The 263,990-nt window shown below is 50.8% G+C and overlaps 6 protein-coding genes, 1 long non-coding RNA gene, 2 other non-coding genes and 1 pseudogene across 18 annotated transcripts; 3 read left to right on the top strand and 7 right to left on the bottom strand.

Moving 5' to 3' along the window:
* Positions 1 to 24,076: 24,076 nt before the first annotated feature.
* Positions 24,077 to 27,371, bottom strand: RPS17 (ribosomal protein S17). Its single transcript, XM_070400477.1, has 5 exons — positions 27,285 to 27,371; positions 26,871 to 27,022; positions 26,276 to 26,381; positions 25,489 to 25,554; positions 24,077 to 24,203 (listed from the first exon to the last, which is right to left on the bottom strand). Exons 1-5 carry the CDS (start codon positions 27,285 to 27,287, stop codon positions 24,123 to 24,125), a joined length of 408 nt encoding a protein of 135 aa, XP_070256578.1. The 5' UTR covers positions 27,288 to 27,371; the 3' UTR covers positions 24,077 to 24,122.
* A 2,711-nt stretch (positions 27,372 to 30,082) lies between these two features.
* CPEB1 (cytoplasmic polyadenylation element binding protein 1) lies at positions 30,083 to 84,423 on the bottom strand. 6 transcript variants are annotated; one of them, XM_070400458.1, is made up of 12 exons: positions 84,397 to 84,423; positions 74,060 to 74,234; positions 54,738 to 54,929; positions 43,977 to 44,200; positions 41,752 to 42,022; positions 39,679 to 39,792; positions 39,323 to 39,427; positions 38,327 to 38,463; positions 34,791 to 34,989; positions 33,370 to 33,464; positions 32,815 to 32,895; positions 30,083 to 31,541 (listed from the first exon to the last, which is right to left on the bottom strand). In XM_070400458.1, exons 1-12 carry the CDS (start codon positions 84,409 to 84,411, stop codon positions 31,431 to 31,433), a joined length of 1,719 nt encoding a protein of 572 aa, XP_070256559.1. In that variant the 5' UTR covers positions 84,412 to 84,423; the 3' UTR covers positions 30,083 to 31,430. The 6 variants fall into 6 exon arrangements, with proteins under 6 accessions (XP_070256559.1, XP_070256562.1, XP_070256564.1 ...); XM_070400461.1 differs by having other exon boundaries at positions 39,338 to 39,427; XM_070400463.1 differs by having other exon boundaries at positions 39,374 to 39,427.
* A 9,167-nt stretch (positions 84,424 to 93,590) lies between these two features.
* On the bottom strand, positions 93,591 to 125,255 carry AP3B2 (adaptor related protein complex 3 subunit beta 2). The gene is made up of 26 exons (XM_070400519.1): positions 124,971 to 125,255; positions 115,890 to 115,965; positions 115,249 to 115,323; positions 114,895 to 114,990; positions 110,011 to 110,171; positions 109,283 to 109,349; positions 109,000 to 109,182; positions 108,628 to 108,911; positions 108,238 to 108,292; positions 107,836 to 107,907; positions 105,709 to 105,771; positions 105,276 to 105,408; positions 104,893 to 105,002; positions 103,676 to 103,852; positions 101,467 to 101,653; positions 100,747 to 100,865; positions 100,205 to 100,313; positions 99,679 to 99,802; positions 98,387 to 98,570; positions 98,209 to 98,269; positions 97,570 to 97,676; positions 97,182 to 97,410; positions 96,478 to 96,562; positions 96,158 to 96,255; positions 94,047 to 94,185; positions 93,591 to 93,947 (listed from the first exon to the last, which is right to left on the bottom strand). Exons 1-26 carry the CDS (start codon positions 125,081 to 125,083, stop codon positions 93,797 to 93,799), a joined length of 3,258 nt encoding a protein of 1,085 aa, XP_070256620.1. The 5' UTR covers positions 125,084 to 125,255; the 3' UTR covers positions 93,591 to 93,796.
* LOC138998359 (26S proteasome regulatory subunit 4-like) lies at positions 112,280 to 113,881 on the bottom strand (annotated as a pseudogene).
* Positions 125,256 to 135,247: 9,992 nt separating the features above from the next.
* On the top strand, positions 135,248 to 138,147 carry LOC138998357 (uncharacterized). The gene is made up of 3 exons (XR_011469143.1): positions 135,248 to 135,309; positions 135,662 to 135,753; positions 137,893 to 138,147. It is a non-coding gene; the product is annotated as an uncharacterized lncRNA (long non-coding RNA).
* On the top strand, positions 137,108 to 137,234 carry LOC138998702 (small Cajal body-specific RNA 15). Its single transcript, XR_011469209.1, has one exon. It is a non-coding gene; the product is annotated as a small Cajal body-specific RNA 15 (non-coding RNA).
* Positions 138,148 to 140,401: 2,254 nt separating the features above from the next.
* Positions 140,402 to 162,446, bottom strand: FSD2 (fibronectin type III and SPRY domain containing 2). Of its 5 annotated transcripts, XM_070400522.1 has the most exons (17): positions 161,619 to 162,446; positions 160,974 to 161,163; positions 158,564 to 158,766; positions 157,582 to 157,756; positions 157,272 to 157,459; positions 154,429 to 155,143; positions 154,194 to 154,289; positions 152,103 to 152,333; positions 150,697 to 150,719; positions 149,294 to 149,415; positions 147,900 to 148,055; positions 146,611 to 146,745; positions 145,560 to 145,710; positions 144,561 to 144,694; positions 142,291 to 142,423; positions 141,656 to 141,832; positions 140,402 to 140,919 (listed from the first exon to the last, which is right to left on the bottom strand). In XM_070400522.1, exons 6-17 carry the CDS (start codon positions 154,915 to 154,917, stop codon positions 140,667 to 140,669), a joined length of 2,100 nt encoding a protein of 699 aa, XP_070256623.1. In that variant the 5' UTR covers positions 154,918 to 155,143; positions 157,272 to 157,459; positions 157,582 to 157,756; positions 158,564 to 158,766; positions 160,974 to 161,163; positions 161,619 to 162,446; the 3' UTR covers positions 140,402 to 140,666. The 5 variants fall into 5 exon arrangements, with proteins under 5 accessions (XP_070256623.1, XP_070256622.1, XP_070256625.1 ...); XM_070400521.1 differs by lacking the exon at positions 157,582 to 157,756; XM_070400524.1 differs by lacking the exon at positions 157,582 to 157,756 and having other exon boundaries at positions 157,272 to 157,414.
* Positions 144,760 to 144,896, bottom strand: LOC138998653 (U4 spliceosomal RNA). The gene has a single exon (XR_011469183.1). It is a non-coding gene; the product is annotated as a U4 spliceosomal RNA (small nuclear RNA).
* Positions 162,021 to 182,092, top strand: WHAMM (WASP homolog associated with actin, golgi membranes and microtubules). The gene is made up of 10 exons (XM_070400520.1): positions 162,021 to 162,661; positions 163,596 to 163,769; positions 166,203 to 166,353; positions 167,737 to 167,906; positions 169,401 to 169,566; positions 172,269 to 172,456; positions 173,926 to 174,012; positions 174,219 to 174,314; positions 177,897 to 178,386; positions 181,259 to 182,092. Exons 1-10 carry the CDS (start codon positions 162,098 to 162,100, stop codon positions 181,597 to 181,599), a joined length of 2,427 nt encoding a protein of 808 aa, XP_070256621.1. The 5' UTR covers positions 162,021 to 162,097; the 3' UTR covers positions 181,600 to 182,092.
* Positions 182,093 to 198,143: 16,051 nt separating this feature from the next.
* Positions 198,144 to 263,643, bottom strand: HOMER2 (homer scaffold protein 2). The gene is given in 10 exon segments (XM_070400527.1): positions 198,144 to 198,998; positions 200,197 to 200,277; positions 200,917 to 201,027; positions 202,680 to 202,836; positions 205,331 to 205,437; positions 209,045 to 209,137; positions 217,430 to 217,561; positions 228,169 to 228,325; positions 263,492 to 263,514; positions 263,516 to 263,643. Coding segments are annotated over 10 exon segments (1,122 nt in total). The 5' UTR covers positions 263,588 to 263,643; the 3' UTR covers positions 198,144 to 198,809.
* Positions 263,644 to 263,990: the final 347 nt, after the last annotated feature.

The following is a 263,990-nucleotide window of genomic DNA, read 5'->3' as shown; positions in this document are numbered from 1 at the left end:
TAAACCCACACGACACACTGAGTTCAGAGCATAACCTGAAAGCTGTGAGAAAAGACCTTGTTCATTCCACTATCCAGGAACTAGTGTTAGATGCCAGCAGACATCTCATCGCAGAAGACAAAATCCTGAAGGAGATGGTCAGCCTAGATTTATATACCTAACAGCTAGCACTCAGAGAGAAGGTAAGATAAACGCAATTCCAGCCATGCACACACAGCTCATTACACACAGCCCCTGTAGGGGAGAAATGCCAAAAGATGTGTAAAGGGAGTCCAGGAAGAAGAGCTGGTTACAGAAACCAGTGGTAAATGAAGAGATGGGTAAGCACACGGGCAAAGCTAAGAGGATATTGTGTGGGGAAAATAACAGTGAAGCGTAATCGGGAGTAGGAGGAGCAGGTATCCAAAGTAGGATAAGGTAAATGTTCAGCTTATCCTAAAAGAGTGTTGTGTATTATAGATTAGACCTTCAATATGATTACTTACAAGTTAAGGGAAATTGTCAAAGGAACGAAAATATGTGGGACTTAAGCCATTGACGAGGATGTGGAGAAAGGGGAACCCTCGTGCACCAGGGATGGAATTATAAATTGGTGCATCCACCAAGGAAAACAATGTGGAAGCTCCTTCAGAAAGTTAAAAACAGAATAACCGTATGACTCAGCATTTCCACTTCTGGGTTATTTATTCTAAGAAATTCAAAACACTAATCTGAAAAGACACATGTACTCCTATGTTCACTGCAGCACATTTACAACAGCCAAAACATGGACGCAACCTAAGTGTGCACTGATGGATGGATGGATAAGAATGATGTGTGTACATGTACACACAAGAGAATACTACTCGGCCATAAGAAGGAACAAAGCTGCCATTTGCAACAACATGGGTGGACCTAGAGCAGTGATGGCGAACCTATGACACGTGTGTCAGGTGACATGCGAACTTATTTTTTGGTTGCTTTTTCTTTGTTAAATGGCACTTAAATATATAAAATAAATATCAAAAATATAAGTGTTTTACTATGGTTGCAAACATCAAAAAGTTTCTATATGTGACACGGCACCAGAGTTAAGTCAGGGTTTTTCAAAATGCTGACACGCCGAGCTCAAAAGATTCGCCATCACTGGCCTAGAGGGTATTACACTCGGTGAAATAAATCACACAGAGAAAGATGAATATCATAGGATTGCACTTACATGTGGAATCTAAAAAATAAACTCATAGATGCAGAGAACTAACTGATGGCTGCCAGATGGGATGAGGGTGGGCGACTAACTGAAAGGGGTGGGGGATTTAAGTACAAACTGGCAAGGAATAAAGTCAATAATATTGTAATAGCCCTGGCCAACTGCTCAGTGGTTAGAGCGTCAGCCCATGCACTGAAGGGCCAACGGCTTGATTTCCAGTCAAGGGCACATACTTTGGATGCAGGTTCCCCAGCCTAGTAAGGGCACGTGGGGGAAGCAACCAATCGATGAGTCTCTCTCACATCAGGGTTTTTCTCCCCCCTCCTTCCTCCCTCCCACTCTGTCTATAAATCAATGGAAACAATACCCTCCAACGAGGATTCCAATATTATTATTTAGAAATACCCAGAGAAACCAAGATGGCGGCATAGGTTAACGCCGGAGTTTGCTGCCTCGAACAACCACTTCAAAAATACAACTAAAAGACCGAACGGACATCATCCAGAACCACAGGAAGGCTGGCTGAATGGGTGTGCTACAACTAGGAGGAAACGAGAATCAGAGGAGGCGCAGTGCTGAAGTAAAATACTAAGGTGCGGAGTGCGTGCGGCACCGGCTGGTGGCTGAGGGCGTGGTTGTCTGTTTCAATCCAGAGGGAGCCTCAGACTCAGAGCTCCAGATCTGGGCGAGTCTTTAGGGACCCAGACTCAAACGGGAGAAGCAGGACTGTCTGGCTACGGTCCCTCCAAGGTTTGCAGCTGTTGCTGGGACAGAGAGGCAGAGCCCCTGGGGACGGACTGAGAGCAGCCATAACTGCTCCCTCCTCCGCCCTGTTGATCCCGTGGGACCCGCCCCGCCCAAGCCCTGCACAGAGGCATTTGCCGGATAGCCTCAGGCAAAGGCTAGATTAGCACCTCCCTAGAGGACACAAGTTCTTCCACTGCAAACACAGCTGATTATCACAGCCAGTCAGCCTGGAGGTCAAATCCCTCTTGTATTAACTATAACAATCAAGGCTTAACTACAACAAGACTGCGCACAAAGACCACTAGAGGGTGTACCAAGAAAGCGTAAAAAAATGCGGAGACAAAGAAACAGGACAAAACTATCAAAGGAGGATATTGAATTCAGAACCACACTTTTGAGGTCTCTCAAGAGGCTTCTAGAGTCTGTCGATTATTTAGAAATACCCTCCGATAATAATAATATTGGAATAACTATGGGTGGTGTCAGGTGGGTACTAGACTTCTTAGGGGATCACATTGTAAGGTACAGAAATATTTAATCACTATGATGTACACCTGAAAGTAATATACTACTGAATGTCAACAGTAATTGAAAAAAAATTTTAATTTTGTCATGTAGGGTTAAGCTTTGGAGGACCACAAACCACTGTGATATATGATTTTCTGCCTTCCTTCAGACAGATGGTACCTGATTGCCTAGGGCTACAAAATAGGGAATGACACCTACTGGACACAGGATTTTATTCGGGAGTGGGGGCAAGGGGACAAAAATGCCCTAAAACTACATTGTGGTGATAAATGCACAGCCCTATGAACATACTGAAAAATACTGAGTTGTAAATTCTAAACAGGTGAACTGTATGTTAAGTGAAGTTGCTAAAAAGAGAAAAAAACAAATTGTGGCCTTCGAGTCTGGTAACTAGTAGACAGTTTCAAAACGGCTGCCAGTGACCCTGCCTCCTGGAATTCACAAGTGACTGAACCAAGAACATGGTGAAGTGTCACATCCCAGAAGTGGCTCCAAAAGGCAGGGGGTTCATCTCCTAGGGCTGCCATGACAAATTACCACCCGCTGGTGGCTGAAAACGAATCTATTTCCTCATCATTCTGGGGCCAGGAACTGAAATAAAAGTGCCAACAGGCTCATTCCTTGTACCTCAGGGAGAACCACCCCATGCCTCCCTCCCAGCTCGTGGCCACTGCCAGCATCCTCCCTCCCTCCCCTCCTGGGGCCGTGACTACACGTCTCCTCCTCCCGTGGCCGCCTCTGTGTGTGTCTGACCTCTCCTCTTCTCGGGGCCACTAGTCAGTCATTCAGGGCTCGCTCTGCTCCGAATCTGTGATTTCATTTCACAATCCCTAACTAGTTCCATCTGAAAGACCCTGTTAACACGTAGTTCACGTGCTGGGGTTCCGGGGATCTGGACTTTGGGGGACACTATTCAACCCATCACAGATCATGATATCAATCTTGCTCACTCTATTGTTCCTATTTGCTTGCCCGGATGAAGCAAGCTGCCATAATGTGAGCTGTCCCCTGGAGACGCCACGTGGCATGGAAGTGAGGTAGCCCCAGCCCATGGCCGCCGTGGCGCCAAATCCTGCGACCAGCACCCACTCGGGGTGCTGTTCACAGACGAGACCACAGCTCATTAGGCACCTTGATTCCAGCCTAAAGAGAAAACTGGAGACAGACACTGCAAGACAGTGGATGTTGTTTTATCTAGTAAATTTGGGGTAATTTGTTACATAGTGACAAATACCACATGTACCACACATCAGCGCTAAAGAGTGAGGTAGACCTACTGATGGCTACTAGACTCAACTAAGGAAAAAAGGGAAAAGACCCACAGAAACAAAATCAGAAATGAGAGAGAAGTCACCACATCACAGTTATACAAAGGATCGTACTAGAATATTATGAAGGATTATATGCCACCAAAATCAGTAAGTTCCTAGAATTATATAACCTTCCTGGTCTAAATCATGAAGCACTGGAATATCTAAATAGACTGATCAATAGTGAGGAAATTGAAACAACCATCAAAAACCTTCCAAAAAATCGCCAAAACCGGTTTGGCTCAGTGGATAGAGTGTCGGCCTGCGGACTGAAAGGTCCCAGGTTCGATTCCGGTCAAGGGCATGTACCTGGGTTGCGGGCACATCCCCGGTGGGGAGTGTGCAGGAGGCAGCTGATCGATGTTTCTCTCTCATCGATGTTTCTAACTCTCTATCTCTCTCCCTTCCTCTCTGTAAAAAATCAATAAAATATATTAAAAATAAAACCTTCCAAAAAATAAAAGTCCAGGACCAGATGGCTTCACCAGTGAATTCTACCAACCGTTCAAAGAAGATTTAAAACATATCCTTCTCAAACTCTTCCAAAAAACTGAAGAAGAGGCAATACTTCCTAATACATTCTATGAGGCCAACAAAACCATGATACCAAAACCTGGCAAAGATATCACAAAGAAAGAAATTAGAGACCAATATCTCTGATGAATACAAATGTAAAAATCCTAAACAAAGTACTAGCAAAATCAAATACAACAGTACATCAAAGAAATAATACATTACAATCAAGTGGGGCTCATTCCAGTGGCAAAGGATGGTTCAACATATGCAAATCAATTAATGTAACACACCACATTAACAAAAGAAGAATAAAAATCCTATGATCTTAGCAACAGATGCAGAAAAAACACCTGATAAGATACCACAGCTATTCATGATTAAAACACTCAATAAAATAGGAATAGAAGGAAAGTACCTCAATAATATAAAGGCCATGTATGATAAACCCTCATCTAATATCATACTCAATGGTGAAACACTGAAAGCTTTTCCTCTAAGATCAGGAACAAGATAAGGATGTCCACTCTCACCACTCTTATTCAACACTACTGGCCCGGTGCACAAAATTTGTGCACATAAAAAGGGAATTAATTAGAGGAAATATTTTAATATTGCTATTTGCCCTTTCTCTATAATAGCAGTGTCAAAGATGAAAGAAAATTAGTAAAATGTATATGAAAATCTTCCTCCTGTCAGAGTCTGGGGAATGCCGTGGGACTCAGAGTCAAGTCCCAGAATACCTGTGTGCACTTCGAAATCACACGAGACCCAGACCTGGCGGCCCCACCCCCATCAAGCCCCGCCGGGGGGAGGGGGGCACAGCCTCAGGTCCCCTGGTGCACCCTCAGGTCCTCCCGGCTGGCACTGGGGCAGGGGTCATGGCCTGAGGTTCCCCGGCCCAGCACCTGGGCGGGGGGTGCTGCCTGAGGTCCCCCAGCCCAGCACCAGGGCGGGGGGCGCAGCCTGAGGTCCCCCAGCCCAGCGCTGGGGCAGGGGGGCACAACCTGAGGTCCCCCATCAAGCCCCGTCAGGCGGGGGGGCACGGCCTAAGGTCCGCCATCAAGCCCTGCCAGGCTGGGGGCGTGGCCTCAGGTCCCCGGCTCCGGCCTGGCGCCATGCAGCCTCAGGTCCCTGCTGATCGCTCCTTATGGGAACCCGCCTCCACTTTGGGCGCAGCCGTCTTGTGACAGTGTGATGGAATGAGGGTCAATTTGCATATTACCTTTTAATTCAATTGGATAGTGCTGGAAGTCCTAGCCAGAATAATAAGGCAAGAGAAAGAAATAAAAGGCATCCAAGTAGGGAAGGAAGACCCCACTTTTGGGGGGTTACATAATTCTGTATATAGAAAATGCTAAAGACTCCACCAAAAAACTATTAGAAACAAATACAGTAAAGTTGCAGGATATAAAATCAATGTGCAAAAATCCATTGCCTTCCTGTATACTAACAATGAAACTTCAGAAAAAGATATGAAAAAAACCACAATTCCTTTTGCAATTGCAACCAAAAGAATAAAATACCTAGCAATAAAAAAGAACATGAAAGACTTATATACTGAAAATTACAAAGCATTATGAAAAGAGATTGAAAAAGACAGAACAATATGGAAAAATATCCCATGTTCATGGATTGGAAGAATCAACATAGTCAAAATGGCCATACTACCCAAAACAACACAGTAGGACCTTGTTTCTCAAACTTAACGCATTCCGGAAGGCTGTTCGAGAAGTGATTTGTTTGAAAACTGAATCATTGTCTCTCATTAAATAAAATGTAAATTGAATTAATCCATTTCAAACCCCCAAATGATTCCGTTTTAACCTTTCTTATATACAGTACACATCTAATGTACTGTCTATAAACAAACACTTCTTGCCCTAGCTGGTTTGGCTCAGTGGATAGAGCGTCAGCCTGTAGACTGAAGGGTCCCGGGTTCAATTCCGGTCAAGGGCACATGCCAGGAGTTGCGGGCTCGATCCCCAGTAGGGGGCGTGCAGGAGGCAGCTGATCGATGATTATCTCTTATCATTGATGTTTCTATCTCTCTCTCTCCCTCTCCGAATAAAAATATATTTTTAAAAACCCCACTTCTTTTCTTAAATTTATTAAACCATCCATACTAACCTTAAAGGAATTTTTCACCTATCACTGTCTCAGAAATGCGATCTCCAGCTAACTGCTTTTCATTTACCCAATCACAACAGTTTCTCTAACGATTCAGTTGCCTGTGATTGTTGTTTTGTGAGCACTTTCACACCCTTAGCAACACTGATCCTCTGCGTGACCTCTTTATGTTTTAAAATTGTGCTAATCATCTATTTCTATTTTTCCAGCAACTACTAAGACATTTTTTCTGTGAACTTGGTTGAGAACTGAATTGTTCAAGATAGGAGATATTCAAGAAATGATGTTTGACTATATACAGATGTAATGCAATCCCCATCAAAATCCCACTGTCATTTTTTAAAGAAATAGAACGAGAAATCATCAGATTTGTACGGAACCACAGACTCCAGATAGCCAAATCGATCCTGAGAAAAAAGAACAAAGCTGGAGGTATCACCCTACCTGACTTCAAATTATACTACAGAGTCATGATAATCGAAACAGCATGGTATTGGCAAAGAAACAGACACATAGATCAATGGAACAGAATCGAGAGCCCAGCTATAAAACCACCTGTTTATGGACAGATAATTTTCAACAAAGGAGCCAGAAACACACAATGGCGTAAAGAAAGTATCTATAGCCCTGACCAGTTTGGCTCAGTGGATAGAGCATCAGCCTGCGGACTGAAGGTTCCCAGGTTCAATTCCGGTCAAGGGCATGTACCTTGGTTGCGCGCACATCCCCAGTGGGGGGTGTGCAGGAGGCAGCTGATTGATGTTTCTCTCTCATCAATGTTTCTAACTCTCTATCACTTTCCCTTCCTCTCTGTAAAAAATCAATAAAATATATATTTTTAAAAAAGAAAGTATCTGTAATAATAAAAGCGTAGCCCTAACCGGTTTGGCTCAGTGGACAGAGCATCAGCCTGCGGACTCAAGGGTCTCAGGTTCGATTCCGGTCAAGGGCATGTACCTGGGTTGCGGGCACATCCCCAGTAGGGAGTGTGCGAGAGGCGGCTGATCAATGTTTCTCTCTCATCAATGTTTCTAACTCTCTATTCCTCTCCCTTTCTCTCTGTAAAAACTCAATAAAATATATTTTAAAAAAATTAAAAATGAAAGTGTAATATGCAAACTGACTGAATGACTGAACAGTGGAACGACTGTCCGGATGACCTTCCAGACCACCTTCCGGATGAAGCCAGGGCTGTGAGGGCCTACTATTGCACAAATTTAGTGCATCAGGCCTCTAGTCCTATCTAATAATAGACAAACATGGTAATTGACCATACCTTCGCTATGCTTCCCATTGGCTAATTGGGTGATATGCAAATTAACTGCCAACAAAGATGGCGGTTAACCGCCAACGAAGATGGTGGTTAATTTGCATACGTAGGCGCAATGCTGGGAGGCGAAAGGGGAAGGACGGAAGAAGCCGCCTGTCGCTCACGGTGATCAGAAACCCAGGTGGCAAGCAAGAGCCAGGTGGCAGGGCAAAGGCGGCCATTTGCCCTGCCCCCCGGCCCGTGATCGGAGAACCAGGGACACCTTTGCCCGCCTCCCCGGCTGGTGATGGGAGAAGCCGGGTGGGGCAGGGAAGAGGTGGCTGCCTCTTCCCTGCTCCACCCCGGGCGGTGTTCAGAGAAGTACCCGTATTTTTTTTTTCAAAGTACCTGTATTTTTAATAATTTCTTGACATGGTAAAAGAAGTTTACATTACAATCCAAGGGTGGTGGGGTGAGGAGAAGGAGCAGCAGAACAATCCAACAAACAAAAAGGGAAACAGAAATGCATGGTGGAAGGGATTTGAAGGGTGGGTGGGGGCATTGCCCAACTAAAATGCAATTGGTTTGTTACTGAGTACTATTCATGGGAAGACAGTATCCTGACTCCTTCTCTATACAGCATATTAGGAGTAAAAATGATGCATCCAGGTGGAAATATGATTAGGGGTTGGAAGACAGACAGGGAAAGAAGAAGTCAGAAATAGACACTGAGAGTGTCACTAGCTGGCTGGCTGCAAATAATGACTCTCCAGTAGTGATAGAATACAAAAGTGGGGGATATCTCAGGAATATTCAACAGATAGGGAGCAACTCTTCTATGGTTTTGACTTGCCCAGCAGATTTCCACATACACACGTGTACACGCCTATGTTTGCATACACACACATATACACATAACTGACTGCTCCCCGCCCGGAAGCACAGAAGAAGAAGCCGCCAGAAGAAGAAGCCACCCACCTTTGGTCCAGGTGCCGGCGCCTGCGGCTGGCTGCAGCCCAGGAGACGGACAAGCCACCCGCCCGAGGTCCTAGGCTGCAGCCACCTGGAGAAGCTGCCAGCCCTGTGGTCCAGGGCGCCAGCGCCTGTGGCCAGGGAAGTAGGTTCCCTCTTCTCCTACTGCAGTCATTACTTCAATATTCCCCTTCTGAATTTCTCTCCCGTGCTGCAACCCAACTCCGCTTTTCATCGGAAGGATACAGAACAGAGAGAGCAGTGTTAAAAGCTTACATTTTTAAGCCGGTAAGGTTGGTACTTAAACATATAAATGGAAAACTGGGCCGAGACCGGTTTGGCTCAGTGGATAGAGCGTCGGCCTGCGGACTGAGGGGTCCTGGGTTCGATTCCGGCCAAGGGCATGTACCTGGGTTGCGGGCACATCCCCAGTGGGGAGTGTGCAGGAGGCAGCTGATCGATGTTTCTCTCTCATCGATGTTTCTAACTCTCTATCCCTCTCCCTTCCTCTCTGTAAAAAATCAATAAAATATATTTAAAAAAAAAAATGGAAAACTGGAATCCTTAATGTAACAAAGGCTACAAAGGACAGGGACAGCGAATGACCTATTATATCCAGCAAATCCATATGGGGACTGAAAACTTTGAAATGATGACAATTAGTGAAGATATGAATCAACTAAAATAAAAATAGTTGACAGGGACAATTCTTCCATCTTTGAAAATATCTACATCAAATCTGTTTAAATAGATTTTCATCTGCATAATATAACACATTCTGATAAGGCCACCACCACCACCAGTGTGGTCAGTGTTGTGCCGATAAATGTTTAATAACTGAGGGGACCCCTCCCCCCAGTGCACAAATTTTTGTGCACCAGGCTACTAGTCTTCAATAAATGGTGCTGGGAAAACTGGAAAGCCACATGCAAACATATGAAACTGTATTACAGTTTATTCCCATGTGCAAAAATTAATTCAAAATGGATCAAAGACCTAAATATAATACTTGAAACAATAAGTTACATAGAAGAAAATATAGGTACGAAACTTACGGACCATGGTCATAGAAAACACTTTATGAACTTGACACCAAATGCAAGAGAAATAAAGCTAAAAAAAAAGAAATGAATGGGTCTACATCAAACTAAAAAGCTTCTGTACAGCAAAAAAAAAATTGACAACAAAACTAAGAGGCAGCCAACAAGATGAGAGATATTTGCAAACAGTAGCTCTGACAAAGGTTTAACTTCCAAAATATATAAAGAACTCATAAAACTCAACACCAAACAAACTACCCAATCAAAAAGTGGGCAAAGGACCTGAAAATACACCTCTCCCAAGAAGACATACGAACAGCCAATAGATATATGAAAAGATGTTCAACCTGGCAATTAGGGGAATGCAAATCAAAACTACAATAAGGTACCACCTCACACCTGCTAGTGTGGCCATTAGCAACAAGTGTGGGTGAGGTCGTGGGGAAAAGGGAGCCCTCACTCACTGCTGCTGGGAATGTAGATGGACAACCACCATGGAAAACAGTCTGGCAATCCCTCAAAAAACTGAGAATAGAGCTACTATACAACCCAGCAATTCCTATCCTGGGTATATACCTCCAAACCTCAAAATCATATATTCACAAAGATATATGCTCGCCTATGTTCACTGCAGCATTCATTATTTACGGTGGCCAAGACATGGAAACAACCCAAGTGTCCAGCAACAGAGGACTGGATAAAGAAGATGTGGTCCATATTCTCAATGGAATACTGCTCAGCCATAAGCAAGGATGAAACAGTGCCATTTGCAACAACATGGAGGGACCTTGAGAACATTATGCTATGTGAAATAGGTCAGTCAGAAAAAGCTAAGAACCATGTGATTTCACTCATATGTGGGATGTAAACCTGAAACTCATGAACACAAATGACACAAATGGTAGGGAAAAGGGGGTCCTAATATAAGGTGACAGGAGGAGATCTGACTGGGCGGTGGGCACACGGTGCCATATACAGATCTTGTAACATAGAAACCCACATCTGAAACCTGTATGTTCATGTTGACCAATGTCACTCCAATAAGTTTAATTAAAAAAGAAAGAACTGAGAAAAACCAGACTCAACCAAAAGACTATTAGAAACAATAAACAAAGCTGTGGGATGTACAAAATCCAGTGTTCAGCCCTGGCCAGTGTTTCTCAGAGGTTAGAGTGTTGGCCCACTCACCAAAGGGTCACAGGTTCGATTCCCAGTCAAGGTCACATACCTGGGTTGCAGGTTTGATCCCTGGCCCTGGTGCGTGTGAGAGGCAACCAATTGATGTGTCTTACATAAATGTTTCTCTCCCTCCCCCCCTCTCTCTCCCCTTTTCACTCTAAAAATCAATGGGAAAATATCCTCGGGTGAAGATTTTTTAAAAATCCAGCCCAGCCAGGGGGCTCAGTGGTTGAGAGTAGACCTATGAACCAGGAGGTCACAGTTAAATTCCCAGTCAGGGCACATGCCCAGGATGCAGGCTCAATCCCCAGTAGGGGACATGCAGGAGGCACCAATCAATGATTCTCATCATTGATGTTTCTCTCTCTCTCTCCCTCCTCCTTCCTCTCTGAAATCAATAAAAATATATTTTAAAAATCCGGTGTTAATATATACTAACAATGAAATGTCAATATCCAAAAACAAAATAAAGAAAACATTCCCTTTACAATTGGAACAGAAAGGATAAAATACCTAGGAATAAACCTAACTTAAGGTGTGAAAGACTTGTACATGGAAATTTACAACACATGAAGAAATTTGAAGAAGACACGAAGAAACAAAGATATTCCGTGTTCATGGATGGGAAGAATCAACATAGTTAAAATGGCCATACTACCCAGAGCAATCCATAGAGTCAGTGCAATCCCCATCACAATACCAATGACATTTTTCAAAGAAATAGAACACCCCAAATAGCCAGAACAATCCTGAAGGAAAAAGAGCAAAACCAGAGGTATCACACTCCGTGACTTCACATTATACTACAAAGCTACAGTCATCAAAACAGTAAGGTATCAGCAGAAGCACAGACACACAGACCAATGAAATGGAATTGAGAGCCCAGAAATATAACCACACATATATGGCAACTAATTTTTGACAAAGGAGCTAAAAACATACAAGGGAATAATAAAGCCTCTTCAATAAACGTGTTACAAAAATTGGAAAGCCCTGCATGCCATCTGACACCATACATAAAAATTAACTCAAAAAGGATGAAAGACTTGAATATAAGGCCTAAGACCAAAAAAAAAAAAAATTACATAGAAGAAAGCATAAGTACTAAGTTTTTGTGAACTTGATCCTAAAGATAAGGGAAGTAAAAGTAAAAATAAATTGAATGGGACTACATTAAACTAAAACAAAAAAACAAACTACTGCACCGCAAAAGAAATCATCAACAAATCAAAAAGACAACGAACTGAATAGCAGATATTTGAAAGCTATACCTCCAATACGGGGCTAATACCCACATATATAAATAACTCAAACAACTCAACAACAACATCCAATTTAAAAAATGGTCAGGGGACCTGAACAGACACTGTTCCCAAAAAGACATTCAAATGGCCAACAGATATGAAAAGATGGTCAACGTCATTAGCTATCAGGGAAATGCAAATCCAAATCACAATAAAATGGTTATTATCAATAAGACAAGAAGTAACAAGTGTTGGAGAAGATTTGGAGAAAAAGGAACCCTCTTGCACTGCTGGTGGGAATGGAAGTTCGTACAACCATTCTGGAAAACAGTAGAGAGGTTCCTCGAACATTTAACAATAGAGCTGTACCCTATGACCCAGCAACCCCTCTTCTGGGTATCTATCCGAAAAACTGAAAAATGCCCATAAAGATGTATGCATCCCTACGTTCACTGCAGCATTATCCATGGCAGCCAAGACATGGAAACCATTTGTGTCCCTCATCAGATGATGAGATATATGTACACAATGCACTACTATTCAGCCATAAAAACTGATGTAATATTGCCATTTGCCACAACATGGACGGATCTTGAGTGTATCATGTGAAGTGAAATAAGTCAGATGAAAAAGGACAAGAACCACAGAATTTCACTCATATGTGGGATATAAAACAGAAAGCAAGAAATGAACAAACTCATAGACAACAGAATGGTGGTGACAAGAGAGGAGGGGATCGGGGTAAAGGGGGTCAAATATATGGTGACAGAAGGATACTAAACTCTGGGTGATGAGCACGCAACACACAGACGATGTATTACAGAACTGTACACCTAAAAGTTATGTAATATTAATAACCAATGTTACCACAGTAAGTTTAGTTTTTGAAGAAAAGAGCTGAGCCTGGCCAGCATGGCTCAGTGATTGAGTGTTGACCTATGAACCAGGAGGTCCCAGTTCGATTCCCAGTCAGGGCACATGCCCGGGTTGTGGGCTCAATCCCCTGTGTGGGGGGTGCAGGAGGCAGCCGATCCATGATTCTCTCTCATCAATGATGTTTCTCTCTCCCTCTCCCTCTCCCTTCCTCTCTGACATCAATAAAGATATATTTTTAAAAAGTAAAATTAAACAGAAAAGTACTAGAAGAAAAAAGCTCTCATTCCACCGAGCAACAAGGCTGACATAAATAAACCCAGAGTTCAGGCACACAAAACCCTGCTGATTGTGCCCATGTTTAAGGAACAAGACCATAGGCCCCGGCAGGCCCGGAGGGGCGGAGAGGGTGCTGGGGTCGGAACAGCACTAACTCTAACCCCAGTCAGTGAGGAAGTGTCATCACAGCTCTTTGTAAGGCTGAGGAATTAGAAACAGCCACAATACCCAACCCCAGGTAACTTTAAGGAGAAGAGTTTGGTATGAGGCCACAATCTTTGGAGTTCTTTGCAGCCACTAAACTTGATGACTTAGGAGCTCATTCAGTGAAATGGGATGACCACGAAGCTGCATTTTTAAGTCAAAACACCTTGACGGCATTTATGGAATGAGCCATTTTGGGGGGAGGGGGCAGTACGTGTGATTAGGGAACAAACTGAAGGAGACACACAGGGCATTTCCAGGGCATTTACCGTGATTCTCCCTGGAGGCTGGGAAGAAGGGGGCTTGGCTGTCTGCCTGGGTTTTTTCTGGATTTTCCTAAACTTAATACATTTGATTACTTTTGCGATTAGGAAGTTCTAAGGCTTGAGATCTGAATGACTGAGAAGGTGGTGTGAGTCCCATAACCAGGTAACTAGGAAAAGAGGAGGAGAATGGATGGGTGAGGGCAGACGGCAGCTCAGGTTTGGACGGAACTTAGTCTGCGGGTCTGTGGCCCTCCAGGGACAGGAGGAGCCGGCTGGGGGTGGACCCTGGATGCAGTGCTGTTAGCTCCATGGACGTGACACCAGCCTGGAACTCGTCAAGGGCAAGGCGGGGAGGGGACGGCTCAGGGCACAGCTGCATCACTGGCTGCTGTGGATGAGGCCCGGGACACCCCAGCTGGAAAGGAGCCCTGCAGGGGGTGTTCCTACTTCCTGCCTGAGCCCCTCACAGAGGACGCCCACCCCCACCGGGGGAGGACGGGGCAAATGACCTTCGCTAGTGTGTCCCTCAGCAGGTGAGAGGCAGAGCAATGACATTTCAAACAGGAGCAAAGGTGGCCGCCTTGGAAAAAGACAGGCTTGCCCGCCCACCTCGCTGGAGCTGCACCTTCCAAAGAGGGCAGGAAAAGATCAAAGAGAAGTAGGACGCTGTATTGCTCCCCCGTTTTCTACAAAAGACATCATTAGAGTGGAAAAACTGGCTTCTTTTTTAAATTATTTTTATTATATTTATTATTTAAATATATTGTTATTGATTTCAGAGAGAAAGGGACTATAGAGATACTGAAACATCAATGAGGAGACTCACTGATTGGCTGCCTCCTGCACTAGGGATGGAGCCCGCAATCTGGGCAGGTGCCCATGACCAGAATCAAACCCTTCAGTCCGCAGGCCGAGGCTCTGTCCACTGAACCACACCGGCCAGGGCAGCAAACTGGCTTGAGTCATAGGAAACCTTTCCCCCGAGGGCTGGGATCAGAAACCATGGAGCAAGGAGCCATGAAAACCATCAGCTCACCTCACACTTAGGAAGAAGCTGAATAAACTTGGAACAGTGTGTCTCCTGCGATAAAGAGGAAATTTCAGATTTAGGAGCCACCACACTGAACACAGTTAATTACACGCCCTTCACTCCACTCGCACGGCCTGGTGCCATGAGAGAAAGAGGGGTGCCTGGCCCCTTCTCTAGGCCTGCGCCCTGGTTTCTCGAAGGGATAGCGGACCAGCCTGGAACATGCAGGTCAGCCGTCTGCCATCCGGGCCTGCGCACAGGATGCTGCAGAACCTGGTTTAACAGACGCTTTCTCTGCACATTGAAGGGCCCTGCAATGAAGTGAGGTGTTTTCACAAGTCGCCCTCCCATTTCCTCTCACCCCCAATTCACCAAAAAGCCTCCAACACCCACCGAAAGGCTCCATCCTTGTCCCATGGACTAGGTCCAGGTTAATCTAAAAAAGGAGGAAACACACTCGGCCGCCAGGAAGCAATAGCTTCAACTCAGGGGCCAAAAACACCACTGCAGACTGAGAACAAGGCAGGAGGCGGCCGGGACGGTTGGGCAGCTGGACCCAGCGGTGATGGCCACTGAGAGAGAAGGGGGCCCAGTGCAAATTACCCAGATGGAGGGGGGTTGGCGGGGTTTCTAAAAGTAGAAGTAATGGTTTAAGAATTCATCTGAGGATTTTCAGATGTTAAAAATAAGTTTCCTCCCCGGCACAGAGATTGGCCTCAGATCTTAGCTCGAATGGTCTCCAAATACCTAGTGACTTAGCCACAGACCTGAGTTAAAGCCCCACTGCCCACAGGGGGCGTGGAGCTCGCAGAAGGAAAATTATTTCAGAAGAATAAAAAATTATTTTCCTTCCAAATGGTTTTATGAAGGGTGAAGAATCAAGTCTCCTGTAAAATTAATTTTTAAAAATTGAAAATTTAAAATATTTTTATTATGCTCCATTCAAAAACTGATGGTTTCCAGCTAATACAAGGATAAAAGAAACTCAGAGTTTCCTCATAGCCGAAATAAAAACAGAACAAGATCAGTTCAATAATAACAAAATAAGCTAGCTGTCTAGAAGTCTTTTCTTTTTTAAATCTTCCCCAGAGAATTTTTTTTATTGATTTTCAGAAAGTGAGGAAGGGAGAAAGCGAGAAACATCGATCGGTTGCCTCTCACACATGCCCTGACCTGGGATCAAACCTGCAACCTTTTGATATACAGGACGATGCTCCAACCAACTGAGCGACCGGGTGTAGGAGACAGGCCTCTGTGATCCATCTCCAACATAAACCAATGGAAACAGCTACTGAATTTCCCCTGGCAAACAGAATGTAAAGAGGAGGGAAGAGGATCCAGCATCAGGTGGAAACCCCCGAGGTGCCTGCCTCCACCAGACAGGGGGAGGTGGAAGCACCTAGAAAAGGCCTCAGCCCAATTTTTTTAAATGGCCCAATGGGAGACAGTAAGACCGAGGCAACAAGTGTTGGTGAAGATGGGGAGAAAAGGGAACCCTCACGCGTTGTTGGAGGGATTGCAAATTGGTGCAGCCACTATGGAAGACATTATGGAGGTTCCTCAAAAAATTAAAAATAGAACTACCATATGACCCAGCAATTCTACTTCTAGGTATTTATCCAAAGAAACCCAAAACACTAATTAGAAAAGATATATGCACTTCTATGCTCACTGCGTCATTATTTACAACAGCCAAGATATGGGAGCAACCTCAGTGCCCATAGACGAGTGGATAAAGAAGAGGTGGTACATCATATACACCATGAAATATGACTCAGCCACAAAAAAGAATGAGATCTTACCATTTCCGACAACCTGGATGAACCAAGAAGGTATTGTGCTAAGTGAAATAAGTTGGACAGAGAAAGACAAATAGTATGTGATTTCACTTACATGTGGTATCAAAGAACAAAATAAGTAAACAAACAAAACAGAAAGAGACTCATAGATACGGAGAACAAACTGAGGTTGCCAGATGGGAGGCTGGGGGGACTGCGTGAAAAAGGTAAAGGGACTAAGAAGTACAAACTGACAGGTGCAAAATAGTCATGAGGATGTAAAGTACAGCACAGGGAATATAGTCAATAATACTGTGATAACTATGGATAGTGCCAGGTGGGTCACTAGATTTATCAGAGGATCACTTCATAAATTATATAAATGTCTACCCACTGAAACTTAGTAACATTTGAACATCTGAAACTAATATAAATATTACTTTATATAAATATAAATTATATTTATAATATAAATATTAGTTGAATGTCCACTGTAATTGTGAAAGACAAAAAAAATTTTTTAAAAAGGGAATATATTCAAGAAGTAGTCTTGGAAAAACTGGACAGACACATGCAAAAAAATGAAGCAGCCACTTTTCAATACAACTAACTCAATCTATACAATACATCACGGTAGTAGGAGGGCAAACCACACAATCATCTCAGTTGACACAGGAATGGCGTTTCCAAAAGCCAACCCTCTTTCATGATAGAAACTGTCAGAAACGAGGAACAGAGGGAAGATTGCTCAACACAATAAAGGACACTTACGAAAAGCCCACAACGAACATCATGCCCCATGAGGAAAACTTGAAAGCGTTCTCCGTCCTCTCACCAGTGAGAAAGGAATGCCTGCTTTCAGCACTGCTACTGAGCCTTGCCCCAAAGTTCTATCCAGAGCAATTAAAACAAAGGAAAGGCATCCAAATTGGAAACAAAGAAGTAAGACTAACATCTCTACTTGCAGGTGACATGATCCCATGCAAAGAAACTCCCAAGGAACGTGCACCCAAGAAGGCTACTTGAGCTAATAAACAAATTCAGCAAAATCACAGAGTACAGAGTCATCACACAAATTCAGCTGTGATTGTACACACCAGTAATGAGCAATTAGAAAAATAAAGAAAGCAGTTCCATTTACAGTAACATCTATATGTGCATTTTTCCAAACCAAGCAATCCCCAAATTCTCTGTAGACACAAACTAGATGGACTACAGTTTAATTCAATGCTCCCTCTCTTTTGTTTTGTTTTGTTAATCCTCACCTAAGGATATTTTTCCATTGATTTTTAGAGAGAATGGAAGGAAGAGAGACACACAGAGAGAAACATCAATGTGAGAGAGACATATCGATTGGTTGCCCTTGACCAGAATCAAACCTGGGACCCCTTAGTCCGAAGGCCGATGCTCTTTCCACTGAGCCAAACTGGCTAGGGCCAATTTAATTCAATTTTCACACTACTCAGAGTTGGTGCTGACCTCACAGGTTAAGAGCTCAAGACCGCTTGCTACTTCAGATGCCAATCTCAAGTAGTGGGTCCGCAGGTTACCCACACTTCTGACTGGACTACAAATTGGGGGCTCCCATGACCCTGCCTCAAGTTAAAAAAAAAGTGCTACAATGGCTCACAGGACTCAGGGGGAAAATGACCATTATTGGTTTATTTTAAAGGACAGGAATGAACAGCTAGTGAAGGGTTCAGCTTCTGTCCCTAAGAAATGTTGTATGTGCCACCCTTCCACTCACTCAGAAACTCTCCAAACCCCGTCACTTAGAGTTGTTATGGAGGCTCCGTTACATAGGCAGGATTGACTAAATCACTGACTGTTGGCGATTAACTCAATCTCCAGCCCCTCTCCCCTCCCAGCGGTCAGTGAATGGGCTGCAAGGTCCAATCCTCTAATCACATGGTTGGTTCCTCCAGCAACTGGCGCCTCCTCAAGCTACCTGAGCCCAAGAGTAATCTCAATGGGAGAAGATATTCACAAACGGTACATCCGATAAGCGGTTAATATCCAAAATACATAAATAACTCATACAACTTAACAACAGAAAAAACAAACAATCTGGCTCAGCCCAGCCGGCGTTGCTCAGTGGTTGAGCATCGACCCATGAACCAGGAGGTCACGGTTTGATTCTCGGTCAAGGCACATGCCCTGGTTGCAGGCTTGATCCCCAGTGTGGGACATGCAGGAGGCAGCAGATCAATAATGACACTGATGTTTCTATCTCTCTCTCCCTCTCCCTTCCTCTCTGAAATCAATAAAAAATATATATTTTAAAAATGGAAAAAAAAAAAAAATGGGTAGAGGGCCTGAATAGACACTTCCAAAGAGGACGTACAGATGACCAATAGACACATGAAAAAATGCTCAATGTTAATAATTATCAGGGAAATGCAAATTAAATCCACAATGACAGATCACCTCACAGCTGTCCTAGAATGCGTATCTTCAATCAATCAACAAACAACAAGAGAATGTGGAGAAAAGGGAACCCCCATGCACTGTTGGTGGGAATGCAAACTGGTAGAGCCACTACGGAAAACAGTATGGAGGTCCCTCAAAAAATTAAAAATAGCCAAAACCGGTTTGGCTCAGTGGATAGAGCGTCGGCCTGTGGACTGAAGGGTCCCGGGTTCGATTCCGGTCAAGGGCATGTACCTGGGTTGCGGGCACATCCCCAGTGGGGGGTGTGCAGGAGGCAGCTGATCGATGTTTCTCTCTCATCGATGTTTCTAACTCTCTATCTCTCTCCCTTCCTCTCTGTAAAAAAATCAATAAAATATATTTAAAAAAAAAAAAATTAAAAATAGAACCGCCATATGACGCAGCAATCAGACAGAAAAATAATAATTGTTGGCAATTATGTGGAAAAATTGGAACCCTTGTGCATTGTTGATGGAAATGTAAAATACATTTCCCACAGTACAGCTGCTGTGGAAAATGGTATGGCATGTACTCAAAAAATTAAACACATAATTAACAGATTAACAACAAAAATCTGTAAAAGCAAATGAAATTCATTCTTAACAATACTGTTCAATAACTGACAGGTTTAGGTGTTTTCTTTTTTTTAATATATTTTAGATTTCAGTGAGGAAGGGTGAGGGAGAGATAGAAACATCAATGATGAAAGAGAACCACCAATTGGCTGCCTCCTGCACGCCCCCCACATTAATTCCCCACAGGGATCCACCACAACCCGGGCATGTGCCCTTGACTAGAATCGAACCCAGGACCCTTCGGTCCTCAGGCCGACGCTCTATCCACTGAACCAAACCAGCTAGGGCAGATTTAGGTGTTTTCTACAGAACAGCTACTGATAAATCACATAATAAATAGCATAGGTTTTAAACACCTCACACTTTTGCAAGATTTGAAACCTCTCCAAATAAGCCCTTTCCTGCTCTGCACATATGTTTACAACCATCAACTGTAACATTAGCTCTGCCAATCCCCACTTAAGGTTACACTAAATTAGTGATTTCGCACCTGTAAAAATATTCTCACCTGCTGTGGTTCTATGCCGACTGTTCAGAGGCCAATTCTTCAATCTTCAAACCGAACATTGAGCCCTGAATAAACAACGGATCAAGTGCCAAGGAAAACGATTCAAAATGGTTTGGCCTGTTTTTAATTAACTATTGATATTGTTTTCAATGATCTCCACTCTTCAAGCAACCATTCCCATCCAAAGGATAGTTGCCTTAAATAAGTTTATTTTTGCCAAAACCGGTTTGGCTCAGTGGATAGAGCGTTGGCCTGTGAACTCAAGGGTCCCAGGTTCGATTCCGGTCAAGGGCATGTGCCTGGGTTGCGGGCACATCCCCAGTAGGAGATGTGCAGGAGGCAGCTGAACGATGTTTCTGACTCTATCTCTCTCCCTTCCTCTCTGTAAAAAAATCAATAAAATATATATTTAAAAAAAATAAGTTTATTTTCTCTAGGCATTTTTTTTTCCCAGAGAAATTAACTCACATTGGTAAACAGCTATCCATGTATAGGGAATGAATGAGCTACTCATTCCTTACAACATTTGAAGCCCACTTTTTTGTAATCATGTCCCTATGCACCAATAATTTTTTTTAAAAATCACTCAAAAGACTTTTTAAAAATTGTTTATTGACTCCAGAGAGGGAGAGAGAGGAGGGAGGGAGAGAATTAACCCTAAATTGGTTGCCTGCCGGAGGTGCCCTGACCTGGCATCCAAAACCCAGGCACGTGCCCTGAGTAGGAACCAAGGCTGGGAGCTTCCGGTGCAAGGGAGCCAGGGCTTGAGACACTTTTTTGAAAATTAAGCTTTTTTTATTGAACTTTTTTTTTCCTATTTACATTATTGATTTATTCATGGGAATGTATCGTATTGTTATTTAAATCTCCAAACTTGTTTCGTTTAAAAATATTTTTTTATTGATTTCAAAGAGGAAGGGAGAGAGAAACATCAATGATGAGAGAGAATCACGGATGGGCTGCCTCCTGCACGCCTCCTACTGGGGGTGCAGCCCACAACCCGGGCATGTGCCCCTGAGCGGAAGGGAACCAGAATCGAACCGGGACCCTTCAGTCCGCAGGCCGAGGCTCTAACCACTGAGCAATACCAGCCAGGGCGGAATGTGCCTTTTTAAATCAGCACAAAACCATCACTGTTAACAGAGCATGATTAATATTTCCTGCAATTATAGCTGGTCCCCAATATTCTATTTCTGCCCCATCAGTGTTACCTGTGTCCCCTCTGCCCCCCACTGGCCGCTTTTAGTCCAGCCCAGCTCCCCCCACACATTGTTTTAAAAGCACTTCCAGATGCTGTGAGACAGGTGGAAAGGCCTGAGCTGTGAACGGGTCGGTGCGGTCTAATGCCAGACGCTGGCAGCGACGCGGGTCCCGGCAACCAGAGCGCAGCCACCCCCGCGGGTGGCGCGGGAGGACAGGGCGGCGGCGGAGCTCAGCGGGCACCGCGGGCACCGCGCCTCCTCCTCGGGCCGCGCCGTTCCCCGCGGGGCCGGGGCCGGGCCCTTCGGAAGCGTGACCAGCCTCAGCGGGAGGCTCGCACGGCAGCCGCCACGCGGGCGACGCCAGCAGCCGAGAGAAGAGCAGCTTCACTCGCCCCCTCGCTTGAATGGGGTCCCCCGCCCCCCGCGCCCCCAAAACCCAACTCGGAGAACAGCAACCTCAGGTGCAGCAGGAAGTCGCTTCCTGTTTGTCCATTTACAGATTCACTTCAACATTCCCTCACGCCCACTCGTCCTGACTTCCCTGGGCCTTTTCCTCAGTTCCCTCATTGTGTGGGGTTTTTTTTAATGCCAATGTGTTCATTTTATAGCTGTGAGTCACTTCGCTTGGAAAAGGACCACAAATACCCGAAGACGACTTAAAAAAACACACAAACTGACCTGAGGCACTTTCCCCTCGGCGGGGCGGAGCGGAGTCCCCGGCGCAGGCGGAGGGCCGCGCGGCCCGCTTTACGCCGAGGGCCCCGGGAGGCGGCTCCCCGCGCCCCGGCCCCGCCCACCGGCGCGCCGCGCACGCGACCACCTGGCCGGCCCCGCCCACTCGCCGCACGTGCGCGACGCCAGCCCTGGGCGCCGGGCTGCGCCGGCTTTAACAAGCCCCACCGTAAGTTAATGTGCGCGCCGGGGTCCCCAGGTGAGGCCTGACGCCCTATACAGCACCTTCTGGCGGCGCGGGGCCTGCCCTCTGCCCCCTCCTCGCCCTCCCCGAATCTAAGGGACCCGGGCGCCGGGCCCCGCAGGTGAGGCGGTGATGTGAGCACTCTGCCCCCTGGCGGGGAGTGTGGCGAACAGCGTCGCTAGCTTCAGGGTTGATCTCGTTAACCTGGCCCTCATTGGTCATCTGCGCCAAAAGGCCGCCCTTTCCTCACCAGACACCAAAAACCTAAGGGGGAGAGGGGAGGCTTTTCTTAAAAAGCAAAACAAAAATAAACTTTTGTGGCCTTTTCAAACTATTTTAAAAACCTTCATTGTTGATTACAGATGTCCCCCTTTTTCCCCATTGCTCCCCCGCCCCGTTGTCTGTGCCCACAGGTAGTGCACAGGACTTTATAGAACTGCTATTTAGAAGGCAAGAGGATGTGTTGGCAATACAGACCCCACACCAGAAAATGGAAACCAGTTTGCTGTAAATAAGAGAAGGCCCTTCCTTACAATAGTAGTGAAGGGAGTACAGTGGGGCCTTGACCTACGAGTGTCCCGACTAACGAGTTTTTTGATACCAGCTGCCTCTCTGCCGATTTTTTGCATTGAGTTGATAGAGTAATTTGAGTTAACGAGCTCGGTCTCGGAACGAATTAAACTTGCAAGTCAAGGCCCCCCTGTACATGGAGTGATGCTAACAGTCGTGAGCAGAGTTGACAGATACTTAGCCTCAAAACCTCCTTACAAAGGGGAACTGGAACTTAGATGTGCCAACACAACTGCTCCACCACTAAGTGGGACAGGGCGGCAGTAAAATGCCCCAAGAACACAGCACCGTTCTGTGAAACTACAGAAAACTAGGTTAAATCAAATTGTGAGGAACAGCAGAGCCAAATTGGAGGATAGTCTACAAAACCTGCCAATACTTTTCAAAAATGTCGGTCATGGAAGACAAAGGAGGCTAAAGGGATATGGTATTGAATCAATGTCCTATTTCCTGGTTTTGATAATTCTGTGGTTACAGGCCATGTGGCTCAATGGTTGGGCATCTACCTATGAACCAGGTCAGGGCACATGCTCAGGTTGCAGTCTCCATCCCTGTAGGAGGCATACAAGAGGCAGCCAATTGATGTTACTTTCATCACTGATGTTTCTATCTTTTCCTGTCTCTGATATCAAAAGGGCACCTGTCGCCCTAGCTGATTTGGTTCAGTGGATAGAGCGTCGGCTCATGGACTGAAGGGTCCCAAGTTTGATTCTGGGCAAGGGCACATGCCCAGGTTGCGGGCTTGGTCCCCAGTGGGGGTGTGCAGGAGGCAGCTGATCAATGTCTCTCTCATCATTGATGTTCCTCTCTCCCTGTCTCTGAAATCAATAAAAAAGGGGCACCTGTCTATGTATATACATTCTCCTGAACACAGAATCAGAGAAAAAAAAAAAAGTACATATACAGAGAATATAAAGCAATTGGGACAAAATATAACTGAAAGATCTACGTAGAACATTTTGAAGCTCCTTTGTACTGTTCTTGCAGCTTTCCCCCGTTCGAAATTACAAGAGACTTTTAGAATGTCTGCTACACTCGTCTCACAGAAGCAGGTGTACAGGGATCTGGACAGCCAGACCTGAGGTCTGCCACTTCTGTGCAGAGACCCACACACATAGACGGCATAAATACACCCAGACCAGCATCAGCAGTAAAAACAGACAAGTGTGCAGAACACACAACTGAACAGCTCCTTCTCCCCACGCACACACAGTAGGACCACAGCCTCAGCGGATCCAAGGTCAGAGCCACCTACCCAGGACGCTGCCAGCAGGCTTTCCCTTCCTTGATAAGGAACTCCTGCCCTTAGCTCCAACCAGCACCCAACCCCACAGACGACACAGGCAAGGTGTCCATGGTTTATTGATAATATTACAGCATAGCAAAAGATTCAAACGGCTCCACGCGGTGTTTTGAAATTCATTCCAACTGTGGGCTGAGTGACCTGCAAGTTGGACAGACTGCCGAAGTCCTGGAACAACAAAATGGGTTCAGTGAGATCTGTGGTCTTGGCTCCAGGACCACCAGCGAGCCTTGCTCTCAGTGTCCACCCGCTTGCAGTGGGACCTCGAAGAAACCCAATGAAAGGTGTTCTCCCCACCCCAGAATGATGACCTCAAGGACCCTGCACCATGACAGGAAGCAGTGCTGCACGCTGTCGGATGCTTAGCAGCACCCCTGCCCTCTATCCACTAGTGTCTGCTCGGATCCCCCAGCTGTGACAATGAAAAAACGTGTCCAGCCCAGCCGGCGTGGCTCAGTGCTTGAGCGTTGACCTATGAACCAGGTCAGGGCACATGCCCAGGTTGTGGGCTCGATCCCGTGGTGGGAGATCCCATGTGGGGTGTGCAGGAGGCAGCCGATCAATGACTCTCTCTCATCATTGATGTTTCTATCGCTCTCTCCTTCTCCACTCCTCAATAAAACTATATTAAAAAAGAAAATGTGTGTCCAGACATTGCCAAATGTCCTGGGGTAGGAGAGGAGGTATATATCTCTCCCTTTTCAAATCATTTCTCATTTGAGGCAAGGGGGCCTCAAACTACGGCCCACGGGCCACATGCAAATACAAATATTGTATTTGTTCCCGTTTTGTTTTTTTACTTCAAAATAAGATCTGTGCAGTGTGCATAGGAATTTGTTCATAGTTTTTTTTTAAACTATAGTCTGGCCCTCCAACGGTCTGAGGGACAGTGAACTGGCCCCCTGTTTAAAAAGTTTGAGGACCCCTACTCTAGGCATACTCAGAGCCACCTCCTTTCCAGGACCAGTCTGGGGCAGGCTGCCTCACAGATGGCAGGCCCTAGGCAATCAACAGCTATGTAAAAAGGCCTAAGATAAGCCACAGAAGAGACACACATCAACCTGTACTGAAGACAGCTAAGCTCTCTAAGTAGTGCCTTGTATTAAGCATCTGGAAATGAGACCACAACTCACTCAAGTGGTCAGCATACAGACAAAGAAGGAAATCGGGGGTGGGGAGTCCAATGGGGGGACAAAAGGGGATATTTGTAATACTTTCAACAATAAAGATAATTTTAAAAAAAAAAAAGAGGAAGAAGTGAAGCCCCCGAGGGAAAGCCCACATAATGAAAAAGAACCAGCTGGATGGAACCACGGGGGCAAATGTGAGGAGCCAGCCACAGAACTGAGGTCGAAAGAAAGTAATGTCTGGAACACACCGAGAACACCTGGTATTATTACGGACAGAGGATGCCACTAGGAAGCCCCCCTTCAGGAACTCAGCACATGCTTACCAAGAGCTTCAGCATTTCCTTAGTGTCAGGATCAACCTCAATGATCTCCTGATCCAGGGCCGAGACCTAGAAGGAACAGGACCCCGCCAAATACCATCAGTGAGTTCTCCCTCACCTTCCCTGCCCTTTCCCCAACATTCCTCAACAAAAAAGAGGGGCACTAGCAAAGGAGACCGGATCCCACTAGGAGAGAAGTCGGCTTAAGGATCACAGGCCCCAAAGACCACTTCTGGGTTCACCTTGTATGCGCCCTTCGTCATTCTCTTACTGGCATTCCGGAAACCTTAAGACTATGTTCATGTTTCGGGAATACTGTGCTAAACTAAGGCAAGCAATCAAACCAGAAGCTGTGGCAAGGCAAGCGAACATGACGAAGGGCTCTCAGGTAATGGCCCCTACAGCCCTGGCCGGTTTGGCTCAGTGGATAGAGCGTCGGCCTGCGGACTAAAGGGTCCCAGGTTCCATTCCGATCAGAGGCACATGCCTGGGTTGCGGCCTCGAGCCCCAGAAGGGGACGTGTAGGAGGCAGCCGATCAATGGTTCTCATCACTGATGCTTCTGTCTCACCCTCTTTCTTCCTCACTGAAATGTAAAAATCTACCCCCCAAAAACGGCCCCAACAGGGCAGAACATCCAGGCAGGCAGGTTGCGGGCGCCTGCAGCTGGGTGAGGGTTTATGGATAAAGGACCTTCTTCTCCAGCTCAGCTGAGGTCCCCTTAGAAGCCAGGCACCTGCTTCCCGTTTCAGCAGGAGCCCGAGGCCCAGGGAGAGGCGCGGCGAGCTTACCTCGGGCACGTAGTTGTCCCTCCTCTCCCTCTCCTCCTCCTGCAGCTTGATGGAGATGCCTCGCACCGGGCCCCTCTGGATCCGCTTCATCAGGTGCGTGACATAGCTGCGGCACAAGCGCCCACACACACACTGAGAACGCCCGCGCACGCTGCACCCGGACATGCCAGCAGCAGTTTTAGGGCTTCTTCCTCCGCGAGAAGGGAGAGGACCCCCGTCCTAGGAGCCCCGACTCCGACAGCGACACACAGCGCCTGCCTGCCTGCCACCCTCTATCAAGTTCTGCTAACGCATCAAATCTCGCCTCAGACACCCAGGACGCCTCCCCAGTCTTCGTTTCCTCTCCTCCCAATGAGCTGCAATTAAGATTCAACCTCCCGGAGGCCTGGCCGCGGCCAGGTGTCACCGCCCCAGGTATGACACCAACACGACCCAGTCCCACCCGGGCTCCCTGCGAAGGCGCGCCCGTCCGCCTCCGGGGTGTCGGGCGGGGGGAAATCCCCAGGCCCCGGCGGCTCCCCACCCCCCCGAGCCCGGGACGGAAGACCCAGGCCCCGCGCCCCACCTCCCGCCAGGCCCCGGCGGCTCCCCTCACCCCGCGATCTTGTTCCGGAGCTTCTTGCTGGGGATAATGGCGATCTCCTCGCACACGCGCTTGTTGGTGTGGAAGTCGTTGCCCAGGCGCGTGTAGTACTTCTCGATGATGACCCGGGCCGCCTTCTTCACGGTCTTTGTGCGAACGCGGCCCTGCGGAGAGGGAGAGACGGCGTCACCGCGAGCCGGACCCGCTCCGGGGAGGAGCCCGGTGTCGCGCGCCGGCCGCCGGGGTCCGCGGGGCTAGGGCCGCGCCCGGGAGGGAAGGCAGGGGCAGCGGGCGGAGTTGGGGCGCGGGGACCGACGCGGGAGCCAGCGGCCCGCGGAGGCCCCGGCCTGACGGGGTTAGAAGCCGCAGAAAGACGTGGATGGAGGTCGATTGCGGGAGATAACAGCTCCGGCCCAGAAAACCTACCATGGTGGCGGGTGCCTGTTGAAAGAGGAAACAGGAAGCACAAGAGAGGCCTATAAGGCGCCGGCTAGACAGCCGCTTCCGCTCTCCCTGGACGCGGAGCCAGCGCGGGAGGCCGGGCGACCCCTGGCGGCGCGGGGCGGGACCGCAGGCGGCAGCCGCGGGCGGGCGGGTCTCCGGTTTCCCAGCCCCGCCCCGCCCCGCGCAGCCTTGGTCCCGCTTCTCTAGCCCCAGGTTCTGGGACCAGGTCGCCTATTTGCTGTGCTCCAGGCCAGGGCGACGGAGGGAGGGAGGCAGAGTCCTTGGGAAGCCATTCGGGGGCGTGGAAAGGTGAGGAAGGAAGGAGGCGCCCTGCCCAGGACCCCCACCTGGTCCACGGCTCAGAGATCTGTCGGGCCAGCCTGGTGGGGGCCCGGTCCACCTGGAACAGCTTATCTCATTTTCCCCAGCCTTTGCTCAAACGTCCTTATAGGAGGGACTTTCCCGCCAACGTACATAGCGTCACTATCCTTTCAAAGCTGCGCTGATATTTCTTACTCCTTGTCACAGTGACCCGAGTCTTCTCAATCAGGGGCGAGCTCCATGGCGCCAGGGCCCTGTGGCTCAGCTCCTCCCCATGCCCGGAACAGTGGCCAGCACAAAGCAAGCTCTCAGATATGTAAGCCCAGGGCCCAGCTCACCTGCAATGCTGCCAACGGAGGCACCTTCTCCAACTACCGCCGTCTTCAGGCTGTTTTTGCCATACCCATCCCAAAGCCGGCCCTCTAAGCCACCAGCGCAGGCGCCCCTGGGGGCCTCATTAGCCTAGGCCCATGGTCGGCAAACCGTGGCTCGCGAGCCACATTCGGCTCTTTGGCCCCTTGAGTGTGGCTCTTCCACAAAATACCACGGGCGGGCGCGCACGTACAGTGCGATTGAAACTTCGTGGCCCATGCGCAGAAGTCGATTTTCGGCCTGGGGGAGTCTATTTTGAAGAAGTGGCCTTAGAAGAAGTGGGGGGTGGACATAGAGGATGAACGAAAGGAGGTAGATGAAACAAGTATACAAGACGAGTGTGGATGGGAGAGTTGGAGGGGTCGACCTCAGCGAACGTACCTCAATCAGATTGAGGACGTTTTTAGCAAAGGCCAGCTTAGGAGTTATCCTAATTAATTTACTAACAATGTACCTATCTATATAGTTTAAGTTTAAAAAATGTGGCTCTCAAAAGAAATTTCAATTATTTTACTGTTGATATTTGGCTCTGTTGACTAATGAGTTTGCCGACCACTGGCCTAGGGAGTACCCTGCCCCCTCCCTCCAACTCTGTTAAAGGGAGACCTAACCACCTCCACCCTCCACCCCAACTGACTCAAGGCTGGGCTGGCCAGGTTGGATGCGTTAAGGGGCACAGCGCTGTGCCTCATTCCTCAACTCCTCTACCCATCACCTCAGTCAGTCCAGTCACTCTGAATGGAAGGCTCTATGGCAGGGGTCCTCAAACTTTTTAAACAGGGGGCCAGTTCACTGTCCCTCAGACCGTTGGAGGGCCGGACTATAGTTTAAAAAAAAAAACTATTAACAAATTCCTATGCACACTGCACATATCTTATTTTGAAGTAAAGAAACAAAACGGGAACAAATACAATATTTGTATTTGCATGTGGCCCGCGGGCCGTAGTTTGAGGACCCCTGCTCTATGGAGTAGGGGAGGAGAATAGAGTCCGGCCAGCGTGGCTCAATGGCTGAGTGTTGACCTATGAACCAGGAGGTCACAGTTCCATTCCCAGTCAGGGCACATGCCCGTACCGGGCTGGATCCCCAGTGGAGGGTGTGCAGGAGGCAGCCCATCAGTGATCTCTCTCATCACTGATGTTTCTATCTCGCTCTCCCTCTCCCTTCCTCTCTGAAGTCGATGTATATATGGGCAGGGGAGAGGCCGACTCGCTCTGAGAGTTGCAGGAACTTATTTTACCAGCAAACTTCACACCAAGCTGCTGCCATCCAGGCCTCAAGTGGAAGGTGAGGGCTCTGCTTGGCTGAGGGACTCCCGACCCCATGTGTGGGCTCCTGCACCTGCCACAGGATGCTCCTTCCGAGGGTGTAGGGTTCTTGCACCTCAAACTAAAATGCTATCTTCTGAAGGACCAGCCCAGCAGATGGGCCCGGCACAGCCTACCTGATGGATGAGCAGACCCTCTCAAATCGGGAGCCTGCGAGGACGAGGGCAGGTGATGGGTCCCTCCAACAGGAAGACACAGGCTCAAGGCTCACAGGAAAAGTGAGACAAAAAGCTGCCGAGCAGCGGTGCCCCCACGTCCTCCAAGCTGGGTCTGTGGCCGAGAGAGGAGGAGCCCCCAGCAGCTTTTCACACTTGGCCTAGTGGAACCACCTCCAAGGTGCACTTGACCACGGAAGTGACCAAGAGTACTTAGAGGGGCAGGCCCCCCCCAAGGTCCCACCATCCACCTGGGCTGGAAACTCATCACTGAAAATCGGAGGAAATGTGAGGGTTTTTTGTTTGTTTTGTTCTTTATTCCTTTCAGAGCGGAAGGGAGAGGGAGGGAAAGAAACATCAATGATGAGAGAGAATCAATGATTGGCTGCTTTCTGCACACTCCCCACTGAGGATCAAGCCCGCAACCCAGGCACGTGCCCTTGACTGGAATCGAACCCGGGACCCTTCAGACTGCAGGCCGACGCTCTATCCCCTGAGCCAAATCAGCCAGAGCGGAAATGTTGAGTTTTTAACTCTGAAATCTTATTACCCCACTGCCCCCAAGCCCCCACCCCTCAGACACAGAGACATGAGACAAGAACAGGAGTCTGCTGCAACGTGTTTATTATGTGCCAAAAAAAACGACACCACAGCTTACTCCACACATCTGTAGGAGAGTGCAGTCTTGCCTGCATATACTACAATGAGGTAGAGACTTCACACACAGCTTCACAAAACCCACAGAGTAGCTGGGATAGGCAACAATGCAAGGTCAGCTCAGCGGGGAGGGGATGGGGGGGGGGGGGTGACACTGGTTCTTTGGCACACAGCTTCCCAAAGAGGGGCAAGTCGATTTTTTTTTTTAAAGAAAGAAAAAGTCAAGTTTTCAAATCCCAGTAGCATTTCCATCCACTGCAACGGTTGCTCCATACATTTCTCAAATCAAAGAAACAAGGAAGGGTACTTGTCCCCTCTGAGAGAAAGGGCTCCTGTGAGCCTTCTTCTGTCCTCACCAAAAAGCAGCCCTTTTTAGCTCAGTTACAAAAGAAAGAAGTCCTGTGACTTTGTGATTAAAAACTTCTATCAACCCTCCCCCCCAAATAAGTGCAACTTCAGAAGGTGCAATAAACCGTTTAAACCTATATACAGCAGCTGCTCAAACACCTTTTACCCGGTCCAGTTTGCAATTCAAAAAAATTTTTTTTCTTGGTTGCAATTTTTTTTCCCTCTTCATTCGCAACTGTGAGAAACAGTGACCAGCAGTCCCCCAGACACAAATTTGCTATAATGTTAAAAGCTGCCAGGAAAGAAAAAAAAAGAACAACTCTTGTTCCAAATGACTTAAAAACTATTTTAAGGAGTGTAAAAAGGAACCGGTAAAAACCCTCGAGCATAAAATATGAAATATGATTTTGGTTTAAATGAAGAGCAAAGTCTCCTTGTTGTTTACAGTAAAAAACACCAGCTGAACACTCAGTTTATGCCGTTCAGGTGGGGGTTAAATAAATGGAAAGGCACTGTATGGCAACTGCAAGAATGAAACCAACGAGACCTGCGCATCACCACCATCAGTATTGCAAGGAATGTAAAAAAAGCGCTTTTAATAAATAAACCTAGATGTAGGCATCGTGTCAATACCTTCTGGACACGTAATTCTTTTTTGCTTTTCATCGGCAAAATGAGGAACTAAAATCTGGGAAAACTACAGAGTCGCTTGGAGGGTGAGCCAGAGGGTCCTTGCCCTGGCCCACCCCTGAAAACAAACCCGACAAAACTCATTGTGCATTAATTAGTGCAGAAACAAAGACAGACTCAGCGAGTGCAAAGGTGACTACGATCTTCCCTTGTCCTCGGGAAGCCGGCTCCCTGGTCGCCAGGTGCCCAGGTGGGGCAGGCCGCTGCCTGACCTGCCAGCCGCGGGCGCCGCGGGCCACCAGGCAAGGCCGGCTCCTCTAGCTGGAATCTCGGTTCTTCTGGTTCCGCATCAGGGGGCTGTGGTGGCGCAGGCCCTCCGTGCTGTGCCGCCAGTGCCAGCAGCTCCGGCAGAAGTACTTGAAGCACACCTGCGTGGACAAAGGGAGACAGGGCGCTCCGGTGTCAGCCGCAGGCCCCGTGTGCGAGGGAGTGGGCCTCCTGGGGCCTCCGTGGTGCTAGAAGAGAGGGTCTCGGGAACCTGGAGCCCCTCACACAGGCCTGATCGACCCGGGAAACCTGCTGTGTTCCTGCAGGTGCCCTGACTTCATCCAACATTCAGGGCTCCTACTGTGTACAGCTTCCCTCACCCCTCACCGCTGCAGCGGCTCCTCAGGCCCCGCCCTTCTCTCACCTCCACACTGCTAACCTGCAAGGACATCTGAAGACAGTGACTCCAGGTCCCAATATAAAGGACATGCCTCCTTCTTCAGCCGAAGTGAGGGCAGGTGACAGCCCCTGGGGTTCTGTCCCGCCTCCTGCTCTGAGCTATATAACCTCTGACAAACCACTGACCTCTGAGCAATTACCTAAAAATGGAGGGTCCCCCAAAACCTGCGATGAGGCTGATCAGAGAGATGCTCATCCTCAGATCCAAGGTACTGCACACCCTCACCTGGGAGCATCGGTTTAACCATGGCCAACCAGGGGCTCCGAGCCTGAGCGACCGCTGCAAACACTAGCGTGGACGCACTGCCAGGCCCCAAGCTCCCGTCACGTATCACAGACCAGCTGCAGGGGCACCACTTGGACACTTGGCAGAAACACGGAGTCTCGGGCCCCACCCCAAACCCGCTGAGTCACAATCTGCATTTAAACAAGGCCCTCAAGCGATGTGCACATACATTCAAGTGTAAGAAGCATTTTTGCTGAAAAAACACGCCCAGATGTGTGCACGGCCACCCAGAAACAGTCAACAAGAAGCTGCCGTGCTGTGCTCTCTGCCTGTGTCTGACAACTGGGGGTACAAACCAGGTATAAACATCAAAACAGTCCAGGGGTCCCTGAGTGGGGGAATAGCAGCTTCGAAGTACTAAGAATTGGAAGAACACAGCCTGGCTCACAGGTCCTGCTGACCAGGCCCACCCAGGTTCCTGTCACCCTCAGAACCCACCCATGATCAGCAGCCCACACGTCTGCCAACATCGTGTAAAAGGAGAAGGCCCAAGCGTCAACACTCAACTCGAGAGCTTTCCCAAGAGCTGTGGGTCAAACCATCCCAGTGTGCCGCTGGCCTGACCACCAGCACCTCCTGTGCTCAACCACAAGGTACCCGAGAACCCCAACACACTGTGACGAACCTGGCGGAACCATTTTTAATTAAGGGGGGACTTCCTAGGCACCTCCAGGGCCCAGGGGACTCACCTGATCTCGACAGAAGAAAGGGCCAGGCTGAGAACTGCAGATATGACACAGAGAATCTTCTAGGTAGGGGTCGATCTGAACCTGCACAAAGCGAGACAGGAGAAGGAAGTGGCTCTACGGCCAGTGGCTGGGAGGGAGGGTGCACAAAGGGGCTCTCCGCCTGCATGCAGGGCGCTTCCTGGGGTAAAGGGGCGGAGAGTGTGGAGACCCCAGGGGACAGATGAGCTCACCACTGGCAGCCTCTGCAGTGTGGGCAACCACACACATCCCTGCCTGGCCCCCCAGCTCACTGCACCCCCCAGTCTCCCACCCAGGGAAGCGTTCAGAGGACACAGATCAGGAGAAGGAAGTCAGGCTCCAGCAATGCCCAGCCAGGGAAGGCGCCCGCAGGCTGAGAAGGCTCAACAGCCATGGCCCCTCTCCTGAGTCACCACAACCAGGATCCCCCCAGACCTGAACCCATGAGTCCCCAGGGCACACCCAGCACAGGAACCGCTCTGCCTCAGCTGCCCTGGTGGTAACTGGCCCAGAGGAAGGGACAGATCAGCCCCTCACCTTCTTGGTGAACTTGGTGGTTTTGATCTCCACAAAAGCAGCACTGACGGCTTTCAGGTAACTGCGTTGATTATTGAAGGTCACGCGCCCAGACCCTGTTATAGAAACAGCAGAACAAATTCACCTTCTAACAGGGGTGGAGATGCCTCAGGCTGTATGGGCTGGGGAAAGCATTTGGTCTGGCCCTGCCAAGGCACTGGGGTGAGTTAATAAAGTGTTTGACCAAATAGAGCAGGCTTAATTTTTAAGTTGATAATTTTGTATGGCCCAAGAATGACATTCTAGCCAAATTCTCCCACGTCACTTTTCAACACTTGTCAGCACTCAGGAAACCCTGTTTCTAGACCAGTGACGTCTAATAGAAATGTATTGTGAGCAACTCATGTATTAAGTTTTCTAGTAGCCACATCTAAGTGTGTGTGTAGGGGGGGAGGGGGGTGGGAGTTGGTGGTGGTGGAATTAACTTTAATATATTTTATTTGACCCAATATATACAAAACCTTATCGTTTTAACCTGTGGCACCAGCCACATTTCCAGCAGCCCAGCAGCCACATTCAATGGGTGGCTACCAACTCAGACGGCTGGTTACAGACCACATAGGCACCAGACCCAAAGGAGCAGGGGAAGGCTTGCTAACGGGCATGGGGAGGGAAGAGCCCTCTGGTGCAGGCAGGGGCACAGGGAAGACTACAGGGCTCAGAATGGAAGCCAAGATTCAGCTAGAGCCTCTCTCTGAAGGTGGGCCCAGTAGCCACACCCTCGTCCGAGGTCCTGGAGACCAGGCAGGGAGCCGGGAGAGCTCGTCCTGCCAAGGGCCACCCCACCCCGCACCGCGGAAGGCTGCTCTGTCTGAGGTGCAGCACCAATGCACACGGCTCCACGTGAGGGGAGTGGGTCAGCCACGTCCCGATCACCAAGTTCAAGGCTCCACCTCCAACCGGCCCGAGATTCCTGTGCGGCGTCTGGAAGTGACCTGCCTGCTCAGAGGGGCTGACCAGAACCCAGCGGCTGGGCCCCGACTGCCCTGTGCTGGGGGTCACCCAGTTCTCCCTCAGCCTGACTGGACTCTGCCCCAGCACAGGACACTTAATAAAGGAAGCCAGGCAAGTTCAGGGAAGTACTGGCCTCTTCTTGAACTATGACCTGTTGTCTGTCCCAGACGGTTTGGCTCTGAGCCTCTCACCGGAGTTCCTGTCCCATTTTCACCTCCTAGATCACTGCCTGTGTGTTCCCCCTTTCACAGGAGGAGGGGGAGGGTGGGCGCAGAGGGTGGCTTAGCTAGAAAAAGACGCTCTGCTGCTGGGATGCGCCATCTGCAGCCCTGGACCAGGCCTGCCTCTCGCTCCCACGGGGAAGTATCATGCTCTTGGGCTACCTCCCAGAGGCCGCACGCTTCCCCACACAGAAGTGGGACACTCACCAATGGGATACTTGTGCTTATCTGTGTCAATCCCGGCGTACACCACTCCTCCAAACAGGTCGTTCAGGATGGCTGCCAGGGCCTCGGCATTGAGCATCCCGTGCAGGGCGCCCACAAACACCGTCCTGCTGGGGTCCAGTCTCTGAGATGGGTTCCGCACAAAGTTGCTGTCAGCCAAGACCCAGGGGATCACTTGTACCTGGAAAAGCACGCAAAGGTTTGTCACGCTGGCAGGGAGCCAGGCCGGCTCTGGCAGGGAGAGGCGCAGCTCCTGGCCTTGCTGGAGCCGGGTGTGAGGCCCGGGCGGCGGGCGAGAGGTACTGTCCCCAGCACACAGGCCTCCCTCCCCCAGCCCAACCAGAGTTGACTTTCACTGAGTCCATGTGTCCAAGTGGTGACAGCAAGTGGCCCAACCGCAGTCACTCATCCTGGGGAGCAAGCAAAGCAGAACCAAACCGTCACCTGTGTGGTTCCAACAAAGGGCCGTGGACACTGATGTACAGACAGCACAGGCCAGAGTCCCAGGAGCAGAAAGGCTCCACAGGGAAACTTAAGGACAGGAGCTGGGGGCAGAGGCTGGGGCGCTTAGGGTACTGGTAGACGGTGGTCACTGGCCCGGGTGCCAGCGCCATGGGGGCGACAGAGGCAGGCAGGGGTCACTCACGGAGGCTCACAGAGCAGACCAGACCAGGGCAGGAGCTGACCACGTCTCTGCCTTGGACAAAACCTGGCAGAGCAGGCAGAGGTCCACAGTGAAGTGCAGACTGTAGTGTTCTGGAAGATTAATGTGCAAAGTTCTAAAAGACTGTCTCAAAGCAGGAAGAGATGACGTGGAAACCAGCAAAAGGCAGAGGCAAAGGAGGTTCAGAGGAAGGAGAGGCAGACCTGCAGGGGCCGGGGCACGGGCACGGGCACAGGCAGTCAAGCCCAGAAGACCCGCCGGCAGAGCCCAGGCCTGGGCATGTGGGACAACAGGAGGAACCTGGCCGGGGTCCAGGCTAGAGGACCCTGGGAAGAGAGGGCCTGGCAGAAGTTACCCAGAGCTCATTTCACTGGGAAATGCAAAAGCCCACTTTGCTTTGTCCACTCCCACAGGAGGTGCCACCATCTTGGTCCACATGCCACGGGCCACCAGGCTCTCCAAGCTTTTTCTTACCCTAAACAGAACCACTGAGGACCACAGGCCATTCCCAAAGAGAGGCCCCAGGGAAGGCAGGCCAAGCAGGCAGGAGCCTGGAGAGGTGAGTCTGAAGGTAAGAGCAGAGACACAGGTGAGTAACGTGTCTGATCCGGAAAGAAGAGAGAAGGGAGTCAGATGCTGACCACACGGTGGTGGGAAGGGACCTGAAGGAAGTAGAAGAAGCCGAGCGACAGAGCAGCCTATGGTCAGCACACCAGACAGAGGCTAAGTCACTGGAGGGCAGTGAGGGAAGAGGGACAGGACGGAGTCGGCAGGTCACAGAGGGGGCTGAGGGGCCTGGGAGAGCAGGACAGGCAGAGGAGCATGCTCACCAGTCCTAGGCTGCAACAAGGGGTCACTGCATGGGCCCCAGCAGAGAGAACGGAGAGGAGGGGGAGCTCTGGGTCACTGGGGGCAGCCAGAGGATGGACCTGCCCTGTGACTAAGACAAAATGTGAACTGACACCAGGAAACAGCTATAAAACAAAGAGCCAGCTTCGTGACATGCCTTGTTTGTAGAATATATCTATATCTATCTAATCTTTTTATTGACTTCATAGAGGAAGGGAGAGGGAGAGATAGAAACATCCATGATGAGACTCTTGGATCGGCTGCCTCCTACACGCCCCCTACTGGAGATGGAGCTGGCAACCGGGCATGTGCGCTGACCAGAGTCGAACCTGGGATCCTTCAGTCTGCAGGCCGACACTCTATCCACTGAGCCAAACCAGGTAGGGCACGTGCCTTATTTTAATCCTGAGGCGACCACCTCAATAAAATAGACATTTCCCCACTTACCCTACAGATTTTACTTTCTAGAGCAGTTTTAGGTTCACAGCAAAACTAAGCTAAGGTTCAGAGTTCCCTTGTAATGCCTGCCCCCTCAGCTCAGCCCCCGCATCAGCATCTGCACCCCAGGTGCACTTGGTGGTCAGGGAACTTCTGTGGCCACGGCACTGTCACCCCAAGCCAGAGCTCACATGAGGGTTCACTCAGTGTTGTATGTTACGGGTGTGACACCCTAACGGGCAGGGTGAAAATAGCACCTGCCTCCTTTCCGAAGGGAAGGGACCTCATTCCAGGGGCGGTGCTAGTGTAAGGACATGTGTTAACTTTACAGGATCACACAGAGGAGTGTCACTGCCCTGAAGACCCTCCGTGCCACCTGGACCCTCCCCAGGACCCTGGCAACTGCCTCCTCACTAACACAGGCACTTCGATGCCCCATTTCACAGAGGAGCAAACCATGTTGCAGAGACACTACACATCTAGTCCAATGTCACAACAGGGACTTGAATGGAACCAGAATCTAAAACAGCAGCACTGGTTCCTAAGCTCAACAGCCCCCTTTATGAGATGTGAGGTCGTGATGGGCCCTCGTGACCTAAAGGGCGGTGTGAGCTCAGGAACCAGTGCTGTTTTCAAAACCTGTTTCTCAAATACCATCCGCTCCTAGAACCACGTGGCAGCTTGGCTGAACAGGAGCTTCCTGAGCTCCCCCCACACCGACGCAGTGAGTCTGAGAAGGGCCCCAACACGCACTGAGGTCCAGGTGAAAGGACAGAACGGGACTGATGACTGTGTTCCTAACGCCTCTTCAAGCAAAAGCCATAGAATGTATCAGTTGCTCAGCCAGCCCTTATCTTAGCCAATAGGAACGCAAGGAAACTAGCCCAAGGCCAAAAGTATGCTAGCCACCTCCTGTCTTTGTGTAACCAGACCCTAGCTGCACCCTGCCCTTGTGTCATTAGCCCCTGGCACTCACTCAACCAACCGGAATCGGCCAAATCAGTGGTCCGAGTGAGCCCCCACCCCCTGACCCCAAGCCCTATAAATTCTTTGTTCTTCCAAGACTCCAGGCTCTCTTGCTTCCTGCCACTCCACTGCGTCAGTGAGGGAGGCAGAGGGACCAAGCTAGTTAGCTTGAATAAAAAGACTCTTTGCTTTTGCATCGGACTTGGCTCCCTGGTGGTCTGTCTTTGGGGATTTTGAAATCTGGGCACAACACAGGCAGGGAATCTGGGCTAGAGACCCCAGAGGCGAAGGGCACCCGCAGGGGAACCACACGGCTAGCAAAGGGCGGGAGAGAAGCAGGGATCCCGGTGAGTGTGGGCTGCAGACTTACCCGCCACAGGTCAGAAGGTGGCTGGGAGTCAGTGTGACCTCCATGGGCAAGAGACACACATACCACGAGGACCCAAAGGTTGCTCTTTTTTTTATGGAATTGAGAGTATTTTGCTCTATTTGCTGTGAGGCAGGAGGAACTTCTTGCCTCAGTAGGATACTCACCTGTAGCCTGCGTGTCCTCCCACCCAAGGAAACTGGCCTCTTAGGAGAGGATGTGGCGCTCACTCACCTCCTTGCAGCGCATCCTCCGGCTGGACATCTTGAAGTAGTATTCGCTCAGGCCGTCGGGGCTCAGCGGATCATGCGAGCAAGCCTGCAGCAAGGCCCGGACAGACTTCTCCAGTTCGAAGACCAGGTACACATACCCTATTCCCAACGAAAGAGAAGCGGCATCAGCACCCCCCGGCCCCTCCTCCGCCTTGGTTCTGCAGCTCTCGGTTCCAGGAGAGGCGGCCTCGTGCGTACGACACAATCGTGTCCTGCTCCTGGGGAGTCTTGTTGAAGGGAGCCCCTGCTCTGCCGAGCCCAGGCCTGGGGGGTGGGGGAGACGGGGACCTCTCCCACCCGAGCAGGGGGAGGTTGGCAAGGCAGGACGGGGCCTGTCATACCACACAGCCCTTCACCCGACCAGAGCACGTGTTCCTGGCCGGGGGAGGTGGGGGAGCGGAGGCAGGTCTGCAGCCTACCTGCGGGGTGGGGGTGCTGCTCTAAAAGCCTAGTTACCACTGGTCCCGTGCCCCCCCGGGACACTGCCAGTGGAGACGGGCAGGGTGAAAATAGCACCTGCCTCCACTCTGCAGGGAAGGGATCTCATTTCAGACCAGTGAGGGATCCGAGGCTGGGTCCTCCTTCCTGCCGACTCCAAGGGGAGCTCAGAAGGAGGTCAGCAACAATGTAACTAGGCAGGGGGCAGGCAAAGGGGGCCCTGCGACTGCCTTGTTCTGAAAGGGAAGCGGCTGGGTCCAGGTGGGGGAGGGCACAGGAAGTGTCGCACGGGGGTTTCAGAGGCAGCTTCCACTGCAGGTCAGTTTGGACAGACGGACCGTTAGCCAGAAGAACAGAGGGGTGGTGCTAGTTGGGGAGCAGTGCTGACAGCGGAAAGCTGTGTGCTCCAGGTGCCTACACCACGGTACCAGCATGCAGCGGTGAGGTGACATCCCAGCATCCCTCAGTGCAATTATGTGCCAGGGAGGAAAAAAAAAAGCTCCTACCATGTCTTTATTACCTTTAGGCATATTACCTTTGGGAGGACACCGGGGGTGCTTGCCATCCTTACCGGGCCACTCCACACTCAGAGAGCCAAAAACACGGAAGGTGTTAACCAATCCAGCTGCGAAGAGATGACGAGAGGGGGTGCTGAGGCACACCCTCCCCAGGGGGCCCAGCGCTCCCAGGCTCATCCCCCCACAAACAACATGAGAGGACTCTGGTCTCGGGGGCAGGTGCAAGCACCAACAAGAGCACGATGGGAGTCGGTGAAGCGCCCCTCCCCAGGCTCCGGGAGCACCCTGAGCTCAGAGGTCAGCGCGGCCTCCAGCCCGGCGTCATGCTCCTGAAGCAGGAGGCCTGGAGGCAGCTCACCTTCCGTAATATCCCAAGGAACACCTCCGAGGAACACTTTGCAGGAGTAGACAGGGCTCTTGTAGTTCCGGGGAGGAAGCTGGCCACTCCAGGTACAGGTAGCTTCATTCACAGCTTTGAGGGCAGAGAAAGAGAAACGGGTCAGAGAACCGCCGCCCTCCCCTGGGGTGAAGGTGTCCAGGAAGAACAGGACGGCCGGCGCAGCCAGGCTGCTGGGAGAACACCCCGGCTACTCCGAAAGGCGGGAAAACTTACACCTCACCACGCTGTTGGCCCAATCCCATCAGCCCAGCCCTCATCACTAATTCTGTCTCCACGAAAACTGAGATGTGTAGGTAAAAATGCTCACAACCCAAGCTGTTTTCAAACACGCAACTGGTAACTTAACCACAAAGCAGTTTTGTCTAGTCATTGCTTCCGATGCTAATTAAAATTACTTGAACGTCAATAGAACAATTTTGTGTACGAGATCCCAACGGCTGACTGGTCCACATGGGTCTTATCCCCACATGTTCACACAAGAAACAGTTGCCTATACTTTCCCTGCCTTCGCTCTGAACTCATCCATCACGGAAGTTAGTACCCTGCCAATAAAGCGCCCCCACTAGCAGCCCAACAAGACCAGAGTCCCAGCCGTTCCCAAGCCAGAACCAGGCCCCACCCCTGACAGCTGTGTGACGCCCCAACAAACATCGGGCCTTCCTTAGATAATGCCCCCCCCCCCCCCCGACTCAGCGTCCAATGTATGCCAATGACAAGCCTGTCCCAACCCGTTGTGATGTGTCTGACTCCAACTCAAAACTCCCCAGACTGCTCTTCTGTTCGGCCCTACAGTTTCTAACGGTTCTCAACCTGTAGGTCAAGACCCCTTTGGCGGCTGAACAACCCTTTCACAGGGGTCGCCTAAGACTATTCTGCATATCAGCTATTTACATGACGATTCATAACAGCAGCAACATTACAGTTATGAAGTAGCAACGAAAATAATTTTATGGTTGGGTCACAACATGAGAAACTGTATTTAAAGGGCCAGAAGGTTGAGGCTCTGTTCTTGGTGACCAGTTCGGCCTTCTAGCAGTCTTTAATCCTGTCCCCACTAGGTCTGTGCTGTTCCAGATCCGGGAGTGACCTCGTGGGCACGACCAGGCCTTGCCCACTGCACTCCCGCCGTAGCACCGGGACAGGGAGCCAAGAAAACCAAGCCTCATGTTCACTCAGGCGATGACATGACATGAAGCCATTCCCTAAAAGGCCCAACATGCCAGCAAGAAACTGTCAACTATCAGCAATGTTTTGTGAACAACAACGGAACTCGATATAACATCCCTTCGCAGGGACAGTGGCACTGGAGAAAGTGCAAAGATGGGCAGCCAAGACCACGAAGTGGACAGGGCAGTGGCACCATCAGAGGAGAATGGATCAGGTCCAGCTCGGTGAGCAGAAAGTCAGACATACTGATGCCTCTGGAAACACAGGGAAGGGAGACACTGAACACCGGCCGTCATCAGCTCAGCACCTCCGAACCGCGGTCGGTGGGCACCTGACGCCTCCGTAAACACTGACTGTGACTCATTTACTTCCGGGTATGGGCAGAAGATGACAAACAGATGCAGTGCGTATCTCAGCTCAGGTAAATGACGGAGCCCGAGGTCTGTGGGAGACCAGGACACCTGGGGACACCCCTTACCTTAGAGGCTGCCCACCCCAGTGTCCCCGAGTTCACCCGTCAGAAAGCCTCAGGGAAGAAAGCTCCTGCCTGAGTAAGGAAGGAGAAGGGAGACAAAGCTCTAAGCATCTCGCCCAGGGTTTCCCCTGAGAGAATCAACAGGGACGGCTGCGCACGGCCAGCCTCCAGGGGAAACACAGGTGAGAGGGATCCAACGCTCACCACACGCCCTGCACGCAGGTCACCGCTCCTTCCTGTCTGCCAGCTTGGAAAAACCCTCGACCGTCCCCATCAGCACTTACTCCAGAGACAGACCGTGCTCTGCAGATCCAGGGCCTTCACCGCGCAGCCAAGTCCTCTTCCAGTCAGGTCCCCTGTCGGGCCCAGGCCTGCCCACCCACACTCACCTGCCGCCTGCCGGTGCAGCCTGGCCTCTCTCTCTATGCTGAAGGGGTCTTTGGGGGCTTCCAGGAGGTCCCAGGAGGGCCACACGGAAGCTCCTGGCCATCTCTTCGACGCACTGGTTGGGGAAGGAGTGACAGCGGCGGCAGCAGCGGCAGCGGCAAGAGCAGCTTGCTCTTGGTCCATCCGGGACCCAACCCCCATCTTTAAGGAATCTCGGGGGCCACCCCCTGTCAGAGACAGGAAGGGCAGAGGGGGGGAGATGCGCAGGCTGGACTGAAGGAGGAAAAGAGAGACAGGTTTTCAGAGGACGGTCTGGTGGAAAGAGGAACAACTACACTGCAGAAATAATGAGAAATACCATTAAGCACTGGGTCTGCTTTCTTCCAGACGCTCTCCCTAAGCATTTTTAAGATTAGTTGTCCTACCCTAATTTAAACAAATTCTTTTGTCCCCAAGTCAACTTTTTTTTTTTTTCATTTTGCCAGACAGTCTTTGTAAGCATTTTAAATTAATTTACGATATTCTATTTAGGGACCAAGCTACATTTCCCTGACCTATTGCCCCACTGATGAACACTCAGATACTCTCAGTCTATGAATAAGTACTTTAAGATGTAGCTTCATATCTTGTGTTTTCTTTGGTCAGATTCCTAGGTCTAGAGTCAAAATGCGTTCTATTGCGGGGGGGGGGGGGGTTCTAGCAGAAATATGTAAGAATGCGGGGTTTACTCTAAGCTTGTGCCAAAACTTTAAATTCTACTGGTTTCAGTGGGTAAAATAACATCACATTATCATAAAAACAAGCTAAAATAATCACTCAACAGAATATGTCCTAAAAGTTCAAATACTGCCTCTATTCCCTCTTCTGTGAGGAGTGAGGTATCTGGGGACGTGCTTTTTTTTGTGTGTTTTTATTCATTTTTAGATAGAGGAAGGGAGAGGGAAAGACAGATAGAACCACTGATGAGAGAGAATCATCATTCATTGACCACCTCCTGCACGTCCCTTACTGGGGATCAAGCCCGAAATCCAGGCATGTGCCCTGACCAGGAATTGAACCATGACCTTCTGGTTCATGGCTCGACACTCAACCACTGAGCCACACGGGCCAGGCCTGAGGAAATTCTTTCAACAAAATTCAAAATATTAAAGCTTTATGAGGTAAATTTCCAAGACTGAGACCCCATCTGAAGGCCATAACCAGAAGCACCTCATCTCACCCCATTTACAGGAGGAAACTGCAGCCCAGGGTAGCAGAGCCCACTGTGGGGACCCCCTCTGGGAGCAGCCTGAGCCAGGCAAGGGGAACAGGAGTGCCAGCTCATGCTCTAGGGGAGCGGACAGGAGACCAGGTGGGTGCTAATGGCTGGGCTACAAACGGGAAACTGTATCCACAACCAGGGTGGCCAGTCCTGGGCATGGAAGGGAAGAGGTAGGAAGCCAGCCTTCCATTCATCGACCAGCCAGTGTAGGGACCCGGAACAGAGGCCAGGATGAGGAGGCGGCTAAGGCTGCATGGCATTGTGCTCCTCACCTAATGCACCGCCAGCTCCGCGCAGCCTGGCACCCTCACCACACGGCTGCAGGTGAGGAGCCTGGGTGCCACATTAACACTGGGCAGCACTTCATCGGTGCACAGAGGCCTCAGACAGCCAACATGGGTCAGGAAAGGCTTTAGGAGCCAGAGGCAGTCAGGTCTAGGGGAGAACCCTGGCCCTGCCAATGAAGGCACACCCAGGCGGTGCTGCGGGTCTGGCTCCAGACCACCGCAAGAAAGCGAGTCATCACCTCTTTGGCTGGTGGAGGGTCTTGCCTTCGTTTGTAAATAATTGCAACACCTCGTAGCGCAGTAAAACCGAGCATGCCCATAATTTTAAAAATCATCACTAAAGAGTTCTGAGATATCATACATAAAGGCACATAAACGATACTGTGTTTAGGCTAAAGAACACCCCGTGTAGGCCAGGAAACGGAACTCGGCTAGGACTCCCATGTTTGCCTGTGAAGTAACTGTGACCCAACGGCTCCTGGAGAAACTCATAAGAAGTGTCCCGGGCTCAGGTCCTGAAATGCATCGCCCAATGGGTGTACAAGGCATCCTCTATTCTGTCAAGGACGAAAAGCTCTGTATGTGCCCACGATGGCCTCCACACCTTCCAGCATCCTAGTGGGCACGTACCCGTCAAGCGTGCTGGCCCTCCCACCCGGCTCCCCAACAAGCGACATACAATCAAGTCTGAGAGATGATCTGATCCGGAGCTGAAGCCACTGGTGTCTGAGTCCGAGGGGCTGCTGGAGCGGGAGTCCAGGATGGGCCGCGTGTCCAGGCGGGAGCCTCTGACGGAGGGTGCTGAGAACTTGTCCACGTCAGATCCAAGGGGGTCCAGTGGCAGGAAGCTCAAGGGGGGCTTCCCCAGGACATTGCCCAGTGGGTTGTGGAGCATGCTCAGTACTAGGAGGAAAAATAAAGGAAGTCCTGTAACTTCTTAGTTTTCTTCCCAGCCAACAGCCCTCCCTTCTTCTCCCACAGCCACGCAACAGGCACAACCTGAGGCACAACCACTGAAAGCACAAAGAACCACAGTTCACATGCAACGAGCAGACACACATCCAGTACCGACACTGGCCACCCAGGGCCTGTGAGAGGCAGTTACAGGACAGCTTTGTGAAGCCTGGAGGTCCTGCTGTCACAGAAGCAACAAAATTCCAGCTCTTGCCTGACCGATATGGCTCAGAGGTTGAGTGTCGACCTATAAACTAGGTGGTCACGGTTCAATTCCGGTCAGGACACATGCCCGGGTTGCAGGTTCGATCCCCAGTAGGGGGCCTGCAGGAGGCAGCCAATTGATGATTCTCTCTCATCATTGATATTTCTGTCTCCCTTTCCCTTCCTCTCTGAAATCAATAAAAATATATTTTAAAAAGACTAACAACAACAAAGCTCCAGCAATCTGACACCTAGGCTTAGGGGTCAATGCCAGCGTTTGGGGAACTCTGTACCACTGGGGACCCCGGTCATAGCTGCTATTTTTTTAAAATATATTTTTGTTGATTTCAGAGAGGAAGGTTAGAGAGGTAGGGAAAGGGATAGGGAAATAAAAACATCAACGATGAGAGAGAATCAATGATTGGCTGCTACCTGCACACCTCACACCAGGGATCGAGCTCACAGCCTGGGCATGTGCCCTGACCAGGAATGAAATGTGACCTGGTTGATAGGTCAATGCTCAACCACTGAGCCACGCTGGCTGGGCCACACCTGCTATTAGTGTCTGGGTGCACACGCCCACGCTGCCACAGGAGACCCCTTCAGTGCACACCATGCTCCTCCCTACTGCCTGGCGACCTGCTCACGAGAACCCCACCCCGACACCACGCAGCTGGAGTAGAGGACTCGGGCCACACCCTGAGGCCTAGGACAGCGTGAGCAGGCCTCTCCTCCGAGAGCTCCTGAGAAAGGGGCTAGCACATGTGGGCTCTCTGCGCTGCACCCCGAATGTCAGTCGTTTGGGATGGAAGCAGCATGACGTCTGGTCAAGCCCGCTCTGGCTGAGGCACACCTGGGTACAGCCCTAGGTCCGCCCTCCTCCGTGTGGCCGTGTGCTCTAGGAGGCTCTGCACGTCTCCACCTCGTCATGCATCTCGGGAGGAATGCCAACCCCTTCACGACACTGTCAGGAAAAGTATTCAGCACACAGGCAATGTTTACGCGTGCAATGTCGAAAGTGATGCAGAGCCCAGAGTCCTCAAGGGAAGCCCAGCACAGAGCAGCTGCATGACAACTCCCAGCAATAGCCCAAAGGGCTTGAGCATGGTCAGTATGGGCCACAGCTCTGCATTCACCCCAAGTTTAAAAAAGAGTGTGTTTGGCCCAGCCAGTGTGGCTCAGCTGTTGAGCATTGACTCATGAACCAAGAGGTTGCCGGTTCAATTCCCAGTCAGGGCACATGCCTGGGTTGGGGGCTCGATCCCCAGAAGGGGGTAGGCAAGAGGCAAATGATCGATAATGTTTCTCTATCATTGATGTTTCTATCTCTCTATCCCTCTCCCTTCTCTCTCTAAAAATCAATAAAAACATTTTTAAAAAATAAAAGAGTGTGTTTGAAAGAATCCAAAAGCAACAGGGGTGCCACTGCAGACCGCTTCACTCATGCATCAATCTGCGTTCACTACGGTGTTGGTACATCTGTGCTACCAGGCACAATTCCAACTAACCTGCAATTTTTTTCTGCAATGTCCACAAAGAAATCTTGAGGCCTTGTCAGATTCCTGTGTGAAAGCTAGGAATGATCTCTACCACATCCTCCCATCTGATAAGCCTGTCTAAACAGAAAAAGGCAGGACCTACAGCAACCGGGTCTGAAGCCTTCTCCAGGGCCTGGCCACTGCGGGAACCTATTAACAATGCATCCCAGGCCCCACTCCGACCTCCTGGATCAGAACCTGCATCTTAACAGGATCCCCAGGAGGTTTGTGTGCACATTAAAGCTGAGAAGCACTGATCTAGAAAAACCCACGGCATGCTACTCCAAAGTTCTCGTCAGTTCCCTTCGCCACACCCAAAAACCTTTCGCACTGAATTCCCCTTGACTCAAGACTGCAGGTTATTTAAATACGGCTCTCACAGCACAATGCCAACTAATGCCTGAGAGAGAAGAGAAACCAATGTGGCTGCATGGAACATTTCCCCAGGAGTGTGATCTCTGGAAACAGGGTTTGGGGAGAGAAGAGAGGGAGACGTAGTCACCCAGGAGTAAGTAAAGAATGTAAGAAAGGGGCATAAACCGTGATAATGATTTCAGAAAGTGATGGCTGAACTTTGTAAAATACATTCAAGGCAAGCAAAGAAGTTCGTAAGCTCACAGAGAGCAAAAACCAAGGGAGCAACAAAGTCACTAATCATACGAGATGCCAATTAAAATGACAATGAGGTACCATCTCACACCTGTCAGAATGGCTGTCATCAACAAATCAACAAACGACAAGTGCTGGGAGGATGTGGAGAAAAGGGAACCCTCGGGTACTGCTGCTGGGAATGCAGACTGGTTGCAGCCACTGTGGGGAACAGTATGGAGTTTCCTCAAAAAATTAAAAATGAAACTCCCATTTAACTCAGTGATCCCACTTCTAGGAATATATCCCAAGAAAACAGAAACACCAATCAGAAAGGATATATGCATCCCTACGTTCGTCATAGTGCAATGTACAATAGCTCAGATTTGGCAATAGCCCAAGTGCCCATCCGCAGATGAGTGGATGAAAAAGCTGTGGCACATCTACACAATGGAATACACTACGCGGCAGTACAAAAGGAGGAACTCCCACCATTGGCAACAGCATGGAGCAATCTGGAGAGTATCATGCTAAGTGAAATAAGTGTTTGAAAGAATCCAAAAGCAACAGGGAAAAGACAAATATCACATGATCTCACTCATATGTGGAATCTAATGAACAAAATAAATTGATGAATAAAATGGATCCAGAGACACAGAAGCATGTAACAGACTAATAGACTGACGAATTTCAGAGGGAAGATGAGGGTGTGTGTGGGGGAGGGAGGGAGTGGATGGGGAGAGATTAACCATGGAACTTATATACATACTAGAGGCCTGGTGCACAAATTCGTGCATGGGTGGGGTCCCTTGGGGTGGCCTGCGGGGATCAGGCCCCAGCTTGCACCTCCAGCCTTGCAGCCCCACCTGGCACCCTGCCATGGCCTGGCGCTGCCCCCTCACCTGCTCCACTATCCTGTCTGTGGGGCGATCGATCGGGGCCAGGCCCCCCACCCGGCTCCCTCAGCACCTGGGAGACAGGTGGCAGCCCCACCCCCCAACGCCACTGTTCGCCGTCTGTGGGGACATTGGGCCCCCACTCACACCTGCGTTGGCCTGGCACTGCCTGCTCACCTGCTCCACCATCCCGCCGTGGTCCTGCTCTTATCAGAGGCCATTGGGGCGGGCAGCACCTCCACTACCGCCTGCTGCAAGCACCGCATCACCAACTCCCACCATGTTCCATGCCACCCCCTGGTGGTCAGCACATGGCATAGCGAGCTAACTCCCAGTCGAATGACCGCCAGAGGGGACAATTTGCATATTAGGCTTTTATTATATAGGAGAATATGCATAGCCCATGGACACAGACAATAGTGTGGTGAAGGCTGGGGAGGGGCCAGTGCATGGTGGAGGAGGTCAATGGAAAAATACACACACACACACACAAAAGGGACACCTGTAATACTTTCAACAATAAAGACTTTTAAGAAAACACCAACAAACCAAGGGAGCAAAAACCGAAGGAGCTAGGGACAGACACCTGTACAGGAAAAAGCGCTGTGAAGGACACTGCTGGGCCACCAGACAAAATCGGATACGAACAGCCGTTTAATGAGGGTATTGTATCAATTTTACATTGGCTGCAGTTGACAACTGTTTTGTTATGTTCTTAATGGTTCAGAACTTACACATATAGACATAGAGAGAGACAGAGAACGTGCGAGGGATACAGCAGAGGAGGTAAACGTCAGCCCTGGGAGGCTGGAGAAAGGGAAACACCGGTATCCCCTGCATTCCTTTTGTTTCATATCCGTAACTTCTGTAAATTTGAAATTATTTCCAAACAGAAAGTTTTTTTAAATGACAGGAAGGAAAACTAGTCGATTCCCATCTGACTTTACCTTTTTGGAGGCAACTGATCTAACCAGAGCGCGAGTGAGAGGGACTAGAATCCTCTCTACCTAGAAGAAGAAATACTCTCCTTTTAAAAAACCTCTTAAATGCGTTTGCACAGAAACCTGCAGGCACAGGGGATGAAGTTCTGCCTTCTCGACCAAGCACACCGACAGCAGCCCCCACCCACCACCGGGCAAACGCAGGGAAGGGTGTGTGCTGGGTGTCCCGAGAGGGACTGTCCAGTGCCTTAACGGGGACGCACCCTTTCAATCCGGGTGACCCAATTTACAGACACAATGCTGACTTAGATGCAACTCAGAGTCAGGGGGAAACCTCAGTTTATCCCTACCCAGCCCATCACCCAAACAGACAGAATTACTTGCCACCGCAAATTTGTGACAGTACTTACTTCAAAGAGGACTAGGTACTATTTATAGATCCGGGCGGCAGAGTCACCTCCCCGGCCTAATCCTCCCCAGAGTCTGCTGGGATCCTCACTGCCTACGGCCAAGTGCAGCAGGGAGAGCCCCACTGAACACTCTACCCCACACAGGGAAACGGGAAAGGGCTTGGGCTGATGGCCCAGAAAGGGGCAATGCCACTTGGCAAACATGTAAGATTGGGGTGCCCCAGAATTAGCACCCCTGGTTCCTGTCAGCACTCGGTGGATCAGTTTCCTGCAAATGTTAAACTGGACGGGCCAAGGACACAGTAGCAGTGTGACCGGGAGACACGGGGAAGACAAGAAAACCTAGTATCAAGGTGCCCGGAGTTTCTTAGGGAGTTTGACGTTTCCTTCAACCCACGGAAGAAGCCAAGTTTTGGAAACCATCACCCATGGTCAAATGCCCCCGAGACCTCACTGTCCCACCTACAGGCCAACACCACACAGGGCCTGGCCAGGTGGGTCTCTGAGGATCTACAGGTCAAAGGAAGGGGAAGCAGCAGAGACTGTGGGTCCCAGGAGGAGCCTTATTTCAAGAGAAGGAATCGCATTCTCCCAGCTCAGCCATGGAACCCCGCCTCCCTGTGAGTGAGCGGCACCGACTTCCAGCCATTGGGAGTCAAGGGCAGAACGCAGCTGGGAACTGCGTGAAGGAGGGACCATCTGATGACGGGGACTCTCATTAAGCCACGTCTACACTGCAGGCCAGAGACCACCTCGAACTCCACTCCCCAGCACAGGGCACACAGCTGCGTCACGGACAGATGCCAAGTGTGAACCTAGCTGGCTTAAGGGGGTGGGGGCTGTGGGAGAGAAGGCCCTTCGTCCCCCTCTGCGCGGCTCCTGTCCCTGGTGGCCAAGGGCACAGCGGATCCACATCTCCCGAAAGTGACTCAGGAGAACAGCGTGCTCTTCCTGGGGCAGGCACCCATCCCCACGCACATGCTGGCAGGAAGCGGCGCCAGCCACAGACGGGGAGTCACGGGAGGCGAGGGCCTGGCAGAAGGTCCCAGCTCATTAATGCTACCTCAGAGGGTACAGGAGACCACATCAGCAGTAATATTTTTAGACCGATTGTTAACTTTCTCCACTTTTACCCTTCTATGCCAGGTCCTGTGGGTTTCACCGCTGAGTCACTGCTGGAATTTTCTGAAGCCTTGCCCAAGAGGACAAAGGTACCCGAGCCGGGTGGCAGCGAGAGCCTCGCACCGGACGGAGGCCTGCGTGGAAGACACTGTCTGAGCGAGAGCTCAGTTTGGGAGACGAGGCCCAGACACAGTCAGGTGCCCTTACATAACGGGAAGAGTCACAGGAGAGACACGGGCGGAAGCTAGTATTGCTGCCCTGAGATAGAAGGCTGCATACCTGGAACCCTCCCTCCTTCTCCCAACCTTTGGTTCTAGGCTGTTTGTCCAACACCCTGAAGGCACAGGTAGGAAGGGGGGCAGCACTCAGTCCAGACCCCAGTCTTCAACTCTTCACCCACCCAACTCTGGGCAAGCTCCGAGTCTACCTCCCGCCACTGGCTCTGGGTCCCAGGTCCAGATGCCCGACATTGCCTTCCCCGACCTCGATCCCTGGAGTAGTCTCACTGACTGTCCTTGCAGCCGCCCACCTCACCTAGGAGGGACCCACTGTCACACAGCTTCCCAGGAACCCTTCCCCTCCCCACAGACCACCTGTCCATCCAGCTGATCAACACACACATAGGAGGCAGAAGATGGGAGAGACCTTGTAGTGCAAAAATGCAGTGTCAGGCCTGCTACTCATCACTCAGTAAATACTTATCACAGAGCCATGACCGGGCACCGTGCTACATGCTGGGAATACAGCAGTGGAGGGCTGAATGGCCCGGGCAAACTGCAGGAGACCTTGGACCCGGATGTCCATGCCACACACAGGAGGAACCCAGCCCCATTCTGGATGCTGCCTGAGAGGCTGTTTGGAAGTACAGCAGCAGCAGAAGCGAAACACAGAGGTCGTCCCTCCCAGCCCAGGCCATCAGCCTTGCACACCCGTGGGGAGCAGCACAACAGGGCACCCTGGTCAGCAGCTGGGCAGAGACCAGAGCGTGCACAGGCCCGTCCTCCAGGGACCTCCACAGGGAGGGGAAGAACCAGGACAGGCCCCTGGCACTGCTACCTGGGCACCTGGTCTGCCAGGCTGCTGCACAGGCATCACTACGAGCCCTTGTTTCCCAGGTAGATGCTCAGTCACCCCACTGTCTGTCGAGTTGTGCAACATGTGGGAGTCACCTGGGGAAGGCAGGAAGAGAGCCATTGGGTAGCACAGTGGATGAGCTGAGCCCTGCCTGTCGCCTGCCCTGGCCTCCAGGGACTTCAGCAAGGCCACACCTTGCCTCTGGCTCAGGAGCCCCCGCGCTGTCCACAGAGATACCCTAACCTGAGTGCTCTTGCCCAGCATGCGAGGGTTCTGCACGTGGGAACACAGGTGCAGCCGAGCAGAAGAGGTTTGTAACCACAGCCTGGGCTGAATTCTGGCAGCTGTCGCCTTTAGCCCTTGGCAACGTCTGTGGGCCTACGTCCTCGTCTTTCCGACAGGAACGGTATCAGTACCCATTTCCCAGGGCCCTGAGGACTAAAGTCAGGTGATGCACTCAGTGCAGGAAGCAGTCGATAATGCTGGCTGGTCATTAGCCACTGTACCCCCATCCCAGAACACCGAGTGTGGCTTTCACAGGGCAGCACCGTCTAGAAGGAAGGGACCCCTCCAAAGCGCCCCGTGCCAAACAACAGTGGCCTTGAAGGCACGACTCTCAAAAGCAGACTCCACCCCAGGGTCTTCCTGCGGGGCTGCGAGGCCAGTGACACCCCCGCGGGAGAAGGCCCCACCCTAGAGAAAGGCCCAGGTCCCATCTCAGGCTAAGACCCACTGAAAGGTGTCCCAATGCAAAACCCCCACCGCAGCAACCACCAAGCTGCAGGTGGCACAGTGTCTCATCTGTCTTCCTTTAACGGTCACAACCATTTTATTCACTGAGATTACCTCCAGTGCCCAACACAGTGCCTGGCACACAGCAAGTGCTCCATGTTGGTTGAATGAACTTAGCCAAGATTTCCCAGTTGAGAATCCTGCTACCTCCAACCCTGCTGCCCTCACATGTGAAGCTACAGCTGCCTGGGGCCACATGCCACCCCGTAGAGCCCGAGGAGGAAGTCTACGCAGAGAGAGCAGGGTACCGGAGAGAGCAGTGGTCTGCGAGGACGACTCCAGACTGTCCAGAGCCCCCCGAAGGAGAGGAGCTGCTGGTCTTCAGGCGGAGGCGTGTGCGCACTGGAGTGGGCTGCGTGTTCCTGCACTGCTGGCAAGGGCACCGCTGCAGCTGGCGGTGGGAGGGCCGCATCCCACGGCAGGAGGCGGCACCCTCCTGTGGGCTTCCCAGGAGGCCGGGAACACAGGAAGAGACGACATGGCCATCCCCACAGCTCCACAACGCAAGGACAACACGGGGACCAGGGACGGGTGTGTCTCCACCGTCAGGGAGAAAGGCATGGGCATGCAAACCCTGCCCATAGCCAGACCGCAGCCCTGAACCCCTCTCCCCCGTCCCTGTGAATGCAAGGGCCACACTGCAGTCCCTCCCTGATCCACAAAATCATATATGTTTATCACTGAAGTGTGTGTGGTGGAAGAAGAAGAAGTAAACCCATCCCCACTTCCGAGGCAGCGGCAGCAAAGGCTGCTGGGGGTGGGAAAGCTGGGAGTGAAGGCTGGACCAAGCTATTCTTTACTAAAGAATAGTTGACACACACTATTATGTCAGCTTCAGGTGTACAACGTAGTGATTCAACATTCACATACCTTAAGACATATGCCTTCTATACCTTGGTAAGTCTAGTAGCCATCTGTCTCCATGCAGTTATTACAGTAATATTGACTACCTTCCCCGAGCTGCACATTACATCCCTGTGACTTATTCATTTTATAACTGGAGGTTTGTACCTCTTATTCCCCTTCACCTTTTTCACCCATGTCCCAGCCCCCACCCCTGCAACCTTCAGTGCGTTCTCTGTATCTCCAAGTCGGTTTCTGTTTTGTGTTTTAGAATCCACATACATATAAGAGGGATCATACAGTATATTTGTCTTTCTCTGTCTGACTTATTTCACTGAGCATAATTCTCTCTGAGTCCATCCATGTGGTTGCAAATGGCAGGATTTCACTCTTTTTTTATATTGCTGAGTAATAACCCAAGCTATTTTTTACAGCCCAATTTCACAGTCACTTTCAGGCCAAGCTCTCCCAGGCCCACGATGGCCCTCCTGCACGTCTATGTGCTGTGATTACATTTCAGGAGGACCCTTGTAGTGGAGACAAACCGGAGCCAAGGAAGGGCCACACCCCAACCTGACTCAGTGAAAGACAGAGCCCTGGTCAGACGCCGACCACCACAGACAGGTGGCCACTTCCTGGGAGCTCTTCTATCTTTTGCTCAGATACCGGGGGGCAGAGCACAAGGTCAGCTTGTGGGCCACCCAGGTTGGCTTCAGAGTACCACACAAAAGCAGCTACCCTGGCCTCCAAGCCAAGATCTGCAAGCACAGAACCAGTGACACCACACTTCCTTGCCCAGGGTAAGAGGGCCTTCACCAGCCTTTCTGGAAAGCCCGAGCCAGCTGAAGGCCAGTACTTCAAGAAATTCTACCTTGACCCAGAGGCAAAGCTCTTCCCCACCCACACCAAATTAAAAACAAAAAACAAAAAACCCAACCCCCAACCCAATGGGCTTTTACTGAAGTAAGTGAGCATTATAATGTCAGCAGATGCAACAGTACCAAGCCCTGCAAAGTATACTAAGAAAAGAGCTGCACCAAATAGGGCGGAGGCCAGAGAATCAACAAGACAGTACCTGGCTGCCATGGCGGCCAGTGTCGGGGGCGGGGAGGTGGGAGGCTGGCAGCCCAGTGACTCCCTGGGCACCAACAACAAATGGCTGCCCCCCCACCCCCCCCGACCCTTGTAAAGTAGCTGCTGCCAGTATTCTTGTTATTGAGGCATAATTCACATAAAGCCAAATACGTAGATTTTAAGTATACCTACAGCATTTCTTAAGTTCACATTTCTTCCTGAATACTCCAAGACTTGCATCTGGCCAGCCCTCCCCCTTGTACCACCAGAGGGAAATAAATGGGCAACGGGAAGGTCTGAGCAGAAGCTGTTCCAAGGGTAGCCAAGAAGCCCCTTCTTTCTGTCCCCAGTGACTCCCTCCAAGTGACAGGGGGTCCCAAAGGGGCGTGGCCCTTCCTTCATCCACTTGGTTCCCCTTCACACAAAGAGCCTCCACAGCCAAGTTACTCCACCCTGCTTAGCCTGCCGACCCCCTTCCGGGATCAGTGCTCTTAACCTATGCAAAGCCAACTCCAATATCCCGGGATCACCCAGCCTCGCTTGCCAGCTTGCCGTCTCAGGGGACCACCCACCCTGCAGAGAGCTCCCTGGCCCTCAAAGGCACCGAGAAACAGAACCTAGACCTCCAGTAATCAGCCCTGAAGTCCCCTCCCCCGCCCAAAAATGTTTTGCTTCATCATCTCTACGACAGGCCTGGGCACCAGGGGGTTTGTCTGGGTCTTCTCTGGATGAGGCTGACGCCTTGGGGACCTTTCTCAGGGCCACCCAGGTGCAGACTAACAACTCCAGGGAGTCTGTCAGGGTAAGTGAGGAGCTGTGCCTGCCTTTACGAGCAACCATCTGTCCTGCACACTCACAGCCAGCATTTCCATCTCTTGCAAAACAGCTCCATGTTGCGCGTGTGTGGTGGGGGATGCAGAGGGGAACGAACAACTGTTGCTGCGGGCATCTCCGCTCGCCACCCGTGCACCCCCTCCCCCGGCCGACTCATTCCTGGCACTCACCGGAGTGTGTGCTGCTCTGGGCTGAGGAATCTGCGTCCTGGGTGCTCCAGGGTCGGTCCCAGCCTGTGAGACTGAGGGACTGCAGGCCAAGGCACAAGTCATTTGCATCTGGGAGGCCCCGGGGAGAATCTTGCGCAGAGGTGGGGAAAAGCATCCTGCTTGTGACTGCGTCTTCAGAGTCCGGGAAGTCTGCTTCGGACAGGAGGACAGCAAAACCCCAGAGTTAAGGGCTGTTTGCCCCAGGATTATCGGCAATAAATATCAATAATAATAGTTTCCCCAAGCTTAAGGACCAGACATCCACGCAGGCTGGATGCTGCAGCTGCTGCCTCTGCACTTTTGGGGGCGTTAGAGCAAGAGCAGTGGCCATACAGCCCCCTCCCCACACACACACCCCTATCCCGTCTGCATTACAGGCTGGGCCAGCATGTGACCAGGCTGCTGATGCTTCCCGCTGCCAGTGACATCAGCCGGCTGAGCGTGCAATAGAGAACGGCACCATCCCTCACAGAACGGGGAGGAGCAGGAGGGGACGACAGGGAGGAGACTTGCCTCCCAGGGAAAAGACAGCACAACAGCTACTTGGAACCGCCGGGTGTGGTGCGGTGCCGGTAAGTCAGGGTCTCCAGCAATGGTGGCCAGTGGCCCTCGGGCAAGACTGAGGTCCTCACTGCCGAAGCTGCCTGCGACTGCTGGCTTGTGTAGCGCTGCCCTCCTGCCCCTCCCGTTTCTTCCCTCTGCTCTCCACCCCCAAACCCAAAAACACTCTAGTCCTGGACTTCCTCCAGCTGCTTGCTCAAGCCCTGGTTTTGCAGCCGAACGCAAAGCTCCGAGATCCTGCTGGCAAAAATCTATGTGCTGCAAGTGGCCCCGGGCAGCACCCTGACACAGCAGGGCTGCCACCGAGGAAGGGGAACCTTCAGAGAAACACTGCACACGTGCACCCAGCACCACCACCTGGTGCTCCCGGCGTGTCTACAGCAGCCGATCACAGAGAAGGGGGTCAGTGTGGGCAGCGGGAGGGGGAGTCACTGGGCTGCTGGAGGTATGGCCCACAGCTCACATGCCACGGCCAGTAAGATCTGCCCTGACTAGAGTAATCCGGTCCCAGTCCCCTCCCCCCAAAAGGGTGGGCACTGCCATGAGCACGTATCATCAGGTCCAGTGCCTCCCTCACTCCCCTAACCGTAGGCCTAGGCAGACCGAACACTCCCCAGTGTCTGACACGCCAGAACACGAGAAACAGGCTCAGAGGTGGTCTAACACCCACAATTCAGCACCTCGCATCACCCGCTCTGCCCTTCCAGGAGCCTCAGAGCCATCTGCCAGCTGTAAGCATCACTGAGGCCGCCAGCTGCCTGCGTCCCCTCTCATCAGGGTGCAGCTAGGACCAAGGCCCTACTCCCGTGACCACTAAGCTCCAGCAACAGAGGCCGGCTCTGCCCAGAGCTTCTGGAACCTCCACCACCTCGTCCTCGCCAACGTCCTCTCTGCATCAGTCTTTTTCCAACGTGACCCTCAGAAAGGAGGGAGACAGGCAGGCTGCACACCCCCAGCCCAGGCTGGGAGCACCCACCCTGTTGTGCCCCCACGTGGCAGAAGTAACCAGACGTGGGAAGCAGGCCAACCTGGGACCGCCCGCCTGCCTGCCTGTGACAGGGTCTGAGGTGGGCAGAGGGGCACAATGCTGTCAGCCACAGGAATGCTGGCCAGCGTGTGTCCACAGGCATCAGCCTCAGCCTGCAGGGGAATGGCCCGTCTGTGTGAGGGACTCCTCTCTTGGAGGATTTCTTACAGCTCTGCTGCTGTGTCATCCATCCCTATTCCTGCCTGGCTCCTTGTCGATGCCTGTCAAGGCCTTGGTCCAGCACTGCACAGGCTGGTGCTGCCCCCACCCAACCTGCTCTGCTCTGCTCTCCACGGCCACTCTTCCCCCAAGCTAAGGATACACTTTTTAAAACCATCCGTGTGTGTTAATTACAAGACATAATGCTTTCTTGAAAAACATCCACATTTAAGTACCCATTCCTCCCTAACCCAGCTATCTGTATAGTCCCTCCCTTCCACCCCAATGTGAAGGCACCTATGTCCAGAAGCCACTGGTCCCCGATCCCCCTAAAACCAGGGCATCTGTGCATATGGTGACCCGGACCCCAGGTAGGGAGTCTAATCACTGACTATTCTCTTGCTGCCCAAAGTCAAGGTGTTGGAGCAGCAGTTCTGGGGTCACCGGGAGCCTGTTGTAAATAAAGAACCTCAGGCCCCACCTGAGACCGGTGGAATTTATCCGCATTCCAACAGATTCCCATGTGGAATGTGTGCACATGAAGTCTGAGCATTACTGACCTACACAACCCATGCCAGCTTCCAACCCAACTGGAGCCCCAGGCCGCAGGGCAGGCCTGCTGAAGGATGCTGGGAACAAATGGCTGCCTCACGCACCCAGGAGCTTGTGGGTCTAAGTTCACACCCCCTGCCTTCACTGCGCACCCCACCGCAGAGGCCAGCTTTATCGCGTCCTCCTCCCTCACACCGTTTCTTCCACACAAAGGACGCCCCTTCGCTACGTCCTAAAATCCAGAGGCCTGGGGAAAGGAGCTCGCTTTCTCAGGCTGACAGACCTTGCTGTGGTCCCAGGTCTGCGCTGTGTGAGCTCAGTCAAGTCACTTAGCCTCTCTGAGCATCTTCTTATCTGCAAAGCAGCAACAGCAGCCACCTTTCAGGCATTTCGTGAGGACTGCACACCGCTCGGTACAGTGGGTGGCACTAACATTTGTATCAGTATCTTACTTTCAGTAGGGTGACCGTATAATTTACCACCCGAACCAAAACACTTTTGAGAGAGGAGGGGCAAACATTAATACTCATGGCAGGACAACAGATTACACCGACGGGCCTGGATGAAAAGCAGGCTTGATCGCTCTGCAGCCATTTGTGGCCAGAAATATTTTACTCAAAAACCTCCTTCTAATGCCTTGCTGATCCTGTCTTTCCAAACTTACCCGTTCTGCTCCACTGGGACCAAGTGTGAGGAGTAAACTGTCAGCACAGGCTAACAGGCAGTGTGGTCAAAGGTCTGAAAGCGAAAGGCTGATTTTACTGAGCAGAAGCCCGGCTTTGCCTCTTAAACTCATATCTGATGCTGGGCAGGAACGCAGCCCTTTTTCCTGGAGAATATTCTTTATCATCTTCTGCTGTGTACCAACTAGACACGCAAAGCCATCTTCAATGACCAGCACAGGACAGAGTGGTGATTCTCAGTCTAAGGCAGTGGTTCTCAACCGGTCGTGACCCCTTTGGGGGTCGAACGACCCTTTCACAGGGGTCACCTAAGACCATCGGAAAACACATATATAATTACATACTGTTTACAGTAGCAAAATTACAGTTATGAAGTAGCAACGAAAATAATGTTATGGTTGGGGGTCACCACAACATGAGGAACTGTATTACAGGGTCAAGGCAGCAGGAAGGTTGAGAACCACTGGTCTAAGGCAATCTACCTGAACAATGTCTCAGATCGAATGCTGTCTCCTGTAAGGCTCTTTTATCAATACCTGCACGGAGTCTGTGATTTAAGTTCCTTAATTTGGTGAGCTGGGGGCTCTGGCTCCAGGGCTCAGAGTGGTGTTGCCTCCACCCTGACCTTCATAAGACCCTGTCTGTCCTCTGATGACCCCTGCTGCTAGCAAACTCAGCACACATTTGCTCAGGGTCCCCTGCAACCATCATTCTTGAGCATCTGACAAAGAGGGGAAGTTAGACAAGAGAACAGGGCCTTTAGGCCCCACCTGTGAAACCATGAGGGCAGACTCCATTGTAAAAGGCAGGTGGTAACTGCAAGAAGTCAGGAGGACCCGGGAGAACTGAGGAGATGTGTCATGAGCTGGTCGTAGGGAACAAGAGATCCAGTTTTGAGGAGGTAACAGAGGAGACGGTAAGCCAGATGTGTCTGGGCCAGCCGAGCTGGGAAAGACTGATGCCCGGGCAGGCAGCGAGGAAGCTCTGTAAACTCTTGGACAGGAAATAATGTGGTAGAGGCCCACTGTGAAGCAGAGATCAGGGCAGGGAGGCCAAGGATGAGAGGAAGAGGAGCAGGCACATCTGGGAGAGGTGGGGAGCTGCCCCTTATACCACGGTTATAACTGGGTGGAAGTTCTGTGTGTTGATGGACAACGTTGATAAAAGACAGAAAAATGCAGCTACTGTGTGAGAGTAGCAGGCTTTAATAGATTTATTTTCCTTTAGTTACTGCACAAACATCACCATACAAAATAAAATCGGTCCTCTGCTTTTTTACCTTTTTATATTTTAGTTGGTTTTTTTTTTTACCTTTTTATATTTTAAACACACACACTGTTGTAGTTTGTACAGCAAACACACTTGAGCTCTTTTACAAAATCTCAATCTCGCCCCAAATTCCAGTCCCTGGGAACAGCAGAGATAGGACGGATAGGACGCATGGGCCATGCGTCCCCATTAGATTTGTTCAAATGACTGACTTTACAATCAGCTCCGACTATTAAAGTTTTAACAAGTTCATAAAGTAGCATTTCTGAGACTATTTCTAAAAAGACTGTTTAAAAGACTCCCCCCCAACCCCCGCCAAAATAAAGAAAACCCAAACGATGATTTTGAAAATCCATTTGGCAACTGAAAGAGCTAACACACAGGAAGCCAGACACCAGTCCCGGCCTTCCAGCTGCTGAGTGCACTGTGGCCCTTGATGCCAGGGAGCCTGCATGTTTCTCAAACTGTAATGGGCATTCGGATGACATGGGAATCTCTTTAAAACACTGATCCTCATTCAGTGGATCTAGGTCAGGCCCCAGATTTTGCATTTCTAACAAACGCCCGAGTGATGTCGACGCTATTGGTCTGCTGACCACACTTCGAGCAGCAGAAGTTTGAAATAGTTTTTCTATCCCAGGTTCTCTCTTCCAGGTGATTCATCCCATTCTCACTCAACCTCTTTCTTCACCGTATTCATTCTCCTAAACAAGGCCCTTTCCAGGGTTCCCTGTGGCCCCTCAGATGAAAGCCCTGGCTCACCTGTCAACTGTCACTTACACGACTCACCAAAAGAAAAGGCTCAGCTCTCCAGAGCTTACATCCTAGAACAGTGGTTCTCAACCTTCTGGCTCTTTACACAGTTCCTCATGTTGTGACCCAACCATAAAATTATTTTTGTTGTTACCTCATAACTGTAATGTTGCTACTGTTATGAATCGTAATGTAAATATCTGATATGCAGGATGGTCTTAGGCGACCCCTGTGAAAGGGTCGTTTGACCACCGAAGGGGTCGCGAACCACAGGTTGAGAACCGCTGTCCTAGAACAACCTCTTGTCTGTCTTTGTGCTATATGTGCAATAGGGATTCAGAGGAACAAAAAGGCTAGGATCCTCAAGGCTGCCTTACCATTTTAACTGTACCTTCAAAATCACATTACAGGTTAAGGTATAAGAGAAAACATTAAGTTACCTTTGTACTTCCCACCATAAAAGCATGATCGTTGGGTTATTTTAGTCAAGACTAGTTTCAATAATCTCCAAATGAGTACTGTAAGTTATTTCAAAGTGATTTCTATAATATTTCTTACAATAAGTATTACAAATGTTCAGGTTTGACAATGTCATATTCCATGTTCATATATTGGAAGATTCAATACTGTTAAAAAGCAAATTCCCACCAAATTGATCTACACAGTCAATGCAACCCTAGGAAGATAACCCGTCTTCAAGCAAGTCAGTGTGGAAAGACTTTACCAGATGGTATAGAACAGCCTATGGGAGAAAAATGAACCTTGACTCCCTACCTCACACCATATACAAACATTACTTTTACATGGATCAGAGAGACCTGTAAGTGAAAGTTAAAACTAAAGCTTCTCTACGAAAACAGAGTATCTTTGTGACTTGGGTGCGGGTGTGCAGATTTCCTGAAGAGGACTCAGCAAGCAGCAATCACTAAGGAAGAACTCTGATAAAATTAAAAACTTATCAAAATTGAAAACTTTTGCTCATCAAGATGCCATTAAGAAGATAATGAGGCAAGCTACCAAATGAGAGGAGGTATCTGTGAGCATATCTGACAAATGGCTAATTTCCACAGTACTTAGGAAGTCTTAGCAAAAGTAAAAGAAAAAAAAACAATTTTAAAAGGGCACAACTGTCTTGGCTGGTTTGGCTCGGTGGATAGAGCATCGACCTGTGGACTGAAGGGTCCCGGGTTCGATTCTGGTCAAGGGCATGTACCTTGGTTGCAGGCTCGATCCCCAGTAGGGGGCGTGCAGGAGGCAGCCGATCAATGATTCTCTCTCATCATTGATGTTTCTATCCCTCTCTCCCTGTCCTTTCCACTCTGAAACCAATAAAAAATATATATTTTTTTAAAAAAATAAAAGGGCACAACATCTTGAAAAGGCATTTCACCAAGATGTATAGCCAATAAGCCCTTGAAAAAGTGCTCAGCATCATTAGTCATCAAAGAAATGCAAATTAAGCCACAATGAGAACCGCCACACATTCATCAGATGCCCCCTCCCCACCTCCCTTTAGAAACACGGCTGGGTGCTGTGAATGAGAACTTCACACCGATGTTAGGGAAAATGAAGTCACTTTTTTTTTCCTGACAAACAGCAAGCCTGATGGAACTAATTGGTTGGACAATAAGAACTAACTTCATTTAATTAGATTGTATGGTTGACATTACCACAAGTTAAAAATCTATAGACCCAGCGTTTTGACACAACAAATGTAGAGCAAGTAATGGGATAAAGAGCACTTTTAAGATAGTGTATTAGCAAAGGTGTGTGTTTAAGTTAACAGTACTTCAACTTTCTCAATTCTTCAGGTATACTGAGCTCAACAAGGTCTCACAGTGAAAGAATAACAGACATAGAAGTCATCTGAAATTTTCACAAAGTATTCCTGGTATACTTCCAAAAAACAGAAATTCATGACAGCTGACTTAGGTAACAAATCTTTTCACAAATTGGATGTTTTCTAGTTCCTTCTTCTCAACAAATATGAGAAAGTGGAACTATAAGCATGTAAATTACTGATTTTTTCTTTTGCACAAAACTCAGAGTTTAACCAATTGAGCGATACTGTTCTAGCAACGCCTGATGGTCCCGTGTGCTTATTTATGTGAACAAGTTTACTCAGAGCCCAGATCTATAAACAAATAATAGGAATATATCTGGTGCTTAAAAGTCTGAGTCATTCCAGCAATAAGTGAGTCATCTAATATTACATGAGTTTTTTAAATGCTTCATTTATCTCATTATGAAGATTTCCAATAAAGAATGATTAAAGAATAGAATTCTATCAAAATCTGTCACATTTAGATTGTTTTAAAATCAATTGTCCTAGCAATCAACAGCCACAACAATCCAGAACATGTACAGCTTCTAGTCACAGGAAATCATTTAAAATTTCAGATTTAGCCCTAGCTGGTTTGGCTCAGTGGATAGAGCGTTGGCCTGTGGACTGAAGGGTCCTGGGTTTGATTCCCAGTCAGGGCACATGCCTGGGTTGCAGGCTCGATCCCCAGTAGGGTGTGTGCAGGAGGCAGCCAATGAACCATTATCTCTCATCATTGATGTTTCTCTCTCTCTCCCTTTCTCTCTCTGAAATCAATAAAAAATAGATTAAATTTTTTTTCAGATATATGTGCTATTTTTGTTGCAGAAAAGAATAACATGATCAACAGAGACTCCATAAAATATTACATTAGGATAAAATTCTGTGGGAGAAGCAGACTGGAAATATGAGTAAAAGAAAAACAAGGAATAATGAGAAAATTCCCACTGTTAAAAAACTAGTTCACACATTTTAAAATAGATGATAGGTACCAATCTCTACAATTTCCAATTCCACTGGATACATTTTCACTTACAATGAAAATTCGATTATCAGGTTAAATGTGCCAGAGTACTTTATATATTTTTAAAGTATCATGGTAAAATATACATAACAAAATTTTACCATTTTTCAGTGTACAATTCGGAGCCATTAAGTACATGCACATTTTGTGCACCTGTCACCACTATCCAGTGCCAGAACTTTTTCATCTCAGGTTGAAGCTCTGTGCCCATGAAACACGAACTTTCCACTAGCCTCCAATAATCACTTTCTGTCTCTATAAATTCAATTATTCCAGGTACCTCATAGAAGTGAAACTATACAATATTTGTCCTTTGTGACTGGTTTATTTCATTTAGTATCATTAATGTCTTCAAGGTTCATCCAAGTTGTGATTCAAAATTTCCTTGCCTTCTGAGGCTGAATATTCTACTATATGGATGGACCACATTTTGTTTATCCATCTGTCCACCTTTTGGCTATTATGAATAGCATGGTTATGAACATCAGTGTACAAATGTGTCTTCACATCCTTGCACTCAATTATTTTCATATAAACCTAGAAGTGGAATTGCTGGGTCATAATACTAATTCTACGTTTAATCTTTTTTTTAGGAACACCATGCTGTTTACCACCTGGCTGCACCACTTACATTACACAAAGCCCAAGTATTCCAATTTCTCCACACCCTCGCTAACATTTACTATATTGGTGGGTTTTTTGGGGTCAACGACCATCCCAAAGGGTATGAATTGGTATCTCACTGTGGGGTACATTGTTTTTATAAAAACAAGATGCATACAAACGTTTGAAGATGCTATTGCCTACTTCATGAATCCCTAAGATCATGCTTTTAAAAATCTCCCCCACACCAGGTTTTCGGTGAACTGTTTCTTCCTATGCCATCCAAGTGGACTTAAAGGCAAATGCCATTTTCTTGCAGGGCTCTGCCCATGATCACTGCAAAGGTCCGTAGATCTGACCCAACCCGGGCCCATAATAACCCATAGCTATGACTACAGAGACCCGTCCAGCTATGTGCACATGCAAGCCAAGCTAATTGGGAGCCATTCTTTGAGATTTTCCCAATTTTATCTAGTGGACAAAGATCCATTTCCTGGCTTCACAGCACCAGGGGATGTGAGCATAGCCCCTTTCTCAGATAATAGCAAACTGTGTAAAAGACAAACAGGAAACTCACTCTGAGAGAGGGGCAGCAAAGAGGCAGAGTCTTGACAAAATTGGAGGCTACCAGATTCGGCTCGTGGATTTAATTTTTCAGAGATTTCTTTCCTACCCTGTGACCTATATACCAAAAGCCTTCTGACACATACCACATTTTGCTAAAGTTAGCTCTAATTAGGTGTTTGTTCATTTGCAAGTAAGAGTGTTGTGTGTAATTCAGGTCCTTGGTCTCCTGCCTCTCTTTTGCTCTGGGGCACTTGCTCAGCCCAGGTCTACACTCTCACCATCCCAACTCAGACTTAAAAAAATAATCTAATCCAGGAGTGGGCAAACTTTTTGACTCAAAGGCCACAATGGGTTCTTAAACTGGACCGGAGGGCCAGAACAAAAGCATGGATGGAGTGTTTGTGTGAACTAACATAAATTCAAAGTAAACATCATTACATAAAAGGGTACGGTCTTTTTTTTTTTTAGTTTTATTCATTTCAAACGGGCCAGATCCGGCCCGCGGGCCGTAGTTTGCTCACGGCTGATCTAATCTAATAAGAGACCAACATGCAAATTGACCTTACCTTCGCTATGCTTTAAGCCACACCCACCAGCCAATCAGAGTAACTATATGCAAATTAACCCAACCAAGATGGCGGCCGGCAGCCACGGATATGGAGCGAGCAGGAGTCTTGGTTGCTCCAGTGATGAAGGAAGCCAAGCTTCCCGCCTGCCGCGGCCGGCTCTGAGCTCCACTGAAGGCAACAAAGTTTCAATTATAGAAGGTAAATAAATCCCAGAATAAAAAAGAAAAAGAAAAAAAGGAGAGGCTGGGAGCTTCCATCACTGGGGGGCTTGGCCAGCCTGAAAACGGCCCTCAGCCCCTCACCCAGACTGGCCAGGCACCCCAGTGGGGACCCCCGACCCTAAAGGGGGTGTGGCCAGGCTGAAAATAGCCATCAGTCCCTCACCCAGGCTGGGCAAACCTCCATGGGGTGAGGGTCCCCACTGGGGGGGTCTTGACCAGCCTACAAACAGCCATCAGCCCCTCACCCAGACTGGCCAGGCACCCCAGTGGGGACCCCCACCCTGAAGGGGGTGTAACTAGCTGCAAACAGCCATCAGCCCCTCACCCAGGCTGGACAGGCACCCCAGCGAGACCCCCACCCTGATCCAGGACACCCTTCAGGGCAAACCAGCTAGCCCCCACCTGTGCACCAGGCCTCTATCCTATATAATAAAAGGATAATATGCAAACTGACCCTAACAGCAGAAAGACTGGGAATGACTGGTCACTATGACACACACTGACCACCAAGGGGCAGACACTCAATGCAGGAGCTGCCCCCTGGTGGTCAGTGCGCTCCCACAGGGGGAGCTCTGCTCAGCCACAAGCAAGGCTGACGGCTGCCAGTACAGCAGTGGTGGTGGGAGCCTCTCCCACCTCCTCAGCAGCGCTAAGGATATCCAACTGCAGCTTAGGCCTGATCTCCGCTGGCAAGTGGACATCCCCTGAGGGCTCCCGGGCTGCCAGAGGGATGTCTGATTGCCAGCTTAGGCCCAATCACCGGGGGAGCAGGCCTAAGCCAGCAGGTGGTCATCCCCGAGGGGTCCCAGACTGAGAGAGGGCACAGGCCAGCTGAGGGACCGCCCCCCCGCAGTGCACAAATTTTTGTGCACCGGGCCTCTAGTAATATTATAAAATTATTAATGGATCCTTTCTCTTTTCTCCACTTAGGCCCCCATGGAGTGTTGTACTAAATCCATCCCATCCTACCAGCAGTTCATTTTTTAATACCAGTTTCTACTACCCCCTCCACCCTCCGCTTATTTAGCGGAATGTCCACTTCACATCCAGTGTTTCCAAGATTCCATTGCCATGTGCATATACCATGTATAGAGAGCAAACAGACCCAAGTCCAGCTCCACCTAACCTACGGCTTCCAGTATGGGAGTTTCTGAAGCAGAATGTCTTGAAGACTCCAGTCCTGGAATACAGCATGCTGTCCAAGTGGTGTCCCCAAATCCTTTCCTATATAATAAAAGCCTAATATGCTAAGTGTCCCGTAAGCCATTCAACCAATCAAAGAGTAATATGCTAATGATATGCTAAGGCCGTTCAACTGCTCGCTATGACGTGCACTGACCACCAGGGGGGTAGGCAGTCAACCGGTAGGTCAGCTTGCTGTTAGGGTCTGGCCGATCAGGCTGAGCGAGAGGGCCAGACACCCCCTGGAGCCTTCCTGCAGTCCCTCCCCAGCCCCGATTGTGCACCAGTGGGGTTCCTCGGCCTGGCCTGTGCCCTTTCACAATCCGGGACCCCTCAGGGATGTCGGAGAGCTGGTTTCGGCCTGATCCCACAGGCCAGGCCGAGGGACCCCACTGGTGCACGAATTCATGCATTGAGCCTCTAGTTTTAAAATAAAACTAGTATAATCCAAACACAATGAAATGTTGCTTTACCTGATACTACAGTGTTCAAATGTCAGGTGCAGACATGACAGCAAATTCAAGACTCCTGACAGTGCCAAATTACAGTAGAGCCACAGAATATAAAACTTAGAGATTTTAAAAAGCAATGTTTGTTTGTTTTTTCAAGTACTACAGAAAGAGAAGGTAATCTCACAAGTGCACGAAAAGCACTAAAGATAAATCAACAAACAGTAAGTGCTGGTGAGGAGGTGGGAAAAGGGAACCCTAGTACACTGCAGATGGGAATGCAGATGGGTGCAGCCACTGTGGAAAACAGCACAGAGTTTCTTCAAAAAATAAAAAATCAACTGTGACCCCACTTCTGGGAATATACACTAAGAATCCTGAAACACCAGTAAGAAAGAATATATGCACCCCTACATTCACAGCAGCATTGTTTACAATAGCTAAGATCTGGAAGCATCCAAGTGCCCATCAGTAGATGAGTGGGTAAAAAAGCTGTGGTCCATTTATACAATGGAATACTATGCAGCCGTGAAAAAGAAAGGATCTCTTTGACACAGCATGGATGGACCTGGAGAGTATTATGCTAAGCAATAAGCCAGTTATAGAAAGACAAGTATCACATGATCTCACTTATATGTGGAATCTAATGAACAAAATAAACTGACAAACAAAATAGGTCCAGAGACATAAAAGCATGGATGCATGGAACAGACTAACAGATCTCAGAGAGGAAGGGGATGGAGAAGATGGGAAGAGATTAACCAAAGAACATATACGCACATATGCATAATCCATGCATACAGACAATGGTGTGGAGAAGGGCTGGGGTGGGGTAAGGGCTTGGTGGAGGGAGGCAAAGGGGGTAAATGAGGGCATTGGTAATACTGTCAACAATAAAGAAACATACTTAAATTTTTAAAATTGATTTTAGCGAGACAGAGAGGGGGGGGGGAGGGGGAGAAACATCCGTTTGTTGTTCCACTAATTTATGCATTCGTTGGTTAATTCTTCTATGTGCCCTGACTGAGGATCAAACCTGCAATTTTGGTGTAGTGAGATGACTCTCTAACCAACTGAGCTACCTGGCGAGGGCAGAATACAGTTATTTGATGAAACAGTTTTACTTTTAGGGGTTTGTACTATGTCCAAATAATCACATATGCAGACAAGAGTTTTAACCTCAGCAGTGGGGAATTATTAACTTTTTTGTACCATGAACTATTTGGCAGTCTGCCATAGCCCATGGATACCCTTTAAGAATAATGTTGCTAAATATGTGCAAGTGATAATTTTGAAATAGTGAGCATAAGCGACATTTCAATATATATGTGCAATGACTATTGAAAGAATCAGATTCAAAATGTTCCATCATCGTATTGATGGTGATGATTATTGCCAAAGTATTAGGTCAGGCTAATATCATTGTGACTTATTGCCTACATTTATAATAGAAAGAAATGCTACATTTCAGTTCAGCATTGGTGAAAAAAATCTAAGTTCCTACTTGCCCAAGTTACCTGACTCCCTGAATTCTACCCAGGGACCCAGGTTAAAAATGCTATAATTCATCTATCTATCTATATATATAAAAACCTAATATGCAAAGTGTCCCCTTGAGAGTTTGAACATCCATGAGTTTGATCTCTCGCTATGACATGCACTGACCACCAGGGGGCGGCGTGCAATAAGGAAGGCCCCAGCCTTCATAATACACGGGTAGGTAGCCATTAAGGAACCTACCCGTGCACAAATTTTGTGCAATGGGCCTCTAGTGCACAAATGCTATGTAGCTTTGAAAAATACAGAAAATGAATGACAGAAGGAGAAAAGATAAAGGGACAAATTATTACACAGTATGTTCAGAAAGCTTTCACTTTAATAAATACATATATATAAGAAAAATACTGAAGAGGGATACTAAAATGTCAAGAGTAGTGGGATTATGTATAATTTTTTCCTTCTAACTTATTTCCTTCAGAAATTTTTTACAAGGAACATATTATTGTAACAAGAAAAAATATGTAAGATTTAACATCCCCTAAACGAACTGGAAAATATTTTCCTAATTTTTACAAAGAAAGATTTTATACTGAAAGATTTTAACTTTGACATTAGTTCACTAACGATATAAAATTAAGTTGTACTTCTATTTTAATACAGTAAACCACAGAATAGAAGGGAACTTGGAATCCACTTAGTTCAGCCCCTCATTTCAGAGCAGAAACACCCTTCTTAGTATTGATTCCAGAAGCCTTAGGCCTTGCTGGACCTCTGCACAGCGCCCTCTCCCCCAGCAAGTGTGCTCAGCTCTTCTTCAGTTAAAAAGACGTAAAACACCTACATCCAGAAACTGAATGCACACACTCAAGTGGGAGTAATCCTACCTGTGGTTGAGGCATCAAGCCTTAAGCTCTCAGTGGCAAAGCCCTGACACTCCAGCAGGTGGGGATGGTACCACGCAGTCCAGGGCTTTTAGAAATCGCATATCACATTTCCTACACCTCATAGAGTGAGAAAGGGCAGCGCTGCAGAGGGACTGGAGAACAGTCTTCATGGGCTGCTCCCCTCCCACTCTCCACTGCATCTCTTCCAGTCCAACTGCTGCTCTGCCTCCTCTCTACAGGTGATCTCTCTGCAGGTGGCTAGGACAGTAAAGAGTATCAGGTCTGCAGACCTGGCCAGAGTGAGGGACAGACACAGAGAGGGGGCACGTTTCCGCTGGTGCCTGCTCTCCTCCACACCACATCCAGTTCTCTGTCCTACAGCAGGCCCTGAAGACAAGAGCAAGCCCAGCTCCCCACCAGGTGCAGATCTCTGCCAGCTCCCTCTCCTTCATGCCCGACAGGCGGCTAGAGGTGCCTGGCTTCACTGTCCGCCAATGCTTCAGGAGGGCTGGCTGGTGACCCTTCTCTCATCTTTCAACTCCCACTCTTCCCTCATCTGTGCAAAGTCTAAGTCCTATAATAAGCCCCTTAGTCCATAATACTCATCGTGGTTCTAATTCCTGATCAAACCCTTGACTCAGAGTCTCATAAAAGGACATTATATGGCATCCCCACAATATCCCACAGGAAACACAGTAGCGAAGAGTTCCTCTTAGAAAGCTGAGAACATGCCCAACCAGTGTGGCTCAGTGATGGAGCGTGGACCTATGAACCAGGAGGTCATCGTTTGATTTCCGGCCAGAGCATATGCCCAGGTTATGGGCTTGGTGGGTGTGCAGGAAGCAGCCAATCAATTATTCTCTCATCATTGATGTTTCTATCTTTCTCTCCCTCTGAAATATATAAAGGGAGGGAGGGAGGAGGAAGGAGGGAGGACGGGCTGAGGACATGAGGAAACCTGGACTGGCTGCCAGGCTAAGAGCCCTAAGACCAACAAAAGGGGAGTGATGCCATTGACTGGCCTGCCAGACTGTACACAGCCTTCGTTCTTGGATGCTCCCTCAGTCGGTACAAACACTGCTCTCAGAGGACAGTCCTCCACTTGGTGTGACAGAGGGGGAGGGGATCACTCCAAATGCTACCCTGTGCTCCCCCTTCCCCCGCCTTCTAGTACAGACTGGAATAAGGCCAAGGGAGTATCCGTGGGAGCGGGGACAGCTCTGGAGCCTCTTGGTAAGTGATCAGAAAAGTATATTGACCCCAACTGCTGGGGACTCTCAGTGGACCACACACAGGTCAGTGAACATCTCTTCATTTTCAGCTTTGGACCCTAATGGCCAATCCTGAAGTGACAGGAAAAATATCGACTCAACATCCAGTTACGCTGGAATAACTTTTTCTTCAAAGCCCATTTCAAAGGCTGCTTCATCCTAAAGTGTTTCCTGGTTCCCTCGCAGGCACCATCTCCCCTCCTCTGCCACTGGCACAGCACTTCCCAGGGATGCCTTGTCACCAACCCCACGGTGTGGTGCACGGTGAGAGATCGGGTCACAGCTGGCACACCAACAGCCTTACCAGTCACGGACCACAAATATTTGTTCAAATGAAAAACAAATGGTACGTAACGCCTGCAACATGAGGACACCTACACGAAACAAGTTGTGCAATTAAAGTGAAATGCGATTGATGCAAAGCCTGTGTACATTTAGCTCCATCACCCCAGCACATACACACACTGAAGGGAGTACCGTTTTGTACTCTGTTGTTTCATTTCAGATACTGCAATTACCTTTCTATATTAGTGCACGGTCTTCTACAAGCATCCTGTTCAGACACTGCAGAACATTCTCACGTATGCTTCTTAACCTTCAGCTGTTGCCATATTTTCCCTAGTTATAATGCTGTCATACTCAGAATTTCAAAAACTTAAGATTGTTTATTTTCTTAGGTAATATAATTACTTTAGAATAGTTTATTATTTTTTTTATAGAGGAAGGGAGAGGGAGACAGAGAAACATTGATGCAAGAGTGCAGCATTGATTTGCTGATTCCCGCACTCCCCCCACCTCCCACCCACCCCTCGCCCACTGGGGATCAAACCATAACCTGGGCATGTGCCCCAGACTAGGAATATAACGAGCAACCTCCCAGGGCACAGGACGATGCCCAACCAACCAAGCCACACTGGCCAGAGCTCACGATTACTTTAGACCAGAAGCGACCAATTCAGATTATCTCTTAAAGTTCTTCATGGAAAATATACACCCAGGTTTCCTTCCTCGTTAGCCACAGGCTGGTTTTCCTGCGGATCTGGCCTGTCAGGAGCTCTGCTGGGCAAACTTGGGAAAGCCGCCCTCTGCTCTGGGCGAGGCAAACCCTGAGCTAACCTCTCGAGTGGGGACAGGGAGAGAGCTGACCGCACATGGGGCAAAGTGTGTGTGAAGGGCTCAGAACACCAGCTACTTGACCACAGCTTTCCCTATAATTCCTTGAGGTCCCTTGAAACTGCAGTCCTGCTTCCTCATCTGAGCCCCAGGAGAACCTGTGAGGCAGGATGGGCAGGTACCCTTCTGTCCAACAGCTAGAAACACTGTCTACTTTATCTCACTGCCCAGGGTCTACCTCAGAACCCAGGTTTCTCTACTTTTTCAAGGTATTCTTCTCACTGTATCTCTTGGATGTGCCCTGAGAAGGATCTGAAGAGGCCACCAAGTACACATATCTTGTAGTCTGACCAGCTGCTGACCTGGGCAGAGTGCAATGGCAACACCTTCACCAGGGCCTGGCACCTAACAATGAGGTCATACACTCTTCACAGCTCCCCTCTCACTAGCCATGGGCCCGTTCCCTTAGACCAGTGGTCAGCAAACTGCGGCTCGCGAGCCACGTGTGGCTCTTTGGCCCCTTGAGTGTGGCTCTTCCACAAAATACCATGTCCGGGCGCGCACGTACAGTGCAATTGAAACTTCGTGGCCCATGCGCAGAAGTCGTTATTTTGTGGAAGAGCCACACTCAAGGAGCCAAAGAGCCGCATGTGGCTCGAGAGCCACAGTTTGCCAACCACTGCCTTAGACCAGTGGTTCTCAACCTTCCTAATGCCGCGACCCTTTAATACAGTTCCTCTGTTGTGGTGACCCCCAATTTCATTGTTACAAATTGAACATAATTAAAGCATAGTGATTAATCACAAAAACAATATGTAATTATATGTTTTCCGATCGTCTTAGGCGACCCCTGTGAAAGGGTCGTTCGACCCCCGAAGGGGTCACGACCCACAGGTTGAGAACCACTGCCTTAGACCAAGCATGTCAATCTCATGGCCAGCAAGTCACATACAGCCCACACAAATATTTTTGCAGCCCAGCCAATATAACGGTATGTAAGAAACATTTTAATAAAAATTTCATAACTTAATTTTTACAACATCCTGTTATACATAATCATTAATGACGAACTACAACGTTCGCTAACGACTGATTACTATCGTCGTGTTGCATTCATTTCCCTAACATGCCTTATGCACAGGCACACCATTTCTCTCCACTGATACTAGCAGCGAATATTTTAGCAGCCGATGGCCACATCATTAGTCTTGGACTGACTTGTTTGGTGTGTGCAACAGGAAATATGTCACTTTCGGAGAACAAGAAAAATAGGTTTATTTGCTTTATGCTTATTAATTTGTGCAGTTATTCAGTGTCTGGTAAGTTCATGTTCTAGAAAAAATATTTTTATTAAAATGTTCTATTATTTTAACGACTCATTTATTTCAGCCCTTTGTATTCGGCATGTTTCTATCGAAATAAACCTACATTTCTATGAAAATTGAAGCTTTTTTTTGCGGCCCACATAAACTTAAACCTTCTTTATTTGGCCCATGTTAGCCTTTGAGTTTGACATTCTTGCCTTAGACAATTCAACATCCTAGCATTAGCTGAAAAATACTCTGCTATAAACTACAAGTTTCCAGCATATGTGAAGTAATCCAGTGAGAATTAAACCATTGTTGATTGTCATTCTTACTGGAATAGAATTCATACAATTTTCTCAAGGGAGAAAAACAGAACATGTATATAGAACCAAGCAGATTCTCTGAATTCTTAACTCAGCATAAGCTAAAGGGGAATGAGGTTTAGCTGATGGCTTATTCCAATTAACAGAAAATATAGCGTATCTACACTTTTTTGGAAGTTAGAGAAGACAGAACCCTCATTCCCAGTGACCTTCTCTCAACTGCCCTCCAGTATAATAGAAACAAATTCTACAATCACCACAAGTCGGTCTCCCTAACAAACGAATCCCTCAAACATTTAGCTACTCTATGTTCACATACTCCTGCATCTTGATGGGAATTATTTCCAAGGCCAAGTTAAAAAATAAATAAAACACTTGTAACTAAACATCAGCAATCACTTGTCCTTGAGAAACCCTGTTGTTGCCACATTTTTTCCCAAGGTCCACTTAAAAAATTAAAAAATGTTCACATTCATATAAATCAAAAAACATTCCATCAATGTTCTTATAACATGCTGCACCTCCCACACAAAAAGATTATGAAGCGCTATTGGCACCTCCAAGCCTCCTTGGGAAGTGTCACCCTCAGGAGATGCGGAACTGCTCTGTGGAGTAACCCTAAATACAGTATCATAAGAACTCATTCGTGTTGACTTGCACTCATGTTTAAAAGCAACTAAAATATGCAAGAGCTAGTGCTGTCCAATACAGTAGCCACTGGTCGCATGTGGCTACTGAGCACTCCAAATGCAGGTAGTTCAAACTAAGCTATGCTGTACATGCACAATATACACTGGATTTAGAAGTCTTAATATTAACAAAAGAAACAGTATTTCATTAATGGCTTTATACTAATTATATGCTATCAAAATTTTTTGTATATGTTGGATCAGAAAAAATATTAATTTCACGCTTTGAACTTTTTAATTTGTAAAAATATTTTTTATTGATTTTAAGAGAAAGGAAGGAAGAAGGGGAGATAGAAACATTAATGAGGAGAGAGAATCATTGATTGGCTGCCTCCTGCATGCCGCTTCCTGGGGATTGAACCCCCAACCCAGACATGTGCCCTGACCTGGAATTGAGCCAAGGCCTCAATGGGTCGACGCTTAACCATTGAACCACACCAGCTGGACACCTTTTTAAAAATGGTGCTACCAGAAAATCTATAATCACTTGTGACGTGCACTGTAATTCTCTATGTAAATAGTCCTGTCACTTCTGACCTATCCTTTCTTACCCAATCTTCTCGACCATCATAAAATAGATTTCCATATTGTAATCAAAGGCAGTCTTTGCTCAGAGGGTGACCCACAAAGGAAACTACAGGAGGGGCAAGTGCTGGCGGAGACTCAAGGCCATTCTTCACAGGCTTCGCAAGGCGGCTGCCTAGAAACAACGCTGCACACCGGCCCAGAGCATCTGGTTTTCAAATCCAACTCACCTGGCAAATGATCATGAACTTCTCGATTGACGGGTGTAGTGCAGACTCTAGTGAAATCCAGAGAGTTATCCAATATGGCATTTATCTTTTGAAAGATACTGGCATTGCTGCATGTGGAGAGGGCATGGGCTTCCTGGTGGTCCCAGCAATCTTTTATCCTTCCTGCTCCCTCCTCCTAGACACAGAACAAAGATATTCAGGTTTACACTCCTTTAGGACAGACAGAGACTTTCACCCCTTCTCTCAACCCCACAGCAGGAGTTAAGGTAATAAGGATTTGGTCCTGGCTGGTGTTCCTAGTGGTTAGAGCGTCGGCCCGTGCACCAGAGGGACGCAGGCTTGCTTCCCGGTCAAGGGCACATACCTAGGTTGCAGGTTTGCTCCCCAGGAGCGTGCAGGAGGCAACCAGGTGATGTGAGATCTCACATTGATGTCTGTCTGTCTCCCTCCCTCCCTCCTTCCACTCTCTCTGAAAAGCAATGGGGGAAAAATTCTCTGGTGATGATTGACAAAAAAATAATAATAAAAGTAAGGAGGGTGCATGTTTCCTGCTTATGTATTAAAATACTTAATGAGTGTTTACTGTGAGCAAGGTGCCAAGAAAACTGCCTCAAGCGCCTTCTACAGTAATGGGATTTACCTTGGCAAGGTAGCAGTGAGGGGAGTTTAAGAACCAGACATACCTGGTCCAGAGCCTGGGGTATGTCTTCACAGTAGCATATTATTTCCCAATAAAAGGGAATGGAGTATTGATACAAGTTACTACATGGATAAACCTTGAAAATACTAGGCTAAGTGAAAGAAGCTAGTCACAAAGGACCATATATTATATAAGCCCATTTATTCAAAACATCCAGAATAGCAAGTCTAAAGCAGATTAGTTTCCTTCAACAAGGGAGTGGGAGAGAGATTAGGAGGTGGTGGCTAATGGGTACGAGGTTTCTTTCTAAGATGATGAAAATATCCTCATTAGATTATGACTGAAAACCTCTGTAAACATACTAAATATCACTGAGTTGCACATTGAGAGGTGAACTGTATGGTTATGTAACTTATATCTCAATACACTTGTTTAAAAAGTATGGTTCAGCCACTTATTGGCAGTTAAGACCTGTGTCTCATTTTCCCCATTTGTGAAATGGAAAGTACCTACCAACCTTCAACCAGAGGTTTCCAAACTGTAAAAGGCCCCTCTTAACATAAAAAAAAAATAACCTAATTTGTATTTACTACAACAGGTCCTGACCACACTTACAGGAAGGTCGATGACAACTGTATGTGAGTGTTAGAAGGGGACAATGAGCAACCCCCTGAAAGATGGAGGCAGGAGAGCCAGGGAGGGAAGTGCCTCAGTTGTCTGGGGAAAGATGCAGACCTGGAGGCCTCAGAAAAACTTCCCCAAGAAGAAGGGAAGGTCTGAGACTCTTACTATCTGAAGCCGTCTTTAAAAACCTAATTAGGAGTATGCCTGTCCAACGGTGCCCCATTCCCAATCCTATTAGGTACATATATCACAACCTCCACACTCAAACCAAATGACATCTGAACGACTCCCTCCCTCCCTCCTCTCATGTACACAAATGAGAGATGCAGAGGACATTGAAATTAGAATAAAGGTAAAGGAAGTATTCCATTTATACCGAATGGCATAATCACATCAGTAAGTACCCAACTGTTTGCCCTGAGTAACGAATTTGGAAGGGGGCGGCAGGGAGACCAAAGCCAGCGATGTCAGAGGGGAACAGACCTACAACCTCCCTTATGTGTACAACAGGAATAAAAGTAGTAACACCATCTCACAGGGATTTTGTGAACCAATAACAGAACATGCTGGGCACAGTACCTGGTACATGATTATGTGCTGAACAAATGGAAGTTGGCTATCAGAAGTGTCATTATTATGACACCAAGGGGTCAGAGGCCACCAGAGGGACCCTTGAAGAAAAGAATCTATTGGCTCATAAAGGAGAAAAAGGTATACTCTGGCTAACTATTCCTTTGTAGACCCCAAGTCCTTCCATGTCTAATCTCCGTTGATTTGAAAAGCTTAATTCAAAGACTAGACACATAATAGAAATCAGACTGCCTAAAACCTGAACCTACTACAGATTACAGGGATCCTTTCAAACTCTCCAGTTAAATGAATTCAGTTTTCATTTTCAAAATACACACACTATCCACCCCTCTACTTACGGACCCATTACTTTGTATATTCTATCTGACTTTGATCGCTTTATAGGTCTGAGTTCATACCCATGTTTTCCCCGGAGGAAGTTTTCCCACATGGTTTTCCTACTACTGCCTTATAGCTTTCACTGTGATTTTTGGCATATCCTATCCCCGTGGTCGGCAAACCGCAGCTCGTGAGCCACATGTGGCTCTTTGGCCCCTTGAGTGTGGCTCTTCCACAAAATAGCACGTGCAGGCGCACACATACAATGCGACTGAAACTTCGTGGCCCATGCGCAAAAGTCGATATTTTGTGGAAGAGCCACACTCAAGGGGCCAAAGAGCCGCATATGGCTCGCAAGCCACGGTTTGCTGAGCCGCAGTTTGCCAACCACTGTCCTATCCTATAAAATAAAAGCCTAATATGCAAATTGCCCCTCGGGCGGTCTTTCCACCGAGAGTTCGACCGCTCACTATGACGTGCACTGACCACCAGGGGGTGGCACGGAACATGGTGGGCATCAGCGATGCGGCGCTGGCAGTGGGTGGCAGTGGAGGCGCTGCCCGCCCCAATGGGCCCCCGAGGAGAGTGAGAGTGGGACCGGGATGCAGTGCGATGGTGGAGCAGGTGAGCGGGCGGTGCCAGGTAAAGGTGGACAAGAGCAGGGACCAATCACCCCCCAGAGATGGGGACCAGCAGCAGCGGCAGGGCCCCCACTTGGCTCCTAGGCGCTGAAGTGGGGGTGGGGAGCGGCCCCGACTGATCGCCCCACAGGCAGGATGGTGGAGCAGGTGAGGGAGCTGTGCCAGGCCAAGGTAGGGTGTCAGGCGGGGCTGCAAGGCTGGAGGCACAAGCTGGGGCCTGGTCTCTGCAGGCCAACCCAAGGGACCCCACCCGTGCACGAATGGGGCCTCTAGTTTTGCCATAAAGAGACCATTTGCAGATTTTTAAAAAAACTTTTATTTGGTCTTTCACTATAGACAGGAAAGTAGGCTTTAAGACAAAGACTTACAAGAGAGGGCAAACCTTAGTGCTACTGTGAATCATGGATCAACAGGAAGAAATAATCAGCAATGCTAGAAAAGAAAAACAACAATTCTTAGTTACTGGTTAAAAATGGCCTCAAAATAAAACTAGATGTAAATGTCAGAAAGGATGGTTCATGAGGAATCTCTGCTAATACAAGCTATTATTTTAGCAGGTATCAATTTTCCTCTTTTCAAGCAGATTAACAGTTGACATTCCCATCATGAAACAGTGGTTTCCTCTGGTAATAATCCTTGAAGGAGAAGGGAAGAGAGGGGAGACTACCATCTGAAAAAAACACCCCCTTTTTCCACAGGGGAAGAATTCTCCCCAAAACTGTGATTCACCGTTTTGCAGAACAGAAAAAACACAGGCCTTGAAGTACATATACTAAGTTCACCATTTAGGTATCTTCTCTGAGCCTTGGATGCATTAGGTATAGAAGGAGTACCACCTAGAGAAATATATAAAGCACCTGCATATGCTAAGTAAGTAACGTATTAGTGACAGATGTTCCCTGATTCCACAGTTGATTAAGTCACTGTTACTCAGAAGCATACTTTCAAGGTATTCACGGTTGTCAGGTTCACCAAGAAGCTTATGTATGTGTTCAGAATGTAACAGGACCATTTACTGTTTTTTTGTTTTTGTTTTTGCATTTGTGAAACACTCAGAAGGTTTACTGTTAAGACATTTTCTCAAACCCAGGCAAGAAAAGCAGTAGGAGCCCTAGCTCCGATGTGGCTCAGTAGACAGAGCATCGGCCTGTGGACTGAAGGGTCTGGGTTCGATTTTGGTCAAGGGCACATGCCCGGATTGCGGGCTCAATCCCCATAGGGGGTGTGCAGGAGGCAGCCAATCAATGATTCTCTTTCATCATTGATGTTTCTATCTCTCTCTCCCTCTCCCTCTCTGAAATCAATAAAAATATATTTTAAAAAAGAAAAGAAAAGCAGTAGGATGGTGGAGCTGGCATAACCTCCTGAGCAGCTAAATTCAGCCTCTTCAAGTCAAAAACCCAAGGGAAGTTTGTGTTTCATCTTAAAACTCCTGAGTTTAATCAAGCAACACCTCACAGTCATTCCGGGAAGGTGGGGGGTGGGCAGAAGGAGGGAAGGCAGGAAAAGGCCCTCTCGTCCACAGCTTTCCGCTCAGCCTGGGGGATACAACCATCCATGAAGACCCAAGGACCCACAGTCAGAGGGACCACCAGCAAGGCCAAGCCCCACCCAGAGTGCTGGGTGTGAACAGACAAGCCCAAGTGGGGCCTCTAGTGGTAAAAGCAACCACCACCACCACCACCACTCAGACACGGTTCTTTCCCCCAAGAGGTCACTAGAGCAGAGCTGCAAAAAACAGCAGACTAATTGGGTGGAGGGGACAGAATCAGATTAGCCCCAGGAGATGAAGCCATTGGTTCTGCTTTCAGACCTGGTGGGTTTAATATGCCTCAGATACACACATTATTCAGGAGGCCAATCAGAACCAGGGGTCTTGAGAACAATCAGAGCTAAAGAGCTCCACCTAAAACTTGACCAGGGCGAGGGAGCTGGTGCTATGGGAACACACAGGCCCTCTGTGTGAGAGGACAAGAATGAGCCAACAGAAGCAACCACAGGGAATGTGGCATTCAGGGGGAGGAGGAAGCCTGCAAGTGCCAGGGCAAGAAAAGATCTATCAGACACAAGTGGGGGGAAAGGAAGCCACAGAGTCTTATGAACCAAGTGGGAATTTTAAGTAAAATGAAATAATCAAGAGACCAACATAAAGGTCAAGGTGCATGGATTCTAGAAATAGCACTAGTCTGGAAACGAAGAGGCCTGCGTTCCAAATCTGGGTCTTATCATCCGCTCACTGGATAAGCTCAGAACAATCACTTTTCATCCTAAGCCTGTCTCCTTGTCCGTGAAAATAGAGCCAGATGTTACAATCCGGGCTTGGTGTCAACTCCAAGTTTTACCTGGGAGACAGGTCTCTAACACCTTTCAAACTTCCAAAATTACAGGTTAAAAAAAAAAGTCTCAGGAGAAAGGGCAAACTCAGGAGACAGATGGTGTCAGAACCAGAAGCCAGGAGCACAAAACCAGAAGCCAGGAGCACAGGTGTTTATTAAGAGATTAAGTGTTCTGTCAACACACACACACACACAACAACAACAACAAAAACCCCACCCTGCCCTTCCAGGTAACTGCTTTCTTCCAACAGAGAACCACTCCCCCACCTTTAGGAAGGGAGACCTCTAGCCAAGGTGCTAAGCCTGTCAGGATGGCACCTGTATCAGTATATTATGCTGCCCAAGAAGAAAGAAAACTCAACGCTATTATAGTCAAGTTACTCAGAATCAACAGCTACCAGCAACCGTGACCCATTTTAGCGCACAAATCAATCTGCAGACCTGCCCTCCGGGGATTCTCCAATTACCTCAAGGAAAGTCATCACAAAACAGGTCTTAAAACATCAAAACAGTGTTAACTCACTATAACCTAAAAGGGTGCTCCAACCATACAGGAATACAAAAAAACAAGAAACAAAAAAACCCACACACACACACAAAAAAAACAAAAACCAAAGTAGAAATCAGAGGTTATCCGTGCATGCCTAAGTGTTCTGTACAACTGAGAGCAAAGACCATTTGTCAGGAATGCCCCCACTCTGGGCCTGTTATTTTAAACACATTATATATCAAGGAAGCAAATAATCCCAAATAGAAACCTTTTAAAATCCGAGAAGCAAAACTCACTGAAAATTATGCCTACAATGTGAATTTAACAGTGAAATTTGGAGACTGACTTTTTATGGGAAGTCAGATAATTTTCCTATGAACTAACCACAGATATCATGTACCTTTTAGTTCAGTATTTTCAGGCAGTTTGTTATAACTGAGAAATGCCTTACTGGGGGGTCCTATGGAACATGAAAACTTTCAGCATTTAGAATCCGTGCTTACAGAAGATGACAAGTTCTCACCACCAGGTCTAACAACAGACTCGACAATGGCAGAAAAGGAGATGGAGGGCATTTCCAAAGCTACCATGTGGGGGGCAAAAGGGAGGGGCAAGCAAAAGGCTTAATAAAACCTGAAAGGGTTGGTTCATCAGCGCGTCCTGGTTTTAACTGAGAAAGAAGCGAAAATTCTTTATGTAACCTCCTCCATTCTGACCTTAAGGTCCAACCCCTCTCCTACCCCTCACTCCCTAACACACTCTCCCCCCAATCCTTGGGGGCTTGCTGGCAAGTTCTCCCCAGAGTCAGTACGGCTTAGATTCTGGCTAGGAAACGATTTGCAGAACAGGATGGATGGGATTAGCACGGCTCTTCCATCGAAGAGAAAATAATTTGCGATTTGATCCCATGATTCTTCTACTGCCTCCACCACTAGCTACTGAAGACAAGAGCCTAAACATTCACCTACAGGTCTGGTACACATTCCTGTCCCAGACTTCCATCCAGAACTAGAAATTCACTAATTAACTTGCCTTTTAAACAAATGCATAATTTTAGAAACCAGTCATTTAGCTGAGGGACCTGGAGGCAGAGTGAGAAAGTCTGCAGAGAGATTGCCTAGCACATAAAAGCATTAAAATACCAGCAGAGAGCCCTTGTAACCAGCCACCCCTCCCTCCACCCTCAAACTCCCAAACGTGAACTCATAGCTGGGGGGCTTGGCCTGTAAAGGCTGCTCTAGAAGCAGCTGGGGACAGGTAACATTTTAAAGCTCCACCTTTCCCAAAACTTCCCTGACCGCGGGTAAAAAAGCTCTCTCGTTCGTATTTGAGTCTGCATTCTCACGGAGAAGTCGCTTTGGCAAAGGCTCTGAGTATGCTCTTTACTGCTTTATGCTTTAACTCCCTTGGGAATAAGATGCAGAAATAAAGGTACACAGCCCCTTACATGTGCTAGTGGGGCTGTGTGCACTGCTGGGACACTAAGTTTTGCCCACAATGACAGTCCAGATCCTCATTTCTGGCGCAAGGCTATTTGATGCCCTGGGGGCTCACCCCAGAAGATTTTACTGGGATGCTGCTAAAACCCTTATTAATTCTTCCTGGAAATCCAAGAAACAGGATTAGGGGAATTTTAGCTAAGGCAGAAGAGGTGAGATTTAATAAGCCCCATTCTACTCTCATGGGCCTTAAAACAATGATATAATTCCAAATTTGCCTTGTCTCGGGAGAAAAAAGTTGCTGAAACTGTTCGGAAAAAGGCAAGTCTTTGGTGCAGAGGCCTGCGAGGGTCACCCCCATGGTGGGAGGAGTCCAGCCCTCTGGCTCTCCCAGGACCAGCTCACTGCTCTCATCCACACGGTGGAATGATGGACACAGCACATTCCTCCTGCGGTCAACACTGCCACCCTAGACCTACACTGCTGCCCGCCACCCCTCCCTCCAATGCAGTGGGGTCCCTGGGACCTGCCCACAGACCACTGCCCACTGCCCCGACCCCTCCGGCTGCCAGAATACAGTGTCCTGCTGAGCGGTGGCACCAGGAAGACCTAGGTGTATCCCCTGGTTTACCACTTCGTCGCTGTGGTAGGATTTCTGAGCCTGTTTCTTCTTCTGCACAATGGGGGGGGGGGGTGTCTAAAAGGGGTGCTTTAAGACACAACCCAGACTGGCCCTCAGGTGGAATCCAGTCTTTTTTTTTTTTTAATATGTATTTTATTGAATTTTTACAGAGAGGGAGGGAGAGAGAGAGAGTTAGAAACATCGATGAGAGAGAAACATCGATCAGCTGCCTCCTGCACACCCCCCACTGGAGATGTGCCTGCAACCAAGGTACATGCCCTTGACCGGAATCGAACCTGGGACCCTTCAGTCCGCAGGCTGACGCTCTATCCACCAAGCCAAACCAGCTAGGGCAGGAATCCAGTCCTGAGAGGCATGTTACCTTTGGTCCATACAGTGCTTACACTTTTAAAAAATATATATTTGTTTATTGATTTCAGAGAGGAAGGAAGAGGGAGAGAGAGAAACATCAATGATAAGAGAGAATCATTGATTGGCTTCTCCTGCACGCCCCCCATTGGGGATGGAACCCCCAACCAAGGCATGTGCCCTTGGCCAGAATCGAACCTGGGACCCTTCAGTCCACAGGCTGACTGACGCTCTATCCACTGAGCCAAAATGGCTAGGGCTACACTTTTTTTTTTAATCGCTTCATTTAAGAAGAGAGAGATTGGGAGCTTAACTAGGAAAAAAGCCAACTTTCCATCAACTCTGGGCCACACTTCTGCAGGGCAACACCCCAACACCCGCTCCTGGCTGCTCCCGTCAGCGGGGCCACTCTTCCTTCCTCCCTCTCCCTCTGGTCCTTTAGGTGACCTCGGCCCCTGAAGGGACTGGGTTTGCAGGCCGTTTTCAGGATGCAAAGCAAAATAAACAGCTGGAGAGCGTTAGCTGGCTGCAAGCTCGGTATTGAGCCTGGAGTCTTACCACCTCGCTCCCCTTCCTCCGGCTGCCCTTCCGGCCGGGGAGCCTGGCCCAGGGCGATGGGCCCAGGCCCACGCCAGGGCGGGGGGTCGAGGATGGACTTACACACGGGGCTGTCTACGTCCGAGTCCTAGTTCTGTGCACAGCCAGGCCGCCCGAGTCGCAGTGAAATCACCGGGACCAGAGCAACCCCGAGAAAGCCCCGAGAGGCAGGGGAGACCAGGGAGCCTGCACCGCCCCCCCCCCCCCTCCAGGGCCCGCGGGCCTCCCCACAGCGCAGAGCTCCCCTGAGCTCCAGGAACAGAACTCCCTTCCACCCCCGATCAAAACAAGCCGACCAGGAGGAACCACCACCACGCCGACGCTTCCACGGTTTTGTTCTGCCTGTTTGGCTCGGTAGCCAGGGAGACCAAGGAGGCAGTTGCCAGAGAAATGAGGCACCACCAGGAGCCCAGGATGCGGGGTGGTGTGTGTGTGTGTTGGGGGAGAGGCTGCTGGTCCCAGGGCCCCCCCACAGGGCACCGTGCGAAGGGGCAAGGCCTGCAAGGTGCATCCGTGCAGGAGGGCCTTTCCCGGCCCCTCGGGCAGCGCTGGGCCACGGCCTGGCCTGAGCCCTCCGGGAACCGGCAAGGAAGTCAGGGCAGCCTGACCGTGGAGAACTCCCACGCGCAGGAAAGGCCAGGGAGGGATGCCAACCGGGACGACCCAACCTTCGGAACTTCCCTCGGGCTGAGGCCCCAGGCCCCGGGAGTCAAGGTGGGTGCAGCCTCCCTCACCAGCCTGCGGGCCAGGCTGGCAACCCCTATGTCTCCTACCACGGCTCCGCCAAACCCACGGCCGCAGCCGGTCTTCACTGACCCTCCCCGGGGCTGGGCCCCTGGCTGGGCCCTGGGCTGAGGAGGAGGATGGAGCCGCGGCCACGTGCACGCCTCTCCGCCGGCCCGGCGCCAGGCCCGCGTCGCCTCCTCAGCCCGCGTGACCCCACGTCCCCGGAACCCACCTCGAGCCGCAGGTTCCACAGCGCGAAGCCGAGCCGCACGTGCTGGGCTCCCACTCGCGAGACCCACCTGGCGAGCGTGGCGCCAGGGCCAATCGAACGTGTGAAGCCACGTGACCTCCCGGACTCGGGCAGCGCGCGCAGCACGAGGGGCCGATCCCTCCGCCTTAAAGGAGCCGCGCCGCTGCTGCCGTCGTGGCGTTCGCGGGGGTGCCGGTCGCCAGCGGCCCCGCCCCACCCAGGCCGCTCGCCCCGCCGCCTGCTGGGCACGAAAGAGACTAGCGGGGGTCGCTGCGAGGCGCTGGTGGCTTCGGGGCTCACATGCGACGGCTACGGGAGGAAGCAGCGTCCGGGGACGGGGACTTCCTTCCGTGCGCTCGGCTCCCGTCTGGACGGACACTCGAGGCCACCGGGCGTCTGCAGCGCAGCGCCGAGGCCCCGCTGGCCACCCCCAGAGGGCCGCGGCGCCTTTAAAACCAAAGGCCCTGAGTCACGAGGCGACGCCCTGCCCCCCCCCTCCGCCGCCACTCACCCCGCAACACAGAGGCCCCACGCCCCGCGGGCACGTGACCCGCACCCCGCGGGGGACCCGGCGCACCGGGACCGGGGAGGGAACCCCCCGCGGGCCGGGCGAGGCTGCGCACGGACCGTTAGCTGCGGCTGCCGGGACCGCGGCCCCGCCCCGCCCCGGCGGACGGACGGCGGCGGCTCTTACCAGCGGGAACGCCATGGGGCCGGTGCGGTCCTGCCGGCTGGACGGGCCGGCGGACGGGCTGCGGGCCGGCGCGGCGGGCCGGGGCGGCGAGGGACGCGCAGGCACGTGCGCTCGACTATTGCAGCAAGCCGCGAACAGCGCCCCGCCCCGGGCCGCTTATAAAGCCCCGCGGAGCCGCCGCGCCGCACCCCACCCCCGCCCCCGCCCCCGCGGGATGCGGAACACCTGTGCCCGGACCCTCCGCCCCGCCCCCTCCAGGCCCCGCCGCCCACCGGATCCGCGCCGAGCGGGGGCGGCCACGGCCACACACAACCCCCTCCCCCCCCTCGGCGGCCAAAGGCGCAGCCCTGCGGGCGCAGCTCACCGAGCGACCCTGGTCCGGTCGCTCCTCTCGCGGGGCCTGTGGACCCTCCTGAAACGGGGCGCGAGGGACAAGCCCCGCGACGCGGCGGCGGCGAGGCTTCCTGGCAGGAAAGCCTGGGATTCCCGGTGTCCACGCCGCGCTCCTGCCCGCACCCCTGGGGGGCGAGGCCAACGCGGCGCATCCCCGCCGGAGCCTGCGCCTCGGTTCCCGCGGGCGCGCCCCGCTCGCCCGGCCGGCGGATCCGCGCTGGCGCCGGGCGCGGCGGCCGGGGATTCCGGAAACTTCCAGGGACTCCGGGGACCGCGCTGCCCGGGGGAACCGCTCCCGACCCCCTGCCCGACTGCGGCCCGGAGGGTCACGGAGCAGGTACGGGGCGGGGTCCGCGGGCTGAGAGAGGCCCCCGGGGGCCGGGCTGTGGTCGGGAAGGGTGTCCGGGGTGGGGTGGGGGTGGCGTTCCCGGCGGGGACCCCGGGCAGAGGCGGGGAAGCGGGCTGACCGGGTGCTCCCTCCGACCCCCGCGGAGGAACAGGCGTGCGGATGCCGCCGGGGGGAAGCCCGGGCTCCGTGCGGGGAGGAAGGGCCTGCGTGTTGCCCGCAGCAGGGAACTGCTGAGAACTGCAAGCAGGAGGGGGTCTGTATCGAGTTCTTTCGCGATGATATGGGAGCCTGAGTCGAGGTTGGACAGCAAAAGGGGAGAAACAAGGGCCTGGAATGAGGAGGAAAGGGGCCGCGTTTGCTGCGCGTTTTCTGAGCGTTTTGCATGTGTTGCTTCCTCGTCATCGTATATTTTCAAAGCTCTTACTGTGCTCCAGGCTCCTCCGGGCGGGCTGGTGGGGCTCGCCGGGACCTAATGGCCGCGGGGAGGGGGCCGGTCCCGGTTGGCTTCCGTCTGCGGCAGCGGCAGAGGCAGAGCCGAGCGAGGAGAGGTCGGCCCGGTGTTCCAGGAGGATTGACGCGAGGGGGTGGTGGGAGGAAGAAGTCCCCAGGACGGGCCCGTGCAGACTTGCTTGGGTTGCTGAGGTCATGGGCAGAGAGGGCGATGGCTGCAGGGGCAGGGCGAGAGGGGGCCCTGGCACCCCCCCTAGCCATGGGCCGCTCCACCATGTCTTCCCTTCAGAGCTGCTTAGCCACCTGCCCTGCCTCCAGGTGGCCCCTTCCAGCTGCCCACGAACCCACCTCTGGTTCAGCCTCACCGAGGCCCTTCCTTCTGTAGGAGCAGCCCACCCCCAAGTCCCAGCCTGGCCCACACACAACACAGCTGCTCCCCGTGGTGTGTCTTGCTTGTCCTCACAGGGGGTGCCACACCCAGATACTTAGAGCAAAGGAGCCAAGTGAGGGTGGACAGGAGCATCTGAAAGAGCAGGGAGCTGATGGGTGCTGTGTAGGAATGAGGTCCCATCCCAGCCAGATCTTTTAAGACAAGCTGGAAATTGTTTTGTTTTGTTTTTCTTAAATGTGAAATCTTCCTGCCTAGCTGGGGTGTCTCAATGGTTGAGCTCGATCCCCAGTGTGAGGTGTGCAGGGGGCAGCCAATGGGTGATTCTCTCCCATCATTGATGTTCCTTTCTCTTTCTCTCTGAAATCAATAAAAATACTTTTTTAAATGTGAAATCTCCCTAATTTTAAATTCTCTCACTAATACAGGTGAAGAGACAAGCCCAGCACGTCCAGGGACCCCATGCAGTTCACTGGCTGCCAACCTGTGATCCTTTCCATCCCTTCCTCCTCCCCGACCCAAAGCTGAAGATAAGAATCTGCAACCTGGAACAGTGCCCAAGGGAACAGGTATCTTTCATATTTTAAAACTCCCAGCCTTAAGAAAAGGAAGGCGCCTTTCACATGACTTGGAACAGAAATTTCTGCTGTTTAAACCCCTCTTCCTAAACTTCTTCTTGGAAGTAATAATAGGATAATAATCTGGCCTTTACTGAGCATCTACTAGGTGCTTGGCAAAATTCTAAGTGGTTTTTTTTTCTGTGTTAACCCATTTTGCAGATGAGGAAGCTGAGGCTTAAAGAAGTTAAGTAACTAGCCCAGACTCCCAGCTAGAAGTAGAAGAGTGAGGTTTCTGGCTTCAGAGACTGAAGTCTTAACCACATAAGACAAAACTCACAGCACCCTTCCATGTACACTTGGTACTGCCTGACCCCAGGGCTCACTAGACAGTGAGGGAAGGGGTGGCTGAGTTCACATACAGTCATGGCCTCATGTGTGTGTGAAGTCCTTGCTCCCCACCCATATTGGCCCGGCCTGCAGGGTTTACAGGAACAACAGTACCTCTGACCAGAAAGGCAGGCTGTGCAAAGTGGCAGAGGTGCAGATATTAAATAACTTGGTCAAGTCCCCACAGCTGGTCACTGGCAGAAGCAGCAGGAACAAACAGGCAGCATTATCCATTCTCCCAGTCAACAAACAGCCTTTGAGCCCAGCCATGCCTGGCACCGGCTCTGCAGTCAAGCCCAGCGTTACAATGCAAGTTTTAAGTGTAACTAATTGGCTGGAGTAAGTGTTAAATGCACGCACTGGGGGGACAGGAGAGACCCTGCAGTCTTTTATATGCTCAGGTGTTCAGTGCTTCCATAGCAGGCAGAGCTGAAAGAAGAGAGGCTGCTGGGAGAAATAATTTTCCTGGTTGAAAAAGATCAGAAAAGGGGCATTCACTTTGGAACTCAAGACCACAAGGTAAGGTGAGCTCACAGTGTCTGCTCAACTTCTGCCAAGCTGTGTGCAGAAGAAAACACATTCATTGTTTTGTGTGTGTGTGTGTGTCCTTTTTTTAAGTGGGATGAAAGAAAGCGGATCAGCCCTACCTTACATCCTACACAAATGTAAATTCAAGATATTAATAGGAAAAGCATTACTTGGACATTTTTTAGAAGAGAATATTAGGAGATTTTTTTTAACTTCAGAGTGTGGAGGGATTTTGTAAATATGGAACAAAAATCGATACACTTGAGCACATTGGGATTTACAAATTTGGTTTGTCAAAAGATACTTAAAACTTGAAAAGACAAGCCATAGACAGGAAAATGGTATTTGCAGTATGTGATCTCCAAAGGTCTAGTCTCCAGAATATATAAGAACTACAATGAGGAAAAAAGACAACCCCGTAGAAAAATGGGCAAAAGATGGGGACAGGCAACAGACAGGAGTGGAAACACAAATGGCCAACAAGCGTATCATTGGTGCCTACCCTCACCACTCACCAGGAAATGCCAGTGAAACCTCAGTAGGACCCAGCTCACCCATCTCAGACAAAATAAAATCTCACTTCCGGTCACTGTTGGTGAAGGTGTTTTGGCCTCTTCGGGTTTTGCTTTCATTTTCTACATTTTTAAGAAAATTCTTTATTGTTTAAAGTATTACATATGTCTCCTTTTCCCCCCATTGGCCTCTCCCCTCCTGCTCCCACCCCCCAGCACATGCCCTCACCCCCTACTGTCTGTGTCCATGGGTTATGCTTATATGCATACATACAAGTCCTTTGGTTGATCTCTTATCCTCCACTCCCTCCTCTGCCCTTCCTCTGAGGTTAGATGGTTTGTTCAATGGTTCTTTGTCTCTGGATCCATTTTTGTTCATCAGTTTATGTTCATTATATTCCACAAATGAGTGAGATCATGTGATATTTACCTTTCTCTGACTGGCTTAATTTCGCTTAGCATAATGCTCTTCATCCGTGCTGTTGCAAATGGTAAGAGTTCCTTCCTTTTTACAGCAGCATAGTATTCCATTGTGTAGATGTACCACAGTTTTCTAATCCACTCATCTGCTGATGTGCACTTAGGCTGTTTCCAAATCTTAGCTATGGTGAATTGTGCTGCTATGAACATAGGGGTGCATAGATCCTTTCTGATTGGTGTTTCTGGTTTCTTGGGATATATTCCTAGAAGTGGGATCACTGGGTCAAATGGACGATTCATTTTTAAGTTTTTGAGGAAACGCCATACTGTTTTCCACAGTGGCTGCACCAGTCTGCATTCCCACCAGCAGTGCATAAGGGTTCCTTTTTCTCCACATCCTCGCCAGCACTTGTCGTTTGTTGATCATTTTCTACATTTTTTTTAATTGAGGGATAACACACATTCAATGAAATGCACAAGTCTTAAGTATACAGCTTAATTTTTTTACCTACCTACCCAAGTTACCACCACCCATGGGTTCCCATCATGCCTCTTCCCACCTTACACCCTCTCCCTGAGGTAACTATTATTCTTACTGCTCTCCTCAGATTCATTCTGCCTGGTTTAGAACTTCATTTAAGCACTTGGCTTCTCTCATTCAACGTGGTATCTGTGAGATTCATCCATGTTCTCACACATAGCAGTAAAGTCCTTATTTATTGCTACCTAGTATTCCATCGCATGGACATACCATCATTTCTTTCTCCAGTTTCCTGTTGATTGGCCTTTGAATTGTTTCCAGTTGGGATATTATGAACAAAAGCTGCTGTGAACATTCTTTTTTAAAAAAATATATTTTATTGATTTTTTTTACAGAGAAGAAGGGAGAGGGATAGAGAGTTAGAAACATCGATGAGAGAGATCGATCAGCTGCCTCCTGCACACCCCCCCAGTGGGTATGTGCCTGCAACCAAGGTACATGCCCTTGACCGGAACCGAACCTGGGACCCTTGAGTCCACAGGCTGACGCTCTATCCACTGAGCCAAACCGGTTCGGCTGTGAACATTCTTGATGTTCAGCTCACAGCTACTCTGGTGAGCAATTTAGTGATGATGTCAAGTTGCAGATGTGTATACTTCATGACCCAGCAACTCCACCCCTGGGATAACACATTAATAGACGCTTTCACACATGTTAAAAGTGGCGAGAGTAAAAGTGCCGATGGCTATGTTATTATAACTGCAAAAATACAATAAACTAACCTGAAATGCCCACCAACAGGAGAGTCAGTCACTAAATTGTGGTCAAGTCATACAATGGAACACTATATATAAGTAAATGTAAATGACATAAAGCTAATCATATCAAGATGATGGCTCAGAAATAATACTGTGTGAAGAAAGCAGGATCTAGGTGCACAATGCCACTTACATACAATTTTAAAACATGCAGTACACGCCCTAGCCGGTTTGGCTTAGTGGATAGAGCATCGGCCTGCAGACTGAAGGGTCCCAGGTTCAAATCCGATCAAGGGCACGTACCTCGGTTGCAGGCTCCTTTCAGCCCAAGCCCTAGTCAGGGCTCGTGCAGGAGGCAACCAACCAATGTGTTTCTCTTACATCGATGTTTCTCTCCCTCTCTCTTCCACTCTCCCTAAAAGTCAATGGAAAAATATCCTCGGGTGAGGATTTGAAAAAAATTGGTATATATAAAACACGCAGTACACTCTCTCATTGGCTGGGAACACAGCTGCATGTAATAAAGGTACAAAAAATGCATGGTGTTGATAAACAGACAATTGAGAATAGTGATTCCCTTCAGGCGGGGAGGGCAGAGCTTGTGCAGTGGGGAGTACAGGGGGGTCGACTGAATGCATAGGTGCTTTGCTGCTTCAGCCAGGCGGCCAGTACACAGGTGGTTGGTAATTCATTTTTAAACTTGACATGTATCATCAGGGCCATTCCATTCAGGCGGAATCCTGGGGTGGAAGATTTGAAAGGAGCTAAAATTAGAGGGTCCTTGGCACGAGGACAGGAAGTGACCAGTGAGACGTTCAGAGGGTTCAGCGGGTATGGGCACCCCCAGCCCTGCTCAGCACTGCCGCAGGCCCAGCTGTGACGACTCAGAGACGCCAGAGCCCAGTCTGCACTGAAGGGCCGTAAGGACAGGGTTCCCCGTGGTCAGGACCAAACAGTGGGGCCTAAGTGCTTCCTCTGGGTAGACAGGTCAGTGGGATGGGGACGGGGAGAGGGTCAGACCAGCACCATCAAGTGGGTGGTGGAGGAAGGTGTGCCGGCCTCTCTTCCTTTGGGCATGCCCCACCTTAACCCCGTTCTCCATACCTCCTCCTGGGCTTCACCTTTCCAGGCACTGTTTGCTGGCCTCCTCTTGACCCTGGAAGACAAACTGACCAGGCTCTGTCACCACAATCCCCAGCACAGTAAGTGCTGGATGAGGAAGCAGGGACCTGAGGCAGGCCTTCGCCCTAGAAATGGGGTGACCGGGAGGACACAAATGGGGCAGGGGAGTCAGGGAAGACATGGGCAGTGAGGACCCTGGCTGTCCAGGGGCCAGGACCCCTGGTGGGTCAGAATGTTCCTGTTTTCCTTTCCTTGTCCACTTGGGCTAAGAAAGTCCCATGACACACCCAACCTCCACCCCTCCGATCGGCAGGCTGTGCCTTGAGGTGACCCTCAAGGTGCCTGGTGCAAGGTGCTGACTAGCACAGGGGTGGGGTGGGGGTTCAGCTGTGGGCACAGCTCACCCACTCCTGGGGGTCCTCCTAGCTTCCCAGGTGTCCCTGATGGATCTGTTCCCCAACCATTGCAGCTAACCAGTTGCTATAGAAACTGGAGCCGTTTCTCTTACCCATTTGCCAGGGCACCACTAGGAAGCCGTCCTGGACGGGGCCCCTGTTCCCAGCCTCTCACCATCCTGTTGAGGCCTATGGTCAGGCTCAGACCGCCTGGGCCCATGTTAATGCTCTACCCCACCCTTGCTGGGGGCACTTCCTGCCTCTGTGCTAGTCCCTGTGTGGCCATGACTTCTACCTCCTCCCCCAAGCCTTCCCTGGGCTATCATGTTTCTTAGCTAAGAATCCGCCCCCATTTTCTTTCTCCTGCACAGGAAGTGCTGACTCAGAGAGAGAAGGGCAGTCCCCCATTCAGGCGCCCCTGATGGAGGATCAGTTCCACCTGCAGGGACTCGGGCCCCCAGGCTCTCAGAGGCAATGGCTCCAGCTGCTCCCTAGTGTCACACAGCCCAGCAGGTCCCGGAGCCAGAGGCAGGGGAGTGCCCGGCACCGCCTTCACACCTGCTTCACGGTCTTTCCCCTGAACACACCTGCCCGGTGCTTCAGCGCCAGGGCTGTGGCCAAAGAACTAGGGACCTGGTCATGGAGGGTCAAGCGGAGGCCCCACATCCCCAACTGTCACTGGGCGTGTTCCTTGTAACCCAGTCCACCAAGATGTCCTGGGACGAAAGCATTCCACGGTCCAAACATAGCTGGGTAACACTGAGCTCTAACCCCTCTTGGGTGGGCGGGGTGTCGAAATGCACATTAGCACAGTCAGGGCTCTGAGAAGGCCTGTGGGAAATAAACTTGCTTTAAGCCATGATTCTTAAATGTATTTGACCAGACTTTTAAAAAATATATATATTTTATTGATCTTCCAGAGAGAGGAAAGGAGAGGGATAGAGAGTTAGAAACATCGATGAGAGAGAAACATCCATCAGCTGCCTCCTGCACACCCCCTACTGGGATGTGTCCGCAACCAAGGTACATGCCCTTGACCAGAATCGAACCTGGGACCCTTGAGTCTGTAGGCCGACTCTCTATCCACTGAGCCAAACCAGCTAGGGCAGACTTTTTTTTTTTTTTTTTAAGAACATATGCTAGTCCTAGCTGGTTTGGCTCAGTGGATGGAGCATTGAGCTGCGGACTGAAGCAGGTCCTGGGTTTGATTCCAGTACCTTGGTTGCAGGCTCTTCCCCAGCCCCTGATCTGGCCAGGGCTCATGCAGAGGCAACCAATCGATGTGTTTCTCTCACATCGATATTTCTGTCTTTCCCTCTCTCTTCCACGTTCTACAAATCAATGGAAAAATATCCTCAGGTGAGGACTAAAAAATGTTTTAAATAAATAAAAGAACATGTGCTAACGGAACACCTCTTATACCTTTTGGAAACACTGCTCACGTGGCCGCTTTCCTCACCGGGAAAGGTATCAGCAGGGCCCAGATCTCACTGCCACCCCCAGAAGGCTGTCCCAGGTGGAGGGCTTTGTATCCTCCGTATTTGGTGTCCGAGAGGCAACAGCGTTGGTGGCTGGGACCTTGTGAGAAATCCTGGACCTCGGGCCCCACCCCCACCTCCTGCTCTGAGTCTGCAGGTTAATACCATCCCTAGGGGATTGGACAGTGTGAGCAGCTCTGTCCCACACCTGCTGTTCCAACCCCTCCACGATGGCTAGCTGATCACCTCCCCCCGGGTGGGGGCTCTGGGCCCTGTATCCACATGTATTGGCCTGTTTTGAATCTCGCACCTGATTGGGAAACTCCCCACATCATGAATTCTCCTTCCCAGGGAGCCATGAGGGGCCCCAGGGGCCAGCCATCGAAGAGGCCTTGCTTTTGCAGAAGCTCAGAGCAAGGACCACGCGGCCTTTTGTCCCTGCTCAGCTGTCTCTTCCACAGACGCCCGGGGACCGTCCTCTCGGGGGCTCCAACCAGAGTCACCCCTGAGCCAGTCCAGCCTCCCTAGTGGTCATTCACGAGGGTCTAAAGCAGCGGTTCTCAACCTGTGGGTCGCGACCCCTGAAAATACATCCTGCATATCAGATATTTACATTATGATTCAAAACTAGCAAAATTACAGTTATGAAGTAGCAACGAAAATAATTTTATGGTTGGGGGTCACCACAACATGAGGAACTACAGTGGGGCCTTGACTTATGAGTTTAATTCGTTCCGAGACCGAGCTCGTTACAGAGCTCGTTAACTCAAATTACTCTATCAACTCAATGCAAAAAATCGGCCGAGACAGCTGGTATCTCAAAAAACTCGTTAGTCGGGACACTCGTAAGTCAAGGCCCCACTGTATATTAAAGGGTCGCGGCATTAGGAAGGTTGAGAACCACTAACAGAACCTTTAGCCGCTCTCCCCCAGCCACTTAGAACTCGGAAGAAGGGAAAGGTGAGCCGGCCTCTAGGGAGAAGATCTTTATTGAGAATTTGCTCCATAAATAACTACAGAAAGTGTGTGGTGGTGGGGGGGGGGGGGTGCTCTGCGTGCTGTCTGACATGAGGAATCTTATCTGAAAGAGGAGGGAGGGAGGGAAAGGGAGAGAGAGAGAAGGGGCTAACAGCGTCATGAGGGAGAAACCAGTGGCAGAGAAGCCGGAGCACTTGGGGGTCACTGGGTCAGAGCTTGCACCACATCCTTCACCAGCATGGTGCCGATCACCATCTTCTCGCTGTTGACTGTCAGCTGGGCAGGGCCGGGGGGCCGCGCGTCCAGGGTCAGCAGGACCAGGCTCCCGCTGGTCAGTGTCCTCCCTGCAAACCTGAGGGGGCCGGAGGGAGGGACTCAGCCCCTGCGGTCGGCGGCCCTCCTTCAGACCAGGCCCAATAGCCCACCTCCTCCTCGGGGAGGGGCCCAGTACCTGTACTCGTCAGACGTCCCACAAGGGACACGGCCCAGGTTGGCCGTGGCGGTCACTTTCTGCACCACAGTGTGGTCACTCCGACAGCTATCCGGCAGCGTGAGCTTCTCTGTGATCTCGTTCATGCCCGTCAGCTTTCCTGGGGGCAGAGATCACGATGAGGACAGAGGCTGTGATGGGTTCACCTGGGTCTGCCCACGGAACTTCCTCTCCAAGTTCTCAGCCTGGGCAGGCCTGACTCTCCCTCACAGTCCTCAGGAAGCCTGCGGGGTCTCCCCAGCCCACCCAGGGCTCCATCCATGTTACTGACCGAAGACTCGGTGGCCACTTAGAGCTTTCCTGCACCCTAGACCCCACACCCAACCAAGTTCAAATCCCTCCCGGCTCCTGCGGCTGAGTCCTCACAGAGAGCACTGTGGCTGCTGCCCTCCTGGCCAAGGCCTGGTCCTCACCAGGCAGCCTCGCAGGTGGACCCTAACCTCACCGGGGGCAGCAGCTCCAGACCTGGCCAGGCGCTCACAGCACTCGGCAACGCCTCACTCAACAGGGCTGACCCTCACGCTCTCAGGCAGCCCTGGGAGCTCCGTGTCCGCCCTCCCGCTCACCTTCTCTGCAGCCTCTCTCCTCCCTCTGAGATGCTCCATCCCCTCCATGCCTGACCAGTGATATCTTCTTGCCCTTGTACCTTAAGCCTCTCCGTGTCCAAGTCTCCTTGCTCCGAAGAAGTCCTCTCCAGAAGCCAGATTGCTCATCATGCCAAGGCTGTGTCTCCCATTCAGAGCCCACGTCCTCCATAGAGGACTCCCTTTCCTCAGTGGGTCTCCTTCAACCCACGGCGACTGTCCCTGCCCGCTTTTGACAGGCCCCGCCCCCTTTCTCAATGACCTGCTCTCCCCAAGGCTCCTATCTGCTGGCTCCGAAGGTCTTCGAAGCATCTCCCCAGGGCGATCTCACTCACATTCACAGCTTTAGTTCCCACTTCTGTGCTTCCTGGGCACAGACCCACATTTCCAGCTGCATACTCAACCCCGCCCCCTGAATTTCCCAAACGCATTGCAAAACCAGCTTATCCAGAGCTAACCTTGCTCTTCCCTCACCCCTCGCCCAAACCCATTCTTTCTACCAGATCAGGGGTTTGGCAAATTACAGCCTGCAGGCCAAATCCCGCTCCCCACACGGCCCACAAAGCCTAAAATATTGGCTTTATGGCGCATCGCAGAAAAAGCAAAAGCGTGCCGACCCCTGGTCTAGGTGAAGGGCACTGCCATTCTCCTTATCATTCAAGCCCAAAATTCTAGAACAGCTTCTATGCCTCCGTCTTCCTGGGGGCCACCAGCCTCAGCCCCTCGCTCCCTTTGTCACGGCTCTAATCCTGGTCCTCACCGTCTCTGGGCAGATCTGTTGCAACAGCCTCATAAATGGTCAGAATGTGGCCCAAGGTCACAGACCAAGTGAGTGCAGGTTCAGAACCTAAAGCAGGACCCACGAAGCCCCAGGCTTCTCCCATGGGGGCTGCCCTGCCTCCTCCAGCTGCTGCAGCTCCTCCCAGCCTCAGTCCTGGCAGAACGCTGCCAGCTTCCTCTGTGGGAAGCAGAGGTCTGAACCTGGCCCGCCCTCACTCAGACACCTTCCCTGACGCCTCTGATGCCAGGAAGACGGAATCCAAGGCCCGCCCCTCTCTAGCGATGGAGCTGGACCCACTAGCCCCATCCAGCTCTGAAATTCTAGGGCTGAAACCCTTCAGCACCACGTTTGAGGCTTCCGGAAACGAGACTACACATGCCTTCAGCCTCGTTCTCACCACTCCCCTGTGCTGGGGACTCCCGTGTCCTCTCTTCCCTTCCTGGAAACCTTCACCAACACGCACCCGCGATGTTCCCCCAGCTGGAGTGCTTGCTGGCCTAGTGGCGAGGGCCCACTCTCTCCACAGCCTCGCTGAAGTGTCCCGGCCCCTGCGGAGCTGCTGTAGAGCCCCCGCGGCGCGGCCCCCCTGTCTGATGAGCTGAGGATCCCCCGCAGGGCTGTGAGCTGGAGCTGAGGGCCCTAGACTAGTCTAGGGCCTAGATAGGATGGTGCTGAGTCCCACCCCTGTCCGCCCAGGGCGCACTCACCCTGTTCCTTCTTAAACTCATTCTCACTCATGAACACCGGGGCCATCAGCTCCCCAACAGGTGGCTGAATGGAGACATAGAACTGTCGCACTTGGGTGCTGGGTGGGGGGAGAAGACAGAGGAGGAGGCAGTGAGGCCCATCTCTCCCCTCGCCTCCCACTTTGGGGACAGGGCTTGGGGGCAGCAGGAGAGGGAGGTGAGACCCGAGGGCGTGGGCTGGCTTCCAGACCCTCCACCTCATGACGTACCCCCGGCTGCCACCACCTCCAGCTCCTCTCCACTGTGACCCCACCTCTCCCCGGCCCAAGGAGGATACTCACCACAGCTGGAAGTTGGCCGCCTGGGTGGAGTCACAGAAATTAATGCCCATGACAGCAGTAGCAGACTCTCCAGGTGCCAGGGACTCTGCAGAGGGTGAAGTGGGAGGGGGAGAGGGAGTCTTCGTCCCAGACCCATTCTCCCTCCTCTGACAGAGCCGACCACTCCCAGCTTCCCGCCCCGGGAGAAATCCCATTCCTGGTTTTCTCCTGAAATCTAAACACCCCTCCACCCTCCCTGCACACATACAGTCTCATCCACAGAAGTCAGTCTTTTTGTTTTGTTAATCCTCACCTGAGGATATATTTTCCCATTGATTTTTAAGGAGAGTAGAAAAAAAAGGGAAAAACAGAGAAAAACGCATCAATTGGTTGTCTCCTGCATGCACCCCTACCAGGGCCCGGGCCGGGCAGGAGCCTGCAACCAAGGTACGTGCCCTCGACCGGATTCGAACCCGGGACCCTTCAGTCCACAGGCCGATGCTCTATCCACTGAGCCAAACCAGCTAGGGCTGAAGTAAGTTTTGAAGTAACCGAGCCTCAAGCACCCCCTGCCCTGATCAGGACCCCCTCACTTCCTAGCCTGTCTTGCCCACTGGGCGTGGATCATGCTAGATGCCCTCTCTGTGCCCCCAGGGCCTAGCCCCTGGCCCGGCAGGAAGAGGGCATCAGCAGCTGTAGAGAGACTGACTGCCCGGGAGCCACACCGATTTCAGGGAACTCCTGGATGCTGATGCCCGCAGGCAGTTTGGGGGTGCCCACATGCAGGCCCTTGATGGGGGTGTCGGAGCTGTTGGAGAAGTGGATGAGCAGAGACACCATGTGGGGGTCCCCGGAGAAGGGCTGGCGGCTGAAGGTATAGTCCACAGCCAGGCCCTCGCCCGCCACGCGGTGCAGCAGCTCCTGCCGCCCCACGCCGGACACCGGGCTCAGCAGCTGGACGGGAGGGAGAGGGGGATGGGAGTGAGCAAGCAGCAGCCCGCCCAGCCCTGTCCCCACCGAGGGTCACAGCCAGCACTTTCCCTTCCATCACCCCCCACACATAGATCCACACCCCAGGGTGCAGCACAGAACTGTGGGTCCCATCCCACTCACCGAGGGCACCAGCGGGGAGTCCGTGAGGGTCAGGCCCTCCAGGTCTGCGGCCAGACTGCTGGACACGACCGTGGGGGGAGACACAGGCTGGGCGCTGGGAGGGGTGACTGTGGACAGATGAGGAAGACTGTGGTGGGGAGAGGCAACCTGAAACCGGCCCCAATTAAGCAGGGCTCAGGGAGCAGACGGTTCAGCACCATGGACAGCGGTGCATGTGGCAGCCTGGTGGCTCTAAGCACTCTCCACCCCAGCCCCACACCTAGTGCCCTCTCAGGCCTGAAGATGTGTTATTTTTTAAAATATATATGTATATTTTAAATTGATTTCAGAGAGGAAGGGAGAGGGAGAGAGAGAGAGAGAGAGAGATAGAAACATCAATGATGAAAGAGAATCATCAATCATCGGCTGCCTCCTGTCCGCCCCCCCGCACTGGGATCAAGCCCACAACCCAGGCATGTGCCTTGACCAGGAATCAAACCATGACCTCCTGGTTCACAGGTGGATGCTCAAGCACTGAGCCATGCTGGCCGGGCTGTCTGCTCTCCCCATGCCCAAGCCCTGAGGACCAGAGCTCCCCCAGACCTTGCTACGTCCCACTCCCCAGGCCTCCTTCCCTGTGACCTCTACCCCCAAACTCACAGTCCTCGAGATCCAGCAGGGACACCTCCTTGGCTGCAGGGGCGCTTTTGCTGCTGGGAGGCTGCAAGAGGACACGGGGTGTGGGCATGGGAGGGAGTGCCCGGGTACAGGACACACTGAGTGTCCGGAAGGTGGGAGGGCCCTGTCCCTGAGCCCACCCCTCTCGCCCGACTCTCACCGTCTTCTTCCTCCAGGACACGGGTTCCCCCTGCTCCTCCTCGCTCTCCGACGACACCTCAGACTCTGAGGAGCTGCTGCTGGAATCGCTGCCCTCATCCGAGGACGAGCCTTCTCCTTGTCCCTCCGTCACCTTCTTCCTCTTCTTCCTCTTGCTCTTCTCACCTTCCTCCTCACTCTGTTCACTGGAGGATGGGGGCGGGGACAGATGGTACTCAGGCCCAGCCTGGGCTCCCACTCCTTGCCTCCCAGAAGAGCGGAGAAGCCCTGAAAAGTGGGGGTGAGGTGGGGAGCCTGGGCCAGTGGGGTCCTGCGCCAGCCTGATTGCTTCTCTACGCTGCATCCCTGAGACCTCCTGTGGCTCCTGAGAGCAGCCTCAGCAGGAGCTGGCCGGGGGTGTGCGGGAGCTGGCAGGGGGTCCGCGGGAGCTGGCAGGGGGTCCGCGGGAGCTGGCCGGGGGTGTGCGGGAGCTGGCCGGGGTGTGCGGGAGCTGGCCGGGGGTGTGCGGGAGCTGGCCGGGGGTCTGTGGGAGCTGGCCGGGGGGTGTGCGGGAGATGGCCGGGGTGTGCGGGAGCTGGCAGGGGGTCTGCGGGAGCTGGCCGGGGGTGTGCGGGAGCTGGCCGGGGGTGTGCGGGAGCTGGCCGGGGTGTGCGGGAGCTGGCCGGGGGTCCGCGGGAGCTGGCAGGGGGTCTGCGGGAGCTGCCCGGGGTGTGCGGGAGCTGGCAGGGTGTGTGCGGGAGCTGGCAGGGGGTCCGCGGGAGCTGGCCGGGCGTCTGTGGGAGCTGGCCGGGGTGTGCGGGAGCTGGCAGGGTGTGTGCGGGAGCTGGCAGGGGTCTGTGGGAGCTGGCCGGGGTGTGCGGGAGATGGCCGGGGGTCCGCGGGAGCTGGCAGGGGGTCTGCGGGAGCTGGCCGGGGGTGTGCGGGAGCTGGCAGGGGGTGTGCGGGAGATGGCCGGGGGTCTGTGGGAGCTGGCCGGGGTGTGCGGGAGCTGGCAGGGTGTGTGCGGGAGCTGGCCGGGGGTCTGCGGGAGCTGGCCGGGGTGTGTGGGAGCTGGCAGGGGGTCTGCGGGAGCTGGCCGGGGTGTGTGGGAGTTGGCAGGGGGTCTGCGGGAGCTGGCCGGGGTGTGCGGGAGATGGCCGGGGGTCTGCGGGAGCTGGCCGGGTCTGAGGGAGCTGGCCAGGGTCTGTAGGCCCCACGGGCTCACCAGGCTCAGGGGCTCTTAGGAGGCTGGCCTGGGCTGTGTGGTTAGCCCTTCTTTTCCAGGGGAGACCCCAAGCTCCACCCTTCTCTTACCTCTCGCTGCTCCTCCCCTTCTCCTCATCCTCGTCCTGATCTTCATTGTCAGACTCGCTGCTCGACTCCCCAGAGCCGCTCTCGCTGCTGCTCTTGCTGTCCGGCTCACTCTCGGACTCGGGCTCTGTGGAGGAACCAGAGGAACTGTCTCAGACTCCGCCCCCACGCCCCCCCCTCCCCGCTCTCCCCCCATCCCTCCCGCCAAGTGCAGACCTCCAGGTCCCCAGCAGGTGCCCTGGGCTCGCAGCTTCAGACTCAGCTCTGATGCTGCAACCCTCCCCCGACCTGCCCCTGGTTCCAGGTGCCATCCAGACCAACGGGGACACAGCTGGACCCGCGTGGACAGAGACCTGCACAAGCACACACTCACCAGGAACCTGCAATCCTCAGGTGAGTAAACACATAGGCAGGTGCACGTAGGTGCACACCCCCTTGGATACACAACCAGGTCACACACACACACACACACGCCTCAGACAGCACCCATGTGGGCAGCAGCACGGAGCCCAGCTCTCAATCTCCTCACCACTATCTGCGGACTCCGTGGGGCCCGACTCGCCCTCAGAGTCCGAGTAGAAGGGTTTCTCCTTCTCCTTCCTCTTCTCCCGATTCGAGCTCTTGGTCCATTCAGGTACCTGGAGGTGGGGGGCGGGTAAGAGAGTTAGTAAATTGTGGCTGGGGAGGGGGAATGACAGCACAGAGCCTCCTTATCCTTCACCCCACCTCTTCTGGGCCCTGGTCCTGTCCCAGGAGGAACTGGTGAGGGGAAGCTGCTCGCAGAGGGGGCCGGACAAACCAAGGAAGAGACAGAGGGGAGGGAAGGCACAGGGCCAGCACGCAGGGGAGCGGGGAGAGGAAGCACTGCAGGCCGAGCAGAGGGCACACGGCACACGGGTGTGGGGACCTCAGTGTATTCGCCCAGCAGGCCCACGTGGGTCTCAATAAGGGAGAGATCTTCTTCCTGTGTGTGGGGAGGGTGTCAGGAGGGCGTGGCCAGCACGCGAGACACCAGGGCTCCCTGCTGTCGGTCCCTCCACCTGCGTGACTCAACCTCCACCCCCCGCTGACCTCCACGTTGCGCACGGAGGGGTCCGGGGCTTCCTCTGGCCAGTCTGGGAGCTCCTGGTAGCCTGTGGCCTTGGCATTGAGCAGGTGGGACAGTGAGCCCAGCTGGAAGTGGTCCCGGTCTGGGGACAGGGTGAGAGGTCAGCCTGTGAGTTGTTTCCTAGGGGCTGGTGTTGATCCTGGTTTGAGGGGGGGGGTGCCTCGCTGGGTAGATGAAAGGGTGGATGTGCCTCTTAATCGCTCTTCCACCCTGACCTTCAGGTCCACATGCTGGAGGGAAGGTGCTCTGGCCCAACCAGAGCTGGCTGAGGGGTGGAGGCAGGTGGGGGCGGAGGAGGGACCCTGGCTCATGGGTGCTGCTGGCCCGTCTGCTTGGGTTTGGCCCTGGGTGGTGGGAGTGTGGTGTCCCCTCTCTTCCGGGGCAGTGTGTGTGTGTGGGGGGGGGGGGGGGGGGGAGGGGTGTGCTCAGCACTGCCAGGTTCCACAAGGAGGCCCCGCAGGGATGAGCATAGCGACCAGGAATGAGAGGCTGGCCCGGCTGGGTCAGGGCCTGGAGGGGTGAGAGCCCCGTGGGAGCAGGAGGCGGTCAGGGCCAGAGGAGGGCAGCACAGAGACTTGCGAGTGGGGACGGTCCTGGGAGGAGAAAGGGACAGTTCCCCTTCTCCCAGGAGATTTTCACATCTGCCCCTTCCCTCGGATGGGGGTCCCCACTTCAGCTCCCACCTTTGAAGGACGACTCCAGGACAGGGGCTGGTTTGGGCGCCAGGAAGAGCTTCTTGGCGTGGCGGCTGAGGGCCCCGCCCTGCTCCGAAGGCACGATGAGCTGCCGGGTGAAGCGTGCGCGGTCACGGATGTCATAGTTCTGGTCGTACTTGGCCAGGCTCAGCACGTACTGCGTCAGCAGCTTGGTCTTGGGGACAAGAGAGGGTGAGCACCGGTCAGGGAGTGGGGGACACAGGAGGTCCCAGACCAGGCTCTGACCGACACCTCTGCATGGGGCTGCCCTCCCTCCACCCCAGTCCTTCCCACAGACTTTGTGTTCCCTCACCTCCCTGACTCTTGACCCCAACTTTTTTTTTTTTAATCCTCACCCGGGGATATTTTTCCATGATTTTTGGAGAAAGTGGAAGAGACAGGGAAAGATAGAGAGAAACATCGATGTGAGAGAAACACATCCATGGGTTGCCTCTTGCATGCGCCCGACCAGGGCCCGGGCCACGGAGGAGCCTGCAACCAAGGTACGTGCCCTTGACTGGAATTAAACCCAGGACCCTTAGGTCCACAGGCCGACACTCTACCCATTGAGCCAAACTGGCTCGGGCCTGACCCCAACTTTGACAGCTGCCCTTTGGGCCTTGGACTCCATTTGTCCTCAGATTTGTGGTCCCAGGTTTGCGGTCTCCACAGCCACAGTCCTCCCCTGAAAAGCTCTACTGAGAGCAGAGCCAACCGCAGAGCCCGCACCGTGGGCTTGCTGAAGGCACAGAAGTCCCGGCATGCACACTGCAGTGAGGCAGCAGTATCCCAGACCCAACCTCTCCATTTCTGCCCCGTCCCTGCCTAGTCTACCTGTCTTTTTTTTTTAAATACATTTTTATTGACTTCAGAGAGGAAAGGAGAGGGAGAGATAGAAACATCAATGATGAGAATCATGGATCGGCTGCCTCCTGCACGCCCCACACTGGGGATAAAGCCCAGAACCCGGGCATGTGCCCTTGACCAGAATCCAACCTGGTCCGCAGGCCGACGCTCTAGCCACTGAGCAAACTGGCCAGGACTAGTCTACCTGTCTTTATAAACAACGGTGGTAGCCACTGTTGATGGAGTGCCTCCTAGCATTAAGCACTTGGCACCACCCGAGGACGGAGCTCTGTGCCAGGCACAGCAAGCACTCGGGAAATGTCCTTTAAATCAATCCGTCAGCACAGGCACACGTGGCAAACGCATGTGGCCAGCAGGACAACCTGGGGAAAGGCATGTGGACACCAGACTTGGGAAACAGGCCGACATCAGCTTCCGGGGGCTCAGCGCTCGGCTCAGTCCTGAGCCTGTCGGTTCCGACCGGTGTGGCTCCCCGCCCACACGGCCTCACCTTGTCACACGTTCCTCCCACTGCTCCTTGCTCCCCTCTGAACAAGGAGGCACACATATTGTTCAAGGACTGAACGCTCCCCATGGTGCTCCCTCTACCTTTTCCTCTCCAGGCTTCTGCTCCCACAATCCTGACACCCACAGGCCCAGGGCCCCGCTGCTTCCACACGTGACTGCTGTCCCTTCCAGCTCCTGAGGAGTCCCAGACCTGAGGGCCCCGCCTCCCCAGCCTGAGTTCCTGGGGCCCAGTGTAGCTGCCGTGGATCAGAGGAGCCCTGAAGAAGCACAGTGCCACCACCCAAAGACTCCATGGGAGGCCGGAGAGGCCGTCTTCAGTCCTCCCAGGCCCTGGGCTCCCCGGAGGAAGCGTGCACACTGGGAACATTGGCCACTTGGGCCCGAGCCAGGCAGGCTCAGTGGATAGAGCATCAGCCTGCGGACCAAAGGGTCCCGGGTTCGATTCTGGTCAAGGCATAGATCTCAGTTACAGGCTCCTCCCCGGCCCAGGCCCTGGTCAAGGCGTGTGCAGGAGGCAACCAATCGATGTGTTTTTCTCACATGGATGTTTCTCTCTGTCTTTCTCTCTGTCTTCCACTCTCTCTAAAAATCAATGGAAAAATATCCTCGGGTGAGGAGAGAGGGGAGGGGAGAGGAGAGGAGAGAAGAGAAGAGAGAAAAGAAAAAAGGAAAGGGAAAGGGAAAAGAAAAAAAAGAAAAGAAAAGAAAAGAAAAGAAGAAAAGAAAGAGGTCTTGGCGTTCACGCCCACCTGGTGAGGGCACACAGAGTACTGCTTGGCGGGTTCTGGGGACCCACTGTGGAGGGGCACCTCTCGATCTGTACCTGCTTCGAGTTGGTCAGGTAGAGCTTGGCCGCCAGGTTGATGACCTGCAGCTTGACAATGTCCTCCTCGGCTGTGAAGGACTTGGCCATTTTCCTGAGGACGTCGGGTGCGATCTTGGGGACGTGCTCACAGTACTCGCCGATGAGCCACAGGATGCTGGCGCGGGCCATGGGCACCTGTGGCGGAGGGGGAGGCGTTAGGGCCTCGGTAAACATGGCACGTGGGCAGGCACGTGGCCTGCCAGGGAAATGGCGGGCCTCCCATCTGCACCGGCCGCTGTACGATGGGCTCCCCCAGAAGCGGGAGTGGGGGCAGTGGGAGAGGCATTAAAAGGTGGGCAGCCTGACCAATGTGGCTCAGTGGGTGAGCATCGACCTATGAATTGGGAGGCTGCGGTTCAATTCCCAGTCAAGGGCACATTCCTGGGTTGTGTGGCTCGATCCCCAGTGTAGGGTGTGCAGGAGGCAGCCGATCAATGACTCTCTCATCATCTATCTCCCTCTCCTTTCTCTGAAATCAATAAAATTATATATTTTTTAAAAGGTGGGCGTTTCCTGGGCGGCATAGCCCTTCTTCCCTGGGGTTTCACTGGCTTCTTTTCTTTTTAAGTTAAATTTTTATTGATTTCAGAGAGGAAGGGAAAGGGGGAAAGAGATAGAAACATCAATGATGAGAATCATGGATCGGCTGCCTCCTGCACACCCCCTACTGGGGATTGAGCCTGCAAGCTGGGCATGTGCCCTGACTGGGAATCAAACCTGGGACCCTTCAGTCCGCAGGCCGATGCTCTATCCACTGAACCACAGCAGTGGGGCTCACTGGCTTCTTCAAGCCCTAATGTCAGTCGAGGTTTTAAAGACTGATTTCCTGAATCCACTATGTCCTCAATGCTTCGCTCCATGTTACTCTTCCTGAATCTCCAGGAGCACCTTGTTTCAAAGTTTCAACTTGCCAGGAACACACAGGACTTGTCAACCAGCCACCCTGGCGAGAGCGTTGGAGAAAACACGAGTGGGGCGCTCGGTGAGGGGGTCCCCAAAGGGAAGGCGAATCTTGGGCAACAAGGTCAGGGTCACATGGCCCCATCTCCTCCCATCCTTCCACCTGAATACCTTGTAGAGCCAGTGTGGGAGGTTTGGAGGTTGATTTAGTTAATTATAGGGAAGGACCCGGGAGTGGGGGAGGGGAGGGGATGCGGCATCACTGCCGCCCACACCTGGATGTTGTCCGTGAGCTTCGCCAGGTGCTTGATGATCTCCCCGTGCTGTGCTGGCTGCATCTGCAGCAGCTTCTTAATGACGACCACCGACTCTGCGACCACCAGCTCTGCCGGACGGAAGAGAGTGTGGGCCCCGATAGCCCGATGGCCACTCGCAGGCGCACAGACCCTACAACGCCCCAGACCCTGGCTCTCTTCCTCACCCCCAGCACTCCGCCAGTGTGGCCCCGAGAGACGCAGGGACACCTGGACACCCACTGAGGCAGACAGACGGATGGACACACCTTGTGCCTGGACAGACAGGTGGATACCCACTGGCCGTCGGACATGCAGGCAGACACCCACTGGTCATAGGGTCGGACACTCAGACAAGCACTGACCATCACGGTTGGACAGCAGCTGCACCAGGCCGTTGAGGCAGGTGTCTCGGACTCGGCCGATGTTAGTGGCACAGCGTCCAATGGCCTGGATCGTGGCTGCCACGAAGTCCTTGTCCATGCTGCGGATGTAGGTCTGTGGGACATCACAACAGGGTGACCCCTCAGGGACCCTGCAGGCTTGCGGGTGACCTTCGGGACGGCCACACCTCATTCAGTGACTCATCACGCCAGAGACTAAATTCTGGGAGAGGAAGTGGCCCCCTCACCCGCTGCCCAGTGATTCCCTGGCCCGAGGCCAGCAGAGGGCATTGGGAGAGGACCGAAGATGACCATTTCTCTGGACCCTTAAGAGAAGGTCTGCCCACATGACGACCCTCACTGTGCACAGGAGCCGTGCCGGGGTCCTCGGGATGGGACCTGCCCCAGCCCGTACCTGGAATTCCCGCAGGACCGTGGGGATGTTGGTCTCGTTGGCCAGGTTGGTCAGCACTTCCAGCTGCAGGGAGGCAGAGAGTGGGCGTCCTGTGCTTTCACACCCGGTCATTCCAGACACATTCCACAAACACTCCTCAGGCAGCCCCCAGCATCCTGAGGCTGACCCGAAACTGACAGGTCAGAAACTTGCCCGAGCTGCAGGAGGGCCTTTTTGCCTCTTAAATGGATTCCCTGACAGATGCACTTACAGCCTGATCATGTCACTTCTCCCTCCATTGAAAACGTAAGTCTGCCCTAGCTGGTTTGGCTCAGTGGGTAAAGCGTCAGCCTGGGAACCAAAGGGTCCCGGGTTTGATTCTGGTCAAGGGCATGTACCTTGGTTGCAGGCTCCTCCCCAGCCTGGGCCCTGATTGGGGCGTGTGCAGGGGGCAACCAATCAATGTGTTTCTCACATCTATATTTCTCTCTGCCTTTCCCTCTCTCTTCCACTCTCTCTAAAAATCAAGGAAAAATATAAAATATCCTTAGATGAGGATTAAAATAATAATACAGTGGGGCCTGACTTACGAGTTTAATTCGTTCCGAGACCAAGCTCGTTAACGAGCTCGTTAAGGAGCTCGTTAACTCAAATTACTCCATCAACTCAATGCAAAAAATCGCCAAGAGAGACAGCTGGTATCTCAAAAAACTCGTTAGTCGGGACACTCGTAAGTCAAGGCCCCACTGTCTTAATAAAGAAAACATAAAGCCTCCTACTGCTTTTAGAATAAAGACTAACATCTTCCCTCAGTCTGGAAGTCCCTGATCTCCCACCACTCCCCCTTGCCTTCCATGCCCCCATCACACAGGCCGTTGTCAGACTCCTGCCTGCCCCAGGGCCTTTGCATGTGCTGTTTCCACAATGTGGCTGGAGTGCTTCCAATTCCTGTTCCTGCCTTTACTTAGGTAATTTGTGTTCATTTCTCAGGCCTGAGTTCAAGCCACCTGCTGAGGGAAAATTCCCCTGGCACCAGACTACATCAGGTCGTCCTACTTCAGTGATGGCGAACCTATGACACGCGTGTCAGAGGTGACATGCGTGTCAAGGTGACAAGCGAACTCATTTTTTTGGCTGATTTTTCTTTGTTAAATGGCATTTAAATATATAAAGTAAATATTGTTTTACTATGGTTGCAAATATCAAAAAATTTCTATATGTGACATGGCACCAGAGTTAAGTTAGGGTTTTTCAAAATGCTGACACGCCGAGCTCAAAAGGTTCGCCATCACTGTCCTATTTTATGCTCTTACAGCTCCCTGTACTGTTCTTCCATGCTGCATTTCACAAATGGATTTTACGTTTGTTTTAGGATTAGCTGCTAAATGCCTCCTCCTCACCCCAGTTAGACTGTGGGCTCCACCAGGGCAGGATGCCTGATTAGTTTGCTTTCTCTGAACTGTTTAAATGACTCAGTGAGGCAGCAGAGCAGGAACGGGATGCGGTACAGGCTCCTGTGGGCATATATATGCATGAAAGCCCGAGGGGGTGGGAGTGTGGGGGTGATAACACCGTGGGTGGGGGACGGAGGGCTGCACTGAGAAAGCATGAATTTTCAAGGCAGCAGAACTGACCTTGGGGTGGTTACCTCCTCTCCTCGGGTCCACGTTTTAATAAAATGGTGAAAATGTGCACTTCCTGAGGTGGTTGTGAAAAGTGCCAGGTATAGAACAGGTCTAAGCAAGGGTCAGTTCCTTTCCCCGTCCCCCCGCCCTCATTAGCCTGGCTTCCTGAGCAAACACTTATGGCTGAGAGGCCACAGGCTCAGCCCCAGACACAGGCAGGCGCCCAGGTGGCCACTGTGGATACCTGAGTGGGTCTATGGCAGGGGTCCTCAAACTTTTTAAACAGGGGGCCAGTTCACTGTCCCTCAGACCATTGGAGGGCCGGACTATAGTTTAAAAAAAAACTATGAACAAATTCCTATGCACACTGCACATATCTTATTTTGAAGTAAAAAAACAAAACGGGAACAAATACAATATTTGTATTTGCATGTGGCCCGAGGGCCGTAGTCTGAGGACCCCTGGTCTATGGGGACGGGGGACATGGCCAGAGAGGCCACAACCACTTCTGTCTGTCACTCACCTTCAGGATCTTGATCTGGGTGGGGTCGGTGGACCTGATGTAGAAGCTCTTCAGGTAGGGCTCGAACATACCCTGGCACGGGAGAGGCAGCCAGGGAGTTCCCCCACAGCCTCTCTTCCAGGGCAACCCCCCTCCCGGCCCCAGGGCCCAGTGACCTCCCTGCCATGTCACTGTCCCCCACTCCTCAATGTCCCCCTCCTCCCTCTAGATCCGACAGAGTCTTTCTTCATGGGCTTTCCTTCCTGAGTGGCCCTCAGGATCCTGCATTTGGGGTATCCCCTCCCCCACGCTTGCACTGCCAAAGCCCTTTCCCAGCCTGCTTCTCCCTGGAGCCCCTGGCGCCATGAGCGCCATGGAAGCCACCCCTCGGACGGGGAGGGAAGGCCTTGGTCACTTGCTCACCCGGCGCTTGATGGACATGGTGGCCACGTTCTGGAGCACCACGTACTGTACCTCACTGCAGAGGAGGGTCAGAGGTTATATGAGCCCCTCGCTGGGGCCAGGGGCAGCCGGTGGAGGTAAGGAAAGTGGACCAAGTAGGAAGGAGGAGGGGACCGGTGTGGTCAGGGCACCAGTAGGAGGAGATTGGCCAGGGTGGGCTCAGGGTCCAGAACTGGGCGGGCCAGGGCTGGATGTGGGTGGGACCGGGGCGGGGAGTGTGGGCAGGGCCAGGGCCGGTGTGGGCGGGACCTGGGCGGGGCCAGGGGAGTGGGAGGGCCAGGGTGGATGTGGGCGGGACCGGGGCGGGGGTGTGGGCGGGGCCAGGGCCGGTGTGGGCGGGGCGGGCCGCACCTGTGACTGCGCAGCAGGCGCACCAGCGCCTTGGCGATGACGCCCACCTCGGCCTTGGGCGCCAGGTGGAAGTAGAGCTGCGCCACGGCCATGACCACCGCGGCGCTGCGGCTCTGCAGCAGCGGCTTCGTGTTGCGCAGCAGCAGCCGGTGGTCGGGGTCCATGACATAGGGCTTCCGGGCGGGCAGCGCCGTGGCGGCCGCCTCCTCCGACCCCGCGCCCTTGGCCTCGTCCTCCTCTGAGCCGTAGAAGGCTTTCTCGGGGTTCTCCTCCAGCAGGGATTCCTGTAGGGGGACGAGGGTGGGGGGCAGCGGGCGCCTCCTCTCGGCGACCCTCCTGCCCGCGCTGGGGGTGGGTGGGGCGGGTGCTCACGTTCTGCGTGGGGCTCAGGAACTGCGTGCGCGCGTAGCGGGTGAGCATGCTGATGATGACCACCTGGCCCCACTCCTCCACGTCGATGAGCAGGTTGCAGAGCTTCCGGTAGTTCTTGTGGATCAGGTCGATGCGCTCCGGGCACACCTCCTCGAAGGCCATCACCACGCTGCCCGCCACCAGCTGGGGAGCAGACGGAGGCGAGAGGGTCACGGGGAGGGAGGGCCGGAGGGCCTCTGTCGGGCACCTTCCCACCGCCCAGCCCGTGCACCCCTGCACGCACCGTGGTCTTGTCGGCCAGGAGCTTCTCAATAACCTCGATCAGCTGGTCCTTCTGGTCAGAATCCAAACTGCGGGAGACACTGTTGAGAGGGGCCTGCCCCTCCCTTCTCCATCCTTCCCAGTGTCCGCCCAGGCTGTGCTCACCTCCCTCACCCCAACCCTGTTCACGGGGAGGTGTGAGCGTGCTCCACGGTCCTCCATCTCTCAGTTCCCAAAACCGTCTTAAAATAGATGATTTCAGAGAGGAAGGGAGAGGGAGAGAGCCATAGAAACATCAATGATGAATCATTGATCCGCTGCCTCCTGCACGCCCCCCACTGGGCCTGCAACCTGGGCATATGCCCTTGACCTGAATCAAAGCTGGGACCCTTCAGTCCACAGGTCGACTGAGCCAAACGGGCTCGGGCCCAAAACTGTCTTAAACCACCTAAAGAATAAAAAAAAGCAGGGCATGCCTGACAGGCATGGACCCCTGAACCAGGAGGTCATAGTTCGATCTCTGTTGGGGCACATGCATCCCCAGTAGGGGGCGTGCAGAAGGCAGCTGATCAATGATTCTCTCTCATCTCTCATCGCTGATGTTTCTCTCTCTCCCTTCCTCTCTGAAATCAATAAAAATGTATTTAAAAAAAAGCAAAGCAGCATGCAAGACCCGGGGCAGGCCAGAGGTGGGCTGGGGACGTGCGGACCCCTCCCCCGGGGAGTGAGGGCAGGGCTGGGGCAGCACACCTGTAGAGCTTAGGGATGGCATGGGCGGCCGTTTTCCGCACGTAGGGCGACATGTCCGAGGCAGCTTCCTTGATGGCCAGCATCATGATGGGCACTATGATGGGCACGCGGATGCTAGAGAGGACGCGGAGGGCGCTGGCGCGGATCAGCTGGTTGGGGTCCTAAGGGCAGAGGGGGAGGCAGAGCCGTGAGAGGCCACCCCCGAGGTATGCGCTGTCCCTGGCTACCACCAGCTCCTGCTTCCTGGCCCCGTTCTGACCCTGGAGGATGTGCCAGTGTTGGGTACCCGGGGGCACTGCTTGAGGGCGTTGACTCTTGCTTGGCCTTGGCCACACAAGTCTGACATCTAAGCGGGTGCGGCAATGGGCTGCTTCGTTTTCAGGGAGAGTGGAGAACTCTCAGAGCACCTAACGTTCCTGAAACAGCCCCTGTTCCTTAGTTCCCTTGTGTTCATGCAGAGGCCACTCCCAGCAAATGCAAGCTGGTCTCCCTTCCAAGAGTCCGTCCTTCCTTGCCTCTCCCCGAAGAACCTCTCCCAAGCTGCTCTTCTTCCTCTTCTCCCACAGTCTGTCTGTCTGTCTGTCTTTTTTTTAATATATTTTATTGATTTTTACAGAGAGGAAGGGAGAGGGATGGAGAGTTAGAAACATCAAAGAGAGAGAAACATCGATCAGCTGCCTCCTGCACGCCCCCTGCTGGGAATGTGCCCGCAACCAAGGTACATGCCCTTGACCGGAATCGAACCTGGGACCCTTCAGTCCGAAGTCTGAGGCTCTATCCACTGAGCCAAACTGGTCAGGGCTCTTTCTTACTTTTTAAATATATTTTTATTGATTTTAGAGAGGAAGGGAGAGGGAGACAGGGATAGAAATATCAATGATGAGAGAGAATCATTGATCAGCTGCCTCCTGCACACCCTCCCTAATGGGGATTGAGCCTGCAACCCAGGCATGTGCCCTGACCAGGAATGGAACCGTGACCTCCTGGTTCATAGGTTGACACTCAACCACCGAACCATGCCGCCCAGACGTCTTCTCCCACAGTGTTTAAAAGAGAAGAGTGTGGGGGCCCCGCCTCGTTGCTCCTATAGCTTCCTATACACTGAGAAGGACCTGGACAGTGTACTGCAGTCATGGGCTGCAGCAGAAGCAACTGCAAGTGACGGTTCATCTTGGAGAGGGATGGACAATGGCAGGGGTGCTGGACACGCAAGACAGATGCTACCCGGATTTTCTAAAATGAAGAAAGAGAAGATCCACAACGTTACTGATAAAAATGATGGCAATGTCAAAATTCTGGAATTGATTTTTAAACAGAAGGCCTAAAAGCACTTATTTAAAAAGGCAGGAGTGTAGCCTGGCTGTTCAGTGGTTGAGTGTCAACCAAGAGGTCACCAGTTTGATTCCCGGCCAGGGCATATGCCTGGGTTGTGGGCTAGATCCCCAGTGGGGGTGTGCAGGAGGCAGCTGATCGATGTTTCTTGTCGATGTTTCTATCTCTTTATCCCTCTCCCTTTCTCTCTCTCTAAAAAAAATCAATAAGAAAATACATTTTTTTTAAAAGTTACTTTCAAAAAATAAATAAAAAGCAGAAGTGTGTGTTCTAGCCAGTTTGGCTCAGTGGATAGAGCATCAGCCTGCAGACTGAAGGTACCCGGATTTAATTCTGGTCCAGAGCACGAACCTGGGTTGCAGGCTGATCTGTGGTGCCCTGAGGCTGCATGTGGGAGGCAACCAATTGACATGTCTCTCACATGGATGTTTCTCTCCCCAACCCTTCTACTCTCTCTAAAAATCCATGGGAAAGTGTCCTTGGGTGAGGATTAACAAAAATCTCTCTATATAAAAGCCTAATATGCAAAGTGTCCCCTCGGGAGTTCTACCTACCAGGAGTTCAATGACTCCCTATGACGTGCACTGACCACCAGGGGGCGGGGGGAGAACGAAGGAAGACCCCGGCTGGCAGCTGGCATCCGCTAAGGACCCTACCCGTGCACAAATTTCATGCACTGGGCCTCTAGTAAATATATAAATAAAAATAAATAAAAAGCAGGAGTGTGTGTTTTTTCTCTTTTTTTGCTTGAGAAAGAGCTCACTTTATTGGGAATGGAGCGCTGTGCATCGGGCTCCTACACGTGGTGCTCAGGAAGGTACACAGGGCACAGAATGTGTTGTTAACGAAGAGCAACTGGAACGGGCTCCTCTGGGCAACTTCCCAGCACCTCCCTCCCCCTCCCGGGGTCAGCACTCCTGACCACTTCCTTGAAGGCAACTGTGGTTCACTGGAGATAGAGCCCCTCAGGGGTGCCTTCTTGTTTTTTATACAGAACATAGCCTTCATTTGTTACTTTCATTCTAGGTTCCCTCAAGGCCCTCAGACCAGCTCCTGTGCAGATTGCCTTGATGTCGGCACCAGCGAGGTCACCCTTAGCCGTGACCAAGTCGTCCAGTGTCCCGTCATCAGCCAGCGTCCTGCTTGTGTGGACCTGGAAGATGAGCTTCTTGGTCTTTTCATCCGGCGGGGGAACTCCATCTTCCTGTCAGTGCGGCCTGGTCTGATTAGTGCTGGATCCAGAGTCCCTGTTCGGTTTGTGGCCATGATGATTTTTACGTCTCCCCTTGAATCAAATCCACCCAACTGGTTCAACAGCTCCAACATTGGTCACTGAATTTCTCTCTCACCTCCGGAGTGTGAGTCATACCTTTTTGTCCCAACGGCATCAATTTCATCAATAAGCACGATGGATGGTGCATTTCTTCAGCAACTCGAAACAATTCCCGAACGAGTTTGGGGCCCATCACCTAGGCACTTCTGAATGAGTTCAGAGCCAACCACTCTCAAGAAAGTGGCTGAGGTCTGGTTTGCTATTGCTTTAGCCCAGTGGTTCTCAACCTTCTGGCCCTTTAAATACAGTTCCTCATGTTGTGACCCAACCATAAAATTATTTTCCTTGCTACTTCGTAACTGTAATGTTGCTACTGTGACAAATCGTCATGTAAATATCTGATATGCAGGATGGTCTTAGGCGACCCCTGTGAAAGGGTCGTTCGACCGCCAAAGGGGTCGCGACCCACAGGTTGAGAACCACTGCTTTAGCCAATAAGGTTTTACCTGTGCCAGGCGGACCATAGCGAATGATGCCCTTAGGGGGCTTTATACCCCCATCTCTTTATAATATTCAGGAAGCTCCACAGATTCCTTAATTTCCTGGATTTGGTTGTCCAACCCTCCCCCGCCCCATGTTGGCAGAGGTCTCCTGCGGGGCCTTTTCCACCTTCACCACCGTGACCAAGGGGTCCGTGTCATCCATCAGCACCCCTATCACGGCATGTACCTTGTGGCTGAGCAGGATGGAGCAGCCTGGTCCCAGCAGGTCCTTGTCCACCAAGGAAAGAATGCGGACATAGTGTTCTGAGCCCACAGATGTAGACACGATGGCGTTGATTGTCATCGAAGATCTCTTCTAATGTCCCCACCGACATTGGGGTCCCCCTCAGATCATCCACCTTTGATCTTTCCTCCTCTTGCTTTTCCTCTAATGGCTTCATTTGTTCCTGATTTCTAATGAATTCTTCCTCCATGAGAAGAGAGTCTTTAATTCTCTCTAATTTCAATCATTTTAGCCGGCATTGCGTGTGAGGTGTGACCAGTGGCAGTTTGCTGGCAGCATCTGGTCCCTTTGTTTTCTTGTTCTTTTTCCCATGCTGGTTGGTACGGGGGGTTCGTATTTCTTTTTCTTCTCCTTGTCATCCTTCTTGCCACTTCCAAGACCATGACCACCACTCTGACTTTGACCCATCTTGCAAGGAGTGTGTATTTTCTTAGAGTAAAATCATATCACATTCACTACTAAAACCTATTTTCCTTTTAAAAAAACAAAACGCATTTTATCTGGAAATGATTATGGATTCGATCCCTGTGTAGAAGCTCTTCAGGTAGGGCTCGAACATACCCTGGCCCTTAGGGATGGCATGGGCGGAAGTTACCCCAAATCCCCAGTTAGGTTGTGTATGGGAGGCAACCAAAATTGATGTTTTTCTCTCACATCAATGCTTCTCTCTCTCTTTTCCCCTCCCTCTCTAAAATCAATAAAAACACATATTAAAACATAAAATAAATAAATAGTGTGGGGGAATCAGCCTCCTTCCAGTATAAAGGACTTGACTCCTCCCATGTCCATTTCCGGAGGTGCCCCAGCTGCCCCAGAGAAGGGAGCCGGGTCTTTAAAGGAGCTGCTTTGCATACACTGGGCGTCGGAGACAAGGCTAAACAGAATGAGGAATCTGTTCCAGCTCTAGGGGAATAGCTGGCTGTGCTGACCTTCCAGGAAATAGGTCACGTGTCGTGTCCTCTGCGCTCCCCGTGGAGTCCACCTCCGTGTCTGAGGCAGCCCTCCTGCAAGGCCACCTTCGTTGCTGTCCTCTCAGTGCGGCTCAGGTGTTTCCCGTAAACCTTTGGGTCCTCCTTACCCAGCCCCAGGTGACAAGATCCCAAGTCACTGTTCTCTACAGACACCTGGGCCAGGTGAGCCTGCGGTGACGAGGCTCTGACACCCAGCGGTGAGGACCCAGGTGGGCAGCCCCCCTCCCCTTAAGGAGCTTGACCTGTCTGCCAGGCTGGGGGCCCTAGATCCTTTACACCAGTGGGAGGAGGGCCAGCAGGGTCCACTGTCAGGGGTACAGGGGTTTATATGTGAGGCAGCCATTAACACAGTCAGAAGAGAAGAGACACCCACATCACCTTTCCTCTGACTCTGACGCTCCCAACTTTGTGCAGGTAGGGAAGGGCCCCAGAGCTCAGCCCCCCCGCCGCCCCCGCTGGGCCCACTCCTCCAACACAGCACCATCCAGGCCCCTCCCCAAGGAGGCACGCCGAGACACTGACCTTGAGGCCGCGCTGGAAGGTGGAGATGGACAGCAGGGCCAGGTCTTGCTGCTCCTCGGCGTAGCGCACCAGGTACACGTAGACCAGCTTCTTCACCTGGGGAGAGCGGGTTTCCAGCAGGGACCGGCGCCCCCGCCCCAGCCGGCTGCGGACCTCGGGGACAGATCCCTCCAGGGAAGAGCATCCCTGGTGTGCCCACCCACCTTCTCTCTGACCCACATCTAGTTCAGGGGCATGTGGACAGTGTCTCTTCCTGGACCAGGGACATTTCTGGGCAGGGCAGGCCCCCGGGGGCTGGAGGGCCCCCTTCCTCACCCCTGACCAGCAGGAGACCCCTCGCTGGGGAGCGCTCACCTCTATGTTCTTACAGGCCACGTTCTTCACCACAGCGGGAAACAGGTCTGACGCATTCTTTCCCCGGGCGATCATCTGGGTGGTGAGGTAAAGGTCAGGAGGAGGAGGAGGAGGAGGAGGAGAAAGGAGGGGACCAGCATTTAAAGGGGGTGGTCCACAAGGGGGACATGCTCTTTGACCCCAGGTCCCTTCCCCAAGGAAGGCAGACCGTGAGGACCAGAGGGCAAGGGTATGATGAATGAGCAGGTGGAGGGAAGACCTGGGAGGCCCCGGCCAGGTAGGGCAGGAGGTGAGATAAGAAGAGACAAGAAACCCTGGCCAGTTTGGCTCAGTCCATAGAGCGTTGGCCTGTGGACTGAAAGGTCCCGGGTTTGATTCCGGTCAAGGGCATGTACCTCGGTTGCAGGCTTGATCCCCGGCCCTGGTCGGGGCGCATGCGGGAGGCAACCAACCGATGTGTCTCTCTCACACTGATGTTTCTCTCTATCTCTTCCCCTCCTTTCCGCTCTCTCTAAGAATCAGTGGAAAAATATCCTTGAGTGAGGATTAGCCAAAAAAAAGAGGCAAAAAGTTGGGTCAGAGTAAGAAGGGTGTGCAAGGTTTCTCCAGCCCCCTTCCTCCCCCTCCCCTGCTACCCTTACCGCCACAATCCTCTTCATGGCCTCCAGCTTGAGGGAATCCTTGTTGCTGTCCAGCATCTCCTTCAGGTCATCGTGCCTGGTGGGAGGCACAGGGGGTCAGCTGAGGGCACAGGGTAGGGGTGGGGCTATCAATCTGGAGGATCCAGGCGGAAAGAAGGGACATGGGCGGGGCTGGCTCGGGCAGGACCCCATCAGAGGGGAAGGGAAAAACATGTGGGTCAGACAGTGATATGGGTTGAACTGTGTCCCCCTCAAAAAAGAGATGTTGAGCCCTAGCCGGTTTGGCTCAGTGGGTAGAGCAGTGATTCCCAAAGTGGGCGCTACCGCCCCCTGGTGGGCGCTGCAGCGATACAGGGGGGCGGTGATGGCCACAGGTGCATTTGGGGGCATATATCTTTCTGTTTAATTGCTATTAAAATTTTTTAAAAAATTAATTTCCCGGGGGCGCTGAGTAATATTTTTTCTGGAAAGGGGGCGGTAGGCCAAATATGTTTGGGAACCACTGGGATAGAGTGTTAACCTGCGAACGGAAGGGTCCCGGGTTCGATTCTGTCAGGGGCATGTACCTCAGCTGCAGGCTCCTCCCTGGCCCAGGCCCTGGTTGGGTTCATCCAGGAGGCAACCAATCAATGTGTTTCTCTCACATGGATATTTCTCTCTGTCTTTCCCTCTCTCTTCCATTCTCCCTAAAAGTCAATGGAAAAATATTCTTGAGAGAGGATTAACAACAACAATAAAAATAGACATGTTGAAGTCCTAATTCCTGGGCCCGAGAAGGTGACTTTATTTGCTGTTGTAAGTAGTAGTTAGGATGAGGTCATGCTGGAGTAGGGTGGGACCAGTGTTCTTATAATAAGATGGCCCTGGTCGGGGAGGAGACTGCAACCGAGGTACATGCCCGTGACCAGAATCGAACTTGGGACCCTTCAGTCAGCAGGCTGATGCTCTATCCACTGAGCCAAACCCTCTAGGGCAGCGGTTCTCAACCTGTGGGTCGCGACCCCTTTGGGGGTTGAATGACCCTTTCACAGGGGTCGCCTAAGACCATCAGAAAACACATATATAATTACATATTGTTTTTGTGATGAATCACTATGCTTTCATGATGTTCAATCTGTAACCATGAAAATACATCCTGCATATCAGATATTTACATGATGATTCATAACAGTAGCAAAATTACAGTTATGAAGTAGCAACGAAAATAATTTTATGGTTGGGGGTCACCACAACATGAACTGTATTAAAGGGTCGCGGCATTAGGAAGGTTGAGAACCACTGCTCTAAGGCTTTATTAACATTCTTAACTTCAAAAAGAAGCAACAAGAACTTATTCATTCAATTCATTCATTCATTCATTTATTCATTCACCACTCAACAAATACTTTGTTGCTAGGCTGCCCTGTGAGTCTAGAGACTGAAACCTGGGATTCTGGTCCGTAGGCCGACGCTCTAGCCACTGAGCCAAACCGGCTAGGGCCTATTTGAGATTCTTGATGATACATTTAGGCTTCTAAGTTCAGCTACATCAGCCTCAGGGATTCTGGGCCCTCCTGAGGAGTCAGGCGGCCTGAGGCAGGGGCCTTCCCTGGGAGCAGGGAGGTTGGAGGTCTCTTTAAACTCTGGGTGTTCTCTGGAGCAGAGCTCCTCACACCCAGGTGTCGTCGCCGCACCCACAGATGCCACAGGCACTTGTCAGAGGCACACCCCCCAGGCCTGTGCTGGGTCACCCACACCTCTCCCCCACCCCAAGCTTGCTGCACACACTCCAGGCCCCTGAAGGTCCCAGGTCCTGGGCCACGGAGAACTAAAGGGGGAGAAAGGAACCACTGGGTGTAGGCAGGAGAGCAGGCAGGGCTGTCAGATGCCACTAACACAGACAGACCGCCCGGGGGCCCCTTGCCCTCGCTCTCACCAGCGAATGTTCCCCAGAGGGCAGGGACCGGAGAAGCGCAGCAGCACCGAGGCCCTGAAACCTTACTCTCTGAGGTCAGATCCCCTTACGCCACTCACTGACCTGACCCCTTGTCTGGCCTGAGGGACTCTCTGGGGTGAAACAAGCATCTGAGGCCAGTCACGCTCCCCCCCTCACCCCCACGTTCCAATTCACAGGCTGGGAAAGGCTGGCCAAACTCTATCTGAGCTTGATCCCGGCCCTAAACCCCACCTACAGCCCATTCCAACCAGGCCTGGGGGAGGGAAAAGGCCAGTATGGGACCTCAACCTCCATCATTTTACTCTCCTCCTCCCCCCCTCAGAGATCTGGGGAGTTACGCTCCTCGTCATCTCCTCATACTCAGTCCCCACACTGGGCCCCACCTGGACCCTAAATGCCAGCCCAGTCCTCCTTCCCCGGAGCAGGTGGGACTAGCGGAGTCTGGCCTGAGTGGCAGCGGCCCATCCCTTGCCTTCCCGGGCTCCTAGGTGTGGCCCCCAGGGTTCCTCTGTACCGGAGTGGCTGGCTCTGACTCTGGCCTTGGCCGGGCTCTGGGCACGGTCCTTCCAGGGGCGCTTCTGGGGCTGTGTCTTCCTCGGGGGCCTGTAGCCACCGAAGCTCCTCGGGCTGCAGGGCCTGGTACCAGGCTGGGGGCCCGCCCTCGGGGGTCAGCACGGGGCTGGCAGCCTCCTGGTCCGCCCCGCTGGCCCCTCGGGCCCCCGTCCTGGCCACGGCCGCTGGGAGCTGCAGGAATCGCTGCATCGGGGCCGGGTCCTGCTCTGGGATGGGACTGAGCTGGCCAGGGAGCTGGGGATGCCTGTCACTGTCACCAGACGGCCCGCCCCCGAAACTCAGAAACCGGACACTGGCAGGGAGAGAGGCTCTGGTTTCCTCTTCGCAGCTCAGAGACAAGGACTGAGGAGGGGAGGAGACTGGGCACCGAGCCAACCTCAATCTCTGAGCAGGAGGAGGCCAGAGGTCGGGGAGCTGGTTCAGAGGGAGGTTGAGGGGTGCCCTCCTCACCTCTTCACGCCCCAGCAGGACCTCTGCCTCCCCAGAACTGCTCGTCAGAAACCCTGCACACCCTTCTTACTCTGACCCAACCTTTTTGCCTCTTTTTTTTTGGTTAATCCTTACTCGAGGATATTTTTTCATTGATTTTTAGAGAGAGCAGAAAGGAGGGGAAGAGATAGAGAGAAACATCAATGTGAGAGAGACACATCGGTTGGTTGCCTCCCGCATGCGCCCCCCAGGGCCGGGGATCAAGCCTGCAACCGGGGTACATGCCCTTGACCAGAATCAAACCCGGGACCTTTCAGTCCGCAGGGCAACGCTCTATGGACTGAGCCAAACCGGCCAGGGCTTCTTGCCTCTTCTTATCTCACCTCCCGTCCTACCTGGCCGGGGCCTCCCAGGTCTTCCCTCCACCTGCTCATTCATATCATACCCTTGCCCTCTGGTCCTCACTGTCTCTACCCTGCCAGGGGTGGTTGGTTTTATTCACTGTATTTCAAATTGTCTCAACCCTCCTCAAGTTCCCACTCTCACCTTTGCCTCCGATAAAATCCCTCACAGCTCCCAACATCTATGCTCTCCTCTCCTCCAGCCCCCCTCCCCCCAAGCAGAGCTGGTCTGCCTTGAAGCCAGGATATTCCTTCCACTCAGCTTTAGAAACACGCGCCCCATCCCCACACACACGCCTAAGGATTTGTGCCTCCTTCCATTCCCTTCAGCCTCTCCCACTCTACTGGCCCTTTTCCAACTGCAGTTAAACTTGCTCTAGGCCAGCGGTTCTCAACCTTCCTAATGCCGCGACCCTTTAATACAGTTCCTCATGTTGTGGTGACCCCCAACCATAAAATTATTTTCGTTGCTACTTCATAACTGTAATTTTGCTACTGTTATGAATCATCATGTAAATATCTGATATGCAGGATGTATTTTCATTGTTACAAATTGAACATCATTAAAGCATAGTGATCCATCACAAAAACAATATGTAATTATATATGTGTTTTCTGATGGTCTTAGGCGACCCCTGTGAAAGGGTCATTTGACCCCCAGAGGGGTCGCGACCACAGGTTGAGAACCACTGCTCTAGGCACTCCCATCCTAATAAACAAAAATAAAACAGACTATGAAAAACAGTATGGAGTTTCCTCAAAAATTAAAAATGGAACTTGCATTTGACCCAGCAATCCTACTTCTGGGAATACATCCTAAAACCCCCAAAAACACCAATCAGAAAGAACATATGCACCCCTATGTTCATAGCAGCGTTATCTATAATAGCTAAGATTTGGAAACAGCCCCAGTGTCCATCAGTAGATGAGTGAATAAAAAAGCTGTGGGACATTACACTGTGGAATACTATGCAGCTGTAAAAAAGAGGGATCCCTTACTCTTTGGGACAGCATGGATGGACCTGGGAAATATTATGCTAAGTGAAATAAGCCAAACTGAAAAAGGCAAATATCACGTGATCTCACTTATTTGTGGAATCTAATCAACAAAATGAACTGACCAACAGCTCTTCAGCTCTTACAGGTGTACTAGTTAATAATGCGGATTTTTTTTCAATAGATGGAGTTACACATATGTTGATATATATGCGGTTTGATATATATGTCAATACAACAAAATTGACAGCAAGCTTCAAAACTTCATATGTCAAATTTTCTGAAGGCGTTAACATCATAAATATTTTTACGCTTAAAAATGACCAATTTTATGCCAAAAAAAAAAAAAAACAAGAGCATTTGCGGGAACTTTTAATTCATTACTTTATTTTGAAGAAAAGTGCTGCTAAAAGTTATCGTATACTTTGGGAAGCTTATGGTGAACATGCTCCATCTCAAGTTACTTGTGAATGCTGGTTTAAACGCTTTAAAAGTGATGGTTTTGATGTGAAAGACAAAGAACGTCCAGGTCAACCGAAAAAGTTTGAAGATCAACAAATACAAGCATTATTGGATGAAGATGCATGTCAAACTCAAAAAAAACTTGCAGAAAGATAAAACGTTGCTCAGCAAACAATTTCCAATCGTTTACAAGCAATGGGAAAGATTCTAAAGGAAGGGAAATGGGTGCCACATCAACTGAACGTAAGACAAATGGAAAACTGAAAAGTCATCAGTAAAATGTTGCTTCAATGGCACGAAAGAAAGTTTTTTTTGCATCGAATTATGACTAGCGATGACAAGTGGATTTATTTTGAGAATCCCTCCGAAACTGGTTTGGCTCAGTGGATAGAGCGTCAGCCTGCGGACTGAAAGGTCCCAGGTTCGATTCCGGTCAAGGGCATGTACCTGGACTGCGGGCACATCCCCAGTAGGAGATATGCAGGAGGCGGCAGATCGATGTTTCTCTCTCATCGATGTTTCTAACTCTCTCTATCTCTCTCCTTTCCTCTCTGTTAAAAAAAAAGAAATCAATAAAATATATTTAAAAAAAAGACTGTGAACTAAAAACAGATTCATAAAAAAAAAAAAAGAGAGAATCCCAAACACACAAAATCATGGGTTGATCCAGGTTAACCATCAACATCGACTGCAAGGCCAAATCGCTTCGGAAAGAAGACAATGCTCTGCGTTTGTTGGGATCAGGAAGGTGTGGTGTATTATGAGCTTCTAAATCCAGGTGAAACCATTAATACTGATCGCTACTGACAACAAATAATCAATTTGAAAAAAAAATAATCAATTTGAACCACGCTTTGATTGTGAAATGACCAGAATGGGCCAGAAGACACGGCAGAGTAATTTTGCTTCATGATAACGCACCATCACAAACTTCAAAACCAGTTAAAGACATGTTAAAAGATCTTGCCTGGGAAGTATTAACCCACCCCGTATTCACCAGACCTTGCTCCTTCAGATGAACCACTTGTTCCGATCGATGGCACACGCACTTTCTGAGCAGCACTTCAAAACGTACGAAGAAGTGGAAAATTGGGTCTCAGAATGGTTTGCCTCAAAATAAGAAAAGTTCTATTGGGACAGTACCCACAAAATACCTGAGAGATGGGGGAAATGTGTAGCTAGCAATGGACATTACTTTGAATAAAGCACTTTTGATGTTTCTCTTGAAATTATCGTATTTTCTTGGATTACAAAATCCATTATTTTTTAAAAATACATTTTATTGATTTTTTACAGAGAGGAAGGGAGAGGGATAGAGAGTTAGAAACATCAATCAGCTGCCTCCTGCACACCCCCCACCGGGGACGTGCCCGCAACCAAGGTACATGCCCTTGACCCGAATCGAACCCGGGACCCTTCAGTCCGCAGGCCGACGCTCTATCCACTGAGCCAAACCGCTTAGGGCTAAAATCCGCATTATTAACCGGTACACCTGTAAGAGCTGAAGCAGGGAGGCATGGAACAGACTGATATGCCTCGATGTGGGGTTGAGGGGATGAGAAGAGATAAACCAAAGAACTTATATACTTATATACATAGCCCATGGACAGGGGTAATAGGGTAGGGAAGACCTGGAGGAGTGGAAGGAGGCTGGGAGGAGGGAGAAAAGGGCGGGGGCGGGACGGGAGACATCTGTAATATTATCAACAGTAAAAAATACATTTAAAAAAATGACAAACCTCCCTGAACTTGTGTTCTCCTCCAGCAACTCTTTCCCTCCTTCCCCTTTCCACTCAAACTTCTTTTTTTAAATAAATATACATTTTTATTGATTTCAGAGAGGAAGGGAGAAGGAGAGACAGAAACATCAATGATGAGAGAGAATCATGGATAGGCTGCCTCCGGCATGCCCCCTACTGGGGATCGAGCCCACAACCCAGGCATGTGCCTGACCAGGAATCAAACGGTGACTTCCTGGTTCACAGTTCGATGCTCAACCACTGAGCCACGCCGGCCGCACCACTCAAACTTCTTGAAAGCAAAGTTCCCATTCACCGTGTTTTATTCATTCAGCTGCTATTCACTTACCTACCACTTTAATCTGGCTTTAGATGCTGATTAGAATTTAGGACTGAGGGGTCATGATGTCTGCAGCTTACGTGATTCAGCTAAAAACCAGTATGACTAGGTGGCTGGACAAAGCGACTATGGCCCAATGTCAACAATGGTTGAATCGAGGTGAAGGGTGTACACATTATTGCATTACTCACTCAGCTCATCTGTATGTTTAAAATGTTCATAATAGGATGTTGCGGGGGGAGGAGGAATGATCTAGGTCTTCCTCTGACTTTGCCAGAACTGGTCTCCCAGGGCAGGAGGTGGGGAATGAAGCAAGGAGGGGTTGACCTGCTCTTTGTCAAACCAAGGGTCACAAATGTCTTCCCTTGTCTGACTTGACCTCAATGGGCACTGACCATACTGGTCACTTCCTTCTTCTTGAATCCATGTTTTATTTTCCTCCTACCTTTTTAAAAAAATATTTTTTCATTGACTTCAGAGAGGAAGGGAGAGGGGGAGAGAGAGAGACATCAATGATGAGAGAGAATCATTGATCAGCTGCCTCCTGCACGCTGGGGATCGAGCCTGCAACCTGGGCATGTGCCCTGACAGGGAATCCAACCCTGACCTCCTGGTTCATAGGTTGACACTCAACCACTGAGCCATGCCGGCTGGGCCCTCCTGCTTTTTGGTTTACATTCTGTTATCTTGAAACACATCTCCCCTGCTCTCTGGTCACCGCCCATATCGGTGCTCTACTTGAACCCATATACCCTCCCTGGGTTAATCTTCACTTCCTTCTGTGGCCTTAGCAACACACACACACACACACACACACACACATACACACACACACACACACACACACCTATCTCCTGGAATGCAAATCCTAATATCCAGCTACCAACTCGATTCCAATGTCTTGAGTTTATAACGTCAGCATGTCCAAAGCTGGGCTCAACACTGCTTGTAACATCTTTCTTTCCAACCACACTGAATAGCACCACCATCCATCTGGCTGCAGTCACTAGTAACCCGAGTATCATCCTTATCTTCTCCAGCCCCTTCCTCTCACCTCTTTCCAAGTTAATCATCAGGTCCTGGCTTCTGCCTCCTCAAGAGCCCTCAAACCCTCTGACCCTCCCCTATACCAGGCCATCACATAGCCTCCTCCCTACTTCAACACCTCCCCCCCACCCCAACACACACACACTTATCTCTGGATCAACCCAGCACACACTCCAATCTCTTCTCCACAGTCCAGCCTGGGATCCTTCTAAAATGCAAACCTGATATCAGTAGAGCACCCCCCAACATCCTGAAAAAAAACCCAAAAACCTGGCATCTCCCCACCCTCATTTCTGGTCACTACAATGGTTTGCATGGTGGTTTGTATGGGGATTCTGGCCCCACTGTACCTGCACCTACAAAGCCTGTGATCTGACTCTCTCCTTCACCTCCCCACCTTTCTCTAAGCTCTGCCTGTAGCACCCCTCACTCTCCACCCTCCAGGCCAGGGACCAGCTCCTTCCGCCCTCCCACTGCCCGCTCTACACTGAAAATCCTCTGTGCCCCCTTCGAGAGCAACCCGAGGACAAGGATCGGCTCACGTTCATGGCCGCATTCACAGTGACTAGGATGAGACTCCACACAGTGGGCCCTTACATATGCTTGCTACAGAATTTACGAATAAATGAAGGAATAAGGTGGGGAAGGGCAGCGGGAAGGGAAGGTGGGGCTGAACTACAGGAGCAGTGCGCCAGGTAAGAGATGAGGGTGAGAACCTGGGGCTGAGAACGAGGGAAAATGGATTTGTAGGAGGAGCCAGGCCTGGAGGCTCCCAGTTTATACCCCGTCGCCTTTCCTCGCCACCTCTGACCCCTCCCGAGTTCTTTGGGAATCAGCCTGCCTTGTGGGAAAGAGGTAGGGAACCTGTAATCCACACACGCAGAGAAACCCTGGGGCGGGAGGTCGGTCCAGGAACAGAGGGGGCTGGCCCATCCCCCACGGCCTCCAACCCCGTCGCGGGCCCCAGGTCCGCCCCTGGGTGGGGAGCTGGTGTGGGGACTGGGGCGCAGCAGACAGGGGCTGCGGGTTCAGCCGCGTGGCCAGGGTGGGGCCTGGTGCGCGGTCGCTGTCCATGGTGCCGGCGCGTCTGCCAGGCCAGGCGCAGGCGCGGACCCGGGAGGCCCCAGCCCCTGCCCACCCTCCGGTCGGCTCCCTCACCGCTTGTAATCGGAGGAGAAGATGCCGCCGCTGGCCGGGTCGTGGCCGTACTCGGGCTCCCCTGGGCCCGCGGAGCCACCCTTGTCCTCATTGTAGGCGGGGGCCACCGACATGGGGTGGCTGGGGTGCGCGGCCTCAGAGAAAGGGGGCGCAGCGGGCAGGCGAGGTCTGTGGCCGAGGCGCGGGGTGCTGTACCCGGCAGGGTGCCGAGGCGCGGGGTGCTGTACGCTGCAGAGGCCCAGCCACGGAGGCGCAGGGAGTGCGCGATTTATCAATCAGGGCCCTGGCGGAGGTTCTTAAAGGCACCGGTGCCCGGTTGCGGGAGGCGTGTCCAGGGAGGGTCTGCCCCGCCCCGCCGCTTCGCAAATCCCTCCCTCCCCAGAGGATGGTGTGTGTCCTAAGGGGATGACTCTCCAGGTTGCCAGCGGGTGCAGGCTGCTGAACTGAGGATGCGACTACGTTCTGGGGGTGCAGGCCGCCTTCGCCTGCCCTCCCCCACCTGGCCCCGGGGGACCCGCCTCTAGGGGCTGTGCTGATCCCAGACGCCAGCGCGGATGGTCACCTACTCAGCGGAAGGAAAGAGGGGGGGCTGAAGAGAAGGCTGTGCCTGAGGCTGGGGGGGTGGGGGGGGGGGGGGTTAGACCATTGCACCAGAGACTGACCACAGAGACCAAAAACGCCAGAGAAAGAAACGAGTACAAAACAGAGGGGCGGTGAACCCAGATTCCACCTTTGGAAAATAGTTTAATGACCATTTCTTTTTTTTTTAAAATATATTTTATTGTTTTTTTTACAGAGAGGAAGGGAGAGGGATAGAGAGTTAGAAACATCGATGAGAGAGGAACATCGATCAGCTGCCTCCTGCACACCCCCTACTGGGGATGTGCCCACAACCAAGGTACATGCCCTTGGCCAGAATCGAACCGGGGACCCTTCAGTCCACAGGCTGACGCTCTAGCCACTGAGCCAAACTGGTCAGGGCTAATGACCATTTCTTGAAGCCTCCATGGCATTCTGGAGGGTCTGAGGTCAGCCTAGTCCAGGGGCAACTCCATGTCCACTGACACCGAAGAGGGAAGGGAAAGAGGAGAGGCTGGGAGAGGGTCTGGTGCAATCCTATGAAGCCTCCAGCTCAGCTCCCAAGGGTCCAGGCACCCCAAGGAGAGACGACCTGGGTCTAGGAAAGGGATGGGATCCGGCTGGGCCTGAGTTTGAGGCACTGGGTTGGCTCTTGGCTGGGCTTGGGGGAGGAGGTTAGAAGAGTTTGTGGGGCTGAGTCTCAATCTACAGCAGTGGCTCCCAACCTTTCTTTGGCCGTGCCCCAACTAAGCATCTCTGAAATCCTGATGCCTCTCCGTGACATATAATTCTTATTATTAAAAAAGTACAGACTCAAGGGTCCCAGGTTCGATTCCGGTCAAGGGCATGTACCTTGGTTGTGGGCACATCCCCAGTGGGGAATGTACAGGAGGCAGCTGATCGATGTTTCTCTCTCATCAATGTTTCTAACTCTCTATCCCTCTCCCTTCCTCTCTGTAAAAAATCAATAAAAAAAAAAACATTAAAAAAAAAGTGAGCTCCCATTCACGTGGAGGAAGCCTAAAAGGCCATGAACTTGGTCTGAACAAGCTTCCCAAGAACATGGCATCCACAAGAGAGAAAAATAAAAGAACGAAAGGACAGTTGAAGGACTGAGGAAGAAATCACTGAGAAATTGTTAAAAAAAAAAAAAAAGATAATATGAAGTGATATGAAAAAATAGCAAATACAGTTTCAAAACATATAATAGAGAACTGAAATGCATAAATATGTCATAATATATATTTATATACTGTATATGAGGCCCCTAGAACCCTAAGAAATGCAAAAAAGCCACTGTTAGTAACTCATTCTCGAATTGCCCCCCTTAAAAATTAAATTGCCTCCCTGTGGGGCGTGTGCCCCACGTTGGGACCCACTGGCCAGACTAGGATGCCTGTGTCTCCAAGACCAGAGTCGGTGAGCCTGGTGGAAGTGGGCGGGGCCCAGACAGGGGGAGCAGGGCTCCACAGGGAGGTTCCCCAGTCGCAGTGGGTTTGACTAGGACCAGGGCAGAGCCTGGAGTGAGAGGCTGGGAGGCTGGAGTAGAGATATGGCCGGGATCTCTGAGCTGTGGGCAGGCCTAGTTTGCTTCTGGGGGATTTGATTCCGCCAGACTAAAGCTGGCCTTGAGGCAAGGGGGCTGGGCGGGTGCAAGGGTGTGAGTTTTGCAGGAACACAGAGGTGAGCTGCAGTTGTTAACAGGCTCTGGAGGCCGGTGAGGTCCTGAGTGGGTAGCTCACCAAGCTAATGGGACTTGGATCCGTTTGCAGGGTGTCCAGGCTGGGCTCCAGGTAGAGCAAGTACAGCGCAAAGTGCACGCAGTTGCTGTGCGTAGGGTGGTAGGGAGACAGGTCCGCATCCACACCACTGAGCAGCACAGGCCACTGCGGGCGCCGCCCCTGCTTGGATTCAGTGCCTTCGCAGGAGCCCAGGAGCGTGTGCGGCCCGCGCCCACCGGAAGTTTAGCCCGCGGGAGTGGCCAGATGGGTACGGATCACAGCCCGGCTTAGATCATGTGACTCCGTCCCGAGATCGTGCACCCCCACTTCCCAGGACCCGTAGGTGGGTGCCTAAGCGCCTATTTTGAGAAACCTGCGGCCCCAGCTCGGACCACAGTCTCCCTTCCCCTGTGGCCCGCCCCTGGTGGAGCGGGACTCGGATGAGCAGTCTTCTTTGCAGACTAGGCCTCTGCTTCAGCCAAAAACTCTTACCCTCGAAGTGGATGATCTCTCCGTGGCCGCAGTACACACCCACGTGGGCCCCACACCAGCGTCCCGTGGGGGCCATCAGCCTGAACAGGAAGAGGTCTCCAGGCTCGGGATCCCTGTCCTCCAATTCCACGGTCTCCAAGTGCTGACCCAGGAAACCCTCCGAGAGGAAGAATTTAATGGTGCTGACTGCCCCAGTCACGGCCTGTGAGGAGAAAGGGACCGCGAGTTTGCACGGGCCACCTCCTCCCACTAGGCATCTGGTTAGATGGTCTGCCCAGGGTTCAGGGAGACCTGGCTGGGGGACAGGCCCAGGGTGAATGTCCTCAATACCCCACACCTGCCTCCCTGTGCCGAGGACCTCCGAGGCCTGGACATCACGGGTAAATCCTGCCCCGAGCCACCCCTGAGGACCCCTCCGTTTCCAGCAACTGGGACCTCCTCTTCAGCCAAGTCTTCTCATCTCCAATTCCAGCTACTCCGCTATCTTCCCCTCCCCTGCTCGCGGACCCCCTCCCCAACCTTCTCCCATCTTGCTACTCCCTGGAGGAGACACTGTAGACAGTGTCAGCTGGTCCCTGGGGTGACAGATGTCCCGAAGGAACAGAAACCACAGAGAGATCTGCCCCCAGGACCCCTCCACCAACCTCAACAGCAAACGTCTAGTGAGCACTTGCTCATTTGATCCTTAATATATATAATCTGTTTGATGGATACAGTAGCCCATTTTCAGGATAAGGAAGCAGGCTCAGAGGTTGCCAGAAAGTACACGGTAGGTGTCTTATGCCCTTTGTACTAAACATCGGTCACCTCTTACCTTCTCTTCCTCGACAAGGAAGTGAGAATGCATTTAGTTTGCATTTCTCCCTTCTTCACTGAGGGCTCTGGGACTTGGGAGGAGGGCCTCACTCCCTGGGCCTGGGCGAGGGTGAACCAAGGCCTGTTGGGCATGCGCTCTGGCAGAGCAGCTGAGAGACGGAAGTGACTCGCCACCCCTGGGTCTCTGGGTATCTTTGTTGGACGGGAGTGGGTTGACTCCAGCTGATTTGATGTGGGTGGGAAGGACCCACATAGAAATGAGGAGCAGGGCTGCCCAAGCCCACACTGCAGAGTGCCAGCCGCTATGTTCCTCCCATCCCTGACCCCCTCGGAAGTTCCCTCTGGCCCCAGTCCGCAGTATCCTCCACTTATTACCGGGTGAGTCTCATTTTCCCACACGGAGCTGTTGGAAGATCAGGTGACCAACTCCTCCCAGTTGGCCTTGGGACTTCCCAGGTTTTAAAGTAGAAAGTCCCACATCCGGGAACCCAGGAAAACCTGGACAGTAGCTCAGGTTCCCCCGCGTCCATCTCCCTTGACCTCAGGAGACCACAGGGAGGACCTCGTGTGCACAGTCCTGTGACCATGCTCTTCTGCACTCCACCTTGGTTCCTGCTTCCCTGTCTGCCCCCTGCCCACTGGGTGAAGCAGCAGTCAGAGCTGTGGGAGAGGGTGCGCTGTCCTGGCACCTGTGGGGGCAGTGGGCACCCTACCTGGGGAGAAGACAGGCTGAGGGCTTCTGGTCCAGTTACCGGGGAGGAGAAGCTCATCTAAGGAGGAAAAAACAACAGCTGTCACACCTGGCTGCGCAGGAGTGAGGTCCAGGCCGCCACCCCTTCTGCCTCTCCCCTCAGGCTGGGACTTCTGCGTGGCTGTGCGTGTGATACACCCATGAGTCTGTGCTGTAATATCGGGCACAGGACTGGCAGACCTAGTCCTGGCTAAGCCACTTTTTAAAAACAATATATTTTTATTGATTTCAGAGAGGAAGGGAGAGGGAGAGAGATAGAAACATGAATGATAAGAGTTATTGATCAGCTGCCTTTTGCACGCCCCACATTGGGGATTGAGCCTGCAACCTGGGCATGTGCCCTTGACTGGAATCAAACCTGGGACCATTCAGTCCACAGGCCCACAGGCCCACAGGCCGATGCTCTATCCACTGAGCCAAACCAGCCAGGGCTATACCACTTTTTTATATAGGACATCTTGTTCCTCTGGGCCTCAATTTCCTCATCTGTGAACTAGGAATAATAAGCCTAAAAGGCTGGGCACCACTGAGAGCTCTTTGTGAGCTGGACAAGGGGAAATAGGCAAGGTTTGTTTATCTTAGATTTGCCCCTGAGTTGGGCATCAGAGGAGGAAGGGGGGAGAGAAGGCATCTTTTCAGCTCAGAGGAGAACAATGGGCCCTCAGAGGCCGGCTGCCTCCCTCTGACCCCTGCCCCAGAGTCTCAGGGAATCACCCAGCTGGAAAGGCCCTGGCTCTCCTGCTGCAAGTTCCCAGGGGGGCTGGGGGGGGGTGGAGAGCGGGACAGAGGCGAGGGGAGGAGGTACTCCGGCCAGCAGAAGCCGGGCCCCTTGACTCAGCCAGGGTCTGGGTGAGAAGATGCCCATTCAGATAGTGGATCTAGGTCCGAGGTGTTGCTCCATCCATAATGATGACATTGATTGACAGACACTGCACTACAACCCATTTAACCCTAATAAGAACGTCACGAAAGATACTGTTGTTGTCATTCCTGTTTTCCACATGGGGAAACGGAGGCTAGGAGTGGTGGCCAAGGTTACAAACTAGTCAGTGGAGGAACCAGGATTCGGGTCCAGGCATCCTGGCTCCAGTGCCCGTGACCCTAACCGCTGTACAGTACTGCCTCTTCCTGCTGCCAGCCAATGAGCGCTGCCCTTCCCCAGACCCCACCACCAGGAGGGACTGGCCCTGGGCCCGTCCCGCCCTGGGGAACTTTTCCCCTTGGCTTCCAGTGACAGGAAAAGGAGCGAGGCCGGGAGCTGTGAGCAAGAACCCGGGGACGAACAGCCCCATCCCGGGTACCAGCCTGAGAATGCTGCCCAGCTTATCAGGGCCCCTTCCAGAGGCCCGAGTTCTTCTCGTCCTGACGCCTTCAGAACGGAGTGGTTGGGGTGGCCCTGAGACTGGGTGTGGGGGTGGCAGGCAGTCTCTGGGACCCAGGACCCTCTCCTTCCCCCAGAGGCCTCTGCAGGACCTCAACCCAGTGGGGTCCTGTCACTGAGCACAGGCCTGGTGGGGCTCTGTGGCTGTGCTCTGACCCAAATTTCCAGCCCCTCTCGTCCCATTTCAGTCTCATCCTGGACAAAAGTTCCTCTGTGAGAGGCAAGGTTTTGGGGTCAGTGCTCCCTGCTGGCCACCTTCAGTTAGAAAAAGGGCTGGGGCAGCCCTAGCTGGTTTGGCTCAGTGACTAGAGCGTCAGCCTGCAGACTGAAGGGTCTCAGGTTCAATTCTGGTCAAGGGCACATGCCTGCGTTGCGGGCTTGATCCCCAGTAGGGGGCGTGCAGGAGGCAGCCAATCACTGATTCTCTCTCATCATTGATGTTTCTAGCTTTCTCTCACTTCTTCTCTGAAATCAATAAAATATATTTAATCAATCAATCAATAACTAAAAAGGAAAGAAAGAAAGAAAGAAAGAAAGAAAGAAAGAAAGAAAGAAAGAAAGAAGGAAAGAAAGAAAGAAAGAAAGAAAAGAAAGAAAGAAAGAAAGAAAGAAAGAAAGAAAGAAAGAAAGAAAGAAAGAAAGAAAGAAAGGCTGGGGCTGAGCAGGCCCTTCCCACGAGCCCCCAGCACACCCTGTGGTGGCCTTTCCTTCCCTTACAAAGCCTCTGGTCAGAGTGATCCCATCCTGCAGCCCAGCCCCAGCCCCAGCAGCTCACCTTGCAGCAGCAAGCTCCACACTTGCTAGGTGCTCTCCTTCTGTGGCCAGAGCAGGGAGGACAAGCGGTCTGGTCGCAGATAAAGGAGCCAAGCAGGAAGCCCTGAGGGCCTGTTCTGAGCATCACAGGCTAGGCCAGTCTGGTGGCAGGCTAGGCCAGTCTTCTTGCTCCCGGCAGCCTTTGGGGGCAGGTGGCAGCCAGATACCATGAGGCTAGGGTTTGGAGTGGGTAACTGGTACCCTCACGCACCTTCTCCTCCCTCCTCCTGGTCTTCAGCCCTCACCCCATACTTGCTTGTGCCAGCCCTGCCCCTTGTGCCTTTTCTCGGAAGGGGTCCTTCTCCCTCACTGGCCTCCCCAGGGTACTCAAATGCCACATCCACCATATGCCACATCATACAATGTAGTTCTCTCTACTAGTATATGTAATATAGTTCTCATCATATAACTGAGTTCTCTATTCAGCCTTAATAGGGCAAATAATTCTAAATTAAAAAATTTTCAGACTACAGAAAAAATAACTCCCTAATTTAAGGGATCTAGTATAATCTCAAATACGCACCTCGGATTAACACAGTTTCAAAAAACCCTACATATCAATCTCACTCATAAAAGATACATTCTAGGTCAGAATGGCTATCATCAACAAATCAACCAACGACAAGTGCTGGTGAGGATGTGGAGAAAAAAGGAACACTCATGCACTGCTGGTGGGAATGCAGACTGGTGCAGCCACTGTGGAAAACAGTAAAGAGTTTCCTCAAAAAATTAAAAATGGAACCATTTGACCCAGTAACCCCACTTCTAGGAATAGATCCCAAGAAATTAGAAACACCACTCAGAAAGGATATATGCACCCCTATGTTCATAGCAGCACAATTTACAATAGCTAAGATTTGGAAACAAAATAGTAAAAATGCCCATCAGCAGATGAGTGGATTAAAAAACTGTGGTACATCTACACAATGGAATACTATGCTGCTGTAAGGTGGGAATGGCTGGGGAGAGGTCAATGGGGGGAAAGGAGACATACGTAATACTTTAATCAATAAGGAGTAAAAAAAAAAAAAGATACATTCTAAATAAAATGCCAATAAATTGTACCCAAAAGTATGCCAAAAGAATAATAATACTTTTGACCAAATAATACTTTGTCCATGAGTTGTTTGGAAATGCTATTAGTATTTTAAAAGACACCATATTGCCCGGCTGGCGTGGCTCAGTGGTTGAGCAACGACCTATGAACCAGGAGGTCATGGTTCAATTCCCAGCCAGAGCACATGCCTGGGTTCTGGGCTCGATCTCCAGTGTGGGGAGTGTAGGAGGCAGCTGATCCATGATCCTCTCTCAACACTGATGCTTCTATCTCCCTCTCCCTCTCTGAAATCAATAAAAAATATATTTGAACATTTTTAAAAATAATAAAGGCACCATACCAAAATGTTTATTATTTGGTGATAAAGTGCTATCTTTTAAACACTGGATTTTCTCATTCTGGAACAAAAACCTACATTTACTTGAGTTTTTAATACCTTTCAATAATATTTCCTATTTCCCATAAACGTATTCTACATCTTTTGTTCAGTATATACGTTTCTGCCTTTTATCAAGTTGCTATTTATCTCTTCTCATTTTGCTAAGTGTTATCTTTTAAATGAGGCACAGAGTAAAGAGGCCAAAGAACGCCAAGGATTGCTGGACGCCACCAGAAACTAGCAGGAGGCAAGGACGGGATTTACCCGGTTACAGAGGAAGCGTGATCCTGCCAACACCTTCTTTTCGGATTTCTAGCCTCCAGACCTGTGGGAGAACAAGTATCTGTTGTTTAGGCCACCCAGCTTGTGACACTTCCTCATGGCAGCCTTAGGAAACTAAAACAAGGACTATGATGTTTCTAATCGGTCTGCCTGGCCCCACAGTGGAGTGGACGGCTACGTAGGTGCTATGTGAAACCAGACAACCAATGGGTCCGGGCTGCCTGTCACTTCGTGAGCCAATGAAGCAGAGACAGGGTTAAATCAAATACGAGTGTTTATTCTAATACTGCTGGCAGCGTGGGAGAGCAGCAGGTCATCCACAAAAATCTGCTTGCCTCTCTCTGTAAGCCAGCTGCTGATATGGGGGAGAAGAACAAAGATTACATGGGAAAGTAGGCACCGTATAAACATGACAGGTTACAAGTCATGTGGGCTGGGGGGTGGGGGTCACAGAGGGCAGGTGTGTGTGGCCGCCCTGGGACCAGATTACAGGCAAAAGGGACTGATGCCTCTGGGGCTAGAATGTTTCAGCCCAGGGGCTGTATATCGTTCCATAATGACAGGCAGTTCCCAGGACAGGAGGATAGACTGCATTCCCATGTCAGCTCCCATGTCCCAGGGCGTACAACTCCCACCCAAGTTAGACTGTGCTTTTTGAAATCAGAACAGAACCATCACAGTTAACAGAGCATGATTAATATTTATTTTATTTTTTATAACTAACTAGAGGCCCGGTGCACAAAATTTGTGTACTTGGTTGGGGGGGGGGGGTCCCCTCAGCCCTGCGCCTCGGGAGGCATCAGTTGGACGCCCTTAGTGCTGCCACGGAGGCAGGAGGCTCCAGCCACTGCCTCACCAGCCCATGAGCCTGGCTTCTGGCTGAGCGGAGCTCCCCTGTGGGAGCACAGGGACCACCAGGTGGCAGCTCCTGCAATGAGCATCTGCCCCCTGGTGGTCAGTGCGCATCAGAGCCACTGGTGGTTCCTGTTCCATCAATTTGCATATTAGCCTTTTATGATATAGGAAGGAGGATAGCTAGTCCCCAATATTATGTATATTTCTGCCCTTAACATACTAGTCCCTCCCTTGGCAAAGGGAGGAGTGAGCTGCCAGCAGTAAGAGTCCAGAATAACCTGGCGCTTAGGGCGCCTGCTGACAGGATTGCACAGCCAATGGTCAGTAAGAGATGGGCTTTCTTTTTTTTGTTTAATCCTCACCCGAGGGGTTGGGGGAAAGAAAGAGAGAGAGAAACATCCACCTGAGACACATCTTATTGGTTGCCTCCCACACGCACCCCAACCAGGGTATGGAACCTGCAACCCAGGCAGGTGCCCTTGACCCGGAACCGAACCCGCGACCCCTCGGTGCGCGGGCTCACGCTCTAACCACTGAGCACACCGGCCAGTAGTGGGCATTCTTTTTTTTTTTTTTTTTTTATTGATTTCAGAGAGGAAGAGAGGGATAGAGAGATAGAAACATCATGCCCCCCACTGGGGATCAAGCCCGCAACCCAGGCATGTGCCCTTGGCCAGAATCGAACCCGGGAGCCTTCAGTCCGCAGGCCGACGCTCCATCCATTGAGCCAAACCAGCCAGCGCAGTGGTGGGCATTCTTACAGCAGCCTGTGGGGCTACACGGATACGCAAAACACAGAGAAAATAAAAGCGAGTGGTAGGCGGAGCTAAGCACGAAACGGGCCGCTGAGGGGAGGTCGCCCCCAGAGGAGGAGGGAGTTTTGAGGCGATGGAGCCTCCAAGTCGCCCTGCCGGGCCCCGCTGAAGGGCTCCGGGCCCTCTCCCCACGCCTCGCACCCAGCAACATGACCTCCTGTCCACTGTCCCTCTGCCAGAGCCCCGTAGGTGACACTGCCCGACCTCAGGAAGAGCGCACCGCCTCACTCCGTCTAAGCCCGCGCGCCGCCTCGGTCCTCTACGTCATCACGCAGTTGTGTGGGGCGGGACTTCCTCTCCACGCCCCGGAAGCGGGGAAGGACTCTTTCCGGCGGTGAAGAAACAGGGCTTGTGATGGAGGTCAGATGCCGGAGGGCTGCCTGCGTCTGTCGCGTAGAGTAAGGCCGCTCTCTGGCCACTCGGCGGGGCGGGTGACAGCGGCGTCCTCGTAGGCGGGCGGGTTTCAGGGGGTGCGGCGGGGACCCCGAGTTTAGGGGAGGGGTTGGCGACACCAGCGAGCGTCCTAACTCATCCTAACTCATGGTGCTCAGCTGTCTCGCCCTCTTCTGAGAAACGAGCCGGTAGCGGTGGTGGGGAGAGGCGTGGAAGGGAGAAGTACACAGAATAAAGTTTAATTTTAAAAGTTCAGTAGATGAGCTTCGTGTCGGGGATACCCTGTGTCGCGTAAGGGATGTGACCGGGCGGGGGGGGCGTAGGGACCCAGATGTTCTGAATCTGTGACTTCTTGAGGCATCAGCATCTGTCGCATTAATTTGGACGAGGAAGAGGAGGTCCATTCTTGGTGCCTAGGGAGCCTGTGGCTGGTTTCTAACCTGTAAATTGTACGTAAGACGATGTCAGATATCTTATACCTTTCTCCATAGCGCTATTCTTACTTTTGGATAGTGCTTCTCTTGTTCTTCTTCTTCTTTTTTTAAATCTCACCGTCCCTCTCCCCCTGAACTGGATGGAAAGGAAGAGCAAGGGTAGGAATCTTTCTCAGGGGCGGAGTGGTAGAACAGGTTTACAAAGAAGTAATGTTTATACTCAGTAAATCCATCTCTAAAAACCAAGTTCCTGCTTTGTTAGAAAGCACTCGGGGTGCCTGGCTGGCATGGCTTGTTGACCTTTGAACTAGGAGGTCACGGTTCGATTCCCCGTCAGGGCACATGCCCGGGTTGCGGGCTCGATCCCTAGTGTGGGGTGTGCAGGAGGCAGCTGATCCCTGATTCTCTCTCATCATTGACGTTTCTATCTCTCTCCCTCTCCTTTCCTCGCTGAAATCAATAAAACATATATATATATATATATATATATTTTTTTTTTTAAAGCACACTGGAGCCCTAGCTGGTTTGGCTCAGTGGATAGAGCGTCAGCCTGTGGATTGAAGGGTCCCTGGTTCGATTTCAATCACGGGCACTTGCCTGGGTTGTGGACTCGATCCCCAGTAGAGGGCGTGCAGGAGGCAGCCCATCAATAATTCTCATCATTGATGTTTCTAGCTCTCTCTCCCTTTCCCTTCCTCTCTGAAATCAATAATACATATATTAAAAAGCACACTGGGGAAACCTCAATTTTGTTTGGTGGATGCATTATATTTCCCGGTGGATGCATTATATTCTTGCCTCCAATCCAGTCTGTTTGAAGCTAACAGCATCTCCTACGCTCCTTTCAAAGGAGAGTCTCACATCTAGGCTTAGGAATGAGCATGAGGGGCAGCAAGATTAGAGTCCAAGTTCATACTACAAGGAAAAGATGCTGCCTGGCTGGAGTTGTCTTTCCAAATCCTAAATTCTTTATCTTGCATTTAGATTCATTAACCACTGATTGCAGGGAAGCAGGTATATATGAGAGTTCAGGTCTCTTAAGTAAGCTTGAAAAGGATAGATGGCCATTCCATTAAAATCCTAACATGCTAAGACAGTGTTTTATTTATTTATTTTTAAAATATATTTTATTGATTTTTTACAAAGAGGAAGGGAGAGGGACAGAGAGTTAGAAACATTGATGAGAGAGAAACACCGATCAGCTGCCTCCTGCACACTCCCTACTGGGGATGTGCCCGCAACCAAGGTACATGCCCTTGACCGGAATCGAACCTGGGACCCTTGAGTCTGCAGGCCGACGCTCTATCCACAGAGCCAAACCGGTTAGGGCTAGGACAGTGTTTTAAAAGCTGGACTGGGTCGTGTTCTTCTGGAGACTAAGAAAACAGAGTCCTTGAAGTCAAGCTGACTCGGCTTTCAGCCTCCTACATTAAAAGGTAGATAGAACAGGTCTTGTTTGCAAAGTAAAGTTGAGACCTACTGATCTACCAACAGCAATTATGCACTTTCCATGGTCATACTATAAACAGCAATGGTAAGTTATAGCTTAGAAAGGGTGGAAGACGGGGGGAACCCAGGAGAATCTACTGTACTCATTGATAGGAAGAGATCAGAAATTGGAGATGTTTAAGAAAGGGGGAGAGGACCTTTCCCGTAATGTAGTATTGAGTGGGTCCAGGAAGTTTTCTGGTAGCTAAACCTCCCTGGATAGAGACCCACATGCCCATGCAGTTGCTCTGCTTCAGAAATAGTTTATTGGATGTGTATGAGTGATTACATACCATTTGAACCTGCAGGAAGTCATTATTAAGCATAACACTTTTCCAAATGAAAGGCAGTTTCATTATACCAGAAACGGATGTCATTTTATATGCCAAGTCTCACTAACTTTCCAATCCCACGTAGTAAGGGTGATACTTACATTCTGAGTATTCTGAATCACTAAGCCCATGTTAGTTTATACCAAGATTCTGTGCTTTTTTCCACATATTCTTTCCCTTTTGTTGATGGAAGCCAAAGCTTATGTTAATAACTACTCAGGAGTTATAAAGTGGTAGATTTTGATGTCTTTTATTTCAGTTACCCAGTGTCAGGAATTGTGGCTACAGTGATCTGGCATTTTTTTAATCTTTTTTTTTTTTTTTTTTTTAACAGGTTGCAGGTGAACATGGCCTTGAGGTAAATCCTGTCCTTGTTGAAGTTTAGTTTCAGCAGATGATTTCTGGCATTTTAAGGAATTGGAATATTTTACAAGAAACAAAAGTTTTATTTGCTTCTGTCCTAGACTTAATTTTTCTTCTTGTAGAAGATGAGAAACAGTTTAAACAAAAATTCTTTATGGTAAATAACTATGATGCTTAAATTAAATGGATTTTAAATGTCAAAGCCACTTGTAGATGGTTTTATTCTTGGTCAAATAAAATTTTACTAACCTCTAGGTGTCAAGTTTTTATCCATTTTAACCATGTTCATATTGTTTGCAAAGTACACCATAAAGCCTACAAGAACCCTGAATTCAACCCGACCTTATCTGTGATATCCTACTTCCTACTCCATAGTTCCTGTTGCAGTAGATGAGAACATTTTTCAGTATACATATAATCTCTCTATATAAAAGGCTAAGCGACCGGTAGGTATGATGCGCACTGACCACCAGAGGGCAGACGCTCAATGTAGGAGCTGCCAAGCAACAGCAACTTTGCAGAGTGCACTCTCGTACTCCAGGACCTCTCAGGGGATGTCGGAGAGCTGGTTTTGGCCCGATCCCCACAGGCCAGGCCGAGGGACCCCGCCTGCTAGAGGGACCCCGCTCACTTCTCAGAAGCCCTTAGCCGTGGCGCAGCCCCAGGTACGGCCAGCAGGACCACCGGCCACAGGAGGTTGGCTCCAGGGTGTGTCCGGCCCATCTCGCCCTGCCCCACTGGCCACCTTCTAATTAATTTCCTTTCAATGTGTACAAATTCATGCACTGGGCCACTAGTTAAAATTGTTGACAGTTTGAAGCATCTTTGTGCTTATATGGGCTGTACTGTGCATGTTTCAAGGTAGTGATCCAGGGCAGGTGTGTGTGTGTGTGTGTGTGTGTGTGTGTGTAAAGGTGAGTTGTTAATTCAGGAATCAGAGCTGCTGTTTATAACAAGAGGCAGAGTTGAGACAGGAGATGAGAGGTGTTCATTGTGTCCGACTTTGAGCGTGCTAGAAAACACGAATGTTTTAGAGTGAAAGATTTTTAAGTTAACACAAAATGTTAAGTGATGAGGTGAGGGACTGTCGTTCAGAGAGGCATCCATGGGGCACTAAATTGCTTCTGAGAATTGCTTCACAGAAAGAATCATCTACTCTGCATCTTGACCCGTAAGCTTGAAAATGCTGTGTGTGCAAAGCTTTCAGTGGCAACTGGAAACCAGAACTGGAGAGCCAGGAGTGCAGCCAGTGGGGCCGGGCACTGAGGTCAGAGAGCGGCATGAGAGCAGCGAGGCAGAGTGCCCCAGAGCCGCTGGCTGGGGACCACTCTGCCCCCAGGCTCAGCTTTGCCCGTTGGGCTGATGTTCTCTTTTAAGAACATTTGCTGTACGCCATACACGGCTGTGCACTCTCACATTTGTCATGAAACCTCCCAATCCTCTGAGACAAGAATGTATTATTTTTTTTGTTTAAAGGGAAACAGATGCTCTGGAAGAATAAGTGACTTTTCTAGGGTTCGAAAGCAAAGGAGCTACAAAGTAGCAGTCACACCTAGGCCTTGATTTCCAATCTGGTTCTCTTTACATTAAGGGACACTCCCAGAATTAGTTACAACCACTCTATTTTTTACAGGGATGCACAAATTGGTGAAGCTGACAACTAAAAGCAATCTATTCCCCCACCCCAATAACACAGTGAAAGCAGCACATTCATGTGCAGGTGTCTGTGATACAAGAGGTCATTTCACGATTAGAATGGGGTAAGTGCTATGAAGGAGGAGCAGGGTGTTATAAAGAATGTAAGTTTGCATGGCTGGTGTGGCTCTGGTTGAGCGTCGACCTATGAATCAGGAGGATACAGTTCGATTCCTGGTCAGGGCCCATGCCTGGGTTGCGGGCTCGATCCCCAGTAGGGGTCATACAGGAGGCAGCTGATCAATGATTCTCTCATCATTGATGTTTCTATCTATCTCTCCCTCTCCCTTCCTCTCTGAAATCAATAAAAAAATATATATATATATTTTAAAAAATAGCCCTGGCCGGTTTGGCTCAATGGATAGAGTGTTGGCCTGCAGAATGAAGAGTCCCAGGTCCGATTCCAGTCAAGGGCACATGCCCGGTTGCAGGCTCGATCCCCAGTAGGGGGCATGCAGGAGGCAGCTGATCAATGATTCATCGATGTTTCTCTCCCTCTTCCTCTCCCTTCCTCTCTGAATAAAAAAATATATTAAAAAATAAAAAAATAAGGAAATAAAGAGTGTAGTTTGGAGAAACTGCATCACAGTGCTAACTACTGGGAAAACAGGAGAGGACACACGGCTTCCAGTTCTCCGTGGACACTTGCCTTCTCAGGTCTGTTCTTGGCTAATGAAATGTCACGAGTGAGCTGGGGATGCTGTAGCCCCTGACACTCCTGCATCTCTCCCCCAAACCCCCAAGCTCTGTAGCCCTTAGAGACTCAGATACTTTGCATGAACACAGACCAACACAAGTTGACAAGCTAAAGAACTGCTGAGTTTATTTAGTCTGAGCCCTCACTTTACAGCCAGGCCTGGTCATGACTAATAGCATCACACAGGTCACAGGGCAAAACCCAGGTCAGGGAAGCGCGTGCCAGCACACCAGGCTGCCAGGTAACAACACGAGTCCAAGCTGTGCTGCTGGGTGCATGGTGCTTGACTGCTGAGGCGGGAGTGGCTGAGGGAGGGTGGGTACAGAAGACAGAGAGCAGGGCACCAGCATGGTCTAGTAGAAAGAGACGTGCTTTGGCACTGAAATGCCGTTGTGTATCTTCAGACACCCAGGCTTTTCCAAAGAAAAACAGGGATGCACAAACTGGTGAAGCTGACAACTAAATGTGTATAGATGCTGAGAAATGTCCACGTTGAAAAATGATAATTTTGAGTTTTCATAGTCTAACAGAATGCCAATCTTCTTTGGGGAAACTGTGATTCTTATATCTGGAGTCATCTTGTTGTGCAGAAATTCATACTTATGTCTAAAATACATAACACATTTTCAGAAATTCTGTAGGTGGGTTGTTTTCAGAACATTTTATACAGCTTTGTTTAAATACTCCTATGATTATGTTTTATTTTTTTATTAAAGACTACCAAGGTAACAAGCCATTTCTACAACTATTCTATCTTTTCTAAAGTTAGTTTTAAGTAACATACATTTTAAACTTTGTTTTTGAGCAACCTCTTAACCTAAGAAACTTACGTACAGTATTATAAGCTCACATTGCACCCACATTTGTACAGATATAGCACATGTTTTAAACTGTTGGGTTTTGAGGTTCAAACTCCTTTGTAATAAGGAGATTGGAAACAGGGAATGTCGTGGCCTTTGGTACACTCTGCACAAGTGCTCTAAGGCACCCAATTCTAAAACTCAAACAGAGGGCATCCGGGGGCCTGTCACCGGTCAGTGTGACACGGCTCCAGCCGTATCCTATGTGCTTTGAAACCGGCTGAAACCAAGACCAGCCACAGGGATCCCCTAGCCCTGCCACCCGCAGACGTCTGAAGAGCTCTGTGTGCCAACATGCTGGTCCACGCAACTGGCAGGAACACTGAGAATACAACCCAGACGTGTCAGAGGGCTGGCAGCGAGCCCTGAAATGTCTAAGGCTGTTTTATAACACGCACTGTAGGCCTTACTCCGTGTGGGAAAACCTCTCCCTCTATTCGTTCAAAAGCCAATGCCGGTCTCGGGTACCCAGAATGCTTTACCTTGGTGACGCCCACGTATGCCTCATGCACCAGGACAGGCAGTTAGCGCCCAGGTCTTCCTGCTTGGGGACGTCTTCAAAGGCCACACCCACCGTGTAGTCCGACCGCTCGTCCACCTCCACCTCCCAGTAGTGGCGCCCTCGGACCGGAATCAGGTTTCCCATGACTGCGACGCACCTGGTTTAGAAAGTGGAAACACATGTGATTGAGGTGACCAGGCCTGACTGTGCAGGTGAGTGGCACTGACTGCTGAGTCAGCCAGCAGGTGGTCTATACGAGTGCAGGCCGTGTGAGCACCTCCCCTGTAAGGTGGCACACCCTGAGCTCTCCAGGCTCGCCTGACTGATGCTAGAGGTGGTTTCTTCCTCCCACGGCGGCCTGGCAGCGTGACTCCCGTGCCAGGGCTTGGTGGGCTGCCTCCTCCAGGTCCCGCAGCCTAGGGCAGGACCTCAGAGGCCACGACAGGTCCCTTCTGCCCCCACCAGCCTCTCCTCACCACCAGGCCCCTGGCCCCTATTTCTGGGATTTCTTTCCCCCTTCAAAGCTGCATCTGTCTTAATCCGATTTTACTGAATAACAGCGTATATTAGGGAGGTACACAGAACACTCTAGTGAGTGGTGGAAACGAGACCTACCTCGTAAAGCGGGTGCTGCTGGGGGGCGGCTCCCTTGTGGGGGTCTTCCTCTCGCTCCGGACAGCTGTCAGCCCGTCTTCAGAAATCGTCAGCCAGGGATGGCAGGTGTGCTCGTTCAGGCGGAAGTAGCTGCCTGTAGGGGAGCAAACCCAGGTGGGTATCAGCAGCCAGTCACTCCTTTCTCCGTATCGCCGCCACACGGGCCCAGGGAGCTCTGCACATCGCGCCCTTAGCTTCCTGAGTGTTCCCTCCGCCTGGACCTCCCGTGATAACCCTTGTGCTAGTGGGGACGGCAAAGGTGCCCGTTAGCGCAGTAGGTCGTGCGCCAGTCTCATAGTGGGGATGGCAGTGCCCAGGTATTGGGCGGTGACTCAGCTAAGCACTTGGCACGTCTCCTCCCATTCAATCCCCACAATTACCCTTCGAAACAGGTGTTACTTCCATTTGTAGATATGAAAACTGAGGCAAAGGCGGTTAAGAAATCAGCTGGCAGATGCTGGTACTCAAGGTTGACCCCCGAGCCCCTCGGATTCCGGAGGATGCTGGGTGTGGACGGGCATCTCTCACACACAGGGAGACAGGAATTGGGGGCACTTTTAATGATCAGTTGGACAAAGGTCAGCAAAATTCAACACCCAACTTTCAAATACAACAGCGGGGTTCCGTATAGCCACCCCCAAGTCAAAGCGAAAACGAAGCTCATCAAGAAGGGGTACAGAATAGATTTCATAAAAAACTATTTAGTACACACATCCATTACTTAGGGACATCCTGTCCATCTGCCGTGCCTGCGCTGCTGTGGCTCTGGGTGCCGAGCTCTGCACGGGGCACTGGCCGGGTGGCTCTTCCCACCCCTCCCAGAGCCAGCCCAGCTCATTCTCCATTACCGTCTCAGCCGAATTCTTTCCTTAACATCTCATCCTATCAGCTCTCATCATCTCAAACCCCAGTTCAAGCATCAGCCATGAAGCTGTCCACAGTTACTTTCACAATTCAATGCCGCTGGGAACGTTCACCTGCCATCTGAGCTGACTGGCGAGAAGCAGGCAGACGCCCTCCCAGCAGCTGACACGCACGTGGCCTCACAGCCTGCTCCCTAGCCTCAAACAAGCACCCGTGTTTTTTGCTGACTCATGTTCTTTTGAATTTTTCACAAACATATTCTTTTAGTCCATGGGCCAATGCTCTATCCAGAGCCAAACCAGCTAGGGCGACAAACATATTCTTAAAAAATTATTTGAACTCATTAATTCAGAGACAACTTTATGATCAGAGCTGGCTGTACCCTTCACTCTGCTCTCTTTTACTGCAACAGCCAGAGTTTGACATTTCAAAACAGGAACTCAGAGCAGGAAATCCAAGGGGCCCACCAAGCCAAGGAGGCCCCAGCACAACAGGAATGAAAACACGGGGCCCTGAGCCGGCACTGACACCTCTCACCTCAGGCGGCCACTTAACTTGTCTTCCCATCTACGGAAGGACTGTACGTGGGGACTAGTCGCAGACCTCTCCTCCTGGCACCGAGAAGAGGACAAAATGACCCAGTGTCCCTCAGTGACAGATCCCGGTGGAGGGAACACTGTCTCCTGAGTCCCGGCTCCCTGCTTCTGCTTCTCACAGGCACATGACCAACCGCCTGAGCTGGACCTGCTCGGGGAGGGACGGGAGGAGTGCAAAGCGCAGCACCCAGAGCCACAGCAGTGAGGGACGGCCGTGCCCAGAATGTTTCCAGTTCTGGCTGTCCCGCTGACTCAAGACTTGGACATGAGATGTGACAATTCGACGACATGATGATGGCAAGTGAGAAGGGGGAGGGGCTGGACTTGGGGATGTGGGCACCCACCAGGGCCAGAGAGGGCCTGGGAGGAGGTGGATGGCCAGGTTTAAGTGGGCCTGAGGGTAGGGAGATGCACCACAGCAAAGGGCTCCTCCTGGAATTTCATACAGACCCACCCCAGGTGGTGTTCAGGCTGAGAGACAGGAGGTGTCTGGGCCACCCAGGTCCAGTGTGACAGGCTCCAGCCCACCTGAGGGGCGTGGGGGAATCCTGGAGTTCTTGCTCAGGCAAAAACTGCTGTGTGACTCAGGCCTCAGTCTCCCACCTGTAAGGTGAGGCCGCGGGGCTCTGAGCCCCTCCCAGCCTGGCTTGCCGCGCGTTCCCGTCTGTGAGGCTGTGTTTATTTTCCCGTGAAGTCTCAGCAGCATTGGGTCTGCCATGTGGCCACTGAGGGCCCCAGAGTGTGGCGGGGGGCGTGGGGGGGAGCACAGACCTGTGGTGTGCACCGTGGCGGGCTCGCTTCTTGCGCTGGGGCCCCCCACGTTGAGGGCACGCACGTAGATCGTGTAGCTCTGCCGGGGCTGCAGCTGCACCAGGGACTCGCAGGTGGGGATGCCCACAACAGACCTGGGCAAGGAAGCAGAGCCGCATCACCGCGAGCCCACGCACCAGGCCTCTTTCTTTTTTCTTAGTCTCCGTAGAGACCGTCAAAAATTGCCAGTGCCAACTACCAAGTCGTCATGCGGGGGTACTGGGAAAAGGTTTCAATTAGCAATACCCACGCCTCGGATAAACCTCATTGGCTACGATACTGCCCCTGCGCAAAGCTCAGGCCCCCGTTTCGAACCAGGGAACCCCTGGTTCCCACACAGCCTCCCACCACGGACACCATGTTCTCCGTACACTGCACTCTAACCTGAGTCTGCCTCGTGCCGTCCTCTGCTCCCTTTTCCACCCGCAAGGTGGGTTTTAGCTCCACCTCACACTGAGCCGTGTGGCTGCCTCCCAGGAGCGTCCTGGCATCCATGGTTCTCAGACCCTGACCCTCCCCTCCCTCAGGTCTCAGTTTAAACATCCGCTGGATCCTGAGGCGTTTCCCACCTCCACCCACCCATTCCTGTTTCACTACAGTCCTTTCTCATCAGAGAACATTTCATGCATTTGTTTTGTTTCTTGTCTGTCCCCCCTCTCCCCCTCCCCGGACTGCCAGCTCCTTAAGGGCAGGGCCCAGGCACCACCCAGGCCCGTATACTTGTTGAATGAATGAATGGTAAACCTTTGGGCTACAAAAGGAAACCTGAGGTTCAACTACTTATTCACTTATCGTTCGCTCATCGTTCAGCTTCAGTAAAGCATTCCTGCGACTTCTCACGAACACTAAGCACATTCTGAGGGCCACCAATTCTGACCTCCTCTGCAGACTCCTCACATTTCCTGGGCTGTGTCAGGGGCGAGACCTCTTGTGCCCCAGCAAATGCCCCTCGGGACTCACTCAGTCACGCCGGAGGCTCCCGGCGTCTCCGCCTGGATCAGCTCCACCGTGTACGAGTCCACAGGATTCAGGTTCCCAGACTCCCAGCAAATCAGCGCAGCCTCCTCACAGCTCCTCACCTCTTTGCTCTTTATAACGGGGGGAGAAGGTGCTAAACGCAAGGAAAGGGAGAGGTGAACCCACCGTTCTGTTCACACCCAGTCGCCTGGTCCACAGCACGGACAGCATCACAACCACATTTTCCACAGGACATTCAGGACAATGAAAAGCAAACCAGGTGCCATAGACGGTGTGAATTTCAGCAAATTCATGTGCTGAAACCTCCCCAGGGTGATGGCATCTGGAGTCTTGGGGGGCGGAGGGGTTGTCATGAGGTTGTAGAGAACAGAACAAGAGAACAAAAGAGCTCCTTTGCCCCTTTCCTCATGGAGGACACAGCTGCCTATGGACCAGGATGGGAACTCCCATCCCAGAGTGTGAGAGGTAAGAGTCTGGGTTTCTAAGCCGCCGGTCTATAGTTCTGTTACAGCAGCCAAAACAGGCGCCAGGAATCCCTTTGGGTGGACAGGACTGGAGGAGGGCTGTGAGGTTCAACCGGCCCTGTGACTGAGAGAAGCAATGCTTTTAAAAAAAAAAAAAAAAAAAAGTTTTATTGATTTTTTTATAGACAGGAAGGGAAAGGGAGAGGGATAGAGTGTTTGAAACATTGATGAGAGGAACATCGATCAGCTGCCTCCTGCACATCCCCCACTGGGGATGTGCCCGCAACCAAGGTACATGCCCTTGACCGGAATCGAACCTGGGGCCCTTCAGTCCGCAGGCTGATGCTCTATCCACTGAGACAAACCGGTTAGGGCAAAGCAGTGCTTTTTGACCTTTTGAGACCAACTACGAGGAAAGGTCCCTGCCGTATCGGGCATGTGGATTTGGTGTATTAGATTAAAGGAAAAAAATACACAGCTACCCCCGTCCACCCAAATGAAATCAAGATCCCGCCGCACCAAGGAAGCTGTGACCCCTGTGTGCCTCAAAGGAACAAGGGCTCCAGTACCTGTCATGTACACTGCACACTCGCTGGCGGGGCTGAGACCAGCCCTGTTCTGAGCTGTGACCCGAAACTCATACTGAGTATTTGGCACAAGGTTTGCCACTGAGCAGTATGTCTCCTTGACGGTCACTGTAGACTCTGGAAAGAAAAGAAAAAAGAATTCAACCCTAAAACAGGCCAGTGGTTCCTATTCATTGTGCCCTCCCTCATGACTGCTTGGTCCCTGCGCAGAACCCTCCTCTCCTTCGGCACTCAGGACGCTCCCCTGCACAAGGACCAGAGCTCTGGGCAGGAGCCTGGGGACCGGATTCTCATCCTGGTGCCACTATAACTCACGCTGTCTCCATGGACGGCTCATTTCTCTCTGGGTCTCAGTTTCTTTATCCACAAAATGGGTGTCTCCAAGTCCCTTTCCCACATTCTCACTCTGACCCCATGCACATAGGACAATCCCTGCCAGGCTGGCCGATCCGATTCCTTCAGATGCTTAGCGGGGCCTCCTCTGTTGCCTGACCCTCTCTGCTCAGCAGGAAATGGCTTGTCTGTTATGGGGGGAGGCAGCTACCCAACCCTCCACATCAGTCTGTTCCATTTCCCTGGGAAGAGGCTGGATCAAGAGCTGCCCACAGCCCTAGCCGGTTTGGCTCAGTGGATAGAGCATCAGCCTGCGGACTGAAGGGTCCTAGGTTCTATTCTGGTCAAGGGCACATGCCTGAGTTGTGGGCTCGATCACCAGTAGGGGACGTGCAGGAGGCAGCCGATCAATGATTGTCTCTCATCATTGATGTTTCTATCTCTCTCTCCCTCTCCCTTCCTCTCTGTAATTAATACAAATATTAAAAAAAAAAAAAAGAACTGCCTACAGTCGAATGGGGGTCTGCAGTTCTCCCACACAGGGCTGCTCCAAGGATAGCCAGCCGCCCTCACAGGCCAGGCCCTGCTAGGACCCGCCAGCCCAGCTGGGCCTCCTCCAGCAGGGGTGCCCCACCTCCTGCACACAGTGCAGCCAGAGCCTTGTCCCGAGGACAATGCTGACCACAACGTGCAGATGCTCTCCAGACACGTCAGCCTGGCCCGTGGTCCCTCCCAGCAGTCAGGCCCCGACTTGCCTTTAGAGCCCTTTCTACCTGCTCACCTGCCTTCATCACAGACTCTGGGTAGTTCCCAGATGGCGACCGCTCCAGGGCTGTGTGAGCAGATTCATCCCCTCCCCTCTCCCGACTGCCAGGAAGGCAGGGCCAGGCCTCTGAGGGGGGCCATCTGGAGCGTGGCTGCTCCCGGCAGATCCTCACCTGCGTTGTCCGTCCCAGGCGAGCCGTCCCGCACTGGCCGGTAGGACAGCTGGTAGCTCTCCACGGTGTCATCAGAGTACAAGCTCCAGCAGACTCGGACCGAGGAACCCGTGGCTGAGTTGGGGGCCTGCGGGTTTATCACCGGGGCAGAAGGAGCTAGAAAAGGAGAAGGGAGGAAAACCAACACTGATGAGGGGGCCCAAGTAGATGGGGTGGGGCGGCCCCTTTCTCAGGACCACCGATCCCCCCATGGGCTCCCATGGGCTCAGGAAATGGATGAGGGAGCCCAGAGTGGACAAGGATGGGAGGCCAAACCTCCCGACCAGGAGCTGCAGGCCACAGCCAGCGTGTCCCTTCCTGCTTGGACAAACCCGCACGAGCCCGGGGCGGAGGGGTCGTGACAGGGACTCAGGCTGGCGTATGGTCTTCAAGTCCTGCCCTACATGTGGTCCTCTGCCCCTTCCATACCACCCGGAGGGGCGGGACAGCAGGACTCAGCATTGCTGTCTAAGAATGGCCCCGAGACTTATGACTGAGGGCTGGTATTCCGGTTTATGGTGGCAGAAAAACCTAGAAACATCCAACAGCTGAGAATAAAACAAACATGTTTTCAAAGATGATGTTGCAGAACAATGTATCCCTTATCACTGAGAGAGAATATGCATCATAATTATTTTGCTAGGAAGAGCAGATTACAAAGCAGAATGACTCCATTTTTATCTTTAAAAAATCTGCGTAAAAAACACACCTAAAAGGAGATATACAATATTGTTCACAATGTTGCTGGTGTTGGTAAGGAGGGAAGGTGAGCCATCAAAAAAGCTGAATCCTAGTACTAGTCTCAGAAGTAATTACAAGTAATAGTTTTGAGAGCTACCTGGCACCATGCGACGTGCTGTACATATAGGACCTCATTTAATTCTCACCCTGTCCCCATGAGGCATTATCACACCCATTTTACAGACGAGGAAACCAAGGCTCAGAGTGCTTAGGTAAGTTGTCTAGGGTTACACAGCTAGGAAGTGGCAAGCTTGGGCTTCTTGCCCACTCCACAGGATTCCAAAGCTCATCTCGTAACCTCTATGCTGGTTACGGAAATAAAACTCAGGCTCCTTGTTTGGTGAAGGTGTTGATGAAGTGGGGCACGCTACGATGGAAACTACTTCGAGGCTTCCCTGAGCCAGGTGTTGGCACTCAGAGAGTGAGGGTGGGCACTCAGCTGGGGAGGTCAGCCTCTGTTCTCACCCTTACAAGCCATGAAGACAAAAACATGAAGCTAGGGGGTGAGTAATACTTTTCTAAGTCTTCATGTTATTTCTAGCCATCCACGTTTCTACCGCAACGCTCAGGGAACCCGGACGTGCTGGGACGCCCCGCCCGGGGGAGATGAGCACCTGGGATGGTGTTGATGGAGCCCAGCAGCTGCTCCACGTCAGAGAAGTCCAAGGTCTGGTCCTCCAAGGCAGGCTGTGCGGAGATTTCCACGTCGGTTTTTGTTTCCAGGAATTTCCTGAGTCTGTTGGTATTAAAAGACATGCTAGTAAGACGGGAGAGGCATCCTCCTCAGTGTCTCTTTAGTGTGCTGGGCCACTAGTAACACATGAAGAGGGTTTTGCTGCTTTGATGGCTGACCTAGCTGGTCACCAATGGGGATGGGAGGGTCTGGTCTATGCACGAGGGGGAAGGGAAGGGGAGACACGCACCAAGCCCCAGATCTACACCCTCTGAAGACCCCTCCGGTGCTGACCCGGGAGCTCCCTCCCACACCACCCGCAGCCCCAGACATACAGACTCCCTGGGGATCCCTCTCCACAGGCCACATGCCCTCAGCTTGCCCACCGTGCAGTGGGACTCTGGGTCTTCTTATACCTGCTTCCTGGCAGTCACAGGCTTTGAGCGGCAGGGGCAGAACTGAAACCACATCTGTCTTTTGCCTGCACTCACGCTATTAACTCTTACACTATTAAGCTTTGTCGTTCATGTTGTTTTTAAGACACTGCCCCATTGAACTCCCACAAAACCACCCGTATGAGGAAGGTGGGTCCTAGACTGGTTGGACACCCCAGGTCATGGGGGAGCCAGAGTGAACGCCTGTCTGACTCTCTGATGTGTGCGCTTTCTGCAGCGCACGGCCTGGTCCTGGCACAGCTGGGACTCTCTGGATCGCAGCTCCTCCAGGGGCTGCTGGCTGGGTCTCACCACACACTCCCTTCCAGCCCTGGGATTCTGAGGTTCGGTACCAGAGGGTCCCTGTCACCCCACACCGTTGTTCTGAAGCTGCCAGGGTCCAGCCCCGGGGGCCCAGGGGTTCCCAAAGGTGTGGACGGAGTCGGCGAAGAATGTTTTACACGGAGACAGCATTCAGAACTCTCTAGCTCTCTTTAGTCTCCTGGATCTTCCTGTGCCTGGCTGAGGCCACAGAGAAAGATCCCGAGGCAAGCTGAGCCTTTATTTTATAGTCAGCGGTAAACAAGGTAGTGGTTTCCATAGTTACACTGTTCTTGTGTGTTTCACTTGTTTTTGTTCTTGCTGCACTTCCCTCAGCCCATTAGCTTCCCAGATAAGATCTAGGGGGCGTCATAAGGTCAAGCCTAAATATGCTAAGAGGACTGTGCCCTCTAAGCTGGGACTTGTTTGTGACTTTGCCAACAGGTCAGTCCGAGGTTTAACCCTACAGCGGCTCCCCACATGAAGCCAGCGCTATTATTTAACCTTAGGGGTTCACACAAAAGCTGAGACTGAGAGTAAACCACCAAAGAACAGAAGAAGAAAATACACGTGAGAACAAAAGCATTACCTGTCAGCCATAGCCACAGCATCCTAAAAAGGAGGAGAAAAGGGGACGATATAAACGTATTAAAAAACCTGGAAATTAGTAAAGAGAAAAACCCAGCCATATCCCACGCTCTAACGCAGCCCGTGCAGTTCCTCCCACACGACCTTTGCACATTAACGTTACGCAAGCACTTTCCATGCTACGAACGGTCCCTGGGTCATCGATTGGAAAGACTGCAGAGCAGTTCCCTGGATGGGAACTGCATCGGGTACATCACCGTTCTTCTACTGTTGGACATTCTGGTTGCCTCCCATTTCTCTCCGTCATAAACAGCAGGGGGAAGGACTGCCTCACGTGTCTCTCTCCCCACCTTCCGGATTATGTCTCGAGATGCAGTGGGATTGTGGGGCGAGGGTTCAGGTCTGAGCACTGAGGGCTCTAGAGGTGCCTTCCAACCAGCTTTCCAGCTCGTCACAGGGCCCTCGCCCAAGCACGGCTGGAAGGAGGCGCTGCTGGGCTTTGAGGGACCACGATGGGCTTAGTCAGCGTGGAGGTCACTCGTGACCAACAGGAAGCTCCAGAGGCCCAAGGCCCCTCCCCCACATCCCGGACACAACTGTCAGGAAGGGGACCGACTCTGACTGAGGAAATTCGCACAGCCCAGCTGCAGGGGGCGTGGCATCAGGTTTAATTAGATTTCAAGGAAATTAAGAAATGGATCTTTTTTTTTTTTTGGCACATCTGAGTTTATGAGGTAAGATTTATAATTGTTGTACTTGTGACCGCGACAGTGGAGGTGACTTTTTTATTTCTTTGTTTTGTTTTGTTAATTCTAACCTGAGGATATTTTTCCATTGACTTTTAAAAAATATATATTTTCTTGATTTTTTACAGAGAGGAAGGGAGAAGGATAGAGTTAGAAACATCGATGAGAGAGAAACATCAATCAGCTGCCTCCTGCACACCCTCCACTGGGGATGTGCCCGCAACCAAGGTACACGCCCTTGACCGGAATTGGAATTGTATCCGGTCCATAGGCCAACACTCTACCCACTGAGCCAAACTAGCTTGGGCTGGAGATGACTTTTTAAAACTAGACAGCCTTCTTCCCAGAGCTCCAAGAGATGGCCAGGAAACTCAGAGCACTGCTCTGGCTCAGCCCAAGGAAGAGGAGATGGGGGGACAGCCGGGACAGGGGAACAGGGGCCCTGTGTCACCTGAGCCATGGTGGAGGGAAGGGGACAGCTGCGTGTGAGCCCACCTGGCTGCTCGAGGGTGACAACCCCCTGCCATGAACAGCCTGGAGAACCAAACGGGTGCTGACCGTAAACGTCGATTCCAACCCCTCCTGGCAGAGAGGGGCCACCGAACCCGCTCCCGCCGTAACTGTCACGTCAGCGCATTATTTCCTCTCGCTTCCGACTGACCTTTATGAAGTCCACCTTCTCCTCATGGCAGATCTCCTCTACCGTTTCCATGAGCTCCTTACAGGTGTCCAGGTTTTCTCCACAGCTGACCAGCTGTCCATACAAGGCCTCCAGCTTCTCTTTCTTTTTCTCCACTAGAGCTTGTATTTTCTCTTCGTATTTCTGAGCAAGTGTTTCCAAGATCTCGTTGTAGTGGGACTCAAAGTTCTGTTCCTGTCTTCCAAAATTCTCCTGCAGGACAGTGGGCCTCAGTCAACATTTCAGTGCAAGAGGTGTGTCAGCTAGTCATCTGGGGCATAAACACGTATCTACACAGAGATGTTTTATTTATTTTTTAGTTTTTTTTAAATATGTTTTATTGATTTTTTTACAGAGAGGAAGGGAGAGAGACAGAGAGTTAGAAACATCGATGAGAGGAACATCGATCAGCTGCCTCCTGCACACTCCCTACTGGGGATGTGCCCGCAACCAAGGTACATGCCCTTGACCGGAATCGAACCTGGGACACTTCAGTCCGCAGGCCGACGCTCTATCCACTGAACCAAACTGGTTAGGGCTACCTAGAGGTGTTTTAGTCCCACCCCGACATCTTATCTCTTGCCAGGATGCTGGGTGGATGCAGGGGGAGCTGGGACCAGGAGTCTCCAGCTAGAACCGCAGGGATAATCCTAACAAAAACACTGCTTTCTCTCCTGCAGCATTTTGCCATCCTCCTCCTCACTCTCAAACCACCCACGTTTTCCCCACCTCCCATCACCATGACAACCAACCAAGACGATTGATCATCAGTGCTGAGTCAGCCTGCCACTGGAACCTTGGACCTCAGGAAGGAGATGTTTGCCCTGGGAGATTCCCTCCTGAGCTCTCGACATCTCAGGACCCTCACCTCCACTCTTTGGTGCTTGGATTATACAAATACCAGGACCACAGATCTTCATATCAACTAGAGAAGCTTGAAGGGAAAGGGTAATAAGGGCTGTGGCCACATGGTGCTAACAGATGAGGAAAGGCAGGAAGGTGAGGGAGGGTCATGACAGTACTTATCCTGGAGCACAACGGGTGAGAAATGACCAGAGCATACCAACCCCTCGTCCCCAGGAGAGATCCGCGGCTTCTGACTGATGCCATCCTCATCAGATAACGGGACATTTCCAAAGAAGAGGATCAATCATTCAGGGGTTGTTTATTGAGCACCTACTATGTGTATAAGACTTGCTCCGATGGCAGAAGAGAGGGAAAAGCAGTAGAGGCCTCCCCGGTGCTGAATGTAAAGGGAAGAGCTGAGTCCCCTGAGGTGCAGATACGCTGATCTGAGAGTGAGCTGGCCGTTCGGAGTGGAGGGAGTTTTGTCCCTCCTACTGGACTCTTACCCTTCCCACCACCAGCCTGTGCTTATAGGGGAAGGACTTACCCCTTCTCTGTACTTTCCTTGGGGCATTAGCGCAATAGCTCTCCTCCCTTTCAAGATTAGGGGTGAAGAGGGTCTAACTTCAAAGAAATAGACCTGGGGCTTTGTTAACTCATACAAGGTGCTCCTGTTGGTTCAGCCTGAGGTGCATTAGCGAAGTAGAGCATCCACATGAAGGGAGGGAAAGAGGGAAGCCCCAGGTCCTCAGTCCTGGTCTACTCATCAGGACGGCACCACAGCTGGTATCTGTACTGCGTACCTGCGGCACACCCAGGGCTGTGTGAGTGAGTGGGGACAGACACGGAAACTTACTGATCTTATGAGAAATGGGTACCAGCTGAGAAAAGGAACACTCATCAATGACAGGATGGGGGTCTGCAAAACCTTGTCAAGGTTGGCGCATGCAAGAGTTCCGCCTTGTAGTCAAACTGGAGATAAAGAGGCAGAAGACACAGCCTCCTCACCGAGAGCTTATAGTTCTGTGGGGATGCTGCCAGGTTAATCGGTTCCATGAGGTATATGCCCAGGGGGTTGGGGGAGGGCAGGGGGCAGGGGACAGAGCGAAAGTGACACCACGTGCACTAAGAATACCAATTCTCCACTTCATACTGGACACGGCTGCTGCCCCGGATGGTGCTGGACGAAGCAGCATGTGTCTGACGGGCTCATCTGCGGGCTCTTACCTCCACCGTGATGAAAACCTCCTCCAGGTGATTGGCAAAGTTTTCCATCTCAATAATCTGCTTTTCCAGCCTGTACATGTTTTTGTGAATTTCATCCTATCAAACAGAGGACCGCAAGACGTCAATGCTACATCCTTCCTCCCCTTTCACGGAAGGCACGTGGGAGTTACTCCCGGCCTGATTACTTGAGCAGATGCAATGGAAAGAGAAAGAAGAACTAGCGAGAGCCGCTTACCTTGGCGCTTTCCAGGGCTTTACTGAGGGGGGTCACCTCGTGCTCTTTGTGCTCATCCAGAACCTTCTCCAACGCTCTTATTGGAGTTTTGCAAGTGACACAGAAGACATCAGGAGCTTCCTCCTCGTCCTCCTCCTCTGGGATGACATAGCACTCGTACTCCTCGCTGGCCCGGCCGTGTGTGTACCGGTAGGCCTCCCGCAGGTCCTGGCACTGGCTCTCAGAGCCCCACCCTCCGAAGCTCAGGTCTTCAGCCTCTGCTGCCTCTCCAGTAAGTCTCCAGTCTCTCTGCTCCACGGCTGGTTCTCTCCCCGCCACCATGTAAGCAGGATATTCCGAAACCTCTATCCTGGGCATGTTTTCGTTAACAAACTCGTCCCCTAATTCATCATCATCTTCGAGTCCATATAAATGGACAAGTTCATCCACTTCCTCTTCGAGGTCTCTCTGAGACATAGCTCTTGCGGCCCCTCTTGGCTCAGTGGTCATTTCAGCTCGGATGACTTCTCAGCCGACTGTGTTCTTCCGGGAAGGTCTACAGTCTGTCTCCAGAGTCATAGGGACCTGGGGGATACTAGCGGAAGTGTCTGGGGCAGAAGACCTGTCCCCTTCTGGCCTCTCTCTGGCTTTCTCCACCGTTGCCCTGGCAGCCCTGGGCAGCACCTCTGCACGACAAGGATCCTTCCTGGACCGTGAGCAGTGGATACCCTGGGTCCTAGAACACAGAGAAAAGGAAAACACTCGTTTCTGAGAGGATCAATGCAGGAGGTGGTCATCAGATCGGGCTCACCTCATTCACAATTTTTAAAAATCTTCTGAACAGCTCAGTTGTGGGTTTACTTTGAACCATCTGTAAAGAAGGGTGTGCTTTCTCCTGGAGGATTTTTGAATAATGTACATGTTGTAAGGGTGTGCACAAGCAAAAAATATTTGAAGACCCTTGATCCATGCACACAGAAAGAATGACCCTTTTGTTTAGAGAAGCGGGCTTTTAGCCCTAACAGGTTTGGCTCAGTGGATAGAGCGTCGGCCTGTGGACTGAAGGGTCCCAGGTTCGATTCCGGTCAAGGGCATGAGAGAATATTTGGGCACATCCCCAGTGGGGGGTGGGCGGGAGGCAGCTGATCGATGTTTCTCTCTCATCGATGTTTCTAACTCCCTGTCCCTCTCCCTTCCTCTCTGTAAAAAAATCAATAAAATATATTAAAAAAGAGAGAGAAGCAGGCTTTTTCCTATTTAACTGAATGTCACAAACAGGTACAGCTGATGTGCAGATAGTGGCTTAAATTTCCATCCACCATACTTGTTGTACTATGGTAACTAACCTGCACAAATATTTTATCAACAACATATTCCTACATAAAACTAGGAATTATATGAGCTATTTATCTTATTCCCTAATATTTTTTTAAATTTGATTTTATTGAAATATAATTTTTAAAAAAATATATATTTTATTGATTTTTTACAGAGAGGAAGGGAGAGAGATAGAGAGTTAGAAACATCGATGAGAGAGAAACATCGATGAGAGAGAAACATCGATCAGCTGCTTCCTGCACATCTCCTACTGGGGATGTGCCCACAACCCAGGTACATGCCCTTGACCGGAATCGAACCTGGGACCCTTCAGTCCACAGGCCGACGCTCTATCCACTGAGCAAAACCGGTTTCGGCTATTGAAATATAATTTACATGCCATAATATTTACCTGTTTTAAGTGCACAGTTCAGTATCTTTTAGTAAATACCCCCAAGTTATGCAACCATTATCACAATCCAGCTCTTAAGGCCCCTTTTAAAATACTGGGGTAAACCCAATGGTTTAAGAAAAAACAAACTAATATTATTAAACCACTCCAACATGACATATATGAAATAGCTTTCGGAGGAAAATAACAAAAGCAAAAATAATTTTTAAGATACAGTTTAGCACTTTCTCCCCCTAGCCATAACTTTTATATCCAATGGCTTCGTAGCTAAATATTCAGAATTTGGGGGAAAAAGGAACATTAATAATAAATTGGCATTTTACAAATGATGATACTGAGGCTTAGAGAAATGAAGTAATTAATCACAGTCTATAATGACTATATTGGCTAAATAGCTTCTACTCTATGTCATAAGCTACAGTTAAACATAAGAGGACTTTTGCAAGTCTTCTATGGGAGGTGTGCTTTAATTAGAAAAGTCCTCCCCAAAAATGTTTTTTTTAATCTTTTTATGGGTCATGGATGCCTCTGAGAATCTACTGAAAGCTGTGAATTCTCTCCCCAGAAGTGAGCCCATAAGGGCACAAACAGTTTTGCTATCTTTTCAGAACTCAGCCCTGCAGCCACGAGCAATTCCCGAACCACAGCTACAGAAACCTGCTGGAGAGTGCTGGCTGTACTGTGTCACAAAATGGTTCAAATCAGCTTTACAGGCGCAGCCCAAACCCAACATCTTCCCATGGGAGCAGGGGGCATGCCTAACAGTGAGACATGATGACAATGCTTTTGTCAGTATTTGCACCAGAGCATGGAATTGCGCTGTGTCAGCATGTACACGTAGGGTTCCAAACTGTTCTAGCAAGCGGACCCCTGCACTAAAAATACCCTCAAGACACCTGGCAAGAGTCCCCAGCATCAGAGCGTCACGTCCTGTCCCCACCCCACGTTCACTGAAGGCGGATCCCTGCCACCTGAAGGCACAGAAAGCATTCACCCCTTATTGTAGTTTACACATCTGCAATACCCAACACTCTCTCTTCCCACAAAAAAGGAAATACACTGCATTAACATTGTGGCCTTAAATTAGTGGGTTTCAATAATACAACTAGCATTAGAATATCACCACAAAACTTGCCTGTTGATTTAAGGGTCCATGAGCTCTTCATTTAACACTGAGGCCGTGGGTAACTGCTCGAAAACTGCACCCGGTTCAGCAGGGTTTTCCTCCCGGTGACCTCTGCGTGCCCGTGAGCTGCCCCTGCCTGTTACACCCGGGTTCTGCAAGGGGGCAGCGAAGGCGACAGAAACACCAGCTGGCTCCGGCTGCAAATAGCAACAGGCCCGCTGTGAGTGAAAGCCCAAATATAGACCTGCCCAGGCTGTCCTGCCACTTCTGCCCAAGTGTCACCGGGAGAGGTCACATGCGGACCCGAGTTACTTCTTACTATGGGGCTTGGAGTCCTGTGGTTCCACCGAGGGACTCAGATGGCTGTTCATGTGCAGAGGGCTGGGGCAGGAGGGCAGCCTCGGCCACGCAGAGCACTGCTGAGAGCCCTCATGCTCTGCACTGTCCACCCGGGCTGAGGGTCTTTTTCCAAAGTGTTTTGAACTAGCACAGCTCTAAAGGCAATCAAACGCAACTAAATTTTTCCTTCCACTATTCCTTTAACATCTACTCAAGGTGCGACTTGTTCTCCACTCTGGATAAAAATCCGGCAGACTCATGATTTTCTGCTCCCTCTTGGGTCACACACAGTCCTGGGGGCCTAGTCTCCATTCAGCAGTTAAACATACAGTTCAATACATTAATCATACAGTCACACTGAGCTCAGCCGGCGTGGCTCAGTGAGGTCGATCTATGAACCAGGAGGTCACGGTTCGATTCCCGGTCAGGGCACATGCCTGGGTTGCATGCTCCATCTCCAGTAGGGAGCATGCAGGAGGCAGCCAACCAATGATTCTCTCTCATCACTGATGTTTCTATCTCCCTCTCCTTTCCTCTCTGAAATCAATAAAAATACATTTTTTTAAAAAGGCACAAGAGATTAGCCAGCATCAAAATCTCCCTTCCCCAGGTGGCGTCTCCAGCTGTAAGTCTGCCCTGAGAAAGGAGGGAACAGGTTCTCCCACACCTCCTCCCTGGGCTGCTGGTTTGGAGGTCAGGGCAGAGGTGCTAAGGTGCTAAGACAGCTCCTATTTGAGCTGGTGTCACACGGGTGCAGCCGCAGGCTCTGTGGGGCTGGCAGATGCTTAGCGCTCTCCATCTCTCCCTCTCCCTAGGAGCAACTGTACTTCTCTGGTTTCCCACTCCGGACACCTCTCCCCCGAAGTTCCCACAACCAGGCTGAGAAACCCTCTATTCCAGGGGGTCCCTTGCAGTCCTCCCCCAAGCCCTGGTGGGCCACCTCTCACAGGAGGTCTCCTCACCCATGCAGCTGGTTCTCTTAGGCAGGACCCAGGTGACTCCTTGCTGGCTCTGGCTTCCTGCTGGCCCACGTCTGGATCTTGGGGAGTCGGCCCCATCCTTGGTCCCAGCAAACCCTGGGAAGCAGATGTCCCGGTGCAGCCACCTCCCCTGGTTCTGCCACTGAAGCAGCCAATCCTCCAGCCTCAGGCCACCACTGGCCCACCTGCAGGAAAGACAGTGAGCTCTCTGAAGGGTCCCTCTGCAGAACCCTCACTGAGCTCAGGGGTCAAGGGTGGGACTTCCGCCCGGCCGTTGTGGCTCAGTGGTTGAGCAGCGACCAATGAACCAGGAGGTCACAGTTCGATTCCGGGCTTGATCCCCAGTAGGAGGCATGCAGGAGGCAGCTGATTAATGATTCGCTCTCATCGTTGATGTTTCTCTCTCTCGCTCCCTCTCCTTTCCTCTCTGAAATCAATAAAAAAATATTTTTTTAAAAAAGGGGTGGGACTTCCAACTCTTCCCCCAGCCCAACAACAGCTCTTTTCAGAGAAATTGCTCCACCAGTCTCTTGACCCTGGTCCTGTTTTTGATTGGCTAAAAGCATGAATCAGGTTCTGGACCATTGCCTTTCAAAGTTTGCAAATGGTGATTTGATCTCAGAATTTTACACCTACTGCTTTTTGGGACCTCAATAAAAAAATCTCATTTAAACAATACCATTACTGCAGGGTATCTATCATATAAGAATTTAGAAGCAAAATAAAATATCAAAAGCAAAGAAAAATATTTCAATTAAAACTGTGCAAACCTGTCTGCACAACAATGTTCATTACAGAACTGTCTACTGACAGAAAATTTGAAATAAATCTGTTTATTATGGGGAATTCATTAAATAAATCACAATAGTCAATTCAATATTAACAAGTATTAAGAATAACAATGTAGATGCCAGTTTTTTAAGATATATATTTTTTATCGATTCCAGAGAGGAAGGAAGAGGGAGAGAGAGATGGAAACATCAATGATGAGAGAGAATCATTGATAGGCTGCCTCTTGCATGCCCCACACTGGGGATTGAGCTCGCAACCCGGACGTGTGCCCTGAGTGGGACTCAAATTGTGACCGCCAAGTTCATAGGTCAACACGCAACCACTGAGCCATGCTGCCGGGCAGATACCAATTTTTTTAAATGTGGAAAATGCCCACAGTATCTTTGTAAGTAGAAAAAGAGTATGCAAAACATAATTACAGTATAATCATGAATTATGTAAGTATGTATAAATTCATACACACACATAAAATGAGAGGTTTATTTCTTTTGAACTATTTTGCTTTTTTATAGCTTTGATAGTGTCTATTTCATAGGAAATATTGTACCTTCTGTTAAGTTTTAAAAGTCTTTTTCAATTGTAAAATAACATGGTATTTGGCTTATAAATAAGTAAATTCTACAAAAGAATCATAAAGTGAGTATAAACTAGTCATCCGTCCTGGTAACAATTATTAGGTTTGGTGTCTATTTTTCCAAATTTTTTTTTTCTAAGAATATACAAACTTATCCCCCTCTCACACACAAAGTAGAACGTTTATAATTGAAAGTCTGCTAGTTTCATTTTGAAAAAGCAAATTAAAGCCCTAGATCATCTGGCTTAGTGGATAGAGGGTCGGCCTGGGGACTGAAGGGTCCCAGGTTCAATTCCAGTCCAGGGCACATGCCCCGGTTGTGGGCTTGAACCCCAGTGAGGGCGTGCAAGAGGCAGCCAATCAATGAGTCTCTCTCATCATTGATGTTTCTATCTCTCTCTCTCCCTCTCCCTTCCTCCTGAAATCAATAAATATATATATTTAAAAAGGAAAAGCAAATTAGAAAAACTGCTAGAAAGGATAAAATATAAAACAAATACAGTAAAAAGACATATTATAAAAAATACTTTAAAAGGTATTTAACCAGACTAATAAAGAATTACAAGTAACCATATTAGCTAAAGTAATATATTAAAGATAGTCTCGAGGGAAAAAAATCACTTTCGCTATAAGCTTCTCTCTCCAAGAGGCCTTGGTGACAGTGAGAGCTGCAGTTCTGAGTCCAAGAACCATAGTCCACCCACATAGGCATTAAAGTGGGGGGCCCCCGCCTTCAGACAGGCAACTTTAGAGCTTGGGATCATCTTCAGGGGAGACATGTCCCAACATCAGCTTGTCCTGTTTTTTTTGTTTTTGCTGCTGTTTACCTTGAATGTAACAGTAAGTGCAAATCTGATTCCAGGCTGTCCCAGCACAAAACCTTCAAAAGCTGCTTCCCTGATTCCTGAATCAAGCCCCCCCAAACCTTGTTTTGGTGAAGGGTTCCAATCCCGGCTCCCTGGGCACGTGCCCACCCCTCATACCTCGCCCAGTGCACTCACAGGTTGGGAGCTGGCGGGTACATACCTGGGCAGAGACCAGGGCTGTCCTCTTCCCTGCTGCATGAACAGGTCCAGCTCCACCCCACACTCCACCTCACATGCAAACTTCATGTCCCGATTTCTTACACAGGTCTTCAGGAGTCAGGGGGGTCTTATTTAGCCCGAGTGTCTCTATATCTTGAGATAAGTTTCTTTCGCAGACCTAGCACATGGGTCTATTTAAAACAAAAGACAAAGATTCTTTTCATTTATTTATTAATTAAATATATCTTTATTGATTTCAGAGAGGAAGGGAGAGGGAGAGAGAAACATCTTCTATAATAACAAAAGTGTAATATGCTAATTAGACCGGAGTGGGGGGCGGGGGGGGGAGAGGGGAGCTGCAAGAGCAGAGCCCCTTGCACGAATTTCGGGGCATCGGGCCTCTAGTCAATGATGAAAGAGTCATTGATCGGCTGCCTTCTGCACGCCCCACAGTGGGAATCCACCCCGCAACCCGGGCATGTGCCCCGACCGGGAATCGAACCGTGACCTCCGGGCAGGGTTATCTTTTTAGATGCCCCCTCTGCCCCACCCCAAAACCGGTACACAGCAGACCCTCCCGAATAGCCTGTTGAATTGATAAATCTGTGGCTCGCATCCAGCGGTTGGCGCTCAATAAATAACTCACGTTTAATTTAACGCTTGGTCTCTCCAGGAAGTCTGCGCCTTTCTCGATAGCAGGAACCATCAATTCACTGAAACCCCGACGCAAAGAAGACGGACTCAGCTGGGCCCTGGTGTTCAAAGGTTCACAGCAACTTGCTCACATTTGACGAATTCCTTCTCCACGTCAGTGTGTGCAAAGGTGGGGAAGGCGAGGCCAGCTGGGAATTCCCCGGCTTGCGACGAGGTTGCGTCACAGACGGACTCCGAAAGCCGGCCCCAGGAAACCATCTGGCCTTCTCATTGGTTGCCGCAGACCCGCCCACTGGGAACCGGCCAATCCCGGACGCCGCTAGAAGCCTCCCAGCCGCACACAGCCAATCAGAAGCAGCGCAGAAGGAGCACCGGCGGGCGCTGACGCGATGACGGCCCAGCGAAAAATGTCGCAGCGCGGACGGACCTGTCGAGGGGCTGAGAGGCGGCCGGGCCGCTGACCGTCAGGCCATGGAGGACGAGCAGCCCGACAGCCTAGAGGGATGGGTGCCGGTCCGCGAGGACCTGTTCGCCGAGCCCGAGCGGCACCAGCTGCGCTTCCTCGTGGCCTGGAACGACGCGGAGGGCAAGTTCGCGGTGACCTGTCACGACCGTACGGCGCAGCGGCAGCGGCGGCGCGAGGGGAGCCGGCCGGGGTCTTCGCCCAGCTGGGCCGGCCTGCTCTCGGCCGCCGGGCTCCGCGGCGCGCACCGGCAGCTGGCGGCGCTGTGGCCGCCGCTGGAGTGCTGCTTCCCGCCGCTGCCCCCGGAGGTGGAGGCGGTCGGCGGCGCCTGGGGCCTGTGGACGCTCGTGTGGCCGGCGCGCTCGGGCCCCGGCGAGGCGGCGCTGCAGGAGCTGTGCGCGCGGCTGGAGCGCTACCTGGGCCTGGCCGCCGAGGGCTGCGGCGGCGCGGCCGTGCGTGACGCGCTACTTCCGGCCGACGGCGGCGGCGCGCCCGACTGCGAGAGTCCGCGCGCCTTCCGGGAGCGCGCCCTGCGCGCGCGGCTGGCGGAGGCGGGCGCGCGGCTGCAGCAGGTACGCGGCGCACCCCCGTCCCCGTTAGTGTCCCTGGGCCATCGGAGGGCGACAAGGGAGAGGGGGGGGGGGGGGGGGTGTCTTCCAAGGGACCCGGACTGCAGAGGAGCAAGTCCATGGTCCGATGTGGAGGCCGGGGCGCGGGGTCACCGGTGCCGTTCACCTGCCGGGAGCAGCCAAGGGGTCTGCGGGGCGTGCAGGAGGTCCAGAGAGGGGACGCGTGCAGTTAAATGGGAGCGCAGTTCATTTTCTGCCCAGTGTCCGGAGAAGCGCTCTGCAGAGACGTAAGCCCCCACTCTGCTGGGGGCTTGCTGGCACTATTTTTTTAAAAATATGTTTTTTATTGATTTCAGAGAGGAAAGGAGAGGGAGATGGAAACATCCCTGATGAGAGAGACATCAATCGGCTGCCTCTTGCACGCCCCCTACTGGGGATGGAGCCCGCACCCGGCCTGTGCCCTGGACCTGAATGGAACCTGGGGCTCTTATATATGTGTTTTCCGATGGTCTTAGTGTGAAAGGGTCGTTCCACCCCCAAAGGGGTTGCAACCCACAGGTTGAGAACCGCTGCTCTAGCCACTGAGCCACACCAGCTAGGGCTTGGTGGCCCTTTTAACCGGGAGAGCTGAGTCTCTGCGCCAGGGAGGTAGTCGAAGACACCTCTGTAATTGCAGCCTCACAAAACCTTTGTCATCAGGAAAGTGATGGAGAAGCATCATCCGCCTTCTACACCCCAGAGATCACCACTTACTATTGGATGAGTCTTCCGGGTCCTCTTTTCTCTGAGTATTTCGTACGCAGTTAAGATAAAAGTGTGGACTCTGCTTTCCCCCTGATACATGGACGTTTGGAGCATGAAGGTGTCTTTAGTTTTGTGTGTTTGGTCCGACCTGGTACTGTCCATCCTTGAGCTTTACCTGCTGTTTGCCTTCCAGATTCTTCAGAGCCATGAAAGAGCCAACACCATGGTTGCGTTAATGGAAGTTTATGGAGAAGAAGATGAAGCATACCAGGAATTTGTTACCGTGGCAACCACGTGCTTCCAGTACTTACTGAAGCCGTTTAGAGATATGCGAGAAGTTGCAGCTTCGTGTAAGAGTGATATTTTGGTATGTTTTCTTTGTTTTTACTTTATCTGATTTACTGTTTGTCACATATTATTTCTTTAGTCACATTTAAGATTCCATCTGTGTTGGCCTATTAGGTTCACCCTTATGTGTATTTATTTTTCAAATATATTTTTATTGAGCTCAGAGAGTGAGGGAGAGGGAGAGGGAGAGAGAGAAGCATCAATGATGAGAGAATCATGGATTGGCTGCCTCCTGCACACCCCCTACTGGGGACTGAGCCCACAACCCGGTCATGTGCCCTTGACCAGAATCAAACCCAGGACCCTTCAGTCCACAGGCCGATGCTCTTTCCACTGAGCCAAATCAGCTAGGGCGACCCTTACGTTTAGATGATGTTGTTGAGATATTATTTTTAAAAAGTGATGTAAAAATGAAGAACATTTTGCATGGGCCATCTTTTTAATACATTCAGATTTCTGCAGACTTTCAAGGGTTAAACACATTCTTTGTTGATGACTTCTTTTTTGATATGATGCTTATTTAGTTTATTTTCCTCCTCTAAGGACACGTGCAAATTTCTGAGAAACAAGATGTAACTTTAAGCAGCAGGGCCCTGGGTTGTAATTCAGTAATTTAATTTAGTAGATGCTGTCATCACTCTTACTTCGTTGAGCCCTGTGACACTAGTTAGAATAGTATCATTTCCATACAGTGTTAAAACTAATTAGTAGCTCTCCTGGGGTCTCACCCCTCGGGAAACAGAAGACATCAGAGTGATCACCCGATCTCTCCCCTGCCCTGGGCCATCCTCCACATCTGTGATCTCCGCCAGGCTACTGTACTGTAAACACGACATCATCTTTAGATGAAACACGTGCCACTCCAACCTGTTCTGTTCATTATTTCAAATGTCTGTTATTTGGATAATCTTTACTTCCTATATATTTTTTTTCTTTCTTTAAATAATGGCTTTATTGAGATGTAATTTATCTATTTAAAGTACCCAATTCAGTGGGTTTTGGTATTTTCAGAGTTTTCCAGCCATCACCACTATCTAATTCTAGGGCGTTTTCATCACCCCAAAAAGCACCTCTGTACCCTCATGGTCACTCCCCATTTTCCTCCAACTCTGGGCAACCAGCAGACTGCTTTCTGCCTCTGTGGACTTCCCTCTTCTGGACATTTCACCTTCCGTGGTTCATACAATATGTGATCTTGTGAGTCTGGCTCCTTTCTTGTAGCATAATGTCTTCAAGGTCCATCCGTGTTGTAGTGTGTATCTGAACCTCATTTCTTTGTATTGCCAACTAGTATTCACTATAAAGAAATACAACTTATCCATTTAACAGATGACGAACTTTTGGGTTGTTTCCACTTTTTGGCTATTACAAATAATGCTGTTATGAACATTTGTGTACAAGTTTCTATGTGGATATGTGTTTTCATTGTTCTTGGGTATTTGCCTAGGAGTGGAATTCTGGGAACATATGGTAACTCTATGCTTAGCCTTTGAAACCAGCTGCCAGGCTGTTTACCAAAAGCAACGCCCCATCTTACATTCCCAACAGCAGTCCATGAGGTTTCCAATTTGTCCACGTCATTGCCAATACTTGGTATTATGTCCTTTTTATTATAGCCCTCTGAGTGGATCATTGTAGTTTTGACTTACATTTCCCTGATAGTTCCACCCGAGTGTATTTCTTACATTACTACCTTTGCAGGAGAATTGGATGTTGTATGACAGAGTACATGCCATAATCATGAATGTACAGATTTTACGATCTTTTGGGTTATTTTTTAAAAATATGTTTTTATTGATTTCAAAGAGGAAGGGAGAGGGAGAGAGAGATAGAAACATCAGTGATGAAAGAGAATCATTGATTAGCTGCCTCCTGTACCCTTTACACTGGGGATTGAGCCCGCAACCCGGCATGTGCCCCGACCGGAAATCGAAGCGTGACCTCCTCAATCATGGGTCAGTGACGCTCAACCACTGAGCCACGCCAGCCAGGCTCTGTTGGGTTATTGTATTATTTTTTCCCCTTAGAAAAGAATCATCGTATTGAAAAGCTTCATGTTCCTAAAAGAAACCATAGCAACAGCTAACACTTGAGTGCTGTGTACCAGGCCCATGTTGAGTGCTTAACACAGATCTCATTTAAACTGTGTATTATTATTAACAGAGAAACATAATTTGACTGCATTCCTCTCTAGAAAAAGCCACTCTGGTAATGCAAAGTAAAAGTAGGGGTTCTTTTTCCCTTTATGCCCAAGAGAGTCCCTTTGACTTCCAGCCACCTTAGAGCCTTGTTCATTCTCAATAAGGAGTTGCTGAATTCATGACACTTTATTGACTGAGTAGGAGCAGTAAATGTAGTTGAAATAATCCACGCGACCAGTGTCCTTTCACTTTCCCAATGTCCGCACATTGCTATTCTTTCTTACTTGTGCAATTTTCTGTTCTTTCTATAGAAATCCTTGGATGAGGATGATCTGGGTCCTAGAAGGATAGTGGCTCTGCAGAAGGAAGCCCAGGAGTGGGCCCGGCAGGCTGACGAAGCGATCGTCTCTATTCAGGATATCACAGTGAATTATTTTAAAGAAACAGTAAACGCCTTAGCAGGTAATCATTTAAGATGCTACACTAACATATATGCAATGTTCATTTTATTAAAAACAAAACAGAACATCCGAGTGTCTCTTTAGTGCCAGGCACCGGGTCCCGGGGGTTCAGTTGTTATGGCTGCGCATAAACAGATACTGACCAGCGTGCTGAGGGGGATCAACCCCAGCTGCATGTTCATCCAGACGCACGGGGAAATGGCAGTGGCAACGAGCCCATGAGGAAGATAAATAGGGGCTCTGAGCTGAGCGAAAACTTAGACTCCATCAGAGGGGGCAGCAGGGGCCTTAGAGACGTGGCAGCGGCCCTGGTATCTGAAGGGTAAATGGGACTTGAGATCACAGCAGGGTGAGGGGAGAGTGTTCCAGGCAGAAGTAATAGCACTGACAAAGGCCCTCTGTGTGAGGGAGCCGGGCAAGTGTGGGGCCTTGGAGAACGCCGTGGGGCTGGAACAGTGTGCGGGCGAGACCGCAGGATGAGACCCTGCCAGCCCTATGGGCTGGGTCAGGGATGTTTGTCTTTTAAGTCATTGTTGATGGTAGCTCCAAAGAGGAAAAAACATTGTCAACTAGTTTGTTAAGTCATAGTATATTCATACAATAGAATATCACAGGGCTACTAAGCGTGATTCTCTGTTTTATGAATGGCAAGAGTTCCAAGATACAGTAAGTGAAGTAAACAAGATATACAGGGTGGGGCAAAGGTAGGTTTATAGTTGTGAATACGTGAAACAAGTTTATCCTTGTTTTATTATTTATTATATTATTTTTTGCTTTTTTTTTTTTTTTTATTGATTTAAGGGAGAGGGAGAGAGAGATAGAAACATCAATGATGAGAGAGAATCATTGATCGGCTGCCTCCTGCATGCCCCCTACTGGGGATCGAGCAGCAACCGGGTATGTGCCCTAGCCAGGAATTGAACCATGACCTCCTGGTTCATAGGTCGACGCTCAACCACTGAGCTACACCAGCCAGGCTATTCTTTTCTATATGAACAACTGTAAAGCTACTCTCGCCCTACCTTGTGAAGAAGTCTAATGATCATGTGGGGTTTTCTTGGTCAAACTATCTCTATAACCTTGTCTGACTAGTCTAGAGGTATATGCACCAAAATGTAAGAAGCAATTACAAGTAGGTGAGATTCATGATGATTTGCCTCGTTCTAAAAAACAATGAGATATCTGAAATTTTATACCAAGGACCATGTATTATCTGTGTGATTAAAAAAGTCATTAAAATAAACTTTCTTTTAAAAAGGATGTTTTGCAGGTAATATGGGCGGGGGGGGGCAGGCGGGAGGGAATAAAGAATTAGCTCAGGATAAAATGTTCACTTTGTAGTGAGCTGTAATTAAGTTTTATTTTATTCGTTATAATCCAACAGGGATGCAGAAACAAATGGAACAGGATGAGAAGAGGTTTGGCCAGGCTGCCTGGGCCACAGCAACTCCCAGGCTAGAAAGACTCAGGCTCATGTTAGCTCGGGAGACACTGCAGCTCATGAGAGCCAAAGAGCTGTGTTTAGATCACAAAAGAGCTGAGATTCAGGGAAAGGTAAGACACATAAGGTGACTTTGTTTTAGAAACAGACTTTTATTTATTATTTTTTAAAATATATTTTTACTGCCGAAACCGGTTTGGCTCAGTGGATAGAGCGTCGGCCTGCGGACTGAAAGGTCCCAGGTTCGATTCCGGTCAAGGGCATGTACCTGGGTTGCGGGCACATCCCCAGTGGGAGATGTGCAGGAGGCAGCTGATCGATGTCTCTCTCATTGATGTTTCTAACTCTCTATCTCTCTTCCTTCCTCTCTGTAAAAATCAATAAAATATATTAAAAAAAAAAAATAAAAAAAACAAACAAACAAAAAAACCAAAACAAACAAAAAATATATATATATATTTTTACTAGAGGCCCAGTGCATGACATTTATGCATTGGGGGCGGGGGAGGGGGAAGTGTTCCTTATCCCGACCTGTGCCCTCTCGCAGTCCTGGACCCCTCGCTCCTTACCGTCCGCATGCTCACTGCTCCTTAGTGCTGCTGCGGAGGCCAGAGAGACTCCTGCCACAGCTGTGCTCTCCAGCCATGAGCACAGAAGCTCATCAGCTTCTGGCTGAGCGGTGCTCCCCCTGTGGGAGCGCACTGACCACCAGGGGCAGCTCCTGCATTGAGCATCTGCCCCTTGGTGGTCATTGTGTGTCATAGCAACCACTCGTTCCATGGTTCGGTCAATTTGCATATTAGGGTTTTTTATAAGGAGGATTGATTTCAGAGAGGAAGGAAGAGGGATAGAGAGATAGAAACACCAATGATGAGAGAGAATCATTGATCAGTTGCCTCCTGCACGTCCCATACTGGAGATCGAGCCCACCACCCGGGCATGTGCCCTTAACCAGAATTGAACTGAAAACTGTTCAGTCCGCAGGCCAACGCTCTGTCCACTGAGCTGAACCAGCTAGGGTGCGACTTTGGTTTTAGATACCCCTTCCCTTCCAGCCAGCGTGAGAGAGCTTCCTTTTGTATTCCAACACCATCTTTTGGTTGATGAGAATTTCAGGACTAGGGAAGCTTGGCCGTGAAGTTTCCCTTTGCTCAAGATGGCTTTGAAATGTTATGTTATAAGATTCACTTGATAATAACACTGAGCTCAGTACTGAAGTAGGAATTATACTTTAAAATTCACATAACATTATTTTCAGCACGACTTTAGAATAGTCAGCGGTGCTTCATTCCAGGATCATAGTCACTTAAGTTTCTTCCCGCGATGTTACAATGTTAAAGCAGAAAACACTAAAGACCTCACTGCCATTTATTTTTCTCAAAACCTGAATGTTTTCATATGTTTCAAGGATGAGATGAAGGATTGGTAAAAATGTTTAATGGGGCTTTTTTGTTCCATTAAGTGAAATGGAGGAGTGTTTCTTCTCAATTTGCTTTTTTATATTTGGTACTGAGCCAGGGATAGAAAACAGCTCAAATACTTCTGAAGTTTGCTTTCACTGTACTAAATATTTTATCTTGCTCTTTTTTTTTTTTCATGAAAACAAGATGGAAGACCTTCCAGAACAAGAAAAAAATATAAGTGTTGTAGATGAACTAGAAATAAAATATTATGAAGTTCAATTAGAACTATATGAGATTCAATTTGAGATATTAAAAAATGAAGAAATACTACTTATTACACAGTTGGACTCTATTAAAAGACTTATAAAAGGTAAAACTTATATCTAAAATATATATTAAAATGTTTAAATTACACATTCAAGGAAATACAGACCATGTTATCAGTTACTTCTTGTAAACTGTATAAAATATCTGCTGAAATTTCCTAGTTTCCCTTCAGCATTTTTATTATTCAAATAGTAAATAATATATTCATTGTTAAACATACAGCAAAACAAAGAAAGGAAAACTATTATTACCCCAGTTCCATCAGCTGGAGATACTTAGTTGACTAGCTTGGTAGCCTGATGTATATAAATATCAGTTACTAAACTAAAACTATATATCCTGTTCAGTATTCTCTTTTTCCTTTAACTTATAATAATCATCATTCCATTTCAGTAAGTATTAAAAATGTTCAAAAGTTTTAATGGCTGCATAGTATTCCATTATGTGGATATACCAACTGTGATGTTCAGTGTTTCACTGTTGTGAACAGCAGTGTAGTGAAGAACCGTCCTTTAAACATGTGTTTGTGTTTGCGTTTGTGTATAGGACAGCTTATTTCCTTGGAATAAATTTCTAAAGATGAAATCATTGGGTCAGGGACAATGCAAAATTTACATTTGACAAATATGTGTTAAAACAACACAACAATAATCATTTGATACATATTTTTCCTCACCTCTGTTATTTTCTAATTTCTAAATTTCATACTACATTATGGTCCTCTAGATGGGTTGTACAAAATGATACGCCCATCAGCAGATTATGAAAATACCTGTTTCCCCACTCTTTCATCATTCGTTTAAATTCTTGCCTAATTGATAGGAAAAAAATGGCATGTTCTAATTTTTAAAAATATATGTATATATTTATTGATTGATTTTAGAGAGGAAGGGAGAGGGAGAGAGAGATAGAAACATCAGTGAGTGATGAGAGAATCATTGATCAGCTGCTTCCTGCACACCCCCTACTGGGGATCAAGCCCACAACCCGGGCATGTGCCCTGACCAGGGATGGGAACTGTGACCTCCTGGTTCATAGGTCGATGCTCAACCACTGAGCCATGCCAGCCGGGCATTCTAATTTTCATTTATTCCAGTTACAAATGACATTCAATGCAATTTTGTATGTTGACTGGTCATTTATATATATTTTTTATGAAGTGTCTATTCATAGTCTTTGCCAGTTTTTCTTTGTGTTTCCTTTACATATTAAGGCTATTACTCTTATTATTTGTCATCTGTTGCAAATACTCCCTGTTGTTTGCTTTTTCTTGCCTTGCAGAAATATTTAACTTTTATGAAGTCCCATCTATTTATCTTTCTGCTTTTGGAGTCACACCTGGCAAAGAAATCTATGGTTTCTGCTTTTGGTAGTATGCCTGGCAAAGTCCTCCTCATCCTGATATTGTCTCAACATTTTACTTACTTTTCCTTATAGTATTTTTATGAATTTTAAAGGGACAGTTAGCTCTTTAATCCAGACGAAATTCATTTTGATGTGGGGTAGGAATCTAACGTTTCCCCGCAAGTTGTTAGCAGTCCCAATCACTGATTTGGAACACATTTTCCCCTACTGCTTTGACTGCTGCCTGTCTCATCTAGAATCGTTACATTTATTTCGACCTATTTATAAATTAATTCCCTTCATTGATTTGTGAGTGCTCTGGTGCTGGCACCAGACTTCCTGTTGTATCTCGGAGGTCCATTTCAGTGCCTGGTAAAGCACATCCTCCCCTGTTACTCTGCTGTTCCACACGTTTTCTGACTGTTCTCCTTTATTCTTCCAGATGAACTTTAGACTCATTTTCACAAGTTCAAAACAAAAAGGCAAAACACTCGGAATTTTTATTGGGATTATGCTTAAAATTAGAGATTAATTTGGGGAGAATTGTCATCTTTGCAATTTTGAATCTTCCCATCCAAGAACATGGTATGTCTCTCCATTTACTTAAGTCTTTTTCTCCCTAAAGTTTCTCTAAGTTTTCTATTTTATTTTATTTTTTGCATACAGATCCTGAACATTTAATTTAATCCTAGGTATTTAAAAAACTTTATAATAGTTTCAGGTTCTAAGCATTTTACACATTTAGGAAAAATTTTATTTTAAAAAAAGTTGATCTGGAAGGATGCATGCCAAATTGTTGGTGTTTTCCTCTGGGAGGTTGGGATTCCGAAGGTTTGGGAAAGGAAGAAGAAAATTATATTTTTTATTTTATGTACTTCTGTAGGGCTTGATTTTGTTAATAGCATGCATGTATTTAAAAATCACCATGTAATCAAGATTGTATATCATTAAGGCTCCTCAATAATATACTGCTGGTAGAATGTAAGCTGCCTTTCTGGAGGGCAATTTGACGATAGTTATCAAGAATCTTAAATATTCATCTGCTAAGCAAGTAATAAAAATGGACAAAAGATCTATGTATTCAGAGATGTTCATCACAGTGAAATTGCCAACAATGGAACATTCTAACAACAGAGATCATTTAAATTAAAGAATACTGTGTTGCCATTAAAATTATATTTCCATCACATGGAAAATGTTCTTTTAGAACTGTTTATTGATATGTGTAGCTATATAAGTGATGTGTGTGTGTGTGTGTGTGTGTGTGTGTGTGCGTGCATGTGTGTGTGTGTTTCTCCCTGGGTGGTGGGATTACATGTGATCTCTTACATTTAAGAGATTTTATGCATAATTTTTATAATAAAACATGTTTTTAACAAATCATTAAATATGTACTTTTAGATAAACAGGATGAAGTTGTCTATTATGACCCATGTGAAAGTCCAGAGGAACTTAAAGTCATTGATCCCGTGAAGGGGCTGCAGGACCATGAGAATTTGGAGATGAAAGAGCTCAGCCGGCAGTGCCGGCAGCTGGAGCGTCAGCGGGGCCGGATCTGCGCCAGGAGAGCCCATCTCAGGAACAGAAAGGTGGGCGCCGGGCGGCTTGCTTCTGTCATGAAAGATAAAGGCATGGGAAATAAGGCTTTTACCTGATTTGTGTGTGTCTTGATATGGATATCAGTAGCTGCAATTCCAATGTATTTGCGGGTTTTTCTTAAAATGATTTTTTGTTTCTTTGGGGATTTAAGCATTTATCATACTCTCTAGATTTTTAATTTATTCAACGGCTATTTGTTGAGTGCCTATTACATACGCGGGTATTTTTTTAAATCACAATAAGTAAAAACGTCTAATCAGCTACAGTGAATTCTAAAATTTAGTGTAAATTGTTGATTATAAAATCAGAGATAATATTTAGCTCATTTCAATCCTTATATTTGGTGATTTTTTCTTAATTTTAATAAACTCCATCCTATATAATAAAAGGGTACTATGCAAATTGAACTTCAAAATGACCAGTCACTATGATGTGCACTGACCACCAGGGGGCAGACGCTCAATGCAGGAGCTGCCCCCTGATGGTCAGTGCACTCCCACAGGGGGAGAACCACTCAGCCAGAAGCCAGGCTCATGGCTGGTGAGCACAGTAGCAGTGGCGGGAGCCTCTCCCGCCTCCACTGCAGTGCTAAGGCTGTCCGACTGCTGGCTTAGGCCTGCTCCCCTCGGACTTGCCCTGAGGGCTCCCGGACTGCGAGAGGGCACAGGCTGGGCTGAGGGACACCCCCGAATGCACGAATCTTGTGCACCGGGCCTCTAGTGATTGTATAAAAAGGTAACATGCCAAGAATGGCTAAGCATCATTGAAATGTAGTTTTTAGTATGATTTTTCAGGTATTTGTAAGTTGCATATCCTTATGTAGGTATGTTTGGAAGTATAATTACTATTTTTAAAACATGGGGAAATATGCTTTAAAGAGCAGCATTGAAGCCGAGACCGGTTTGGCTCAGTGGATAGAGCGTCGGCCTGCGGACTAAAGGGTCCCAGGTTCGATTCCGGTCAAGAGCATGTACCTGGGTTGCGGGCACATCCCCAGTGGGAGATGTGCAGGAGGCAGCTGATCGATGTTTCTCTCTCATCGATGTTTCTAACTCTCTATCCCTCTCCCTTCCTCTCTGTGAAAAATCAATAAAATATATTTAAAAAAAAAAAAAAAAAGAGCAGCATTGAAATAGATTCTTAGGGCACACACCATTTAAGAATGGGGGACCCTTGCATATCCTCTCATTTCCCCTTGGTTGGAGAGTTCACTATTTCATCTCTTAAAGCACTAAATCTGTGGCCTTCTGATCAGGCACAACTGATTCCTGCAAGTGCCCATCAGCTCCTATCACAGAGCGGAGGAGGCAGCCATATCATTGAGCCTCTCCAGACACTCCTACTCATGAATGAATGCCTTACATGGCAGCCCAAATGCAATGCTTTTTTCTTTTACCTTTTATGCTACAGCCCATGGCGATAGTAAAAACCATGTAGGTGATTTGTATTCTCCCACCAGGATCAGTGCAAAGAAAACCATCGGCTCCGATTGCAACAGGCTGCAGAAAGTATGAGATATTTTCATCAGCACCATAGTATTCAGGTGGTGAGTAAAGAAAAATCATTTAGATTTGCATAACGTGGCACACTGGCTTCACTGGACCTGCGGCTGCTGCCTCAATCCAGGGCCACTGTAGCCCATGCAGACACAGTGGTGGTTGGAGGGGAGGTGATAATGTTGGGTTATGGCCCCTTGCTCTCTCAAGACTTTTATTTTAAGGAACTTACAAATACTTACTTGTTTAAATATAGAAAAGAGACAAGATAAAAGAGCAGGAGCAAAAGAAAAAAGAATGGATAAGCCAAGAACGCCAAAAGACACTGCAACGATTGAGAGCGTTTAAAGAGGTAAGTTCCAGAAATAATCACCTTGCCTACGTTTTCTGGAGAAATAATTAAACATCACCCATCCTCGGAGAAAAGTATGAAGCATGAACAGATAGATCATTTGGAACACAGAATGTTCCCCAAATGCCATTATTTTTAGTGTATAGATAAAAGCCTACAATATTAGACCATCGAGATGTTTTGACATTGCCACATGCTCTCCCCTCCTGGTATTTGTTAATCAGCAGGGAAAACTGAAAAAGTTAAATTACCCTCAACTTTAGCTGGCTTTTCCTCATTTATTTGCAATAAAGAATTCTTTAAAATGCAATCAGGAAACTTTGTGACGTAAGTGTAGTTAAATACTCTATTACAAGTGAATAGGGCCCTAGCTGTTTGCACAGTGGTCAGAGCATCGGCCCTTGGACTGAAGGATCACAGGATCGACTCCGTTCAAGGCATGTACCTCGGTTGCAGGCTTGATCCCTGGCCCCAGTTGGGGTGCATGGGGGAGACAACCAATCGATGCGTCTCTCTCACATCAATGTTTTTTTCTCTCTCTTTTTCTCTCAAGTCAATAAACATATCCTCAGGTGAGGATTTTTAAAGAGTGAATAGGTTTTTTTAAAAAGGAAATAGTTACTTATTTAAAAATAACATTAAAATATAAACCTGTTCTCATCACACATCCCTGCATGCACCATCATCATAAAGACTGAAGTTTATTGTCCCCAAAGAAAAACGAGCCCCCTCCAGACAAGCCTCCGGAATAAAGCACTAAAGGTGTGCTGTGTGGTCCCAACGAGAAAGGTAGGGGCCACTGGAGTGAAAAACCATGACAGACACTACGCTGACCATTACCGAGTGCCTCCCATCCCAGGCGCGGTGCTAGGCACTTCGTTCTCACCTAATTGTTGAAACGACCTTGTAGGAGACTCGCCCCCACTTTGCAGATGAGTAGCCGAGGCTCAGAGTGGTTCCAGGACGTAGCTCCAGGCTGTACAGAGCTGTGTCTCTAACCCCTGAGCCACAGCTGGGACTCCCAACCTGGGCAGCACATCTGAAGCACCTGGGAGCTTCTAAAAAGTATGAATGCCCAGACACACCTCCCGAGATTCTAGACGGGGCCTGGGCGGGAATGGAAGCAGGAAGAAGGCACCGGAGGGGAGCTATATGAGTACCAGTAGAAGAGAGCAAATGGCTGGGGAGTAACTGGTGGTGAGCTGTCAGCACAGGGTGGGTAGTGGAGTGGAATTGGTGTGGGGGAAGGGGCTCGAGGGAGGCCAGCCAGCTCCTTAGCCCTGAATTGGACAGATCAGTGATCAGCTTCCAGGTAGAGATGGTGCGGAGGTGGGAGGTTGGACAGATGGGAGGGGGGAGAATCAGGTACCTAACTCAGCAAGCTGGAACAAGGAGGTAAAAAATCGAAACAGTTGACCTCAAATTGGCTTGATTTCAGGTTTTTTGGTCCAAAAAGAAACGTGTACAGGGTGTGGTGGGAAGGAGTGTGTGTGTTTGTGACTCAAATGGAGGGCAAGGGGCCCTGAGAACTGAGTTGCTTTTCGTTTACTGTGAATCGCTTGGGATGAAGCTGCGGAAAACCTATGATGGCGAACCTATGACACGCGTGTCAGAGGTGACACGCGAACTCATTTTTTTGGTTGATTTTTCTTTGTTAAGTGGCATTTAAATATATAAAATAAATATCAAAAATATAAGTCTTTGTTTTACTATGGTTGCAAAGATCAAAAAACTTCTATATGTGACACGGCCCCAGAGTTAGGTTAGGGTTTTTCAAAATGCTGACACGCCGAGCTCAAAGGTTCGCCATCGCTGGCTTAGGGAGAACAGTAGCACCCTTTGTAGACGGAACTCCGTGTGTACCAAGAAGGGCCACAATCGAAGGGGACAAAGCCTGAGCACATTTGGGATGAAGCGGGAACAAGACGACCCGTGAAGTCCTGTGACATGTGGTACTTGCGGAGCCCAGACAAGTTGTTTTTAAATATTTCAAAGGGCTGTTGGGAGACAAGGATTTCATTTGTTCTGGGTGAGCCCTCAGGGAGGCAGGCTGCCCAGCAATCTCAGACAGAGACCAGGCTGCCCCGGTGCACGGAGGGAACGCTCGGGTGGTTGGGGAGCCCTGACCTCGGGGGGATGGCTGGACGACCCCGGAGTCTGGCCAGTTCCTGGGGTTCTGTTCTACTCGCCTGCTGTCTCACAGAAAACTGCAGGGTGGTGGCCACATCTGTGAGGTGGGGGGCTTCTGGCCACTGCGTTGCTGTTTGTTTTGAAACGCTTTAGAACGACATGGGAGAGACAGAAATACTCTGAGTTTATCATGAATAATAAACTAATTCATGCGATTTTGTGTGTAAAGTTTACACATAAACTCCAGTGTTATAAATTTGGCGTGTATGTTTTTGTAAAATATATTTTTATTGATTTCAGAGACGAAAGGGGAGGAAGAGAGGGAAACATCAATGATGAGAGAGAATCATTGATTGGGTGCCTCCTGCACGACCCCTACTGGGGATCGAGCCCACAACCTGGGCATGTGCCCTTGGCCAGAATCGAACCCGGGACCCTTCAGTCCACAGGCCGACGCTCTATCCACTGAGCCACACCAGCTTGAGCTGTTTTTTGTTTAAGTTTATAATCATAGTATCCTATTGCATACATCCTAGTTCATTGTAATGGTCCTACAGTATTAATATTCTATGTTTTATTGGCTGATCAGTGCCTTCATTAGGGACCTACACCCTCCAGATTAGTTCTTTGTAAGGTTAGGTTTTTCTTTATCAAATGAACTCCTGAGGGTCCAGAACTTTTAAAATTCACATTTTTAAATTACAAAATTTACTCTAAGCATAAATATTAGAGAAAAGAAACATCCATAATTCCTGTTATGACTGTCATTTTGAGGTCCACTCTGCTGGTATTTTTCATAGATGTGTTTTTTGTATGGTTATAAATTTAATAGCGCATCATCTATATTTTTCCAGGTTGGTTCACATAATTTGTACTGTTTATGATTTTTTGTGACTGCCTAATATTTTAAATTAATTCACCATAATTTTTTCTGCTAATTTCCCATGGTTCATATTTAGTTTCTGATTTTTTCAAACTAAAAATATTCTGATGAATATTTTTATCTATATGTATCCTCCCATATCTATTTTATTACAGAAAAAGCATTATATGAAAGGCTATAAATGCTTATTCCTTTTTTAAAAAATATTTTTTTATTGCTTTCAAAGAGGAAGGGAGAGGGAGAGAGAAACATCAGTGATGAGAGAGAATCACTGATCTGCTGCCTCCTGCATGCCCCACACTGGGGATCAAGCCCACAACCCAGTCATGTGCCCTGATGGGAATTGAATCGTGACCCCCTGGTTCATAGGTCGATGCTCAACCACTGAGCCCTGCAGGCCGGGCAAATGCTTATTCTTTAATAGACTTAGTGGTTGCAAAGCGGGAAGGAGCCGCTTTGTGAACTAGGACAATCCGTGCCCAGGAACTTCGTGTTCATTGTGTACAGAGTCCCGGCATTTGGATGGTTTGCATTTGTGGCAAGTTTCTCACAACCGTTTTCACTTTCAGAGATGCCCTGGCCGGTCGGCACCAAAGACCCCTTGCCCGGAACCCGACGCTCCAGACCTGCCAGGTGGACTGGCCCCGCGGGCCTCCTCGCCCACCTCTCAGGGGAAGGCGCTCGTCCGTCCGTCCTCCAGGAAAACCAGAAGTGCTCCTTCCTCCGAAGCTAGCCACGTGAAAACCCCCAAGTGCCAAGACTGTCCTGGAAATATCCCTGTCCAGATGGCTGTTCCAGCTGGTGACCAAACACAGTCCAAAGCCAGTGAGGAGCTGTCACTGCCGCCCCTGCCGCCGCCCCTGCCGCCTCCCCCTCCCCCACCTCCACCTCCGCCTCCACCAGCACCTCCGCTCCCTGCTTCGTCCTTTTCTTCTCAATCTGCGAATCATCAGAATTTACACCTCAGGACTTCAGTAAAAGATGACCAGCCGCTCCCTCTCGTGTGTGACTCGCCTGCTGAAAGGCTGCGTGACTCCTCAGGCCATTTTAAATGCCCAGGTAATCCTCCTGCATTCTGTGCCTGCGCCCAGTGGGTGGCTGAGCAGTTGAGCATTCTCGCTTCAGCAGCCATCATCTTCACATCACAATCTTTTCCAGAATTCTCTGCAATCTTAAAATAGTCCAGTACTTGCTGCCTTAAATGTTATCTTTTTGGGGGGAAATTAGCATAGCCTAAATCAGTTTGATAAACGCTACCTCATCAGGAACAAACCACCTCTATACATTTAATGGTCACAACACGACTTGGGATCTCTGAGGCGATTTCCCGTTTCTTAAAACTTCAGTGTGTGTCTGATTTCTGCTACTTGCTTTGAATCACACTGTTGCCCCTCAGAAGCCTTTACAGAATTGACTGTGGCATCTTTTTAAATATATATGTATACATATATATATATAATTTTATTGATTTTAGAGAGGAAGGGAGAAGGATAGAGAGATAGAAACATCAATGATGAGAGAGAACCATTGATCAGCTGCCTCCCACACGCCCCACACGGGGGATCGAGCCCACAACCCGGGCATGTGCCCTTGACTGGGAATCGAACCCAGGACCCTTCAGTCTGCAGGCCGATGCTCTATCCACTGAGCCAAACCGGCCAGGGCTGACTGTGGCATCTTAAGCAGAAGATTGGTTGGGAATTCTTGTAGAGGAATATTAGTCAGAATATGGAAGGCTCTTCCTGCGACTGACCAGGCGACTGAGAAACCTTCCTGTGGGCAATCTTTCTAAGATGAAGTGGGACAAATACGCGAGGGCTATAGTGCTAACTCTAATCCTAATTAAGGTTTAGACGTCGGCTACTGAGGACCCTGGCTTAAATCGGCCCAGACTCTAGCCGAATGCCGTGTGTGTGTGTGTGTGTGTGTGTGTGTGTGTGTGTGTGTGTGAGAGAGAGAGAGAGAGAGAGAGAGAGAGTGCGAGAGAGAGAGAGAGAGAGAAATCCTAGCAAAATGCTGTGTACACTTATTTTCAAGACTAAGCTTGAGCCTCTCTACCTAGAACATGCACAGGTACTGTGAGGTGATGTGAATGGTAGAAATATAAGAGTTTCATACTGTGGTTCTGGATAATTGAGTATTTTTGTTATTCTGAGTTCAAGGTGTCACTGTACCTAGAACCAGGTACAGATGAAAAAGTCCACGCTATCAGGTGGAGACCCCACGGCCCTGCCATGGGGTTTGCAACAACAACGTTTATTTACTTATATATTTATTTTTTTAAGGCCATCTGCACACCCCCTACCCAGGCATGTGCCCTGACCGGGAGTTGAAGCGTGACCTCCTGTCCTGATTCATAGGTCGTCGCTCAACCACTGAGCCACACCAGCCGGGCACAGTAACATTGTTTAAATGGGGAGGACAGCATGTGTGCCGGTGCCTCGCCTGGAGTCTGGCTGTGGGTGCCTCATTCCAGCCTGGCTCCCAGGCACACAGTGAGGGGAAGCCCTGTGCACCCCCCACACTGCTTCATTCCGCAGACAAGAATAAGAAAAGAACGCCCTGGCTGTGAACCTGTCCTCTCACTCCTAGAAGAGGACCATGGTAACAAGTTAGAGGTTCAAGTAGCGTTTTTTTTTAATCCTCACCCGAGGATATTTTTCCATTGGTTTTTAGAGAGAGTGGGAGAGAGAGGGAAAGACAGAGAGAAACATCGATGTGAGAGAAACACATTGATTGGTTGCCTCCTGAATAAGCCCCAACCAGGGCCCAGGCTGGGGAGGAGCCTGCAACCGAGGTACATGCCCTTGATCAGAATCGAACCCGGGACCCTTTGGTCCGCAGGCTGATGCGCTACTCACTGAGCAACCCAGCCAGGGCGAAATAGTATTATTTTCAGCTGTCACTTGGCCTCAGTCCTGAGCTAGAAACGACTCTTCATCTTGAAGCCTCCCAGGAAGAGCCCTGAAGGGTGGCCACAGGCGGCCAGGGATCTCCCCCGCCCAGGGCCTCACGGCGCCAGAGTCAGAAACGGCTTCTACTCACCAAGCCTCTGGAGCTCTGATCTAACTTGTATTTTGACAGCATTTCACACCCTTGAGAATAGAGCGTGTAAGTTACCTCGGTAACGTGGGTGGATTGAAGACGCTTCAGGGGAGCCGTGCCAGGGCTGCCCCCGCGGGGCTCATTGAGCTGCTGATTAAAGTTTTACCTCAAGCCTCCTCTTGTGTGGAAACCTCCCTGCTCATTGTCACACTGACTCGTTAGTCATCACTGACTAATGCCCAGAACTGAAGCGAGAGAAACACAGCAGCTACGTTTTTAAGTAGATTTCTCTCCAAGTGGGAAGGGAAATGGAGGAGGTGGAGGTTCAGAAGTATCTAAATTGCCCCCACGGGATCAGATGAGTTACCCCCAGGCATCCGAAAACCCCCTCAGGATCACACGCCAGTGTCACAGCCGCCTCCTAACCAAAGGTGTGCACGATGGTGCCTGTCGGTTGCTAGTGGTGCTCACGACAAAACATCAGCGATCGAACTATCCTGGATTCACGCAGGGAGAAAACTTCTGCTTAAGGCAGTGATGGCGAACCTTCTGAGCTCGGCGTGTCAGCATTTTGAAAAACCCTAACTTCACTCTGGTGCCGTGTCACATAGAGAAATTTTTTGATCTTTGCAACCGTAGTAAAACAAAGACTTATGTTTTTGATATTTATTTTATATATTTAAATGCCATTTAACAAAGAAAAATCAACCAAAAAAATGAGTTTTCGTGTCACCCTGATACGCGTGTCATAGGTTCGCCATCACTGGTTTAAGGGAATGGTGATCGTCTGTATAAATCGTGGCGTTAACCGCTGAACTAATACTAAGATGCCCTGGCACCTCGGGGAGAGAATGACTTCCTGATGTTACTTGCTCTGTTTGCTCAGTTTCAGGGTCCATGGACGAGGTGCTGGCCGCCCTGAGGTGCGGCAGAACCCCGCTCCAGAAGGTGGAAGTGCCCGCGCCTGCCCCTCCCTACACCTCCATCAACGAGCACATCCTGGCGGCCATAAGGCAGGGCGTCAAACTGAAGAAAGTGCACCCCGGTCCCGGCCTGGGCCCCGGCCCCGGCCCCGGCCCCAGCAGGAAGCCAGCCAGCGACCTGGAGCGGAGCATCAAAGCTGCGCTGCAGAGAATCCAGAGGGTGTCTGCCGACTCGGAGGAGGAGGAAGAGGACGAGGGGGAGGAGGGGGAGGAGGAGGACAGCCCCGGGGAGTGGGACCACTAGCTCTTGTCCAGGCCGAGGGCTGCGTGAAGCCACGGGGCCAGGCCTGCTGCTGACAAGCACGTGAACGGGGTAGTGTGGCCACGTGACACCCGGAGACCTGCAGGGCCGTGGGCCGGGCGGCAGCTGTTGCTTCGTGTTGTGGCTTTAGGACCCAGGAGTGGAGAGGCGGTGGCCGCACACACCAGACCGTAGTTGGGATCTGAGAACCCGCAGTGAGTATAGCTGGCGTAGAGACTAGCATTTATTTCTCACCGTGGATGTTCTAGATCATTCCCTCACTTGAAAACCGTTTACGGTGACGGCATGTGGTGACAGCACTAATACACTACTGACCGATCCTGTGTGCGTGCTTTCCTCAGATGTAAAGGTTGAATGTGAACATTATTTTAGCAATAATCAATAAATTGCTTATATGTAGAAATTATTTTAAATGAAATGTATTTTATGTATCAAGCACTCTATAAACTCACAATAAAGGACTATTTCTAATGTATCATGTCACTCATAAATGAAAACAGCTTGGCTGGTGTGGCTCAGTAGTTGATCTATGAACCAGGAGGTCAGGGTTCAATTCCCAGTCAGGGCACATGTCTGGTTGTGGGCTCGATCCCCAGTGTGGGGCGTGCAGGATGCAGCCCATCAGTGATTCTCTCTCATCATTGATGTTTCTATCCCTCTCCTTTGCTCTCTGAAATCAATACAAATATATATATATATATATATATATATATATATATATATATATATATATTTTAAAAAATGAAAACAGGAAATCTTAACGTACAGCCTTCCCTGTGTGTGTGGTGGGGAGTTGTTAACGTTTTTAATAAGATTTCAGTTAAACATTTAAGTGAATACTAAGGGGGGGAGTGTTCCCTCAGAACTGAAACCTCATGCTAGAACCCCTTCTCCCTGCTTTGTGTTAAAACTAGGAAAGGGGAGGGACCATACAGGCAGAGCAGCCTCTCCAGTCGCCCGAAGGGTCCCGCTAACCTGGCTCTCCCACGTTGCCATGGCGATCCTGGGTTCCCAGGGCGTCAGTTCCAAATCCCAGAGGCAGGGTGGGTGGCTGTGCCCCAGGCCTCCGTCCCCACCAGACAGGCCAACCTGAGCCCCAAAGTACTCCTCTGGAAAGAACGGGATATTTTAAAAAGTGGCAAAATCAGAACTCTGTTGGACTATTAAAATCATTGTAAATTCCGTATTGTGAGAGACCCGTGAACTCGTTCAGGCATGGGGAATTCTCAGGCGTTGCTTCCTCAGCGCTGCCAAAGATGAGAAGCCTCAAAAAAAGGGCCCTTTTCAAAAGTTCTCCCGATGAAACCTCCTGGCCCCATGTGCCAGGGGATCCAGAGCCAAGGCGAGGGGACAGTCTGGCCACCTTCTGTCCAGCTCCAGGCCCCTCGACCCACCCTCCACGTGCCGCCCATCAACCTCGGCCCCTCCTGTCTTGGGGCCCCTCCCCCTTCACCTTCCAGCAACACCAAGCCAGCTGCTGCCAGCCCCAAACGGCCCTGCCCACTTGAGTCCCTAGATGCCCTCAGCCCTCTGCCTGCAGGTCCCGGCAAATCCACACCGTCCTTCGGTCTGAACCCCGTGGTTTTCCGCTGTCCCAAGTCTCCCCTGACCCCTCTTTCTCCTCCACGACCACCTTGTCCTGGACTCCGGTCACGCTGCCTCCCCACCCACAGCCCGGCTACAGGGGCAGCCGTCATGGCCGGTTTTACCCCCTGGGCCTGCCCCTGGGAGAGCCGGTCCATGGCTGGCAGCATCGCATCCGTCGTCCTGGGATACACAACGAGGAGCCGGGCCATCGGAGTCCCTCGTTCGCTTGTTCTCCCTCCGGAAGGTGAACTGGGGAGCGAAGCAGGTGGCGGCAGGAGCTGCAGCCAACAGGCGTCTCATGAATGACCTCCCATCCCGTCAACCACTGGTCGGCAAACTGCGGCCCCTTGAGTGTGGCTCTTCCACAAAATACCACGTGCGGGCGCGCACGTACAGTGCGATTGAAACTTCGTGGCCACACTCAAGGGGCCAAAGAGCCGCATGTGGCTCGCGAGCTGCAGTTTGCCGACCACTGGCGTAAACCATGTCGTTCAGGGAATTTATACGACGAAGGCTCTCAGATTTTCAGTGGGCAAACTCACGTGAGGAGTGTATTGGTTTTCTGTTGCTGCCACCACAAAATTATAGGCTCAAAACCACAGCAGTGTACCATCCTACCATTCTACGGTCGGCCTGGGTCGCACTGGGCTACTACCAAGGAGTCGGCAGGGCAGGGTTCCTTTCGAAGGCTCTAGGGGGGGCGCCGTTTTCTTGCCTTTCCCAGTCCATAGAGGCCGCCTGCTTTCCTTGGCTTGTGGCCCCTTCCTCTATCTTCAAAGCCAGCGATGTCGCGTCTCTCTGACTCTCCTTCCATCGTGTCTCTCTGTGAGCCCCGCCGGGAAAGTTGCTCAGCTTTTAGGAACTCGTGTCATTAGACTGGGCCCACGCACACCGGCAGGACAACCTCCCGTCATCTCACAGGCCAGGGCCCGACTGCCAGGTGAGGCAGCAGATTCCGAGGTTTCGGGGTGAGGGAGGGTCTGGGCACCTTGGAGGGGCCAGCATCCTGTCTAGCACGAGGAGGTTGTACGACCGCACAGGTCTGAATCCAGGAGCTTTTCTCGGGGGTGGGCTGGAAACCCAGGCAGCCCGGAAACCGCCGCCCTGCAGACCATCCTTCCAGCCCTGGCCGGTGTGGCTCAGTGGACAGAGCACCGGCCTGCGGACCAAAGGGTCCCGGGCTCGATTCGGTCATGGGCACGTACCTCGGTTGCAGGTTCCCGGCCCTGGTCAGGGTGCGTGCAGGGGGCAACGAATCGATGTGTTTCTCTCACACCGATGTTTATCTCCCTCTCCCTTCCACTCTCTCTAAAAATCAATGGAAAAATATCCTCAGGTGAGGCCTCATGGGGGAGCTGGGGGTGAAGGACAGAGAGACGGGGCTACAACCTGATCTGTTCCAAGCTTTGTGAGGAGGCCTCTGTCGCTTTACGTAAGAGGAACCAGAAGATGGAGCAGATCCTGGGTGAGAGGACCAGGAAGAGGGAGGGATGGTGGAGAGAAGAGAACATGGTGCCGGGAGTGAGCAAGTCCAATCGCCCTCCACCAGAACCTCTGCTGTCAGCCAGGGGATGGCCGGAGAGAGGGCGGGACGACCGCACGGAGAACTCTGCGGCTCAGGAGTATCTGAGGGATTCCTTACTACCGAGCACATGGGGCCGGAGCCGTCTCAGCAGACGCGGGCCCCTTGCCTCCGACACCTTGGGAATATATACGCTGCCAGAACCTTTGAGGACTCACCTCTGGAGAAAAGGGGGTCCCAGAACCGGCTGAGACCCACCTACAGGAGCCTGGCAGAATGGGGGCTCAAAACAGACATGAACTTGGATGCGGGAAAATAGAGAAGCCCGTATTCCTGTCACCCCCGAGCTGTGGGTGGGATTCACGCCGCCTACAAGAGTTTGGGAGCAGCGGGTCCTCTGCCCAGCACAGTCTCGGCCACGGGCATCACCTGTTCAGAGCAGCTCTGGAAAGCTCTTTTCTGGTGGCAGGAGTCTCCGAGATTAGCCAGGAACGCAGAAGGAAAGTGCCTCTCGGGTGGAGACAAGTTTTGGTGTCGTCCCCCAGGGGGCGGAATGCGAGCGCTGACGGGCAGGTGTCCCCTGAGCTTCCCTGAGCGGCGCTGCCCCAGAGCAGGATGGGAGTGTACACACTCCAAACCCCTCATTCTCTTCCTCAGGCACATGGGCCTCCGTCCACTCTGTGGCCCTGAGAACATCAGCCTGCCCCTGGGAGACTGGGCTTTCAAAATACCTGCTCAAGACACAAAGGCCCGGCTGGCGTGGCTCAGTGGTGAGCGTCGACCTATGAACCAGGAGGTCACAGTTCGATTCCCGGGCAGGGCACATGCCCGGGTTGTGGGCTCGATCCCCAGTGTGGGGTGTGCAGGAGGCAGCAGATCCATGATTCTCTCTCATCATTGATGTTTCCATCTCTCTCTCCCTCTCCTTTCTTCTCTGAAATAAATAAAAATATCTTTTTAAAAAAGACACAAAGGCTTCTGAAAGATTGTTGTTGGCTTTTTAAGGGATGCAAACATTTTACCCAACTACGTATTTCGACAAAAACAACTGTTACAACAAAATCAGGTAAAAATTCACAAAGGTATACAAGTCTTTAAAGGAAAATATTTTCCCCCTTAAAACAACGTACTGAAACACAGAAAGTGAAAACTGTAGAAACAAGAGAAATAGACAGAAATACAACAGTGGTGGAGACTAACATACTTCCCTTAGTCTTCAAGGATGCAAGCAGGTAAAAATTAAAGGTCCATAACATGATAATTAATAAGATCAAATTAATACACATAGTTTGAATTTTGTTCCCCTCGGAGATTATACCTTCTTTTGCAGTTTCCTGGGAATATTTATTAAAATCAACAATTTATTAGATCCTAAGAAAACATAAATAAACCCTAAAAGGAAGAAATTGTACAGGCCACACCCTCTTTGACAGCAAGGCAGTAAAACTAGGCATTTATAGCAAATGTTAAAAACAACAACAAATATCGAACTTGTCTGGGAATGAAAAAGTGTAATTCCAAATAACTCTTTCAGTAAAAAATAGAATCTCAAATTATGACACCATACCTACAAATCTAAGGGGTATGTGTAAAGAAGAAAAGCCATAGCCATAACTGTAGCTGTTACTAGACAAGAAAAAGTTACAATGGTATTCGACTTGAGAAGGTGAAAAAAATAATAAAATAAAGAAATTAATGAGAACAAAAACAAAAATCACAAAATGCTAAGACAGTACAGTAAGGTATAAGAATCTGAGTTGGTTCTTTGAAAAGACCAATAAAACAGACTAATTCTGGGAAAACGCATTGGAATAAGGGGAAGCATGACACCCAACATGAGAAATGAGAACAGGAAATACAACAACTTCATGCCAGCAAACCTTAACAGAATCATTATTTAGGACATGAAAATGGCCCAAAACGTACAGAATAGGAAGAACACTTGAAGAGACCAATGAGCACGGAAAACATTGTCAAAGATTTTTTCCTAAAAAGGCACTAGACTTGGACAATTTTATACATGTTATAAAAACTTCAAGGAGCAAAAAATTCTAAATATGATTTATTATTTAAACTGTTCCAGGGCATAGAAAAAAGAGAGTTTCCCAAGTTTTCTTTTTAAGATGTTAACATAAACCTAACACTATACCTGACAGAGACAGAAAATAATTATATCATTACCCATCTGAATATATGAAAAATTCCAAAATAATAGGGGCAAACCAAACCCAGAATATTTTTATTTTAAAGCTCTTCTTTATATTATACAAGTAATATACGAATATTGTAGAAAAATCTGAAAATACAGATAAGAACACAAAAGTCTATCCTAATCAACCCATCCTAAATAACCACTGTTAACATTGAATGGAGATGCACATTGAAAGGATAATATATCATGACTGAATCAGGTTTTCTAAAAATGCAGAGAGGGTTACCATTAGCAAATCTATTAAAATAATTCATCTTAAGTCATGATAAAGAATAACCACCTGCCTGGCCGGTGTGGCTCGGTGGTTGAGTGTCAACCTATGAAGCAGGAGGTCACGGTTCAAATTCCTGGTCAGGGCACATGCCCAGGTTTCAGGCTCGATTGGTCAATGATTCTCTCTCATCATTGATGTTTCTCTCTCTCTCTCTCCCTCTCCCTCTCTGAAATCAATAAAAAAATATATTAAAAAAAAAAAAAGAATAACCACTTGATATCTTGATAGATTGTGAGGGGAAAGGCATTAATAAAATTCTTACATCATTACTGAAAATACTTTCAGCACACTAAAAAAAGAAGGGTATAGTTTTAAATATATAAAATCAAATATTAAGAATAGCTACATTAAGCAAATTTACACTTTTGGAGAAACATTAGAAGTAATCTCACCAAGTAAAAAAACACAAAAAAACCACATATAAAGAAGAGTGTACGATACCAACACAATTACATATGTTATTTCATGTTCTAAAAGTGCTGGTCAATGAGATAAGGAAGTGAAACAAGATTATTAAAAGTATGGAAGTAAAATGATCACTATCCAGAACTACCAATCTACCCATATAAGGCAAAAGAATTAAAACAAGACTACAACAAAACTATTAGCACAAAAGAGTATTCAGTAATTGGCTAATTACAAAATAAACATATACCATGGACACAGACAATGGGGCCTGGGGTGGGGGGCAGGGCGGGCTGGAGAGGGTTAATGGGGGGGAAAGAATTGTTTAAAAAAAACCACACACACACACACACACACACACACACACACACACAAATAACAAAACAAACATATAACCAATTACCAAGCTAAATAAACTGGCGGGCTACCACTCATGACTCTGCAGAGCTGAGAAGGATGAGGTAGATCGAGTACGTACTGACACAGGAAATGCCCACGATCCGTTGCCAAGTGAAAAGCGCACGAGGCAGAAGGGTACTTGTATCATAGAGTCAAAATCACAAAACATGTTTAAAAAAAAAAAAGTGAACCCTAACCATGCTCAGTGGTTAGAGCACCGGCCCTCAGCCTGAAGGGTCATGGGTTCAATTCCGGTCACGGGCGTGTACCTCGATTGTGGGCTCAATCCCCGGCCCTGGTCGGGGCACGTGTGGGAGGCAACCAGTCGATGTCTCTCTCTCACATCAGTGTTCCTCTCTGTCTCCCTCCCTCCCTTCCATTCTCTGAAAATAATAGAAAAAATATTCTCGGTGAGGATTCACAACAACAACAACAACAAAAAGTGAGGAATATGTATCGATTGTTGATGATTTATCTGGGGGCAAAGGGATTTTAATCATGAGGGACTTTCAATTTCTGCATTTTTCATAATGTTTACATTTTCACAACTTTCATTTAACATTTTAAATCAGAAAATCAACAGATTTACTTTTCATTTAAAAAAAGTAGTGGTGTACCCTTACACAAACAACAAGTTGGAGAGCTCATTTACAATAGTAACTCCAACTACCAAAATTACCTATAGCAGGAAAAATACATGGAGGAACATAACACTTTATAAATTTACTGAAATAAAAGGTTAAATATTATAAAGACATTAATTCTCTCTATAGTAACCTATACATCTTATACAATCCAATTTCCGATTCTAAACATTATAAAAGGATCCCAAATTTCTTTCAGAAATATTGATATACAAAAGCTACTAGGAAATTTTTGAAAAAGTGTAGTTAATTGGGACATGTGGTCTAAATCTGTGAAGATCGAACAGTGTGGTGTCAGTGCCAGAATGCGCACAACAGGCCACAACAAGAGCACGTGTAAGTCTACGTAAGAACTGGGTATACGGTAAAAATGGGATTTCATATCAGTAGAGAAAGGCTAGATCTCCCAAAATAACATGTTGGGGCAATTTAGAAGATAAATTCCAGAAGACCCACAGATTTATTTTAAAAAAAAAATAGGCCGGCTGGTGTGGCTCAGTGGTTGAACATTGACCCCTGAACCAAGAGGTCACGGTTCAATACCTGGTCAGGGCACATGCCTGGGTTGCGGGCTCAATTCCCAGTAGGGGGCGTGCAGGAGGCAGCTGATGGATGATTCTCATCATTGATGTTTCTCTCTTCTCCCTCTCCCTTCCTCTCTCTGAAATCAATAAAAACATGTTTAACAATAACAGAACAAGAATAAAACACTGGTGAATATTTATACAATCTTGGAATTAGAATAGGAAAGATCTTCATAGCACGATGGCAAAGGTAGAAACCATGAAGGAAAAGACAGATTTGACTAAAAAGTGTCTTCCATGTCTGAACATTTTTTAAAAGCCATACATACAACTTTTTTTTTTTTTTTTTTTTTACAATATTCACGGAGGGGAAAAAATCCTCTTAGAAATCAATGAGATAGTTTAAAACCTTATGAGAAAATCAGCCAGAGGAGATAAATAGGTAAACTATAAAAGAATATCATCCAATAAATATTTTTGCTAGTGAGAGTCTCATTTTAATAAAAAAAATGGGATGGCGGCATAGGTGAACACTGGAGACTGCTGCCGCAAACAACCACTTCAAAAATACGACTAAAAGACGGAACAGACATCACCCAGAACCACAGGAAGGCTGGCTCAGGAGAGATTCTTCAACTAGAAGGAAAGACAACAGCATACCGAGGCTCAGAGGAGGCGAAGTGTGGAAAATATAAAGGTGTGGAGGTGCGCGCGCAAAGTGGGCTGGTGGCTGAGGGTGCGGTTGTCGTTTTCAATCAGGAGGGAGTCTCAGACTCTGATCTCCAGATCTGGGCGAGTCTCTAGGGACTCAGACTCAAACAGGAGAAGCGGGACTGTCTGGCATCAGTTGAAATGTGAGGGCAGCTTTCTCTCCGAGGTTTGCAGCAGTTGCTGGGGTTCTGAGAAGTAGAGCCTCTGGGAACAGGACTGAGAGCAGCCATAACTGCTCCCTCCGCCCGCCCTGTTGATCCCATGCGACCTGCCCCACCCAAACCCTGCGCAGAGCCATTTGCCGGATCGCCTCAGGCAAAGGCTAGATTAGCACCTCTCCAGAGGACAGAAGTTTTCTCACGGCAGACTCAGCTGATTCTCACAGCCAGTCAGCCTGGTGGTCAAATCCCTCTATTATTAACTACAACAATCAAGGCTCAACTAGAACAAGACTGCGCACAAAGACCACAAGGGGGTGCACCAAGAAAGCATAAAAAATGCGGAGACAAAAAAACATGACAGAAATGGAGGATATAGAGCTAAAAAACGCAATTTTGAGGGCTTGCAATAATGTGCTACAAGCTGCCAATAAACTTGATGAGAGCCTCACGAAAACTAATGAGACCCTCGATGCTATGATAAAGAACCAACTAGAAATTAAGCATACACGGACTGAAATAAAGAATATTATACAGCCGAAACCGGTTTGGCTCAGTGGATAGAGCGTCGGCCTGCGGACTGAAGGGTCCCAGGTTCGATTCCGGTCAAGGGCATGTACCTGGGTTGCGGGCACATCCCCAGTAGGAGATGTGCAGGAGGCAGCTGATCGATGTTTCTCTCTCATCGATGTTTCTAACTCTCTATCTCTCTCCCTTCCTCTCTGTAAAAAGCAATAAAATATATATTAAAAAAAAAAACACGAATATTATACAGACACCCAATAGCAGACCAGAGGAGCGCAAGAATCAAGTCAAAGATTTGAAATGTGAAGAAGCAAAAAACACCCAACTGGAAAAGCAAAATGAAAAAAGGATCCGAAAATACGAAGATAGTGTAAGGAGCCTCTGGGACAGCTTCAAGCGTACAAATATCAGAATTATAGGGGTTCCAGAAGATGAGAGACAGCAAGATATTGAAAACCTATTTGAAGAAATAATGGCAGAAAACTTTCCCCACCTGGTGAAAGAAATGGACTTACAGGTCCAAGAAGCGCAGAGAACCCCAAACAAAAGGAATCCAAAGAGGACCATACCAAGACACATCATAATTAAAATGCCAAGAGCAAAAGACAAAGAGAGAATCTTAAAAGCAGCAAGAGAAAGAGACTCAATTACCTACAAGGGAATACCCATACGACTGTCAGCTGATTTCTCAACAGAAACTTTGCAGGCCAGAAGGGAATGGCAAGAAATATTCAAAGTGCTGAATACCAAGAACCTACAACCAAGATTACTTTATCCAGCAAAGCTATCATTCAGAATTGAAGGTCAGATAAAGAGCTTCACAGATAAGGAAAAGCTAAAGGAGTTCATCACCACTAAACCAGTATTATACGAAATACTGAACGGTATCCTTTAAGAAGAGGAAGAAGAAAAAGGTAAAGATACAAATTGTGAACAACAAACATGCATCTATCAACAAGTGAATCTAAGAATCAAGTGAATAAATAATCTGATGTACAGAATGAACTGGTGATTATAATGAATCAGAGACATAGAAAGGGAATGGACTGACTATTCTTGCGGGGGGGGGAAAGGGGTGTGGGAGATGTGGGAAGAGACTGGACAAAAATCGTGCACCTATGGATGAGGACAGTGGGTGGGGAGTGAGGGCGGAGGGTGGGGCGGGAACTGGGAGGAGGGGAGTTATGGGGGGGAAAAAAAGAGGAACAAATGTAACCTGAACAATAAAGATTTAATAAAAATAAATAAATAAATAAAATAAAAAAAATAAAAAAAATGCATATGAAAACTAGCCCCCCAGCCCCATGGTAACCCCAGTGTTAAAGAGGGAGCAAGACGTTCTCACACATTGCTGGCGGGAGTATAATTTGGTATCATCTTTCTGGAAGGCAATTTGAGGCAATATCTATTAAAAATCGTAAAAATGGCCCAGCCGGCGTGGCTCAGTGGTTGAGTGTCGACTATGAACCAGGAAGTCACAGTTCGATTCCTGGTCAGGGTACATGCCCGGGTTGCAGGCTCCATCCCCAGTAGGGGATGTGCAGGAAGCAGCCAATCAATGATTGTCTCTCATCATTGATGTTTCTCTCTCTCTCTCTCTCTCTCTCTCCCTTCCTCTCTGAAATCAATAAATATACATTTTTTAAAAATTGTAAAAATGCGCACACCTTTTTATCGTTAGTCGGGATAGGGTATGCTATGCTGCAGGAACAAATTAACCGTAAATCCCAGTGGGGTCACATTTAAGGTTATTTTCATTCATTCACACCACACGTCCATGCAGGTGGGCGGGCGGGGTGTCATGGAGGCTGAAGGGGGGCTGCAGTCACAGTCGCTCAGGGACCCTACTCCACACAGTCGCTCGGGGACCCTACTCCACACAGTCGCTCGGGGACCCTACTCCACACAGTCGCTCGGGGACCCTACTCCACACAGTCGCTCGGGGACCCTACTCCACACAGGGGCTCAGCGACCCTACTCCACACAGTCGCTCAGGGACCCTACTCCACACAGTCGCTCGGGGACCCTACTCCACACAGTCGCTCGGGGACCCTACTCCACACAGTCGCTCGGGGACCCTACTCCACACAGGGGCTCAGCGACCCTACTCCACACAGTCGCTCGGGGACACTACTCCACACAGTCGCTCAGGGACCCTCCTCCACACAGTCGCTCGGGGACCCTACTCCACACAGTCGCTCAGGGACTCAGGCTGGCAGAGCCGCGGGGACAGTGACGGGAGCTGCACGTGGGCATCTCACAGACCCAGCCTGCAGGTTCGCCTGTCGCTCTGCTCAGGTTTCGCGGCCGGGATTGGAATTGGTCGGGGGACCCTGAACGACCGAGGGGCTGGGGAGTGGAGCGCCCTGTGTGCCCAGGAAGGAAAGGAGGGGGCGTTGAGCGTTGGTACCGCCCACCACACCTAGAGGCAGCAAGTCCAGCGTTAGGAGATTATCCCGATAAAATTCTGAAATGTCCACAAAGATGTTAGGAGGAAGGCTTCCTCGCGTCCTTGACTACAATAGTGGAAAACTGGAAAGAATGTAGGTATCCCGGGTACAACCTACACAGGCGTTAAAAAATGATGGAATTACGTACTGACTGATAGAGCAATACAGCGACAGGTAGGGCTAAGAAGACAAAAAGCAAGTTATAAAACCGTGTGTATGGTTGCATTTCATAAAAAAAGTAATAAAAGAAATAGCAAGGCATAGAAAAAAGTCTGAAAAGACATACCAAAATGTTAACAGTGGTTATAATCAGATGGTGTAAAACATGTGATTTTTTTTTCACTCATCTATAGTTTCTTTTTAAAAAAAAAAAGTATATATATTATTTATGTACCAAAAAGGCATTAAAAAAGGGGGGGGGGAAACCTGGTACTCTTGGGAAAGTCTACTTGTCCACCTCATACTAATTAAATTCTTACATTTGCTGCAAGCAGGGACTATCTGCCCGTAAGACGTTGCTACAACAATCCATCTAAAGTCGGGACTTTATTATGGAAAGCGGTTCCACAGGGTGAAACAGTAACACATTCCCCACGGCTGCAGATCACCAGACCTGTCAATCATGTGCCAAAACGTCCCCCCGTCGGACTCGGCCGTGGCTCCTCTGGGCTCCTGCCAGGTGCACGGGGTCCGTGTGGCCTGGGGACCACGCTGCACGGGCTCTGCGTCATCAGAGAGAGTGGGCGCAGCACGATCCCGCGGGAAACACAGGCCCGCCAGCGGCTCCTCAGTGGAGTCCACAACAGACAGCATCGCCGCCAGGGCTCGCAAAGACTCCTCTGAGATGCACATGTTTTTAATCGAAAAGAGTGTTTCTTCTGCTTGCCCTGCTGCTCCTCCCCCAACACACACACACACGCACACACACACACACACACACTCACTCACTCACTCCTAAATCCACTAGCCCATTTCATCCAGCTGCCAGATTCGTGCCCGAGTCTCCTTCTTGCATTTAGAGAGGAACTAGAAGACCCATATCCTTGAGTCCGGCGTGTGGAGGGGACAGGTGAGTAACACACATTTCTACACAGGATCCCCTCTCCATGCCGTCACCCCGCCTCCCCCCCCGAATATATAACCTTTCTTTGGGAGAAACCATGTAACCAGAAATTACGATCCGTTTAAACCGTGCGTATCATTTAAAAATCTATGTGGACCTGGATCTGCCAGCTTCTAGTTTAAACCGTCAGCGCTTCTAACTGCAGGGACATTTCATGTGAACAAGAGAATAGAAACCTCTAGAAGGACGGACGGTGCAAACGGCCTGCAGAGAGCGGGACAGGCTCCCTCCTGAAGCACAGCCTCCCTCGCGGGCCAGCTGGGCCAAGTCACATCCCACTGCCTCCCCCTGAGCGCCCACCTGGCCAGGACCTTCTGAGAGGTCGCCCTGTGAGCCCTGGCACGCCCACTGGCTGGCTCTAGAGGGCAGACTTTTCTACAAAATTCACTCTATCTATCTATCTATCTATCTATCTATCTATCTATCTATTCTTCACCTGAGGGTATTTTCCACTGATTTTTAGAGAGAGTGGAAAAGAGAGGAAAACACAGAAACATCGATGTGAGAGAAACGCATCGATTGGTTGCCTCCTGCATGAGCCCTGACCAGGGCCCAGGCCAGGGAGGTACGTGCCCTCGACTGGAATCGAACCTGGGACCCTTCGGTTCGTAGGCCGACGCGCTATCCACTGAGCCAAACCAGCCGGGGCAAGAAAGCACTCTTTTTAAACGGACTGATGGCGGTACTTGTGGGCAGCACATTACTATTCTGTTTCACCCGACTTGGTGTTTCACGTCAAATGACGCCACACCAGTCATGGCTCAGCAAGCCGCCCCCTGAAGGCCGAGCTGTGGCCTGTCCCCGCCTGGAGCGGCCCGCGAGGAGGCTGCAGGCCAGCTGCCCGCGGTGGACGGTCCCCCCTGGGTGGGCAGGCCCTGTTCGCCCTGCTCTGCCCACTGCGCGGCTCCTCCCTGCACAGAGAGGGCTCCTGTCTGGGAAGGGGGCGGGCAGGGCACGGCAACCCCCCAGCCAGGACTCAGTCTGCCGCTCTGTGGTCTCAGCCTCCCGCGCGTCTTGAACGAACCACTGCCTCCACTGACGCCATCAACAAAGAACTCAAAGTGAGTCTGTCCCAGGTCTGGCCTCTCAGGGCGTGCGCTCCTGACACTCCCCGGGAGAGATCTCTGCAGAATCAGAACCCTTCCGTTCCGATTCTCTCACGTGGACGCCGGCGCTGGCCGTGGACATAGGTTAAAATAGCGTATCCTCAGTGTGTGCTGTTACCAGAATACAAGGGAACTGTTTTGGCCCCAGCCGGTTTGGCTCAGTGGATAGAGCATCGGCCTGTGGTCCCGGGTTCGATTCTGGTCAAGGGCACGTACCTCGCTTGCAGGTTCCTCCCCGACCCGGGCCCTGGTCGGGGCACATGCAGGAGGCAACCCATCGATGTGTTTCTCTCACATCAATGTTTCTGTCTCTCCCTCTCTCTTCCACTCTGTAAAAATCAACGGAAAAATATCCGTGGGTGAGGATTAAAGAGAGAGAGAGAGAGAGAACTGCTTTTCTTGGCCTCAAGGACGACCAAAGGGAGACCAGCGTGGGGCTCACAGACGGGCACACGACCAAGGTCAGGAGGCCCGGACGAGGAGCCCACGGGCTGCTCACTCCCCGGTGACCTGGGCATGTCGCTTGCTGACTCGGCCTCCTGTCTACGAAACAGGGGCACTGGTCTCCGCTCGGGCCTCCCCGGCTGAGCCTGAAGGGACTGCGTGCAGGTGAGTATGGCGGCGAGGTACCGGCCACACAAGTGTCAGGTCTCAGGGGGCACCGGCTGTCACATCGAGGCCTGACCACCTGCCCCAGCCTGTCTCTCGGGGCTTTTCCATCCCTGGACACCAGGGGGGGCTCGTCTCCACTCGCCACTCTCCACGTGGCCATGCACCCCGTTGGGCCTTTACTGGAACAAAGTTATTTTTAAGGCTCATTACGAATAAGGGCTGCAGGTTTTACACGGCTTCTCTCGGGCCCCGGGTTTCACGGTGCAGAAGGAATCTAACCGGGACCAGGTGGCCAGTGGTGGTGATGGCAGAGCCAGGAGACGGCACTTGCCAACGAAACGCAGCCCTGGCCCCGCCCCTCCCAGCACACAGTGTGGTGGGTGCTCCTGGGTGACAGGTCTGTCCTGCCCGCACCTGGCTTCTGACAGCGACCACGAAGGACATGAGTGTGAGGCTGGGGACGGCGCCCTGATAAGCGAGGACCGTTAAGCGGGCTCCCAGGAAAACTGGGGGAATCAGGGTCGTTTCCGTTGCCCTGAGCCACCCTCATGGAGCCACAGGCTGTCAGACGGGGCCAGTCTCCCCTGACGGCCGGGCTGTCCGGGGTCACTGCCCTTAAAAGAAAGTAAATGAAGAAACATGAAACCTTTAGAGGAGCAGAGGAACGCAGCCCAGGGCCTGGTGACCCGCCTTTCCCTGCAGAGGAGCCTGCGGCTCGGCTCAGGGCCTGGGACACATTCGCACTGGCCTCCAAGCTCTTCCAGGGTCGGTGAGGGGACCTCAGGACACACGGGACGCAGCCGCCACTGTGGTAACAGCTCTGCTGCTTCCGGCATTTGCTACAGTCACTGCTACGGAGCACAGATGCCTTTAGCAACTCCCCTTCCTCTGACTGCGCTGCCTGAGCTGTCAGCCGAGTCGACCCACGTGGAGCCTTAGCCGGTGTGGGTCAGTGGATAGAGCGTCGGCCTGCGGACCAAAGGGTCCCGGGTTCAATTCCGGTCAAGGGCACGTACCTCAGTTACAGGCTCCTCCCCAGGCCGGGCCCTTGTCAGGGCGTGTGCAGGAGGCAACCAATCGATGTGTCTCTCTCACATCGATGTTTCTCTGTCTCTTCCTCTCTCTTCCACTCTCTCTAAAATCAATGGGAAAATATCCTTGTGTGTGTGAGGATTAACAACAACAACAACAAGAAGACCCACATTGAGGTTTTAAACCCTGGAGCCCACTGCTCCTGGGCAGCCATGTGCCCGGTCTGCTGCCAGGTGGGCTGACCTGCCTGAGAAGAATCCCTTTACTCACTGCCGGCCACAGGCCCAGCCCAGGCCCAGCCTGCAGTCTAGTCTCCAGCTCAGCCAGTGAGGAGCTGCCTGGGGCTCTGGGGTAGGGCAGGCCAGCTGCGCCCTGCGTCTCCCGTGCGCCCTGCGTCTCCCGTGCGCCCTGCGTCTCCTGTGCCAGCCTGCGGGGACTCTGCTGAAGCTGTGGTCCAGGCCACCAGCCCTCCCTCCTCCTTCTCCCTTCTCCCTCCTCCCCTGTGCAGAGGGCTCAGATCCATGGAGGGAGCAGCAGGACCTGTACACTCTCCTTGGGGCCAGGTCACCTGCCCGCCCTCAGGCTGTGTTATCATCTACCCAGACTCAGCAGGGAGAAATCCTACCCACGTGGGAACCTCTTTCTAGAAAGGGAAGTTCTCTTAGGGGTTCACAAAGCAGGTTCAGGCGCACCAAGGCTCCCTTAGAAAGGCCCACGGCCAGGGATTCAACCCTGTGCCAGTCCCTGCCAATGAAGGACAAGGGCATGCAGTGCCCACTGAGAGGAGGTGGGTGGCGCCAGCCCCTCCCTCAGCAGGACCTGAGCGGGTGGAGGCAGATCTGGGCCAAGGCCAGCCTCCTGGCTGAGCTGACTCTCCCCCCCGGGCTGGTGTGACTTCTTCCTCAACTTCCCAAACCCAACCTAGGATCCCAGTGGGCAGCCCGACCCCAGAGGCAACCCCTGGTCCTGGAATCCCAGCTACAGGCCCCATGACTAGAGAGTGAGGGTGGTCCCAGGGTCAGAGACCAGGGCAGAGGGCCGTGGATGGGCGCCTGGGGCGGGAGGACTCCTGCCAGCTCCTGCTGCCTCCACGGCCACCCTCCCAGCCTCAGGGCCACGGAGCCAAGCCGTGGGCTTGACCACACAAGTGCATTCACGCCTGACGCCGACCCAGGGCGCCAGGACGCTGGTCTGTCGGCAGGGACTCTCCTGGGGCTGGATTGAAACACTAAATCCTGGGCATGTGTTTAATTGAACAAGTATTTATTAAGCACCTACTGTGTGCCAGGCACTGTGCGAGGCGCCCTCACTGCGTGCTGTCCCCAGGGCACAGCGATCTGCTCAGAAACTAAAACCAAGGAAAGGAGTGTGGTCGCAGCCTCACAACTGGGGCGGGATGAGGGGTCGGGGGTCAGGGGTCCCCGGGCTAGAAAGGCACCTCCCGAAGCCTGTCTCCTTTCTCCGGACAAGCAGCTGCTCTACCGCATCTGGATCGCTACAGGGAGGGAGCTCTTACCTCCACGGCCACACTGGGGCGCCTGGGGGACATTCAGATACTCCAAATGCCACTCAAAAAAAAAGGAGGTGTGATGGAAACTCATGTTTGGATTAGAAAACTCATTTCAGCTCATGTGGCTGCAACAACCCTTAAGAAAGATATAAACATCCCTGCCCTGACTGCGTAAACGTAAGGTAGACCTAGTCTGGGTTCCTGAGTCAGAATCTTCCAGCGGCCCGCAACCTCAAAAGGCCAGAGAAGCGAGAGGAGACTGCGATCCCGGAGGCGAGGCGCACGGAGGTCTGGCACCGCGCGCAGCCGCGCCTGCAGGGACAGAAGCAACACCCGCAGCAGGACGTCCTGGCCCGGCCGCCTCCACACACCTGTGGCTCCCGCGGGCCGGCCGCGCCCTAGTTGTCGGTGCCCAGCTTGGAGAGGCCGCGGCGGAAGTCGTGCAGGTCGTCGATCTTCCCGTCCAGCACCTCCAAGAAGTTCTTCAACTCCACCTTTAGGTGGCGCTGTCGGTATTTGCTCTCCTCAATGTCCATCTTCAGAGAACGCACTTTGTCCTCCAAGTTTTGATTGTCTTTCTCCGCGGCCTGAAGCAAAGCCAAAGGAGAAGGGTCTGGAGCAGTGATTCCCAAAGTGGGCACTACCGCCCCCCGGTGGGCGCTGAAGAGATCCAGGGGGGCGGTGATGGCCACAGGTGCATTTGGGGGCGATGAGTAACTGCTATTAAAATTTAAAAAAAATTAATTTCCAGGGGCTGAGTAATATTTTTTCTGGAAAGGGGGCGGTAGGCCAAATAAGTTTGGGAACCACTGGTCTGGAGAACAGGGAGGGGGGTCCGCTGAGACCTGCGACGGCTGCAGCCCGGACCTGTGAGTGCCTCAGCACACGGACCAGGGCAGCTCAGCGAGCCCGTCTTTCCTGCCTGTCCCGGGGCAGAGGTGCCGACAGACAGTGTGTGACCAACTCGGGGCCTGGAAAACGACGGTCCTACACAGAACGCAGAACTCGGACACCTGCCCGGGGAGCCCAATGCTAACAGGCCCTTTCACCAGTGCCCAGCAGAGAAAGTCTGAAATCCCAGCAGGAGGCGTTTTCAGCCCCAGGCCCAGCCGGTCAGCAGAGGCCCACTGAGCTCCGTGCTGATAACAGAACCCTAGCCAGTTGTGAATGCTGGGGCTGCGCACCTGAATATACGGCTCCTGAGTGAGGAGAGCCTGGAGGTAGAGGAGGTTTAAACCCTCCTTTTGTGACCAGAAATCTGAGGCCGGCCTGGCTGGCGCGGCTCAGTGGCTGAGCGCCGACCTATGAACCTGGAGGTCACGGTTTGATTCCTGGTCAGGACACATGCCCGGGTTTCGGGCTCAATCCCCAGTGTGGGGCGTGCAGAAGGCAACAGATAAATGATTCTCTCTCATCACTGATGTTTCTATCTCTCTCTCTTTTTCTCCCTTCCTCTCTGAAATCAATTAAATAAAAAAAAAAAGTCTGAGGTCAGTGAGGGGCGTCTGCAAGGTCACGGCTGGGGAGTGGAGAGGTGGGACAGCACCCTTAGCCCTTCCTTCTGCCCCCGCTCCTCACCCCTCTGTGGTTCTGCAGGGGCTTCTGTGGCCTGGAAACAGTCGCCTGCACTATGGCTGTGGCACAGGACACCTTCGTTCGGTGGAAAAGCCACAGGACAAATGCTGCTGAGCCTTCTCGGGGACGGGGGTGGGGGTGGGGGGTGGAAGGGGCCTCGGGGAAGAGTCACATGACCAGTGCCTTCTCATCTGAGCCTCCCACCCTTACCTCTAACTTCTCAGAGACGTATTCACACTCCGACATGAGCTGAGGTATGATTTCACTCTGTTTTCGGAGATCTTTCAACTCCTACGGGAGAAAGAAATTTGAAAAAGCATGTGAAATCGGGTCAGATAAAAGGTATTCTTGAACCCCCTCCCCCCACCTTGGGCATCTAGGAATGGAAGCAGCTTTTGGAACCCGTGCTGTTTGCACAGATAATAAAGGTGAACCCTGAACCCTTCAGATATTCTAAGGGCCGGGTGCAGTACATGTGCGATCGCACACCACCATGGCGGAAGGTCTTCTTATGCTTCCTGCTCTGTGGGTGGGGAAACTGAGGCCGAGAACGGGTTGGCAGCCTGCCCGTGGCCTCCAGCCTCTGTGTACTTAGCTGTCCTGCCCCCCAGAAAACGAATGGCTCTCACTGCACTAATTTGACAGCCGAGTTCAACTTCTGATGATAGAGCGTCTAAAAAAGTTCCCAAGTGTCTGGTACAAAGTTCAACTCCCTCTGGGATCGGGGGGCGGCTGACCACACAGCACACACGGCACACACGGCGAGGAGGCTGTAGCATCTGCGCCCTGACGTGACCCTTGGCTCCGACTCTGTGCCGACGTCCGGGCAGCTGCCAGGGCCGTCACATGCCCAGTCACCTGCTGCGCCCTTGGGGAGAGCTCGCCCGCAGGCCCGGAGGACAGCGAGGGGCCGTCAGAGCCGGGACTCACCGTCTCCTTCTCTCGGAGTTCCGACTCCAGGTCCTCGATCCTCAGCTTCAGCTGGGTGTTCTTCTCCTTCTCCCTGTTGATCTCACTGCACTGTTCTTCCAGCTCGTCAATCTTGGGGAAACATCACACAGGAGGCAGGGACGCTAGCTTACTTTTGTCATTAAACAAAAGATCGACACAGCTCTGTTTATACGTCCTTTCTGTTTTCTTTTCTATTAATTCTCACCAAGGATGTATTTCCATTGATTTTTTTCAGAGAAGGAAAGAGAGAGGGAAAGACAGAGAGCAACATCGATTGGTTGCCTTCTGCACGTGTCCCGACCAGGACCCAGGCCGGGGGAGGAGCCTGCAACCAAGGTATGTGCCCCTGACCGGAATTGAACCCAGAACCCTTCGATCAGCAGGCCGACACTCTATCCACTGAGCCAAACTTATTTCTTTTAAGATAAACCTAAAACTAGCCCACTTGTGCTTCTCGGAGGCTACAATCAAACTCCATGGGGCTCCTGGAGGGGCTGCCGGTCCCTTTCGGCAGGAGGTGCCTCACTCACCACCAGCAGAGCCACCTGAGCCACCCAGCCCGGCCTCAGGATGCTCGGGCTCCTGGCTGCTCTCACGGCCACAGGGCAGGAGCTGCAGGTTCGCTTTAAGGATCTGTCACGAGCAGGGGCCAGATGGCCCATGGATCTACCTGCTTCTCCCCAGAATGATTTACATCTCTATTATTATTATTATTATCAGCATAGAAATTTATTCAATTTCAAATAATTTTACATCGTTTTTATCATGTCCCAAATTATTCCGTTTCATGGGTTTAAGCCAGCGGGGTAGACACCAGAGCCCTGCGGGGCAGTGGCCACCAAGGGGGACGCGATGACATTTCAAACGTTTTAAATCAGGACCTTCCCCTAGTGGTGCACACGGGCGCCTGGCCTGCAGGCCTCTTCCTGGAGGGGAGCGGGGGGTGCGGGGGGGGTACACCTTTCTCTCCCTCCCCAGCCTGCTCCCTCAGAAGAACAGCCAAGGCCAGTGTGTGTGTGCAGAGCGGACGGCAAGAGTGGAACCCACGTGTAACACAAAAGCGCCTCTCAGCGGGCACTTCCTCCCCCCGCCCTTGGGCTCTTATCCTCGGGCGCAGAGAGAAGCTGGGCTCTTGGCTCGGAAAAAGAAAGAGAGGGCAATCGATCAGCCAGCCTGGGAAGGGAGCCTGCAGCGTCAGCACCTGGCCCCGCGCCCCTGGCCGTCAGCACTGTGGGCCTGAAAGGAAAACGCGACACGAGGCAGTTTCATGCGCCATCTGTACCACGAAGACGGTGAGACAGAGCCTGGCCTCCGGTGGCCCCACTCAGGCCAGGTGGGCCAGGGAGAGAGAATACCAAGGTCAATGTACCGTGTCCCCCTGTCGTGCCCACAGCCGGTGGGGTCAATGTGCTGACCATTCAAACACGGCCAGCGTGGCCCAGGGGTTGAGCATTGACCTATGAACCAGGAGGTCAAGGTTCGATTCCCGGTCAGGGCACATGCCCGGGTTGTGGGCTCGATCCCCAGTGGGGGGCGTGCAGGAGGCAGCTGATCAATGATTCTCTCTCATCACTGATGTTTCTCTCTCTCTCCCTCTCCCTTCTTCTCTGAAATCAATAAAAGTATCTTTAAGAAAAAATAAAGTAATAAATCAGTTATTGAAATAGAGGGAGGAGGCAGCGAGTCTTCCCGCTGCCGCCGCCCCTCCCGCTGGCCGTGCCCCCCAGCCCCCCACACCCCACCTTGTGCCGCAGCCGGTCATTCTCGTCGCGGCAGATGGAGAACTGCCTCTTCCACTGCTCCACGCTGGTGGCGGACTCCTGCAGCGCCGTGGTCAGCCGGGCGTTGCTCTCCCGCAGGGTCTGCAGCTCGATCTCCCATTTCTTCACGTTGGCGGCGCTGCAAGGCAGAGGCCGGGAGATGACCGGGAGGGCGGGCGCTGACCGTCCCCCTGCCCCGACCTGTGGGCTGGCTGGAGGAACAAGTGCCAGAGGGACTGGCCTGTCTTGTGCGGACCCGTCACCTTGCTGGGCTGTTTTTTTAAAAGAATCCCTTTAGAGCCCTGGCTGGTGTGGCTCAGTGGATAGAGCGTCGGCCTGCAGACCAAAGGGTCCCGGGTTCGATTCCGGTCAAGGGCACATACCTCAGATGCAGGCTCCTCCCCAGCCCGGGCCCTGGTCGGGTCTCGAGCAGGAGGCAACCAATCGATGTGTTTCTCTCACATCGGTGTTTCTCTCTGTCTTTCCCTCTCTCTTCCATTCTCTCAAAAATCAATGGATGAAAGTAAAATAATAATAATGATAATAATTTTTAAAAATCAATGGAAAAATATCCTCAGGTGAGGATTTAAAAAAACGAATCACTTTAGAAATGAACAGGATTCTTAGAGAAGGAAGAGACCAAGCTCACAGAGTCAGACCCTGTCCCTCCTCCCCCCAGCTGACCCGACACAGAAGGAGGACCACTTTCTCCCTGAAATGAGCCTCAAGGTCACAAGTTCTGAAGTGCTGGGCCGACCTGACCCCAGGGCCTCGGAGAATCTCATGAAGCTCCTGGACTCTTTTGACAAGTTCCTGCATTCACCTTGGAGCCAAAAAAAAAACAACACAAAAAACCTCCCCCCCAGATTTAACAAGAAAACAGGTGATAATGGTCCTACTGTCACTGGTGCCTCCTCTGAGCCTTGGAAGCAGGCCTGGCGGCACAGCAGGCCCAGGAAAGCATTAGGCTTGGCCCTGCAGGCGGGACTCGAAATTCAATAAATCCAGGCGCTTTCACAGCAACATAAACTTACATGAAGTGAATTATATGAAGCGAATGAGGTTATAAATATCCCAATGGCCCTTGGCAGAAAAAGGTCCCCCAGCCCTGCCTCGGAAGGAATCCAGACTTGAGAGCCGAGGGCAGAGGAGACCATGACTGGGACTCCCCTGAGGGCAGAACGGGGGTTCTAGCCATGGGTCTGAGGGACACCTCTACGGTACCCCATACACCCAAGTTTATCTTTTTGTGGTTGCTGTTAATCCTCACCCGAGGATATTTTTCTATTGATTTTTAGGGAGAGTGGAAGACAGAGGGAAAGACAGAGAGAGACATTGATGTGAGAGAAACACATTGATTGGTTGCCTCCTGCAGGAGCCCCAATCAGGGCCCAGGCAGGGGAGCAGCCTGCAACCAAGGTACGTGCCCTTGACCGGAATGGAAGCTGGGACCCTTTGGTCTGCAGGCTGACGCTCTATCCACTGAGCCAAACTGACCAGGGCCCAAGTTTATCTTTGACCCTGTGCTTCCAGTGAAGAAGTTTTAGAAAACAAACTGGAGTCAGGCTCCCCTCAGAGGCTGTTTGGTTTTTAGGCTCCTTTGTTTCCCTGCTCGGAGCCCAGGAATCTGCGGTCTGAACATCTCGGGTGATGGGCAGAGCTTGCACCACAAGCTGTCAGAGTCCTGGCTCCTGCTTAGCACGGCCTGGCAGAGGGGAGTTCTGTGTCTAACGGCTTTTTAAACAGTAGATGCAGCTGTATCTGGATAATCTGCGTTATCTTTCATCTCACAGCCTCAGGACCCGGGACGGTGATAGGAAAATACACACTTCCAGTTCAAACAATACGGACTGAAAAAATAGAAAGCATTATTATCTGATTAGTTCCAGGACTGATGATGGAGAACTTAAGCTGATTTGGGGAAATGGCTTCCCCTCATTCCTATAATTCACTTCTCCACTAAATTGGGATTTCAAAACATTGATTTTTAGGGCTAAAATGTGTTCATTCAGGCAGCACACTGCGACTTAAACAATCAAGAATAGGCCCGGCCGGCGTGGCTCAGTGGTTGAGCATCGACCTAGGAACTAGGAGGTCCCAGTTCAATTCCCAGTCAGGGCGCATGCCCGGGTTGCAGGCTTGATCCCTAGCAGGGGGCGTGCAGGAGGCAGCAGATGAATGATTCTCTCTCGTCGTTGATGTATCTCTCTCTCCCTCTCCCTTCCTCTCTGAAATCAATAAAAATATATTTAAAAACAAACAAATCACACAATCAAGAATAGTCTGGTAGCTGTCTGATGAGAAAGAAGAAAGACTGGTCACAGTTCTGTCCTTTGAAACTCTGACAAAGCCCACAATCCAAAACCGGGGGCTGGGTCTAAGGATCACGGTTGCCTGGACTCCTAGGTCAGGTCACAGGCATTAAGCTCTGAGAACAGGCCGGGCTGGCTGAGTAGAGAGGGGGGTGCCAACAGACGTGGTCAGCGTGTGTGATGTCAGCGAGGCAGAGAGCAGCCACGAGGCCAGCTGGCCGGCTTCCCTCGGCCCGGAGGTGAGACTGGCCACTCCCCACTTGCGGAGCCCAGCCCAGCGGGAGCCTCCGGAGAACCAGCGTCTGGACTTAAGCCCCTTACCTCTGCGTCAGCGCGATCTTCAGCTTGTTGTTCTCAGACTTGAGGTGGGTGTCCACGGGGCTCGCGTGAGACGCCTTTTCATCGTCTGTCCCGTTGACACTGGATGCCTGAGCAGAAGATGGGGTTTCACACCCAGACTCCTGGCCAAAGTGAATTACCTCACACGTTACTGCGGGTCCTTACAGGGGCAATGAGTCAGGCATAGGAGACACTGTTTCTGAGGGTGGGAACCACTTGTCTCAGGGACACGCAGCAGCGACGAACAAGTCAGAGACCATCGAGAACCAAGGACAAGGCCCAGGAGGGGCCACAGCGAGCTCAGAGTCTGTGCACTTCACGGACCAGCGAGCGCCTGGGGCCATTTCACTCACACTCTCCTGATAAACCTAATACGCCTGGATACCTGGTCTCCTTAAATAGCACCGGCAGAAGCCACAAATTAAAAGAGGAGGAACGATTTATTATGAGGGAGGAGAAAAACCGTTACAGGCTGAGACAACTTCAGCATCCTGGGGCTGCAAAGGGGAAGATCCACACTCATTAAAACAACAGGGACCAGTCTGGGTGCCTGTGGTCTCCATGACTATTTAGTGTGTTATGAATATTCTGAGATGCTTTCTGTGATAAGTCATCCCACATGGTGGTGAAATCTCATCTGGTCTTGGATAAGCTCTCAGCAAGATCTTATTTAGCTTCCAATATGCATAATGGCAAAGGAAGGAACCGTGAAGGGAAGGATGTATAAATCTGACTAACTTTGCATTCCTACCTTGCAAAAAAAATGCCATAAACAAAATTGAAATGCAAATAAAAACTTCGGGAGCCTGGCTAGCGTGGCTCAGTGGCTGAGTGTCGACCTATGGACCTGGACCAGGAGGTCGAGGTTCGATTTCCAGTCTTCATATGCCCGGATTGAGGGCTCGACACCCAGTGCGGGGTGTGCAGGAGGCAGCCGATCAATCATTCTTATCATTGATGTTTCTATCTCTCTCTCCTTACCTCTCTGAAATCAATAAAAATATATTTAAAACAAAACCTTGGGGAAATATCTGCTGCTAAACATTAGCAGATACTAAAAGCTAAATGTTAATACTGTAAAGCCTTGGGTGTCAGTCTTGACTGCTCCAGGTGCCCAGGCCTCCTGGTTCCCCTCCGACCAGCTGTCTCTGACATCCATCCTTCCCCTTCACCCTGTGGCTGCCCTGCCAGGCCATCCTCACTGCACAGCCTCCTCACAACCCTCTGTGGCACCCCGACTTCCTTACCACCCGCAGGCAACCCTCATGGCAATTCCAGATCAACAGTCATAAAACACCTCTGATGTCTGCCAACTACTCAATAATAAATAATCTATAAGAATAAAAGCGTAGTATGCTAATTAGACTGGACAGCCGAACGACCTTCCGGACATCACTCCGGATATCCTTTTGGACAAAGCTGCGGCAGTGGGGGCCGAGGCAGAGGTAGTTAGGGGTGATCAGGCAGGCAGGTGAGCAGCTGGGGGCAATGAGGCAGGCATGCAGAGTGGTTAGGGGTGATGAGGCAGGCAGGCAGAGTGGTTAGGGGCGATCAGACAGGCAGGCAGAAGCAGTTAGGGCCGATCAGGCAGGCAGGCGAGTGGTTAGGGGCAATGAGGCAGGCAGGCAGAATGGTTAGGGGCAATGAGGCAGGCAGGCCAGCGGTTAGGGGTGATCAGGCAGGCAGGCAGGCAAGCGGTTAGGAGCCAGCGGTCCCGGATTGCGAGAGGGTGCAGGCCGGGCTGAGAGACCCCCCGCCCCCTGCACGAATTTTGTGCACCGGGCCTCTAGTTAAATTAATAATAAACTATCTGCTTGTGAAGAATTCCAGGTCTTTCCCAGTATCTGCAAGTGCATGGCTGTCCCTCCCACAGTGCACCTCACTCCCAGCCCCACTGTGCCCTGGCCACCTTGCTGTTACACCTGCTTAATCCCAAACCCAAATCCCTGCTCCTGATGTTGGCCTTCCCTGTCTCCATACAGACAACCTTGTCCCTAGATCAAGCCTTCCGCCCACCACGACATACACCCATCTAGACATCAGGAAGGCAGGCATTTTTATTCAGGTCACAACAGGTCCCTCTCTTTTGTTGTTGTTAGTCCTCACCCGAGGATATTTTTCCGTTGATTTCCAGAGAGAGAGTACAGGAGAGGTAGAGACAGAGAGAGAGAAACAGCAATGTGAGAGAGACACATCAACTGGTTGCCTCCTACATGCGCCTCAACCAGGGCCGGTGATCTAGCCTGCAACCAGTGTATATGCCCTTGACCGGAACCAAACCCAGGACCCTTCAGTCCGAGGGCCGACACTCTACCCACTGAGCCAAACTGGCTAGGGCCGTGGTTGGCAAACTACGGCTCTCGAGCCACATGCGGCTCTTTGGCCCCTTGAGTGTGGCTCTTCCTAAGCCTTAGGACAGTGATGGCGAACCTATGACACGCGAACTCATTGTTTTGGTTGATTTTTCTTTGTGAAATGGCATTTAAATATATAAAATAAATATCAAAAATATAAATCTTTGTTTTACTATGGTTGCAAATATCAAAACATTTCTATATGTGACACGGCACCAGAGTTAAGTTAGGGTTTTTCAAAATGCTGGCACGCCGAGCTCAAAAGGTTCGCCATCACTGCCTTAGGAGGACCCTAATTAAGTGAATAACAATGGACCCACCTATATAGTTTAAGTTTAAAAAATGTGGCTCTCAAAAGAAAGTTCAATCGTTGTGCTGTTGGTATTTGGCTCTGATGACGAATGAGTTTTCCGACCACTGGGCTAGGACAACAGGTCCTCCTTAGTCAACCTTCACACTGTTAAGTAAAGGGACTACTCAGCAGAGCCACATCTCCTTGGCTAAACCAGCTGTTGGAATGCCATCTCCCATCTGACTTTTATTACAAAGGGAGACAGAGCTGAGGGCTCGTGGGCGTCAGTCAAGCTTTCTCTCCCACAGGCACAGGCGCCTGCCCTTGTCACTGAGCATCCTTCATGCAGCCCCACCTCCCACCGGGAGGGAGCAGCTGCCCTGTCACTGGTCCTGAAACACAGTGACCAGAGAACACCTCCCGGGGGCCAGGGACATGCGTTACCGTAATCTCAACAAATACAAATTTCCTATCAAAATACATCACCACAGGCCAGGCCGGCGTGGCTCAGTGGTTGAGTGTCGATCTATGAACAGGAGGTCACAGTTTGATTCCCGATCAGGGCACATGCCCGGGTTGCGGGCTCGATCCCCAGTAGGGAGGCGTGTGCAGGAGGCAGCTGATCAATGATTCTCTCTTTTCATTGATATTTCTATCTCTCTCTTCCTCTCTGAAATCAATAAAAATATATATTACCAAAAATGCATCACCAAATCCTGAAAATGTCAGGAGTCTCACAAAAGCATGTCCTGTCCACCTTGTGTGAACACGTCAAAAAACCTTCAAGATGCCCTGCGGCTATACGTGCATAACCCATGGACACAGACGATAGTGTGGTGAAGGCCTGGGGTGGGGAGGGCACTAGAAGGGGTCAGTGGGGAAGTAAAGGGGACATATGTAAAACTTTCAACAATAAAGATTTTTAAAAAGTAAGGAACTCCATAGGGGAAAATGCCCTGCTGCTAAATTCCCTGTTTCTGGTCAAAGTGACAAGGAACAGAGTCTCAACCACGAATCGCCCCGGCTTTATCTTATGGACAAATCACTCACTTGGGAATGGTTACTCGACGTCTCGATTTTCTCCTGCGACTTGTCTCTGGCGAGTCTGGCGGCTTCTTTCACCTCCTGGAACTTCTCTGCGAACTGAACATGAAGAGCGGTTACGAAGGGTTTTCATGGCTGACAATCCGCACGCAGCTTTATTAGCTTGCATCCATGTTAGGCCACTCGATTCGGTGCCGATCCTGAAGGAGGATTTTACTTGAGATAGAAAAGAAATGGACATAAGGAACGCTTCTTCCAATAAACACCATTGGCCAAAGTCTGATCCGGGTCAATTCTGCAGCTGCCGAAGCTAGTGTGATGATGAAGGACAGAAACAAACACCCCTGGTTAACAGTAGCTCATACAAAGGCAAGAAAAGAAGCTCAGTTGTACCACAGAAGGAATCGGAAGAAAACATCATGTCTAAGGAAAGATCCAAGAACTCTTACAAATCAATGCAATAAAAAAAAAAAATCCAAAAAGTTAGGGAGGAGATACTGTTCTAGATTTTAAAAGCGTAAGATATGAAATACCAAAATGCCAAATAGCAAAATGCAAAATACTCTATGACTGAACCCTGTTTTGAATGGACTACCTATAAGCAACAGGGGAAATGTGACAGTGGACTGGACGAGACGACAAAGAAGAATCACTATTAATTTTATTACAAGTGTTGCCCTGCCTGGCTAGTGTGGCTCAGTGGTTGAGCATCGACCCGGGAACCAAGAGGTCACCGGTTTGATTCTCGGTCAGCGAACATTGATCCCAGTAGGGGGCGTGCAGGAGGCAGTGGGTTGATGATATTTCTCTCTCTATCCCTCTTCCTTTCTCTCTAAAAATCAATACAAATATTACCCCCCCAAAAAAGTGTTTCCCTGGCCGGTTTTCTCAGTGGTTGGAGCAGGGGTAATCAAACTATGGCCCGTGGGCCACATGCAAATACAAATATTGTATTTGTTCCCATTTTGTTTTTTTACTTCAAAATAAGATATGTGCGGTGTGCAAAGGACTTTGTTCATAGTTTTTTTTTAAACTATAGTCCGGCCCTCCAACGGTCTGAGGGACAGTGAACTGGCCCCCTGTTTAAAAAGTTTGAGGACCCCTGGGTTAGAGCATCAGCCCACAGACCAAAGGGTCACAGGTTCGATTCCCAAAAAAGCAAGCCAGTCACAAGGCCACCGACCACGCGTGGCTTTTGCTGAGACCTTGTTTGCAGGTTCCCCAACCCTGGTAGGGACGTATGTGGGGGGCAACCAATTGATGTGTCTCTCTCACATCAATGTTTCTCTCACTCTCTGCCTCTTCCCTCCCTCCTGTTCTCTCTAGAAATCAGTGGAAGAAATATCCTCGGGTGAAGATTTTTTTTAAAAAAGTGCTAATGGTGTTATGTTGAAAAATGTCATTTTTTAAGAAATCAATTCTGAAATTTTTAGGCGTAAAATGCTTTCTTTGATGTCTGTAATTTAACGTACTTCAGCTACAATAAAACATAAAGAAATGTGGCAAACGTTAACAACAAGGCGATGTGTACGCGGGTGTTTATTATACCATACCTCTCTCAAAGTTTAAAAAAATGTTTTAATATTTTCATAATAAAAAAAATCCTTAAAAATCCCAGAACAATCACACCAATCATGACCTACAGTCACTGACAAGGCAACTGATTTTAATTAGCAAGGACACTGTGCGAGCACAGAACATTCGGTGACAGGCGGTGCCGGCGTGACAAAGCACGAGAGCTGAATGTGGTTGCTGAGAAACAAAAGAGCAAGCCAGTCACAAGGCCACCGACCACGCGTGGCTTTTGCTGAGAACTCACGAACCTCTGAGCACAGGCTACCCTCTGAGCGCGTTCACACGGCCGACAATGGTGGTCTGCTCGGGGAGCCCTTGCCAGATGGCGGACGCTGGTGAACCTAGCACCCTGGTCAAAGCAGAAAGGTCAGCCTTGCTGTTCTGGCCCCTGTGGCCCCTGCAGGCCCATCAGTAAAGCCATAGCCTCCCGGCCGGTGTGGCTCAGTGGTTGAGCGTCAACCCATGAACCAGGAGGTCACGGTCCAATGCCTGGGTTGTGGGTTCGATCCCCAGTAGGGGCTGTGCAGGAGGCAGCTAATCAATGATTTTCTCTCATCATGGATGTTTCTAGCCCTCTCTGCCTCTCTCTGAAATCAGTGAAAACATATTTTAAAAAATTAAATTAAAAAACAACAACACAAAGCCACAGCCATGGGGCTTCATATCCCAAAAGTGACATCTTTTGATGACATAATAATGTCAAGTTTTTCAATATAAAAGGAAAAAGAGTAAATCAGAAGGAAAACCGGTGCCTGGGGGAAATATCATAGCTAGGCTAGTACAACAGCAAAGGGCCCATTATCTTCAGTAAAGAAAGAGTTTGCGCAAATTAAAAAATTATATGTTTTTATTAATTTCAGAGAGGATGGGAAAAGGACATAGAGAAACATCGATGAGAGAGACACATCCATCAGCTGCCTCCTGCACGCCCCCCACTGGGGATCGAGCCTGCAACCCAGGCACGTGCCCTGAATGGAATCGAACTGGGGACCTCTTGGCCCCTGGGTCCATGCTCAACCACGGAGCCACACCAATCGGGCTGTGCACATTTTTTTAATGAGAGAAAGTTTATTTAGGAAGCCACAGAGGTAGCGGAAGTGAGCCAGCCTGGCTGTGTAGGCTCAGGAAGCAAGTCGCAGAAGCAGAAGAAGGTCCTTAGAGCGGAGGGGAGAGAAAAGTCACGCTCCTGGGGGAAGGCGAGGGGGACGGAAAGGCGAGGGGGACGGAAAGGCGAGGGGCGCTCCCAAGGGGGAGAGCACCGAGTTTGTGCAAACTGAAAAGGCAATTAGGTAAACCCCAACAGAGAAATGTCAAGACTCACAAATAAAAAACCACAGTAAGTCAGCAACCTACAGAAAAGGGGCTCCGCCTCACTGAAGATGCCAATCGGAATAACGAGGTCCCGTGCTCTGCCTGCTCAGACACCGAACACTCACACACCATCACAAGGCCCGGAGCTGGCAGGACACTCCCGGGCGCGCGGGGTATTGGTGCAGCCCCTCGAGAAGCAATTTGGAGAAATGTATCACAAGCGAAAAAAAATATTCATGCCCACTGGCTCCGTGATAACACTTCTGGGAAACTGTTCTATGAAAACAATTGAGAATATGAAAAAAAAAAAGGCCTTCGATAGATTAAGATCCCAGATTCATTTGTAATAATGAGCACTGGAAGCAATCCAGACGCCCTGGGAGCACGCTCCCCCCCAGCTTCCACTGCGAGAGGAGAAGCACTTGTTAACCAGAGAGGAGCCAGATGGCTCTCCTTTGCTGAAACATCCCTCCTTCCAAGCCTTAAGGTTTATAATACACCCCCCCACCCCCCTTATAAAAAAGCACACGTGCTTATACATTTAGAACGCAACGTTAAAAAAAATTTTTTTAAACCTATACTCCCACCACCCAGAGGTAAACACTAACCACATATCTTTCTGCTATTTTTCTATCTGTATGTATACATCTGTTACACATATTTTCATATGTATATTTTTAATTAATATCAGAGAGGAAGGGAGAGGGAGAGAAGGATAGAAACATCAGTGATGAGAGAGAATCATGGATCGGCTGCCTCCTGCACGCCCCACACTGGGGACCGAGCCTGCAACCTGGGCATGTGCCCTGACGGGGAATCGAACCGTGACCTCCTGGTTCATAGGTCAGTGCTCAGCCACTGAGCCACACCGGCCGGGCCCACATATTTCTTTTCTAAAATGAAGTTATATTGTATCTCACTTTATACTGTTTTTGAAATTACTAAGATGACATTCATATCTCTATGTAATTACAGGATCTTCTATTAGATCGTCTGAATTGCTGTACAATATTACCCCAAAGGACATACTGGCGTTTATCTAACTAATTTCCTACTGCTGGACATTTAGGTTGGTTTGCTTTTTGTTTGTTTGTTTTTACTGTTATAAATGATGCTTCAAGGAAAATCCTTATAGCTAAATCCCTGTACTCAGTTACAATTATTTCCTGAAAATAGATTCCTGTAAATAAAACCCATTAATCAAAGGCTAGTCAAACCACAATGGTGTCTGAAAGGTATGCCCAATTCTCGTCTTTTACCTATTAGGACCATTCTCTGCAGTGGTAATGTAATAACTTTCATCAGAATGAAAGTATCATCACCATCACAGAAAACTAAAGACATTTATTTCATTTTATTTCTGGCTTTTCTGGCCTTGGCAGTTGAAGACACTGTGGCAGACACTGCCTAGCTACTCAGTCAAAGGCCATTTCTTTTTTTCCTTTAGCTTAACAGAATCTCAAATTTGTCCGGAGCAGGAAATTTGCTAGGTGATAAAGAATGAGAATCGGCCCTAGCCGGCTTGTCCCAGTGGATAGAGCATTGGCCTTTGGACTGAAGGGTCCCAGGTTCGATTCTGGTCAAGGGCACATGCCTGGGTTGTGGGCTCCATCCTCAGTAGGGGGTGTGCAGGAGGCAGCCAATCACCATTGATGTTTATCTCTCTCACCATTGATGTTTATCTCTCTCTCTCCCTCTCCCTTCCTTCCTGAAATCAATAAAAATATATTTAAAAAAAAGAATGAGAACTGGTCTAAGCCAATCATGGCACCCAATTCTGTACACACCCCCGCCCCTTTTTTCTGGGGGAGTGGAAGGATGGCCTAGGGACCCAAGACTGACAATGGACCCAAGGAGTCTGCCCAGGGCATTTACAGGGAGGCTGTGTGGACCACCACCCCCCCGCCCCGCCTCCGCCCCCCTGCCATGACGCAGATGTGATGGACAGAGCTGCAGAGGTCTTATCACCAGGAGGGAAAGGCCAATGAACGACAAAGCAAACACACACAGAGCCCTCAGACCGAACATGGCGGAGCGGGTGCCAGTGTTGGCAGCCGCGTGCCTCTGATTCCTCTTCCCAATGAGAACAGTTCTGTCTGCGTAAGCACCATGATTAGGTTCTGATCCGTGCAGCCAAAGCACTCTAACTGAAACACAAAAGGATTACTACCCCCCAGGAAAAGAAATGGCCCTTAACTCAGGAGGCAGAATGGTATGAGACAGGGCAACGTTCTCACGGTGACACTCAGTTAACCAAGTGACCGTGAGGACACCACTTTGAATGACAGGTGAAATAACTGAAATGGGTCAAAACCCAATGCCAGTGTGTGCCAGGGCCTTGACGGGTCAACCATGGGGCCCCAGCACCCCCCACCCCGCACCCCCCTTCTCCCCCGTCACAGCTGTGTATTCCCTTCTCTCTGCCAGGAATGAGATGGAACGGAACCTAGAAGGTGACATCTCAAGCTCAGGTGCCAGAAAGAACCTAAACTTTTTTTTTAATCCTCACCTGAGGATGTTTTTCCATTGGTTGTTAGAGAGAGTGGAAGAGAGAGGGAAAGACAGAGAGAAACATCCATGTGAGAGAAACACATCGATTGGCTGCCTCCTGCACGAGCCCGGAGCAGGGCCCGGGCCGGGGAGGAGCCTACAACCCAGGTACGTGCCCTTGACCAGAGTCGAATCTAGGACCCTTTGGCCCTCAGGCCAGCGCTCTACCCACTGAGCAACACTGGCTAGGGCTAGAACCTAAACTTGCTCGTTCTTACACTTGGTTCTCCTCCCATAAGCACTTGCCTTTGTCAGAATAGGCACGTGCCCCTCCAGCGTTCCTCAGCCGGCTGAGCTAGCACGTCCCCTCCGGTGGGTGGGCAGGCGAGGCCCGGGCTGCCTGTGGGAATCCGTGGCATCTATTATTTTTGGAAAGCCTATCTAAAGAGCAGAGAGTGTTCCCATGATGCTCGCTGGTTACGGGGCACAGCGGTCCTTATATGGAAGCAGTCAAGATCAAGGTACCTATTTTCTTTCTGGGGGGTGGAGAGAGGCGTGTGCATGCTGGGTTCTTCAATGAGAACCTCCACGTGGTGTCCCTTCATCCAGCCGATTATGGTGTTTGATTACCAAGCCCCCTTCCCGGGCTGTGGGTGGCGGCTCTGTGGGGTCAGGCATATCTGGCCACGGCTGTCCCCTCAGCAACACGCCTTGGGAGCCCTTGAGCCCAAGCTCCCCTTTGCCAGCTAATTGCCACTTGCGGGCCTGCCAGCCTCACTTCCTGGTGATTTACCAGCGAGTGGTTAATCGTTCTCTTCACGGAGAAGGGGGCCGCTGATCGGAAACATTTTGAACAAAGGAGACCTCTGGTAAGTCTTTGCGGCAGAGGCAGGCACGGTCACAGAGCCGGGCCTCCAGGAATGACTCAGGAAGAGGACTCCTCCGTGAGGACAGGGCGTTGTCGCCTGTCGGGGAGACGTCACAAGTGGCCACGCGTGGACGCAGCACAGCCGGGGTCTCTCCAGTGCGCAGAGGCACAAACACTGAGCTTTAACAACCTGTTCTGTTTCCGTTTTGAGTTCTTCCTTCTTTTGAGTCTTTTCATTGAAACTTTCCCCTCTTTATCCTTCCTACTTTGGTTCCTCCAAAGTTTGAAGAAATGGCTCCAAGCAGCTGGGGGCAGGGGGGTGGGGGGCGTTTCTCAGACCATCCTGGGTGTCTGTGAGCTCAGGCCCTGGGTGGGACCGGGGCGGGTGTGACCTGAGGCAGCCCAGCCAGTGCCCTGTCTCTGCCGGGAGCCTCCATGTCTTGCCCTTCCCCAGTGACCTGAGGCTTCCAACCAATGAGTTGGGGTGTGAGGCAGGCGTGGGAGGGGGCCACCTGGCAGGGGAGGGGTTGTTCCGCCCCCTCCCCCCGTCAGGCACTAATTCAGCGTGGAAAGGCGGGAAATCCTCACAGCCCACGTCAGCCAGAAGTTCTGGTGTCATGCTTGCAAGAAACCAGCATCATTTACACCAGGCGATACTGTGCAGCAGTAAGACAGAAGGCTCTCTTACCCTTCGAGATGGCATGGAGGGACCTGGAGAGCATCACGCTAAGTGAAATAAGTCAGTCAGAGAAAGACAAGTATCACAGGATCTCACTCATGTGTGGAATCTAATAACAAAACAAACTGATGAACGGAGTGGATCCAGAGTCAGGAAGCATGGAACAGAGGGCGGAATGTTGGAGTGAAGGCGGGGGAGGGTGGATGGGTGGGAGGTGATCAACCAAAGACCTTGTATGCATAGATGCATAACCCATGGACACAGACAGTGGGGTGGGAGGGTTGGGGGGTGAGGGTAAGCTGGATGGGGGGAAAAAGGGGACATATGTAATACTTTCAACAGTAAAGATTAAAATAAAAAAGAAATCAGCATCATGCCTGCTTCCACTTTATGCAAATTCTCCCTGAGCCTCTTCATTTCAGAAAACAGCATCCCCCCCCCTGCACCGCCTCCCCCCCCCCCCCCCCCCCCCGCAAGGCCTGGACTTTGAACCCCCCCTGGGTTCGTCAGCTACCCTGAATTCTTTCAAGAGGTTTCCAGGTCACATACACCAGCCAGTCTCGCTTGCAGCCACCATATCCTTAGTAACTGCGGGGGCTCTCCCACCTCCCTGAAAGGGGGCCTGTTTTCCTAAAGCCAGCTTTCAGCTCCTCTCATCGCCTGGGTGAGGCCCTTTGGTCCCCGAGTCTGTGACCAGCGCCATGTGCGCCTCGAAACCACTCTGAGCATCGGGAGGGTGTCCTAGACCCTCGGAGGAGCAGACCAAGACTATGAACCCTCTCCTAGAAGAAAACACTGTGACAGCTTAAACAGTGGGGACTCGAGGTTAAGGACTGCTATTAGTCCTGGCCGGTGTGGCTCAGTGAATAGAGCGTCGGCCAGCAGACCAGAGGGTCCCGGGTTCGAGTCCAGTCAAGGGCACGTTCCTTGGCTGCAGATTCCTCCCCAGCCCGGGCCCTGGTCGGGTCTCGTGCAGGAGGCAACCAATCGATGCGTTTCTCTCACATCGATGTTTCTGTCTCGCCCTCTCTCTTCCACTCTTTCTAAATATCAATGGAAAAATATCCTTGGGTGGGGAATAACAAAAAACAAACAAACAAAAAGAAGTGCTACTAGGTGTCACCTCACCCCCTCACTGACTAGCGCTCCAACTAGGGGGCCAGCGGCTGCTGCTGACACTGCCCAGGGAGCAGGGCGGACACGTGGGCGGGACGGCGGCAGGCCGCCTCCTGGTGCTGGGCTCAGGCTCTGAGCAGCGGGTCGGACATGCTTTCCTTTCCCAAGTGACATCTCCATTTCAAGGAACCTGGCATGTCTGAAAGGTCACCTGTCTGGCAGCCCTGCGGGGCCAGAAGGGGCAGAGCTGCAGGCAGAGGCGTCCTGCTGACCACGGGCACCGCCGGCTGGCCCTGCGGCCGCACTGCGGGGGGATGGGGGGTGGGGGGGGGGCCGAGAAGGGCCACGTTACCTTCGTCAGCTGCTGCTCCGACGAAAACCCCAAACCAAACACCGTGTTGGCTCTGCTGTCGGCCCACTGCCCGAACTTCTGCGAAGTTTTGGTGAAAGTCATATTGGGTGTGATTGTGCTGTTTATAATCACCTGCAGGAAGACAGCCGGAGAGCGGAGATGTGAACACGAGTCAGACACACAGTGCCTCCCTGTCTCTGTGGGTAAAGCCAGGATCTGGCGCAGAATGCAGGCCCCCCACCCTCCCCGACCGGGACATCCGTCCCGACTTCTCGCCCTTCTGGCACCTCCCACGCTGAGTCAGGTACACAGCCACGATGAGGGGCAACGCCAGAGACTTAAAAACAGACTCTCAGCCTAAAGTAAGAACTTACAAGTCACCAGTGGGAGAAAGTCTCTCCTAAGTCTAGTTTCCAAAATTGCTCTTTATTTGCCCAAAGCTGCCAGGCACCCAATTGCCCTTGACGGCCAGCCAGATCACACGTTCGCTGAAGAACGTCATGTCATACCTTTCTAAGCACCTGGCGTCCCAGTGTCCAGCTCTAACAACTTAGTTTCCATAAGCAATCGGGCCTCGCTGCTTCGAAACAGGGAGGGAAGGATACACCCCAAGTGGGGTGATGTTTGGAGGGTTGATTTACAAAGAGACTACGTACGCAGGCATGAGCTGGGCGTGGGGAGAGTGAGGGACAGGGGAGGGACCTGGTGCTGACCATCGCCCCTCCATGGCCTAAAAGGACGAGGGAATGAAGAGGCTATAGAATGTGGCCTGGCCGGGGTGACTCAGTGGTTGAACGTTGACCTATGAACCAGGAGGTCATGGTTTGATTCCTGGTCAGGGCACATGTCCAGATTGTGGGCTTGATCCCCAGTGGGGGGCCTGCAGGAAGCAGCCGATCAATGATTCTCTCTCATCATTGATGTTTCTCTCTCTCTCCCTCTCCCTTCCTCTCTGAAATCAATAAAAATATTATTTTAAAAAAATCATATCCAGTCCTAGCTGGTTTGGCTCAGTGGATAGCCTGCAGACTAAAGGGTCTGGGGTTCGAGTCCGGTCAAGGGCACATGCCCGGGTTGTGGGCTCGATCCCCAGTAGGGGACCTGTAGGAAGCAGCCAACCAATGATTCTCTCATCATTGATGTTTCTATCTCTCTCCCTCTCCCTTCCTCTCTGAAATCAATATATATATATATATATATATATATATATATATATATTTATTATTATTTTTTTTTAAGAGGCTATAGGACGTGGAAGGAGAGAGTCCAGGAGAGCAGGTTGCCATGAAAAGAGAGGTGACCTTCTGCGGAAGACACACCAGCAAAGCAAACACCCTCGCCCCCTTGCCTCTGATCTCCTGCCATCCGCCAAACCCAAGCAGAAGCCAGAGGCCCCGCAGGCCAGCCTCTCAGGCCGGAACAGGGCAGAGGAGAGCCAGGAGGGGTGGGAGGAGGACCTCCAGCACGCGGTGATCACTCATTCATTCGGCACAGCTTCCTCTCTGCACTTTCCGCCAGGCATGCTGCCAGCTCAGACACGAAGATGAATGAGTCCCGATTCCTGCTCTTCACCTTGCAGGTGGCCAGGAAGAGGGTAGAGACAGGTAAACAAATAGTCACCAAAGAACCGATGTGTCATAAAGTATCAGTAATAGGCTCCCTCTGACAGAAATCCTTGGAAGCCCTAAGACTCTAAGAAACACTCCAGAAAAAACGCCCTTGGAAATCAGGGATTCTTGGATGTCTGCTAAGCAGCATAATCACTGTGTATAAAACGAGAACTAAGCCTCCCTCAGTCCCCAGGTCCCCACTTCTCACCCCCATCCCCAGGACGTCCCTCCCACCCACACACCTGCACGGGGCACGCACCACCGAGGCCTCTCGCTCGGGGCACACGCCCTGCTCCCCTTGCATGTTGCGGTGGGAGTGCCTCTGCCCCCTCATCCCCTACGGACAGGCCTGCTCCCAGGGGCAGGGGGGTGGCTTTGGTTCTGGGTCAGCACGGCGACCTCTCATTCTGTCACCAGCATCAAGGAGCCCAGGCATTTCCCAAACACAACCTACAGGATCCCAGGCACGGGAGGTCAGCCAAGGAGGTGAAGGAAGCCTGCTCCTCCCACCGGCTGCTCTTGCAATCCCCCAGGTGGGTCCTGCAGGCTCGGCAAAGCCCTGGCTCTTGGACAGCTCGCCAAAGGCCCTGGGGCTTTTGGAACTTCCTAGGTCTTTGGGGGAGGGGGTAGGGGGGAGGGGGGAGAAGGGGGAGGATAGCCATCATTTTCTTCTACAGGATCCTTTACACTCAACAACCTCAACGCCCTCACAGTAAGCCCTTCGCTACCATTAGTGAGCCGACCGCTGGCTGCTCTCCCGGGAAACCCAGCGCGCTGACCTTCTCAAAGCGGCCGACTGACAGCGGGAGCGACCGCGCTGCCAAAACGATCAACCAGGCCCTTCTCCCTGCACTTCCACTAACACCCTGGGCTGCACGTGGCTCAGGCACCGAGACAAGTCCTCCTGCGAAGCTGGACAGGCAGCTCCTCCGGATCCGCTCCTTCTGGGCACGAACCTCCCCGTCGTCCGGTCCCTGCCTCGCCCGGGAAGCCCCCTCAGTGCTTCAGTGTAGCTCTGAGGCTCTGCTTGTTTCTGACTTTCACCTTCCTCAGCATGAATGAGGAGGTGAAAGAAAGCAGGCACCTGTGAAAGGCCTTTTGTCTGCTCTGGGTCTGCGGCGTGAGTGCCTGTTCAGGTGTGTGGGGGAGGGGGACACCCGGGGGGTAGGGGTAAGGGGATGGGGCCTGGGGCCCGAGGGAGGCTTGGTTCGGGGCAGGCGCATGGGCCCCCTCCTGTGAGCCCAGAGAGGACGAGGACGTAAGTCATAAGCTCAAGTTCACTAGGAATGTGGAAACTGTATCACCATTGTTTGCTGCTGTTGTAAATCCTCACCAGAGGATATTTTTCCATTGATTTTTAGAGAGAGAAGGGAGAGGGAGAGACAGAGACAAACATCGACGTGAGAAAGACATCGATTGGTTGCCTCCTGCACGCACCCCGACCAGGGCCGGGGAATCTGCAACCAAGGTTTGTGCCCTTCACCAGAATCGAACCCGGGGCCTTTCAGTCCTTGGGCCGATACTCCAACCACTGAGCTAAACCGGCCAGGGTGAAACTATAGTACCATTACATTCAGAATATGTCTGATGATACGAAGTAAGGGTCGGGCGAGGATGCGGGGCAACAGGAGCTTATAGAACGGCAAAGCCACTGTGGAAACCAATGTGGAAGGGGCACATTCTCTGCCACCAGGAAATCCCAGTCCTCGGTGTACACCCGAGAGAAAGCTTCGCGTGGGGAAAGCAGGGCAAAGGGACACGAGTGATCACAGTAGCCGTGTTCGCAAAAAGCACGCCCACCGCCAGCAGAAGGCACCGGCTGGGCTGCGTCCATGCAGTGAAGTACTGCCCGGCGGTGGACATGACCAAGGCTGCAGGCACCAACCTGGCTGAATCACAAACATTTAACATGATGTAAAAAAATAAAAAGGAAGTCACAAAAGCAGACATACAGTATAGGTTTCCAGGACAATTCTATGTACATGAAAGCCTAAAACACCCAAAACTAAATAATATATTACCGAGCACAGGGATCCACCAACTAGTATAGCCCTCTGGCCAGGTGCACCTGCGGTCTGCTTTTGTAAATAAAGTTTTATTGGCACACAGCCACAGCCATCCGTTTACACACTGGTCTGTGGCTGTGGTTCCTGCTACGAGAGTAAAGCTGAATGGCTGCCACGGACTATGTGGCTCATTAAAAAATTACTACCAGCCCCAGCTGGCTTGGCTTCTCTCTCTCTCTCCCTCTCCCTTCCTCTCTGAAATCCATAAAGATATATTTAAAAAAACAAAATGGGAAATAGGTCCCCCAAACTCCTCTTCATGGAAAGTCTTTCCCACGCCCAGGGAGGGGGAAGTTGGAGGAAGTCGGATGTTTGCTACCAGAGGCTGGGACCGTGTTGCAGCCGTTGGAAGCCACGCTGCCGGCTTCCAAAGCAGATGTCAACAGATGCTTCTGTCCTTTGTCGTTCACCACAGTCAGGGAAGGAAAGAAACCAACGTGCGCTGAAAACCTACTGTGTGCTGAGAACCTCCCATGTGCTTGCTCCCTGAACAGAAGATGCCTGTATTTATCCAGAAGAGGACACTGTAGTGATGGGCGGGGGGACCCTGACTGTGATTTTGGAAGCAATTTTGCATTTCCAAAAGAAAACACCACGCAAGTCAGATTGCAGAGGCGTCGAGCCTCCCACGGTCCCCGCCAGGCAGTGCTGGCTGCCTGGGGTGTTGCTGAACCCCTGTAGGACGGGTGACCTCGAAGGTCTCTCCCAATATAGGTTCCTGTGATCCTATAAATAACTAGAGCCACGGGCAGCAGCGCCGTCCAGAGCTCCTGCAAGAAACACCTGCTCCAGGCCAGTCTTGTGCACGGGCGCAGCCGCGGCTCCCAAGGATGCGGTGACTAACCCGGCCTGTGCGAGTGCCAGCAGCACCGTGAAACCAAGGGCCGACGGCTCAGTTACCACACGCTCTGGAAACGGAGCCCTCCAAACCCGCCATGGATCACACGGCTGTTTCTGCTGCCACGACTCGTATCAGAGCTCCGGGAAGCTGCATCTGCAAGGCACCCGCAAGGGGCTCCCATCTGTCCACTCGCACGGCCGACCTGGGTGACAGTCCGAGGTTCCGATCCTGGTTCCCTCTAGGCCAGTGGTTCTCAACCTTCCTAACGCCGTGACCCTTTAATGCAGTTCCTCATGTTGTGGTGACCCCCGATTTCATTGTTACAAATGGAACATAATGAAAGCATAGTGATTCATCACAAAAACAATATGTCATTATATATGTTTTCCGATGGTCTGAGGCGACCCCTGTGAAAGGGTCGTTCGACCCCCAAAGGGGTCGCGACCCACAGGTTGAGAACCGCTGCTCTAGGCAGTGGCCCTTCCCCTGCCCACTGTCCTCCTGTGGACACGGCACAGCTAGCACAGGTCTGGCGAGCACTCCGCCAACTTGCTCTCATCACCTAACTCCCCACCCACTCACTCGGTGGCATTGCCCACGCTGGCTGGGGGCCGGGGCTCCAAAGACAAGCCAGGCCTGCTCCCCGGCCTCACAGAGGGCAGTGATGGGGCAGCCTCACGCGCGGAAGGGGATCCGTGTAACTGTACAGTCGGGCCATGCTGGGCGGAGCATCCCAGTAAGCCTGCCTCGTCGTGTCTCCAGCAGCAGCTGGGACTGACACGTGAAACAGTGTCTCTGAGGAGAAGCAGCCTCTTAGCGTTTCAGGAAGAATGAACCACGGGCCTGAGCCCAGATTCGTCCCATGATGAGCCGCGCCAAGAGCTCTCTGGGGAAGGAGAGACCTTCACGCCTCCTTCCCCCAGTAAACACGGCGCAGGGTTGGACCGAGCGAGGAGCCTGCCCTCCGTTCCCTGTGTGGAGCGACAGCTGCTGGAGCCGCTGGCTGCCCCTCCTCCCGTCACGAGCCTGTGCCCTGCGGGCTACCTGTGGCTGACTCAGCAGCTCAGTGTGCTGTGACCTTTGCTCACAACGACCTCCAAGTCCCTTCCACAACTGCAACTTCCACTTGGATGGTGGGGCAGCTTCCCTCCCGGCCTCCCACCTTGGGGGGCAGCTGGCCCAGGAGCAGCAGGCAGAGGCGCCAGGTCATGGGCCTGATGTGGCCCGGCCGACAGGGAGCGGCAGGACCTGGGCCCCAGACCTGCCCAAGGCAGAGGTGCAGCCCGAGGCTCAGGACACAGCCCCAAAGGCTAGAACCATCTGTATCTCAGTTCAGATCAACATTTAGGGATCACAGGCCTAAAACAGAGTGTGTTGTCCCGATGTGGTACTGGGGGGTCAGGGGGCGGCCAAGGGCAGCAGACAAGAGCCCTGTCAACGCATCACCGGGGACATCGTCCCCTATTCCAGTCCCTGGGAAGGAAGGTCCGTCTGGCTTATGCAGGCAGGCGGAGGCTGGGGCTGGGGGCTTGGGAACGTGGCCGTGGGTGGGAAAGGGAGGCCGTAGATAATAGACAGTAAGAGCTGCTACCACCCTGCGGGGTCACCATCCTGGGTTCCTCTCCACTCTCCACACCCCTGCTGAGCTTGCGGCCGCTGCAGGCACAGGGTCCGATCTGGGCCTAGGCTGCTGGTTTTATATAAAGGTCCAGCGGGCAGAGGTGGCGTGGGGACCACCGTCCGGTGCTCTGCTCCCGTCCTCAGGGCAGGGCCCTTGCTCCCCATCCTTGGCCCCAAGTGGCAGCCACAGTAATTAAATGACTAAGGCCCACCCGTCCCCACCTTCCCACCTGGGCCTTTGCTCCCACAGAAAATATTCCCCTTTGCCGAAACCGGTTTGGCTCAGTGGATAGAGCGTCGGCCTGCGGACTGAGGGGTCCCGGGTTCGATTCTGGTCAAGGGCATGTACGTTGGTTGCGGGCACATCCCCAGTAGGGGGTGTGCAGGAGGCAGCTGGTCAATGTTTCTCTCTCATCGATGTTTCTAACTCTATCTCTCTCCCTTCCTCTTTGTAAAAAATCAATAAAATATATTAAAAAAAAAAAGAAAAGAAAATATTCCCCTTTGCAGAAGGTGGCCCTGTCGTGGTCGTGTGCCTGGTGGTAACGCAGGAACTCGGGGGGCGGGGGGGTGCTCCGGGAAGGGCAGGCGGCAGGTGCCAGAGGAGGGGTGGTCTGAGAGCCACGGGCTCCCTCTCTGAATCCCAGGGGACCCCCATGGCGGGGTTTCCAATGCCCACTTTTTAGGTGACTCCGTGACTTGATGGATCCCCCACACTGAGTCTAAATTAGCCCCATTCTGCAGCGAGGGGTCAGCCCACCTCCCCACACCCCTCTGATTTCTCACCGCTGACGCGTCTGGCCGGGACCCAGCACGCTGTCACAGCCTTCGGGACCCGCAGAGCCGCGCGGTGCCGTGGCTGACACTTTGACAGATTACTGAAAGCCCAGCTAACGGGACTGAAGCACTTCCTCTAAGAAAGCAGCTTTATCTGTACTTAAGCCCCATCTATCCTCGGATAACTCAGCTGACAACAGTGCAAACCCGCCTGACGGATGGCGGATGAAGTGACAGAATCGATAGATAAAGGGAAGCCGGGGGGCCTATCGGGACATCCTGGCGGAGTCCGGAGACTCCGGCTCAAAGGCCCAGAGCGGGCACGTGGCAACACAATACAACCGTGGTATCGCCATCTCTCCCAGAAGAAAAAAAATAAAGGCAGCTTTCAGACATTCAATCCAACACAAGTGCTGCCTGCCGCGTGCCAGGCCCTTTCACGCATCCTGCACGCTCACCAGAGCCCGGCCCAGTCTTGCCGTCCTGCTTGCTTAGACGGGAGCACCAGTTCCTGTGTCTCCGTGGGCATGACCAGCTGTTTCTACCGGACACATGGCCTGCACGACGCGGTGCCAGGATGCTCCCCTGCCAGCCGGGGACGCCTGCTGCGACCTGAAGGACCTGGGCACAGGCAGCAGCCTGCCAGGCCGGGCACAGCCTCTCCTTGACCTCAGCTGTGAAGTGAGGACTCCAGGCCCCCTTCCTGCCGCGGAGGAAGGGTTGTGGCAACTGGGAGGACGAGAAAGTATCCCGGGACCAAGCTGCCTTAATCTAAGCCGCCTTTATCTAAGAGGAGACTCAGAGAACACAGGCTGAGGGGAGAATTTTGCCTTAAAACAGGAGCCTCATCAAGAGATCAGCCCGGCTGGTGTGGCTCAGTGGTTGAGTGTCAACCCCAGGAGGTCACAGTTGGATTCCTGGTCAGGGCACATGCCCGGGGTGTGGGCCCGGTCCCCGGGGGGGGCGTGCAGGAGGCAGTGATTCTCTCTCATCATTGATGTTTCTCTCTCTCTCTCTCTCCCTCTCCCTTCCTCTCTGAAATAAATAAAATATATTTTATAAAAAGAGAGATCTGGAGGCACCGGGAGGCTCTCATGCCTTTCCTTGGGGGTGGAGGGGCTGGTCCTCCAATGGAGGCTTTCAGAGCCCTCTGGTCCACGGTTGAGGTTGAGGCGGGAGGAGCCTATGAGCAGGCCCCATTCTACTCCCAGCCTCCAGCCCCCGGCTGCCGACTGCCTGGGCGTGCTGGCCTGTAGGCCGCGGGCAGGATGGACTACAGGTGGGAGAGGTGGCCAGTCCGGAGACTATGCAAAGCTCTGAGCAAAACTGTTCCAGGAAAAGAGTTATGGCCTTGAATCAAAATATCAGGCATAAATGTGAGACACAAAAAATTGCTCTGACCAATTCAAAAGGGAATGACTTTAGGCTCTTTCATTTTTTTTTGTTTTGTTTTATTAATCCTCACCTGAGGATATTTCCCCATTGATTTTAGAGAGCGTGGAAGGGAATGGGGAGAGACAGAGAGAAACACTGATGTGAGAGACACATCGATTGGTTGCCTCCTGCATGCACCTGGGCCCGGGGCCAGGGCAGGGGCTTGAGCCTGCAACCGAGGTATGTGCCCTTGACTAGAATTGAACCCAGGACCCTGCAGTCCATGGGCTGACCCTCTATCCATTGAGCCAAACCAGCCAACGCTAGGCTCTTTCTTTTCCTTTCTTTCTTCCAACCTCCTTCTTTTTCTTTTTTTAGTCCAAGTGATTGAGAAACGGAGATGAAGAGGTGGTTTAGAGGGGAATTCAGCCTCAGATACATTTCATTTCAGGCGACAGCAGATAATCCATGTAAGAATGTCCAGCAGGATGAAAACAGATTATAAAGCAGCAGGACATTTTTTCTTTTGCAAATCTAGTGATACTTCTACTGCTATCCCTTTTTATTCTGCTTCCATATAATGTAGCAAAAATATCAAGGCAGAGAGAATAATGAAAGTAACCAGGAAAAAATGTATTTCAAGAAATATTCCAAATCACTTATTAAAATCAGCTCCTGTGCCTAAGAACACCAAAACCAGACTAGATATGATACCCAGTGCTGGCAAGGGTGGCATTCTCACCCTTGTCAGAACTGGCATTCTCAGACATGCTGGAAGAAAGGCCTCTTTGGGGAGCAAGTTGGCAACATCCATCAAGAGCTATAACATGTTGAATAGACATTTCTCCAAAGAGGACATACAAATGGCCAAGAGACACATGAAAAAATGTTCAAAGTCACTAATCATCAGAGAAATGCAAATGAAAACCACAATGAGTTATCACCTCACACCTGTCAGAGTGGCTATCATCAACAAATCAACAAACAACAAGTGCTGGTGAGGATGTGGAGAAAAGGGAACCCTTGTGCACTGCTGGTGGGAATGCAGACTGGTACAGCCACTGTGGAGAACAGTATGGAGTTTCCTCAAAAAATTAAAAGTGAAACTGCTGTTTGACCCAGTGATCCCACTTCTGGGAATATATCCTAAAAACCCCAAAACACCAATCAGAAAGGATATATGTGCCCCTATGTTCATAGCAGCGTTATCTATAAAAGCTAAGATTTGGAAACAGCCCCAGCGCCCATCAGTAGATGAGTGGATAAAAAAGCTGTGGGACATTACACTATGGAATACTATGCAGCTATAAAAAAGAGGGGTCCCTTACCCTTTGGGACAGCATGGATAGACCTAGAAAACATTATGCTAAGTGAAATAAGCCAAACTGAGAAAGAAGAATATCACATGATCTCACTCATTTGTGGAATTGAATGAACAAAATGAACTGACCAACAAAATAAGATCAGAAGCAGGGAGGGATGGAATAGACTGACAGGTCGGGTTGGGGACGAGAAGAGCTAAACCAAAGAACTTCTATACCTACATGTATAGCCCATGGACACGGGAAATAAAGACCTGGGGTTTGGGGGTAAAGGGTGAGAGGAGGGGGGGAAAGAGGGAAGGAAATGGCAGATATCGGTAATACTATCAACAATAAAAAAAATATTTAAAAAAAGATCTATAAAGTGTTACTATATTACTTCCAGGAATCCATCCTAAGGAAATGTCCAAAAGAAAGCAGTAGGTCTGTTCGATGATCAGATGAGGACATTGGTTGCATGAAGATGCTCATTATCTATAGTAATAAAAAACTGGAAGCCACTTAAAAATCTAACCATAAAGGGAGAGATTAAGGACATTATAGAGCGTTGGTGGAATGATTACACGGGCATCGAAATGCGAGTTATAAAGACAATGTGGTAACAGGGAAATCTTTTTTCTTCATTTGCCATAATTTTAAATGGAAAAAAAAAGCAGGATATGTGATTATAAGACATTATCACAATGACACCTGTGTGAAGGTGGCAGGATTTGGGGTGCTTCCTTTTCCCTCCACTTTCCATATCCATCACCTGGCTTTAGATCAGCGGTTCTCAACCTGTGGGTCGCGACCCCTTTGGGGGTCGAACGACCCTTTCACAGGGGTCGCCTAAGACCATCCGAAAACACATGTATAATTACATATTGTTTTTGTGATTAATCACTGTGCTTTAATGATGTTCAATTTGTAACAATGAAAATACATCCTGCATATTAGATATTTACATGACGATTCATAACAGTAACAAAATTACTGTTATGAAGTAGCAATGAAAATAATTTTATGGTTGGGGGTCACCACCACATGAGGAACTGTATGAAAGGGTCGCGGCATTAGGAAGGTTGAGAACCGCTGCTTTAGATGAAACATACGTGACTGTGAATGTTAAAATCAGCCCGTGGGTTGGTACCTTGGCTCCATCCACACTGATGATCCGATAGCTGTTCCTGATGACATCGTAGAAGTAGGAGACGGTGACAGCCTGCTTGCTCGCAGGCACCCAGTTCTTCTTGGTGGTGGGGTCAATCTGGAAGACGTGCGCGCGTGTGGTGAATATGGGCTGTTCTCTGCAAGACGAGAGATGGGCGCGTGAATTGATGGCGCGTGACTTCATGTATAATTTATTATTTATAAGCCACCTACTATTCCCAAAGATTTTAATCGCTTATAGGGAAAGATACATATGCATGAGGACAATTAAAATAAGAAAAGGGAAGAGAGGGGTGAGACACCAGAGAAGTCCTTACGGAAACCTAACACCCAGGGGCTGTGGGCAGCTGGCATAATAATCCATTTGCTTAAAATGCAACTCCTTGTTCAGTGACAGTTTTTGCGCCCCGTCAACTGTCCTATTTTTTTTTTTCTGACATCCTGTTGGCATTTTTAGGAATTTGCAACAAATTTATTGTGGGAGATTCTGCACTAACGTTAGGATTTTGCTAACCATTTGTAACCTCATATTCTATTTCTGTTAAGTGCTTCTCAAATCCAAAGCATTTTGTGAATGATGCATTCATTCATAATTGGCCAAACCTTAAAATTTTATGTTTCCAACGTATGAACCCTTTGAGTTTTATGTAAAATTCATCAAATCTTTCTCTTTGGCTATTCTTACCTCTACATTGCTGCTTTTTCATTCCACACACCTGTCAATTCTTCATGTGATTATTAACTGTTAGCTCATTATCTATTTTTTTGTTGAGTGGAGAATTAGTTAGATCTTGACAAAGAGCATTAAGAGAGAAGGCAGATGTATAAAAATTATAATAGATTTCACTGTTTCATATTTTAAGTTTCTATTTACAAAGTAACAAAATGAAACAGACTCACTACAAAATACTTATCTTTGAAAACAGGATCTTCAGGCAAACTGGCTCAAAAATCCTTAAGTGTTCAAAATAAGATAAAATGGGTGGGGGGTGGGAGTGCGGGGGGATTGCCACCAGAACGTAAAAACCATCCCATCGTTCATTAAAATGCTACAGAGTTCAGAAGTACTCGTTAGAGGCAAAAATTAAATCCAACGGTAACTTAGACAAATTAATTTTTTTAATCCTTAAAATGTCAAAAGAGATGACAACAAAGGGCACCCAAAGGGAGACAAACAAATCAAAAGGGAAAGGTGAAGGCTCTGGTCTCGAGATGGAGTGGTTTTAGGCAAAGCGGCCTTTGAACCGTAGTGACTAGGAGGCTGGTTACTGGGAAGAAAGCTCTTTCTAAGGAAACTTTCCCAGGAGAGCCAGGTACCCTCTGCGCATCCTGCAAGGGGCCCTGAACCCCACCAGGTATACGGGCAGCAACCACCAACCGCGGGTGCAGAGAAACGCAGAATCCGTTGGCATGACCATTTCTCCTCCTGCCCCCTCAGCGCAGCTGCTTCGAGAGGCCTGCTTTCCAGAGCGCGGGGACCAGTATTCCTCGCCCCTGGATCTTTCCTTCTAGGTCCTGGGAGCAGGAGAAGTGCCTCTGGGAATGTGGGCTACCAACAGCGACCGAGTGCACCCACCCATTCAACCCTAACCCGACACCCTCCAGCACAGGCTGAGCGCTGTAGAAACAACAGGAATATTCTCCCTGCAGCTGCCGCAGCTGCTGCCGAGGGCAGCCTGGGGGGCGCGTGCGCATGAACACAGCTCTCCCAACCCAGCCCACGTGGGCAAGCTGACATCTGGAGGCCCAGCTGTGCTGCTGCTGGCCCAGGCAGCGTATTTTGCTACTCGTCTAAGTTCCCCACCACAGAGGAAAACACTTGATCACGTGGGATTCTCCGGCACATGGAGAGGAGGGAGCGGTGGGAAGGGGTTTTTAAAGGACTGAATTGTGCTAAAACCCTGCCTCCCTTGTGCAGAGCACTAACAAGTCCCCCCCAGAAGGATGGGGCTTCCAGGCCTTCCCTCGTGCCCTCCACACCCAGGGAGAGAGATCGGGTCTGGGTTGCAGCACCTTAGACCTCCTACGGCAATTAGCTGGGGCGCTTCAACTACCAATACGAGTGTCCCGGCCCCAGCCTCGCCCCCAGGAACCTGGCTCTCCCGGGCAGGGGCCTGAGTAGCTTATTCTTCACAAGACTTCCAGGAGGTTTTTATCCTCAAAGAAGCTGGGGAGATCCTCACACTAGGCCAGGGGTCCTCAAACTTTTTAAACAGGGGGCCAGTTCACTGTCCCTCAGACCGTTGGAGGGCCAGACCATAGTTTAAAAAAAAACTATGAACAAATTCCTATGCACACTGCACATATCTTATTTTGAAGTAAAAAAACAAAATGGGAACAAATACAATATTTGTATTTGCATGTGGCCCGCGGGCCGTAGTTTGAGGACCCCTGCACTAGACAGTATCAGAAGATCTAGAAAATAATGGACGAAGTGATGGATACAGCCAGCATCTCTCCTCCAGAACGACACGGCTGACTGTGAATGGCACAGGGTAACTCCAGAATGTCCTCCCACAGCCCCCGGGGGATAATGGTGGGACCAATAACAGGATCTTTGGGTGTGAAGGATGGGGGGGGGTTGACAGGGAGGCAGAGGTGCTCTGGTCAGGAAAGAGGGCAGCTTGGGGGCGACCAAGCAGTGACCCTCCTCAAACAGTCCATGTCCCTGAAGCCCACAGGAGCGAGCAAGCGAAAGCAAAGCAGAGAGGGACAGAGAAGGGACAGAGAAGGGAGACAAGAAAAGACGGCCGGGCTTTCTGATCAGGGACAAGCGAACTCAGCAAGTCGTCTGCCTGGCATGATTCTGGCCAAGGTGAGCATGCAGACAAGAAGGGCCCATCTTGCCCTGGCTGGTTTGCCTCAGTGCAGTGGTTCTCAACCTTCTGGCCCTTTAAATACAGTTCCTCATGTTGTGACCCAACCATAAAATTATTTTCATTGCTACTTCATCACTCTAATGTTGCTACTGTTATGAATCGTCATGTAAATATCTGATATGCAGGATGGTCTTAGGCGACCCCTGTGAAAGGGTCGTTCGACCCCCAAAGGGGTCGCGACCCACAGGTTGAGAACCGCTGGCTCAGTGGATAAAGCATCGACCTGTGGACTGAAGGGTCCGGGTTCGATTGCAGTCAAGGGCACAGGCCCGGGGCTGTGGGCTCCATTCCCAGTAGGGGGCATGCAGGAGGCAGCCGATCAATGATTCTCTCATCATTGATGTTTCTCTCTCTCTCTCCCTCTCCCTTCTTCTCTGAAATCAATAAAAATATATTTAAAAAATTAAAAATTAAAAAAAGAAGGGCCCATCTCCAAATCTGCCTGCTCAGCTCTGGGGAGGACCTGATGCCGTGACAGGTTGCCCTCGGGACCCCAACCAGAAACGCCGTTTCTTGGGAGGGCACAGCTGGCCGCATGCTCAGTGGCCGCAGCCCTGGTCACCGTGGCCAGGCCTCTGCAGGGAGAGTGGCTGCTTCCGGGTGGAGAGAGGCACCGAGACCTGGGAGGGGAGCGGCTGGGGCTCCCGCCGGCCCCATCATCTGGGGGGGCACCATGGCGGTGCCCCTCAGTCCTCAGCACCTGCATAGCCAGCCTGGCAGCGGCTCCGTGCCCAGGAAAGTACCCACAGGACTGGGATTTCCACAGGCAGGACCAAGTCTGAAGCCACCGGGATGTTCTGTTTCAGTCCTACGTAACTTGCTTCTAAAATTCAAAAAACCGGATGGTGTTTAAAGAAAAGGCCCAAAATACACAATGATAAAAAGAAAAGCCAGCAGCTAATATTTACTGACGACGTAGCATTCTGCCAGGCTTTACAGGTGATCTCTCACTCGGGTCCAGTGATGCTGAGGGGAAGCCGTACAGCTGCGGAGAGCCCAGGACCTGCCGTGGGTGACACAGGCAGTGAGGGGCAGGTGGGCAGATCTGAGATGTTGAAGTCAGTGCAAGTGGCCTGGACAGCTTCCCTCTTAATCATCATGCTGCTCTCTCTCCCTAAAATAAGGGTCTGTACCTGGCAGCTTCTTTTTTTGTTTTTAATATATTTTTATTGATTTCAGAGAGGAAGGGAGAGGGAGAGAGAGATAGAAACATCAATGATGAGAGGGAATCACTGATTGGCTGCCTCCTGCACGCCTCCTACTGGAGATCGAGCCTGCAACCAGGGCATGTGCCCTTGGCCGGAATCGAACCTGGGACCCTTCAGTCTACAGACAGACACTCTATCCACGAGCCAAACTGCTTAGGGGATGGCAGCTTCTGATGTGTCTCCCAATGACCCCACCTCCTGGTACTCACCTCATGTACCCCCCTCCCTCTGAGCAGGGTAGGACCTGTGATTTGCTTTGAACCAAAAGAATATGGCAAAGGAGATGGGATATCCTTGTACAAGCAAGTTATGTAGGATGGTGACTTCTGTCTTGCTAGCAAAGTCTCTCCCGCTGGCGTTGATGAAGCCAGCTGCCATGGTGGGGAGGCCCACGTGGCAGGAACGGAGGGTGGCCCCCAACCCTACAGCCAGAGTGGAACTGAGGCCCTTCATCTAAAACCACTCGAGTCCTAGCCGGTTTGGCTCTGTGGACAGAGCCTCAGCCCGCAGCCTGAAGGGTCCCGGGTTCAATTCCAGTCAAGGGCATGTACCAAGGTTGCAAGCACCTGGTCGGTGGTGCATACAGGAGGCAACCAATCGATGTGTCTCTCGCACGTCGGTGTTTTTCTCTCTGTCTCTTCCTCTTCCTTCCACTCTCTCTCCAAAAATCAATGGGAAAAATATCCTCGGGCAAGGATTAAAAAGATAAAAATGAAAATAAAACCACCCGAGGACTGGAATTGTGCCAGCAACCGCTTGGAAGCTTAGCAGTGGGTCCCTCCACAGCTGAGCCTTCAGCTGAGACCCCAGCCCTGAATAACAACCTGATGACGCCTTCTAAGAGCCTCCGAAGCCGAGGACCCAGCTAAGCCTGGCCTGGACGCCTGGCCTGCGGAAATGTGCTTTCCCTGAAGCTGCTAAGTTTGTAGCAGCTCATTACACAGCAATAGATGACTAAGACATGGACCTTCACAGAAGTTAATAATACACCAAGCAGGTTATATACATTCTCACTTAATCCTCCAACAGGGCTGTGAGTGGGTGGCCTCACCCACATAGAAAACTAGGGTCACACTGGCTTCCGGCAACCTGAACACACCTCTACATCGTCACGGGCGAAATCAGAGCACTCCACAAAACTCACCACCAAATTCAGGAAAGCAGACCCCAACTCTGACAGGGCATCCTGCCTCACCTGAGAAAGGAGAAGAGATGGAACTAGGACACAGACGTCAGCTCCCGTAAGTGTGCAAATCAGTATAAATAGAAAAATCCAAGAGAAGCAGAACTCTCCGACCCAGGAGGCCACCTTTCCCGCCCAGCCGGGGAAAGCTGGAGAGAGCGCGCGTCAGAGAACAGAGACCCCCTTCACACCCGATTTATCCTCCTCCCTTTGGTGTTCGAGGCTCAGGGAGTCTGTTTCAAATAGACTCCCATTCCCCCTTCGGCGCTTTAAATAGAAGGCAGATGTTTCCGGATGGCGACGTGTTTTCAGGCAGACAATATAACCGACTGTTCCTAGTCTTTTTAGAGCTGAATAAACACCAATTGGTGCTCACTGAACACATTTTGGAACCTGACAGTAATTGTCCTCAAGAATAATTAGACACTCTGTGCGAAACATGTATGTTCGGAATATGAAAACCACTCGGCAGGGGGACCACTCTGGCTTAGACCGAATTCTGGTTCCGTGTGAACTGATTCTTCAAAGAACGGGCATGACTACTTTTTCAAGAAAAGTCACGTGTTAATTTCTAATTACCCCTCACGTGCGATGCTCAGCTCCAGACTTTTTCTGCTATGCACCTGTAAAAGCTCACCATTCTTACTATTCCTACTTCTACTTGGTTCGAATGAAAACAAATCATTCATAAATTTTACAGCCATTTAGACCAGTGGTTCCCAAACTTATTTGGCCTACCGCCCCCTTTCCAGAAAAAATATTACTCAGCGCCCCCTGGAAATTATTTTTTTTTAAATTTTAATAGCAATTAAACAGAAAGATATATGTATTAATGTTTCTACCTTTTTCATAAAATATAGTAAAGAAAGGTGTAAATTAGAAACATTGAAGTTTGAAATTATGAAACTATTTATTGAACTCAGAATAGAAAGGTAATACAAAAAAAGTTAAAACAAATGCACCTGTGGCCATCACCGCCCCCCTGGATCGCTGCAGCGCCCACCAGGGGGCGGTAGCGCCCACTTTGGGAATCACTGATTTAGACAGTGCTCCCAAGTCGCCTAAGATGCCCTCGGTAGTGTATCTGTCTTGAGTCTTGAACACCTCCCACTCGCACCATCGTTTGCACAGCACCCTGCGGAAGGGCTCCCCCAGCCCCGATGGGGGAGGCACTGCCCACCCTGCTGCCAAGGCTTCGGTGCCTCCACCCCCAGCTCCAGGTGCATCAGGAGGACCCACAGGCCCCTGACCACCTGGTCCTGCCCCCTCGCCAGATGGGTTCTGCTGCTCTCCTGCTGGCACTTCCACCTCACCTGCGTTTTCACATGACCATGACCATGCCCTTCACTGGGCCTGGAACGTCCTTCCCTCTTGGTTGGTCAGAGAGTTCCTATTAGTCCTTCAAGTCCCGCCATACCATCTTGGGACACCTGATTTGTGGTCTGAGGACACAGGCCCTGCACTGAGCCCCTGTCACAAGGCACCAAAAGCATGGGCTCACCTGGCTCCTCCGCCCTCTCTTTAGATCAGTGGTCCCCAACCTTTCTTTGGTCGTGCCCCTGGGACATAGAATTCTCATTATTCAAAACGTGAGCTCCTATTCACATGGAAGAAGCCTCAAAGTCCATGAACTTGGTCTAAACAAGCTTCCAAAGAACATGGCATCCATGAAAGAGAAAAATAAAAGAATGAAAGGACAGTTGAAGGACTGAGGAAAAACCACTAAGAAATTGTTAACAAATAATAATAATATGAAGTGATATGAAAAAATAGCAAATACTTTCAAAACATAATAGGGAACTGAAATGCATAAGTATGTCACAATATATATTTATAGACTATATATGAGGCCCCTAGAACCATAAGAAATGCAAAAAATTTACTGTTAATAACTCATTCTCGAATTGCCTCCCTTCAAAATCAAATTGGCCCCCTGTGGAGTGTGTGCCCCATGTTGGGAACCGCTGGTCTAGATTGCCAGCAGGCCCCTGTGCTGGCAGGGTCAAATCCCCAAATCCTAGGACAGAGAGCTGGAGAAAAAGGAGATATGAACACAAGGTTCTTCTAGCACATTCTTCTGTGCCAAGGATCTAACTCATGAGCATAGTGTGGTTCTACATCCATACAAAAGCCCATAATAAAGTTACTGTTGGTTATACATAGCATCACACATCTAGAACAGCCAAGAAAATCAAGTGAAAAAAGTGAATATGAATAATGAAATTCAGTAACATTGCCAGGTGTAAAGTTACTAATAAAAAAATCTACCAGCAAACCTGAAGATCTCTTATAAAGCCCAACCACCGTGAGGGTAGCAACGCCGCTGCTCCTCACAGTCCCATGGCGCTTTGGAGCCCTTAGTAATTACACAGTAGCACTGTTGCACCAGCTGGCTTATTAATATTGCACTGAAGGTTTTTTAAATAAAAAAATAAATAAAATAAAATAAAATTGATAGCCTTCTGATATATGCAAACAACCAGATAGAGGGAAAAAATGGTTTTTTAAAGATCCCATTTACAATAGTAACTAAAAAGATACAGTTTCTAGGAATCTATTAAAGAATTATGCCACATATGTAATACCCTTTGTAATACTTTAAGCAATAAAAAGAAAAAGAAAAAAAAAAGAATTATGCAAGCCCTGGCTGGTGTTGCTCAGCGGTTAGAGCGTTGTCCTATGCACCGAAGGGTCTCTAGAATTAATGAAAAACATATTCTCGGGTGAGGATAAAAAAAGAATTATGTAAGATCTATATTAAAAAATAAATATAATTTCTAATGCATGCAAAAGAAAACTTTAGTAAATAATACATATCCTGTTTTTATTTTTTAATATGTTTTTATTGATTTCAGAGAGGGAGAGGAAGAGATTAAAAACATCAATGATGACAGAGAATCATTGATCAGCTGCCCCCTGCATGTCCCTTACTAGGGATCAAGACTGCAACCTGAGCATGTGCCCTGAACAGGCATTGAACCATGACCTCCTGGTTTGTAAGCTGACACTCAACCACTGAGCAACACCAGCTGGGCAACAGGATTATTTTTAGAACTAGACCTGGGGAAAACTTGCTATGAAAAGCTAGCCAAGAAAATTCTTTAAATGAAGAGCAATGAGGGGTTTGGCCATATCAGATATTGATACCTAATCTAATAAAAGAGAAACATGCAAATTGACTGTATCTCTGCTACACCCACAAGCCACGCCCACAAGCCAATCAGGAGTGAATATGCAAATTAACCCAACTAAGATGGCGGCGGCCACGGAGCTGGAGCAAGCAGGAGGCTTGGGTTGCCCCTGGCAATGGAGGAAGCCAAGCTTCCTGCCTGCCCTGCCGGCCCTGAGCTCTGCTCAAGGCTACAAAGTTTCAATTATAGAAGATAAATAAATCCCAGATACCTGCTTCTGGGATTTATTTATCTTCTATAGAAGATCTTCAATTATAGAAGATAAATAAATCCCAGCCTGCCTCTGTGGCCAGCCTGAAAACGGCCATCAGCCCCTCACCCAGGCTGGTGAGGCACCCCAGCGGGGACCCCCACCCTGAAAAGGCTGTGGCCCCTCAGCCCCTCACCCAGGCTGGCCAGGCACCCCAGTGGGATCCCCACCCTGATCCAGGACACCCTTTGCAGGGGTCCTCAAACTTTTTAAACAGGGGGCCAGTTCACTGTCCCTCAGACCGTTGGAGGGCCGGACTATAGTTTAAAAAAAAACTATGAACAAATTCCTATGCACACAGCGGCGGCAAAAACACCCGGTGGGCCGGATAAATGTTTTCGGCGGGCCACATGTGGCCCGCTGGCTGTAGTTTGAGGACCCCTGCTTTAGGGCAAACCAGCCGGCCCCCACCCATGCACCAGGCCTCTATCCTATATAATAAAAGGGTAATATGCAAATTGACCCTAACAGCAGAACGACTGGGAATGAATGGTCACTATGACACACACTGACCACCAGGGGGCAGATGCTCAATGCAGGAGCTGACCCCTGGTGGTCAGTGCGCTCATGGCTGGCGGGCTCATGGCTGGCAAGCACAGTGGGGGCAGTGGCGGGAGCCTCTCCTGCCTCCGCAGCAGTGCTAAGGAGAAGCAAGCCAAGGGGTGAGGAGCAGCGAGCAGGCAGGCGGTAAGGTGCGAGGGGTCCTGGACTGTGAGAGAGCGCAAGCTGGGCTGAGGGACCCCGCCCCCCAGTGCACCAATTTTGTGCATCGGGCCTCTAGTATTATAATAAAGTTGCAACAAATGAAACAAGGAGGTATTAGCAAATGAATAGACAGATTAATATTACAGAACAGAGTGCAGAAATGGAAGTTCAAGGAACTAAGTATGCGATACAGGCGGCACTACCCATCAGTAGAGACACAGAAATCATTCCACAAACCCTAGTGCAGCCGTGGGTTAGCCACGCCCCGGGGGAAAACCTGCACCTGCTGGGCCTGATCCAGTCTGTTTCCCTGCCAGGTCTGAACGCCTCCAAGTGGGTCACAACAGGCCCATTCTGTTAAAGTTACCGTCACCTGCCCCAAACTGCCCAGCTGCATAAACCTGACAAATGAGAGGTCTCAGATAGGTTACGTTTGTCACAAATCCTCCTCCTCCGCAGACGGGGGATTCCCTTTCTGGGTCACATTTACATCAGGGAATGGAATGAGGCAAGTGCCCCTGACGGGTGCTGATGGGCTTCCTCAATGACACTACTTGGATCCTGGAGGGCTGCGCAGTGTTCAGGCGCCTCCAGCACACTCTCTCCTGCGGGTCTCCTGTGATGTGGGTTTAACTAGGTTCCGGGACTGCTCCCCAGGCTGAGGGCTGCCCCCGAGGGGCCGTTGGCCCATTCCCGTGTGCTTCGGAAAAGCGTGTGGACTCTGAAAGGGGTGGTAGGTCTGGAGCAGTGGGTGAGGATCCCGACAGGACGGGGAGAGGCAGGTTCAGAAAAGCAAAGCCAGGCCCTAGCTGGTTTGGCTCAGTGGATAGAGCATCGGCCTGTGGACTGAGGAGCCCCGGGTTCGATTCTGGTCAAGGGCACATGCCAGGGGTTGTGGGCTCAGTCCCTAGTAGGGGGCCTGCAGGAGGCAGCCGATCAACGATTCTCTGTTATCATTGATGTTTCTATCTCTCTCTTCCTCTCCCTTCCTCTCTGAAATCAATAAAAATGTTTAAATTAAAAAAAAAAAAAAGCAAGGCAAAGCCAGGATGGAAGACAAACATCTGCACAGGACAAAGTGGGGAGGGTCTCTGAAGATGAAGGATAGGTAAACAGATTCCAGGAGGACGAGACCAAGGACAGGATCAAGGGAGAAAAGAAAGCAAAACTCAGCAGCAACACTGCCATGCCATCTCACGTTCAAATGCCGCCTCTCCACCCTTGCACAGAAACCCCTTCCTCTGCCCGTCTCCCCCGCCCCACACCCCCGCTCAGCTCAGAGCCCAGCCAATGTGCAGGGCTTGGCAGCTAAGGTGGAGGTGACTCTGCAGGTGCAAGAGGTGTTCTCAGGGACCATCGAGAGCCCTATGTGGCTACAGGGGGGCCCCGGCAGGAAGTAAGGCCCAAGAGTGGGGCGAAGTGGATAGCCTTGGACTCTGTTGTTGTTGTTTTTAAATCTCCACCTGACAATATTTTTCCATTGATTTTTAGAGAGAGTAGAAGAGAGAGGAAAAGACAGAGAGAAATATCAATGTGAGAGAAACACATCAATTGGTTGCCTCTTGTAGGAGCCCTGACCAGGGCCCGGGCCAGGGAGGGCCCTGCAACCGAGTGGGTGAGGATCCAATCTAGCCTGAATGCCCTTGACTAGAATCGAACCCAGAACCTTTCGGTCCGCAGGCGACAGACACTCTGTCCACTGAGCCAAACCGGCTAGGGCTGGCCCTGGACTCTGAATGCCATGCTAAGGAAATCAGAATTTGTCTGGGGGGGGCCCCATCTCCCAACTGTGCGCCATGGAACATTTATGTCAAAGCTATTTTCTCTTCCATATATATTCCTATGCATATAATGTTAAAAGCACTTGGACAGCTGTTCTCATCATGTGATACCGTCTTTAAGAAACTGCATTCTCTACCCAAGGCTGCGGGAGATCACGTGGGAGCCGGGTGATGCACTAACATCTGTCATTTGAACCACACACGAGGCTGTGACCTGCCCTACAAACTAGCCATGGCATCAACAGGCACCTTCTAGCCACAATGTTTCGTCTATGGAAGATATCTTATCTTAGGATCTCAACATATATTCGTGATTTTATTCTACATATGGTATACTGAACATGTATGTACACGATAAAAACTAATTCCATCTGCCCTAGTTGGTTTGGCTCAGTGGCTAGAGCGTCACCCTGTGGACCGAAGGGTCCTGGGTTCAATTCCTGTCAAGGGCACATGCCCGGGTTGCGGGCTCGGTCCCTGGTGGGGGGCGTGCAGGAGGCAGCTAATCAATGATTCTTTCTCATCGTTGATGTTTTTGTCTCTCTCTCCCTCTCCCTTCCTCTCTGAAATCGATGAAAATAAATTAAAAACCAAAACAAATTCTATCTGAATCTCAGGTGAAAAAGGAAGCCTTAAACAAAAACGCAGTTTTATGATTTGCACACTGTGAACTCCAAGAGCCAAGAATCAGAATCCATCCAAGTGATGTTTTCTAAAAATCAGGTGGCGAGCTGCCCAAGTCTTAACGATTAATGATTCCTGGAACAGCCGAATTCAGGAGAGCACAGAATATCGCCGGAGGAGCAGCTTCTGTTCTTCCTTTTGCTGAAACACATCTATGCGCAGAGCTTGTCATACTACACGGCAGGAAAACAAAATCTAGAAGACTTGATGCCGTACCCGATGTGAGGATATGACTTGGCAGCATTATGCCTAATATTAAGCAGATACGATTTTCTTAAAGAACTGGAACAATAATGTTCTCCGTTTTAAATGTGGAAGGCTTTTGTATTATTTATCTATAGTAAAAATACCATTAGGTGTCTGGCCGTTTATGTATTTTGTTCTCAATAAACTGAAAATAAATGTCTCTGATGTTTTATTCTGCTACAATTCAAAAGCATTCGAACATAAATGTGAACAATCGTGCAGCAATGAATTCTTATGTCTTTTCCTGGGAGGCCACATCTTGCTATCCACGTTAGCTAACAATATGTTTTATCTCATGATCTGTTGACCTCCCACTAATATCTTAAAATGGGTAAACTGTGCCATGGGAAATAAATTCAGGAAGCGCCCATTTTTGAACAAAGGAGCAGCACAGTCAGAACTGCAACTCAGAGAACAACTGGCGTTCGTATTGAGGATCACTGAAAGGGAAAGATTGGAGGCTAATAAAAAATCACTATGCACACATCCGGGCACAGGGAGATGAGAGTGTGGCCGAGAGCAGTGGGGACAGAAAGAAGGAAACGGGTTTGTAAGATTTCAAATGTGCCCTCAGGAGGACTTGTTAAAGCATCAGATGTGGCATAAGCACCGAAATAAAAAATATAAAACTGCTCTACATCAAAATAAAAAAAACGCTTTTGTGTTGCAATTGATACCATCAAAGAAACTGAAAAGATAACCCACCGAACTGGAGAAAATATGTGCAAATCATACATCTAATAAGGAATGTGCATTCAGGACAAATAAAGAACTCTTAGCCCTGGCTGGTGTGGCTCAGTAGGTAGAGCATCGGCCTGTGGACTGCAGGGTCCCAGGTTCTATTCCAATCAAGGGCACATGCCTGGGTTGTGGGCTTGATCCCCAGTGAGGGGAGTGCAGGAGGCAGCTAATCAAAGATTCTCTTTCACCATTCATGTTTCTATCTCTCTCCCCCTCTCCCTTCCTCTCTGAAATAAATTTTTTAGAAAAAAGAACTCTTAGAACTCAATAACAAAAGGACAAATAACACAGTTAAAAAACACGCAAATAATCTGAACAGACGACCCCCAAAGAACAGATGCAAATGGCCAAAAAGCACACGAAGGGATGCTCCACACTATGAACCATCAAGAACATGCAAACCGGAACCACAGTGAGATACTACGTCACGCCTACTCGCGGAGCGATAACGAAAAAGACAGACAACAGCAAGTGCTGTCGAAAATGTAGACAAACTGGAACCTCATGCGCCGAGGGTGGGAACGCAGAGTGGTGCCGCTGCTTTGGGAAACAGCCCAGGAGCTCCTCAAACAGGGTCCGGGCCTGCTCTCCTCTGCGGTGTTTCTGACACAGCCATCCCTCCCTCCTTTTTTCTTTTTAATATATTTTTATTGAGGTCAGAGAGGGAGAGGGAGATAGAAACATCAATGATGAGAGAGAATCTTTGACTGGCTGCCTCCTGCACGCCCCCTACTGGGGATCGAGCCCACAACCCAGGCATGTGCCCCTGACCGGAATCGAACCTGCGACCCTTCAGTCCACAGGCTGACGCTCTATCCTCTGAGCCAAGCCGGTTAGGGCCCGCCCTTCTTTCTATCACCCATAAATTTGTTGCAATCTTTCAGCGGCTGGTACTTCCCTGCCATTCACTTTGTTGTCGTAGGATTATACTTTTAATAATCTCTCTGTTATCACTTTAATGGCTTCTACGAGGAAAGGTATAAATAAGTACATGTGCTGAATCGTCCACCTTAAATTCTAAGTTAATTTTTCAGTTATGACTTGCATGTACTTAAAGGATAACAGTCCGACTGGTGTGGCTCAGTGGTTGAGCATCGATCTATGGACCAGGAGGTTACGGTTCAATTCTTGGTCAGGGCACATGCCCAGGTTGCAGGCTCCATCCCCAGTGGGGGGCGTGCAGGAGGCAGCCAATCAGTGATTTCTCTCTTGTCACTGATGTTTCTATCTCTCTCTCCCTCTACCTTCCTCTCTGAAATCAATAAAAAATTTTTTTTATAAAAAGGTAACAGACATTCTATCCTAAGCCCCTTGTCCATGGGCTCCTATTGGGGGGATGGAGCAGTGGTGGGGGGGGGGGGGTGGCAGGGTTCCATCCAGTTTGTCACCCCCTGCCCACCCCCGACATGCAGTCCTCCCTTCTCCAAGCTCCACTGCTCATGACACAGATCTGCCGGGACAAGCTAAGGAACTGGCCAACTGCATGTGGGTTTCCTCTTTCCAGGACTTTTTTAAACAGCAGAGCACTGTGTCGCTCTCCCTGTGATGCCAGAATACATCAATGGAGAGAATGTTCAACTTTAAACCAAGGGCATCTTTTGCAGGTTCCGTTGGCCCAAGAGAACCTCTTTACTCAAAAGCAAAGCCTGCATGACACATCTCTGCTTTACAAAGGCTCGAGTTTAAAAATAAACATGGGCATTTGCAGGAGCGCAAAAATAGTAGCACGGCTCCACGGAGCGCTGGGCACTAGGTGTGTGCTCGCTCAGGGGGAGCCGAGCGAGGCCACGCTCCATCCCAAGCAAGCCCTGGTGGCCCTCAAACAAGCGGCCCGCGAGTGAAGGGCGCCTTTTTGGTGCTCTAGTCCCTTGTACTCCACCCTACCGACCTCATCCCATTCAGACCAACCACAGGCACCCACCCTGTCCAGCTATTCACACACGGGCTGTGCAGGCAGCCTCCAGAGACAAAAACCCGGTCCTCACCCAGCCTTGTCTCCACCTGACTCTGTGGCCTCCTCCCCATCACCCCCTTACCTACCCAACCAGCCTCCCGGGAAGCTGAGCCTCCCCTAGAATGCCTATCGCTGATCTCTGCTCCCGACTCGCCCCCCCCCACCCTGTCAGAATCCTACATCCTTCAAGGCAAAGTGCACATTGGTCACCTTTTCCATCAGAGGCACCAACCCCAGCACCAGACCGAGCTCTCTCCCTGGAGCCCAGCTCCTTTGCGGCCGTCACACCCTCTGCCTTGTCTTTGGGCAGCTATAGGTGTGCTGTAACCCCAAACTGGGCCATAAACCCCCCTGGGCAGGGGTCAGGTCTCCAAGCCCCTGCAGCACTTGATAGAGGAAGCACTTGAAGTTGTGGCCAGAAGCTTTGCGGAAACCGGAGTCGTGGAGGGCCCAGAGGGACCAGCTGCCAGCGAGTAGGGCCTGCATAACCCCACCAGGCGAGCAAGCAGACGTCACCAGACAGCAGGGAAAGCACTCTCTCCAGCAGGACTTCGAGGTGATGCCTTCCTCCCACGCGGAGATATATGAACCCACTCCCACTCAGCTCCAGGCTGCACCAGCGCAGTGGAAGGCCCAGCTTTTGGCCTCCCCACCACAACCTCCTCCCTCTACCCCAGTGTGCCGGACACGTGACCTTCCCCATGTGCCCTGCGGGCCTGGGAGAAGCTAGAAAGCACCAACCAAATGAGCTCAAGGGTCTCCAGGACATTCTGTCAGGTGCCACGGAGAGCCTGGCACCCAGATAACATGTCTCAACCAAGGGCTGGGAGAGAGGGGTGCACAGAGAGAAGGAACACCAGGGACCGGGAACACACCCCATAAAGGCCCTTCCTACTCCTCTGGGTTTGGAAGGAAAGCGTGTAGAAGTGAGTGACGAGGGGAGAATGCCCTGCTTCCCCGTCACTCTGTGAAGTGCTCCGGCCCCTGCGCGGGTAGCAGGTTCCAATGAATCAGATGTGGGGCTGCACTACGGGCTCTGCTATAGTTCCTTCTCCCTCTTGGAAAAGCCCCGATGCTGACGTTTAGCAGACAGAACGAGGCAGCTGGCAGGTGTCCGACAGCTGCCCCAGAACAGCCCGTGCTGTGTCCATGTTCCAAGGACACGTCGCCCGGCTCCTCCGAAGGGCCAGATGGCTCGTGTGTCGACTTCTCCCCACTTCGTGTTTACTTCTCCTGGTCCGTGGCTTCCGCCTTCCCTCCTCCATTCACAGTGTCCATGCACGTTAACATCTTCAGAGCAGTTCGTGGTCCTCTACTAAGAGATCTATCTGGTGTGTGTGTGTGTGTGTGTGTGTGTGTGTTAATCCTCACCCGAGGATATTTTTCCATCGATTTTTAGAGAGTGGAAGAGAGAGGGAAAGACAGAGAGAAACATCGATGTGAGAGAAACACATCAACGGGTTGCCTCCTGCACCCACCCCGACCAGGGCTCAGGCCAGGGAGGAGCCTGCAACCGAGGGACGTGCCCTTGACTGGAATCAAACCCAGGACCCTTTGGTCCACAGGCTGACGCTCTATCCACTGAGCCAAACCGGCCAGGGCGATCTATCTGGTTTGTAAGCTGGAAATGCCTTTCCATGACCATAGGCAACGCTGAGATCCTCAGCACCAGCCTCAGCACCCCGGGGTCGAGGTATTTCCTGGAGGCCCCGGCATGTATTAAGTGTGTGCTGCCACCAGGCTGGGCACTGGCACACATACCTCACTCAATTGTCCCAACAACCTTGAGAAATCAGAGTCTGTGCCTGTCTTCATTTCATGGAGGAAAACAGACAAGGAGGAAGAGAGGAAGTCAGTTGCCCAAGGCCACACAGACCTATTCAGTGAGTGACCTACGCCATCTAGCCCAACACATGCTTCAGGCGCCTTCCCACCCCTCCCCCTCTGCCTGCACCAGTGAGGTCCCACCCCTGCTCTACGGACCCTCCTTCCCAGGCACCTCAGCCTTTCCCCTCCCGACGCCCACCACGTGCAGGCTGAGGCACCCCTGAGCTCTCAGCAGGTCAGAGGGCAAAGAGGTTCATTCTTGCCCATCCCTTACCAAGGCTATCCTCCCGGTCGTTTATCCTTAACTCCAACCCACCTATAATCTTCATTCCATGCACCCCACTCTCTGTAATCGGCGTACACACCCCAACGGCCCAGCCCAGGCTCCCACGGCCTTTTCTGTCTTCTAACATGCCAGAAAATGCACCTGTTTGTTATTTTTACTTATGTTTACTCATTGTGTGTCTCACGACAATGGAAGCTTCAGGAAGGCAGGGACTCATCTGTCTCGTTCACTGATAACCCTGACACCATGGACAGCGCCTAGCACATGCTACTCAACACATGCCTGAAAGGATTATTTTATGATTAATCAATATCCTTTTTTTTATAATTAATATCCCTTTTCCCTCCTATGTTGTAAGCTCTACTTGGACAGAGGCCAAGTCCATTGTAGTCACCCTGGAAGCACTCGATAAAAACTACTTAATTGACTGAACGAAGGCGCACAGCGAGGCTGTGAGGAGGCCATGGCTGGGCTCATCTGCGGCTCGCAGGGCAGCTTGGATGCAGTTGTGGTGCCCCTGGCTGCCACCTGAACACAGGTGACCTAAATACAGCGGGTGATTCTGATCAGCGCCAGCAGAAAACACCAGAAGCCCTTGGACACAGAGATCTGAGCACACAGGGTGGTTTCTGCCTCCACCGTGCAGATATTTGGTCCCAGGAATGTGGGGAAACTGCTTTGACCTGAAAATGTGCCTTCTAAAAACAGACTGCCCGGAAGACCCTCTGCTAGGAACATCTTCCTGCAAAACTCGATCCTACCTAGGTCTCAGATCACATTTTCAGTCTGCCTTCCTCTTCAAGCTGCACTCAAGATCCCCTAGGTTGCTCTAGCTATTAGTGGGTAAGAGATCTGCTCTAGGAAAGAAAAGATGTAAATAAACAAAACACATTTTGTAAGACGCAGAGAGAGAGCCAAATCTCACAATATCAGACTCAATCTGACCTCTCACCTAGGCTGGAGGAGCTGGAATGAAGTGCATCTGATTGGGGAGCCTGTCTTTTTTTTTTTTTTTTTAATGTATATTTTTATTGCCTTTCAGAGACGGGAGAGATAGAAACATCAATGATGAGAGAGAATCACTGACCGGTCGCCTCCTGCACGCCCCCTCCTGGGGATCGAGCCTGCAACCTGGGCATGTGCCCTTGACCGGAATCAAACCCGGGACCCTTCAGTCCGCAGGCCGACGCTCTATCCACTGAGCCAAACTGGCCAGGGCGGGAGCCTGTCTTGAAACCACTTCACTAAAGCACCTTCTTGCTCATGTTCCATGACAGCCAAAGCAGCCGCAGCATTTGGAAAAGAATAACAACACAGCCCTGGCTGGTTTGGCTCAGCGTCGGCCTGTGGACCAAAGGGCCCTGGGTTCGACTCCGGTCCAGGGTACATACCTCGGTTGCAGGCTTCTCCCCGGCCCCGGGCCTGGTCAGGGCTCGTGCAGGAGGCAACCAATCAATGTGTTTCTCTCACATCGATCTTTCTTTCTGTCTTTCCCTCTCTCTTCCACTCTCTCTAAAAATCAATGGAGAAATATCCTCAGGCGAGGATTAAAAACAACATCAACAACACAACACTCTGTGTATCTTTCTTTGAGACAAACAACACAGGCAACCCCCTAAAGCATGAACCACTGATGAGACTGGGAAACTGTGGGAAATGAGTAAGGGAAAATTCTGATTCTTGGCCAAAAAGAGGGTGAGCAACGTGGGTTCTGGAGAACTTACAACCCTCTTGGGTCCACATTAACGTCGATACAAGTAATCTGACAACTAGTAAGCCCTAGCCTAACAGGTTTATTTATTTGAGATTGAGATTCCTATTAAGTGATGGGAATAATGTCTTAATAGATGTGATCACAACAGGCAATTCAATAGGACTGAAGACTGAAGTCATTCTGAGAACCTCGACTGAAATCTGAGAAACAGGACCAGGGAGAAACTGGGAGACAGAGGCTGAGAAAGGGAAGATGAAGGCCTGGCTGAGGGATTCCTGGTGAGGAATCTGGAGCAAACTCAAGAGAGCCGTCTGAAAGGCCAGGCGGTCACATCAGCGCAAATCCCTGCGTTTAGCCTCTGAACGGCAGGCTAACGGAACTCCCTGGAGGCTCGTCTCTGCTTTTCTTTTAAACCCGAAGCTGCACTTTTGAAACCCAGGTTGTTTTTGTCACGGAACCGTCAAAGTCTTGCAGAGTGTGAACCTCAGAGCCGGACAACACATACAACCACCAGCCCCGTTCTGTGTGACCCCAATCAGGGCACTTAACCTCTCTGAACTCGTTTCTTCATCCATAAGACACGAAGCTTAAATGATGATAATGCACATCAATAGTCAATAAATAGTATTCCCTTCCCCCTGGCAGAACTCACTCTTCTGCAGGAACCCAGGCGGACTCCACAATGCCATCAGGCTTGACCCTGTGTCTGTCCTGCGCACCGCGCTGCGTCCTCATGCAACCACAGAAGGGCCGACACCGGGAAGTAATGGCCCAGATCGGCGATGCCACCATTGCTCCCGCGGGAGGGGCTTCCCTTCCCTGCACAGACTAGAAATGTCCACCAAGGACGTACAGAAACCAGTGCCAATGCTGTCGTGGTTGGGAGGATACACACTTGGTCCGAGGCCGCAGTCACCTCATGTGGCAGCGAAGGGACAAGTAAGACCCACTAAGAATTCCTGGGGGTTACAAACATGATGAACGCAGCCTCAGAGCGGGAGGGGGGGGGCGGGGGGGGGGACCTGCAGGCCCGCTTCAGCCTCTTTTGTGACATTTCCAAGGTTGTGCCAATTTCACCAAGTGCTTGGAAGGCAGATATGTGTGTGAAGCTGCATCCATTTTTCTACACTGACAACCTCTCCGGGCACATGCCCAAGCTCTCCGCTGGAGAGAGCGGCTCTGGGGGCTCCAGTGTGACCGGGCCTGGCCAGCACTCCATTCTCTGTGAACGCCACTTAATTATTTAAGGAATGGGGCATTGTTTCTTTTGCAGGCGAAGCATTCAGAATATTTAAAATGCAGGGGAGAAGCCAAGGAGTGGCTTTTTTTAGCTTCCTCCCTTGAAGCAAGTGGTATAGCTTTCAATCAAGCGGTGGGATTCCAATTCCAGTTTTCCAGAATATTCCATCCTTAGGGAGGCCTGCCTGCTTTAACAGAGAAGCAGCGGTGGGAGAGACAGGAAGCTCTGCAAAAGCCGGGCTGGATGAAGTTCCACTGTTGCCCCATGGAAGTCACTTGTAAATTTAGCGAATTTCTCTGATTCTGTTGGTGTCAAAGGAAGGTGGGAGCCCAACAACCACTTGGGAACCCGCTGGGTGTGGGGCGTTCGGGGCCCCCTCCCTCCCAGAGATGAAGCTGTGCTCACGCCAGGCCTGCGAGCCCATTTCCGTGCGGATCTCACCCGGCTCCGCGTCAGCAAAAGGACCCCATATCAAGCGGGGCGACTGAGGGCATGGGGTGTGGGGAGGAGCTGAGCACACCCAAGGCAGCGCCATAAGGAACCTTGTTCCCACACCAGAGGGTCGGCTGAGGCCCCCAGGAGGGGAGGGTCCAGTCCCTGAGATGGTATTTAATGTGCTGTGTCCAGAAAGGAGGCCAGGCTCCCAGGGCCTCTGCACCGCAGAGCTGCACACCTGAGCCCAGCAAGTCTCAGCCCACAAGTCAGTCTGAGGCCTGAGGATGAGAAAAACCTGGTATCATGCAAAGCTGCCTACTCCTCAGAACAAGGAGGTTTGGACCAAGTTTTGCATCAAAAGCATCACAGGCCACCTCCTCTGTCACCTGCCCCGTGCATACCCCACCTGTGACAGCTGCTCGCAGGCTCCCCAGATGCACACAGAGCCAAGCCCGGGCTCCCCCTCCCTCCCACTGATCTGAGTTCCACCAGAGGAGTCACTCAGAGCAAGCCCCCCCCCACCCCATGGCAGCTGGTGATCCACATGGAAACAGCTCTCTCTTCCCCTAACCCTCACCTCTTGGTCAAGTTCTCTCTTTCTAAGCTAAAATGTCCAAATCGCCTGGCTGACGTGGCTCAGTGGTTGCGCATCGACCTATGATCCAGGGGGTCACAGTTCGATTCCTGGTCAGGGCACATGCCCGGGTTGCTGGCTCGATCCCCAGTGTGGTGCGTGCAGGAGGCAGCCGATCCATGATTCTCTCTCATCATTGATGTTTCCATCTCTCTCTTTCTCACTCCCTTCCTCTCTGAAATCAATAAATATATATATATTTTTACAAAATCAAATGCCCAAATCCATTAAACAAGTGGTTCTAATCTCTTTGGGGTCACGGACCCTTTGAAAGTCTGATAGAACCTATGGACACCCTCCTCAGCGATGCACATGTGTATGTACAGTGCTCCGGGCATCTGGGGGAGGGGTGTTCAGACCCCTGCACTGGGTCCAGAGGCCCCACCTCAAGAAACCTTCCTTCAAATCCTCCTCACAGAACACCACCCAGGCCCCTCCCCCTCGGCTCTCCCTCCTCCAATTATTCCTCCACTCAGCTAAATCTGGATCAACTCTGGTGCCAGAACCAAATACAGCATTCTAGATGCACAGGGAAGCAGGCCCAGCACCTCCTTTATTATTTTTTAACATATTTTTATTGATTTCAGAGAGGAAGGGAGAGGGACGGAGAGAGAGAAACATCAGTGATGAGAGAGAATCACTGATCGGCTGCCTGCTGCACGCCTCCCACTGGGGATCGAGCCCACAACCCGGACATGTGCCCTTGACCCGAATTGAACCCAGGACCCTTCAGTCCGCAGTCCAATGCTCTATCCACTGAGCCAAACTGGCTAGGGCCCATCAGCTTCTTTACTACAGCCATTTCATACTCAGACCAAGGTCTTCAAAGTTAAAGCCAGTGTCTGGGACAACCACCACCAGGCCGACTCACACAGAGCTCACCATCAGCTCAACATCCCTGAGTCCTTCCCACACTCAGAAAGATATGGCTCACTCCCCACCCGCTTACCTCAGGGTGAGACCACACCCTCCTAGTCACCCAACCCCATGCAGGCTCTCGGGACCTCCCTGCTCTGCTCATTCAAACCTGAGATAGTCCTTCCCTGCTCCCTACGCGGGCAAACCCTCCATGGGCTCACTCAGCTCCTTGAAGTCAGCAGGTACCATCTGCAGCCAGAATATCCCTTCACTCTGATGCCTTACGGGTCCCCTGCTGCACACACAGCTGACTTGCTCCTCTCACCCCCACAGAGGCAGAACCCAAGGGGTCAGGGCGACGGGTGTCCTTGTGCCTCCCCCGCCCCCACAGGTGGCTCTCTTCACGCCCTTGGAGCAAACCAGCGCCATGGGCTGCAACTCATCCTCTGCCACCACCACACCCAGCCATTCCCGTCACCGGCCTCCCACCCCGCCTCTGAGCCGAGCCGTTTCCTGCCATTGGTCGGGGCTTCAGCTCCAGGCCCAGCTTCTTCCTCTGCCCACCTCCTGCCACTGGCACCATCCACGTGCATAGCCCCCAACACCCTGGGCACAGTCCCTTCACCTCCTCCATGAAAATGCCTTCATCCCTACGCCCCTCAGGGACCTGGTCCCACAACCTTACCAGGACCCCTCATCTCCAGGAATGCACCCCACCCCTGAGTGTGCATTTCCACCTCCCTGCCTCCTGCCCACACCGCCCGCTGCACACCGCCCGCTGCATAGGTACCCCCCACCTCAGAGACCCCCACCCGCTGACTGACCTGCTCCCCACCACCCACCTCCTGGCCCCACTCTCCCCTGAATGGCCAAACCCGCCCGCCCCGTGGCCTATCACAGCCTCGTGAGAACACCCTGCCACCCCAGGCTGGTGCGTCTGGCCATCTGCCTCCTCATGGCCACGCCCAAGCCAGTGGGCAACGTCACCAAACTGGGTGGACAAGTTTCACTTTAAAGTCATGTTCTCTGACCTCAAACTGTCACTCCGCCACAGTTCACAAGCCCGGGTTTCTCCAGCAGGCTCGCCGCCCACTCCCAGACAATTTCACACCTTTTTCTCCTCCTCAGACGCCCCACACCCCGTCCTCCACCCGCGCTCTCAGGGATGGCCTGCCTCCCACTTCATGGAGCAAACGGGAGCTCTGGGTGGAACCCAGGCATCTCCCACCACACCCAGCCTGCTCGTATCTGCCTCCTCCGCGGCCTCCTTTTCTCCTCTCCAGGAGAGGGTGCCTCCCTCCGCCCTCCGAGGGCCAATCCTTCCTCTGGTGCCGGAACTGCGCCTGTCTCCTCTGTGGTCCCCTTCTCTGGGGCAGCACTCCCACAGGCACCCACATGGCCGGAGTTCTATCTTAAATACATGCTCCCTCTACCTACAGCCTCCCATGTTAGTGTCCCGTTTCTCTGCTTCCTTAACAATCAACTTCTTGAAAAAGTGGTCCAGCCCTAGCCGGTTTGGCTCAGTGGATAGAGCATTGGCCTGTGGACTGAAGGGCCCAGGTTCGATTCCGGTCAAGGGCACATGCCCGAGTTGCAGGCTCGGTCCCCAGTAGGGGTCGTGCAGCAGGCAGCCGATCAATGATTCTCTCTCATCATTGATGTCTCTCTCTCTCTCCCTCTCCCTTCTTCTCTGAAATCAATAAAAAATATATTTTTTTAAAAAAAGAAAGAAAGACAAAGTGGTCCACATCCCCACAAACCCCCTTCCCAGCCTCCCATTCATCTTCCAACCCACCTGGCTCCTGGCTCGGCCTCACCACTGCGCTGGCTCAGGTCAGGGCCCCCAGTACCCGCCATGTTGCCGAGTCCCCGGCCTGGTCTCAGCGGTGCCCAGCACCAATGCCAAGCCCGCCTCTTTGTGACACTTCTCCATCCACCACCCTGAGGCCACTGCCCACTTTCCTCCTCCTTCCCGAGCCGCGCCTCCTCCCACTTCGCTGGCTGCTCTTCCTGATGCCACCAAGCAGTGGGTGCAGCAGGCTCCTGAGCCCTCTCCTGCTCTGCCTGCCCCTCCCCATCATGGCCTCGCCCAGGCCACCTGCAGTCTGACCTCTGCTGGCCCCAGAGGCACCAATCCACTGCCTTCTCCCCAGCTCCGCTCACCGCCTCCAGCTTCCCACGTGGTTGCCTGAGCTCGACTCCCCCACCCCACTCCGAATCTTCCCTCCAGGCCTCCCCACGTCTACCAGACGCTTAAACCGAAAACCGAAGGGGTCCTCTTTCTGTCCTCCCTCTCCCTCACCCCTTACTCCACATGCAATCCCTCTGAAAGTCCCAGCGATCTCATCTCCAAATCATTCGTGGAACCTGCCACTTCTCTCCCTCTTCTCTTCAACCTTCTAGCCCCAGCCAGAGTTCTCTGTCCCTGAAACCCAGGAACCCTGTCACTGGTCTCCTTGCTTCACTTTTTTATTTTTAATCCTTACCCGAGGATATATTCCCATTGATTTTTAGAGAGAGGGAAAGAGAGAAATATCAATGTGAGAGAAACATATCAAATGGTTGCCTCCTGCATGCACCCTGACCAGGGCCTGAGCCGGGGAGGAGCCTACATCCGAGGTACATGCCCTTGACCAGAATCGAACCCGGGACCCTTTGGTCCACAGGCTGATGCTCTATCCACTGAGCCAAACTGGCTAGGGCCAGAGTGGGCTTCTTACCCAGAAGATGGGTTCGTCGCAGCCCTACCTCACTGCATCTCAAATGAAAGCCATGCCACAGCCGACGTCGTCCCCCCTACTTCTCTCCAGCCCCACACTGAGCTCTCTCTCCTCACCTGTGGCCATACGGCCACGCAGACCTGATTTCCATTTCTGGAACACTCCGGGCAGCTCCCTCCCACTCCAGGTCGTTGCACCTGGTCCTCCCTCCACCTAGAAGGCTCTGTTCCTGTTCTTCACCTGAGGTAGCAGTTTTAATGTCACCTCTTCGGAGAGGCATCTGAACCATACACCCTAACGCCGGCTCAGCCTGTGCTGCTCTCCCTCATAGCCCTGAGCTCTCAGTTCTTTTATTTGTGGATCCATCACAGGCAGTTTGGGGATTTTTTTGGTGGGGGTGGAACCGGGGGGGCAGAGACAAGTGGTGTCTGTTTCCCTCACTGGAAGATAAATTCCCTGGGATGAGGGACCATATCTCGCCATCGATTACATTGATATGGTAATATTTTGGGTTCAAATACATTAAAACTCATGTCATCTGTTTCTTTCACTACTTTTTGTAAAATATATTTTGATTGATTTCAGAGAGGAAGGAAGAGGGAGAGAGAGGTAGAAACATCAATGGTGAGAGAGAATCATTGATTGGCTGCCTCCTGCACGCCCCACACTGGGGATCGAGCCTGCAACCTGGGCATGTGCCCTGACCGGGAATCAAACCGTGACCTCCTGGTTCGTAGACTGATGCTCAACCTCTGAGCCATGCCAGCGGGGCTTCATTCACTTCTTTAACGTAGACACTATTAGAACATGCAAAATCACGTAAGTCGTGCTCATACTTCCATTGGTCTGCGCTGGTCTGGTTGGTAAGGGTGGGGAAGATGCAGATTAGGATACTGTGTGGACCTAACCTTGCATTATAATTAAATGTTTTATGGGATAAACAGAATAAAGGGGCCTGGGCCAAGTATTCAGGGTGCACAGAAGACAGGTAGATCAGGCCAGGTGACAGCAGGCTTGAAATGCAAACCGATGAGGATGGAGTCATGAATCATTGCCACTTTGATCCATGCCTAGCAAGTAGCTTCCATCAAATACACAACACGAGCACAGATCTGAAGGCTAACACTGGGATGAGAGAGGTAGAGGGTCACCGCTTCTTGAATGAATGAGCAAATGAACACACAAATAATCAAATGAAGGCTTCCCTGGCCAGCAAAACAAATCCTTAGTCGGATTCCCACAGCGGGGAGAAGTCCTTGTTTTTTTTGTCTACACTGGCACCTCCCCGTGAAAGCAACTGGTTGGCAGACTGGTCTTCTCGGTGGCAAGTGTGGGTCAGCTCTCCTGACCTTCCCTGTCCTCTGGCCCGTGAGAGTCCTCCACCAGCACTACCCGAGAGGCTGAGCAACATGAGGCAAGGCTTAGAGGGCGCACCTCACATTGTCTGGGCCTGCATGACAGGCACCGCTCAGGACTGTGAGTGAGCAGCTGAGGACTGGGGGAGTGCCCGAGGGGATTAAAGATGAGGGATGGACTGTCTCCAACTGCGAATACCAGAAGGTACCTGCAGCCCTAACCGGTTTGGCTCAGTGGATGGAGCGTCGGCCTGCGAACTGAAGGGTCCCAGGTTCGATTCCGGTCAAGGGCATGTACCTTGGTTGCGGGCACATCCCCAGTAGGAGGTGTGCAGGAGGCAGCTGATCAATGTTTCTCTCTCATCGATGTTTCTAACTCTCTATCCCTCTCCCTTCCTCTCTGTAAAAAATCAATAAAATATATTAAAAAAAAAAAAAAGAAGGTACCTGCCAACCTACCACCCAAAGCAGAAATCATGATGATGGTGGTGGTGGTGGTGATAAACTCGGCACCATCTCTGAGTACTTACGTGGCAGGCCTTGTGCTCAATGTTTACACACATTTTCTCATTCCATCCATCACTGAAAAGATCAAGTTTACAGAGATGACTTGTCCAAGCTCACACAGACAGCCCAGGGGCTGGAGTTTCACCTGCCTGTACTTCCCCATCCCCCTCCCCGCACCACCAGACAGGAGCCCTCCGTGACAATGAACTCACAGCGCGGTGAGACAGTCAGTCCTCCCTGCAGTCTGCACAGAGGAGTTAGAGGACTCTGCCCCGTACCCACGGAGCTGAAGTCTGCCCTGCCGCCACCTCCACTGGGAGTGCCTTTTCCCGCCCTTTGGAGCCTCAATTCCTTTTCCCCACGAGGACAGAAGCCAAAGCAACTCTCCTTTTCTCCGTTTAATGGAACACCTCCAATTAAAAGCTCTTCCAATTAAAGATCCCCAAAGGGACCCAGTGCCCCGGCAGCAGGGTCTGCAATATTCCTCACTAATTGGACCCCTGTGGACGCCCCTGCACCCCCACCCCTGGCCCACAGATGAAACTCCCCCAAGAGCTGCAGGAGAACAAAGGGGCAGCCCCTTAGGGGCCACCGGGACCAAGATTTCCCCAGCTCAAGGCAAAGAGAAAGGGGCCTGGGAGGCACCTCTGTACAAAGGATTTCTCTCTCTCTCTCTCTCTCTCCTTTCTTTTGGTATGGTGTGCTCAACTCATGTGAGCTCTCCACCTTTTTTCTTTTTTTTTAAGAATAGTTTACTGATTTTTAGACAAAGAGTAAGGTAAAGGGAGGGAGGGGAGAGAGAGAGAGAGAGAGAGAGAGAGAGAGAGAGAGAGAGAGAAGTGTCAATCAGCTGCCTTCTGCATGCCTCCTACTGGGGATCAAGTCTGCAACCCGGGCATGTGCCCTGACAGGGAATCAAACCAGCAACCTTTTGGTGCACAGAACAACTGAGCCACTCTGGCCAGGGCACTGAAGGGTTTCTGGAAGCATGGCTCTCAGGCTAACTGTCTTGGCTGGTGGTAAGGCCTTATCCTAAGCTTTCCTGCATGGGGGGACACCATGGTCCCTAATTCCTCAGAGGAATAATAATAAGACTATCAACCAGGCTTGTGAATGTTTTTTAAAAATTATCTCTAGTTGTTGACAAATTTCTAAATGTGTTCCCCACAGGCATATTTTTATTCTAATAAGCTCATCTGAAATAGAATTTAGATAAATTCTACCAGGATGAGACCACGTGACTAACAGCACCCGGTGGCGGAACTCCTGGAGACTGTTGGGCATTTAGCAGACTTACAACCTGACGCTCCTCCCACACAAAGCGCACCCACCAGGAGATGGCTCCTGATGCCCGGGCACACCTCCCCTCCTGTAAGTATGACTTGGGGGCAGCCTGCACGCAACACCTAGATGTGCAGACACATGGCAAGCCATGCTCAGAGACCAGTGTATCAAAACCCGCGCAAGTCCAGCCAGCGTGGCTCAGTGGGTAAGCGTCGACCTAGGAACCAGGAGGTCACAGTTCGATTCCCGGTCAGGGCGCATGCCTGGGCTGCGGGCTCGATCCCCAGCATGAGGCCTGCAGGAGGCAGCCGATCCATGATTCTCTCTCATCATTGATGTTTCTATCTCTCTTTCCCTCTCCCTTCCTCTCTGAAATCAATAAAAATATATTTTAAAAAAAGAAAAAGAAAACCAGTGCAAATTAGAAGTTTTGTGCCTGACTGCTTTATCATGCTTCATTTTACTCACTATTTTCATTGGAAAAAAACCAAAGTCCAACTTTCAAGATCTATAAGGTCACGACTTGCGACCTCTGAGATTTCTAATCCTCTGTAAATGCTTTTTCTCCAGGGCCAGTCTGCTTTGGGACTGCTGTTAACTTCATGTGACAAAGGTGAAGGAAGTTTTTCTTTTCAAATGGAAAAGGAGGTCCTATCCCAACCCCATGTACCAAAGGATAGTCTTTTTCCCAAAGGTTTTGTGTTGGCTAAGGTGATAGATCGCAGGACTTATCTAGGCTTTGTGCTTTCTTTAAAAAAAAAAAAATTGGCTTACAACTGAAGCAGGGACTTTAACATCCTTCCTGTACTGTCCCTGCCCATCCTCACGCCAAGGGGATCCTGTGAAGGAGGAGGTGCGATACCCATCAGACAAAGGGCACCCAGGTGGGGCACGGTGCCTTCTGCTGGCACAGAACCTTCTCACCCAGGTCTTAAAGCAGAATCTTCCTGCCTTGATATTTCCAAACAAGCAGAAACAATCCGAGCAGCTGGGCCCCAGTCCACCAACCACCCTTAGCAACAACGGCGAATCCTCATGTTCGCACCAAGATTCACTAAGGAACGGTGGGTGACTCACCCAAAATTACAGTGCCACCGCGCACTCCCAGTCTTCACTGTGATCTTGGTCTCCTCCACTGTTTTTCTCTTTCAATCATTCATTTAAAGCCAACCACTGCTTTCAGGGGTTGTCAAAATACCTTCTTTTTTATTTTTTTTAAAATATACCCTGCCTTGTTCCAGAAAGGATTTAAGCAGGTCTATGAAGATGTATAAAATCAAGCAAAATGACAAATTGGAAGTAGGTGTGGATTTACATGATGATGTATATTTATAGTTATTGGCAAGAAAAAATGTCCACCCAAGGTATCTTAAGTTAAAAACCTGTGTTACAAAACAGATGTATGATATGATGCCATTTTGTTAAAAAAAAAATACACTTGCTCTATGTAGACATGCATATCTCTAAACACACAGACATATATGCACGGGGAAAAGTCTGCAAAGACAGACCAATGATTGATGATGGAGCTTATCCCTGCGACATGGGATGACAAGTAATTTTCACTTCCTTCTTCATGCTGTTATGTTTTAGTATGAACATGTAATATTTTTATAATTAGAAAAAAAGCAAAGCTATTTTCATTTTGTTAAAAAAAAAAAAAAAAAGGATAGGTGAGAAAGAGTGAAGGCAAACAGGGGAGAGCCATAAAACTGAGCAAGGGAACGGATAAATCTGCTAAAGGTGACCGTACATTTGACTGTAAGTTCCCAGGAGCCATTACAGAAAAGAGGACTGGTAATTTACACAAACAAACCATCCCTGTGCTCTGGGCCCTCCTTCAGGGGACCGTGGTGCCCTGGGCTCCAACCTAAAACCCTCAAAGCCAGGAGCTTCTGGGCTGTTTCTAACCAGAATGATGGCTCTCCCCAGAGTAAGAGTCAACCCACAGAGAGTATCCATTCATTCCTGTCACTCATTCATTCAACACACGTCTACCTAGCACCACCCCATTCCCAGTCCTGTGTATTCCTCCGGCTCTGACATAAGGGAGCTGGCTGTCTAATGAGGGTGATCCTAAATGCTAACAGCCTGCCCAGCACCACAGTGTACTGATCCCCAAAGAGCCGGGCACCACCTCTGACACCCTACGGATTACAACGCTCTGTTTAAACTCATACATAGAGCTGGTGTTTGCATATGTGGCTTATCTCCCCTTATAAAACTATGAGAGGCTCGATGTACAAAATTCGTGCAAGAGTAGGCCTTCCTTCCCCCGGCTGCCCCAGCTGCCCTTGCAGCCCCGGCTTCGTCCGGAAGGTCGTCCGGACGGTCCTTGTGCTATTCAGTCGTTCGGTGGATTTGCATATTACGCTTTTATTATTATAGATAAACCCCACAAGGGCAGGAACTAGCTAGTAGGTCTGCTCACCCTGGATCTCCAACAGACTCTCCGACTGCATTACAGATGAAGAGAGGGAATGACCCTTAGAAAGTGAAGTCTAACAAACCCACAACAGGACCAAGAGAAGCCCAGCTCCCTCCGTGTATCTGAGAGACTGTATTTTAGTCAACACAAACCCCAAATAAAAGGCCATAATGTGTAGGAACCGCATAGTCTGGTATGATTCAGGAGGAACGGAAAATTGAAGGAGCGGGATGAACATCAAAAGAAAGTACACTGGTATAGGTTACTGAAAGAAGGCCCACGGTGTTAGATAACCAAGATTGTGGCCTCCGTACACTGCAATGTAATCTTGGCTGAAAAAAACAAATGAGTGTAAACTGAAGCCAAACAGAAATACAGTAGATCTTGTTTGTAAACACTGACAAAATCAACGAGAAGTCACAACAGCAGACAAGCCGGCTTTCCTGTTGGCCTTTTGCAGGCAGGTAAAAAGACAATTTACAACCCCAGTGCTCGGATGACAGCCGAGGGCCTGAACACTAACCCCGCCACGATAAAAGCTAAATGGCTCGCTTTATCATTAAAAGAAAATGGCACCCAAATGCGATTTCTTTCTCTCTTGGCCCTTGCAACTCTCAATTAAGCAAGCTATAGAAAAGGTAATCCAAAAACTATCACAACTCCAGGCCAGCATCCAAGCGAGGCTGCCCAGCCTATGCGGGCATTAACTCAATCTGAAAATATTTATCGGGGGCCTATTCGGTGTCAGACACTGCTGGGTGCTGGAATACACTGAGGGAAAAGGTAAGACTTTATCCTTGCCGGATGCTATTAGGGAAGAGATTATATGTCAGTAAACAAAGCCCAGATGACTGCCGAGTGCCGTGGAAACAAAGGTGTGTCTATGTTAGCGAGGAGTGGGGGGTGGACGGGGAAGACGGCGCGGGAGAGTTCGTAGCAATTGGAGAGCCTGTTGGCTGATGTCGAAATCTGAAGGAAGAGAAGAAGGTATTTGCGGAGGCAGGGCCAGAGCAGAAGGAACAGAAGCTCCAAGACCCGGAGGGGGGTCCATAAAAGCCAAGGACAGCAGAGGGCAGTGAGGGCCGGGCGGAGGGGCTGGGGACAGCGGGGATGAGGCCCAGGCCTTGATGAAGGGTGTATTAGGAAGACAGTGATGTGATCTGTGGTTTTAAAAGCCAGTCACTTGGGATCTAGTGTGGAAAACGGACTGGAAGACAACCCAGCGCGGGAGCTAGAGGGCACGTTCGGAAGTTAGTCCGGGAAGGAGGCAGCCGGGGGCCAAGAACAGAGTGGGAGCTATGGTTACGGGGAGAGACGAATGCACTCCAATATGCCCTGGACATCATTCAGAGGTCGGGACCCACTGACAGCCTGGATGTGGGGCCGGGGGAAGGGAGAGAAGAATCCAGGATGACTCTTAGCAAGTGAATGGATGGGGAAGATGGAGGAGGGAGAGAACGGAAAGGAATCAAGACTTTCAAGCATGGTCCAGAGTAGAAGCCCACAGGACACATGGACTCATCAGCGTGTAGTTGACAGTTGCAGCCATGGCGGGGGCGGAGGACATGACCTAGAAAGAGAGTGCTGACAGCAGAAAGGAACCAGGACCAGCACCACCACCATTCAGAGGTCAGGCAGGGGAACAAGCAGCAGGGAGCCCAGAAGGAATTATCAGGAAGAAAGGCAAGAGGAAACTGGGGAGTAGTGGCCACGCCTGGCCACCTGGCTGCCTGGCCAGGGGGCCTCAGTGGTTGCGCATCCACCCACGAACAGGAGTGTGGTGGCGAGAAGCTGGGAGGGGAGGTGCTTCGAGGAGGCGGGGGTGGCCACTGTGAGGAACGAGGCTGGGAGGTAGAGTAAGACAAGGACAGAGCCTGGCCACCTGCAGGCCATCAGTGACCCTGAGAGGTGGGAGGCTAAGCCAGTCTATAGACTGTGAGGGGTGAGCAAACAGTGGGTGAAGAAGACAAATGGAGACAGTGGGTTTGGACATGTCTTTTATTTTTTTAAATTTTTTTTAAATTGATTTCAGAGAGGAAGGGAGAGGTAAAGAGAGACAGAAACGTCAATGATGAGAGAGAATTACTGATCGGCTGCCTCCTGCACGCCCCACACTGGGGAATGAGCCCACAACCTAGGCAGGTGCCCTGACCAGGAGTCGAACCGTGACTTCCTGGTTCGTAGGTCGATGCTCAACCGCTGAGCCACGCCGGCCGGGCGGGACACATCTTTTGAGATGTTTTCAGGTGAAAGGGATCAAGGAAGTGGAACAGAAGCAGGAGAAAGACGTTAATAAGAGCAGCTAAAGCTGTGCCACCCCATATGGCAGCCACTGGCCACCTGGGGTTGTTTAAATGTAAATTAAAAATTCAGGTCCTCGGCCACTCCAGCCACATTCCCAGCGCCCAATAGCCACGTGTGGCTGGTGGCAGCCATACGGGACTCTGCAGACACAGGGCATTTCCCATCAGCACAGAAAGTCCTACTTGACAGCACTGAACTGAAGCACGTTGTATACTGATGGGAAAGAGCCTGGAGAGAGGGAGGTGGAAGGCGGAGAAATGTTTCCTGAGGAGGTGAGAGGGGAGAGGATGGCCAGTCCCCCGGGGAGGGGCGGGGTTCTGGTAGGCAGGACCAGAGGAGGGACTGGCCATCCGTTTTGGCAAAGCAGGTGAGAAGGAAAAGGCAAGGCAGCTATACCGGAGGCTGCAGGCGTGGTGGGGAGGTGAGGCTGTCCTTGGTCGTGGCTCCTCTTTTGTCACTGAGAAAGGAGGCTACGTGTGTGTGTGTGTGCCCGCGTGGGGAGGAGAGGGAGGTCTGGGGAGGGAAGAAGGTAGGAAAAAGCTGCCCTGGGGAGTGAGGACACGGACTTACTGGGGAAACCACACACACTGCGAAACATTTCACAGAAGGGAAGCAGGACACAGGGACACTGAATGAGGGAAAGCGTCTTAGGTGGGGAGAGGTAAATTCAGATATTTTTTTTCTTAGATCCTGGTCGTGTTGACAAGCACAGCCACAACGAGGTTGCAGGACCACAGCAAAGTTTCCCGCTTGGCTGCCCTTTCCTGGTTCTTCCTCCTCCATCCCACTCGTCTCAGGAAGAATGGCATGGGTTCTATTTTCAGTTAAAATGGTTCCCTCCACCCGCCTCTGTCTAAACTGCTTATCCAGGCCTCGCTCCATCTCAACTTACAGCCCTGGCTGGCTTGTGCAATCCCATGAATTATAGAAGTGGACGTATTAAAAATGGCAGAATTAGGCAGGAGTTCCAAACAGCCCTCACCTATAAGCAGTGAGTAACAGACATTCATGGATGACAGTAACACTGCACGAAAGACATATCCCACGTTTCAACAAAATCCCCAAGCTACTCCTCCCAGTCTCTCCACGACAAAAAAAAAATAAAAAAATTATTCTCTAACATTTTCTTTATGAGTAAACGTTTTCATTTCCACAGAACTATTTGATCTCAACCGGTCGGAGTTTCAATATTTGTTTTTGATCACGCAAGTGTGCTGCGTCGGTTTGGGATTGGCTGAGGGGGGTGGGGGAGGGACAGGGAGTTAAAATTACCAGATCCCTTTATCTCCCATCTTGAGATCTACATTTGCCAACTCCTTCCCATGCATTTTTTTTTTTTTTAAAGTATGAAATCTGAGAGCTGCAAAGGTTCCCACTGCTCAAAGAACAGCCCTGTCACAGTCTATCGTGGGGTCACTGGGAATGTTACAGTCTGCTTCCCAGCCAGGGGGCCCTTGGTTAAAGCTCCCCGTTTCTGTACGGGTGAAACCCCTTGAGTCTGCACCAGTGTCTGAAGCACATCTCCTGGCCCCTCTCTGTTCCCCTGTCCTGCTCATGTTGGTCCGGAGCCCCCATACTTCCCTTCCTCAGAATTCCTCTTGGCCTGCCTCTGGTTCCTTCAAGCATGGTGCAGACCCCACAGATAGCGTTCACCAGGTAAAAGGACTCCAGAAACTCTTCTGGAGCCAGGCACATAATGCCACTGACCCACGGACAATCTTTTTTTTTTCTTTAACATATTTTATTGATTTTCTACACAGAGGAAGGGAGAGGGATAGAGAGTTAGAAACATCGATGAGAAACATTGATCAGCTGCCTCCTGCACACCCCCCATTGGGGATGTGCCCGCAACCAAGGTACATGACCCTGACCGGAATCGAACCTGGAACCTTTCAGTCCGCAGGCCGACGCTCCATCCACTGAGCCACACCGGCCAGGGCTCCCAGGACAATCTTGCCCCTTTCCCCTCCTCGCCCATCCCGTACAGGAAAGCAAGCTCTCTAGACCCACAGAGCACAAGTCTTTGGGTCATGATAAGGCCGCTAAGCGCAGCAGCAAGGGACAGAGAGATTAAGGAACTCTGATTCACTTGCAAATCCCCTCCCCCCCCCGCCCCCCGCCCCACTGTCAGGCTGTGGCTTCCCTCTGCCCACACAGTGTCCCTCTACTAATATCAGCTGACCAACCTGGGGAAGGTACCAAACCACTTCAGGTCTCAGTTTCCTCACCTGTGAAATGGGCATAACAGCCGTTCCCTGAATACTGAGGTCCCATCCTCCAAGTGCACTCACAACGGGTGAGCAAATGTAAGGAGTTTTAACTGCTGTCAGCACAGTGGCTGCCTCCCTGACTCACGGCACCTACTACTCTGAGCGGCGCCTGGAGAGATCAATCCTGCTTTTTAAATTACTTTATAGACTCAGAAGCATTAGTCACTTCGACAGAGTATGTCAACTTCTCTCCTGAGCATCTCGGTGGTTTCCAAGACTGAAGCCTCACCTAGCTCCTCACCGCCTGCCATCATCCGCAGCCATCGCCAACAGACTCAAAGTCCACCCTCCCTGTGCCCGGGGGTTCTTATTATTTCCTTTCCAGGAAAACTTGGATTTCCATTTTGTTTGTCATAAACCCAATAGTGGAGAAGGAGAAACTGCACCTACACTCACAGACACAGGCCCCGGAGTGGACCTCGCCCGGGAGCGAGGGGACCGCCGCATGGCCGAGGCAGCAGAGCCGGCCGGGCGCCGATCCGTGCGCGGTGCCCCGGCGGCTTGGAGAGATGGGCCCCGGGCCCGGGGCGGAGGGCGCGGGGTCGGTGGCGCGCTCGCTCCAGGCTCCGAGCAGACGCGGCGGAGGCCCGCAGCCCTCCAGCGCGGCGGGCGCACTCACCCCATCTCCGGCGCTCTCCCTCGCCCGCGGCTGCTCCGACGGGGCCTCTGGCGCTCGCTGTCTGCCCGCCTGGCAGCTGCTCCCCGCGCAGCACATGCGGTCGCCCGTGCGCGCCCGGCTCAGCCCCGGCGCTGCTCCATTCCGCGGGCTGCGCTGCTACTGCCGCCACCGCCAGGCGGGCAGGCAGGCGGGCGGGCAGGCGGGGGCTGAGCCACCAGGGGCAGGGCAGCCGCGTTCGGGCGGTGCCCGCCCCGCCCCGCTCCTTACGTAACCTCGTGGCCCCCAGGCCCTGCGCCCAGCCCAGGGGCGGGGGGGTGCCAGCGCACCGTAGCAACCGGCCTCCCTGGCAGACCCCTCCTCTTTGCGATTTTGCGTCCGTGCGCCCCTGCTGTTCGCCCCCCAGGAGCTCCGCACAGTGCTGCCAGGGGGCATCCTGCCTGAGTCCCAGTCGAAGTGGAGGGGGCTCTGTCGCTCCCCTTAGTTCCCAGGAAGGGGAGCG

This window comes from Myotis yumanensis, unplaced genomic scaffold (assembly GCF_028538775.1).
Source record: "Myotis yumanensis isolate MYYU_CA2020_CCGP unplaced genomic scaffold, mMyoYum1.0.hap1 SCAF_20, whole genome shotgun sequence".
In the NCBI taxonomy this organism is placed as follows: Eukaryota; Metazoa; Chordata; class Mammalia; order Chiroptera; family Vespertilionidae; genus Myotis; species Myotis yumanensis.
This window is presented reverse-complemented; position numbering and strand designations above follow the sequence as displayed.

Coding starts and splice junctions, on each gene's coding strand:
- CPEB1 (XM_070400458.1), bottom strand. Junction 39,428..39,678: donor TCCTTGGGATATTACGGAAG/GTGAGCTGCCTC, acceptor ATCTCTTCGCAG/CTGGATTGGTTAACACCTTC. Junction 38,464..39,322: donor CAAAGGTAATATGCCTAAAG/GTAATAAAGACA, acceptor CGTTGGGAATAG/GGTATGTGTACCTGGTCTTC.
- AP3B2 (XM_070400519.1), bottom strand. CDS start 125,083: ATGTCGGTGGCCCCCGCCTACAATGAGGACAAGGGTGGCTCCGCGGGC. Junction 115,966..124,970: donor TTCTCCTCCGATTACAAGCG/GTGAGGGAGCCG, acceptor GCCTCCCACCAG/GCACGATGACCTGAAGGAGA. Junction 100,314..100,746: donor CCTCCGTGCGCAACGTGGAG/GTCAGCGGGGGG, acceptor CCCCACCTCCAG/GTACCTGAATGGACCAAGAG.
- WHAMM (XM_070400520.1), top strand. CDS start 162,098: ATGGAGGACGAGCAGCCCGACAGCCTAGAGGGATGGGTGCCGGTCCGC. Junction 166,354..167,736: donor AACAGTAAACGCCTTAGCAG/GTAATCATTTAA, acceptor ATAATCCAACAG/GGATGCAGAAACAAATGGAA. Junction 178,387..181,258: donor AGGCCATTTTAAATGCCCAG/GTAATCCTCCTG, acceptor CTGTTTGCTCAG/TTTCAGGGTCCATGGACGAG.
- FSD2 (XM_070400522.1), bottom strand. CDS start 154,917: ATGACCACTGAGCCAAGAGGGGCCGCAAGAGCTATGTCTCAGAGAGAC. Junction 145,711..146,610: donor GTGTGCAGTGTACATGACAG/GTACTGGAGCCC, acceptor CCTTGCGTTTAG/CACCTTCTCCCCCCGTTATA. Junction 144,695..145,559: donor GGAGCCTCCGGCGTGACTGA/GTGAGTCCCGAG, acceptor TTCCTTGCCCAG/GTCTGTTGTGGGCATCCCCA.
- RPS17 (XM_070400477.1), bottom strand. Junction 25,555..26,275: donor GGGACAACTACGTGCCCGAG/GTAAGCTCGCCG, acceptor TGTTCCTTCTAG/GTCTCGGCCCTGGATCAGGA. Junction 24,204..25,488: donor AGGAAATGCTGAAGCTCTTG/GTAAGCATGTGC, acceptor TTGTTGTTCCAG/GACTTCGGCAGTCTGTCCAA.